We start from the raw sequence: 243,793 nt of genomic DNA, 5'->3' as shown, positions 1-243,793 counted from the left end.
AACAACATTTGATAGGAGCCATAATGTTTGATGTTCCTGGTATCAGAGGAACAGATGCACTTATCCACTTCCAAAATGCTGTCATTTCAGTGCTGGGGGATTGGTAATATTCCTACAAAGAGGCACAACCTTGGCTGGCTGCTTTTAAGAGACACCTGATTTTATTATTGTATAGCATGCTATATTTAACTTTTATTATTGGTTCTGTTTATTCTTAACCTACCACCAGGGATGGGGAATTAATAGCAGCATATTTACTGTTTCAGTAACATGCATCTAAGGAGCACATTTAGCATGTGAGGTGAATGTGATAAAAGCCTAAACTAGCACCGCTGGGCTTCCTTCCCCCGTTACATGGGCTTTTGTCTAGTTTTTGTTCTTTTGAGTTTCATATTCCCTTTGTTCCTTTCCTGTTGTTCAAAAATGTTTATTCTATACAGTTCCGGTAGGAAGGGTATACATAATAGCTCATTCTCACACAAGCAACTGTGACCTTCAGCTAAGCAAAGTTGTTTGTTTTGGATGGGAGGAGAGTTGCCATGTCATTACAGGTAAAGGGTTTCCCCACGTCTATTATTTTCAAACAATAACATTTCCTTGAGTCATCATATCATGGCTGTATCAGTTCATTTCTGCTTGTGGTGATTCCTTCAACACAGAGGAATCACTTAAAGGGCTCAATCAATTTAGTGCATAGTAAATGTGCATTTGCATCTCATTGAGGGTTGTACACTTAACCAATTGAACCAACCCACCTACAAGGGATCTAGTTAATCATTTGTGGCCTAAAAGACCCCCCCCCAAAAAAAAGTTTACATGGAGGCAATTCTGTCTTGTCACAAGTCTGAGTATATTTGTCTCAGGTTAGTATTTGTCAAACAGACATCAGATTCATCATCAGGGAAGGGTTGTGGCTCAGTGGTAGAGCTATGCCTTGCATGCAGAAGGTCCCAACTTCAATCCCCAGCATGTCCAGGTAGGTCTGGGAGAGACTCCTATCTGAAATCCTTGAGAGCCACTGCCAGTCTGTGTAGACAATACTGAGCTAGATGGACCAATGGTCTCACTCAGTATAAGGCAGCTTCCTATGTTCCTTGATGCATTAGGACTGGAGGAACTGTTCATATAGTAATGTTCCACTTGTCCTGCTGTTATTTGCTACTGTCTTTCACTGAAGACTGGACACATACATTTTCTCCAATGGGGCAAATAACATTTTCAGGGTGGGGAACCAACTATTAACCCCTCTTTCAGTGCTTTCATCCTAATATGTATCACACAGAGAGACACACAAACCCACCGGCACGGCTGTTATTTGCAAAAATGAAAAAACAACAGCAACCTCTGATTGTGGATCGCCATTATCTCATCTAGTTTGGCCCTAGCAGACAATGGTCCAACAAAAGGCATCACATAGCCTGCTCCGTATCAACCAAAGAGCTTTCTTTAGACACAGACAACGGCATAATTAAAATGATTTCAGAAGTAAAGTCCCCACGGAAACTGTTACGGGTTTTCTATCAGATTTGTATATGTAGGGCGATCACTGTGTTACCCAGTGACATGTATCTATGGGAAGGCATTCTTCCAAGTGCTAGGAAACATCTGAAAGGAACCAAAAGGCAGACCTCCCCAACAAAAAAACTAAGGGATACTGTAATTCAGGGTTCTTTGTGTGCAGAGAAACTGTAGTTTGAGAGTCTGAAAGAGGAACAGCGCTAAGCTGGGGCTCTGTATCCATCCTAGGGTGCCTCTGCTCCCTGGAAATCTGATGTGGTGGGAGCAGTGAACTTTGGCTGTCTGTTGGAGTGTTTAAGTGGTGCCTTCACAAGGCTCAACCTGTATATTTGTAAATAAATGCAAATATTATTTATTACAAGACTTCAATAGGCCTCCAGTTACTTCCTTCTAAAGGGAACCAAACTTGGGTAAGTGCTGCATCCTGGAACTTCTCACTTGCTTAGAGAATAATATTTGTCAAAAACAGACAACAGCTGTTTAGGTCACATCAGGTTCCTTATGTCTGTTATATACAGAATTACAAAAAATGGCTGTGATGGGATTCAAAGGTGCTATAAGGGTGCAATCCTATATTCCCAGGGAATGGAGGGCACCACAGGGTAGAGATGACAGAGCCTCACTCCCTGCTGCTGGCCTCTCTGAAGCCTTGCCAGAACCAATGTCAGAAGGGCCAAAAAGAGGGTGTGCCAGGAATTGGCTTTGATCCAGTCTCTTGACACATCTCCAAACCAAGGGGAAATTTAGAAAATCTTAAATAATTTTCACCTCCCCTCCTCCCACTCACTAGTGTCGTACTGACTTACTTCTGAGTAAACATGTCTAGGATTGCAATGTAAATGTGGGAGGGATGTCAGAGAACCTCAACAGAAACAGAGTAGTGCATTCAAATCAAATGAGGGTATGTCACAAAATGTGCACAGAATGAATCAAAGATTCTATGTGTGGGGCAATCAGTGTGTTAATAACCCAGTGGTATGTATCTATGGGAAAGCATTCTCCCAAGAGCACATTATTAGGCGCTCTTTAGGATCCAGGATGTTGCCTTGTAAAGCTGTAATCAAACTATAAGAAAGTACTGCCTTCTCCCTTAATTAAATTATAGAATGCAAGTTTTGCTGGCAGAGGACAGATACTGTGGGTGAAAGGTTTGTCCCTTCTTCATGAATTATGACATACTATTTGATGGCTTGGCTCTGGGATTTTACTGGAAAAGAATTTAAATATATAATTGTGAATCCATGAAAAGCTCCATCCAGGCCACAGAGAAAGAAACAAATTATGTGACCCTTCATGGATTTGGTAGAAAAAAGTTGCCATGGTAATTGCAAACCATTGTTAACAGCTGATTTCAGCATTCATTGTTGCACTCTGATTACAGCTTTTGTTTCATTATGAAGCATAGTTACTGAATGCCTGCCTGCAACAAAGATGTATTCACATGCAAGAGCTGAGTATTGAAGAGGTCTTCTAGAGATTGTTTTAAGCCTGGAGGAGGAAAAGTTCTACTGCATGGTGGACAATATTAAATGTTCCAGAGGAAACAAAATAAATGTTGTAAAAATGGTTTTATGACACCATGGTGTCACAAAGCTTCGAAAATATTTGAGGTGATGGCTAGATTTTCTAGTCTTCTGTCTTAAAACACTGACAAATGAGAACTTTTAAAATTGCATTTTCTCATACTTTTCTGCGGTGAACTTGTTTAATCACTGATACATTTTTATGCATCAACTTATGTAAGAAAGCATGCACACCCCTGCCCTAGTTAGTCCAATAAAAGAAAACACTGCAACCACATGGTACCTTCTGCCTTTCTGACCAACATAGCATCTTCTGTCCATTGACTTTAAGAACATAAGAAGAGCCTGCTGGATCAGGCCAGTGGCTAACCACTATTCACTCTTAGCAGTCTTTAAGTGTGAAATAATTATTAGTTTTTAATAGTATGAAACAGCTGCAGTGAACAGATTTACGTTGGGTTACCTTTGAAGACGGTTCGGAAACTTCAGCTGGTGCTGAGAGAATGGTTAACAGTCAGCCACTCTGATTGAAGCTCTGTGAGAGGAACAGGGTGTCTCCTAGCAACTCTCAGCACCCTTCACTAACTACACTTCCCAGGATTCTTTGAGAGAAGCCATGATTGGCTTTGAGCCATGGCTTTGAGAGAAGCCGTGATAAATTCTTTTAAATTGTTTTTAAAAGATGTGTTTTTAAATTTGTATATTTGTTTTTAATGTTTTTAGTTATTGTAAACCACCCAGAGAGCTTCGGCCATGGGGCGGTATATAAATACACTAAATAAATAGATAAATAAATAATGACTGTCGAAAGTGTAATAGAGACCTGGTTTGGATGTGGCCAGGGACAGCTTTGTTTTAAATTTGGGTGGGAGGTAGGGTGCCAGGTTCAGGTCCTGAGACTGATCCTGTATCTTTAGGAGAAGAGAAAGTCAGCCAAGTGCAGGTGTTCTTGCAACATTGTAATGGGAAAAACCACAAGGTAGAATTCTGCCTTCCCCCTGCCCAACTTTGAAAGATACAGAAGACCTCTTGGTTGGCAGGCCCAGCCTGGTCAGTTTTACCTATCCTATTCATGATTGCATAGGAGTAAATCCAATTCAACTCAATAATCATACAAATGATTAGACCTGCCTTTTCCCTCCTTCCCCTCTCCTCTCCCTGCCTCCTCCCCTCCCCTCTTCTTCTGGCACATGTTACCAAATTCTTCCAAGCTACGCAGCAAGTGGCTTGGACTGTGAAAGACCAACCCAAATTGTGTTTGCATTTTGACAACTTTGTAGGGCAGTACAATATCTCGGAGAGGAGTTCAGGTCTTCTGCTCCCCTGGTGCATTCACTATAGCTGCCCAATTTCCCTGCTTTTTAAAGTTTGGTAGAAATATCTGTGGGCTATAGGTACATTCTTAAACCGCAAGGTTTTTTTGCGTATTAGTGAATAATAACTAATGTCATCTTAGTTAAGAAACGTGTACAAGGGGACAAACACATAGAGGTGGACAGTGTGAGAATAATGCTAGAGGCCACTGTGCAACCTGGCCTACTCAATCTTCCTCCCTCCCTCCTGAGTCTACAAGTTACCAATGGGTCCCCCTTGGTTACTTGCTGCTCTGGAATGACAGCATCCCCTTAACAATCCACTAATTGGAATGTGCACGTATTGACCTTGCTTATGGTCCAGGAATGACCAGAATGTGAGGGAGGGTAGGTAGCCCATCATTCCTGTTCCAGGGGGTGAAATTCTATTCCAATTATGTCATTCCACTTCCAGGGATAGTTATTCCACTACTTGGCCTGTCTCATCCTACTTCCAAGATCTGTCATTCTTGTCTCAACAACTGTTATTTTAGTACCCAGCCTGTCATTCCAATCTACCATGGTCTGTCCTAGCTATTCCCTGCCATTATTTCTCACTATCAATGTAGTTATTTATTTGTTAAATATATATTCCACCCTTCCTCCCAGAAAGTCTAGTTATTTATATTTTAAGAGAGGTCAAAATGTGTACCAAAGTGGTGTACAGGCTGTAATAAATTCATATTAAATATAAGCATTAAATAAAATCATTATAAAAAAAATAAAACTGAAAGAGCAATGTAAACTGTTTCTTTCCATGTCTATCCCTGTGTCTCGTTCCATTTGCTCTCAGGATTCAATTCCTCGTTTTATTTGTAGCTTACATTTCTTTCAATGGAGCCCAGTTATGCCAGTTGGCATTCTCAGCTCCCATTATTTCCGATGGGTCTTCAAAGAGCTCCCATTGTTTCCAACAGGCATTCTTGTCATTCGTTTCAGTATATTCTTCTCGCCCCCGCGAATACATGACAGGTCCAAGCATGTAGCTTTAGTTCAGAAGTCTGTGGAATGAGGAATACAAATCCCAGCATGCAACGCTTTCAAAGTAATCGCGCGACGCAGAGTGGTCTCTATCCGACTACATGTCCCGCGATGCTTCTCGGCACAGATGCCAGTCTTTCAGACTCCCTTCTTAAGCATCGCCTTTAGGGAATCTGTAGTCCTCACGCCTTTCAGCTTTGTTCGCCGCCGTGGCGGCGGGGAACTTAGCGCATGCGTTTTGGTTCACAGGAGGCAGTTCCTGTAGCTTAGTGAGGTAACGAATAAAGTTTCTGTTTTGAGGAGGGAAGAAGAAAAAAAAGCTCTAGAGCCGAGAGGAAAAGAGGGCGGGACTGCGCTGGGGAGCGGCTGGTCCGGCTTCGCAGGGCGCTCCGCATTCAGGGAGCTCCTGCAGGAATTTCCTGGACTTGAGTGAGTACTGAGGGGACAGCAGGGCCGAAGAAAACCTCCTCGCTTATCCCACCGCGCCGGGAAAAGGGTTCCTATTGCCTGGGCAAGGGAGCTCCACTGCGACGCGGAGGCGGGAGGAGAGGGAGAGCTGTGCATTCTCGTGTGTGAGTGTGTCTATAACTAGCGGGGGAAGAAGGTATGGGGCCGGCGGGGCGGAGGTGGCTCTGAACAGGTCGCGGGAGAGTCGAGGCGATGAGGGCAGGAGCTTCGTGGAGGCAGTAGGCTTGCCCGAGGGAGGGGGGCTTGGGGGGAAGAGAGAAGGGGCCAGTGTGGTAGGAAGGCGAAGAGGGCTAGACGGTTGCGGGGCGGAAGGAAGAGTGCCGGGGGGCAAGGCTGAGGGGCGTGGGAGGCTGGCTGGGGGCGGTAAAGGAAGGCTTGCCCGTGGGGCGGGGAGGGCGAGTGAAGTGAGGGCTCCTGTGAGGCTGTCGTGGACTGGTGGGTTGGAAGGCGGTGTAAGCTCTGAATATCAGGTGCGGAGAGAGAAGCGCGCTTGCAGGGCGCCGCCTTCATGCCTTACTTGTAAAACGCTTCCCTGTCTTTCTGCACTGTATAGATCTTTGGTCTGGTCAGAGGTATGGTGGCGGTCACTCACTTAGGATGGCTTTAGATGGGAAATCACGGAGGTTGGATCTATCGGTGGCTGTGTGGTCTAATGGTTAGATGGACAATTTCTTTCTTTTCGGAGGCGAGTCATGTCACTGGATGAAAATGACTGCGGGGCAACCGCACGGGAGGGTTATTGTCCTTACTCACCTAGACGTATTTGCTTGGCCACTATATGTACCAGGATGCTGGACCATTGGTTTGATCTAGCAGGTTCCTCTTAAGTTTTATATATTTGCTTTTGGAATGGGGAATGGGGAGAGCAGCTGCTCTGCCCTAGGAGCTCCAAACGGTTTGACAGAGTAGACTGTGTGAAGGAATTCGGGGACAAGATACGGTGGGCATAGTTGTGTGTGCAATTAGAAGTGCTCCTGTTGAAACTGGCATGCTGGGAGATTAGGAGGTAAAGGATTGGTGTCATGAGAGTGTCTAAGATTACCTGTTTAAAATGGATTTTCAGGAAAGGCTGACCTCAGCTTTTGCTTAGTTCTGCAGCATGTATCATTTTCTCTTAAATGCCTACCCACTTCTTGACTAGGACTCTCAAAGCGACTTTTTACCCTGGGGAAAACTTTGTAGTGCATGGTATAATTAACCTGGTGTTTGAGACTATGCAACATCCCCAGTGGTCAGGGGCTGAACTTGTTACCAAGTAATTTCTGTTACTTCAGTATTCTGAGTATGACGCTGTGGAGACTCAGATCTTATCTGTTTTGAATCAGAAAGATTTGGGTTGTGGTTGAATGCTGTTGTTTTGCAAAGGATGGGTGGGGGCATGAATGCTGACAAATGTTTTCAGTGGGTTTTCAAAGTTGTGCATTTGTGTATGTGTAACACAAATAGGGATTCTGAAGCAGCAGCTGAAAGGCAATTAGAAGAGATATTCTAATTAAAACTTGTTTTGGTTTCAGTATAATTTCCTTTATGATTACTTCAAAAGCCTGTTAATATTGAGATTTCTTGGTTCATTAATATCCGTAAAAGGTTCAGAACCTCCTTATCAATATGATGTTTTTGTGTTTGCCAAACTTTATTTTGACTTAATCATCACAGAATAATAATAATACTTTCTCTCACTTTGTTGTATTCAAATGTAAGTAAAATAAGAAATCAGAAATGTGGGGTTGCATATATTTTCCAGAACAATTGAAATTTTTTATTTATTACATGCATTTACCTTCGCCTGAAGGTCCCAGGGCAGAGAATATACTAAAACCAAAAATTAACAATCTAAAACAGTGTGGTGTAGTGGTTAGAGTGTTGGACTATGACCTGTGAGACCTGGGTTTGAATCTCCACATAGCCATGAAGTTCACTGGGTGACCTTGGGCCAGTCACTGCCTCTCAGCCTCAGAGGAAGGCAATGGTAAAATACCTCTGAATACCGCTTACCATGAAAACCCTATTCATAGGGTTGCTGTAAGTTGGAATCGACTTGAAGGCAGTCCATTTCCATTTTCAAAACTAAACAGGAAATTTTAACATTGATGTATTATATGGGAGACTTTGCACACAGACACTCGTAAAGTATTTTGTTCAAAGAAAGCACTGGTGAGATTTTGACTTTTTTGAGGGAGGAGAAATTGAGACCTCATTAATGTACTGGGGTATGCAGAGAACACAGATTGATACTTAAGACTAAGTAGCAAGATGTGCCTGTACCAGTGGCCAATCCCCCTTTTTATTTCTTTATTTTATTATTATTACTATTGCACTTGTATCCCACCTTTTCTCCAAGGAGCCAAGGAAGTCTCCCAGGTCCTAGTCTTACACTGTGACTGTGATGTTCCTATATATTAGTGTATATATGGTAAGTGCTGGTTGTTTAGAGTATACATGGTAAGTAGTGAAAGAGGAGGGGGAGTGAATGGGCAATAGAATGCTTGATGATTGGCTGAATGTTTAAAATGGCTGACAGTATAAATGAAAGGATGACAGGTAAATCTGGGTGAATGTGAGGTGGTGAATTGTGGAATCTGGGGGGAGAAGAGAAAGAGTGGATTGCTTGGTGGGGTTTAGAGAGTTGTTTACCAGGAGGGAGGTGGAGTTCGGATTAGTATTGAGTAAAACCATATGCTTATGTGCCTTAAGAAGAAATCTTGTTAATCTTGTTAGCTTTGTTATCTGTAATAAATACTTAATTTGGTTTACCAAAGGCCTGATCCTTGGCTGGGGTTTCACAGACCAGAAGGGAGGGTAAGGTAATGACCAAGGCTGAAGGGGAACTGTAACAAATGGTGGCAGCGGTGAAGAGAATAACAATACCAGTATTCAGAGTCTCTGGGAATACTAGTATTGGGACGTTACTGGTGGTTGCCTAGCAGGGGGATCTGTTGAGATCTGTGCTAGAGCGGGGAGAGAAATCCTAAGAGAGAGCGGTCCGGACTGGTGGAGTCCCTGGTGGTGCCTAGAGACAGGCAGTAACCACGAGCAGGTAGGAACCTGACAGGGAGAGCCAGGGAAGGACGCATCACAGTGACCACTACACCACTCGTGGTAGCCTCACCATACAGAGAGCTTCTAGTTTGATGCTTGGGAGCAGGGCTGTGGAGTCAGTACGGCAAACCTTCGACTCCGACTCCTCTATTTTTCTACTGTCCGACTCCGACTCCACCCAAGATTGCTTCCAACTCCACAGCCCTGGAAAGGGCTGTAAATGTCTTTTTAAATCGGAAGCTCTCATAAGAGCATTTTTATCGCTGCCTGAATATGCGCTGATCTTGGCATCACAGCATTTGTCTTCATCGGGGTCCTGTGTCATACACTGACACACAAAATGTTTTCCATCTTGAGTTATGGTGAAATGCTCAACTACAGCTGACTTCATGGGAAACTTCTTTGACATTTTGAATTTATATTTTAAAAAATTTGTCAATCAAAATTTATTTTGAAGTCGGAGTCAGTACATTTCTACCGACTCCACCCACAATTGCTTCCGACTCCGACTCCATGACTCTGACTCCGACTCCACAGCCCTGCTTGGGAGTTGGAATTATATTGTACCCACATGCTGAAATAGCACAGCTTAATCAGTGTTCAGATAACCCTGACAACAAAAATCTGTTTGAAGTCACAACCGCTGTTGTACATGACTTCTAGACGCAATAAGGCATTATCTTATTGTGGTAGTTATGTAATCATGAACATTTATAATTAAAGATTTGTGCAATAATGCATTATGTCAGGAGTGGTGATCCTTCTTCCACTCTGACAACCTTCCAGGGACCACATGCCATTTGTGGGCAGGGCCTGAGGTTAAAATGGGAATGAAAATAAATGCGAATTTTACCTTTATATGATATGCTAATTTCTACACAAACACCTCTCTATCCTCCATCCAAAGAAGCAAAAACTATTATCAGAGTTCAAGGGCACATTGTAGCTGGGCAAAAATACACACTGAGGTTATGAGCAGGGTCAGTATGGTGTGTGGCTGGGAAGGAAGTGTGGTTTGGGGAGAATCCTGAGGGTTAGATAGAGAGGCTTGGAGGGCTGCATTCAACCCCTTGGCCTGAGGTTCCCCACACCGCATTGTGTCATATCAACTAATTAAGTACAGATCATTTTAATGTATGTGTTACACTAAGTAGAATTTGATAACATGGCAAAATTTCTTAGTTAGGAGGAGCTGCTAAAATGAGTAAAACTTTTTTTGTATGTGAATTGCTTTCCTTTTAAGCTAGTGATTGCCAGAGGTAATATTTTGACCATCAAAGATGGGTAGGGTAATGTGAAGCTCAGATTTTGGTTCATGGAATAGCAAGCAGCTTGCTGAAGAAGAAGAAGTTGTGTCCCTGCTGCCAGAGATCTGATGAGGGTTTCCATTTCTTTGGCAGTAAGACCACAACTCACAGCCCTATGCATCAGATGAAAGTGTACCTGTATTCATGGAATCATAATGGTTGGTGTCCTATAATTAACTGCTTTCTAGTGAAAAGGATTCTCCCTCCAATACTTAATTTCCTGCCCTCACTAATATTCACAAAATCAATGACAATTTCTTTGATCAAACAATTCATGACTCTAAACTTCAGAGGGTATGCTTGTATAGAACTGTTCTCTATTTGCTTCAGTTTCTAAAATGTGAAGTAACTTTAATCCTGGAAAATTTAAATTTAATTTGTCTAAGATTGGCAGAGTTTGTTCTGGGATGCTTTAGCACAAGGCACTGCACTTGGTCTTACACTGGAAACTGTATGATGAATTGAGTACTGTAACCTATATGGCTGTGATCATGTGCAGCATCTAGTATGGAAACTAGCTGCTTCGTTAAATTCTCATTGTAATTTGAGAATGAAAGCTTTGCATGCTTTGTGGTGTGTTGGTGTAGTTGTGTGACCAATCTTTGTGCATGATGGCTAAAGAATGTGTCTTTCCCATACTATCACTTAGCTGGTAACCTAGGAGATTTGCATGTATTGGCATGCTGTAGCAGCTGCAGCCATGCTTTCTAATCAATTATTGTAAGGGGAAAGAGAAGTTCTGTGGACTATCCTATAAAAACACATCAAATAATCTCCCCCAAAGAAATTATATAAATACTTGCAGTTGCAAAGAGTATGATGATGATAGGAAGATACAAAAAAGATAACTGATACGTAAACACTGCTGATACATAGTTCACCCATCCTTTAGAAATAGTATGTGAAATAATGCCTTGTTCACATCTTTTGTACTCAATTTTCAGTTATTGGGCTGCAGGAATGGGCATTCTACTTAAATCTTTTGTTTCTGATCTTTTTACATTTTGTGCAATATGAAATAATACAAAATGTAATTAAGAACAGGCATCATTTTAGATTATATATGACTTCTTACTTGCCCTTCACCATAGGGTGGGTTATATCAGTGTAAAAATACAACATTCAAATAAGTTAAAACAAATTACAGTCAAGAGAATAAAATGGGTCCTAATATAAATCTCTCTCTTGGATGTTAAAGGCCAAGCCAAGAGGTGCATCTTCAGCATATGAGGGAATCTACATAATGAAGGTGCCATACACACCTCTGTGGAGAGGGAATGCCACACATTAGCAGCTGCTCAAAGAGTGCCCTCTCCTAGGCCACCCCACCCCAAGCTTCTAAAAGGTGGTGGAACTATCAAGTGGGCCTGTAGAAAAAGAGGTGGTCTTTCAGGTATTTGGGGCCTAACTTGTTTCAACACTTAATGTGAGCACCTTGAACGGGCCATGGAAACAAAGTGGCAACCAGTGCAGGTGTTTTTAAAAAAGAGGTTACGTGAGTTCTAAATGGAGCTCCAGCCAGTCATCTGGCTGCTGTGGTTTGGACTAACTGAAGTTTCCAAGTCTTCAAGGGCAGCTTATGCATAGTGCATTGCAATAATCCAGTCTGAAAGTTACTAGATCATGGAGTACCTGTGACCAAGTCATCTCTATTCAAAAGGGGCCATAGTTGGCAAATCAACTGTAGTTGGAAATAGACATTCCTAGCCACCAAAGCTACCTGAGTCTGGAGTGACAATGTTAGATCCAGGAGCACCCCGAAGTGCTTTTGGGGGAATACAACCTAGTCCACCTGAAACACACAACATTTCTGTCATACTTGGATTCAGCTTCAGTTTATTGGCCCATAGCCAGATGTTATGTGCCACTAGAGTACATAAGACTGTTAGGAAAAAAATGTAGCCATTAGGTTCCAAGCTTGCTGTTTTGTTGTTTTTGTATATAACTGTTTTCAACACAGATGGGAAAAAAAACATTATGAAGAGATCACTGGGTCCCAAACTCCGGGAACCAGCTCTTGTAGGCAAATGGCAGTTGCCAACTGACCAGGGTGTAACAGCTACCCTGCAAGGTAGAAAGATGGCACCATTCCATATTTCTACCAGTTTGGGCCAGGAAATCCCCAAACCTTAAATTAAATGGGTGTTCCTGGGATTCCAAAGAAGCAGGAGCTAAAGACCAGACTCGCTGCTTCTTGGAGCCCCAAGCAAACAGATTACCCAGTAGCAATGAACAAAGCTTGGCCAGACTCAGTTCAGTACCAAGTCTTAACCTGAAAGAATACATGCTAGTGAATATGAGGTAGATTTATTAAAAAAAACTAAGAACAGCGCATAAAAAGAATCAGAATACCTGAAAAATATATAGTTAGAAAACACCATTAATAATAATAATGCTGTTGGGAATTAAAAAGCAAGAAAAAAAAACTTAGCTGTAATATGTATAGGCATAGCATGGGAACATTGATTCCATCAGAAACAGAGAAACACATCACCCACGGTGTTGCAAGGTGTCAGGGAACATGTGGGGCACCAGAACAAGAAAGGGTTAGCTCATTATACAGCCACAAGAGTGGCTGTATACCATAGCCAGCATGGATTTTTCACATTCTGAAATGTTAAATTGAAAATATCCCCCAAGCCATTCTGCTACTTCCCATAAGCTTATTTAAAAATAAAACATTACAAAAATAGTCCTGAACTCAGAAATGCATGATTAACAACCCTCTAAGTTTTCATTGCGATACACACAACAGTCAGAGAGAACAGAGAGTTCAAAGTGTAAAACAAGAGAAAAAAAATCCAGACACCTTTTGGACTTTTTCTGTCAGGGGTCGATTAAAAATCAGTCAGAGTACCTGTAATCTTATTACTGTCCTTGCCCCATACTCTGACCATCATCTTCTGCAGTTTAAAAGTGAAAAAATGCCTTGTATTTTAATTAATCTAAGAAATTTAACATTGACCTCTGTTATAATGTCGGGCATGCTCAGTAAGGACTGTCAGTGTTCAAAAAGCCAGACTCACAACTGTTTGGCTTGGCTAACCAGGTGCCCACACCCACACCAGACCTTTATTTCACTTTAGACATGGCTTCCCTCAAAGAATCCTGTGAAGTGTAGTTTGTGAAGGGTACTGAAAGTTGTTAGGAGACTCCTATTTCCCTGACAGAGCGGTTTAATAGTCAGCCCCTCTTCTGGGGATTGTAGCTCTGTGAGAGGAATAGGGTCTCTCCTAGTAGCTCTCGGCACCCCTCACAAGCTACACTACCTAGGATTCTTTGGGGGCCATGACTGTCTAAAGTGAAATAAAGGTCTGGTGTGGATGTTGCCAGTGACAGCTTTGGTTTAAATTTGGGTGGGAGACTACATGTGCCTGCTGTAGAATAGAAATGTGGGGGAAACCCAGAAAAACAATGATACTGTCCACAATGTTTTCCTTTTGGAAAAGAAAGGGGCTTCCCCTCTGCCCAGTGCCCACCTACCCAATCTCCTCCCGTCCCTCTTCCTCTCCCCTCCCCCTTCCCCCAAGTTAGTTTCACCTATCCTAAGCATGATTGTGCAGGAGTAAATCCCATTGAACTCAAAAAGCATGCAAATGATCAAACCTCCCCTCCCCTCCTCCGCCCTCCCCTCCCCCGCCCTCCTATCCCCTCCCTTTGGCCCCTTCCCCACATGTTACCAAATTCTTCCAAGCTACATAGGAGGCGGATTGGACTGTGAAAGGCCAACCCAAATTGTGTTTGCAGTTTTACCAATTTGTAGGGCAGTACAATATCTCGGGGAGGAGGTCAGGTCTTCTGCTCCCTGTGCATTCACTGTAGCTGCCCAATTTCCCTGCTTTTTAAAGTTTGATAGAAATATCTGTTGGCTGTAGGTACTTTCTTAACCACATGGGTTTTTTTGCCTATGAGTGAACATAGGAAAAAGCACAGCAACTAACATGAAGCCTAAGGGTCAACCAGGAGGCTTCCTTGATGGAACTTTTCAGTGCCTTCTGGCATCAGGGTTATATTTCTCACACATAACCAGCCCTCCGAATTAAAAAACAAACTCGAGCTTTGGCATTGAGTTCCAAGCATTGGCTCTCTCTAGATAACGCAGGTGTCTAGCATGAATGAGATCATGTCTCTTCTGATGAGAACAAGCTTCTTCCCAGCTACAAGATCTTACCTACAAGTCTACATGGCAGAGCCATTTTTCTTAGGCCAAAAAATTTCTTTCTTTATATTGTTGAATATGGATTTTAATACAAATTGATTCATATGGTTGTTGGATTTTTATATATCCTTACCATGCATTTCCTGCTATTGCAATGTGAAACAGAGTGCCTTTTGTTTTTAAGGAAGGAAGCTGGTGGTGGTGCTTTAAAAAGTAAGTATACTTTGTGGAAGATTCAGAAGCATCAGGACTGTGTTGATGTCTAATTTTGCAGAGACCAATGTAATCAAAGCCTTTCATGGAAAGAGGAATAATTTACAGTGGTTCTGGCAGTTTAACCTTCGTATAGCTTCAGAAAATTGACAGCTTGATGCATTTTCCTCATGTCTTTAATAAATGTATTTGGCTAATCACTGTTCTTAGAAATATTTAAGGTTTGGGGGAAATTATTAAGTTTCTTACAACAAAAGGATAATAATGATCTCTGGAATTTGTCACTTTCCAATATGTTACACTTTATCTTCTGTTGAATTCTTTTGGTAGTTTAATTATTTTTAGCGTGTTTTAATTTGTTTATTGTTTGATTTTATATTGTTCACCACCTTGGGGTTCTTTCGTGGGCAGAAATATGTTGTTGGACAGAAAAAGCAAAATATAGATGTCTTTAATGTAGTGACAAAGATTTAGGTGAAAAAAAATTGAATCATTTGGATGCCTAGGATCCTAAAAATTGGTGGTGAGAGAGGAGTTAGGAATATTGGAAGGGGGGGAATTCATATTTGTTTGTTTAATATTTGACAATGAGAACTTTAGGAGAGCAAATAATGAGCTGTGGAATAAAATTTCTAATGAAATTTTAATAGGTGGGTATTTTTATATGGACGCATATGGATACTAGTGAGTGTGTATAATGAGATATATATGCACTGTGTTTGTTGTGAAACATGTTGTATCATGAAATTAACTTCCCTGATAAAAAAATAATAAATATTTTTGATAAGTAAATAAATTGATGTCTAGGAATTGGGAGCATTTTTTATTTTCTTGACCATGGGTGATATCCAGCTAGATTGTACACTGAGGAGACTCATCAAAATCATTGGGCTTCAGTTACTCAAGTTGATTGATTTCAGTGGGTCTGCTCTGAATATGACTAATGTTGAATATCACCCCATGTGCATGGTCTTGGATGCTTTTTGTTAATAATTCAAGGTCTGCATTGTCTGCTTATTCCATTGGTGAGTTACTGTTAAAACTCCTCTTTCTATTAATGGGCAGAAATATCTTTCACTCTAAAATGATATTTAAAACATTTGCAAACTAGGCAACTTGCATATTTTCTGAATCTTACATTTATTTATTTTACTAAATTTGTATTCTGCCTGTCCTCCCAAAGGAGCCCAAGGCCACAAACATAAAAATGTTAGAACAATACAACGGAAAATAAATGAAAATGTATTTAAAATGTTTAAAAACATTTAAAAAATGTAGAAGCAAACACATACCCCCACAGTCTATTAATTTCAAGATTGCCATGGCTAGTATCTATCAGCCATCAAATGCCTGGGTAAACAGGTGTGTCCTTAAAGTTGTCCTGAAAGTCAATAATGAGGGAGACAGATTCATCTCACCGGGAAGGGCATTCCACAAATGGGAAATTGCCACCGAGAAAGCCCTGACATAGGCCAGTGCCAACTGGGCCGGAACCATAGGTGGTACCACCTCTTCTTATCATAGAGGGCCCAAGACAGTTGATACTGGAGGAGTTCCTCTATCAGGTACTTGGATCTTAAAGCCTTTAGGGCTTTGTACACTAGCACTTGAATTGGGCTCAGTAGCTAATTGGCAGCTAGTGCAGAACTTTCACATGGTCCCATCAGGCTGTCCCACTTACCAGCCTAGCAGCTGCATTCTGCACTAGCTGCAGCCTCCAGACCATCTTCAAGGGCAGCCCCATGTAAAGTACATTACAGTTGTCTGAGTGGGAGGTCACCAGAACATGAACAACTGAGGCCAGGCTATCCCGGTCCAGGAACAGCTGTAGCTGGCAAACCAGCCTAAACTGGGCATAAGCAGTCTTGGCCACAGAAGCTGTATGAGACTTCAGTGACAGTTGGAATCCAGGAGTACTCCCAGACTATGAGCATATTCCTTCAAGGGTAGTGCAACCGTTCCCAGAACAAGTCATACACCTAATTCCCAGACACAGGAACCACCCACCCATAATACCTCCATCTTGTCAGGATTCAGCCTCAGATTAATGGTCCTCATCCAAGCCTTCACTGTTTCCAGACACCTTAACAGCCTCTCCTGATTTAGATGAAATTGAGAGTAATGTATGCTAATGTAATATATGTAGGCTAACGTGCACATCTTTGTAGCTTTACCTTGTTTGTGTTCCATTTGGGCATTTCATCTTTGTATCTCTTTAGCTTTTCACATTCAAAATCTTTGTTGAATCTTAGTAGCAAGATATCAAGTGATGTGTTTCAAATATAGAACACAATCCTATGCAGAGTTAAGTGCGTTTAAGCATTTTTATTTTTGTGGGCTTGTGCACTTAATTCTGTATTTGATATAGAAGTGGGAAGGTTGCTGGTCAATCTGTTCATGTAGTGAAATATTCTATGAAGGTAAGAGTGCCCTTATTTGTAAGTGATAGATAATTTATTGTCTTTAGCCAATGGCCATTACAATGTAAGTATCAATACAAAACATCTGGTAAAACATACAAGTAAAACATTTATGGGACATTAGGAATCTATCCCATGATGCATAGGTAAAACCCTGAGTTTTCAGAAACTAATTAAAATAATTGTAGAAATGTTGATATTGTTGTCCCTGCTAAAATATACACCCGTCACCTTTTAGATAAACCAGAGCACTGGGTAAAAGATGAACACATCTTATCTCATACGCAGGCTGGCTTTCGCAAGGGCTTCAGTACAATTGACCAGTGCTTTGTCCTGAACTATCTGATCCAAAAACACGTACACAATGCACCAAGAAAACTATACGTCGCATTTGTTGATTTATCATCAGGTTTTGATTCCATAGACAGACAGCGACTATGGGGAAAACTAGAGACCTGTGCAATTGACAGACATCTTCTATTTCTCATACAGCAGCTTTATTCCAACACAGATATCAGGATCAGAGTTGGTAGGGCAGGCTATCTCTCTGACTCAATCCCCACCTCAAGGGGTGTCAAACAAGGCTGCATCCTGGCCTCGATCTTATTCAACCTTTACATAAACGGTATTACGCAGGAAGTTCTCGATCCCTCCTTTTTTCCTCCCGCTGTTGGAGGACAGAAGACTCCAGTATTGCTTTATGCGGATGACATGGCCCTCATTTCACTAACCTGTGTGGGAAGACTGCTCACTAAATTTGGAAGGTATTGCAAGAACGAAGGATATCTGTTAACTATGAAAAGACCAAAGTAGTTGTTTTTGCTAAGAGGTATGAGCAGCACAACTGGATCCTGGATGGCCATAGGATAGAACAGTGCCACTCATTTAAATACTTGGGTATCCACTTTTCTGAAAATACTCTGTGGCACACCCATTTAGAAGCAATAACATCCTTAGCTGCATATAAAGAAACTTTACCATACTGAGGGCCATCGCCTAATAGAACCAACATTAAAAGTTTTTGCAGCCAAGATCGTGTCCCACCTTTTGTATGGAGCAGCAATTTGGGGTGTGCAGTCCAGAGACCAACTCGACATAATCCAAAACAAGTTTCTGCTCCTGTCAGTAGCACATAGCACACCTGGTGCACTTCTAAGGAGTGAAGCAGGCCTTCCATCTCTCAAAGCACGCATACACAAATCCATCTTAATATACTGGAAAAATCTATCAAAGATGCCAGAACACCACCTAGCCAAAAGATGTTTCCTGGAGCTACAGTGCCCTTATTTATGTAGTGGCCTTTTACTAATAGCATTGTTACGTTTTCAGATAGCAAAGGCAAGAGTGAATGGTCCTTGCTCCAAAACACATCTATGTATCACACTAACTCGCACCCTTAGTCTCTCTTCATTTAGAAGCAGGTATCCACTTTTCTGCTCTTTAACAACAATAACATTTTAAAACTAGCACCTGCTTTTAAAAAAATATTTTCTATGTGTTTCTTCAGTGAATTGAATACCAAATGTCTGAACTATCCTTTTGGCTTCAAATTAAAGAGAATCGCTTGATCATTCCTATATTACAGACACTTGCATAACTTTGCATAACCTGATGGTAAATACATCACTTATAAGAATTACATAATGTAGTTCCTTTGTTATTATTAACTAACATGTACTTAGCCTGAGTCTGTATATTCCAATACTATTAAAATTTAAAATATTTCCCTACCATATAACATTATTTGCCCTGTTTAATCCATCAGATGACTAACCTTAGTTATAGTGTTACTTTAGAAATCGTTTGTGGTATGTCAGCTTCCTGGAGTAGCATTGGGCTAATGTGTCAAAGCATTGTATTACTGAATTACATTTAGATTGGTCCCCACTAACCAGGACGTGAGTTCTGCATCAAGCCATACTGAATCCAAAATAAATGAATGCTAATTGGACCAGCCTCAGGGAGGCAATGGTAAACCCCCTCTGAATACCGCTTACCATGAAAACCCTATTTATAGGGTAGCCATAAGTCAGTATCGACTGTCATGAATCCCTACCGTCAAGGCACAGGGATCATGCGTCAGACCCAAACCCCACCCTAGGGAAAATGGGACTGGAACCGAAAATACCACTTCACCCTTGCCAAGGCTATGTACGCTCACAACAACCCTGCAAGGTAGAAGGTAGGCTGCCACCACCCCTGTTACTGGTCCACTCAGAGCCAGGGGATCTCTGAGCCCAGAAAATAGGTAAAACCAAGATCCTATAAGGCAAGAGCCAAAGTTACACTCCTTGCCAGAAACCTCTGGTTTAACACCTCAAATTAGAAGTAAGCTTTGAACTTCTTTTTCCCTCTTTGGTGGTTACGTGACTGAGAATGGTCAAGGTACTGAATCCAGAACCACCCCTTCTCTCAAGAAACACACCAGGCTAAATAGAAGTAGCTTTATTAAAAATATATAAGTGCACATAAAACATATAGCAGCAAGTAATCCTTTAAGACCATTCACCCAACAGGGGTTAGGTACAAATAAGAGGATTCAAAGACACAACAGAAAAACAATAACCTTTCTAGTCTAATACTCACACATGAGGTAGATGGTTGCAAAGGCTTCTCTCCTAAGAGAGATTGGCATCAGAACAAGAAGAATGGAACCCTGCGTAGTTGCCTCCCATAGGCAACACTAGGGGAACCAGGAACCCTTTAGGTCAACTTCAGGGAACAAAGGCTAAGGGTTTTCAGCCCTATACTTAAGGAAAAGAATCCTAACGGTCCAAGATTAATTGACCAATCAGGAGTTGGCTGATGTAACCTTCTTCTAGGTGTTCCTCACTTTTTCGCGCCTTGCAGGCCCCCCTCCCAACGGTGTTTCAAACTGCACAGGCCAGGGATGACCTTGAGTGCCAGGCACTTGCTAATCAGCAGAGATAACCAGGTGCAGCTTGTTGAGGCTTCTTCTAACCGTCTTCAGCTGGAAAGTAAAACTTAGAATATTGCCTTGTCAGAGGCCTGTCTTTTCTAACTGTAAAATCTCCCAGAGTCCGTTGCTTGAGCCAAGATATTACTTATGAGATTTTTAATAACTCATGAACATATACAGGTTCATGACACGCCCCTTTTCGGGAAGATGATGTCAGAACTCTAAACAGTTCTGCTTCATCGCCACAGCAACCAGGGAAGAAGAAGAAAAAAAATCAAGAATATACAATCAATACATCAAATGCATGATATACAGCTTTAAAAGAGAAAAATATCATAATACAATAAGCAAGTGAGCTACTTCTGACTTATGCCTTCTAAATAGATTTCAAAGGGTGCAGAAAAAGATTACAAAATAACACTGAAGAAAATTAAGGGACCCTTAAAAATACCCAAAAAATAGGAATCAATAATAAAAAAGACTTTATTAAATGAATAAAGAGCTAAGATAAAAAATGGGGTAATCCAAAAGCTGGTCCAAAATCAAAAAAGGTCATAAGCCATAAAAATCATGTAAAAGTCCATAAAACATGTTAAAAGCGTAAAAGAGTAAAACAAGGTCTAAAAACAGTCCAAAGGTCATCAGAGCCGGGAAATCAGTCAGTGGAATAGGTATGAGCCAAATATTAGTCAACTGGAACAGGTAAGCGAGATAAAGCATCAGCTACTACGTTATCACGCCCTTTTATGAACTGGATCGAAAAATCAAAATCTTGGAGGGCTAGACTGCAACGCAACAATTTCTGGTTGGAGTTCTTCATCCTGTTTAACCAGTCAATTTAACCAATTGAATTTGGATGTGTTTGTTTACTGTGTGTATTTTAGTTTAGTTTGTCAAATATGAAATTATTTGAGAAGTCTTGGGTGTGCACAGAAGAAAGAGTTACGAAAATTCAGAAACAGCTTACTTTGGGATAGGTTAGGATGGGGTGCAGATAAAACTTTGAAAGTCATTTAACCTTCCATTTGTCTGTTTGTGATGCCAAAGGAGTGGTTGGAAGAGCAGATAACATAGATGTGCTAGTGTTGTGGTTTTTGGCTTTTTTTTTTGGACTGGCTGCTGCAAGCCTGAATTCTGTTTTCCAGCCTCTGAGAGAGTTTTTGATCCAGAAGTGGGGTTTTGATGCTAACATACCTGCATATACTGTATTGGCCCTCAAAGCTTAAGTAGGAATGTAGCTTCTGCAAAAGATTAGCAATAATTCCAGGCTTCATTGCCTTATTCAGGACAGACAAAAGGAAGTACTTCTTTACAGCGCATAGTTAAACTATGGAATTTGCTCCCACAAGATGCAGTAATGGCCATCAGCTTGGATGGCTTTAAAAGAAGATTAGACAAATTCATGGAGGACAGGGCTATCAATGACTACTAGCCATGATGGCTGTGCTCTGCCACCCTAGTCAGAGGCAGCATGCTTCTGAAAACCAGTTGCCGGAAGCTTCAGTAGAGGAGAGTGTTTGCACTCAGGTCCTGCTTGCGGGCTTCCCCCAGGCACCTGGTTGGCCACTGTGAGAACAGGATGCTGGACTAGATGGGCCACTGGCCTGATCCAGCAGGCTCTTCTTATGTTCTTATGTTCTTATGTGATCTATACCATGCCACACTTACTGTTCCTCCTAGGTCTTATCAGCTGGGAAGGGTAATGTGCTTTCTGCTTTGCATCTCCCTTAGAAGTGGCTGTGCGGGAAGCACATGGTGACTAATAGCTGGCCTGAACAGTGCCCACAGGAAGATAGTATAGTAGTAGCAGTCTGGATAAAAAATAATTTTGAATTTAAAAACTTTTTTAAAAAAGCAAATGTAGACTCCTTAAAATAAATAATTAATGGTTTGGCTTAAACAAGGGTGGGTAACTTGTGGCCCTTCAGATATTGTTTGACTCCAGCATCTGGTGACTGGGGATGAATTGTAGTCCAATAACATCTGGAAGGCCACAGGTTCCCCACATCTACTCTACGCCATGGTTTGGAGAATCAAAACACTCTGATTTCAGCTGTTGATTTTTTAATGTAATATATATACAGTGCATTGCAAAAGAAATCACAGATCCCTGACCAGTGTTCTCATATTACTGAATTACAAATGGTACATTGTAATTTCTTTCTGTATGATATTTTTTTTGAAACACTGAAACTCAAAATCAATTATTGTAAGGTGACAGTGATTTTATGTTGGGAAATGTTTGTAAGGAACATAAAAAACTGAAACATGTTGATTGCATAAGTATTCAACCCCCACACGTTAATATTTGGTAGAACCACCTTTTTCGGCAATTACAGCTTTAAGTCTTTTGGGGTAGTTATGTACCGGCTTTGCACACAGTGTTGAAGGGATTTTGGCCCATTCTTCTTGGCAGATTCGCTCCAGGTTGTTCACGTTGGTTGGACGTTGCTTGTGGACCGTAATTTCCAAAGAGCTCCACAGATTCTCAATGGGATTGAGATGAGGACTCCCTTTTTTACAGGGAGTTCTTTAGGAGAGTATCTTACAGAATCCAATTACCTGAGCTGTGTTCAGTTCTTCAATTATGGATCTTTATGGGTTGTAGTCAACCTAGAGCTAAAGTGCATCAGTGCAAGGATTTGTCCTTGTACAACAGAACCCCCCCACGTGCCCCTGAAATATGTTCTGGATTCTCTGGAGAAGATTTGGGGATGGTGTGGGGGGAGGAGAGAGGGGGGGGGAAATCCCATTTCACAAGCGAAAGATATTCTGTTTGCACATTTATACAGAAAATGTATACACTTACACAGAAAATGTATGACATACCACCTTATGACTTTCAGACCAAATGGTTTGGCTATATAGTTTTCATATCATGGAGAAAGAATATATTTTCTCCAATAAATGCCCATCTCTGCTGCTTGCAAGCTCTAAGTGTGAATTGATGTGTTTTCTCAGAAGTCCAACCTACTTTGTTACTGCTAGATAGGATGGATGGATCTGTCAGTTTTGGTTTTCTGAGTTTCTCATTTTCCCAATCTTAAATTCAGTTTTCCACACTCCTGCAGCAATTTGCAGGTTTTTTTGGGGAAAAAGTCCTCATGAAATTCTTCAGCATTTTAGTGTGAATTTCTCCTACTAAACACATTTTTCTATGCAGTTTTGACTGATGTACGCTTTTGCAAGTAATTGTTTTGTAATATAATGTATTTTTGTATGTTATGTTCACTAATATATTCACTTTTATACACAATTTCCCCTAATATATGCATTTTTGTAAACATTGGTTGGAAAACTGCATTGCAAAATCCAAAAAATGCAAATTTAGAAGGATGATTGTGTTTCAGTTCTTGTGTTTTGGAAAGTGTAGATCAGCCTTAAATGCTAACTGAATCATACTTACTCCCACCCAACCCTACCACTAGATAAATGTGCATTTGCCTTTAAATAATTAGGATTGCAGGATGTATGCAGAGAACTAAATAGAAATTTATCATTAAGCTGATATAATTTGAATGAGCTGCGGAATTATATGATCAAACATTTTTAATTACATTCCTAGGTCATATTTTGGCTCTTATTTAATTTCAAGCTGATATATTTTGTTATAGTAGACCATAACAAAATAGGTGTGTATGCTTATTCAGAAAATGTATGACATGAGAAATTTTAATTTATTTAAATTTATAGTCTTGGTAATTTTAAGCACACTGATTTCAAATCAATCCAACTAATGATTTAAATATTTTTATCCTGCCTCTTAATAATAAAAAAATTAAAGTACCTGAGTTGACAAAGGAAACATTTCATTAGATATAAAATAATTATCAATCAAATTAATTATGAAACTGAATTTTTTATTTCAACTGCTTTATCAAAACCATGTATGTCTAATTTTTCCAGAATGTTATTACATTCCTTTTTTTAAAAAAAAATGAGTCATATCTTTTAATTTTACCAACTTGATGTGTGTTCTACCTATTATTTATTAATTAATTTTATATCCGCCCACTTATACAATATCCCATGTTATAGTTGACCAAATATTTACACTCTATAGTTGGACTTTGCCATATTTTAGGTATATAGGTTTTTGCTTCCCCAGTCATAAACAATGAATTGTACAGTATCCAGCGAAGTCATTCTGTTCATGCAGAGACTTCTGCTTGCGCAACCAAACTTTCCTTTGTTCTCTCTGTCTCCAAAATCTGCTCTATAGTATTGGGAGAACCTCAGAACAAATTTGTTCTTCAATCTCTGTGATTTTACCTTGTAACAGACTTCTTGCAGTGTTAAGCAGTAGAGAATAAACTTCCAAGGTAGCTAATGAACTGAAGAAAACTAAACTCTGTAAGTTGTCCAAGTTATTAGTAGCCATGGATAAGGAAACAGAAGTTGTGCAGAGCACAAACTCTAACACTGTGTCCAACTATTATTAGGGGGAAAGGAAAGCTGCGATTGTTGGGATGCCAAACTTTGTTCATGATAAAAAAGTGAACTTCTGCATTGAGCCTGTGATGTCTGGCTTGTAACCTTTCTCATGTGTATACTGCAGCTGTATTTTGAAGCTCACAGCTGCACTTCTTTAATCTGGCTCTTGGTGATTTTGTGTTTCTTTATCATAACATATATGTTCATGCAGCAGTCTTCAGTTTTGTTTTTAAATTCAGCTGTTATTTCATAAGACTCAAGACTCCAGTCACTCTGACTTGCCAGATCTTATATATGGAACACACTTCATAGTAAGCACAGTGGTAATGAGCCCTTGAGACCTATGCAAGTATGTTCAGTGAGCTATTGGGTTTTAGCAGATGGCCAGAAGAAGCTTGACTACTCAAGTGAAGGCTGGAGAAATCTAGGAAGTCTGGTTGCTTTGGTTTTTAAAAATGTTAACTTGTAACTTAACCCCCCCAGTCTTGAGGAACAAAACAAAAACCAACTTTTTTCTAGGCCTCAGAATTCTGTATATTCTGTACAGAAAATATTGTCTGGTATATGACCTCAGTCAGTTTGACTGAACTTGCACCACCATAGATAGGTTGCATTGCTTCATATTAGAGTGAGAATAAAACCACAGTTTCATAAGGGAAAGATTTTTCGCTGTTTGCATTCGTGAAGTAATTCTGGAATCCATCTGTGCACAAATGTGACAGAGTCAGAACCTAATGGATAAAAATGTGTCTACACTTGCTTTGTCCTAGAAGATCTGGAACTTGCAAGGTATTTGTTGGTTATCCTCATATCAGTGCTTTTTTTCCCTGCCAGTTTGGTCCCAAATGTTGAATTTGTCTGTGACTCCAAGACATTGTTGTGAAATGTTGTAACTTGTTTCAACAAATGGTATAATTGTATCTCCACAGCCCACTGCATTCAGAAATGAGTGGTGTTAAGACATTTTTAAAGCTTCAGTATAGGTAATGTTGTCTGTGAGAATATATATCTTCATCTGAGTAGTGGTTTTAAGTATTAACTTTCTACAAATATACTTCCTCACTTTTGAACAAGTGATACAAGGGCTCTGAATGCAGTTATTACATTTAAATATAATAGTCATGCTAGCTCCTCATAGAGATGTGAAGGTCCAGGAAAAAACAGAAATTAAAAAAAACTTGTGAAAACCCCATTTCCCTCCAGGTTTTCTCTGGGCCTTTATATCTCTAGCTCCTCAACAAAGATTCTGAATACCTCAAACATCACTATGTTAGGAAAAGTTTTCAGAGTAAACTAAAAGTGTATGAAATATTTAGCTCCCCCCATTAAGTTTACAAACAGACTTCATAATTCAATAAAATTGCACTGTCAGTCCCAAAATGCGGGTTCATATGTTCAGTTAATCCTTGCTAATCATAGGCATGGCAAGGTATACTGTTTTGTTTTAAGGTTTCTTTTAGAATTATTATCCAGTTTGTGACTCTTCCATTCTGGCACTACCATCGGCACAACTAGAAAATACCCTTGGTAGAATAGTTGCCTGGACTTTTCAGTTCTGCCCACCCATTTAAACTTAAGATTTTAATCATTGGTTTTACAAGTCAAGGCACTTTATTATTTAAATATCATACCACTTTCTATTTTATCTTCAATCACACCCTTCTGACTTGTAAAAAAATGAACCTTAGAATAACAAAATACCATAGAAATAACAGCAATTTATGACTGAAAATACATTTTGAAAAATCTGAATTGCTAGACATGCTACAGTTGAAACACACGTACAAGATACAAATGTAAAATGGATACCAGGTTTCATAAAGTATGTTTCTAACCTTTTCTTTTTTAAAGATGTTTTTAAAGCTTTTAAAAATGTTTTTAAAAATGTTTTGTTTTAATATATTTGAAAGTCTGTTTTTATGATGTTTTAAAGTATTTTAGTGCTTTTTTTGCTGCCCTGGGATCCCACTAGCAGGTCAGGATATAAATCAAATAATAAAATTAATAAATAAAATTAATACAATACTTGATGTAATACATTTTCTTTTTAGATTGAGAGCCATACATTTATGTAGAGCAGATGTGGAGAGTTGTACTGCCACAATTTGTGATGTCCTTGGACTGTTGAGATTTACTCTGTTTCTCAGCGAATAGACGTGCCACTTATCCATATAAACTGGGATTAAATGAGGAGAGATCCATCATGGCCTTATAGGTAGTAAGTTTTCTTTAAGCTTCAGTCTTAAGCAATTCATACTCAAAAGCAAGTTGCATCAAGACTAGTGAGGCTTCCAAGTAAACCTGTTTTAGTTTGCACTTTCAGATTGAGCCTATAATGTTCCCTGGATTTGGAGGTAACGGTTATTTTTCAAAAATGACATATTTGTGCCAGAAGGGCTCACTTGACACAATTATTCTTAATTGAAGGCTTAGAGAATAAGAAGTCCAAACAAATAATAATTAAAAGCAATTGAGTATATAGTTTTGTCCCCCTCATTTCCTTATCCCTAATTCCCATGTCTCACTTCTTCCTTCCTGCCAAGTATTTCTTGATTACTCATTCCTTTTCTCCAAGCATTAAAATCCAAACAATGATAAGCATGAAGAAGAACATGGAAACTTGATACAGCTTTTACATGCAACACATTGCTGATATATCAGGCCTAGAACTGTCCTTGTGGAAAGAGTTTAAACTCGAGCAAGGTTTTTGAAACATTGATTTAGTACAATTATATCTTACAAAGTTATGTGTTGCAGAAACGGAATAAATCCACTGTTTGTTTAATGTACCTTGGTTGAAAATGTCTCAGTAGCACTTGAAGCATGCAGTTCTAAACTATGTGAAGACTGTAACTTTTAACATTATTCAGGCTTTTGAATGTAATGTAATACAATAGGGCCCCACTCATACGGCGGGTTATGTTCCGGTCCCCCGCTGAAAAGCAAAAACCACTGAAAAGCGGAACTAATTGAATAGAATGGCTCGTGATGCCCGAAAACTGCCGTAAAAGCGAAACAAGAGCCGTATGAGTGGGGCATTAGTCTAATTGTGTCTAATTGAGACCGCTGCATTAGCGAAGGGCTGTAAAGCGAAGCGCCATAAAGCGGGACCCTACTGTATACTGGAGGGTCTTACTCATTATGGAGTGTTTTTCAGTGCTCACAATAACTATTGGTCAAAGCCCTGTTTTTCTTGAATCATAGTGATTTTAATAATGTTCAAGTATTTGCACTCAACATATTTTATGAATGTTTGTTAAACTTCTGCAGTGAGGAAGATTTTTTTTGCAAGTACCACCTTTTTTGGAAAATAAGCTTCTGAAAGCTATGTAAATTAAATGAAACTAGTTATGAAACTGTTTTGATTCATATGCATTTAGTAAAACAAACAGTTTCCACTCTTCCTTTGTTTTGCAGTGTAATGTTCAGATTCAGAAATGCCTTATGTGGATCGTCAAAATCGTATCTGTGGTTTTCTAGACATTGAAGAAAATGAAAATAGTGGAAAATTTCTACGGAGATATTTCATATTGGATACAAGAGAAGATAATTTGGTATGGTACATGGATAATCCACAGGTAAAACACTTGGGGATAACTTTTTTTAATGTCCTTGCTATTTAATAAATTCAGCCTAAGTCACATTGACTGGAAGATCACAAGGAAAAGTTCTGTCAATATTGATGTGTAACTCATGCACTTCATTTTTTCATTGTGCAGATATTCTGTTAAATTCTGAGTGTCTGAGAATGAAATTAAATTCTCAGTGCCCTGTGTCTTCATGGTTTAAGTGGTTACTATTTGAAACTTAGATACTTTCGGCTGTGGTCATAAGAACAGTTGTTTGAAGAAAAATTCTACTGAAATCAGTGAAATTAATTGTGGTACAAAGTCTATAGATAGTAATTGCAGGCTGATCAGCAAGTGGCAGCTCCTGAGCTGAATTTGCTCTTGAGGATTGTCACCCAGCCTGCAAGAGACAACTGAAAGTTGGATTAGTGGTAGATTTGTTCACAGAACTAGACAGGCATTTCAGTGGTGGTGCTTTGGCTTGCCAGCCCCAATTTCCTTTTCAGAGTGGCTCATGGGTAATTGTTTGAAAATCTAGCAAAGACAACTGCATTGGTATTATCAAGGTTTTCACACTATCCTTTTCCAGTTGAAAATTGGTTTTAAACTTACTTAAAAATAAAGAATTGGTTGGCTCAGTATTGGAAGCTAATTATGTTGAAAACAAAGGAAGCCTGTCAGTTTGATTATATTAATTTGGCATGTGTGGATTTAAGAGTTGTGCCCATTGCACCCATTTTTAAAACCCTTTGGATTTTACTGGGTTAAATCAGTGTTGAAAGCATATTGAGCAAACAGACTCATGGAAATCAGTGGAGTACTTCTGCAAGAGATGCCAAACACAGTTTGGTCATAAATTTGAGACCCCTGATTTATGTGGCAACACAATTCCATTTTGATGTGTATATTAATGTAAATACTAATCATAACCGCTGAAATGTAGTAATGAAGTGGCAATCAAATACTGGTTTTGCCAAGCTTTTAAACTGATGCTGGTATATTAAGTTTACTTTAAAATAAGAAAACGAAATAGTGGCAGAATATTCTTACATAGTAGTCTGACCTAGTAGCATCTTCTATGCTACATAGATTTCTACCCTGCTCTTCAAACAAGTTGCTAGGGTTGCGTTGAAAGTACAATAAAAAAAAATAAAAATCAGAAAGCAGCAAAATCTAAACAGGGTAAAGCCATCAGCCAGAAGAAAAAACTAATTATATTAAACAATTAAAATTAGCTAAAATATTGAAGGGGAACTTGAGTGCTCAGATTCGTGAAACAAGTGTAATTAAGTAAGCTGCTTCCAAATATGAAGATTGATTGAATACATGTCTACTCAGAAGTAAGGTCCATTGGGTTTAATGGGACTTACTCCCAGGTAAGTGTGTATTAGATTGCAGCCTAACTGGCTGGTGTGATTAGGCATAAAACAGAGGCAAGAATGAAAAAGGATTTTCAATTCCTAGTTCTTGGAATACTTTGTCTATTCATGGGCAAGTAGTCTACTTTAATCTTGCTTCTTATCACAAACCCTGACTTGAGTAATGGTCTGAATATGAGGTTTCTTATATTAAAAGAAACTGGGTTGGATCATGAGAAGACTGAAAGGCACTCTTCTCATGCAATGGGGCTTTCCTGGCTTCTTCCCTCTGTACTGCAGCCCCTTCTGTCTCCCCAGTTACTCCTGAGGTTTGAGGTATGGGGCAAAGGGGCTGAGCAGAATGGGGAAATCGGGAGAAGTTATCACTTGTATGAAATAAATTATCTTAAAACTACTTTTACCAGCATAAGACAGTTCAGTGATTCCTTCGTAAGAGCTTGTTCTAAAAATAGAGGGGTAATATCTTTCCAAATTAACAGAACTCACAAAACAATTTGTATTTGATTTAGCAGAATAAATCTAATAAAGGTCAAAAACATGTTAGAGGAATATTCTGTATTTTGAAAGAGTGAAGGCAATGGTAAACCTCCTCTGAATACTGCTTACCATGAAAACCCTATTCATAGGGTTGCCATAAGTTGGAATCGACTTGAAGGCAATCTATTTCCATTTAATCTTTTTAATGTGTTGGTTTGAAAATTTGAAGGGAATATATTGTCCTAATTAGTAGCTTTCATTTTACTCTGCAGTGTTATGTTCTTGATTACAGAACCTTCCTTCTGGATCCCCACCAGTTGGAGCCATTAAACTTACCTACATTTCAAAGGTATGTATGTGTTCCCCAGAAGACTGCATTTCGAAACTCAGCACATTTTGAAAGTAAGGGAGATTTGAGTAACTTTAAAGAAGTCATAGCTAGTAAATTGGTTTCATGACTTAATGTAATACTTGAAGGAATTTTTCTTTGTGGCTATTGTTTCTGAATACATTGGAGAGGAAGAGTGCAAAGCCAGAATTCTGAAACTAGTTGCAGTACTATATGCTCATGATAATTTTTATTACTACAAACATACCTTTTATCTAATTGTGTATTGTTTGTACACATGTGTTACATTTGAACCATAAACTGCAGTTATTTTTAATGATAGCTTTTGAATAAGCCAGGCAGGGCCAGTGTCAGGCATGACTGGGCCCTTGGGCACTAGCCTGTCCTGGGCCTGTTGTGTTGTAGCCTAACACACCCATACAGGCAGTGCAGGGCTAATAGGCCTGCTCACACATCCCATCTACCTCTCCTGTCCCTGTGAATGACATATGTGTCACCCAAGATGGTGGCAGGGGCATCAGCCACTTAGGGAAGCCCCGTTGCCATCTTGGTTGATGGCAGGCATGCACATACAGCATACATGTCATTCACAGGAACAGGAGAGATAGGTAGGGCATGTGTGGGCTTATTGAAGCCCGCACTGACTTTATTGAGGGGGTGCCTGGGAGCTCCCTCTCCATGATCCATGGCAGGGTTGGCAGCCGATCCTGCTGTGGATCGTGGAACAGGAGGGGCCCTTGGCCAGGTTGGGCCCTGGGTGCCCTCTGGTGCCAGTCCTGAAGCCAGGATTGAGAACTGCTGTCTGAAGTTGGTTTGTTAAAAACTGTTAAGTTTTTCATGGTTTGGACATAACCAACAATCAATTGTTCAAAATGGAAGCAAATTCTGCTTCTGATTTTCTCCTTGCTGCCGCACCAGAGGAGAGGGGGCTGCACATGCCTGAGGGTTGTTCATGTGGTACTAAGCCATAGTTCATTGCTAATGTCTAAACTGAGTCACACTCTGTTTCTTTGAAAGTAAAGATTTTAGTTGAGAGAGAATTGTCTTGTAAGGTATCAGAGAAATTACTATGATGGGAAGAGCGCTGTATGCATGGGCAGCTTTGATGTAATTGTGTGTGTAGTGTAGATTCTGATTATGAGACACACACTTATAATCTCATTTACTTTTTGGGGAGGGGGTACTTTGTGGGAAGGAATGTAAGATTTGTTTTATGATCTCCGTGAACAAATCAAGTATTTAATGTTTTTTAGTCTTCTATTTACTATTTTCTGCTGTGAATTTGGCTGCTAGTTTTAGTACTATCTATTTTTATCTTACATATTTTTACAATTTTGTAAGCTGCTTTGTATATCCTTGATAAAAAGCAGGCAGTAAGTAAGCAAATGAATTCATTGCATAGCTACGGCAAATCTTAGATTTAATATTCAAAGGTAATAATATCCATGGCAGCAGATCTACTGTGCTTCAATGCATTACTAAAAAAGAAATTCCTTTAGGGTTGTGTGTTGGAAAAACATTTCCAAATGTTGCAAAACATGACACCCTGCAATATTTAGAGCAGAAATGCCAAGTTCATTGCTCTTGTTACATGTGGGTAAAGCCTTTATTCAACATGATTTCTGACTCCTTGCTTCTAATTTGTCTTGGATTTCTCAGTCCTTGGATCAATGAAACTGGCAAATATTTGGAAATTTGCGTACACAATCGGAACAAATCAATACGTGTAAAGAGTTTAAAAGCTTTTCAGTTTGTGCTTGGTGTCCATTTTGGAAGTCCAAGAGTTCAGAATCAGAAGCTTTAATACTTTAAGAAACATTCTGATAAGAAAATACGCTTTTCTTGTTTACATTTGTGGCTTATGTGACTTTGTTTTATTTTAATGTTCTATTGTATATTAAGAGTGGTGTATAAATGAAATAATAATATGCCATTATTTCAGCCCTGTAAATGAGCCCACAAATGTAACTAGCATGCAAAAAGGAAGTAGTAGCATTCATTTCCATGTTAACTGCAGAGGAAGGGAGATCCCTATTCTCAGTGGACAACATGGAAATGCAGACTACTAGACTCTTTGCAGGTTAGCAAAAAGAAAAAAGCCTTTACAAAGGAGACTAGCAAAGGAAGGACATATTGCTCTATCTTCATCAGCTTACTTCCTTTCCATGTTGGTTGGAGAAGAAGGGATATAGGGATCTATAGAGGGAGTGGTGGAGGAAACTATGAGGGAGGGAACCTTTTAAAAAAAAATCAGCCAGAAAAGGACAGAGGAGTGCAGGAATGTTGCTTAATCTTCACTTCTGCTCTTGCCAGCAGGGATTTGGTGGTTTATTTGCTCCATTGTCTCCCTCCGCTGACATGGTAGGATTGCTCTCTTAAAATAGTAGTGTAAGTTTGATAATAGTAAGCATTGCATACATTTCGATTCTTCCCAACTCCCACTTTTGCCCTGTGATTCTTGCTATGGAAATGTTCCATTTCTAGAATCTTCTGTAGCAGTGTTTACATAGTTCCCTGGTGTTTTTTATGGATCTATATACTAGAGTAATGTGTATGTTAGTCTATACAGAAATCAAATTATATTGAAAGGCATTTTTATGTTGTACAATATCAGATCAGATGTATATGATTTATGATGCCTATAACTTGTAATGCATATAACTTTGTCATTTTGTTAGGTTAGCGATGCAACTAAACTGAGGCCAAAGGCAGAATTCTGCTTTGGTAAGTTGTAGTAGACTGCATAGTTACCTTTATTATTATTTTTAAAAATGAAAACCAGAATATGTCCTGTCCCTTCCTTATCAAGTACAAGTAGAAATACTTATTCAGAATTCAAGTGTATTCATATTCAAGGCTTCCTTCCTAATTTAAAGATGAACAAATCACTCCCTTTTCATAGATGAAATATTGGCAGTATCTAAATTGGCAACACTGCTGATCATACAGCAACAAGTTGCAGCTACCAATTGTATATTTCAGAATTGAATAATAAAATAAATAAAACATTCTTTCTGGATTTGTTTTGCAAACTTTAGCTATAAGTCAACACTTTATATATGCTGCAAAATACATACTATTTTGGTTTTCAGTGAGAATTAGCTTCTGGATTATACTTTAAGTCTTTGAAAAAATAACCACTATTCTCCCTTTTTCATGTTATAGACCATTATATACACTCTATTATATAGCACAGAAAAATTTGACAATCATTTTTAATGTATGTCAGTCATTGTATAAAATGCCTGCCAACTTATTCTTTGCAGTGGGTTTAACATTCATCTAGTGATTAAGAAAAAGCTAGATGGTCATGTTAGCACATGTAACTCTTATTGATATCCTCTGTACTTTAAGCGTGGATGTAAGGCATGAATGATGTAACGATTATATATAAAACAAATGGAGACATCCAGTGAGTGCACCTGACTGTTCACATGTTTAATATTTACTTCTTTTTGTTTCAAACATCATCCAGAACATTTTTGGTGTTAAATGAGAGCATGATGGCATTCAAAATTAAAATTTGATGAAGACCTTTTAGCAGTTATTGGAATGTCTAATTATATTTGAAGCCATATTATCAAATGGTTTTGTTATTCATTTGTTGAAAATTTATTCTGATCATATCTTTGAGCTCTGCTTATTTTATCAATTGAGGAAACAGATTTGTAGTAATGCAAGAGTGTATGAAGCATGCATAAGCAGTAAACATCTCTTGATGCTTCCACACAGAGCATAATATCCTGTCAATATTGAGTATACAGCTATTTCATTAGACTGATTTTAAAAAATGGCATCCACTGTTGCAGCAGCATAATTCTGCTTTCTGACTCCTAACTGAGCAGACCAGAGGAAACTGCCTCAGCTGGTCTACAAGTGAACCAGCTCTCAGAATGAGTTGAATAAGGAATGCTCACAGGAGCTTGGCAGCAGAGTGCAGTAGGGGAGTTCAGGGGGCAGATCTCTAACAAAAATGGTCTTGTAGTGAAGATCATATACCAGTGGGACTCTCCTGTTAACCTCCAAGGAGAACAGAACAAAGCACAGGCCATCCAGTACAAGTAGAAAGATAGAAAGAAAAGGTAAAAGAGACTATGGATGGAAAGGATGCTCCAGTGGTGGTGACCTGCAAGATGTGTGCAGTGTTTATTTTCTTGCCTGAGAACAACATGGCGTACACATGCAGCCAGTGCAAGCTGGTTGCACTGTTGGAATAAAAGGTGAGAGGCCTAGAGTGTTGGAGACAAAGAGACAGAATGCTGGAACAACAGCAAAGAACAGTACAGGAGGTGGAAGAACAACAAGTTGACGTGGAAGAAAAGAGTGGCTGAAGAAAGGAAAAATGAAGTCTATGAAACTCCATGGAAAAGGGTGACAATTAGGAGCAGAAGAGCTAGAAGACACTCTGCACCAGTGGAACTATGGAACAACTTGGGTACTTGAGGATGAGACTGGAGGACAGTCTGCAGAGGAAGAATTACAGGAGATGGTGCGTGAGAGGCTGAAGCTCAGTCAAGCAGAGGCAATGAACACATGCCCTGCAACAACAAGAAGAGAAGAGGAGGAAGGGTGGGAGACCCCCTACTGTGTGGGATTGAAACCCAAGTATGCTGAGAAGTCCTATGGACTCATCAGTTATGCTGTCTTCCTGGAGGATGGATTAGAGATGTGATTGAAGGGTTGTCAATATTTGAAGTGTTGTCAACACTCATAAAGCCCACTGACATATCCCTTTCTTTTCATCCATGTGGGAACAAATGGTATTGCCAAGCGGAGCAACAAAGAAATCATGTCAGACCTTGAAGCTCTGGGAAAGAAACTCAAGGACCTTGGGGCCCAGATAGTTTCCTCATCCATCCTTCCAGCACTTAGAAGAGGAGTAGAAAAGGAAAGAAAAATACTCCTGGTGAATGACTGGCTACAAAGATGGTGCTGACGCAAGAGATTTGGATTCTGGGACCATGGATTACACTTCTGCAAGATGGACTGCTGGCACCTCATAAGGACTGGGAAGAATGTGTTTGGTCACAGCATGGAGAACTTGTAAGGGGAAGGTAGACGTAAACTTGGAGGTAATGATTGATGAAGGCTCATGCACAGAAACAGGGACTGAGAGAACAGCTCTAATGGGGCCCAATAATAGTCTTCATAAAAATGTAGGAAGGAAGCCAGATGATAAATCACATGGTCCTCAATATTTATATACTAATGCCTAGAGTATGGGAAATAAACAAGGCAAACATGAACTGTTAATTCAGAAAGGTGAATACAACTTGATGGGTATAACTGAAACTTGATGGGATGACCCCCATGACTGGACTATAGCAATTGAAAGATATAACTTACTCAAAACGAACAGAAGAAATAGAAAGGGAGGTGGAGTTGCATTATATGTCAAATATATATCCTTGCACAGAAATATAGAAGTATGAGCTTGGAAGCCCCATCGAGAGCATCTGGATTAAAATTAATAGGGCAAGGAATAAAAGGAACATGGTGCTTGGAGTCTACTACTGACCACCCATTCAAAGAGAAGACCAGGATGAAACTTTTGAAAAGCAAATTGCCGGTGTTTCAAGGAGGCATGATGTAGTAGTTATGGGGGGCTTCAATTACCCCAATATCTTTTGGGAGACAAATTCTGCCACACACGGCCTCTCCAAGAAATTCCTGACTTGCATTGCTGATAACTTTCTCCTTAAGAAAGTGGGGGATTGTCGTGTTCAGGTTGGGACTCAAGAATCAGATCACTTGGTGAAAGCAAATCAGTTTTTATTAAAGTAATTTCCAGACATAGACTCCTTCGTCGCATGAACAACTTCTGCAAACAAGAACCTGCAACATGGAAGAAAGGTGACAGAACAGGGGCGCTCTGCTCCCCCCACTCTTTATAAAGGGGTTTTTCTGGCGCGAATTCTCTCACTTCGTCTCAAAGCGCCCTGTTCTAAACCCCTCCTTTCTCTTTCCCTTGTTACTTTGAGACGCCTCCTGGAACGAGGCAAGGGTGGGGGCATGGCCTTCTCTTCTTCTAAAGTATCTGCTTCTAGGATGGGGGGGAAGAGGGAGGGGAAGGTTTAAACTGCCAGGCAGGTTTTTCTCCGCTTGAGGGGGAATTGGAACCCCTCCTTTTTCCGTCTCTAACTGCTCTGGGCTGGAGAGAGGGGAGGGTGTGAGAAACTTCTGGGAGCCGTCTGTTTCCCTGGTTACCAGGCTCTCAAGGTCTCTGTCGGCAGACATCTCTATCTCTGTCCTCTCTCCTGCAACTCTGGGAAACTAACATCTCCCCCTTCCTCCTCATCCTCTGAACTCCCAGGGTCCCAACCTGCATCCGGACAGGGATGGAACTAGAGGATCACCTCTCCTTGACTTGATTCTAACCAGTAGAAATTTTGTGGATTTCAACAAACAATTCCAACAAGGAAAAAAGGTGGAAGATAGCAGAAGAAGCCATTGCGGCTTCGCAGAAGGAGATGACTGGAAAAGAAAAAAAGGACACACACAGGAAGTGGAAGGAGCACCAGGCCACAAAAGAAAAATAGACAGGTAGCATAGAATTGCAGGGATCGCATCAAGAAGACTAAAGCTAGAATGAGCTGAGGTTAGCAAGCAGTGCTAAAAGCAACAAGAAAACGTTATCATTTCCCAATGAAGATGGTAAAATGATAACAGATGACAAAGAAAAGGCAGAAGCCCTCAATTCCTATTTTGGTAGAGTGTTTTCCCAAAAGAGAGTTCATGGCCCTCCTAGCAAAGGTGAAGTACAAGTTGAAGGAGCACGATTGCAGCTTCTGTTGTCCCTATCTTCGAAAGGACAAAAAGGAGGAACCTGGGAACTACAGACCAGTCAGTCTGACATCAATCCCTGGGAAAAATCCTGGAGCGTATGATAAAGCAGTCAGTCTGTAAGCACCTTAAAAACAATGCAGTGATTACTAGAAGCCAACATGGATTTTTCAAGCACAAATCCTACTGCACTAATCTTACCTCATTTTTTTGATCAGTAAACCTCCCTGGTAGACTGTGGGAATTCTGTGGACATAATATATCTTTATTTCAGCAAAGCTTTTGACAAAGTGCCCCTTGTTAGTTTGATTAGCAAGCTATCTAAATGTGGGCTGGATGGAACAACTATCAGGTGGTTCCACAGTTGGCTACAGAATCATACTCTGAGTGCTTATCAATGGTTCCTTTTCAAGCTTGGGGGAGATGAGTGTGGTATCACAGGTCTCAATCCTGGGCCCAGTACTCTTCAACATTTTTATTAATGCCTTCGATGAGGAGGTGCAGGGAATATTCATCAAATTTGCAGATTATACAAAATTGGAAGGGGTAACTAATACCGTGGAAGACAGACAAAATTCAAAGTGATCTTGATAGGCTGGATCATTGGGCTGAAAACAACAGAATGAAATTTAACAAGGATAAGTGCAAAGGTCTAGACCTAGGATAAAACAAACCAAGTGCACAGTTATAAGATGAGAGATACTTGGCTCAGCAATATGACATGCAAGAAGGATCTTGAAATCGTTGTTGATCACAAGCTGAATATGAGCCAACAGTGTGATGTGGATGCAAAAAAAGACAAATGCTTCTTTAGGCTGCAACAGAATTATAGTTTCCAAATCGTGTGAAGTACTAATTCCCCTCTATTTAGCACTGGTTGGGTCTCATCTTGAGTACTGCGTCCAGTTCTGGACATTGTACTTTAAGAAGGATGCAGATGCAGACAAACTGGAACAGGTTCAGAGGAGGGCAACGAGGATGATCAGGGGACTGGAAACAAAGCCCTAGGAAGAGAGACTGAAAGAACTGGGCATGTTTAGCCTTGAGAAGAGAAGACTGAGGGGAGAGATGATAGCACTCTTCAAGTACTTGAAAAGTTGCCACACAGAGGAGGGCCAGGATCTCTTCTTGATCTTCGCAGACTGCAGGACATGGAATAATAAAGCAAGATTTCAATTGAACATCAGGAAAAACTTCCTAACAGTTAGAGTAGTACGACAATGGAACCAATCCCTAGGGTGGTGGTGGGCTCCCCAACACTAGAGGCATTCAAGAGGCAGCTAGACAGCCACCTGTCGGGTATGCTTTAATTTGAATTCCTGCATTGAGCAGGGGTTGGACTCTATGGCCTTATAGGCCCGTTGCAACTCTGCTGTTCTATGATTCTATAATTGGTAAAGTTGTTAGCTGATTCTTGTTACTGTACTGTAGATGAAACAACACATAGGTATGGGCTGCTGAGCTTCCCAGGGTGATAATTGGCAAGGGCCAATAATTATATCTGAATATTTATATATTCTTAGATTTTAGATTAATGGATAACATCACATTATGGTTTATAGGCTGTCTTGAGATGTTTGTAAATTACTCAACATATAGCTGCTGAAAAATGTGTTTTCATGCTTGCACAACTTACTGTTGAGAAGCAGTATGGGTTTTATGCATGAGTGTTGGTTAGTTTATCAACATGTCTGTGTCCTCAGGAGTGCTCCCGTCAAAGCAATGAAGAAATGTTTGAACTGGCCTGTACCTAGAACAGAGCAGAATTCTTACTGAAGTGGTACAAATGTATGGATTGCTTTCTGTTTGTGTGTGCGTCTTTGGTATTTGCAGAGATGAGTCTTAATATTAACAGTAACTCTTACAACAGGACTGTTTATAACAATGGCCGCAGACAGTCATGTTGTCATGTTGTTTCTGGTTGTAGTCTTGCCAAAATCTGCTTGCAACGGTGGGATCCAAGTTGCATGTAGTATCTGCCTTTGTCATGAGGCTATTTTTATCATATTTCTGTTTGCTCGGACTTATAATCAGTTACAGAAGCAAAGTATACATAATGTCCTTGCATATCAGAGTGCTGCTGATAACTGGCTTCTCATCCATGTTACTTGAACTTTGTGACCAGATTAAAAGAGGTGGCCATGTGACAAAAAGACTGTGTACAGCCACCCAATGAGAAGATATTCTCATCTCAAATGTTTAATATAAAAGGACAGCCTTTGTGTGCATTAGTTGAGTTCTAATGCTTTTCCTGTACTGTATTAAACACATGTGTGTGCTTGCACACATACACAGAGGATATGAGACAGTATAGTGCTGTCTAAGTGAATCCATGTGATTACTGATCTCTTAGAGATTACTTGCAGATTTAAGTAGGCCATTAAAGCAAGAGAAGCCAGCTGTGCTTAGGTTGCTTGTTTGTTCCTATGGATTCTGTTTGTGTTAGGATATTGTATGCACATCTTTATGTTTTACAGGTCTTTTTGGTTTTTCCTTCCACCTATTCAAATACTAATTTTAGATTTGAAGCAGCTAATATACGTGTTGGATGCAATACATTTATACAGACTTTTAATTATAAAAATGTGCAAAATACTTCTGGTGTTCTCAAAAAAGAAAAAGGTGATTTTTTAATGTATTTTTTTAATCATACAGGTGCATAGATTCAGTTGTTACATCAAAGCAACTTTTTTGTCAAAGGCATTAGGGTCAGTATTCGTGTAGAAAGTTAGAGAAGTCATTGTCATTGTGTATGTGAGATTTTTCACAGGACAGGTGAGCCATGAATACAAGCAAACTCTCTCCCCCCCCAGTCTAGAACTATATAACTTATATAAAAGGAAAACAATTATTTAGGATGGGTGCATGCTATCAAAGCACTCAACTTGGGTTTTTCAGCTTTGAGATAAGAAATAATGTGGCCTTCCTAACTTTGAGGTTTGTTACAATGCCTACACAAAGAACAACTTAACCATTTTTCCCTTTAATGCTGCATGTTCCTCCTGTTGTCTCTAATAGTTATGAATGCAGGGATGAGGAAATACTTTCTACAGGCCAATGATCAGCAAGACTTGGTTGAATGGGTAAATGTCCTGAACAAAGCTACCAAAATCACAGTAAGTAATTATTTGTGATGGCATCATTATTATCTTCTTAGACTTAGCCAAAACCAGCAAAAACATATTTGGTATTCCAAGGTTATTGGGTGAGGGGGTTATACATTTTAAGGGCTCCATTTTTGTGTTAGTCAATCTTGAACTTAGTGTATGTCTTAGCCTGAATTATTTGGAGGCTTTCACCAGCTACTTGCCAGGAAGGATTCCTGCTCAGTGTATCATAAGAATTCCTTCCTCAGGTTCTAGAGTTGCAAGTTTGATCATGGTAATGTAGCAAACCAGCGTGTGAACTACATGAAAGCAAATTGTTTGATAAGCCATTCAGTGAACGTGACAAGCTCATGCTTGATCAGTTCTGGCCAAACACTTTGGAAAATCAAAATAATTTGATCAGTCAAGTGGAAACTGTTCTAATGGGAACTTGTTTTCAGATACTCCCAGCCAAGAATTCATTGTATGGGAAGCAATTATACACATGCTGTATAATTTCAAGTGTAGTTTTGTAGTTATAGTGATGGGAATTGTCAAACATTGAGAAATTGTTTGATTAAATAATAGTTTGTTAGGTAGGTCCCAGGTTGCGGAAGGCTTCCCTAGACAGTTACTGAATATTAGGTTATTCTGTTGTACACCGCCCTGAGAGCCTGTTGCTAAAGGGCGGTTTAAAAGTGCAATAAATAAATAAATAGGCCCTTTGCTTCACAGCTTGCTTTGGATTGGACCTCTGCTCGCTTTGGATTGTTTCAGGGGGCTTCACCTCAGACCCCAAATCTGAAGCAGTATTTGGAAGACTGAGGCTTTAGTCCTTCTGTTGACTTGCATTGGGAACCAAAATGGCCATAACGTTTTGGCTTTTGCCTAAGTAACTAAGAACTCAAGACTAAAAAGTTTAACTAGCTATTAAGACAAGACACAGACAAAAGACAATACACTTTTAACAAAAGGGACTGTGTTGGGTTGGGAAGGGTGGAAAACGATAGAAAAACAACTAGGTAGGCTGGTTATGAGGTGAAGGATGAATAAATAGGATTGCTTGAGAGAGGATACAGCTATAAATAAAATAATAAATAAATAAAATGCAAAACCTAACACAATGGCCAAAATGAGGGGGTGGGGAACAGGGAAGTGCCACTGCCTAAGTAACTATTCTAACTGAAGACTAATGTAAGTGACTAAGACACAGAAAAGATGCAACAAACATTTTTTTAATAACTAAGACTGGGTTGGATTTGGAAGGATGGAAAAGAATTGAGAGAAAACAAACAGGTAGAAAGTCTGGGTTTAGGATAAATAAGACAAGTCAAAATTCCATTAACTCTTTGTAACTTTCAGAGAACTAGCCAAATAATGAGAAAAAAGGCACTGAGGAAAAAGGTTTTGTGGAATCAACACCCCCCCCAGCACCATGATAGGAGAGTATTGGGTGAAATTCTAGCTCTGGATTGGAAGATAGATCTCTCAATGGGCAAACTCCCCCTCTCCCTACATTGGTGTTTCCCTTATATGGCAGTGTTTATCTATTTTTTCTATCATTTTTGAGATAGTCTGTCAGGCTTAGATCACAATTCTTTAAACTCCAAATATCTCCAAAGAGTTTAGGGGGCCCATCTGCTTCAGATTGCTTCAGAAAGGGGGGCTTGCCTCAGGGGCACAGCTGCTGAATACTACCTTTTAAAAAACTAATTTAAAACGTATGGATGGTGTTTACCTTCTTGAACAGGCTGCTGGTTGGGAGGAGGTTAACTACTATTCATTTTTAAATTATTTTTTACAATTATTATTTATTGCATTTATTCAATGCTTACTACATGAAATGTCTCAAAGTGACTTACAATTGTAAAAGCATACAGAATACAACATTTAAAATAGCATCAAAAAATTAAAGAACATTATTGACTAAAAGTGGTCATCCTGCAATATTATAACAGGATAATCCTACCCTCACTATTAAAAGATGAACACCAAATATAGGCTAGGTTATCATCATACCAAATGATTCCAATTAAGAACCAAATGCTAGAATAAACAGAAACGTCTTTGCCTGTGCCTAAAAGTTATGATAATGTTGCCAGGTACATCTTTCTGAGGAGAACGTTCCAGAATCATTGAATCACCACTGAAAAGGCCCATTCTTTGTGTTTTTCAAACAGGGCCTCTTGATCTAATTAGCTGCATTAGCAGTTGGGAGAAACTAGCTGGAGTTATAATTTAAGGCCTAGCAAGGTAGCCCACTCTACCCCAGCTGATGAAGTGTCTCTGCCTCATTGACGGTGTCAAGGTAACAAGTGCATTGGGCAGCTGTGTTGAGTTTGGCAGCAAGGCAAGGAGGCCAAGGCAGATTATTCCTACCGCCCTTTTCATCTAACAAATTCCAAGTAAAAATACTTAATAAATAACAATAATGGATAGAAAACGACGGGCCGTGTAGGCTACCTAGTGTATTTTATAGCATGTAACATGTACGACTATCTGTTTGCCCGTTTTCTTGGAGCCAAGGTAACTGACCTAAAAAAACGGAAAGTTAGAGAAGTTGGTGGGTGAGGCCTTTGGGGATGTGACAGCAGCATTTCACTTCCAACATGCCAGCTCCTGAGTTGTTACAGAGAATGAAATTCTTGGTGAAAGGGCTGTCCATCAGAGGAAGAGCGAAATGCTTCCTAGGGCTCCATTACTGGGTGATAAACAGATACCCTCTCACGCAGGGTATACTCCTCTGTGGGGTGTGAGGTTCTTAAGAACATAGATAAATGGGTTTGTGACAGGTGTACAGACCGCATGACTTGTCTGCCTCAAATGAAAGTTGTGGATGTCATGGGTTATCTGGATAGCCTGGTAGATCTGGGAATCAATGGTCCTGGTGTATGTTGGCATGAATGATGTGGAGACATGTAGTCGTGTACTCATGGAAGCCAAATTTAGGATGCTGGGTGGGAGGTTGATAGCCAGGACCTTCAAGGCATCTTTCCCTGAAATGCTATCTATTCCACATGCAGGGCCAGCTGTGAAGAAGAAAACAAGCCAGAGGCTGGCTTCATGTTACCTGAGCGTGTAATTTGTTTCTCTCCAAACTTAACCATGATGGGTAAGCCAAGAACAAACCTTGGCTTCTGATGGTGGTTGGCTTGGAGAGAAACAGACCACAAATGCCGGATTGCACATCACGTGAAACTGGTTAATTACCTTTCCAATGTGAAACTTCATGAGATGGGGAAGGAGTGAGGCAAGGACTTCTGAGCAGTGTGCACCAGCATGTTGCTTACTCAAATTAAACCATAGTTGATTTTTAACTATCTCTTAATGTGACATGTGAACCAGGCCTATCCTATAATACGTATTTCAAACATATTTTGGTATGTGTTTTTAACCTACGGTTGTTTCACAAAATTTGGAGTAGTGTGAAATCTGAAGGATAATTGGATTTCCAAGCCACACACTATTCTGGGAGATGTAGAATAGACTAATTTGCATCAGAATTCATAGTAATCAAATTCCTCAAGTATTTCTACTTTTGAGTGTTTACAATTGAGGAATGCAGGTCATTCATTCAAACCACATTATTTCTGAAAGTATTTGTTCTTTCTGGATGGAGCAGGTGGATATTTTATACTGTTTTTAGATGAATTTTCTTTGGATGAACACTTCTAGTATATTATATTGCAACTGTACTGAATATCTTAATACATTTTGTATTTTATTGTAAATGGATTTGGGATGCCTCTGGATGTTTGAGGTGATATATAAATATAATTAAGCTAAACTAAATTTGAATTGGTTTTGCTTTCTCCCCTGTTTATAAGGCATTGTACAATTAATTTGTAATGCATATTTTTTTAGGTACCAAAGCAAACTGATTCACTGTCTCACACTGATAATTTAACACGTCACACTGAAAATCTGGGGATAAAGAAGCAGATGTCTTATAGGACAGAGATTGTTGGTGGTGTTCCTATAATAACCCCTACTCAGGTAGTAATGTACCTTTTTAATAAAATCTTTTCTCATGCAACATATTGGGCTATCAGTCTACTATCCCTCCAGTTGAGTGATTTCTTGCAGCATGGGAATGCCATTTTCACCCAAAGTTGCCCCTTTTATTGTGATCAATGAAATGGATAATGTGTACATTGCTTTGCACGTACAATCTGCTCCTTTTATTGTAATGAGAAGGCTAGGCTTTATAAGCAGGAATTCTGCCCAGGGTGGCATGTATATGCATTCAGAGTACATATGGGACTACAAATTGAGATGTTTTTTATTTTATTAGCCTTTTTAGCTCTACCTTATCTGAAATTGCTTAACTTTTAATCAAAATATCCTTTCCCATTGTTGCATTTTATTATTTTAAACAATCTTTAAATGTAGAAAATATGTGTATGTATATATATATGTGTGTGTGTGTGTGTGTGTGATGTGTATACATAGACCATTATATATACATTATATGTGTATGAAAATGCTTTAAAAACAGCTCTGGGTGTTGAATTTCTTGGTGTAGAATGAGTTGCTGATGCTTGCAATTGTTGACTATTTAGTTCTAATCTAGGATTGAGGCTGATGTTGTGGATGGTGGATTTGCAAGAAGGTTGGGGCTGGTAGTGAATTAACAATAATAGCTGTGAAAACCTGGTAATCAAGTAATTCTAGACATTATACTTATTAATACTTGTATTGAGAAAGAAAATAACATGGCACTGTTTCTAACAGCTTTAGTATACATATAACTTCCCATTCCTTGCATGTTGTCTCCCATAAAGGGAGAAAGCTGATTGACTCAGAAACCTTTCTCACACTGCCTAGTTAATATGCAACTATGATGATAATAGACGTGACTGCTCATGGAGAACCCTGATGCAAAATTCTTGCATTGTTCAAACTTAAGTGGTAAGTTGAGGTATTAAAAAAAATCTTGGGAGGTAGTTCTCCCAGGTTTCTAAATATATGAAATAGTTGTTTTATACTAGACTGGTTCTTCAAAACTACAGAATGCCACCTCCCTACACACATCACAGTCTTTATAGCTAATTGCAAATAATCCCACCTCCAAACTCACAGAAGATGCTTTTTAAAACGCACAACTCTTAATTGGCTTATATATATTTTTTCAGTAAACATGATGAGTTACATGCCATTTCTTTGTACATGAAGCAAGCTTGAGTTGAAGTACACTCACAATTGTATAAATAGCTCTGGTAAACCCTAAATATTATGTCTTAAGCAGTGCCCCAAATTCCAAACTTGAATGTGTCTAATAAAAGGGAAATCTAACCTGGAACAGTGTTAGGGGAAATACTGGTGGTGGGGGTTTAATGGTGATTTTAGACCTTATTTTTAAGCTCTTGTTTACTTTTTTCCAGAAAGGAGAGATAAATGAATGTGGTGAAGGTGATAAAAACTACTTGAAACGGTCCCAAAGCCACCTTCCATATTTTTCTGCTAAGCATCCCCCAGATAATGCTGTGATTAAAGCTGGCTACTGTGTTAAACAAGGAGCAGTGGTAAGCAACTAGGTGGTGTTTCTGAGGTTAAATCAATGTTCTATATGATGCTACAGCAAGACCTTTTTGCCAGGTGGAATAAATATGGTGAAAATCAGGGTCAGCTGGTGGTCACTGGACCTGGTAGGGCTACTGTGAAGTCATGAATCATAGCTGATGAGGTCACAGGGATGTGGCCAGTTCTGATTTTGTTCTCATCCTCTTCTCTTGCAATGATACTATGAACACTTATGCACTGCAGTTGTACAAATACTTAGCGTCTAATTAAATTGAAAAGTGTCTGTCTTTGGTTTAGTAGTGGTTTCTGCTGTTACAATTGCTTCTCTGCTGGCAGAAATGTTGTGCGGCTTCCACCTGTTCTGATTCTCTCCCTTCTTCATTTGCAAAGAAACAGTGGGCACTTAAATATTGAAGTTGTATAAACACTTAACACCTGTCTTACCTTTGCTCAGAATTGTTATCACAATATTTAGTGTAGATTCATGGTACAAACTGTACATTACTCAGAAGTAAACTCCACTGAATTCCATGGGGATTGCTCCCTGATTAGTATGTACAGGATTGCAGCCTGAACTGGTTAGGCTTAAAGGTTCCACAGAGCACTGTTACCAAAGGCTTCCATAAACTTCCAGACCTATGGGAAAGGATTATTCCCTTTCCAGCTTATTCACTTTTACACCTTCTTTCCAGAATGTGGAATAAAATGAAGGGATATTAAGTGGACTAGGTCCTGGGAGACCAGGGTTAAAACCATCACAGCCATGAAGCTCCCTGTGTGACCTTGGACCAGTCGTTGTGTCTCAGCCTAACCTACTTCTCGGGGTTGTTGTGAAGATATCATGGTGAAAAGGAAACCCATGAATGTCATCTTGAGCTCCTTGGAGGAAAGGTGGAATGGATATAAATGTAATACTGATTAATAAAGAATAAAAAGTCCATAGCCTTGCTTTTGAATTGGGGAAGGGAGAGCTAGGTTTGTAACCATTAAAAGGCCTAAGAATCAGAGGAAAAAAATCTGGGACACAACCGGGATATTTAGGCCTACAAACACTCGACTTTACATATCAGTCCTTGGCAAATCTTATGTGTTAATGCTTCCTGGAATAGGTTTGCCTGGGTGGGGTGTCCAGGCAGGGTGCAATGCCTGCTCCTGTACTGCATCTGGACCATTCCCTGCGTTATCCTGTTTTTTGTAATGGCATTTTAAATTTGCCAAAATGTTTTATGGTCTTATCCTCACAACAACCAATTAAAGTAGATCATAGTGCAATTTTAGCAATACACCTTAAAGACTAAAACATTTATTATAGCATAACCTTTCTTGGGCTATAGTCTACTTCCCCGAGATGTATCATTCTTGGTAGTTCATGAAGGCACATGTAATAATACACTTGCTAGCCTTTAAAGTGCTACTGGACTTTTGTTTCATTTCTGATGTAAGAAATGGGTAATTTGCTACCCAGTTGATTGAAAGTGTACCAGATTAGTATGCCTAGTACCATACAATGAGTCTGTGGTAGACAGGAGTTTTAACTTAGGTCTCTAGATCTTCTGGTGAGCACTAGAGAAAATCTCAGGTCATGATTAGGAATTATGAACCTCAGAAATAAATGGTCATGAGCACAGAGTGCACGTGTCTTACTAATGCAACATGTGTTCTGTACTTAAAAATAATAATTTCAGTTCTCCCAGTATCTCCATGAAACAAAAACGGTAGAAGTAAAAAAACATAAACAAGAGGCTCATAGAGTGTCCAATGGTGCTCACTCACCAAAAAAAAGTAGTGAAAGAAAAAAGCAAACAGCAAGACTGCTCAGGGAACAAACACACTCCTAAGGCCTGGCTGGGTAGGTGTGGCCTTCATGGAAAGAGCATACTCAACACATACCTCCATTTCAGATAGAGCTACCAGGCGAATGGGTCTGTCCTGAGACAGACTCGCTAATGCCTGTATGTGTATGCTGTGGCTGTATGCTAATTCCTGTGTCTTGATTGGCTGAATTGCCCTCATGACAGCAGAAGATGGTGGGAACTTGTGAAGTTTTAAACCTTTTTTAAAAAAACTATGTTTTTTAACCTTTTAAAAAGTCTTCAAAGCTTTAAAAATGTTTTTAAAGTTGTTTTGTTTTAATGTATTTTAATGTCTGTTTTTATGATGTCTTAAAGTATTCTTAGTGGTTTTGTTTGCTGCCCTGGGCTCCTACTGGGAGGAAGGGCGGGATATAAATCAAATAGCAAGCAAGCTACTAGGGCAATCCCTGGAAAATTATAATTTTTCATATGATTCATCCCAATTCTAAAAAATGGGGATCCCATGCAATGCAGTAGTTATCGAACAATTGCCTTAATATCCCATGCAAGTAATGCTCAAGATTCTACAACAAAGGCTCTTACCATATATGGAGCGAAAAGTGCCAGATGTCCAAGCTGGATTTAAAAAGGGAAGGGGTACAGAGATCATATCACAATCATATGTTGGATAATGGAACGGACCAAGGAATTTCAGGAGGAAATCACTATGTGCTTTATACATTACAGCAAAGCCTTTAACTGTGTAGATCATGAAAACCTATGGAATGCGTTAAAATAAATGGGGGCGCTACAGCATCTGATTGTCCTGAGGTGCAACCTATACTCTGGACAAGAGGCTACTGTAAGGACAGAATATGGAGAAACCGATTGGTTCCCAACAGGAAAGGGTGTGAGACGGGTGCATTTTATCACCCTATTTGTTTAATCTATACACACAACATATCATACAGAAAGTGAGATTGGACCAAGATGAAGGAGGTGTGAAAACTGGAGGGAGAAATATCAGTTTAAGATATGCAGATGATACCATACTATTAGCAGAAACCAGTAATGATTTGAAATGAGTGCTGATGAAAGTTAAAGAGGAAAGCACAAAAGCAGGACTACAGCTGAATTCAAGAAGACTAAAGTAATGACAAAAGAAGATTTATGTAACTTTAAAACTGACGAGGACATTGAACTTGTCAAGGATTATCAATAGGTTGGCACAGTCATTAACCAAAATGGAGACAGTAGTCAAGAAATTAGAAGAAGGCTAGGACTGGGGAGGGCCAGTTTGAGAGAACTGGAAAAGGTCCTCAGATGCAAAGATGTATCACTGAACACCCTGCCCGCCCTGGGTTCCTGCTGGGGGCAAGGGCAGCATATAAATCAAATAATAAATAAATAAAATAATAAACACTAAAGTCAGGATCATTCAGACCATGGTATTCCTGATCCCTGTGTATGGATGTGAAAGTTGGACAGTGAAAAAAGCGGATAAGAGAAAAATCAGCTCATTTGAAATGTGGTATTGGAGAAAAGCTTTGCACGTACCATGGACTGAAAAAAGCAAATAATTGGGTGTTAGAACAAATTAAACCAGAACTATCATTAGAAGGTAAAATGATGAAACTGAGGTTATCATACTTTGGACACATCATGAGAAGACATGATTCACTAGAAAAGACAATAATGCTGGGAAAAACAGAAGGGAGTAGAAAAAGAGGAAGACCAAACAAGAGAGGGATTGATTCCATAAAGGAAGCCACAGACCTGAACTTACAAGATCTGAACAGGGTGGTTCATGACAGATGCTATTGGAGGTCACTGATTCATAGGGTTGCCTCGCCATAAGTCGTAATTGACTTGAAGGCAAATAGCAACAGCATATGATTCTTCTGCCTGGAGGCAGATGGCAGGGACCAACTGGCAATTCCAAATGGATTGGGCCTGACTGAGCAGTGAAGAGAGCTGATTGGCCAGAGAATGTGGGATTGATAGACACGAGTCCCTCTAAGTTCTGAATAGTTAATTAATTTCTGATTTTATATTTGTATATGGCTTTGTTCTGTGTTGATATATGTTGTAATATAAACTGCTTTGTGAGGTCTGCCTGAAAAGTGGTGTGTAAATAACTTAAATAAATAATAAATGGAATCATGAGTGTGTTGGAAGACAAGAATGATTATGGTTTTGAGTTTTTGTGAATTTGGGAAAAATCTTACATTTTATGCTTGCAGTTCCCCTTAGTAGGGCAGTGCCCTGGTTTAGCATAATTGGCCAGCCTACACTGGTTAAAATTCTTATGGAAAGTATAGAAGGAATGTTGGGGTAGAGGGGAAGCCTAGGACTGTTCAGTAATTTTCCGATGGTGATATTTAGGAGTATCCCAGTAGTATAGGGATAGGGAACCTTAGACCTACAGGCCAAATTTGGCCTGGCATCTGTTCCAGTTTGACCTGTGATGCCAGTTTTCCCAAACTGTGGCCACCTGCCCAGAGCAGGTGGATATAGAGTTGTCTGTGCACAATCAAGAGCTTAAAGTGCACTCTTTGTTGTGCATTAGCAAGGAAGGCTTGCCATTGCCAATCAGTTGTTTGGCGGTCAGAGCAAGCCACTCTGTAATGCAGCCAGTCCCAGCAGAAAGCAGAGCTTGAAGTTGGTGCTTCTCAGCTGATAGGTGTCAGCTCTGCACTGAGTCAGCAGTGCCGGTGGGGGCTGGAAATTCCTGGGTCGTTAGCAGGGAAGGGAAGTCCTTAGCCGGCAGTCTGGTTGTAAATCTGCCAGGCCAACGAGGAGGGAACCTGATAAGGGCCAGGCCTGTCTGAAGCTTACTTGCCAAGTCAGAAGTCCAGAAGCAAGGTCAGTAGAGGTCCGGGATCAATTGCCAAGGGGTCAGTCCAAGAGATGGTGCAGGGAAACTAGAAATACACGAAGCCACGCCCGACGTTGCAGTCAGCAACAAGTTGAAGCCAAGGTGTGCCTTATAAGGAGCAGGTTTGACAGCAGGTGTGAACCCTCAGCGTTTTGGCCTTAAGGGGACAGGCCTGCCTCTCTTTTGTCTGACCTTCTGCTGTCTACGTTCTGCAGGTGAGGGGGGAGTATTCTGTTCACTGTCTGCGTCTGGCTGCAGGGCCTCCGCTGTATCTGGGGTGCTCTGCAGCTGAGGGGGAGAAGGAGCTGGATTCTCAGGAGTCTCCTCAGTGTCTCCTTCTGGGTCTGCTGCTCCTGGGTCTGCTGCTGTTACTCCCGAGTTGTCCTCATCTGAGGAGTCCTCTGACGGGGCCATGACAATAGGTGCTGATTTCAAGCTTTGCAGAATCAGCTGTAGTACTGTACTATGGAGTTCCCCATGGGGAACTCCATAGGCAGCCAATCCTTGAAGGGGCCTGCAAATAGCTGCTCAGCGCTTTGGAATACCGATGATCAGCAGCACTTCAAAGTACAGTGCAGGGCTCTTTGTAAGCCCTGTCTTATGCTTTGAAGTCTCCACTAACTAATTGCATGATGTCATGTGACTGATGGGTGGGCTGTTCTGCCCACCTGTTAAATTTGGCCAGTTTTTTTTATAAAGATCTGGCCCACTGGCCAGATCCAGTTCCTCATGCCTGCAGGAGCATGTGACTTCGTAATAAATGATAAAGAGAAGGTATCCTAAATGAATGTTTGTGTTTGCACAGTTAAGGACGGGTTCTTGTTAATAAGTTGTATAAATCCATTAGAAGAGAACTGTTTCAGGTAATTAATTATTAAATAAAACCAGGCTGCATTTGCTCAGACACAAGATCAGAAATATGATATTTTAAAAAATATGGCTCCATGCTGGCTACTTACAATTTTCTCTGTATGGTGAGCTTTTAGTTTACATCAGTCTCACTGTGTTGGACCATCACCCACTAACAATGCCTTGCAGCAACGAGGCAGCTAAACCTTTGGGTGCCAATATATGTTATCAACTGGCATATGTGAGATAGAGCAGCCACAGTATGGAAACAATGTCAAGCTGCCTCAACCTGGCAGCAACATCTTTTGAAGTGGTCCTGAATTTGACTATTGTTTGGTGTTGTCCCATTGGTAAAAGGTTGCTTGAAGTAGCATCAGCTGGAATAGATAACCAGCTGCAGCTTGGCTCTGTTATTTTGCTTGGAGAAATCAGAAAGAGAAGCTGAGACCTTTCCCAACTTAGAGGGCAATTCGTGATCTTTAGGCTCCTGCTAAAAAAAGAAGAAAAGGTGATGATGACTTGATGGCAATGGCTCACTGTTGCTCAGTTTGTAACTACCTCATTTGGGAAAAAGAATAGAAAGTGTTTTCAGTCACACCTAGACATGGAGACATTTACTTTCAGTAGCTCCAAATTCTGTACTTTGTAGTTGTATTTCCCTCTCCCATTTAGAACCATTCTTAGCAAATGAACACTGAGATGGCTTTTTTGCAAATGTTGATGCAGACTTAAAAAATGTGGCTTGGATATAAAGACTGTATAAGACTCCTATGAATAAACAAAAATGTTTTATGAACATTAAAGTGGTACCACATTATGTTTATTTTTTACTTTTTTGCTTTACATAGATGAAGAATTGGAAAAGAAGATATTTCCAGCTGGATGAAAACACGATAGGATACTTTAAATCTGAACTGGTAAGTGTCCAGTTGTGTCCGTTAGGTTAACTCTTGAACGCATGTTTTGTCCTAATATGTTAATGCATAATTGTTTTGCTTTAATTTTTTGATGGAAAGCTAATTGTCTTGGAAATGGGGTTTGGAACATAATTCCTCCTGGGCTTTCAAGTAGTTGGATCATACTATAAAGCCAAGTGCTGAAAATCTAGATGTAGAATTAATAATTCAGCCATCCCTTTCTGATCCTTTCACTGCTATCCATCCTTATTTCTTTGAATTTTATATTTCTCAGAAAACTGATGCGCATCTCTAAGGAAAGCAATTAAACCCCATCCCATTTTCTGATATTGCTGTGCATACTTGCTTTATTTCAAACTAAAGAATCAAGGTCTTGATTTAAGATGCAACCCTCTTACCCATGTAGGTTGGTATGTTTGTAGCAGCAGTTTTCCAGAGCTGCTGCATCAGCTTTTTTTTAACTTTGAGGGAAATTTTAAAAGCCACTTAAAGCAGCACATCGGGGCAGCGCTTGGATCAGGCATTAGAAAGACTCCCTTCCCCATAAACAATTTCTCAGGACTGGGGCCAGGATTGGTAACCACCTTTACAATGTTCTCTTGAGTACCTTGGATTCTGCCCAGAAAAGCATTGGGTTTACTATCTACTCTAAGAGCTGTCTTTTGCAGTTCTCAGTTGATTAACCTGAAACTAACTTGTAAATTCAGTAGTCATATTTCATCATATGGATCACCAGGTCTTATATCAGTCGGTTTCTCAAGAGTGAAACATTATCACTGGATATCTGCTGTGTTGAATGTGAATTCACTTCCATATATATAGGCTACTGATTGAATAACTGCAGGTTGTATGAACTATATGGCTAGCCAATCAATTGTCTAAAGAAGTTTACAATTGCCAGGGTGAACCATTAAAAAAAAAAAAAGTAAAAAGATATTGTGGGTACTTCGCAGGTTTAGTTTTAGGATGGAAGCAGTCTTCCATTAAAAGTAATATTTTTTTAGGTAAAACACGAACTCAGTTCATGTAGGATTCCATCTACAGTGCCACATGCTCTTGAAGAGAATTACACATTGTGATACAAAAATACTTGGTCATATTCTTACTGCATATATCTCTGCAATTGATCTATTCTGTAAAATTCTTAGTGGTCACTAATATTTTTTAAAATAACTTATTATATGAACACAAACATAAAACAGAACAATAAGATAGAAATAGTCCAGCCATCTGCATATAATGGCAAACGGTTAAGTAGATAAATGCGTATATTGTGGGGTACAGGGAGGTAGTTTAAGCATTAAACTAAAATCTCTTGTTTTGCTTTATTGCTGATGAGTCTTTTCCCTGCTTGACCTGGTTGAATTGCTAGTGACTGGCTTCTCCACTGTCTCCTAGGAGAGATATTTGTGAACTCCAAAAGCGGTCGCTAATATTTGATAGCACTGAGAAACTTCTTTTGGTACTGTATATGAAGAAGGTGTGAAATGTGCCTTTACTGTATTAACTTTATATGAGGCTGTTCCTCCAAATAAACAGGCATTTTGCTTTCCTTTCAATAACCACTTGATGGCGCATGAAAAAAGGCAGATGAAAGGACAATTTTTCTAGTTTCAGAAAAAGAAAGCAATATGTAACTCACTACATTGCTCAAATTAAAAGTAAACATTGTAGACCTTAGAGCAGGGATGCCCAAACTGTGGTCCATGGCCTACCAGTGCTCCATGAGCTTTGTTCTGGTGGTCTGTGGCTTGTCTATACAATTTGTTGTTGTTTAAATTTATACTCCGCCCTTCCTCCCAGAAGGATCCCAGGGTGACAAACAAAACACTAAAAGCAATCTTAAAACATCTTAAACAGACTTTAAAATATATTAAAACAAAATTAAAAATTAAAATACAATTAAAAATCATACAGTATCTAGCACAGTGCAATACAGTTGATACAATAGGCAGAAAAATCCGTAAGTGGTCTACCAAGACTCTCAGCAATTTACAGGTGGTCTGTGCGGAAAAAAAGGTTTGTGAACCACTGCCTTAGAGCATTTTAACTGCTTTCTTTGTCATGTATTTTCTCCCTAGGTCTAATTTTATATTGTTGATTTAAATCAGGTTTTCAACTCTAATTCAGGGTAGTTTACATAGTGCCCTCCAAGTATTTATTTATTTAGAAATGAATTAATTAACAAATTTCCAAACAGTATACATAATTTTATATTTTATCAATAACACACTGATAAAACCAGCAAAACTTAAAAACAAATACTGAATTGTATCTGGATAGGCTTTTTTTTTATTTAAAGTTTTTAGCTGGTGTCTAAAATAATATAATGAGATGCCTGCCTAATGTTAATAGACAGGGAATTCTAAAGCATAGGTGCTGCCACACTGAAAGATAGACTCCTAACAATGTGGCACTTGTTTGGCACTTGTAAAAGTGCAAGCTCCGCTGACTGAAATGGAAGAGTAGTCACATATTGGGCAAGGTGACAGTTCAAGTACATTGGTCCCAAGCTACGTAGGGCTTTAAATACTAATAGTAAAACCTTGAACTTGGCCTGGGGGTAAATTGACAGCCAGTGCACATCTTTGAGCACAGGTGTAATATGCAGAGCTTGGAAAAGTTACTTTTTTTGAACTACAGCTCCCATCAACACAATCCAGTGGCCATGCTGGCTGGGGCTGATAGGAGTTGTAGTTTTAAAAAAAGTAACTTTTCCAAGCTGTGGTAATATGCTGGCAGGATCTCATTCCTGTCAGCAATCGTGCTGAAGCATTTTGTGCTAACTGCAGTTTCCAGATCAACTGCAAGGGAAATCCCATATAAGAGTGCTTTGCACGGACATGAGGACTGCTCACCCACACAGTCTGTCTTGTCAGGATTCAGACTTAATTTATTTTCCCTCATCCAACCCACCACTGCATTCAGGCATCAGTCCAGGGCCTGTGTGCCCTGTCCTGATTCAGATGTTTATTTATTTATTTATTACACTTGTATACCGCCCCATAGCCGAAACTCTCTGGGCAGTTTACAGCAATCAAAAACATTGAAACAAATATACCATTTAAAACACGTATTTTAAAAACAATTTAAAACACAACTTTAAAATTTAAAACAATTTAAAACGCATGCTAAAATGCCTGGGAGAAGAGGAAAGTCTTGACCTGGTGCCAAAAAGATAACAGTGTTGGTGCCAGGCACACCTCGTCAGAGGGAGCATTCCATAATTTGGGGGCCACCACTGAGAAGGCCCTCTCCCTTGTTGCCAGCATCCGAGCTTCTTTCGGAGTAAGCACCCGGAGGAGGGCCTTTGATGTTGAGCATAGTGTACAGGTGGGTTCGTGTCGGGAGAGGCGTTCCATCAGGTATTGTGGTCCCAAGCTGTGTAAGGCTTTATAGGTTAAAGCCAGCACTTTGATTCGAGCTCAGAAACATACAGGCAGCCAATGCAAGCAGGCCAGAATTGGTTTTATATGTTCGAACTGTTTGGTCCCTGTTACCAATCTGGCTGCTGCATTTTGCACAAGCTGCAGTTTCCAAACCTTCTTCAAAGGAAGCCCCACGTAGAGTGCATTGCAGTAATCTAACTTGGAGGTTACCAGAGCATGGACAACTGAAGCCAAGTTATCCCTGTCCAGATAGGGGCGTAGCTGGGCCACCAACCAAAGTTGGTAGAAGGCACTCTGTGCCATTGAGGCTACCTGAGCCTCAAGTGACAGAGATGGTTCTAGGAGAACTCCAAAGCTACAAACCTGCTCCTTCAGGTGGAGTGCAACCCTATCCAGGACTGGTTGAACATTCACCATCCGGTCAGAAGAACCACCCACTAGCAGCATTTCAGTGTTGTCTGGATTGAACCTCAGTTTATTAGCCCTCATCCAGTCCATTGTTGCAGCCAGACACTGGTTCAGCACATTGACAGCCTCACCTGACGAAGACGAAAAGGAGAAATAGAGTTGCGTGTCATCAGCATACTGATGGCAACGCACTCCAAAGCTCCGGATGACCGCGCCCAACGGTTTCATGTAGATGTTGAACAGCATGGGGGACAGAACTGACTCCTGCAGAACCCCATACTGGAGAGTCCAGGGTGCCGAGTAATGTTCCCCAAGCACCACCTTCTGGAGGCGACCTGCCAAGTAGGAGTGGAACAGCTGCAATGGAGTCCCTCCCACTCCCAACAGCCAGTCTCCCCAGAAGGATACCATGGTCGATGGTATCAAAAGCTGCTGAGAGATCAAGGAGAATCAACAGAGTCACACTCCCCCTGTCTCTCTCCCGACAAAGGTCATCATACAGGGTGACCAAGTTTGTTTCCTTGCCAAAAACAGGCCTGAAACCCGACTGAAATGGATCCAGATAATCGGTCTTATCCAAGAGTGTCTGGAGCTGGCCTGCAACCATTCGTTCCAGGACCTTGCCCAGGAATGGAACATTTGCTACCAGCCTATACTTATTAAGATTTTCTGGGTCCAGGGAGGGCCTCTTCAGGAGTGGTCTCACTACTGCCTCTTTCAGGCAGCCAGGTACCACCCCCTCTCGCAGAGAGGCATTAATCACTTCCCAGCCGGCTGTTCCATCCCTGCTAGCTTTTATTAGCCAAGAAGGGCAAGGATCCAGCACAGAAGTGGTTGCACGACCTGTTCAAGCACCTTGTCAACGTCCTCAAGCTGCACCAACTGAAACTCATCCAAGAAATCGGGACAAGGCTGTGCTCTGGATACCTCGCTTGATTCACCTGCTATAACACTGGAGTCTAAGTCCTGGTGGATGCTAAAGACTTTATCCTGGAAGTGCCTAGCAAATTCATTACAGCGGGCTTCAGATGGTTCTACCATGTCCCTGGGGCCAGAGTGTAATAGCCCCCGGACAACTCTGAAGAGCTCCGCTGGGTGGCAGATTGATGATTTGATTGTTGTTGTTGTTATGTGCCTCCAAGTCGATTATGACTTATGGCAACCCTATAAATCAGTGACGTCGAAGAGCATCTGTCGTGAACCACCCTGTTCAGATCTTGTAAGTTCAGGTCTGCGGCTTCCTTTATGGAATCAATCCATCTCTTGTTTGGCCTTCCTCTTTTTCTACTCCCTTCTGTTTTTCCCAGAATTACTGTCTTTTCTAGTGAATCATGTCTTCTGATCTGTCCAAAGTATGATAACCTCAGTTTCATCATTTTAGCTTCTAGTGATAGTTCTGGTTTGATTTGTTCTAACACCCAATTATTTGTCTTTTTTGCAGTCCATGGTATGCGCAAAGCTCTCCTCCAACACCACATTTCAAATACGTTGATTTTTCTCTTACCCCTTTTTTCACTGTCCAACTTTCTCATCCATACATAGAGATCGGAAATACCATGGTCTGAATGGTCCTGACTTTAGTGTTTAGTGATACATCTTTGCATTTGAGGACCTTTTCTAGTTCTCTCACAGCTGCCCTTGACTATTGTCTCCATTTTGGTTAATGATTGTGCCAAGATATTGATAATCCTTGACAAGTTCAATGTCCTCATTGTCAACTGTAAAGTTGCATAAATCTTCTGTTGTCATTACTTTAAGTCTTTTTGACGTTCAGCTGTAGTCCTGCTTTTGTGCTTTCCTCTAACTTTTATCAGCATTCATTTCAAATCATTACTGGTTTCTGCTAGTAGCATGGTATCGTCTGCATATCTTAAATTATTGATACTTCTCCCTCCAATTTTCACACCTCCTTCTTTTTGGTCTGCATACAGATTAAACAAATAGGGTGATAAAATACACCCCTGTCTCACACTGTTTTCTATTGGGAACCAATCGGTTTCTCCATATTCTGTCCTTACAGTAGCCTCTTGTGCAGAGTATAGGTTGCGCATCAGGACAATCAGATGCTGTGGCACCCGCATTTCTTTTAAAGCATTCCATAGTTTTTCATGATCTACACAGTTAAAGGCTTTGCTGTAATCTATCAAGCACAGGGTGATTTTCTTCTGAAATTCCTTGGTCTGTTCCATTATCCAACGTATGATTGCGATATGATCTCTGGTACCTCTTCCCTTTCTAAATCCAGTTGGACGTCTGGCATTTCTCGCTCCATATATGGCAAGAGCCTTTGTTGTAGAATCTTGAGCATTACTTTACTTGCATGGGATATTAAGGCAATAGTTCGATAATTACTGCATTTCCTGGGATCCCCTTTCTTTGGAATTGGGATGTATATGGAACGCTTCCAGTCTGTGGGCCATTGTTTAGTTTTCCATATTTCTTGACAGATTTTAGTCAAAACTTGGACTGATTCAGTCTCAGTAGCTTGTAGCAACTCTATTGCTATGCCATCTATTCCTGGTGATTTCTTTCTTCCAAGTATTTTTAGAGCAACTTTCACCTCACATTCTAAAATTTCTGGTTCTTCATCATATGGTTCCTCCATGAATGAATCTGTCATCCTGGCATCTCTTTTATAGAATTCTTCAGTGTATTGCTTCCATCTTCCTTTTATTTCATCTCGGTCATTCAGTGCGTTCCCCTGTTGATTATTCAACATCCCTACTCTTGGTTTAAATTTCCCTTTCATTTCTCTAATCTTTTGGAACAGGGCTCTTGTTCTACCCTTTTTGTTGTCCTCTTCTATTTCAATACCTATTCAATACAGTAACTATTGTAATAGTTCTCTTTGTCCCTACGTACTAGTCGTTGTATTGTTGCATTTAGGGTTCTGACTGTGTTTCTATCTCCTTTTGCTTTTGCTTTCTCTCTTTAACCATTTGAAGGGTTTCTTCCATCATCCATTGGGGTCTTTCTCTCCTTTTAACTAGAGGTATTGTCTTTTTGCATTCTTCTCTGATAACGTCTCTGACTTCAGTCCGTAGTTCTTCTGGTTCTCTGTCAACTAAGTTTAAAGCCTCAAACCTGTTCCTTATTTGATCTTTATATGCTTCTGGGATGTTATTTAAATTGTATTTTGGTGTTATGATTGCTTTGTTGGTCTTCTTTAGCTTTACTCTGATTTTCGATACGACCAGTTCATGATCTGTACCGCAGTCTGCTCCTGCTCTTGTTTTTGCAGAAAGTATGGAACTTCTCCACCTTCTGCTACCAATTATATAATCAATTTGATTCCTATATTGACCATCTGGTGATGTCCATGTGTATAGTTGTCTTTTCGGTTGTTCAAAAAAGTGTTTGCAAGAAACAAACTATTGGCTTCACAGAATTCAGTAAGTCTTTCTCCTGCTGTGTTTCTGTCTCCTAGGCCCCATTTCCCCACAGTTCCTAACTCTTCTCTGTTCCCTACTTTTGCATTCCAATCCCCCATGATTATCAGCACATCTTGTTTTGGTGTGTGATCAATTTCTTCCTGTACTTTTGCATAAAATCTCTCCAATTCCTCTTCTGCGTTTGCCGTCGGAGCATAGACTTGGATGATGGTTATGTTGATAGGTTTCCCGTTTAATCTCATTGATATCACTCGCTCAGACCTTGCGTTGTAGCTCCTAATTGCTCTTGCTACATCACTTCTCACTATTAAAGCAACCCCATTTCTTCTTAATTTCTCATTTCCTGCATAAAATATTTTGTAGTTGCCTGAATGGAAATGTCCCATTCCAGTCCATTTTAGTTCACTCACGCCAAGTATTGTAATGTTGATGCGTTCCATTTCTTGCTTGACAATTTCTAACTTTCCCTGGTTCATGCTTCTCACATTCCATTTTCCGATTATGTGCATCGCACAACTCCGGCCTCTCCTTTCGTATCTGTGTGCATCAGCCTCTGGGCTTCCTTTCGGCTTTGACCCAGCTGCGTCATTAATCACAGCACTACTCGTACTTGTCCTTTGTTTTTCCCCAGTAGCTCGGTGAGTGCCTTCTGACCTGGGGGTCTCATCTTCCAGCACTATCTCGTGTTGCATTTTGGATCCTCTGTTCATAGGTTTTTCGTGGTAAGATATATTCAAAGGTGGTTTACCATTGCCTTCCTCTGAGTTTGGATGCATCTTATTCTGGTGTTTCAGCTTTGACCATTCCGCCTTAGGTGCCCCTGCTAGGAGTCTAGCCTCTTGGTCTAGACTCCTGACGGCATTGCTCTCAGCTTCTTCAACACACTCAAAGCCCCTCACCACGTTAAGGTGTGCATCCGAAGAGGAGGCGACAAACTGTAATTAGTCTTAACTATGGTTTAGGGAAACTGATTTATTTTCCCAACTCTTTCCCCTAAACCAGTTAAGAGTAGGCATTTTTTTTTTGGGGGGGGGGGGGGTTCAAACAAAAAAAGTTTAAAAAACACCCTGATCTAAATTTGTCAAAATCCCTTATTTAAAAACATTCTGTCTTGCTTGTACATTTTACTATTGTGGTATTGTGTCATTTCAAAATTTGGAAAGCTAATATATGACAGGGGTTTGCAGTTAGATTTCTTAACATGATACTTTGAGCAGATAACCGAACTGGACTCTTTCTGCTGCTTTATTCTACCTTGTTTCTACTATTGCCTGAAAGTCAGCTGGAATCATGATTTCTACAAAGTATATGGTGGTTGTGAGAACAAGGGCCATGTAGAACTAGTGGTGGGCATTTTTCTTTATGCTCCTGCATCCTGGCCTACTGGGATTTTTAACACTTGGGTGGTTTTCAGGTAGTCATGAGGGAATTGTGTTTAGCAGTTATCAGCCAAGAATATTCTTCCAGGTGCTAGGTTTGCCCTCAGGTCTACATTCATTTTGGTCAATACAGGCAAATCCTGACAGCATGTCCCAGGATGAGGCTAAGTTGATATAAACTACTGGGGCAGAGAGGAGTAAGGCTATAGGTAGCATGAGCTATAGTATCCCAAGATAGCATTGATTGTTCTGTCACATTGGTTATTCTTCATACTGTCAAGTAGGAATGTTGAAAAGAATGAATTATTTTGCTTGATGTTGCTGTGTTTTGCTAATCATTTATTATCTTTTTGAAATCTTTCTGGGCCATGTCTTTCTCATGGGAATCAACATGGAAATAAACTATTTGGAACACTGTGTTTCTTAATCAGTCAGCTGTCTAAAGAGTAGTTTATACGTCATCAATTTGCTACTATCATTTGATTTTGTAAATAATCATCTGTTTGGCTTTCTAGATGTAAAGCTTTCATTTGGGTACGTCCTTTTGGATGTTCAAAGTCCTCATTGCTTACTTGTTAAAAAATTTATGTATTAAAGCCTTTGTCTTTTTCAGGACAAGGAGCCTCTTCGGATTATACCACTGAAAGAAGTCCATAAAGTCCAGGAATGTAAACAAAGGTGAGAAACTGAAGATTTAAAAAACTAGAAAGTTAATAATTGCCTTTAGTTAGAAGAAAAGCTGCCTACACATTATTTCCCATTATTATTTAATAAACTACTTCACCTTCTGTGATACTAAAGCCAACCCCTGTGAAAAATGGGAAGTCTTTAGCCAGAAGCGTGAGATCTGAAGTAGCTGGTTTAAATTGAGTTGCCAATATATCAGAAGATGTGGGCCTCTGAGTGAAAAGAAGGAAAAAATAGCAGGGGTGGGTGATAAATATCCCAATGTGTTAACATTCTGACAAAGTTGATTGGTGGGAAGGTTGATTTTAGATGTTTTTAGATATGCTTTTATTTTATTTTTAATTGTATTGTTTTATCTCTTTGGTGTTTGCCACCTTGGGCTTCTTTGGGAGGAAGGATAGGACAGAAATTTAATATAAAAACATATGCCCCTTTACTGGGTATTATAGGCATTTGCAAAAAAGATACAGAAGGCCAGTTTGGAAAACTCTGAAGGTTTTGAGTTGTGTGCACATGCACCCACACTCGTGTGCTAATCACAAATACAAAAGATGAAACTGTGATTGCAGCGTGTAGAAACATAAAGTGATAGTATAAGGTAGTTTCCATGATATTGTAAGAAACAATTTTTGGAGTGTCTAAATAATTTTGATTGTCTTTTTGCCATCTTTAATTTGTGAATGCCTAGAGCCCTGGTTCAGGGGTGTCCACCTTTGTGCCTGGGAGGGGGAAGGCAGCAGGATAATCTGACAGCATGCAGCACTTCACTGCTGTATCACTTTGCTACACTGTTGCATGCATGTCCTTCCCTGACCAACCAGCTATGCTGAGAGGCTGCTGCTGCTGGAGTGTGGGTGCGCATTAGAGGTCTGTGCTGGCCTAGACACCAGCCAGTCAGGTAATGACTTCTTCACTTGAAGTCTGCAGTCTTGTTTTGTTTTGTTTGTCTGCATAAAATTGGGGTGGGGGAGGAGGAAAGGAGGACATCTAGTGCCATAACAATAGATGTTACTACTGTGAGCTGCTAGAGCAAGAACGTCAAGTGAGTAGGCATAGAATCTTGGCAGAATCTTATAAATCATTATAATACACGTGGGGGGGAGTAATGATCTTATTTTTAAAGGGAACTTCTTTGTGTGTTTTCTTTCTTGAAAATGTAAAGGCATGTGTCAGAAAAAGGTAAAAGTTGTTTAAAGAACCATAAATAGTTATGTGTCTCTTTTCAGTGATATAATGATGCGAGACAATTTATTTGAAATTGTAACAACGTCTCGAACCTTTTATGTACAGGTATGTCTTAATGGAAAACCATATTTCTATAATAAAATTAGTTTCCTTCTCAAAGGTGATCATATATCATCATTTCACTAATGCATTGTAGTATACATACAACCTTGCAGTTAAATAGTGTGTGTTTAGAATGTGTCTGTCCTTCAGTGGAACCAACATAATTGGAGGAACAGATTTCTCCTTCCCCCTTCAGCCTCTTCCTACTCCCTCCAGTGCATCCCAAATCTTCTCTAGAGTGTTAGAGGACCCTTCACAGCAAACATGTGGGTTTGTGGAGGGGGGAGAAGTCTCACTGAACAGAAGTCCACTGATGTGAGTTTGGATATTGCCCATAGGGCTGGAAGTGATTCTCCAGTCAACCCTTCTGCCCAGGTATTAGAGCTAAACTGATCCAACCTTGCTTACCTTCTTTTTAAAATCCTCCTGTAAGGACTTTTCCAGTGCTCTACTGCTCTTAGACAGTCATCTTGTGCACACTTGCCTTGGGATTAACCCACTGAACCTGGGACTTACTTCTGAGTAAAGGATTGCACTGTTAAAAATATTTTTTAATGCCCAGAGAGCTTTGGGTAGGCAGGAACCTATTGTGAGAACAAATGGAAGCTTAACCAATCTTTGTTGTTGTTGTTATGTGCCTTCAAGTCGATTACGACTTATGGCGACCCTATGAATCAGTAACCTCCAAGAGCATCTGTCATGAACCGCCCTGTTCAGATCTTGTAAGTTCAGGTCTGTGGCTTCCTTTATGGAATCAATCCATCTCTTGTTTGGCCTTCCTCTTTTTCTACTCCCTTCTGTTTTTCCCAGAATTACTGTCTTTTCTAGTGAATCATGTCTTCTGATCTGTCCAAAGTATGATAACCTCAGTTTCATCATTTTAGCTTCTAGTGATAGTTCTGGTTTGATTTGTTCTAACACCCAATTATTTGTCTTTTTCGCAGTCCATGGTATGCATAAAGCTCTCCTCCAACACCACATTTCAAATGAGTTGATTTTTCTCTTACCCCTTTTTTCACTGTCCAACTTTCACATCCCTACATAGAGATCAGGAATACCATGGTCTGAATGATCCTGGCTTTGGTGTACAGTGATACATCTTTGCATTTGAGGACCTTTTCTAGTTCTGTCATAGCTGCCCTCCCAGACCTACCTACCTTCTGATTTCTTGACTATTGTCTCCATTTTGGTTAATGACTGTGCCAAGGTATTGATAATCCTTGACAAGTTCAATGTCCTCATTGATTTCTTGTTGACTCATCTCTTCAGTTAAATCTCTTTCTCCAGTTGTTTCCTCAGGTTCTTCCTATTCAGCTTTGTCCCACTTTCTTAGCTATCGGGTCTCTTGACCAATAAGAACATAAGAACATAAGAAGAGCCTGCTGGATCAGGCCAGTGGCCCATCTAGTCCAGCATCCTGTTCTCACAGTGGCCAACCAGGTGCCTGGGGGAAGCCCGCAAGCAGGACCCGAGTGCAAGAACACTCTCCCCTCCTGAGGTTTCCGGCAACTGGTTTTCAGAAGCATGCTGCCTCTGACTAGGGTGGCAGAGCACAGCCATCACGGCTAGTAGCCATTGATAGCCCTGTCCTCCATGAATTTGTCTAATCTTCTTTTAAAGCCGTCCAAGCTGGTGGCCATTACTGCATCTTGTGGGAGCAAATTCCATAGTTTAACTATGCGCTGAGTAAAGAAGTACTTCCTTTTGTCTGTCCTGAATCTTCCAACATTCAGCTTCTTTGAATGTCCACGAGTTCTAGTATTATGAGAGAGGGAGAAGAACTTTTCTCTATCCACTTTCTCAATGCCATGCATAATTTTATACACTTCTATCATGTCTCCTCTGACCCGCCTTTTCTCTAAACTTAAAAGCCCCAAATGCTGCAACCTTTCCTCGTAAGGGAGTCGCTCCATCCCCTTGATCATTCTGGTTGCCCTCTTCTGAACCTTTTCCAACTCTATAATATCCTTTTTGAGATGAGGCGACCAGAACTGTACACAGTATTCCAAATGGGGCCGCACCATAGATTTATACAACGGCATTATGATATCGGCTGTTTTATTTTCAATACCTTTCCTAATTATCGCTAGCATGGAATTTGCCTTTTTCACAGCTGCCGCACACTGGGTCGACATTTTCATCGTGCTGTCCACTACAACCCCGAGGTCTCTCTCCTGGTCGGTCACCGCCAGTTCAGACCCCATGAGCGTATATGTGAAATTAAGATTTTTTGCTCCAATATGCATAATTTTACACTTGTTTATATTGAATTACATTTGCCATTTTTCCACCCATTCACTCAGTTTGGAGAGATCTCTTTGGAGCTCTTCACAATCCCTTTTTGTTTTAACAACCCTGAACAATTTAGTGTCGTCAGCAAACTTGGCCACTTCACTGCTCACTCCTAATTCTAGGTCATTAATGAACAAGTTGAAAAGTACAGGTCCCAATACCGATCCTTGAGGGACTCCACTTTTTACAGCCCTCCATTGGGAGAACTGTCCGTTTATTCCTACTCTCAGCTTTCTGCTTCTTAACCAATTCCTTATCCACAAGAGGACCTCTCCTCTTATTCCATGACTGCTAAGCTTCCTCAGAAGTCTTTGGTGAGGTACCTTGTCAAACGCTTTTTGAAAGTCTAAGTACACTATGTCCACTGGATCACCTCTATCTATATGCTTGTTGACACTCTCAAAGAATTCTAATAGGTTACTGAGACAGGACTTTCCCTTGCAGAAGCCATGCTGGCTCTGCTTCAGCAAGGCTTGTTCTTCTATGTGCTTAGTGAATCTAGCTTTAATCATACTTTCTACCAGTTTTCCAGGGACAGAAGTTAAGCTAACTGGCCTGTAATTTCCGGGATCCCCTCTGGATCCCTTTTTGAAGATTGGCGTTACATTTGCCACTTTCCAGTCCTCAGGCACGGAGGAGGACCCGAGGGACAAGTTACATATTTTAGTTAGCAGATCAGCAATTTCACATTTGAGTTCTTTGAGAACTCTCGGGTGGATACCATCCGTACAATCTTTTGTACTTCTCTCTCCTTCCCACAAAGTGCAGATCCTAGTGATCCAAAACAGTGTGAAGTTCTTTGGGAGATTACCCCATTATTACCTGTATTTATTCTTTCTCTGCCTTTTTGCTCCAAGCTTCATTCTCACTTATGCTTCTAAGTGCCTATGTCATTCCATGCCCAATATACACCATTCCTTTTATCCTCTTGCTTCTGGGCAGTCTAACCCTCACATTTCCTGTCGTTTGGGATTTCTCTCTCACTCCCTGGTTTTAATTCCAGATCCATTGACGTTTCCCTTCCTTCACAGAATCTGGACTTGAAACAGGGTTCATTTCAGGGGGTGCAGGGGTGGGAGGAGGGAAGCATTTGCAAGTCATCACAGCAGCTATGCCAGTTCCTGAGCGTTTCAAGTTACTGTATCAGATCTGCCAAGCAGAGGCTTCACTGCACTATATCGATACTACATGATCTGTCATTCCTTGGAACAGCCTAATTCCCCTTTAATCACATATTGTGTTGCAGGCTCTCCAAAGTGATGCTATGCCAGTGCTTATGTATACTTGCTCTAGGTCAGGTGTGAACCTTTGGCCCTCCTGATTTTGCTGAACTACAATTCTTATCCTAGGCCATTGGCCATGCTTGCTGGGGTTTAAGGGAGTTGTAGTTCAGCAACATGTAGAGGGCCAAAGGTTCCCCACACTTGCCCTAGATCTTTTAAGAGCAGTGCATGTATTATTTATTGCAATACTGCTTTACCTGAATGGTCCATATGCCAGTTACTATTTTTAAATAAGACTTCATAGGTTCCTTGTTCATTCTTTGTGTATCAGATGCCAAATTTAAAATTCTCTATGTAATTGCAGTAGCATAGATTGAGGACAACTTTAACACATAATAAAGCTTGTGGAACTCTTTCTCAGCATAAAATGTCAGTGTATCACTTGGGGATTAAAGTGTGACTTTGGACAACGGAAAATTCTTACCATAAGTAGTAGTAATCTAGATTTTATGAAAAATATCCCACTTCACTGGAAATAAATAACTAAAAACAGCCATGATCACCAATTGAAAGCACTGTTTTTGTTTTAAGGGGTACTATAGAACCGTTGGGAGTGCTGTGGCATGATTCCTTATAATTGTTAAGCATGATATTTCTATAAACTTAAGTCAGTCATACAAAACTATCATGCATGATAAGTATTCAGATATCAGTCTAAGCTTTAAGATATCCTTTACCGAGAAACACAGAAGGCACTTGGCATATTCTTAGATTGCAAGATGTATAAAATGTAATTATACCTGTATTTCTTGAAATGATAAAGAATTCTTTTATTTTTCTTCAGGCAGATAGTCCAGAAGACATGCACAGTTGGATTAAAGCAATTTCTGGTGCAATAGTAGCACAGCGGGGACCTGGAAGATCAGCAGCTTCTGTATGTTTTTAAGAAGCTTTACTGTTTCCACAGTGAAGAGTCTTGTACTTTAGATCTCTTTTGTTTTTATGTGCTCTTCTACCCACTCCTAGGTCTGGAATAACATCTTTGCATGTATACTAGGTTGCATAGAATCCTGCATTTCTAATTAAATGCTAATCTTAGTAGTATCCATATGTGCCCTTGGTCTGCATTGTATTATTTTAATGTTCAGACAGTGCAACTGGTGGGTTTGAAGATTATTTTAGTTCTTTAATAATCAGAACGGTATCAAATTACTTGACGGTCTACTGAATCTTGTACTTGAGATATCCTTGATTTAAAGTACTTTGGTTTACAACTTTTTTGAAAGTTTTTTGGCTCTCTGTCATCTTAGCAGGGAGTAATCCAAACTTAATTTAGGTTTTTGTGGAATGTTTTGATTCTTGGTTTCATTGTTGGTGGCTTGGATCATAATTACCAAGCAGTCTTTACTGCAGTGACAAATTACAGAACTCTGTAGATAGCAGTTATGTATCTTTCAGCAGAAATCAAGTTTAGAGCTATTCAATATTTCATGTTTTAACTTATTTGCAATCTATATTCCAGCCATGCTTTGCAATTCAGGTATTGCAAGATAAGGCTTTTATTTCCCCTCAGTATATCAAAAGTTAGGATTTGTTTTTCTCTGTTTAACATAGTGTCTTAATATGTTAAAATGGTTTATCAGTTGCTTCAAGCTTCATTTTGTTTTGGCAAGGAGAGAAGTTTGTAATTGCAGTAAGTTTTCACTGCACTGTAGAGGGACTATTTGGAAATCAATGTGCTGTGGGTGAGAGAGAAGCTACCGAGAAGAGATTGTTTGATATTTGTGTCTGTATGTGCAATCTTTGTGGTGGGATAACTCAGCTAGTGACTATTAGCTCTCCCTATCTTTCTTTCTTTCTCTCCCTCTTCTCTTCAAGTTTAGGTTACTCTAATCTTAGCTTTGCACTGTGTTCCAGATGCGGCAGGCCAGAAGGCTGTCGAATCCTTGTATACAGAGGTATACATCAAGAACTGGTGAATGCAGCACGTATGTGGGCTCTCATGTAAACATGCCTTCTTACCAGAGGGCTGAAATTCCAAAAACACTGTGTAAAATGATGGGGTCAATCCCATGGTTTCTTCTGTTGATTTATAATCACTTTGAAATTACTAACTTCTAAAATACTACCCATTGGCCATTTACTCTTTCTAAATAAAATCCATATTTGAGAATGGCAAACATTCACACAGTGCTGAAATCTCAGCTTATTTTTCAGTGTGCTTGCTTTACTGAGCACAAAAGCTCTAGGAATAAGTGTGTGTATATAGAAACGAAACCTGATCTAACTTGCATGAGAGTTCATATTTCCATTTTATCATTTTTGAAAGATGGCTAAATAAAAGCCTCCTAGACCCTCATAGCCAAATGTGTGTGCACAATAAGGAAAACCTCCTGGACTGATTTGCATGGCTTATACAATAGATATGCATGGGATCATTAGTCAAGATATAGGGGCTGTTATAGCTTGCAACCTGTATGTTAATCAAAAAAGCACAATAAAGTTTTTAAATTCTTAGTCTTTAGGCATAGCAAAATATTAATCTTATTTCACAGGTGTGGATTACAATTTTCAAACTACTATCCCAGTGCTAGTCCCACTGAGGTTCAATTTCTTTTAAAAAATAGAGATATTACATAGTATTCTCTTTAGAAAAGAAGCGTAATTGTAGGTTCCACTTTTGTATTGGAATTTACCACTCCGAAATGAAGTTTATATTATTCACCTGTGTCGCTTCTCCCAAATGATTTCTGTGAATAGTTAGTTATCATTTTTCCCCAGATTTCCAAGTATACTGCTGATCATTATAGAATCTTGAGTCAAGCTACTTTTGATGGCAACAGACAATAGTTCTGCCTGGCTACTGCTCTTTTCAGCTAATCAGCTATGCAATAGAGATTGTCATCTTTTAGTGTTGCCCTACCAGCTCAAATTGTAGATCTACAAATTGTTTACTCATGTCTTGTTTCACCCCACAATACAGTGGGAGTGGAAGTAATGAAATTGCTGCTCCCACATAGATTTGACAGAGGCATTCTGGAATGATTTGTTGAACCGGACCCTGCTCATTAGTCCCTGTATAAACATTGGAGCGTAGAAGCTGCCAATCCCTTCAACACCAGATAGTATGGTTGAGATAATGTTCTGCAAGAAAAACGGTGACATTTCTGGAATAAGAGACTTGAATGGGAAAATAATATGGTCATGTGACCTGTCCTCTTCGGTCAAAGAGCTCCCTGCCATACCACTGTGTGATGCAGTGGTGGCATGGAATGTAGTTGTTTTTAACTGTTTCAATTATATGTTTTAAAATTGTTGTAAACTACCCTGGGACCTCTGAGGTGAGGGGTGTGTGTGTGTTAATAAATTATTATAATAGTAGAACTACCAGACTGACATGCTGTAGGATCAGCTATGGCTTTCACTAGCCTTGTGCATCTACCTCATCCTTTTATTCTATACACAACATTAGAAAAGATTCTTTGATATCATGAGCAGCCTTGTAAATTTGTCTTGAAAATACTGTCTTAAGCTGGTTGCTAATTCAGAAAAGAAATGCCACTAATGCTCTTTGACAGATCTCTTAAGCAGGAGTTGCTAACCTGTGGTTCTCCAGATGCTGTTGGACTTCAACTTCCATCAGATTCACTCAGCTTTAAAGCAGGGATGGGGAACCTGTAGCCCTCCAGAAATTGTTTGACTTCATCTCCCATCCGCTCCAACCAGCATGGCCAATAGTCAGGGATTATATTCATTTCTAGTAACATCTGGAGGGCCAGAGGTGAGCCACCCCTGTTTTAAATATAGTGTTGAAACATGGAATTAAGTAGCGGCACAGCCATGTTGAAGATTTGTGAATAATATTGTACACAATATAAAGCTTAGCAACTGAGGCAGCATTTACTTTTGTAGAGGAGATTGTGTCAGCCCTTTATCTTTAATATAAGAATGGCTGACGGTAGCAGCTCAATTTAAAACACCTTTAAAAATGTAGAAATAGAACAAATGACATCTGTTATAAAATTTGGGGGAATATTGTCCAGTGGAATTAGTTTATTTTGTCATAGTTTGTAGTTCAATAGAACAAACTTGTGAACAGATAAACAGGTGTCCAGTCAAAAAAAAATGTAGAAGTTCATTAACTCTGGAAATGATTTTCAGTGAGGGATTTTACTATGCTTCTTTTTTGAATATGAATACACTTTGCATGCACTTTGGGGAGTAGTTTCGTAAAATGTTTTTTTGGGACTAAACTTCAGGAAGCATTTCTTCATGCATTTTCAAATTCTCAAAGTATGTCTTTAATAATTTGAATTGCATTATATTAAAGAAACAGTTATAATGCCAAAAGCTAGTTTGAGTGCTAGACTTTAGGGACCTGACTTGGCTGTTTCAGCTTGTTATCACATACTTCTGTAAGCTCACAGTCTTAACATTACTCTGCCTTGGAAAAGCATCTGCTTTCTGCTCTTATGCTTTGCTTTGTTTTCCCCCCTTTCATTTTTTTTTCCAGAGATGCAAGTCTGAAACGAGTTCTTAACATGCAATTAATGACTCACTGAATCTGACAAAACACTCCTCCTTTACAGGAACATTCCAACTGTTCTTCAGAATCCACCTGTCCTGCAAAAACAGCAGCAGCGACCTCACATTCCACAACCACTCACAACCCCCCTTTGGTCCAAACCCTTAACACCGAGCCCCTTGTCTTGGAGAAGCGAAGACTTCACGAATCTTTTGCCAAGACCAAGCCAGGGAGCTTCAAGGCTGTCCCTTCAAGAGACCCAGCTTCCAAAGTGACTCTACAGGGCCTATTGGAACCTCAAAATAAAAATGGCACTCAGGAACAGGATCCTGGCCCAGTCGATCTGGATGATGCAAGCCTTCCAGTCAGTGATGTGTAATAATGGGAAGCATTTCGAGAATATGTTTTTGGTCCTTGAATTTCCTCATTCAGACTTTTAGCCAAAGATGACTATGGTATGAAAGAACAAAGAATGGAATGTTGCTTATATAGATCTGTATGTGTGTGCATACATTCAAATTTGTGTATGTTTGAATTGTCATATGCTGCCTTATATTGATTATCAGAGTGAGCCGTTTGCTTTTTCCGTAGTCTGATGATAAATGTTTTGAGGGGCCAAAATACATGATTTAAAAATTACTGTTGTCAATAAGCAAGGTACCAGCTGCTTTTCATCACCCATATGGCAAAACTGAGAAGTATCTTTGTGTTTTAAAAAAAGAAATGTCAACATGTGGCTTAATTATCTTCTAATTTAGGTTATTGACAAGCAAGTTGACTTATTTTCTTAAAACACTGGCACAGCTTTCAGGCATTTTAGTATATGTATGCAGAGTTGGTTCTTACAGTGATTTCAGAACCTTACTGAACCAAGCAGAGCTTAATATAATGTACATTTCCTATACACAGTCTTCATGTAAAAAACAACAACACTATTATGCTGCAGTGTCTGAAATAAGGTGCATTTTTCCTACCATGATTATACAAATTTGGCAGTTACTGAATGATCTGCATACTTATGGTATGAAAACCACTTGTGCCGTATTTTAGACATTACATAAACATGTGTTAACTTACATGAAATGAGTAACCTTTATGTGTGAGAAAAGCATTCCTAAAGGAGAGGGACGCAGATCACTTGCACTAGCATAAATGTGCTGACTTCACTGGAACTTTTGTAATTGCTCTGTGAATCACTGCCCTTCTTCTATAGAATTCAACCCCTTTAGAATTCCTGTCATTTGGTGCTGTGAAACTAACATAAGAGTAATACTGCTATTTTGAATATTAAGTCTATTTTTATGCACTCCTAAAGATGAACTGTAATTTTTGCACATTTGGATATTAATGGACCATCAATAAATGAGAGTGTCAAGTGGATTTTTTTAAAGTAGGGAGACGGGAAACTGAACTACCAAATCTTTTAAAGATTTAACTAAAAGTATTTTATGTTAAGCTTTGCAGAAATTAAATATTTAAAATTGTCTTAAGCTTTCCCTCCCTCTTATGTGATCCTTTTTTTCACCCAGCGTGGTTCCCATTTTATTTTGGGGTCAGTAAAAAACTAAAATCTGTTTCATGCTGTTAACTGGTACGGAATTGTTTAATCATGCAGTTGTGGCCTGTAACTTTTGGTGCACTAAATTTATTAAAAGTGCCTGTGGGTTTTCTTTCATGATTTGTTAAATGTTGGGGGGGTTAAATGGATACTGATTTTTGCTTTTGTGGTTTTGAATCTTGAAGTGAAAGTACTTTATGTAGTATAGCTCACAACATGTATAAAACAATATGCTAGGGTTGCTAGCATACTGGTATCTTATTAGCTGTGCATTGTTTTTTAAAACGGATATTTGTTCTGGGTTTCAGTGATAAAAATGGGTTTAAGAAGCTGGTGTTGAATATTTTGATCAGAATGAACTTGCACTATTTTGTAGTTAGGTTGTGAAAATGTTTGCTTTAATCAAGAAAAGCCCCCAAGTCTCACATGATGCTGCTTAATGCAGTTCAGATAGTTTGTAGTACTTTAGGTTTTTTTTCTTAAAAAAACCTTCTGTGTGCAATGCTTGAGAGAGCATGCAGAAAAAAGGTAAGAAGGCAGACATTTGAATGAAAATATCGGCTACTTAAGTGAACATGCAATTGAATTATGTGCCAGTGATGCAGATAAGCAACCTTTTTGAAATTAAAGGTTCTGGAATGCAGTTGTGTGGTATTTTACTTTTGCCTACAGGCCTATGGCCTGCTTCCTTTCTTGCTCATCTCCTAGTGAGATGAGACAGAAGGAGATTATCTCCCAGCACTCCACTCTAATTCAGTGTGGATTCTAGATATTTCCACATACTCAATGCAGGGTTCAATTTGCTGTTGACTTCCTGTAAACCTAACCTGAAAATATTACTGGTAGAAGGCAGTGGCTCAGCCCAGTAATTTTTTTTTTGCAGGCAATGGCACTAGGTGACTTATTTTCAGATGCTAACTAGACTGTATAGATTGACAACAACTTTTTTAAAAGTAGCATTAGTTTCAAAGTATACATAAAAAACTCAGTCATTGTTATCAAAACCTGACAGTGATGAAATTCCCTAAAGCCAGCACACTGTTGGTAAGGAAGCCTTTCCTTTTTAATCCATGCCATTGAGCATTTCAGAGAAATTTTATTTCATTTCTAAAACAACCTGCAATTACTTGCTTTCTCACTACTATACATATAGAAAATGTGACTGGATAGGAATACTTGCAGCCCTGCTACATGTGTATTCACATGGAAGCCCTACTTTCAGTATGCCCAAGGCTCTCGCAGAAATGAGCTGTGCTGGTTTGCATCCTGAGATGTTAAACTTATGCAGTTCCATTAGTCCATCCTGCAATCTGGTCTTTGGCATATGACCTCTAGATTTAAATTATTTGCCTTAGAGGTGCCTTCCCCACTAAACCTCTTGATTTAAGCCTATATGTCTATGCAGTTCTTTGTGTGATTTACATGGGGGCTCATTCTGCACCTGAACTTGAACTGACCTTTTTATGTCCCCCTTTTTGGTTTTATATACAGTATTCTACATCAAGAGGTACAAGCATTTTACATCATTGGTGTGGACAATCTTGCATTTTTCTGATTCCATTGTATCCCCTCATTTTATTTTTTGTTCCTTACCTTTTTGTGTGAATTTGTACCATTGCACAAATCCACTTAGATGTGTACCTAACTTTGTCAGAATCTGGTTACTCTGTGATCATGGAAATCACATCTTTAGACTTCCTTCCTTTCAAGGTTACATCCCCTCTTTAGCACATTGGTTTTATTTACTGAAAGGTACATGGGTACAAATTCAACATACCAATAAAACTTTAAGCTTGCAGTTTTGAGGGGAATCAACCTGTGTACAAAAACTTGTAAATGTTATTTAAATTTGTTGAGACTAAAAATTGAAAGGAGAAAATGTTAGTACTGACAAACCCAAATGCTATAGTAGTAGCAATGCCAAACTGAAGTGGCCTTGTTTCTAATTGATCAAGTATAACAGCACCTTTACATCTATTAACCATAAGCTAAACACTAGCAGTGTTTGTAAATTACATTTATTTGCCTTCTCAGTTACATGTGAGCTAAAGTTGAATGTTATAGCAAGTCTAGTTTAGTAGCATACATTTTAGCTTGTAACAAATTTAGCCACTAGATATTTGAAACCTTATTTTTCACAAATATGTACATTATGGGAGAAACTGAATTGATGTAGTTTTAGATTTCCTGGTTCTGGTACAGTTTCCACACTGCATGTTGATTTTACTCTGTTTTGACATTGCCAGTTTTTAAATAATGGATTGGAAGCAAAGCAGCACTCTTATTTGGATTCTTTTAAAATTTAACTGGTTAGATAGTTTGGTGCAGGAAAATATTGTGGTTGCTAAATTGTTAGGGTCTCTTATTTATCAGTACTTTTTAAATAAAATTGATGAAAATTGTTAAATTATTTTAGAACCTGTGGTGTTTTCTGTAAATGTCACACTTGTTAATAAATTGACTTCAGTAACAAAATATAACAATCCTATCAGACTACATTTAGCGCACTTCAAAAGAAAAATGTTAATTTTTGTGAATGAAACTATTTTTGCATATTGTTTGTTCTTCCCTCCCTGTTGAATTCAGAGAAAACTAAGTGACAAGTTTTGTTAAAAAATAAAAAGCAGACCTGTGAAAACTAGTACAGTAATCTTTTGTTACCGTCATTCTTTTAGAGTGGTCTTGCATCTGATACAAATATGGTGTGAAAACGTATTGCCGAAGACCTTTTGTAAATTTCAGTTGCTAGTAGTGTTTGTTTAGTGTGAAAATGGCCTAATTGCACATGAATACCTATGGTGATATATACTTCAGTAGTTAATCTGATAAGTTACAGAGCAAGCTTATTTGCTTTAGCAAAGTAAGAATGTTCTACACTGCTGTTAATGCATCATCATTCCCTCCAATAATGAACGTAGGTGACAGAGTACCTGTTGCACTGGAAGTGAAAGAGAGCGGCTTCGTTCTTCAAGCACACTCAAGCCATGCAGAAGTATTTAAGTTGGTGAATGAACAGGGTTATTTAAAAACAACAAACTGCCTGACAGGAATCTCTGAGCTTACATAACTTAATGGCAGTTGAGCCTACAAAGGTAGGCCAAAGGATAGATATAGATAAAAAGATACTTTTCTTCTGTTGAAGAACTCATTTCCTTGGGGGTGTTTATTGGGGGCTGCATGCTGGCAGTGAACAGGATCGCAGCCAGCAGTGGTTGGGGCTACCTGTTTCTCCCTCAATATTTATTAATTTAATTCTCTTATGTTGACAGCACAGAACAGCACAGGGTTTTTTTTAATGGCAAAGCCAACTTTTCTGTCTCCCAAAAATTTGACGCTAATGTAAAATGTAATAGGATTGTGGGTTTTTCTAATATTTGGGATAAGTTTAATAACCAGCATGATTTGTCTGAATCTGGAGAAACAGGTAATTGACAAATGAAGAAAACTGGTATGTCTTTAGAGAAATCTAACATTTTGTAGATGAAACATAAAGAATAAAATGTATTAGCAGTTACAAAAGCCTTCCCTGAGACTGTGATGGTGAGGGAAAATGTGTTGTTTTTGCTTCCCAACACAGCAGTGGGCTAGGAGTAGGGCTCCCCCACCCCCAGCACTGTAACAGAGAGTAACAATGCTGATCTATGCCTTGAATCTCGGTTTTTGCACCATGAAGCACTTGCTCTATTACTTGATACAAATGTCATTTATGGTTATTAATGGATTTATCCACTTTATGTAGCCTACTTTGCTGGAAAACAAAAAATACCTTGCAATCTCATATAATTACAGATTGTCATAGTATTGATAAACATTAACAATTTAAAAATTAAAAGTAGAAACAATCAAACAATCCCATAATTCAAACAGGTAGCCTACTTGAATGGCTTTTTTCTTTGTTTCATCTGGTGACTGTCATTTAAATTGTCAAAACAGATTTGCCAAGCAAGCTTACTTTCTGTTGCCAGTTTAATAAAATCCTGTTGTAGATTACAAGTATTTCTTTAGTACTGGGGTGGGCAAGTCCTGCCCGTGAAGGCTGCATCGAACCCATAGCCAAATTTGTTCTGATGCCTGATGTCAAGTGTGCACTCCTGCTGCAGCTCACCTGGCCTTTGGAAAAGTGTAGATGATGTGATTGTATTGGGAACTGCCTGAAGGTGCCTTACAACACTCCCACTTGGCCTTTCCTTTGGAACCTCAACCAACTGGCAGGTGCAGAGGCAGAAAAACCCAGCATACCTCTGTCAGTCCTTGGCTGTAGGTGGAAGGATAACAGGTACTTCTTTTTTTGTTCCTGACTTCAGGCTGCATTTTCAAGATGCAACATAAAGTGGGAGATAAAATTCTACCTTGAGGCAAGGGCATGCCCTAGTGCCCCCAAGAGTATAGGGTTGCCGACAGCTTTTGGCTCTGGTCACCATCTGCTCTACACAATCGACTTTTTCTGAGTTGATAGCTTTCCATGTAAATATTTTCATCCCATCATTTACCAGTTTCAGTTTAAAAAAGGTTCACCTTCTTGATATAAGCAGTATGGAGATGCCATTGAACACTCTTAAGGTGATGCATATTTGGAAAAATTCCAGGCCTCTGGCAAAAGTTGGTTCAAAGCAATCACTGTGCAGTTTTTGCCATAGCTGTTACACAAGCTCAAGTCGTTTGATTTTAATAAAAAGCCAAAAGTCTTTTGCATGCTATTCCACAATCCAAATCTGTTTGGGTTCTAGGCCACAGCGATTTCTTGATCTGTATTAAATGGCTGAATTGAAGGGGCTATAAGTGGCTTATCTCATGGGCCAGAACTGCAAAGCTAGCTTTTTGGCAGTGGGGTTGCTGCCATTTACAGGGAGGGTTGAGGCAGTAGGGAGATTGGTGTACCAGTGTGCTGAACTCCCCACCTTGTTTCACCCTGTTCTGGGTTGTGTGAAGTATTAGTTCCCCTCTATTCGGTACTGGTTAGGCCTCAAGTTGAGTACTATGTCAAGTTCTGGACACCACACTAAGAAGGATGCAGACAAATTGAAATGGGTTCAGAGGAGGGCAACAAGGATGATCAGGGGACTGGAAACAAAGCCCTATGAGGACAGACAGAACTGGACATGCTGAGCCTTGAGAAGACTGAGGAGAGAGATGATAGTACTCTTCAAGTACTTGAAAGGTTGCCACACAGGAGAGCAAGGATCTCTTCTTGATCGTCCCAGAGTACAGGACATGGAATAATAGGCTCAAGTTGCCAGAAGCCAGATTTCAACTGAACATTAGAAAAAAAATTGTTAGAGCAATACGACAATCAGGGCTGTGGAGTCGGTATGCCAAACCTTTGACTCTGACTCCTCTATTTTTCTGCTCTTTGACTCCGACTCCACCCAAAATTGCTTCCAACTCCACAGCCCTGCAAAGGGCTGTAAATGTCTTTTTAAATTGGAAGCTCTCATAGGAGCATTTTTATCGCTGCCTGAATATGCGCTGATCTTGGCATCACAGCATTTGTCTTCATCTGGGTCTTGTGTCATACACTGACACACAAAATGTTTTCCATCTTGAGTTATGGTGAAATGCTTCAACTACAGCTGACTTCATGGGAAGCTTCTTTGACATTTTGAATTTATATTTTAAAAAATTTGTCAATCAAAATTTATTTTGAAGTCAGAGTCGGTACATTTCTACCGACTCCACCGAAAATTGCTTCCGACTCCACAGCCCTGACGACAATGGAACCATTTACTTAGGGAGGAGATGGACTCCAACACTGGAGGCATTCAAGAGGCAGCTGGACAGCCACCTTTCAAGAAAACTTTAATTTTGATTCTTGCATTGAGTAGGGGCTTGGACTCGATGGCATTATGGGCCCCTTCCAGCTCTTGAGATTCTATGCAGCTGCACTCCAGTAGGTAAACTGCTTCTGGTAGTCCTAGCTTTGTGGAGACATTTGGTAGTTTGTCCCTTGCATTCCTGGTGTGCATTTGGATGTATAGTATGAACTAGGATCTATGTGTGGGTTTAAGGTGTCTGCCTGAAAAAAATGAGTATCTATATTTTAGTTTTAGTTTTCTTCCATGGCTTTGCCATGTGGTGTGTATGATGTAGGCCCTGGAACTGCATTTGAGCTATGATTTTATGGTGGATATGGGGTGCTCTATAGTTCTTAGGCAGGGTTACCAGGTCTCTGGTATTTGGCCAGAGTCTTCAGTTTGTGGGGGGCCTCTTTGGCTAGTGCTTCTTAATCTCCGGACTCTCAGCTTCAATTTAAAAAAAATAAGTTTCTAGGTGGTCTGGTTCCCCAGATATACACCAAAATGTCAACCGCCGCCCCCCGCGACTGTTATAAATCTGTTTTACAGATGTTTAGAACAGCTCCTAGCTCTAACTAAAACTGCCATCAGCCCAATCCAGTGGCCATGCTGGCTGGGGCTGATGCGAGTTGTAGTTTAAAAAAGTAACTTGTTCAAGCTCTGGCTCTAACCCTGCCCTTTCAGGATTGTAGCCAATAAATGAAGCCAGGTTGTGACTTCTTGATCCAGGCATGCCTAAGTTTAATTTCAACGTCAGAAAATGGAGGCTTTCAGATTTTGCAGTTTGTGTAAGTAATATGGCTTAAAGTTTTTTTTCCCTCTTCTGTGCAAGAGTCAGACCCTGGGCTATGAAATATGAAAGTATTTAATCCAATACTCCATTAGGACTTACTTTTGAGTAGACATGGTTAGGATTATATGGGGTGTATTTTTACACCTCTCTCTGTGTGTGTGTCCTTTCCAACAACCCTGTGAGGTAGGGTTGGTGATTGGAAACCAAGTCAGCTCACAATAAGAAATAAATCACTTTAAAAACCAATAACCATAAAACAAGTATAAACAGTTGTAAAACAGCTTAAAGTGGCATGATTCTGAATTTTGGCTTGGGTGAATGAAGTTTATTTATTTATATTTATTTATTTATTTATTATTTGATTTATATCCCGCCCTTCCAGTAGGAGCTCAGGGCGGCAAACAAAAGCACTAAAAACACTTTTAAAATCATAAAAACAGACTTTAAAATATATTAAAACAAAACATCTTTAAAAACATTTTTAAAAGCTTTAAAAACTTTTTTTAAAATAAAAGGTTTAAAAACATTAAAAACCAATTCTACACAGACACAGACTGGGATAAGGTCTGTACTTAAAAGGCTTGTTAAAAGAACAAGTGCCTTATCACTTCAGGGTACAGTTTTCCCTGGTTAAGTAAGCCCCATTGAATACATTGGCTCCTTTCTTCCTACAGTGACCTTCTGATGACTGGCCTGGCCTGAAGGCACTTAAACCCTTCTTGCTGAAAGCAGGTAGGCTAGATTAAATGTTCCCTACCCAGGCTCTATCTTTTAGCTAAGATTTCTATCTTAATTTCCAATCAGATTTTTTTTAATTGTATGCTCCAAGCAACTGTGATTGATGCTTAATGTATCGTGCTTAATGACATCACTCGGGCCCGTCCCTCAAATCTCAGGTTTTGGGTTGCTTCTGACCTGCAACCCTATTCTTAGGTGTTGAATATTCCTGTAATAAACAAACATGAGAAGCAAAGGTGCTAAGCCTTGCCCTCTCTGGCAGATCAGGTCTGCCTAGTTTAGAGCGTTCCATGAGTTCAAGGGAAAAGAATCTGAAATGAGCATCCTTTACTTGTGGGGCCTCTATGCAATTTAATGTCTAAACTGCCCAGAGAGCTGTAAACCTGCCAGAGAGCTTCGGCTATGGGGCGGTATATAAATGTAATAAATAAATAAATCGGGTGAGGAGTCTCCTGTTCTTGACCTCAAAACTCATGGAGGGCTTTAAAGTGAGTGTAGACAAGAAAGGCCGAAGGTAGTCTGGTTAGGGAGCATGTCTTTTTTCTGCTGGTGTGTTTGTTTATATGGGAGCAGGTTGAATACCCGTGAGAGCGTTACGTTTACCTTTTATCTTCATATTTCAATCCGTTTCAATCCGGTTTTAGGCCTGGGTTTGGTACTGAAACAGCCTTGGTCGCCCTGTATGATGACCTTTGTCGGGAGAGGGACAGGGGGAGTGTGACCCTGTTGATTCTCCTTGATCTTTCAGCTGCTTTTGATACCATCGACCATGGTATCCTTCTGGGAAGGCTCACGGAGTTGGGAGTTGGGGGTATTGCTTGGCAGTGGCTCCGCTCCTACTTGGTGGGTCGTCAACAGAAGGTAGTGCTTGAGGAACACTGCTCGACACCCTGCACTCTCCATTGTGGAGTCCCACAGGGATCGGTACTGTCCCCCATGCTTTTCAACATCTATATGAAGCCGCTGGGTGCGGTCATCAGGAGTTTTGGAGTGCGTTGTCACCAGTACGCTGATGACACGCAACTCTATTTCTCCTTTGCATCTTCCTCAGGTGAGGCTGTTAACATACTAAACCGTTGCCTGGCCACGATAATGGATTGGATGGGAGCTAACAGACTGAAACTTAATCCAGACAAGACCGAGATGCTGTTAGTGAGTGCCTTCTCTGCCCAGATGGTGGATGTTCACCCTGTTCTGGATGGGGTTACACTCCCCTTGAAAGAACAGGTTCGTAGCTTGGGAGTTCTTTTCGACCCTTCCCTGTCTCTTGAGGCTCAGGTAGCCTCAGTGGCACAGAATGCTTTCTACCATCTCCGATTGGTAGCCCAGCTACGTCCCTATCTGGACAGTGACGACCTCGCCTCAGTCGTTCATGCTCTGGTAACTTCTAGATTGGACTACTGCAATGCACTCTACGTTGGGCTGCCCTTGACGATAGTTCGGAAACTACAGTTAGTCCAGAATGCAGCGGCCAGATTGTTGACGCGGACCAGAAGGTCCGCTCATATAACACCTGTTTTGGCCCGTCTGCACTGGCTTCCTATTTGTTTCCGGGCTAAATTCAAAGTGCTGGTTTTGACCTATAAAGCCTTACACGGCATGGGACCGCAATACCTGGTGGAGCGCCTCTCCCAATATGAAACTACCCGTACACTGCGCTCAACATCTAAGGCCCTCCTCCGAGTACCATCCCATCAAGAAGCTCGGAGGATGGTGACTAGAAATAGGGCCTTTTCGGTTGTGGCTCCCGAACTGTGGAATGGTCTCTCCGATGAGGTGCGCCTGGCGCCGACGCTGCTATCTTTTCGGCGCCAAGTGAAAACCTTTTTATACTCCCAGGCATTTTAAAGTGTATTTTTACAGTATTTTATTACTATGTTGTATTCTGGATGTTGTTTGGTTCTCGTATTGTTTGTGTGTTTTTGTTTTTTTGAGTTATTATATTTATTGTATTTATATATTGTGCTTGCTTTTACCTTTTATGTACACCGCCCAGAGAGCCTTCGGGCTTAGGGCGGTATATAAATTAAATTAAATAAAAATAAATAAATTTTATGCTATTGCCTTACTACGCTCTAACTACAGCCTGTGATTGAAAATTATGCACATTCAGACACATCGGTGCAGGTTTTCTGAGGTCTTCATAACGTCCCCCCATCTACACTCCTCCTTGGAAGGGCAATTCAATTTAGTCCCCTTGAAGCAAATTATGACTTGCTAACGCTTCCGGTGCCGAAAGGCTCTTGGTCGCTTTGCCTTAGGCTTAGAACACGGAAAACAAAAGCCAGTTCTCAGCATCTCCCCGAACGTGGGAAGAACGGGCAGCCCCACCCCGCGTCCTTCTAGCATCAAGAACCTGCAGCTCAGCGAGTTTATAACTTTACGCTCGAGGCTCGCCTTCTCTGAATTGGAGAAATGAGTTTACGGCGCAAGCTTGATGCCTTGCGGCGGCTCCATGCCTCACTTGGAGCCGCGGCGGTTGTGTAAGCCCGCCACGTTCTCTCCCAGACAGAGCCGCAAACCGAAGGGCCGTTCTCAACGCGCGCAGCAGCTTCTCTTCCCTCCCCAAGCTCCGTTTAAAAGCGACTCTTCCCATCGTTGCCAGCTGCGTGAGCCAGGCGGGGGCAGGCCCGGCCAAGCCCTCTGCAGTACCGTCAACTCCCGTCTGCGCCCCGCGCTCATTTCGCTTGCTCAGCGCTGAGCCGCACCGCACTTTTCTGTCGCTGCGCGTTTTGCTCGCTGGGCGCTTCCCACCATCTGAGCAGAGAGATGAGGGTGCTCCTGTGGCCGATGGCACTGAGCTGCTGCCTGTTACTCCTGCGGCTGCCGGACGGCTCGGCTCAGCTCTTCGGGCGGCACTTTGAGGAGCGGGCTTGCCCCGAGCGCTGCGATCGCGCGCGGTGTCCGGAGCTGCCGGCCGAGTGTGCGGGAAGCGGGGAGGCGTTCGATTCGTGCGGCTGCTGCGCTGTTTGTGCCGCGCAGGAAGGCGACCCCTGTGGAGGACCGCCTGCCGGGGAGCCGTCGTGCGCTGAGGGGTTGCTCTGCGTGCTATCGCCCGGCGGGTCCGGCGTGGCAGCCTCGGCCACCGTGCGCAAACGGGCCAAAGGCGGTCGCTGCATTTGCGCCAGCAACGAGCCCGTGTGCGGCAACGATGGAAGGAGCTACGGCAATGTATGCCAGCTGCGGGCTGCTAGCCGACGCTCTGAGGGCCAGCGCCAGCCGTCCGTCATTGCCATCCAGCGGGGCGGCTGTGGTCAGGGTAAGGCGAAAGCTGGGAGGATGAGGATGCTCTCGCGGGGGAAGGGGTTGGGAGCGAGGAGGCAGAGTTGTATTTCTCCATAGAGAGGTGACCCCGGGCTCCATTCTCCGTGGATATGATACCCACAGATAGGAAACACCAGTTGAGCGTAGGCAGTCGCTTTATACTAAGCTGGACCAACTACTACTTCATCTGACTGAGCATTGTCTATTCTAACTGGCAGAGGCGCTGCAGGTTTCAGGCAGGCGTCTTTCCCAGCCCTCCGTGAATGGGCATGCGCTGTGTTAGCACTGAGTTGTAGTCCCGTGTTAGACTCCCTGGGATGGGGTTGTTTATTTGTTTTGTTAGGTGCTCTGCACATGGTCAGGAGTACTTATTTAAAATATGACGTCTTCGCAAGGATCAGATCTTGTATTGAAAGCAGAAAATAAGGATAGAACATTGCAGAGCTCTGGAACCCACTTTCCCTGGTACAGGAATTGTTCCGTTAAAAATATATATCAAAATTTCAGTTGGCTTTCTGTTCAATAATGAAAGTCCACTGCTTCAGCATCCACCTGTTTTATGCCCTGATTTCAGACTATAATGATGCTGGAGATGTAGAGAGAGTTCTAACTTATAATGGTGAGGACTGCTACTCAGATGATTAAGAAGCCATTCCCTGCTCAACACCATGGAGAGTTCACGCTATCCTCATTCTTCTTTACAAAATGTAAATAATAGTTGTAGCTGAGGCAAGACGGATGGAGAGGAGAAAATTAGGCAGCATGCTTTGAGAGATGTGTGTGCATGGATGGATCTGGTCTGAGTAAGGAGACAGGAAGAAGTGGTTTGGTGTGTGTGTGCAGAACTGGAAATGGAAGCAGTGACCCAAAGGGTGGAGAGAATCTGGGCTTGATGCTGGGCAAAGGGAAGGATGGAAGAATCAATATCTGGGAAGGCACTTTGACAGGCAATCTGTTGTGGAAGGAGGTTTTATGTTTTTTTTGCTGGATACTGCAGTGAGGATGGGAAGATGAGATCTAAGGGAGATTGTAAGAGGCCAGTGTTGGGGGGGATATTTTAAAAAGAGCATATTTGCTCTTCTTAAAAACAAAATAAATCATCAATGATAAAGATCTGATCCTTTCCATTTTTTTAAAAAAAGTATAATAGTTTCATATTAAATATATGCACTTTCTCTCTAATTCTATTATACTGGGCCTGCTGTAAAACTTGCTAAATATAACATTGCAAAGCAGCTAAGCAAGGCAGTGTGGGGTGGGTCATGCTGTCTCTGTGTTAGTGTTATATTAGCAACTATTGATAATAGTCCCCTTAATATTTACAGCAGAATCATGTGCCGGTCTATTCAGATGTAAGTCTGTTGCAGTCTTAGTAATGGATAAAGTCTATCTGAAAGAGCTAGTTTTCTGTTACTTAGACCTGACATCTGTCTTTGGCTTGAGGATCATTAAGGGCCAAATTGCATGGCAGGTGAGTGCTTGCTTAACCCTTTCTGCTGTGGTCATTTCCCCACTCTGATCCCCCCAGCTGCTTTTCCACTTGCAGGGGAAAATTTACAAATACTGATATATTGTTTCCATGGGCAGAAAAGCCGGTTGGGAGTGTGATTTTGAGTTGAAAAGCAGCCAAAGGGAAAGGGTTAAGCAATCTCGTCTGCTCAAATCTGCAGAGTTCCCCCCCCCCAATTCCTGTTAATACATCAGTTATGTATCTCTTGTGTAATATCTGGCTTGGCTCTAGCTAAATATTTTTCTGGAGATAAATATTTTATTTTATAAGAACGTTACTGAAGAGTCAACAAGAGTTCTGCCCTGACTCATCCTTTACCTGATGTCTGCTTAAGATTGCAATCCTACACACATTGGAATGAGTCCCGCTGAACACAGTGGGTTTTGCTTCTCAATAAACAGGAATTGGCAGGACCCGAGTTGAGTCCTACTACTATCTTGTGTACTTGCATCCTAAATTCTGTACAGCTTGTGGAATCTGGCTATTTGCATGCTATGCCTTGATAGCTAGTAAGTAATGCATGCAATCAACAGTTCATTGGACAGACTAGAGAAGTTTTAAATCTGGGATTCTAGAACTAAACAAAGTGGTTTGGAATGCACATAGACAGGAATATCTTTTGAAGTATCTCCATTTATAAGAATGTGACTTAAAGGTCATACAAATATCTGGCAGACATTGGAATAAAGGGTATGGGAGCAAACACTTCCTTTGAAAAAGAAAGTCTTGAAACCACATTTTATTTAAAGCATGATAAAGAACTATTCTAAAGTTGTGTTATATCTGTTATTTACGAATTAATATCTAAGGAATTCATATTCTTTCTGGATATCATTTCTTCAGTTTATACAGAAATACACTTACAGCAGCTATTGAAGAGAATTTAAAGTGACTTCTGGAACCTATAACCATCAGTTCATTATTTTGGATTGTGGCATTTGATGTTTATGTTTTTTGTCCTTAGATTATTTTATGCATTTTGTATTATGAAAATATGAGGTTACTTTATGTTAGCCCCAAAATAGATGCAACTGAAAGGCTTTTTCTGAAAGGCACATTTCTGTGAAGAGCTTTATGACTAGGTGCCCTTGAGGCAAGTGATGTCATGGAAAATGTAATTAAATGTGCAAAGTAAGCAGCAACAGCGGAACGAATGATTGCTGAATGGATGCTACAAGCCTGCGGACCACTTTTTGGCAATACAAGACTCATCAGAATCAGCACATTATTATTTTATTATGGTACATTTAGCTTGCAGGTGGACAAAATAATATTTATTTTGTTTGGAGTAATAAAGCTGATAAATGCTGAGAACCAGAAACGAGAACTAGAAAGATATTCTGGCCAATGGAGACCTAAGTTCAAATCCTGCTCAGCCGTGAAGCTCACTGAGTAGCCTTAGCCAGCCTCAATGGGACTTATATTTGAGTAGAAATGCATAGGATTCCACTTTTTAAGCAAGTAACTATTATGCAACCTAATCTAATTCACAATACTGTTGTGAAAATACAATGAAAGAATCCAATGTAAAATCATTCCCTGAGTTTCTTATAGGAAGAGGAGGTACTAAGTGGCATTAGTTTCTCAATTTGAATGTAACAGGTAACAATGGAAATGAATGGGACATTGAGTATCTTTATTCATTTGTGGGAAACCCTTTCATGGTTGATCCCATGACAGTTTGAACCTATTTCAGTAATTTGTGTGCAACAGTGGTAAATAAATAAATGTTCCCACACAAACAGGTAATGATGTTGGGCTTCATTCTGCAAATATTTGCGGACAAAGGACTTGCAATTGTGCTATTTAGTTATGTTTGTTTATATGCTGCTTTTCCACAGTAAATTGTGTCCACAGTGGCTCACAATACACATTCTTATCAAAATGGAATATCAATATCTCAATAAGAACCAGTGTGGTGTAAGGGTTAGAGTGTTGTACTAGGGCCTGGAAGACCAGGGCTCAAATTCCTACTCAGTCATGAACATCACTGGGTGACCTTTGATCAGTCACTGTCTCCCAGCCTAATCTGCTTCACTGGATTGTTGTGGGGTTAAAACGGTGAAGAGGAAGAATCATGTATGCCACCTTCAGCTTCTTGGAGGAAAGGTAAGATATAACTGTAATAAATAAAATACAGTACCCTTGAAAAACAGTTTGTTACAAAGCATAATCAATTAAAATAAGACAAAAAACCAACAGATATAGGATGAATTCAATATTGCAGAGAAACAATGTAGTCTTAATGCATAAGTATAGAGCAAAATCAAAGTTAACAGCCAAAACCTTGATCCCGGATGATTGCCCATTTTTTTCAATGATTCTATTCTGAGTATGATTATCATTGGATCTTACCCATTATGTATTCCAATTCAAGCCTATGGTCAGAATACTTTTTAGTACCTCTGTTCCCAAATAGGTAATGGGCGCCTTGGACACCAATTAAATTGCCATACAAAAAATAGCTCCTAAGAGGAGCTCCCAAAGACATGAGATCTGATTTGTTCTAGTTAACAGAATGACCTCATATATAGTTTAATTCATATTAAAGTAGAATCTGAAATAAAAACTAGTTTCATCTGCACCAAGCACAGTTTGTGTTCTCCTCCACCAAAATTTAAACCTTTGATCTAATGTGAATTTTGAAGGCCCAGGCCTATGGTTAAAGTGGCCCTCCCTTTCACATACCCCTTTGTAACAAGAAGGTTTGAGAACAAATTAATTTTTAATGACATGGGAGCTATGTGTGGCATAAATCATGTCTATCCATGTGATTAACATGGGAAGGCAAAATGTTTGAATAGTAGCTTGCATTAATTTCCAGTTGATTTCATTTAACACCTTTATTTTCTTGATAAAGGGTTACCAGGTCTATTATTTATTTATTTATTTATTTATTATTTCAATTTATATACCGCCCTTAGCGAAATAGCTCTCAGGGCGGTGAACAAACAAAATATTATTAGCAGCCATATGTTATCTGCACTTTGGAAAAAAGCCTACCTGGGCAGGTGTGTTAATTTGGATGTAACCTATTGTGTGTGCACTGATGGTTGCAAAACTGGATTTTGTGTATGAATGAAGGTTTCATAGCAGGACAATTTAAGAGATTAGGGCTCAGTTTTGGGCTGTGCAATTAGTACAAGCCCTATCTCAGACTCAGCTTGTATGTAAACTTAAATGCGAGTATAACCCACTGAATATGGTTGGACTTTTTTTGAAGTAAACATACATAGAATTGAGCTGTCGGTGACCTTAACAGCTTTTCAACATTTTGAAGGATGAGGCTGGCCTGACTTTGTGTTTATAAATTACTGTTCAGGGCTATATGCCAGCTAGAACATGGGTTTTCCTAAAATATTAGTCATGTATTAATGATTCACATGATGATGCTCCTGAGGTTTTTCTATTAAAAAAAATAATGGTAGTATTAGAATGGATGCAGCTGCAACCTTCTCAATATTTTGCGATCACCTCTTCAGTTCATGGTTAAATCAATATATGCTCTAACTAAGGATAAAATAAGCTGTTGTGGTACTGCAGTTCAGCAACAAGTAATGTAGGACAATGTTTGTACATATTCAGGAACTTTTCCTTTGTGCTTTAATTCAAAGGCGCAGTGCCTTTTTTGTTTCTTTTTCTGTTTCAGAAATGTATTGTAATCAATAAGGAAGAATTAGAATTCTGTTAATTGTAATTAACAGTGTGGTCTTGAAGTCTTTTTTTTTTTACAAAAGTGATGTCATGGGGCGGGCCCGAGTGATGTCATTAAGCATGATACATTAAGCATCAACCACAGTTGCTTGGAGCGTACAATTAAAAAAAATATCTGACTGGAAATTAAGCTAGACATTTTAGCTAAAAAATGGAGCCTAGGTAGGGAACATTTAATCTAGCTTACTTGCTTTCGGCAAGAAGGGTTTAAGTGCCTTCAGGCCAGGCCAGTCACCAGAAGGTCACTGTAGGAAGAAAGGAGCCTAGTGTTGTGGATGTTAGATGGGAGCATTCGGGAGTAAAGATGGATGCCCCTGAAGGCTGCAATTCTAAACACATGTACTAAGGGACTAAGCCCCCATAGAACTCAACAGGACTTACTTCTGAGTAGATATAGTTTGGATTGTGCTGTTGGTAAAGCTTGACTAGGGATCCCCTGCAAAGACATCCATATCCAAGCAGGGTTGGCAACCCCCTGCCTGGTATGCCCTGCCCTTATCTTTTAATGTGGCTGCTCCAAACCTATTTACAGATTTGACCCTTCACTTCAGAAAGAGGTCTAAGAAATGAGTAAGAGTAAGAAGATTCTCTACCCTTTCTGTCTGCATACATGCACTCATCCTTCCCCTGCGCCCAGCAGAAGCTCTGGGCCAGGCGGGATGCAGTGGCATCTCATAGAGGACACCCTCCCCTTTCATGGGGTGTATGATTTGTCCTGGCCCAGAGCAAATTTTGGGATGGGCACCCCCAGTTACTTATTTTTTCTGTATGTCTTTTTCTGCTTTGATTTTGTATAGATGTCCTTTTCTGTGCCCTGCGCCAGGCAAGGCACAGTGGCATCTTGTAGAGGACACCCTCCCCTTTCCTGGGATATATGATTTGTGCTGTCCCAGAGCAGATTCCAGGGTGGGTACCCCAGAGCTTGGAAAAGTTACTTTTTTGAACTACAACTCCCATCAGCCCAATCCAGTGGCCATGCTGGCTGGGGCTGATGGGAGTTGTAGTTTAAAAAAGTAACTTTTCCAAGCTCTGGGGTACCCCCAGTTACTTATTTTTTTCTGTGTGTTTTTGTCCATTTTGATTTTGCATTGATGCACCCGTGCATGCCCGGTGCCCAGGAGAAGCTCTGGACCGGATGGGATGCACTGGCATCTCGTAGAGGACACCCTCCCCTTTCCTGGGGTATATGATTTGTCCTGGCCCAGAGCAGAGTTTGGGGTGGGCACCCCCAGTTACTTACTTTTTATGATTTTATGACATCATTATGTATTTATGATAATATCAGAAGCCTGATAGTTTTGATTGCATAAATGTATTGTTATTCTTGACGGGGAGAGTCCCCCGATCACAGTGATATATCATACAGGGTATCCCAACATATATTATGGGGTTCAGAGACATGTTAAGTTTGGTTTGAAGTTGCTGTAGTTGTCAACTCTTCTTTTTTTTAGCGTTTTGAACTTTCAAGCAAATAAGGAACTGGGAACTAGGAACCAACTTCAGCGTTGTATCAGTTAAATAGATTAAACAGTCGTGGGGGGACTGACATTTTGGTGTATAACTCGGGAACCAGACCACCAGAAACTTAATTTTTAGTTGAAGCTGAGAGTCTGGAGATTAAGGGGTGGTAGCTGGAGAGCAGGAGGGCCCCCAAAAACTGGAGACTGTGGCCGAAAACCGGAGACGTGGTAACTCTAGTTTGAGCTCACTAAATTTATACATTTATAATTACTGAAGAAAAACTTGCAGAACAATCGTAGTCCTTGACATGCGTTGCTGTGAGGGTTATGATGTGGCAGAGGATTTCCTTTTGCAGGGCTCTACTTGGCCCTAATGGCTGGAGGGGGCTGAAACAGGCAGAACTGGGAAAGGATATGCTGAATCTTACTCTGCCTAAGCAGACAGAGAGGGGCCTGATTTGGGCTTCTCTGCTCTACTCGCTTGAAGTGGTCACAGCAGAAGTTCACCCTACTTTCTGATGTGAGTGATAGACCTTAAGATGCAGAGGTGGCTTTGCCACTCCATTCATCTCTACTGTTTCCAAGCTGGGAGTTTATTTTATTTATTTATATATTATTTGATTTATATCCTGCCCTTCCTCCCAGCAGAAGCCCAGGGTGGCAAACAGAAACGCTAAAAACACTTTAAAACATCATAAAAACAGACCTTAAAATACATTGAAACAAAACGTTAAAAACATTTTTTTTAAAAGCTCTAAAAAGATCTTTTTAAAAAGGGTTAAAAACATATTACTAAAAAAAACATTAACAAGCAATTCTAACACAGATGCAGACTGGGATAGGTCTCAACTTAAAAGGCTTGTTGAAAGAGGAAAGTCTTCAAAAGGCGCCAAAAAGATAGCAGAGATGGCGCCTGCCTAATATTCAAGGTTACCCCTTACCTGAGCCTCCATGGACAGTTGGGAGTCGAGAATGACCCCGAGGCTACGGACCTGGTCTTTCAGGGGCAATTTTACTCCATTAATCACCAGGTCTATATCTCCCAACTTACTCTTGTCTCCCACGAGCAACACCTCGGTCTTGTCAGGGTTAAGATTCAGCCTATTCCTTCCCATCCATTCACTAACGGATTCCAGGCACTTGGACATGGTATCCACAGCCAACCTTGGTGAGGACTTAAACGAGAGATAGAGCTGAGTGTCATCCGCATATTGGTGACACTGCAGCCCAAATCTCCTGATGATGGCCCCCAGCGGCTTTACATAGATGTTGAATAGCATGGGGGAGAGGATAGAGCCCTGTGGCACTCCACAATTGAGAGGCCAAGGGTCTGAAACCTCATCCCCCAATGCCACCCGTTGGTGCCTGTCAGAGAGATAGGAACGGAGCCACCGCAAAACGGTGCCCCCTATTCCTAATCCCTCCAGGCGATCTAAAAGGATACCGTGGTCGACGGTATCAAAAGCCGCGGAGAGATCCAGGAGGACGAGGAGGGTATGTTATCCCCTATCCAACACCCTCCTCATATCATCCACCAAGGCGACCAAGGCTGTTTCAGTTCCATGTCCAGTCCTGAAGCCCGATTGGAATGGATCCAAATAATTTGCTTCACAATATAACAATTGGCTTGCTAAGGGAGGTCAGTCGTGCAAGTGTTTTTCTTATCCATTCCACCACCCTCCTTTTTCCTCTGTCCTGGGAGTCCAGAGCTATAAGTCAGTTATCTGTATGGGTGAGGTAGCCCCAGCCAGCACCTTCACATCTCTACAGGCCAGGGGTAGCTTGCTTTCCTTGTATTTCCCCTTTGGTACAAGTGGATAGCCTATGTAATGCCAAGCAGTTTAGCCAATGAGAGAACCACATGACCTTAGGCTAATCCCAAGAACACTCCAAAATCCAAAACCAAATTAAAGAGATATTTTAAGAAAAGGATTAAGAAATGGGAAAGCAAGATAGAACTTTTAAGAAAATAATCAAAGAACTAATAATCCCAGTCTACATCTGTGTCAGAATTGTTTAATATGTTTTTAATAATGTTTTTAACCCTTTTTAAGGTTGTTTTTTTAAAATGTTTTTAATGCTGTTTTGTTTTAATGTATTTTAAGATCTGTTTTTATGATGTTTTAAAGTGTTTTAGTGCTTTGTTTGCTGCTCTGGGCTCCTGCTGGGAGGAAGGGCGGGATACAAATTAAATAAATAAATAAAACTTGCCTTCCTGCCCAGGAAAGCTGTGACTGGGAAATGTAAAATCATAACAGAAAAAATTTATTCTCTCCTTCAAGTACAAAACCATGCTTGTTAATCTTCCGTTTATGACTCATGCAATAATATAGAACTTGAACAACATATACTCTTTTCAACAACAATGCTCAAAGCGGTCAATAAATTAGCAAACTTAAGACAGCAGCAATAAAATCAGCCACCAGAAAATCACTAAAACATAATAGCAAATTCCCCAGTAGTCTTATTTTAAAAAGTACAAGAGCTAGAAACCTTATATGTACATTCTTAAGTTTACTGATACACTCACATTATCATAAGCTCTCCAAAACGCTACAGAGTTTTTTCTAAAAAAGATGCATTAAGTGTCTGTTGAACAGGCTTCTGTAGGGTAGGCTTCAGCTAGACCTGCTCAGCAGATCCAAACAGATCCTAACAAAATACAAACTTAAGAGTCAATTCAGACCCTCTTTGAATTCATCCTCTTACAGATGAAAATATTCCCATATTAATGCCCCTCCCATATACAGTGGCCTGTACACATGCCAGAACCCACCCTATTTTTTGTGATGTGATTTTAGGTTGTTTTTAACTGTTTTTAATGATGTATTTTAAAACTGTTGTGACTTGCCGTGGAATCTTTGGGTGAAGGGTGGGCTAATAATAATAACAATAACAATTTATTTATTTATTTGTCGCCCATCTGTCTGGTTATCCAGCCGTACAAAATAAAACATACAAATACATTAAACATTAAAAACCTGAAGCAATAATACTAAAACCTAGCCCACCCCAAAAGCCTGCCTAAAGAGCCAGGTCTTCAAGGCTCGGCGGAAACTCATCATAGAAGGGGCATGGCAGAGATCATTTGGGAGGGAGTTCCACAGGGTGGGGGCCACAATTGAAAAAGACCTCTCCCTAGTCCTCACCAGTCTGGCTGTCTTAACTGGTGGGATGGAGAGGTCTTTTGAGGCTGATCTTGTTGGGCGGCATCGCTGATAATGCTGGAGGCGCTCCTTCAGATAGACTGGGCCAAAACCGTGTAGGGATTTAAAGGTCAAAACCAACACCTTGAATTGGGCCCGGCAAGCAACTGATAACCAGTGCAACTCTTTCAGCACTGGAGTAATATGATCTCGTCGGCGGCTACCTTTAATCAGGCGCACCGCCGTATTCTGTACCAGTTGCAACTTCCAGACTGTTTTCAAGGGTAGCCCCACGTAGAGCACATTACAGTAGTCTAGGTGAGAGGAGACCAGGGCATGTACCACCAATGGGAGCAGATGATTGGGAAAGTAGGGGCGCAGCCTCCGTATCAGATGGAGTTGATACAGCGCTGCCTGGCTTACAGCCGAGACCTGAGCTTCCATGGACAGTTGGGAAGGCTGCGGACCTGGTCTCTCAGGGGCAATTGTACCCCATTGAGCACCAACTCCAAATCCCTCAATCTTCCCTTGTCTCCCACGAACAGTACCTTGGTTTTGTCAGGGTTCAGCTTCAGCTTGTTTCTTCCCATCCAGCCACTCACCGACTCCAGGCACTTGGACAGGGTTTCTACAGCCGCTCTCGGTGAACATTTAAATGAGAGATAGAGCTGCGTGTCATCTGCATACTGGTGACATTGCAGCCCAAATCTCCTGATGATAGCCCCCAGCGGCTTTATATAGATGTTAAATAGCATCGGGGAGAGGATGGAACCCTGTGGCACCCCACAAGTGAGAGTCCAAGGGTCCGAAACCTCATCCCCCAATGACACTCTCTGGTGCCTACCAGAGAGGAAGGAATGGAACCACTGCAGTACAGTGCCCCCTATGCCTAACCTCTCCAGGCGGTCCAGAAGGATACCGTGGTCAACGGTATCAAAAGCCACTGAGAGATCCAGGAGGACGAGGAAGGTGCATTCAACCCTATCCAACGCTCTCCTCATATCATCCACCAAGATGACCAAGGCTGTTTCAGTCCCATGTCCAGGCCTGAAGCCCGACTGAAATGGATTCAGATAATCCGCTTCCTCCACATGTGCTTGCAACTGCTTTGCCACCACCCGCTCAACTGCCTTGCCCAAGAATGGTAAATTTGAGATTGGGCGAAAGTTGTTCAAATCTTGAGGATCCAAGGAGGGCTTCTTTAAAATTGGTTTTATTACTGCCTCATTGAGGGCTGATGGCATTATGCCCTCTTCCAAGGACGCATTTACCACCGCCTTGATCCCCTCTCCCAGTCTGCCCTTGCAGCTCATAATGAGCCATGATGGGCAAGGGTCAAGTAAGCAGGTGGTTGGCCTTAAGGTTGAAAGCACCTTGTCCATATGTAATAATAATATAGGAACCACACACACAGGAGTGCCACAGCACATTCTCCACCTGTGATTCCCAGCAACTGGTATTTTGAGGCACATTACCTCCAACAGTGAAGGTAGAAGGCTATGGTCTGAAGGCACATGAGACCACCACCTTGCTGAAGCTAAGCAGGTCTGGGTCTGGTCAGTGCCTGGATGGAAAATCGCCTGAAAACCACATGTATACCACCTTGGATTCTATGAGGAAAGATAGATGGGGTAATAAATGTAATAAATAAATAGAACATAGCCGTTGTGGCTAGTAGCCCTTGATAGCCTTACCTATATGAATTTGTCTGATCCTCTTTTAAAGCCATCTAAGTTTGTGGCCTTTTGTGGGAGCAAATTCCAAAGTTGAACTATGTGTTGTGTGAAGAAATACTTTTATTTTGCCTGCCCTGAATCTCTAACATTCAGCTTCATTGGATGGCCCAGAGTTCTAGTATCATTGGGGGGACGGGACTTTTTCCTGTCCACTTTCTGCACACCATGCATCATTTTATACACCTCTGTCATGTGTCCCTTTACCCACCTTTTCTCTAAACTAACCTTTCCTTGTAAGGAGTTGCTCCATCCTCTTGATCATTTTGGTTGCCGTCTCCTGAATGACTCAGCAGTTTTTCTACTTCTCCTTCCTCGGCAGCCCCCTTAAAATTTGTTCCTGTGGATTAGGGGACCCACAGCAATGTTATTTATTTATTTATTATTTGATTTATATCCCACCCTTCCTCCCAGCAGGAGCCCAGTAGCAATGGTATGCCTGGGGCTACAGATGGAGGGGGAGTTGGTAGAAATGGCTCCCTGTCATGTGAGCACCTTAGAATCTGAACCAAAGACTTTTTATTCAGTTGACTTCTGTTAATAGTGCAAACTTCAGACATTTTCAGAATTCTTCAGACAGTCGATGATTTTTTTCCTTTCAGCAGCTCTGAAGTCACTTATTTGACAAAGTTGGACAGAGCAGTGTTTAACTTTGCCACTTGCCTAGTTTTTGACCTGGTTACCTAGTTCCTGAGTTTCTTGTCTGGCTTTCAGAAATCTTTTTGTTTTATTTATTTATTTATTTATTTTTAAAACTTATATACCGCCCGACTAGCAATAGCTCTCTGGGCGGTGAACATACAACTTTTACCCTCTTGACTGTAATGTGTGCGAATATGAGGTATTTTATGAGGTTTTAGGGAACCAGCATATTCCTGCATTTCCTCTGGCTGGTGCTTTGTTGACATGTTGGTAGGAACAAAAGGGAGGGACTGGAAAAGCAGGTTTCATCCCTGACTGAGGAAAAGCAATCCTGCAGGCAAAAAAACCTTTTGGGTATTGCGTTTAATCTTTTTTTTTATTAGCAACTTATAAAGGATGCCTGAATGTCCTTGATAAGCAAGCCATTGTATAATTCTGGGTATTTTATTTCAGATCAGTTTCTGAGAGAGTACACCATTTTTCTTTTTTACAAAATGGGGTTCCTAATTAAATTAGTTTTAAAGTAATTCCCAGCATTAGCATTGTTTACTTCTTTTCAAAAGCATAGTAATGAGTTGCAGTGCATGGTCCTCACTTCCCTCCACTCCTTTTGCAAGTGCATAATTGGACCAAGAGGATGAGGTGCTCCATTGCCCCTACCAAATCACTATGTCACAGGCAGGTGTACAAGTGTTGTGTTCTCCCCTATTCTTTTGCTTGTTTGGAATGCATCCTTGAACTGTGATAATGCCTCTGGCTTGCCTGGATGCAGGGATGTGTGCATAGGTGCGTGTTTAGAAACCTGAGACTTTTGCATTGTGGGAACATTACCTCCTGTCAAATTCATTGTCCCATCCACTTTTACCTCTGGCATGCAGTGCCCTGGAAGGTTGCTCATGGGGCAGCGTGGCACTCAGTCTGAAAAAGGTTTCTCATGCCTGCCCTGTTTGTTCTATTGACTGGTGGAGCCCCAGCCTAGTGGCACAACCACCTGTGGTTTTTTTTGGGGGGGGGCGGGGAGAATGCTCTCTCAACCTTGTTTTTTCTGGGACTTTAAAATGCACTGTGTGTTCCTTGTGTATCTTGATCTACCTGCCCACACATTAATCATAAGGCTGTCTGGAATCACTAAGAATACTTGGGGTGGGGTGGGAAGTTAACATGACATAGAATTCTAAAAATGTTAAAGTCCCACCTTCAGATTTGTTATAGCTGTGAAACTCTTGCCCGATAATAGGTCTTCTATTTTCTGAAAGCAGCTTGAAATTTGGCAAGGCTCCAACAGAAAAATTTTAAGAATGGCTGTGGACATGCCTTTGTTGTATGGACTTGGCCTGCCGATGGAGTAATCAAGATGGCATTTTCCTGGAGATTGCAAAAGAGGATAGGAAAGATGAGGTATGCTAGATATGTTCCAGTACAATCAAAGTTTTGTATGATAAAACCAATGCTTTGAATTGTGTTCAAGTGGGTTCAGAAAAGCTGCTAAAATCCGAGATTTGATCTCCATTGGGTGGCAGACTCCATTTACTGCATCAGTTGCAGCCCTGAAATTTCTATTCTAGGGAAATCTTTACTATAATAAAGCACTAATATAAAAAAACACCCATAATTATTTGCAAATACAGTGCTGAATTAAAGCACAATTGCTCCATATGTACAATAGATGTTCCAATCCAGCTATAATAAATCTGCAGAGAATAGCATTGGGTGACTGTCTTTTGGTCCCCTGGCAGTTGTGCTGTGGGGTGCCGCAGGGTACCATCTTGTCCCCCATGCTGTTTAACATCTATATGAAGCCCTTAGGAGCAGTCATCAAGAGATTTGGGGCGAGGTGTCAGCAGTATGCTGACAATACCCAGCTCTATTTCTCCGTAACATCTGGATTGGGAGAGGCCGTGCAAGCCCTGGATAGGTGCTTGGACTCAGTGGTGGGCTGGATGAGGGCCAATAAACTGAGTCTGAAACCTAGCAAGACGGAGGCACTGTGGGTTGGTGGTTCTGGAGTTCGGATAATTGGTCAGTTGCCTGCTTTGGATGGGGTTGTACTCCCTCTGAAGGAGCAGGTCCGTAGTCTGGGGGTGCTCCTGGATCCATCTTTGTCTGTAGAGGCCCAGGTGACCTCTGTGGCTAAGAGTGCCTTTTACCAGCTTCAGCTGATAAGACAGCTGCGGCCGTTTCTGGACCGGGATAGCCTGATCAGTGTTGTCCACGCACTGGTAACCTCTAGGCTGCATTACTGTAATGCACTCTATGTGGGGCTGCCCTCGAGGTTGGTCCGGAAGCTGCAGCTAGTGCCAAATGCAGTGGCGAGACTGCTCACTGGGGCAGGGTATTGCCAACATGTAACCTGCTGCTGAAAGAACTGCATTGGGTGCCCATTTGCTACCAGGCCAAGTTCAAGGTTGTAGTTTTGGTGTACAAAGCCCTATACAGCTCGGGACCAGGATACCTGAAAGACTGTCTTACCCCTTATATGCCCAGTTCATCACTGCGCTCTGCAGGTGAGGGCCTCCTGCAGATACCATCTAATCAGGAGGTTCGTTCTGCACAATATAGGAAACGGACCTTTAGTGTGGCAGCACCTATCCTGTGGAATTCCCTCCCCTTAAATATTAGGCAGGCACCATCTCTGCTATCTTTTTCAGCGCCTTTTGAAGACTTTCCTCTTCCAACAAGCCTTTTAAGTTGAGACCTATCCCAGTCTGCGTCTGTGTTAGAATTGCTTTTAATATGTCTTTTAATATGTCTTTCACCTTTTTAAAAAGATTTTTTAAAGTTTTTTTTAATGTTTTTAACGTTGTTTTGTTTTAATGTATTTTAAGGTCTGTTTTTATGATGTTTTAAAGTGTTTTTTAGTGTTTCTGTTTGCCGCCCTGGGCTCCTGCTGGAAGGAAGGGTGGGGTATAAATAAAATAATAAATAAATAAATAAATAAAATATGTAGATCTGCTTTACCGCACAGGGAAAATCTGTTCCTGTCCTGTGTTCTGTCATGTGCTGCCTGGTAGCGGTGGTGGCAATGCTGGCACCAAGCCCAAAGCAGAGCAGTGGTGTTATAGATGGAATAACCAACAGAAAAAGGTGAGCTCATGGACATAGTCTAGGTAGCCCTTTTCCTTTTTTTTCCCATTAATTTTTATTCAAATTTTTAAAGACAAAAAACAAAACAAAACAAAAATTATTAAACAATAAAATAAAATGTTGACTTCCGATTTATCGCAGATCAGTTATAAGTCTACAATATATAACAATCCTGTCTCCTAAATTATATTATAAAATCACTTTCCTCCAGTAGTTATCTTAATTAATCATCAAATCTCATAAACATTACTTTATTCTTCCCACAAAAAGTCAAAGAGAGGTTTCAGTTCCTTGAGAGATATATCTTTCAATTTTTCTCCAAATAAACATGTCAATTAATCCATCTCATTCAAATCTGTTAGGTCCAATAATTTCAATAGCCATTTTTCCATTATCAATATTAATTCCATCTTCCATCTTCAATAATCCTGTTAAGTCCAATAATTTCAATAACCATTCTTCCATTATCAATAATCCTATTAAGTCCAATAATTTCAGTAGCCATTCTTCCATTATCAGTATCCCATAATAATCTTGTTATCATAGCCATAGTCCAAATAAACATATAGATTAATCCATTTCGTCAAACCAGTTTGATCCAATGATTTCAATAGCCATTCTTCCAGTATCAATATTGATTCCATCTTCCGTCTTCAATAGTCCTGTTCAGTCCAGTATTTTCAGTATCCATTCTTCCATTATCAGTATCCCATATTAATCTTGCTGTCATAGCCATAGTCATATAATAAGAGTCTGATGGGAATTTCCTTTATCACAAATCTTTTCTTGCCATCAATTCTAAATATGTTGCTGAGATATTGTTGTAAAGTCATATCTCTGTTCTTCTTTTTTACAAAATGCACTGGCTCATCTCTTGAGAGTTTTTCCATTGTCACATATCTGTAGTCAATTCCATAGATTTTTTCTATATCAAGCTGCATCACATCATTCCAGTCCAAAAAATTATCCAAAACATTGATAACTTTATCTCTATTATCTTCATTAATTTCTTCAGAGACAACGTTAAGTTCCAAACAGTAAGCTTTATTTCTAGTATCCATAAACTCCAGATCTTTTTCCAATTCTACATTTATTCCAATCTCCAGAGCTTGTATCTTCCCTTTAATTTTTCTTTTCTCATCTCTAATCTCAACAATCTCCTCTCTCACAGAATCCACTATTTCTTTAAACTCCTGCGTCATTTTACTAAATTCATTTTTCATCTCCTGTCTACCCTGTCTCAGGGTTTGTTTCGTTATCTCAATCTCATCCATTATTTTCTGAAACATAATTTCTTCCATGGTCTCAGCCACTTTCCTGATTGCCATTCTTAAAACCACAAAAACAAAAATTATTTCAGTCACAATTGGGTTAATATTCCAGGCTCGATGAAGTCACAATGTAGACAGTACAGCCTGCCTTATCTCTTATGTTCAGGAATACAAAACAAATTTAGTTCCCAGCTTCAAAAAAGTTAGTGGCATCGTGAATAAGTAGATTCGTCAAAATGAAATAGACCAAAAAGAAAATAATCCCAAACATATAATGCTCCAAAGTTCATAAATCAAATTTATTTATATTTTTCCCCTCCTCGAAATAGAAATCCCTCTTCCGTTTGTATCTTTAGAATGCACTTCCAGGCCAGCTTTTTGCAATAAAAACTAAGATAGGCTTTTTCAATTTCTTTCCTCCTTAGTTTCGTGAATAAAGGAGAAAGTTTTTAACTCACCCAGAAGATCTTTATAGCTGATTCATTGACAAATCTCTTTTTGCAGCAACGATTTAAACCAAATGAAAAAAAAATATAGAAAGAAGGATGCTTGCTTGTTTAAGTCCGTTCTTCTTTAAAGAAAAGATAAACGTGTCGCTTTTTCAGTTAGAGCTTGATGGACGTCCTCCGGCATTGCTGGCTGAACCTTCTCTCATAAATTAATGAGATCCAGTCCTCCCAAACAAAAACAGGCTTTTATGGTTAATCTCTACGTTTCTCCCTGCCCGGGAGAAAATCTTCACCAGTCAAAAAGAACGTTCTGACTGATTTACGCTGAAAAAGCTTCTTCTGAGACGAGAGCTCGTCTCAAAAAGCAGGCACAAGCGAAGTCACCCTTCCCGGAAGTCCCTAGGTAGCCCTTTTCCCATCTCCAAAGAGTTTATGTAGGAGCTGGAAGAGCAGGTGGGTCAGACCACTGGTCAGTCTAGCTCTTTATTGTCTACACTGACCGGCAGTGGCTTTCCAGGATTTCAGCTAGGAGTCTTTCCCAGCTTTAAGTGGAGATACCAAGGACTTTTGCATGCAAAGCAAATGCTATATCGCAGGGGTACAGCTCTTCTCCAAACCCCTTCTCTTGTTCCATACAGGTTAGCCAAGGAAATACACTTGATGGGGGGGGGAGGAAATAGAGGAAAAGTGTACAAAGGCTTGCTGGGCCAAAGGAAGAGTCCTCGGTTATGACAGACAGTTACCTTACTGCATGTGAGAAAACATGTTTCTTCTTGGAGCAGGAGAAACATTTGCCAATCATTCTGAAAGCAAGATAATGGGGAAAAGTGAAACTGATGCAGGAAAGGATAGGAAAAATAGTAGTAATTTAGATTCTGCTTTGTAAGGCAAAGGTAGCTGAATCCATTTGACAGTATAATTGTAGCAGTGAAAAATCAGGGCAGAAAGGGACATATCACTAAAGTAAATGGAGGATCATGAATTTAGCCAGATATTTATCAAGATGAAAATTGGTAGTATGATTAGTTGAGTTTACAGTTCTGTCCATGAAAACAAAATCAGATAAAGATTAAATATAGTTAACCTTCTGGAAGGACCTAAGGTGTACACTACACAACATTTTTAAAATGGTTCCTTTAAAATAGTGTGAATAATATGGTTGTATAAAGTCAGAACTTTGGATCCAGAGGGATAACTTGGTTTGTTTTGTTTTACTTCTGTTCTGTTCTTGGGAATAGTTCTAACTAGAACAGATCTTTACAGTAGAACTATGAGTTGATTTTCATAAAATCTTTTTTAAAATGCTAAGATACTCTTATCTGCTAAGGACTAATTGCAGAAGAGAAGCTGTGTTTAGTCTGTTGCAGCCAACCCCACAAAAAAAAACATGGTATTCACACTTAGGAATGATATCCAGCACAGAGATGGTAAACTGACAGTCTATTGGCCAGCTGTGTCCCAAAGCAACTTTTTGGCCTGTGATTGCCCCATTAAAAATGTTTGTGAGTTGTGAGATACAGAGATTCCACATTAATGTTACATTTTTCTGTCTTTTCTTTGGATTTGTATGAATATGCAAATCCTTAGCTAGTGTGGTGTAGTGGTTAAGGTGCTGGACGACGACCTGGGAGACCAGGGTTCAAATCCCCACACAGCCATGAAGCTCACTGGGTGACCTTGGGCCAGTCACTGCCTCTCAGCCTCAGAGGAAGGCAGTGGTAACCCCCCTCTGAATACCGCATACCAAGAAAACCCTATTCATAGGGTTGCCATAAGTCGGGATCGACTTAAAGGCAGTCCATTTCCATTTTTCAGGCATTATGCCTAAGGATAAAAGTACACATGACATTAATTTCATAGTTAGCTCTTCAGTGTAAGCCACCACCACCCCCCAAAAAATTGCTACCATGATGTTCTGGATTGGAGCCCTAGCATGGAGGAAGGCAGCAGGGAGGCTTTCATGCTTTGCTCCCACTATGGTTCTGATCTGGATCAGGTCCCCTGTGCCTGCAGTTTGCATAGGAAAAAAGCTACCATTTGAAGCAAATTGCTACTGTTGAAGCAAATATGCCCCATTGGGACCATAGTGGGGCCAAAGAGTTAAAGCCCTCTTACCACCCAATCCCCCAAAGGCTCTACATTGCCAGCTGCTGGTGGTGGTGAAACCTGCAGTCAAAGGTAAACTACAAAGTAAGCAACAAAGTAAATTTGGCCCCTAGTGTACCTGCACCATAACTACAAAGAGCTTGCTATGAGGTTGACTTTCCCAGTCCTTGGACCACTGCCTGGAGACCAGTGTGAACCCCTGAGAGTACAGAAGCTGATCTAGCTGATTTATTATAGTATGATGTTTTGTAGGCAAAAGCCTACAATTAAGATTTTGTATGTGAAAGCTCATGCTATCATAGTTAATCTTTACGTTGCTACAGATCTCTGTTTCTTCCAGCTTTAAATACTAACCTTTTAACTCTTTAAGCTTCAAATTGTCAGGGTGAGTGTCCCCCTTCACAAAAAAAATCTTTCCCAGGTGCAGAAGTATTTCTCATTGAGCTGGTTTGCACACAAAGCTAAGCAAACTGACCAAGATTTAGTTTAAAACTACAATCTCTGGTTCCTACACAATAAATCAGGATTAGAGGAAACTTAAAGTAAACGCTAGCAAAGTCCTTCTTCTGACAATGTGTGAGGAGAAGAGGGAAGCTGGGGGTACATGTGGGCAGACCACTAGACCATGTGTGGGCAACCCGTGGGCTAAATAGCGCATTCACAGGCCTTCAGCATGGCTTAGTGGAGCCCAAGCCACTCCCACCCCTGAATTCTCCTCCTGCCTGCTGCCAGATTTTGCTGCCTGGGAAGAGCATGATTGTGGTGGACAGGAAGGCATGTGGGAAGAGTGTTCCTGTCCAGCGCAATTGCACTCTCAGTCACCATCCCCCACCCCCATGCAGCAAAAAAGATGGTGGAAGCAGCCCTGAGACAGGAGAAAGAGGAGGATCTGCTCTGGGTGCTCTTTTTTTAGTTTTCTGCTCCCCCAAAAGGGAGATTCTTCTTCATTTCCTTTTTTTAATAGGAGGTTAATTTGCAAACAATCCCTTTTGCCAACTCTGCCCATGTCTCTTTGTCATTATTTCCATCCTCTGATGAGCTCCTCTCTTTTCTGTCTCATCCACCCCACCCCCTCCAAATGAAATCTGAAAGGGAAGATGCAAAGAAAGGAGAAAGGAGCTGCTGGTTGTTGTTTTTTGGATGGATTGAGAGTGGAAGGCAAAAAAACAGACAGCAAGATAAAGATTTGAGGAAAGGAGGAGTCTGTTTTGTAGTGAACACTTCTCCCCCCCCCCCCGAGAAAAAATACCACCCACTAATGGCTGCATGTGGTCCTCAGGGGCAAAGAAGGTTGCCCACCCTGCACTAATCTGTGGATAAACGTTACGGTGAACCAACCCGTTGGCTCCGTTGCCTCCTGGTTTCTGGAAACCACAAATTGTTTCTGTGGCTGTATGAGGATGGGATATTTTGTGTCATTCCTCTGGCTGCTCACGCTCATAATTTTTTTGCCTATTAGGTAGAAGGGCAGACTGGAATTCTTCCTGGCCTGGTAAAGGTACATTAAGTTTAGGGGAGAGCGCATAGAAGAGATCATGTCTACCTTAGCAGCTGTTTGCACCACCTTAGGAACCTTAGTCTGTTTATGATAAGAAGAACAGGAGCAGCAACAGTGAAAGTTTTCCTTTGGAGTCAAGAAACTTCTGAAATGTCTATGTGTAAGCCTTCTTTTTAAAACAATATGGCAGTGATCAGCAAATGAAGTTCTGAAGCCAGTAGTTAAAAGGGAAGGTGTGCCACTTCTTCACAGTTTTTTGAAACTTTAGAAGTCTTATAGAGAAATTTTAAAAACATGGCAATAGTATTTGGGGGGGCGTCTTTTAAAGGGGGATTGCAGTGTGGTGTCCTACTATGTCCCCATTGGTTAAGGATAGTGTTTGGAAAATATTTGTAGCTAGCATTCATGTGGCCTAAGTAAAAGGTAATAGTTTTTGGAAATGTCAGAACCCCAGTACAGCTAAAGTTAGTTGCAAATACACGACCGATGTAAGACTTGGTGACCCACACTTACCACAAACATCGGTGGTTGTATAATTGCACTGACATATAAAACATGCATGCTCAGACTGTTGATTTGGATAAAAGTGGGTTATTCATGTAATTGCAGTGCTGTGTAAGAGCATGTGACAAATTGAAAATACAGTGTGTTCAGGCTCTCCCCCCTGCAAACCACAGCAATAGACCCAGCTTCACACAGAATGCCCCGCTGTGAAGCACTCACTACTGGTTTCATTTTGGTGCTAAAGCAAGTGAGTGTAAAAAATCACTCTTCCTCACAGTGAACACTTCATGTATGTCACTGATGAGAGTATAGTCTTGCAAACTGTGATAACAAGAACAATAATCTAAAATGGGGATGGGGAACTTCAGGGCCAGAGGCGGCCCTCCAAGCATCTGTGTCTGGCCCTCAAGCCCTCCCAAGTCACACTCCTCCCGAGCGCTACTTGGCACTCTCCTGCTTTTGCTTGACTGGAATGCGTTCTTGAATTGTGATAATGCCTCTTGCTTGCCTCCCCTCCCCTCTTCCTTCTTCCTCCTCCCTTGCCCACTCCAGGCTTCCCTCCCCACGGTCAGTTTTTCCTATAATAAGCATGATTGCAGAGGAATAAATACCACTGAACTCAATAAACATGCAAATGATCAATCCATTCTCAGCAAACTTGCACAGGATCCCATTTCTTACCTCTTGTCTCAGTTTGCACAAGATAAAACAGTGGGAGGTGAAACATATTCTAGCAAAATTCTAGGTGTGCTCTATGTTTTTAATTGATCATGCCCACCTTTCCTTAAGTGGAGTAGTTTAAGCATAGCAGGCTGAACACATGCATCTTGGGCAGGCCAAGTTTGTTTTTTTCCAACAGCTAGAGTCATTGCTTAAGTAGCAACATATAGTAATCAGTCTGATTTTACATTAAACTGCACTTTCAGATTCAACTGTTAATGCATGCAAAATAGAAATAGAGCATAACCTCCAGTTTGAAACACAAAAGGCCGTCTTCACCATCATATGACATCGACCAATAAAAAGGCCTTGAAATTAATAAAAATAAGTTTGACACAGATTTCTAAGATGAATAATGAGGGAAATAAAATTTTCTAGATTAGGTTCTCTGTAGAAACATTAGTAACACAGGAAAGAAGCAAAGTAGACCAACTAACATAAAAATATAATTCTTCATCTTTGGAGATGCCAGTTGTTGCCACCACTCACCATATGCTCATAGCACATGTTACCAAATTCTTCCAAGCTACACAGTAAGTGGATTGGACTGTGAAAGACCAACCAAAATTGTGTCTGCATTTTGACAAATTTGTAGGGCAGTACAATGTCTCAGAGAGGAGATCAGGTCTCCTGCTCCCCTGGTACATTCACTATAGGTGTCCAGTTTCCCTGCTTTTTAAAGTTTGATAGAAATATCTGTTGGCTATAGGTACGTTCTTAAACCACAAGGTTTCTGCCTATTAGTGAATATTGATTTCTAATTTTATATCAAGTTTTGGGATGGGTCTGCAATTATTAGTAATTTGGGTGCAGAATTTTGTTGTTTTGATTACCCTTTCTGTTAAATAAGAGTTGCTTGTTTGATACTTGATTACCTTTTCTGTTAAATGTGAGTTGTTCAATTATTACCAAAAGCTTATTATGCCAGATTTAGGAAAAAAACCCACATGGTTGGAAGTAGGCTTTTAATGTGCTACCTGAATTCCAGGAATAAGAAATTTTGGATTTTAAACATATATCCAAATTTGTAGCCAGTTGTGAAACAAACTTTAGATAATAAAACAACTAAGAACTCATTTTAGTTTTCAAGGAGCGGTTGCTTTGAAATTTGACTAAAATTTACATAATTTCTGTGCTGTATAGGAACTGTCTTTTCCATTACTCAGTATTTCAGACTTTTCATCTTGCAGGCTATTTTTTATTTATTTATTGAGACATTCTACGGAGACAACTGACTCTTTGTCCCTACAGTAAGAATCTCTGGTGTACTGAATGTTAACACTCATCAAACATTCTCTTTCACTTAGACATCTTACTAAATGGAGTAGTTGCATCCTTTTTTCCAAGAAATAAATGTCAAAAATTTAAATAAAGTCCAAATATAGGTGCACATTTCTGTTATCGTATTGAGTCTAATTTTCCTTTGAGCATTTTATTTCTATCTAATTGTGTGTCCTCGCCATTACAATGAAAGGAAAATTTAAAAAATCATGTTGCAACTATTACGTTTTTAATTTAATTGGCAGAAGTAAGTAAAAAATATCCCTTTCAAATGAAAGCAAGTTAATGTGGGGAATACACCATTAATAGTCACACTGGCTTGGTTCAGACCAAACAAATAATAGTTTAGAGCTATATGAATATGCTTTGGACTTGCACATTCTTTCCCTTCATATGCTGTGATTGCCTTCCTTCCTTATCATTTGTTTACAAACCATAGTTTGTTATTACATTTGAATGAAGCAATCTGTGGTTTAACAACACATAAGAGGAGATGGAATTGCAGTGTAAGAAAGGAGGAGGGTGTATATGAGCTTGAGGCTGGTGTATGTCTTGCTGAGCCATGGTTTGGTGTTAAATAGGTCCATTTTATTACCAAAGTGTAATTTATATTTGATAATATATTTAATATCTACTGCTGTTGTGTGTGTTATGTGCCTTCAAGTCGATTATGACTTATGGCGACCCTATGAATCAGTGACCTCCAATAACATCTGTTATAAACCACCCTGTTCAGATCTTGTAAGTTCATGTCTGTGGCTTCCTTTATGGAATCAATCCATCTCTTGTTTGGTCTTCCTCTTTTTCTACTCCCTCCTGTTTTTCCCAGCATTATTGTCTTTTCTAGTGAATCATGTCTTCTCATGATGTGTCCAAAGTATGATAACCTCAGTTTCATCATTTTACCTTCTGATGATAGTTCTGGCTTAATTTGTTCTGACACCCAATTACTTGTCTTTTTCAAGGTCCATGGTATGTGCAAAGCTCTCCTCCAACACCACATTTCAAATGAGTTGATTTTTCTCTTATCCACTTTTTTCACTGTCCAAATTTCACATCCATATACAGAGATTGGGAATACCATGGTCTGAATTATCCTTATTTAGCGTTCAGTGATACAGGCGGGCCCCGCTTATACGGCAGGTTGCATTCCGAACTGCCACCGTAAAGCGGAAATCGCCGTAAAGCAGAACCCATTGATGATAATGGGGCACGTCGTGCGAAAATGAGATCAAAATGGCACGCGATGTTAAAAAAACACCGTAAAAGCGGAACAAGCGCCTTAATGCAGGGACTTTCCCTAATTGAAAGCCGCCGCATTAGTGAATCGCTGTTAAGCGGGGCCCTACTGTACATCTTTGCATTTGAGGACCTTTTCTAGTTCTCTCATAGCTGCTCTCCCAAGTCCTAGCCTTCTTCTGATGTCTTGTCTATTGTCTCCATTTTGGTTAATGTCTGTGCCAACATATTGATAATTCTTACAAGTTCAATCTCCTCGTTGTCAGCTTTAAAGTTACATAAATTTTCTGTTGTCATTACTTTAGTCTTCTTGATGTTCAACTGTAGTCCTGCTTTTGTGCTTTCCTCTTTAACTTTCATCAGCATTCATTTCAAATGATTATTGGTTTCTGCTGGTAGTATGGTATCATCTGCATATCCTAAATTATTGATATTTCTTCCTCCAGTTATTGATATTTGTCACCTCCTTCATCTTGGTCCAATCCCGTTTTCTGTATGATATGTTCTGCATATAGATTAAACAAATAGGATGATAAAATACATGCCTGTCTCACACCCTTTCCAATGGGGAACCATCGGAAACTACTGCTGTGATGTTGCTTTAAAACTTGGAGGGCTTTAAAAGAGGATTGGACTATCCATGGCTACTATGATGGCTATGTTCTACCTATACTGTCAGAGGCAGTATGCTTCCGATTACCAGGTGCTGGAAACTGCAGTAGAGGAGAGTGCTCTTACACTCAATCTTGCTTGTGAGCTTCTTACATCCATCTGGTTGGGCACTGTGGGAAAAGATGCTGGACTAGATGAGTGATTGGCTTGATCCACCAGGTTCTTCTTTTGTTCTTAATATGCAAGTAATCCAAAAGAAGACATTCTATGACAGCGATAAGTCCAAATTAGTGCACCTGCCCAGGATTGCTTTATTATTATTTATTAAAATGTATTATTCATTAAATTTATTAGTTGCTTTTCTTCACAAAAGTGAACCCAAAGCGAATTACAATCAATATTTGTTCCTCACTACAGGATTTGAAATAGGTTGGGCCAGTGCTGGACTGAGCACTTTATTACTCCACCCTCTTCCCTCTTGAATGAAAATTCCCCACTACCCAATTTAAGGGTTAAACTGGCTCATTAAGAAAAGCTAACACTAATCAGAATTTGCTGTTAATGAAGGTTTGCTTTTCATGGGGTTTGATGCAAATTCAGAATATTGCTTAAGAGAAAAGCCTAGTAAGTGTGAACTGTGACTAAGGTTAATGCCAAAGATGTCTAATGCCAGTGGTGGAATTGGTGATGGAAAGGGGAATCCTGTGGTTGGTTTCTGATCCCTTAAATACTGGATTGTGGTTGCATCAGCTCAGATTACTTTCTGGTTTCCCCACTTTTTGCCATAGTTATTCTGTTGAAGATAAGGTTCTTTCTATGATGGGTCCTAGTCCAGTCTGTTTCATTACTCCCACTATCTCCCTTATAAATAATTTCCAGGTCTATTCCATATATTGTATTTGAGGCTTCTGAGTAGAACCTTGATAGATTTGATTAGAATATGCACTGTTCTTCAAACTTGGGTCTTCAGATGTTGATGGACTACAACTCCCATCATCCTTAACCATTAGCAATACTGTCAGGGGATGATGGGAGTAGTCCAAAAACATCAAGGTTGAAGACCAGCAGCGTAGAGCAAGGCCTTTTGTTGCTGGAGTTCATTTGCTGTAGAAATGTCCAGATCCCCATTTTTCATCAGTTACTGAGTATCTGTCAGTCCTGGTTTATTTTAGTCTTTTGGCACTGTTCTCCCTGGTTTATTTCCCTTCCTGTCTCGTCAGAAAGCTTTTTCCCTGATTGATTTTAAAAGTCAATAAATGCCTCTCAGATATTTCCACTACATAACTTTCAGACAGCTTTGATGGATTTAACATAAATTGCAATAAATATTTTTCTGCAGCCCATTGATAATATTTGGTAATTTTAAGGGCAGCTTCCTTTGCAGCTTACCAAGACTTAATTAAGCTCCCTACCACCCTTGTTTAGTGAAATATTATAACCATTTAAAAAGTAGAGTTAGAAATTGTGGTTAAATACAAACACTGTGACTGTTTCAACTGAGAATAGGACCATGAATTGTCAACACCCACTCTAACCACTAGACTCACTTTCTTTAACAAGAAATTTTCCATTTTCCTACTTTTCTTGCTGGTGTTTTGTAGCAGCCGGCACAACCATAGTTGTGAAGATGGTTGGCTGATTCATACGCCACTGACTGTGGTTTACAATTTAGCAGGGAGAGGACTTCCTGTTTAGAGCCAAGCTATTCCTGCATGAAGATTTCAGGAACCAGCATCATGACTTCATTTTTCATTCTTAATTTTTTATTTAAATAAATCATTTTCAAAAGCCAGCCTAGCCAGGAACTGGATGGAAAACTGTGCTTCCCAGGTTCAAATCCTTACTCAGGGCTGTTCCATCCATTACAATTTCCTACATGGAATTGTAGTGTAGGAAAAAAGTATGTATATTTTCACATTGGAAGTGCAGTGGGTTTTTCTGCTGAGACACACCAGATGGGAAGGCAACATGAGAAGAAAACCTGAGCCACTCTTAAAATAGCTTTATACTGTAATATTTTTTCCTCCTTCCTGTCCACCCCCTTTTTGTCTTGTGACATGTGTTTTAGATTATAAGCCTGAATGCTTATAAGGGGCTGTCTTGTTTTTGATTCAACTATAAGCTGCCATGTGAGCCTTTTTGGATGAAGAATGGAGTAAAATCTTTAAATAAATCACATTAAATAAATTTATCCTGTGTAGAGATAAAAAAGTGGCCATTCATTAGTTATTTGGACTTCTCATTTTCCTGTAACAGATGCAGATTGTTAATCGAGACATTATATGTAAAGGCTGCTCATGGGAACAGACTGAAAAATGTTTTCTGTATTAGTTGTTCAAGAGTAAACAGTGTTATTATTTACAAATGATGGAGAATGTTACAATGTTATACATGGCTGAGTACCATTGGTTGGTTGAATAACAATATTCATATTATTTCCATTATGTTACAGGGATTATTAACAAATTATATACCCATCATTCTATGCTTCCTTTTGAGCTAGATGAGTGTCATTACTGTATTCCCTTGTTACAGTTTTGAAGAAGTGAACCACAAAAAATTAAATGGAATTGTTTTGTATTGCATTACAAGCATTTGTTACTGTTTCATTTTCTTATCCATTCACTGCAAGGTCCCAGGGCAGGTTACAGCAATTTAAAAATACAGTATTAAAATCTGTTTAAATATAGCCAAAATGATGTTTAATAATGAAACTTCTATGTTTGTCAAAGGCATACCTGTCCTTTCACCTTAGAATGCCTCTTCTGAGCATAACAAATGTACTTCCTGTGGGATTTTTCTGTTCTGAATCAGATTAAATAATATACAAGAGGCATAAATATTGCTGTAGGATTGGAGGGTTGGTCTGGATGATGTCTTTGGATCTTCTCCAAACTTGTAATTCTGTATATGTAAGATTGGGATCTGTAGTGGAAGGAACTTGCTGAACTGGTCAAACCAATAATTTTGTATTGTTAATAGCCCTAGCTGGACTTGTTAAGTACCCTATTTATGCATCTAAAGACTTGTTCAAGAGCAGATACCACCTTATCCTATGGCCAGGAGGTAGCATTTATGTTTTTTAGTCTAGTCTGGAGCTGGAAAGAGACATAGGCTTGACTGTTCTCTGTGCTGAATCTAAAGCTATGGCTTTGGGGACTCCCACAGAAACCTAATGGGGAAACAGGAACTTGGAATGTTAATGCTGTGAGCCATTCGATCTTATGATCAGGGGTGTGTGTGTGTGCATGTATGTGTATGTTTATGTGTATGCACACTATACACCATATATCCTAAAGACACCACCATCTCCAGTGACCCTCATTCCAAGGAAACCAAATCCTGGGTAAGCCCTAAAGTCTCTCACTGCTTGGATATTGGGGTGCATGCAACAATAATACCCCTTAAAGCTAGTGGCACAATAATTTGGAAATTGTAACAACTGCTTATGTTTTGCACCTGTGAACATAGTTTCCTTTGAGCTGTCAGATAAACTGCAATTATAGAGACTTCACAATGAATGAACTTCCCATTTTTCAATGAGAATGTACTTGCTAATCTTGTTTCAGCTGGCATATCCCAGTGGGTAAAGAGAACCTGGGAGGACTGAATATTAAGGATTGTAATTGACATGAATTAAATGGTTTATTGATATACAATGAGAAATAATAATGTGAATTTAAATTGACTACATAAGAACATAAAGGGAAATCCATCAAGGCTGTACAACAGAGGTGGTCTACTTCCAGATGTTGAATTCCAACTCTCTTCAGCCCCAGCAAGCACTGCAATGATCATGGATGATATAGTCCAGCAACATCCGGAGCTACAGGTCAGCCATCTTTGCTTTATAACAAAGCAGTGCAATCCAATGATACTGATGATGATGACAACAACGACTCTGCAGTGTGAATAACAGCATAGCTATAGTGGAATTCACAAATCAATAGCAATTGGAATAAAAATAATTGAGAAAGCAACCTATAAAGAAATTCGAATAAGAATAAAAGCATGACCTATTTGTCTGTTCAGCCCATTTCAATTTAAAGCTATCTATATAATGGCCAAAGATGATGGAAGCTGTAATCCAGCCACATTTGGAGAGCTGATTTAAAGCAGCCTAGACCCAACCTAATTTTCATAGCCATCCTGGATTGCATTGCATTTTAGCATCAAGGTAATAGCTATCAGTCAAGTGCAGTGGTCCAGCAAGTCCAGTACTTTTCTATCTCCGATGGAGCTGAAACAGCTGAGGAATTAAAAAAAAAAGACATTAAATTGCAAACCCCCAGCAGCATATGAATTAGCCAACCACTTTCACAGTAGGAGAGAAAAAAGGAGGAAAGTAAAGTAGCATGACCAGTAACTTCCCTCTTTGATGTTCCTTTTTATATTGATCAGAGATGGGACTAGACCACGGACAGCCAATGCAATACCCTCCAGATATTGTGGACTACAGCCCACTATCCCTGGACATTGGCCATGATGGCTGGGGCTGATGGATGTTGGTCCAAAACATGTGTAGGGCACAGAGGTGGCTACCCCTGGACTAAATTTTATGCCATTTTGGAGCTGGGCTCAGAGGTGGACATTTCCACTTTTGTTGTGCACTTAAAATCCTTCTAACAGGAAGTGCCACCAATCTATCTAATTTTTGTGAGCACATTCCATCTTCTCTGAGGGTGTTAAAGACTCAACATCCATTATGCCACAGATATTCCTCAGCCTCTTATCGAAGCAGTCTTTATCAGCCAGTACCAAGGCTGCACACTGGCAGTCAGCAAAAAGTCACTTTGACCTACAAGCAGCTTCTTCACTTTTCTCAGAGGTTGTATATAGCCTAAACTTTTCCACTGCTGTAATCCGTTTTAATCCATCTTGGCTGCTCAGAGACCTGTCGAATATAGCAATTCCAAATCAACAATACTGACACAGTTACACTGAATATGTGCTTGGCCCTCAAGCTGTATTCGAGTCAAACAGGAGGCTTTATAGTAAATCATGTATTAATCCCGCAGAGCAGTGGTCCTTCTGCTGTGTTGCAGCAGGCCTCTGCACATGAAGAATAGGCTTCCCCAAGTGTAACATTCCAAATTAGTCTGACCAACAGTGCTCTCAGTCTCTCAGTGGAGAAATGGATTAGTATTGTGTGGGCCCATTAGTATTGTTGCATGCACCCCAATCTCTGAGCAATGCAAGACTTCCAAGGGTTCCTGCCCTTACCTAGGGTTTGTTTTTCCTGAAGGTCAGCATAGACTGTGGTGTCTTTATCATACCTGAGCACAAGATGGGTTCGCAGCACTCCAACAAATCTTGCTTCGCCATTAGGCTTCTAGCAGAGTTTACCAAGCCGTAACTTGGGGTTCAGTGCAGAGAGTGAGGCAAGCCTCTGTATGCCTTTCCAGTTTCACCTCAGACTAACTCAGAATGTTATGCCTGCCCCAGCCAGTGAGGGGGGGAGGGCTACCCTCATTCCTATCACAACACACACACTTGTAGGGAAAAGATCCTGAAAGAAATGGAGGGACTTCAGCGGCTTTCAGCAAAGCACAATCACCTGAGTGCTCATTAGAAGGAGGTTGGTTGATATACCACACCATCTATAAAATCAGTACTTTGGAAAAAGTTTGGGTGAGCACCTATGTCCACTGCAAGATTCATGGCTAAGGATGTTCCTCTTATTAGCCACAGAATTTGAACCATTTCATCAGTATGTAGATGTACAGGATTTATTGCTTTAATCTACTTTATCTTTTAATACAGATTGGTAATACTGTTTAATAGCTCCTGTACATACATCATTTGATATATGCATAATTATGTCCAGTCACCTTCAGATCACTGTGATGCTGGTGAAACATCCTATATTGCATTTAAATAATTTCTGAACACTGACTGTAATTGTTTCAAATACCTTGCCCAAATTGTGCCCTTGCATGTGAAATTTTACCAGTATGAAGGGTAATATATTAAAAATAAGCACAAAAAGAAAAAAAAGACTGTCAGTGTTAGTTTTTCCTTTCCAGTGGTGCAGCAAATCCCTGGCATTACTTTCAGTATGAAGTCATACATAACTAAAGTATACTCTCTTCCTCACCTCCCTTTAACTTCAGAGTTTCTTAATTCAGTTGCTCTGCATAAAAGGAAATATGTTCTGACTTCATGAACTAACTGGAACTGATCCTATATTGCTGTAGTTACTACCTGCCTTTTAAAGTTTTTCTTTAAGGTTATTGGGGCCAGAATCCCAAGATACTTGTTCTTTTCCATGGGCCTGTGGACATTTTGTTTCTCTGATACTATCCATGTTGACACATAGAAAACCATTGGCCATATTTGCGCATCACCTTAATTCAGGGTTCGTCAACCTTTTTGGACCTGTGGGCACATTTGCAAACTGAATAAACTGTTGTAGGTACTATACACATGCCAACAAGCACATACAACAACCTATTCTATAAGCTACCTTAGAATGCTTCTTTCAACCCTGTCTATTTTGGGCAGGGGGAGGAGACCCTGCAGGTTCTAGGGAAAGCCTCTATGAACACATGTGCAACTCTTCCCACAAACAAGACAAAATGAGTTAAACCCAGACTTAGGGTTGTATTCCATGTAGCACTAAGCAGATAGTTTACTCAGTGTAAGCATTTCTCCTTACACAACAGAATGACCTCCCTCTCTCCTCCCCCTGTACACCCCCTACATCTGTTCTGAGCAGAGAAGCTTTGGGGATGGTGCAGGGCCTGCACAGGAGAGTAGAGGAAATCCCATTTTTACCTGAATACCACCCTAAGTTAGTTGTCCTCAGTTCTCACTTATTTCAATGGGAACTAAATTCACTCTTAGACTAACTTGTTCCAATGACCTCAGTAGGGCCTATGTACGACTAACTTAGTCTGGGTCCAATCCACTGTTTCTGGAAAAGGACTCTGGAGTAACAGTGAAGCCCAGATGTTCTCAACATTTGTAACGCATCCAAAGAAATATGGTGCATTTCTATATCTATTTTCTATATTTTGTTTATTTGTGATGAACAAGGCAGTAACGTTCAATCTCCCATGAACTTGTCGTTATTGGAAACCAAGTCCTGAACATAAATACTGTGTTTTTAATGTTGGACTGAATAGTGCAGTTTTGAGTCCCTTTGGTGGTTGGGTATATCCAATGTTTGCATTGTACTTCTCTTATTCATGGTGTGTTAATGCACATGCAGAGGCTTTTTAAATAGCTCCAACCCACTGTCAACTTGGAGGTCAAGGGAAAGCAGTTGCCTGAATTGGCACTGTGTGTGTCGAGTGTAATATGTTTAAAAGGCTCTTACCTGTGTGCTGGGCAGTAAGTGGGGAGAATCAAGAGCTGTTGTAGTGGCCAATCTATCAGGCGGAAGTTTCCTCAAATGTTGCATTTGCTATTAACTCAGTAGGCAAGCCATTCTCTTGTCAGCTTAAGCTCCTCCCCCATTTCACGTACATGAGATAATGCTTATGAGTTTGTTGTAAGGAGTATATTGATATTAAACCATTATATCAGTACTGATAGATGATGATCACCATCTTTATCTACATCCTAGCACTGCCACAACTTGAGATGTTTCCAAAGGGTAGCCACCTAAATCTGTCCCAACAACTATAGAAAAGTATATTGTGTTAAATGTTAGCATCATGTCCCTGAAAGTTAATGCCATAATAAATCTGTTCAGTATTAAAAGAGCCACAAGATTCAGTTGAAATGTGTGCATGTAACAAGAGACTGAAGGTATATTTTGGCATGATCTTGCAAATAAAATTAGGGCAAGCTACAATGATCCACTCCTACTGCTGACAAGATGTCCAGTGAGATCTTGAATGATCTTCTTTCAGTTACCAGTCCTTGACCATAGGCCAGCATGAGTTCTGCTTAATTTTGGTATGAGAACACCAAAACAAACGGGCAGAATTGCTGTGCACAACCGGTAAACCTTGCTTCTGTGCTTTTGCATTACTTCTCTTTTGTTTCCTCCTTGATTCTAGACTGACCAAGCACAAGTTTGGGGACCAGGAGAAGGGAAGCAATGATGTGCAACAGTAACATATTTTTCCATGCTGGGAGCAACTCTGGGGAAAGTGCTATCTCCTGAGTCCTGACAAAATAGCTTGAAAAATTGTAAGGTTTTCTCATTTGTTTTCAATGAGAAATTCCAGAATGTATTTCTTAACTGCTCACTGAGCTCCATTATAAAAGAGATAGTGATCTGTTTACATAGAAGGTGAGATGTTTTCTATTAGAACTGTTTTTTTAATATGTGTTGCAAAATTGTCCTATGCAACTCAACTTATGTTCTTATGCAAACTTTTTAACATAAGAACACAAGGAAAACCCTTCTGGAACTAACCAATGGTCCACTTAGTCCTAATACCCTGTTTCTAACGGTCGCCAGCCAGATGCCTCTTGGGAAGCTGGGATGCAGAGCATGAAGGCAACAACAGAGGTATGCTGCTTGGTACATGGAGGCTTTATTTAATGTTTATAATAATGGCTGCTGATAGGTCTGTCTGTGAATTTGTCTAACCCCCTTTTAAAGTTGTTTAAGCCAGTGTCTGTCATGTTATTTTATGGAAGTAAAATCCATCATAAGTTGTTAAAGTATGGTTTGAAGAAACCATTCTTTTCACCAGTCTTGAATCTACTGCTAATCAGTTTCACTTGATACCTTAGTATTAGGGAAGGGAACCATTCTTTCCATACACTTTCTCTACAGCATGCATAATTTTATAAACTTTTTTTGTTTCCCCTTTTAGTAACTTTTAAAGCCCCAATTTAGTAACCTTTAAAACCCCAATTAGGACTGCTCTTTTTGGTTGCTTTTTTCTGCACCCTTTCCAGGTCTGTGAGATAGGTTTACTAGAACCATACAGAGTAATGTGATACTACCTGTCTTATTTTCATCTCTTTCCTAATAATCCCTTGCATGGAATTTCAGCACGCAATGACTTTACAATTTAGTTGAGCTATCCATCATGACCAAGATCTCTTTGTGCTTCTTTGTTGACTTGCATTTGTTTATCAAAGTGTATGATTGCACTCTCTCTCCCTCCTCCTCCAAGCAATTTGGACAATATTCACACATTTTAAAAAATGTCTTAATTGATTTGCATAGCTTTCTTGATTTGGCTTGTTAACCATGCTGGCATCCACTTGGACATGTTTGTGTCTTCTGTTTGAGCTAACGTTCCATAACAATGGTTTTAAACAGCCTTCAAGTGTCCTAAACAGATGTGACCATTCTGATGCCTCCTTTTACTTACTTTCTATCTGAGTATGAAGGCTGAGAGATGTTCTTTTACCTGTGGTGTATTTTCTGGGTTCAGTATTCTGCCTGAATGGCAGAAAAGAAGCATTTTTGAAAGCTGTAAGTTTTAGCTTGGCTTGGCTGAAATGTAACCATGATATGGCTGCAAATGTTATTCGTTGGGGATCTCTGCAGGATTAGCAGTTATGCAGCCTGCTTTTAGGAGTCCCTTAGAATGCTCTATGTCTATATTTATAAATATGTAGATGTTGCAAAGGCACCAAAAGTCTCCAGTGCACTCATCACATGGGATAGACCCCTTAAATGCTACCCATTGAACCCCCTGTTATTTGGGAAAGTGGGAGTGGGTAAGGATCAGACAGCTCTTTTTAAAGCAATATACTGCCTATATATCTAGTTAACAAAATTGAAAGACAACTGCGCAATATAGTTGCCTGAAAAAATGGTAATGGCCTGCCTTCAAGTTGATTCTGACTTATGGTGACCCTATGAATAGGGTTTTCATGGTAAGCAGTATTCAGAGGAGGTTTACCATTGCCTTCCTCTGAGGCTGAGAGGCAGTGACTGGCCCAAGGTCACCCAGTGAGCTTCATGGCTGTGTGGGGATTCAAACCCTGGTCTCCCAGGTCATAGTCCAACACTCTAACCACTATGCCACACTGGATGTCATAGTTGCCTAAAGAGGGTTATATGTAAATTTACTGTGCCCAGTATACAATATGTGTGGATAAACTAATAGTTGAACTGCTTAGTCTAGAGACTGTCCAGACTGTGGTTTAAGCTTGTGTGACACTTAAGACCATAAGTAAGTGCTGGAAGACCTAATTTGTGTGTGTGTCACTAAATGGATTCTGAAGTGATTGTGTGCAGTTTCTAACCATAGATAACTGCTTAATACCTGCTGTTACTTAGGAATCCCATGGCTTTTGGTCCAAAGGAATTGCCATTTCTAAAAGTAAAGGGTGAAAACCTTTTAAGAGAGAAGAACAGTGAGCTCTGTCCTTTCTCCCAAGGAGAATGATTACTCTGAAGCAATACAGAGCCATACGTTCAGGTTGCAAATACATATATAAGTGGGGATAGACCTATTAAAGGGATACAACTGTAATCAAACCGTGCTTCTTTCTTTTTCTCCTTTTTGCAGTAAACATAGCATAGAGACAATGCTCTAAACAATTATCAGAGCAACCTTGTTTCCCTTTAGGACATTGTGGCTTAATTGTTCAGGATAGGGGGAATATCCAGTATTGGGACAGCAGCTAGACAGGATGAGGAATACTAGGTAGCTAATCTGCTGAAATGTGACTCACAGACTGGTTTACAGATTGATGAACTGAAGCCTTAAACTAGCCCTGACATGGGATACCTGAGTGGTTTTTTCTTGAAGTGCTTTATCTTTGATCATTGGGGCCTTGCAGTTTATGGGATTATGGCTTTGTTGTTGGGCGTGTCCTTGCTAGAAAAATCATTGTTATTGGGTTTTAGATATGGTTTTGGATCAATAATTTAGGTTCAAGAAATGTCTACTTCTAAATATTTCTGGATGCAATTAAAGATTCACATTCTGAGCTATAAGCCCATCATGATAGAAGACAGGCTAGGCTTAAAAATAAAGGCCATTATAGAAGCATCCTTTAAAATGAGACTCACCTGTAAATTATAAGTAAAACAAAAGAGAAACATGAAGAGTGGTAGCCAGAGGGACCTGGGCCATCCATGGCACCAGTGGAAGCCAGGAAGGTTAACTGAACTGGGCTTTAGTTATAAACTGCAAATGTTAGGCACCTGGGAGATCTGGCTAATACGGGTTGTTCTGGGTACCATAAATTTTGTTTTTCTAAAGTGAATATGGAATATTGTTATGGAAAATTGCAATATTCATGCAAGCAAGACAGCTGGTACCATGTAGATCCCTATCCAGAGGACTCATTAGTGTTGCAGTTTTTGAGGAGGTAAGAAACAGCAACAGGTGAGGTTACCAGTGCTTCTTACTTTCTCCATATCCTGGATGAAGAAGAAATGACACTGGCTCTCTTCCAAGCCCTTGGTGGATGCCAGAGAATTGAGGTGACGGGATTGGTGGTTATCCACATGTAATGGCTGGCTAGTAAGTCAAACATTTATAGACTCATGTAGCTAATTGTACTTAATGTTAAGGATGTGTTAATATAATACTTGAGTAACTAATAGGAGCCTCGGCTGATACTGATGCCACCATATGAGGCTGCAAATAGTTCTTATCTATCAGCGGATATAGAGGTGAAGTGACTGTCCAAGGTCAGATAAGTTTCAGAGTTGTGCACTGAACTCCTCTGCCTGCCTGGGCAAGGCTGTTCGCCTTGTGATTTATATGTAAAAATGCCCTACCTTTTGGCTGCCTCATATGAATAGTGGCTCATTTAGTAGGCGGGGGAGTGAGTGGGGGCTATGGGGAAGCTGAAACTTTGTAATCTTTTGTGCAATGTAGTGATCTCCAATGCTTTTATTGGAATAACTCTCCCCCCTCAGAATTTTAATAATTAAAAATCATCTCAACTGCAACATTGTTGTGAACTCTTGGGCTCTCTGTTTTTAGTGAAAGTATTTTGCAATTGTTTGTTGCTGTCATTGATAAATTATGACAAGTGTTTTCTGTTTTAATCTTCAGGCCAGGAAGATCCCAATAGCTTGCGGCACAAATACAACTTTATTGCTGATGTGGTAGAGAAGATAGCTCCGGCTGTGGTTCACATTGAATTATTTCGCAAGTAAACAAAATATACAAACTTATTTTTACTGGTGCTGTATGGATTTTGTGTGCTGCTGTGAAAGAACATTTATATATATTTTAAAGCTGTTTGTTAGGATAATGTTATGTGTAACATACAGCATATCATGATTTTCTTAAATAGTAGCCAGCTTTTAAAAAGTTAATGTATTAATATATGTGTTGTGAAAGTCCTGTGTGTAGAATATCCTAAGCTATTATGAAACCAAATATAGCATAACCATGTATAAAGGTCATAGAGACAGATTGTCTTTGCCATCTTCAGAAACTGCTTTGTTTCTTGATCTTGCAATTCCGTGTCTTGTAGACTGCCTTTTTCAAAGCGGGAGGTTCCTGTTGCCAGTGGCTCAGGGTTTATTGTTTCCGAAGATGGATTGATAGTTACAAATGCCCATGTCGTTACCAATAAGAACAGAGTAAAAGTGGAACTGAAGAATGGTGACACACATGAAGCTAAAATTAAAGATATTGATGAGAAAGCAGATATTGCACTAATAAAAATAGACAACAAGGTGAGTCAGTCATTAGTTAAGCATCTATTATTTGGTCAGTGCAGAAATACTCTTATTTGAAAGAACTGGCTTGATAAAAAACAATGGACTTGAAAAGAAGTATGAATGTTTTACATGCCAAATACATAGTTGAGGTAAGTTCCATTGTTTTAATTAAAACATACATGCATATAAATATACTTAGGACTGATTGTAAGCAAATTTAGGACTGATTGTAAGTTACTTTGAGTTCACTTTTGTGGAGAAAAGCAATTAATACATTAAATAAATAGATTGATTAAATAAAAGGATTTCAGAATTAAAACAAGGACCCTTTTCATATGATCCTGCAAGCATATATAAGAGCAACTTACCCATAATGTGGGTACACTATTTGGGCCTTTGCTGCCTGATGAGGTGTGGAGAGTGGTAATGTGAAAACAGATTTTTTCAGTGATGGTTCCCCACTTGTGGAATGCCTTCCCCAGAGAGGCATGCCTGTCCCCTTCATTATCTCTTTTTGGGTGCCTGGCAAAAATGTTTCTTTTCACCCAGGCTTTTGACCCTTAATTTAGAGGGTGTTAAACATATTTGTGGTCTCTTTTCCTCCACCTTTTAGTAGGATGTGTTAGACCTTTTTATACCTATGGTGGATGTGCTCTTAGGTTTTCTTTTTGTTGTGGTTTTTATATATACTTTTTTTTGGTAAGTCACTTTGGATCACTTTTCATGAAAAGGCAACTAATAAATGCAAAAAAAATTTAAAGAAAAAAAAATACCCATCTAGAAAGGGAGGCAATGATTGGATGGGATAGAAATACACAAAGTTGACATATTGACATGGATTCACTATCACCACGCACAAGTTAACAAACAGTAAAAAAGCATGTATCGATAGCCATATTCGGACCTGCTGTTTGCGTGTAAAACAGGAGCGGGGAACTTTGAGCCCTCCAGGTTGCTACTACAACTCCTGTTAGCTCAGCCCTAACAAACATGGCCAATGGCTAGGGATGATAGGAACTGTAGTTCAGCAACACCTGGTGGGCCAAAGGTTCTCTACACATGGTGTAAGGCTACTCATGAATAGAACGAGCAGTGATGAGTGTGCTAAGCTCCGCCCCCACATTGCTCTGCTGCCCTCCACAAGTTGGAGGACAAAGTTTGAAGCAGGGAGCCTCCTCTACTTGTAGTGCTCTCTGTGTGATTTAGAACCCTGCAAATTTGCTTTCTAAATCAGGTGGAAAGTCCTCACTTTCCCTTCCAACTTGTGGAGAGCAGACATAGTGATGCAGGAGCAAAGGATTAGTGTGCTCACCCCCGTTCACATGTAGTCTATACACACGAGCAACCCACCAGAATAGGGCTCATATATTTTAAATATCTAACTCCAAAGTCTTGCCTTCCTAACATGGGGTCACCCCAGGGCAAAATGTGTTTGCCTTTTCCAGGGAAATGTTTCCTCTTGTTCTTGTGCACTACAGAGTGCAGCTGAGAGCACAGGCTGTGCAGATGTGCCCTAATTCAGCAGTGCGGCCTTGGAAGCAGAATGCATAATTAAGACATAACTCATGTTCTTTGGAATACATCTTCTGGCATGTGTTTGATTTTTGTCTGAAAATGTAGCAAGAGTAATGTTTGTTTATGCCCTAGAGTGCACTCAGGTTTTCATGTGGTGAGTTTGCTTTGCCACTGTATTTGTGCTATTTCAAAACTTCATTTTAATGTACTGCAGGTGTGTGCATTGTGTTATATAGTTTGGCATATTTAAAGGGACAAATGCTGTTTCATTTTCCAGTGCTAAGTGCTTGGGGAAAATGAGAACACACACAATTCTTTATTCAGTGTTTCAAACCCTGTGAGGCTATTGATTCAGCAGTTACTTACCTGCTCTGTCATCATCACATGGCCTCCATTGTAGTGTCTGGATGCCTTTTTGGCTGTGCTGCATAAACATACTGGTTTAATATGCAAAGGGAACCTCGTGGGGAAAAGTGCAGCTTTGAAGTTATGTGCAGAGTTTTTGTGATACCAGCTTTACTCTTTTTATATATATTAGTGATTTTATACATATAGAATAGGAGGTGTAGGTGCACGTATCTACAGTTAGAAATTGTACACACATTTTAAAATATTAGCTCTGGACTAGCAGTGGTTAGCATGAGTAATGGGGATTGTCCTCACATGATTTTGAGGGATATAGGATACCGATTCAGCGCATATGAGAGTTGTAATACCTTCTATACTAATAAAAGAGGAAAGGAAAAAGAAAAGTGATAGTGCAAGCTGCCATATACAGCTGATCCATCAAATTGTCTACTGCAAGTGACAGCATCTTGCCAAGATCTGCGATGGGTCTTTCCCAGCCCACACCTGTGGAGCTTTGGACTAGGAATTGAACCTAGGACAAACACTTTTGCTGCTTCCTTTTTTTTACAAACCTCAGATGCACTGAATTAGAACACCCAGTTCCTTCTGACATCCCTTGTAATGTTTGAGAGCTTTGAAGACCAATTTATTTTCAGTGGCCTTCAATGGTTAATGCATATTGGGGTCTTTATATTGTGGGTTCTCTTGATTTTATTGTTGTTTTTGATAGATTTATCTTTACAGTAGCCATGGAATTAATTTTAAAAAAAACTTTTTATGCATTGTAAAGTTACTGTAATTTTAGATTTAGTTATAAGCCACTTCGTGGAGAAGATTTCTTGAAAAGTGAGGTATAAATTCATTAATTAAAAAAAATACATAAATTGAATCCTAAAAGCAACAGGGCAGGGGTGGGCAACCTTTTTAGGGGTTGAGGGTCACAATGGGGGTGGAGAGAATGATTGGGGGGCACATTCTGGTGGCAGAGGGCAAGCCCACAGTAAACATGGGATGGGACACCCCCTTTCATTCATCTGCTATCCATTCATTCTCTTACACATTCATACAAACATGCACAGACACCCACCTTCTTTCTCTTCATTCACCTATCATCCTCTTGGTTAGATCAATAGAATGGGTGAAAAATGTGTTTGGAGAATGCTTTGAAGAACTGTAAAGAATCTCCTGGGACTATTTACTGGTGGATTGAACTACTTTGTTTTTTTATATACATTTTCCCAGAGGTTGGGTCAGGAGGAGGTAAGAAACTCTATGGAGAGAATACAGAGGATGGAGCTTGTTTAACTTACTGCAGGGGACAATGTTACAAGTGGAGTTTTGGCAAGGACGAGCAGAGGAAGTAAGCACATGAATATACACAGTAGTTGAGTTCAGCAGGTTCCTTTTAAGCATTGTTTCCTGGATTATTTTATGTACTGTTTCTGGAAAGGGTGAAATACTCCTATAAAATGTTAACTAAAACTAATAAGCAGAGCAATCCAAGGGGGGGGCAGCGGAAGGAGAATCTGAGGCAAAGGACCAAAGCCCTGCTAGGCTTGCACTAGCAGAGATGGTGGAGGGTTAGCTTTCTCCCCGCCCTTCCATGCCTTTTTTTAAAAAATCACTGGCAAAATAAGTGTGCTGGCTCCAAGTCCTGTGTACTCCCCCCCCCAAAAAAAAAATCTGTCCCAACACACCAAAGCATCCCACCTTCCCCCTCCAGAGTACCTTAGGAGGAGGGACAGCTGTGGAGGTTCCTACAACTGCAACATGGAGGCTTCGTCCACCGTGAGAGACATGCACAAAATACTGTGGTCCTTGGGACATCCTTAGGATTGCATCATAAGAAGCTGTATGCAATCACATTATTACTTTTCCATTATTCTAATATCAAAACGACTAATTTTGTATGGCTTTTTGAGCACCTTTCAATGTCTGAATGTTACATGCAAACTATTAAATTTTAATGTCTTCATTATATGTGACATTCAGTTAGTATAGTCCTAATAAGAGGCATATATTTTACAAAGATTCTGATTTGAGAGTATTAGATGTGTACTTCTAATTATGAGTTTTAGACAAATATTAAAGTAAAAACTTAATAAAGTGCTTACTTACTGATTTATACAGATTTCTCTCATAATCACTTCCCTGCTATTTTGCTACTTATACTGCTGTGCAAAAAACAAACAAACCCATATGTCATATGAATTAAGCACATTCTTTTTACCATTTAACTTGGTGGGAATATTAAATACCTTTTAAAATGACTGTTGAGCATACCCATACCCATATTTGTGAAGATTTCTTCCTTTTACCAGATAAAGCAAAGATGTGAGTACTAACTTCTGTCATGGGATATGGAATGTCTGTGGTCAAACAAACACAAGAAGACTTGTGCTAAAGATTCAACACTGCTGACATTTCTAAAACAGCTATGTTCGTGCATTCCCATGCATACAACTTTCCTTTAAGTAATGCACTTCTGCTTTATGACAGGCTGCTTTTCTAAACAGGAAAAGAAATTAAATAAAGTATTTAGTTGCAGGCACCAGTAGAATGAACTGGTTTCCACTGACTAACCCATTTTTCCATGGAGAAGAATTTAGCGTAAATGAGAAACAGACTGTTAGGATATCCCCCTGCTGTTTCTATAGGCTAGTGTTGACCACATGGAGATACATAGTAATATGGAATGATCTGAAAAATTCTTGGAGAACGAAGGCTCTTTATTAACTTCGTTGGAAGGAAGTAGTGAAAGTGACAGCATTAGTTGCCTTATAGTGAGTCATTCAACTGGCCCGTCTAACTCAGGGCCAATTTATGATTCTCCTCCCCCTCCAATAAAAACAGATGGTTTTATTTAATTTAAAGCTGGAAGTACTTAAAATTCCAAAAATCCACATTGGTGCAGTACCTTTGTTAGGCCAACCAGAATGTCACAAAAAAGTGTTCAATCTTTTGAGTTCTTCAGGTATACAAAATAAGGGTGTGGATTTGGCTGATGTTGGAGCCATAGATAGACCTCCACCTCACAACATCCTCTCCATTCCTCATGTGTTTAACTTTTGGAAGAACTGAGGCTACAGAGAAACCTGGAAGCTTAGGGGCGCCCTGGTCCAGCCTGATTTTAGGTGACACAACAGGACTTCTGTTTTGTCTCCTCCCTCTGTACGCTCAATCTGCTTTTTGGGGGGGTGGGCAACCCTCTGTAACTGATTTTCAGTGCATGTTGGGGACAGTAGAGGCACAGGAAGTTCTCTTGTACATCTGGAAGTCCTTTGTGCCAGCAGAGCTACAGTGTTGTTTATGGCCTTGAGTGTTTAGATCTCTAATTGTGCAGTGGTCAGTGGTGTTACCTGGATGCAATGTATATGGAATTTTGATAAAGAGTTGTGGGAGAGGGGATTAGTACTGAAACAATTAAACTATATATCCCCATGGTTAGGGTGCACAAAATAAGTGGATGTTTTGGACATACTTTGGATATCAATTTGATGATAATTCAGGGCTGCTGTTGCTTTTTTTCCCCTTTTACTATAAGAAATATTTTCACCTACTTGAATAAAAAAGTTGGCTAGGATGTCCCTCCAAGAGTTCGCAGGTTGGAAACAGTATGCGGGGAGTGTAATTGTCAGTATGCTAAATCATATGTCATGGTAAGCCATGGTTTATGAACTGCCTTCAAGTCAATTCCGACTTATGGTGACTCTATGAATAGGGTTTTCATGGTAAGCGGTATTCAGAGGGGGTTTACCATTGTCTTCCTCTGAGGCTGAGAGGCAGTGACTGGCCCAAGGTCACCCAGTGAGCTTCATGGCTGTGTGGGGATTTGAACCCTGGTCTCCAAGGTCGTAGTCCAACACCTTAACCACTACACCACATAGGTTACTATGAATAGGCAGCATACTAGCGTATGCTACTCAATTGCTTCATTTTTCCTTTGCCCTTCCTGGAACCAAGAGTAGCAAACCATGAACCTTGGCTTAGTGTTTGGTTTGTTTCTCTTCAAACAGAAGCCAAGGGAGTTTGTTCTTGGCTTACTGCTCGTAGTGTGTTTGTGAGAAACAAACCGTGAGCACTGGTTTGGAAACTACATTAAGCCACGTCTTGTGGTTTGTTGCTCCATGGAGGGTGACAAAATCAGGAGCAATTGAGCAGCATGCACTAGTATACTGCTTGTTCATATTAAGCCATGGCTTATGACTCATTATGCTGTGCAAACCAGGCAGAGGAGGTCTAACATGCAGTGACAAATAGGACTTCATGGAATATAAAGTTCTAAATCAAAGGATTGATTAGGTTTTTCTGTTCCTTTAGCAAAAGTAAACTGGACAAAAAAAATCATGAATGCAGGTCACATCTAGTGTTTACACAATGGCTGGTTGAAAAGGAACTGAATGGACCTCCCACATGGAGGTTAGTGTAGGAGAAAACCATGTGCATAGAGTCAGGGTGCTCACTTTAGAAGCAAAGGAATCCTCATAGATAACTCTTGTCCTTTGCTGAACAGTGAATGATTCTCACTACAGATTTTATTAGTAACTTGGGTGGCTTGACTACCTAAAACATGACAATTTGAACTTGGAGACTTTACTGCTCTCAGGTCAAAAACAATTGCTATCTTACCAATTCAGTTGGTCATCTGAATAACGCAGTCCTAATAATTGGGAAGGATAGAGAAAATGCATTTGTTTTGACTTTAGAAGTTGCCATAAGTATGCAAGGCTCTAAAAAAAATCTCCCAGGATTGGTAGTGAGGATACTGGTGGAGATTGCTTAAGATTAACTTCACTGATTTGATGAAAAAAATGCAACTGAACAAACATAATCATTTCCGTGTCCAGTGCTTATGAAACCTCTGTAAACTAGGTTCTCTCATGTTGTAGATCAGGGATGAGGAATCTGTGGATCTGAAGATGCTGCTGGACTAAAACACAAATCATTCCTGACCATGGGCCTTCCTGGCTGGAACTGATGAAAGCTGAAGTCCAGCAACATCTAGAGAGCCACAGTTTCCCCTTCCTTGTTGTAATACAGTATAAGGTCCCTCCCCAACTTGAAAACGTAGCCAACCAGAATAATATTTGGGCAATGGCTACATTCAGACTTAATTATAAACTTTGGTTTATCAGTATGGCAATGAACCTAGGGGAGTATTGGGCTCACATGCTCCCCTCTTCAGTCAAAGCTGCAAGATCAGAAGCTTTTGGTTCCAGTTTTCACCAACCACCGTTTATATCCAAACAAATTGTGTTTAATTTTAACTGGAGTTTACTGAAGCAAGACAACTTCAGACTTTGGTTTGTGAAGCTGGTTTGTTTCAATAATCATAGTTAAGATGAACCTTAGTTTAGGGTTCAGACATAACACTAGACTGTATATAATTTAAAACTGAAGTGAAAGCTTTAGGGTTTTTTCTTCTGGCCACACCAGAGGATGGGGGGAGTGCATGAGTCCAATGCTTGCCTAGGCTCATTCCTATAATGATTAACCATAGTTTATTGTGATGTCTGGGTGTAGCTATAAATTATACACAATATTTCATATTCATTCAAAGTGTTCTGCTCTCACCTGATTGCTGAAAGGAGAAAGGTTGTTTGCAGATTCTGAATAGACACATAGAAATTACATCTTGTAACATGCTCTAGTGTATGCTACAATGTGGTGTAGAATCAGCCTCCAACAACTTGTACTTTCCAGATATTTTGGTCTGAAATTTCCATCCACTCCTGTCAGTGTGGCCAGGGATGAAAGGAGCTTATAGCCCAAAACATCTGAAGGACACCAGGTTGGGGAAGAATGGCCTAGATGCTTCTGTGCCATCAAACCTAATTACCTACCTACCAGGCAGTCTCCTTCCCCATTTCACTGTTCAAGGTTTACTTTATGTACTTTTCAGGAAGTCTTAAGTCTTCTGATGTGTTTGAAAATAACTAGTGGCTATTGCCACAATTTAATAATAATTAAAGGAAAAATCATCATCTGAACTTGTGGAAACAGCATTTAAAGACCTTTTTGTTTTTAAAAAAGTCTTCCTCCATTAGATCTAAAAACCTCTATGAGGTAAATATATGAGAAGAATCTTTCTGAAATTTTAGGGTCGAAATCACTTCCACATGTTTTGTAAGAGGCACCTCTGAAATGAAACCAGTTTGTTTTCAAAACTGTTGACTATTAGCATAAACACACAAAGCTTGCTTTGCTGCTTTCCACAGGCTGTGTACACAGAAAAAATAGCCAAATTCCCCTCTGGCCACACAAATACAGTAACCACAGAGCTACAGATGAGAAGTGAATCCACATGAATTGATCAGACAAATAGAAGGGAAGACAGTAGGTAAGAGAAATTAGGAGGGCAAAAGTTCGCAGTTACTTCCTGCTGCTGAAGTGAGTAAGCCTCAAGCAGTACAATGCCTAAGAATCAAGTACGTTAGATGTTCAGCACTGACTGCTGAAGAGCTTGTGTTGGAGCTGTTTGGAGGCGGACAATCTCTGTGACTTCTTTTAGGCCAAGGGCTCAAAAGGGTACAAGATTATTTGCGGCAACAACACAGATGCTGGATTAAACTATTGTTGCAACCTTTATAATGGACATCCCAGCAAAAAGAAATCATTGGGACTAGCGGGGGCCTCAATTCATGCTCTTTGCACCTGAGGAACTGGTCTGACTGTCCACTCCTGTCCCTTAATTACAAGACAGGAGTCTTATCTCTAGTTTTTGGGGCTTTATTTTCCTCTTCCACCCCTTTTTCTGTCCCACCTGCTTAGTTGCAACTAATATAAAAAAATCATGCAATAAAAATGTAGCAACAACCACAGTAGCTACTCAGAAAGCCACTCCAGGGAAGGCAAAAAGCATGTCCATCCTCGTTCAGCCTGGAGAGTATGATAAAATTCCTGCCTGCCTCCCTTGAAGAGTAACTCTCAGATAACTGAAGGAGACGACTGAGCTCTTGGGCATTTGCTGTGGCCTGAAGTATTACATTATGCCACCCGCCCTGGGCTTGCACTAGGTCTGCTTAACATATCTGCATCTCCATCTGTGAATTTTCTGACTTCAATTGCTTCACTAAAATGAAAAGGGAGAGTAAGTTGTACATTTCTCTAGTTGTTCAGAAGCAATTGGTAGGTGTTTTCTTGCATGCCTTGCCCACACTTTCTAATTTATTGAGAACAGGACTATAAGCCCTTGTATGAAACAGACACGTAGCTGGGGCTAGGGGCTAGTGGGGCCCAGCCCCCCTAAAAATTTTCTGCCCTAAATTTTTTAACAAAAAATGAATAAATTTATTACAGAAAAAATTATGTCCCTCCCCCATACTTTTTTTGGAGCCCCCACCCAAAAATTTAGGCTAGATATGAGCTTGGTCTGTCCTGTTAATGACATTGACTCAGTAAGATGGTTCCAATTTCAGAATTTTATAAAGTTTACAGAGCATATTAAGCATTAAATAGCTTCCTACATAGCCTGAAGAAGAATCTCAGCAGAGCCATTTTTTATGGTTCTCCTGGATTTTGTTTTAAAGAGGTAAGCTATGAAATAGAAATACTGCTTTCTCCAGATCTCTGCATTGCATGGTGTCCATATGAATGCTGCCTTTGTGGATTTGTTGTCTTGTATGAATTTGTCACATTCTCTCTTCATCTTCTCTACTTTCCTTTCATCTCCTCCTTGAGCTTTGCTATTCACTTTACTCATAATTTGGTTATGGATTTAATATATTGCTGATGTTGCATTTCACCTCTTCTGCTTCTATTTAAAATAATTGATTTTTTCTTACATATTTGAGGGTACAATCAATGTTTCATTGAGTGAGTAATACATTGGCAGCAGAGTGGAAACTAATTTCACTTTCTTAGATGATTCCTTCACTGGTCTGATCTGTTAGACTGTGTGAATGTATTGCAGGCATGTGAACATACTGACATTGGAAGTAGATTGTTTTTCTTGGCATCTTTTAAAGGAGTAAAAGAGGCATTCCTGGCTTAATATAGTAAGGTCTGTCTACGTTTTGGCATTACTGATGCTGATAGATTGCTGCCATTTATTTAAGGCATTTCCCAGGGTTACTGCTGCTACATGTTTTGTAATTTACTGGCAGCTCAGTGTCTGAATCCATTGGGGGGGGGGCAAGGAATCTATATATATTCTTCTTCTTTAAAAAAACCCCAACAGTTCTGCACAACCTGAAGTTTGAATGTTGTTTTATCTTCCTATACAACCTGAATGCTTTCATACCTTTCTTATTCAAGAATCTCCAAACCACTTTGTACAAACTTATTATGTAAACTTTTCGGGCTGTACAGCAAATAAAAAATAAGTCCACCTTTCCTTCCTTTCCATAGACTTCATCCTTATTGCTGGATAGGCCCTTTCCAGTAAAGTCTTATCTGGAACATCTTTTGACCAAACTGGCAACATTAATGTAGGGTTGAAGAGGAGAGTTTAACACTTTCTCTGCTCCTGTTCTTGGCAAAAATCACCTTTCGGAAGCTGTTTGCATTTCAAAGGAAGTTCCCATGGGCACCAGTGAGAAGTGTGCATGCTAATTGCCTTCATTAACATCTTGTTTGACCCTTAAACTATTGAAGGAAGTTCCTATGCTAGTTTCATACATTCACTAATGTACCTTAAGTCAGACTACACATGCAGCATAATGGAGTTGCAGAATCCTGAGGTGCTAGCATGGATTGTATCTTTTCACACTGCACATAAGGGGTGCCATTTTTTACTGCTCTTCCATGTACCAGGCTTCCTGCAAATAAAAGAATTAATATATTAGGCGAAAAGATTCTATCCCAGCTGTGGTAGTTTTCTGATTGCAGTAAATTAGGCCTTGGTGATGTGGCAAACTCCTAAATTGGAAATGGGAAGAGACTTGTACTGAATTTTTAGAACCTGCCTCTATCTGTATTAGATTGAGCCAGATCACTATGAGCCTAGGCCTGATGCAGGCTAGATCTCTTTTAGGTTGCAGCATTCCCGATAACCCCACCACTTTTCCAAACTCATTGCGCCAGGCTTCAGCCATGCACACAATTTGGGGCCTCTGGGAATCTTATGAACTACATTCCCCATGATTCCCAGTATCCTTGGATGCTACTGCAAGCAGGCATGGCCCTTCCTGCCGTACCATTTTCACCTTAGTAAATTTAAAAAAGGTGGGGAGAAGGGATCCAAGGAACTGCTGAAGTAGGGCCTAAGGCTTCTTGGAACTAAAGGGCCTTGAAATCCTGGAACCTTTTTTGAAATATGAATTATTTTTAAAACATGCAGTGGAGATTCAGCAAAATAACCTATGTACTGTGGTTGCTTGCCGCCGCCCCTTACTTGCTCTGGATCAAATATTAAACCCTGCAGTAAAGAGAATGTCACTGTCCAGGCTACTGGAAATCTAACCTTGCATTCACTTCCATTCATGCACAGTGTAGGGAAGGAGGCATTGTTTAGGCCCTTGCCCCACTGAGAAGTGATGGCTGGTTTAGGTCCTTGAATGCTTCTCTTGTCATACCCAGGTAACCCAGATACTTTTGTACTGGGATAAATGTGATGTTATTGAAGTCCACAAATGTGGTGTGCACAGCTTTTAACACTAATTTTAAAAGCAATCTTGGCTTTCAAAATTTGAAAGAATATCTGCTATGTCTGCAACATGAACATTGCATGAAGCTGCATGATAATGGCAGGATTAAATAAAGGAAGAGGTACTAGAAAGGGGAGCACAGAAAGGAGAGAAAGAAATGACTGGTTTGCCTCAGGCTACATAATGAGTCAGTGACTCAGCATGGCAGTGGAAGGAGGGAAGAACACAGAGAGATACTTCAATCTGCCAGGCTTTTATATCCGTTACCCATTATATGATACTGTAAGGCATATAGTTTCTTCTTTAATAACTCTTCCCTCCCCCATCCCTGAATGTTGTATAAAGATAAAAGCAAGGCCTAATTGAAGTTCCAAAATAAGGGGCCTTCACTGAAAATAATTATTCCATTTCAATGAAATGAGAGAGAAAATACTGTTTTAAAGTTTTTTTTTTTGTCTTGAACAGCTTTCCTGTTTCTTTTAGGGAGATCTGTCTCCCTTGTACTCTGTGAAGTGCCATGCACGCTGATGGTTCTGTTTAATTAATTAAACAAATAATTTAAAAATTAAAAATTTAAAAAGAATTTTAAATTCTTTAAAATTGCCCCATGCCCGTTAACTGTCAACAGACTGGCTTGAATTAGGAGGTAGACTTTTAAAAACACTGTGGTATTTTCCCTTTGTTTTAGCTTCAGCTCATTTTTGTAACTCAGAATTTGCAGATGCTATTGATTCTTCTGTGGGGTGGAGCGTTCCTTTGACATGTTTTACTGTAGGTTGATTTCCAAGATCAGCTACCTACAATGCTAACCACTTTTCAGTTGATCCAGCAAGCAGGAGTCATTTGTGACCTCCAGCAGGCTTTCAGGTACACATCCCGTGCTGGATTAGGAACCATATTGACAAAAGGGTGCTGTGTATATGATTTCTGGGGGTTTTGTAGAAAGAACTTGGCACTGAACTGAGAACTGTGTGTGCAGCACCAAATAGATTGGTCCTGTCTGCCACCATTAGCAGTAGTGATCACCTTTGTAAACCATGCCCCATTTCTCCACCCTTCCCAAACAAGTGATAGCTGACAGCTCCAATAATTTCTTAGGCAATTAGGCATGCATGAACAGTCCATTGCTGCATGTGCATATCTCTGGGCAGCATCAATAGCACTTTAATTGACTAACTGAACCCAGAAATAGTATTTCCTTTTCACCCTAAATAAATTTCTTAAGCACTTTTGGCCCTTTGTTTTGTTTTTGGGCCCTTCTAAGAGCATTTACAAAGTAAGGCTTAAGAACATAAGAACATAAGAAGAGCCTGCTGGATCAGGCCAGTGGCCCATCTAGTCCAGCATCCTGTTCTCACAGTGGCCAACCAGGTGCCTGGGGGAAGCCCGCAAGCAGGACCCGAGTGCAAGAACACTCTCCCCTCCTGAGGCTTCCAGCAACTGGTTTTCAGAAGCATGCTGCCTCTGACTAGGGTGGCAGAGCACAGCCATCACGGCTAGTAGCCATTGATAGCCCTGTCCTCCATGAATTTGTCTAATCTTCTTTTAAAGCCATCCAAGCTGGTGGCCATTACTGCATCTTGTGGGAGCAAATTCCATAGTTTAACTATGCGCTGAGTAAAGAAGTACTTCCTTTTGTCTGTCCTGAATCTTCCAACATTCAGCTTCTTTGAATGTCCACGAGTTCTAGTATTATGAGAGAGGGAGAAGAACTTTTCTCTATCCACTTTCTCAATGCCATGCATAATTTTATACACTCCTATCATGTCTCCTCTGACCCGCCTTTTCTCTAAACTAAAAAGCCCCAAATGCTGCAACCTTTCCTCGTAAGGGAGATTGCACCACTGTATGCTATTTATGCAAATGTATGTCTGATCATTGTTCATGTAAAAGAGATATTCACGTAAAAGAGAGGCAAATGAGCATTTTGACTGATGTAGGTTTTATGTTCACATTACAAACTGATTAAAGCCCTTTAAACTACATGTGTGAAAGCACCCAAAGTTCCTGATGTTACAATATTTGTGCCCTTTGGCTTAACTTTAGGGCTCACAGGACTTCCACAAAAAGAAAGTTTATGTAAATCCCTTAACTTACATAAATTGATCATGATTGCCATATTAAGAAATAAAAGCAAACTGACAAATGAGCATCTCACATATGGTTATTTGAGGATTTCTACTTTAAAATGCTTTTGGAAAAAAAAGATACAGAACTCTTCTGGAAACTCTCTCTATACTAGATGTTTTGCTTTGTAAAACCATGTTTTGTAACATCTGCTGAGGAAGGGGTTTTTACAGCTGATAAAGAGAAGGCTAACTCTTTCCAGAAGGCATGTTGAATCACACAGATGATCCCTAGCCAACTCATACAGTCCTTGACTTTGAACTAACATTTCACCAATATTGGCCCAGGCTTGAAGACTCAGCACGACTGCAAATAATTGCATTACTCACCAACTATTTATTATATAGTTCCTTTCTCTTGCCAAGAATGGCTTGAGGGTATGAAAATGTGTCTCTGTCTCAGGAGATCTATTACACTTATCAGGTTTGACCTGATAGATGAATTCCTTTAGACAGATTAGAGAAAACATGTTGTTTACTGTTTCAGGAGTCCCCCCCCTCCCCCGCTCTCTTCACCCTGCCCCAACTTAATTTCTCCTTGAGCTATAAATTGTGTAGAGAGTAACAATAAGTGAGACATTTTGCAGAGAGTAACAATAAGTGTTAAATTTTAGGGTGTTCCAATTAAGGGTGAATTGGCCTATAAATAAAGGTGATTTATATCTCTAATGGGATTTTAAAAAATCCTTTTTGTGAAAGATGTCTCTATGAATACATTACTTTAAAAGGATTAGATTAATGTTTTATGACTGCATATATAATTTGCATTTGATTTATTCAACTTCATTGATGAACACAGCGATGGAAAGGACTTTCATTAGAGATAGGACCTTCGGCAGTGCTGAAGGCACCAGTAACGGATAAGTGCTGTCCCTTTAGCATTTCTACTGACACAGCAGCATACAAAGAGCTAGTGGTTGGACTTGGCTATGGCTGAACCATCAGATGAGCTTTTTTGCATTTGTTTCCCCATAATCAGTTCATACATCTGACACAGACCCCACAAACTACTTTAACTTTTCATTCTTCCTTCCCTCTGATTTTTTTTTCTAGTCCTGGATCCACAGTATACAATGCAAAATAAAACTTAATACCACTGCATTTTAATTGTTAAAAATGCCATTATAAATGTAAGCATAAGGCCAAATATGTCTGAGTCTACATCTGATTTCTAAGGGTGTTTGTCTTGCTACCTGGACTGACTGTAGAACATGGGAGTAAATTTCCATTGAGTGTTCTCTGGCTTATGGGGTTGGTAAACTGGTTAAAACATTGCACTTACCTCAAGGAAAAAAATGAAGCATAGTTGGATGAAAGGCCTTTGAGTTGAGGCTGTTACCTGAGATCTTAAGATCCTATGTTTTGATGTTTTCCTGTAGTAATAAAATGGTTTTTTATCAGACTATTTCCTTGAATAAATCATCTCTGATAAAAATATATAAATGGAAAATCTATAGGTTAGGTGTTGCTACAGCCTCTTTCTGAATTTTTGGTTTTCCTTTTCCTTTTATTTTCATGAGACCTTCTTACTGGAAGCTACAACTACTGCATAATACTGACAGCCCATTTGTACTTCTTTGGGGGTAGCAATTGTACTACTTAGATACTAGGATGACTTCACACATCCATTTATATTACTTTATTGCTTATACATCAACCTTCTTCATCCTGGTGTGGTCCAGATGTTTTGTACTGCAACTCCCATCAGCCCTAGCCAGCAATTCTGTTCTTGTTGGGGCTGATGGGAATTGTAGTCCAAAACATCTGAAGGACCATAGGCTCTCCAGCCCTGTAGAATATCTTGGAGTGTTCAGCATACAATTATTTTTTTTAGAATACACATTTTTACATGTTGCTTTCTTGGGGCTAAATATTCATGGAAGAACAGTTCTTATTACATCTGTAGGACGGGTGAGAAACCTCATGCCTGATGGAGAAATGCAGCCCCCCCCCCATGTCTCTCTGCCCGGGCTTTAGGACTCTTTCCAGGGCACACCCTTCACTCTGCACCCTGCTCTCCTCCTTTCTGAGTACTTTTGTCTGGCTGGAATACATCCTTGAACTGTGATAATACGTCTTGCTTGCCTGGATAGAGGTGTGTGTGTGTGTGTGTGTGTGTGTGTGTGTTAGAAACCTCTGGCTTCTGTGTGGTTGAAATGTAATGTATTTTACAAAGGTAAGAGTCTGATCCAGTTTTCCACTGACTGTCATGTGGCCCCTGGAAGGCTGCGGGAATGTGGCTGTCTGGCTGATAAAGGTCCCTGCTATGGGAGAAAAGCTGAATTAACTTACCCCTTGCTTCCTTATTTAAGGGATGTTTGAGATACTATTGACAAATAATCATTTTGACCTTTTCTGTTCACAGGGGAAGTTGCCAGTCCTCCTGCTTGGACGTTCTGCAGAGCTACGGCCTGGTGAATTTGTGGTTGCAATTGGAAGTCCATTTTCTCTTCAAAATACAGTGACAACTGGAATTGTCAGCACCACCCAACGGGGAGGCAAAGAACTGGGACTTAGAAACTCTGACATGGACTACATCCAGACAGATGCAATTATCAATGTAAGTCACTTTTCAGAACGCTCTTCTCTTGAATTTATGGTTCTGGCTCTAACAGACAGTCATATTTTGTTGCTTCTTGCTTGTCATTCACCCCTAAATCTGATACATCATGGTTGGTTGACTGATTTATTGTTTGGAACATCTACAGTAATCATCTACTAGCGCTTCTTCTGCTAGCCTTGAGACATTCTCAGAGACAATTCTCAGTCTAATTCTTAGAGAGTTGTGCTAACTTCCCATAGTCTAGGAGTCTGCAGAATTAAGAAAACAGAAATATTTTCTTAAGCTTCAGTAGCAAGGCTGGGAAATAAAGAAATCAGTGTCTAGTGAGTTTTTGAGTAAAGGAGAGGTAAAGCTGACAAGAAACTTTAATGAGAAAAACCAAGTTTTACAGATATATAGGAAGGCATCAAAGTTATAATGGAAATATAGTGGACTTTGTGTGTGTGTGTGTGTGTGTGTGTGTGTGTGTGTGTGTGTGTGTGTGTGTGTGTGTATATATATATATATATATATATATATATATATATATATATATATAATACCATATAAGAAAGCTCATTTCTGTGTCCATTTCAATGTCAAAACCAAATTCCCTTATTTAAGTACCTCCACATACGAGGACTTTATTTTGGCTGCTGTGGTATTTTGTCTGGTCTGTGGTGTGCTTTGACAAGCGTTCCAAATCAGCCCCCTTTGAACTCCCTGCTCTTCTTCAAGGTCTTGGCTACACGTTCTTGTGCTATTCCTTTCATGAGATTGCAATCATTACAGTTCAAGACAGTGTGCAGTTTCTTTCATAGTGCAGGGCACTGATTGTAAAAAAAATTGCTTTTTGCTAAACTGACAGTGCCGGAGGAGCCTATTAAGTGATAGGACATTGTTGCACAGTAGGTTACAGAAACTATATTAGGTTTATTCCATCCTTGGTTTGAGTGCGAGAATAAGAGAATGCGAACCATCCTTGTCAGTATGTATTGAGGAGCAACTATATTTCAGAATGCAAAGAACTCTTGTAAATTAGTGAAAATAAAGAATTAAAGGCAATATTTTTCTAATTTGCAGTATGGAAACTCCGGAGGACCTTTAGTAAACCTGGTAAGAGTTCCTTTCTAGTAATAATTATAATTGATGTTTTGGACTCTGTTGCCTCTTTCCCCCCATTCCCTGTCCCCAGATTGGTAGAGGAAAGCTGACAAGTGTCTGTGCAAATATCATAGGACTCTTATTAATCACTATTTAATGCTAGTGCTGGTAAATCATGTGATGCTATTGGAGTTCAGTATTCAGAATGTTTACTGTGTGTCTGTGCTGGACAAAGACTTGGGAGACTTCAATTCTAATACCTCAAATAAAGCACTATCTATCGATTTTGCTTTCTCTTGGCAAAATGCAAATAATAGAGATGTCTTTCACAGAACTGCTGAAACTTATTAAGATGTTCAAACCCCATTCTACTTGGCAGTGAAAAGTATTACATAAACAATGGCATATACAGAGATTCAGCATGTTCCTTCTAACACACTCATTTTATAGATGAATGGCTTAGAAATCTCTTCATTCATCATTGGTGATCACTCGTGGCCGAGTAAGGTTGTCTTCCAAGATAAGGTCTTTAACAGTGGGTCCGTAAGTGACTGTGGAGGCCAATTCTGGATCCACACAGCCTCCCACAGCGAGCAGATAGGTTTCCAGATGGAAGATGGTCGCGATGAGGATTTGATTGACGTGCCTTCTGCTTAGCTCGTTTGTCCCATTTGGGACGTTCATGAGCCAAGACGATCGCCTTGAAGCCATTGCTGAAGTCTTCTGTCTTTTTCTGGTACTTCACATTTCCTTTTGAAGTCTATGTGACAGCTTTGGCAAAATTATTTTCAAAAAAAGGTTTTCTGTCTAGTTTCCTTCTGCCAGCTATTGTTTAGTCCAAAACCAACCATTCAGAATGCCTGTAATGTTTTTTTATTATTATTTTTAAAGACAACTCTCATTAGTTTAGCTACAATTATGGGCTTTAAAAAAAGTAGTAGAATCTCTTAGGACAAACATGTAGAATAAGCCTTATTGGAAAAAAATATTGAAACCAGTTGAAGGAAAGCTTTTTGGTTAGCTTAAGAAAAAGTATCAAGCTGTTGTGCATATTTTTGCAGCTAGAAAAGACTGGAGTGATGCCTGATCTCATATATGGAGTCATTCCTTTGAGTGGTACTATCTGCTCTGACTGGTGACAGCTGTTTGAAGCCTCAGGCAGTAATGTCCCATCTCTGCTATCTGAGATTGGCGATGCCAGGAATTGAACCTGGAACCTTATGAATGTAGAGCATACCTTATGCCACCACTGAGCTATGTCTGCTTGTCTTAATGTTTGTCTTAATGTTAAACACTGGTCCTTTTACACCATAAGTGAAAAAGCATGCCTCTAGACCTGTAAACAGAACTGTGGAGCAAATCTGAAACAATTACATTGTCTTAAGTGTAGTTAGCTGGTTGATTCCTGCAATCTAGATATGCCAGGAGCTTCTGCCAGGTGCTTTCTGGCTCCAGCCATTCCACATGACTAATAAGGACGATAATAATGGCCGGTGTCCAGTGTGGGAAACCTTTGGTCCTCCAGATATTTCTGACCTACGGTTCCTGTCAGCCCCAGCAAGCATGGCCAGGGATGCTGTGTGTTGTAGTCCACTTGGCTGGTTTCTAAGTGATTGTGGGGGAGTCTTGAGGGGTGAAGGAAAAGAGTGAAGGATGCTATCACCTTAATGTACCCTGAAAGTACAAATAAAGCCAGATTTTCCAAAGTATACTCAGCTTGTATTTCATGATCAGTTTAGGATCAGGAAGCTATGGCAAAGACATCACATGTAATGTCAGCAATTCAGATTAAAGTATGGTAGGAATTATAGTCTGTATTTGGACAGCTCATGCTTACTTAAGCTCATGCCTACTTAATTACTGCAGGATGGTGAAGTGATTGGTATTAATACTCTGAAAGTCACTGCTGGGATTTCCTTTGCAATACCATCGGACAAAATTAAAAACTTCCTCACTGAGTCGCATGACCGACAATCTAAAGGTACTGTACTGTATTAGTAAACTAAAGCTGCAGTCCTGTACACACTTACATGAGAATAAGCTGCATTGAACACAGTGGGACTTGAGTGGCCTTCCTTGTGTCTACTCACAAGTAAGAGCCATTCTACACAGTACACAAAATGAGAGTGTGGTCATAGCATTCTGGATTGTACCACTTCAGACTTCAAGATTTCTTCCCATATTGTAAGCTAGTACTTGAGTGAAGAGGCTACAAGAAATCTTTCCCTTGTGTGTGCTAGTTTACTATAATATTGTTTATGTGGGATTGCATTCAAAAATACTACCTGCCACCTACATTTTGAAGTGGTTCAGTCAGTCTCCCACATCATTCTGCATAATTGGGATACAATGTTCACATGAGATGTATCAAAATAAATATGACTTTTTCCCTTCTCTAAACAGGAAAAGCTGTAACTAAGAAGAAATATATTGGCATACGAATGATGTCTCTTACTCCTAGGTAAATTTTAAAATTACTGTGGGTGTGGAGCAGCATCAAATTGCTGTCTTCCTGTGTTTTTCCCATATTATTTCCATCTTTTTTGAAGACCACAGAAAATCTGTCTTTTTTGCAATGAAATACCTTTGATGTGTGGGCCAGAAAAAGAGCAACTGATGCAGGAGGACTAGTATCTTGATTATCCAATTGTTGTTGACCCTCCATTTCCTATTTGCGATATCCCATCTTCCATTACTTTTTAGTGGTTAGGGTGTTGGACTACAACCTGGGAGACCAGGGTTCGAATCCCCACATAGCCATGAAGCTCACTGGGCGACCTTGGGCCAGTCACTGCCTCTCAGCCTCATGAAAACCCTATTCAGAGGGTCGCCATAAGTCGGAATCGACTTGAAGGCAGTACATTTAATTTTTTTTGCCAACTCTGAGGTGCTGCTGAGGGAAGAAGTAGCTGTAAATCCTTTAATTGTAATATATATTTATGGGCTTTTGAAATACTTTGATATCCAGTATATTCTGTCTTATGTAGTACATGTTTGATCATACCAGATTGTTTATTACTACTTGGATCATTGTGTGTCACCATTGCATGTTCTGAGTGATTATTTTTATTTTTCATTTCACTAACATTTGGGGGGTTGTGGGGGACACACACTTGGCCTCCTTTTGTTTTTCTAGATTGCCATTGCTGAACACTGTAGCTCCTTTTTATATGCTGCTGAGGATAAATGTGAGCAAAGGTACAGATGGTTTTCATGTTTTTTTTTGACTACTGTAAGTAGCAGAGCTACTTAGCAGAATTCAGAGACATACTAAGAGTTGGCAAAATCTGCCAAAAAAGTAAGGACATGGTCTGTGCTTGCATGCTGCAGATGCTTCCTAAATTCCAAACTTTAAAACAACAGTGATAAAAGAAACAAATCAAATTGCAAAATGAACAAATCGCTGTGGCAAACCTTACCATGCACTTCTATCTAGAATAATGTTCCATAATGGTAGCAGCAGATTTTTTTTCTTCACAGTGATGTTTACCCCTGAACATAAAAGAGAGGTCCCTGTTTTTTGTTTTGTTTTTTCTGGAAATACATTTTGTAATGGAAAGTTGACCATGTTTAAATTTATTTGGCTTGTTTTTCCTAGCAAAGCTAAAGAACTGAAGGAGCACCATAAAGACTTCCCTGATGTCATTTCTGGAGCCTATATTATTGAAGTCATTCCAGAGACACCAGCTGAGGCGTAAGTTAAAGAACCCTTTTTATAAAAAAACTTGCCACTAATAGTTTGAAGGATAAACACCTAGTAGGCCTTTAACTATGCTGTTTAACGGCAGGCAAGTTGTTACACTCAGAAGACATTTGTGTGTTATTTCAGGAAATCTGTTGGTTTCCCAATACCCAGAGTCTAGAAGAGGATTTTTGCTGCGTTACCATTCATTAGAGCAATGAGCAATACTGAGAAGACGGTGGGAGACCAAAGGCCTGTTCCTCCCAGCTGCTATGTTTATTTAGCATCAAAAAGACTAGAAGCAAGACCTCAGTTGTCCCAGAGCTGGGACCTGACCCAGCAATAGCCATTATCACTGCTGCAGTCAGTACTTGGGCTCAGTGATTACGTCATGTCAGGTGTTTAACTGCAGTTACAGCTAGAACAGGATGGAAGGTGGAGCTGTGGAAGTTCCCTTATATAACAACAATAATCAATAACTAATATTTGTACAGTGCTTTCAAGTATTCAAAACCCCAGGTATGCATTATCTAGTTGTAATCCTTACAATAACTCTGCGAAGTCAGTCAGTATTACTATTACCCATATTGCAGACTCTGAGGCTGAGCAGCTTGCCTAAGGCCACTTAGTGAGTTTGTGTAGAGGAGAGAGTCAGATCGGGAGCTTCCTGCTTCACAGTTTACAGTTTACAGTGCAATCCAGTTTATGTCTACTCAGAAGTAAGCTCCATTGGGTTCAATGGGACTTGCCGTCTGGTAAGTGTGTATTGGATTGCAGCCTGGCAGAGCAATCCAAATCATGGGAAAGCTCCGCAGCATTCCTGTTTGGGAGCTGCCAGGCTGGCTGAATGCAGGCTCTATCAGGAGCTGCATGTGGGGGCCAGAAGGAAAGCGTTGGCTCCCATGAACAGGCCTACCGGGAAGTCAGCACTCCCCATTGACCACCATTAGAAGAATTTTACTGCCCCTTCCCTTTTGTCGGTGGAACTTCAGGCGGGAGCAGGATTTTGGGAGTGCTCTGAGGGGGACTTGGATGCTGCATAATTCTCCCCCCGCGGCTCCTCCCCCATGACACCTCATTTTGGGGGGCTACCACCGGCTTTCTCCAGCTCTCCATCTGCCAGGCTGGCTGTTCCTGGAGGACCCCTGACAAAACCAGCAGGTTCCCAGCGGCACCACAGCTGAGGGATGGGGGGCTTCTGCTGGCAGAGCCTGGCAGTGCTGGGAACCTGCCAGCTCAGCCAGGCGTCCACCACATCCAACCCCCAGCCTGGTATAAACTCACGTTGGATTGTTCCCTTACTCTTAGCCACTAGTCTACATCAGCTCTTATATGACACCCTGAAACAATCAAAGCATTGCTGCATGGGTGCTGGCTGCAAATTGGCATCCTGGTTGGTAAAATGTAACCATTCACATGTGCCACATATTCAAAGTTTGTGATAGAAATTATTTACACAATGCTAAATACAGAAACAATAGAAAATTAACATTATAGATGGAAATAACCAGCAGCAGTGTGTGAGGGGGCGTGGTGAAGCTGAGGTGGTGGTCTCCTGGCGGCAGGCGGCAATGCTTACTGAGAGAATTCTGGGTTGGCACTCCTTATTGTAAGCTGCAGCAAAATTTGGAAAAGTGAAAGGTCTTTTGGAAACTTTAATAGGCAGCTTCCTGAAATTTGGAAACTTCAGGGAACTCTAAGGCTTCAGTCTTATACTGATTTTCCTGGGAGTAAGCTTTATTGAAATAAGTGTGACTGGCATTTGTTTGTTAATAAAAAATACTGCTTAATATATAAAGGACTCTCTAAGTGGTTTACATAAAATATGATAAAAAATGTAAATGCATTTAACAAAACAATCAAATAAAACTTTTTAAAAGCTAAATAAAACCAGAGGAAAAGTAGATATGCAGAAGATTTTGCTATAATAATTTTGGAGAAAGAGATGTTTGTTTTTGTTTTTTAAAAAGGGAACGTATATAGACACTGTAAGTAGGAGTTTGGAAAATGTCCAGAACCCGTACCTTTGAGATGTGAAAATACTGTTTATTACTAAAATATTGAGCGTCTTCCAGTCAGAAATAGTGAATGGTGCATGTATATGGCAGTATACTCATGCAATATGTACAGCACCCTTCTTTTGCTCCATAAGCACATGTTAGAATCCCAATAATCCCCATGCTCCTTTATTCAAAGGGAGTTTCTCTCTGTTATAGTTGAAGAAGTAGCTTGAAAGCACCAGTAATTCAACACATATAATTTTAATGTTTTTATTTATGCAGCATGTTATGTTTGTTTTTTTGGAGTTGCAGTAGAGAGAGTGAAATAAAACTTTCTCGCTTTCATATTGGTGTTCACCCCAATTAGCAGACTGCATAAGAAATTATCTCTTATTTTTCAGAAATTATCTGAAAAAATATCTCTTCTGAAATAAGTGCTTGTGTCAGGCATTCCTCTGCATGAGAGAGTAGCTTGTGACTGCTTTGTGGCTATATAAACTGATTATGTTTAGGGGTTTGAATCATGTCTCATCCTGTTAGCTGGGTTCATGTTTCCATAACTCAGAGCCAGAGTTTGTCTACAAGACAGGGCAAGATGATACAGGAGGATGGAAGCAGCATCCTCCCCATTTGCCTTAATGCTGACAGTGACCTCTGCCAACTCTGTTGAAACAGCACTATCCAAACTTGATGTGTGGATTAGCTCTTGCTGAATAAGCTTCACATTTCTATCACAATTGAATGCATATAGGTTACGGTGGAGTTGTGAAAAAGGAATAAAGGCCACACCACTTAGAGATCATGTGAGACTTACTTCATGTAGTGCTGCAAAGTAACTACAAAGACAGAACTTTCTAGAATGTATCTAGAAAGGCCCCAGACTTTCAGAAAGTGTCACTGCCATTTCTCATTTGAACATTTCTCTCCCTCCCTCCCCCCTGCTTTGCTAAATAGCTGCTGTATTCTTAAGAGTTGTGGATTTTGCATTTTAGAGAAGAAAGCTTTTAAAGAAGAAATTTTTGTAGTTGGGGTAATGTTTCTTGTTATGTCTTTCTATTTCAGTGGAGGCCTGCAAGAAAATGATGTGATTATAAGTATCAATGGACAACCAATATTCTCAGCCAACGATGTCAGTGACATTATTAAAAAGGACAATACACTCAGCATGGTAGTACGTCGGGGCAATGAAGACATTATTTTAACAGTGATACCTGATGAAATTGACCCTTAAGTAGAAACATGAGCTGGATTTCATGTTCTCTGTTAAGAGCGAGCAGTGGACTGTTTATGTTGTCTCTGTGCTGGTACAGGAAACAGACTTTTGACCAAAAATCCACATGTTCAGTGGAACTGTATTGGCCAAAAAAGTAATTTTAATATAGGCTCGAGGCACAAAACCGATACAAAGTTCAAGATGATACTTCTTTATGTATGCTTTGTATTCTCTACTGGCTGCTCCATCTGTTACTGTTATTTCAGTGGTCAGGATCTGATCCCTCCTGTACTACAAATGTATCACTACCTTGAACCCAAAGTTAAAACCACAGCTAAACCATACCTTGCAGTATTTGTTTTTTCTATCGCTTGATTCTTCCTAGAAATATAGTTGTTAATATGAGTGGCAGATGACTAACATGTTTGAAAAGAAATGGAGTCTTGTACACAAACTACCCGAATGATCTTTCCTTACTGAATCCATGCTGATTTTTAAAATACTTATTTCCTAGTTTAATTAAAATAATTCCAACAGTATTGTTGTTTGTGTTTTCCCTGATGAAAATTCCTTTCTTGAAGAACTTTTTTTCATATATTTAGTGTCTCCTTGTCCCAAAACCACTGATGCCACTACATACTGCTATAGATACAAATGGCTTATGTACAACATCCTATTTTACCTCTGTTCACTGTGCTTGAAGGATGGGTGTTCTTTTTAAAACCACATTTTTCACATTGAGAGGCCTTAGCGAGCCCAATACAAGATTGGCTCAGATTTCAATTTTGTTTATTTAGGAAAAATACTTTTTTCCCTTGGAGTGGTTTTTGCTGTGGATTTTGTCGAATTGAAATTAAGAATATGAGAAGAGGTCTGCTGGATCAGACCAACGGCCTATCTAGTCTAGCATTCTGCTGACACAGTGGCCTACCAGGTGCCTATGGGAAGCCAAAGCAGGACACGACTGTAGTAACAATTCTGCTTTCATCCCCCAGCATCTACTGACACATCTTTTAGTGGCCATCACTACATGCTGTGGTAAATAATTCCATAGTTTTAACTATGCACTATGTGAAGACGTACTTCCTTTTGTTTGGCCTGACTCTACCTTAATTATTAGGCCAATCACTGATTGTGATTTTATATAATATCACTATTGAATTAATGTGCTGTATATGCATAGATTGACCTCAGTAGTTAAATGAGCACTCAGCCTGTGGCTCATTCCAGATTTAGAAGGCCATTCATGTGATGATTCAGTCAATGCATATTAATGTAAGCTTCAAACACCAATGTACTGAATTGCAGGCACTGCGTTTTTATTCTAACAATGCATAGTTTACAATGACAGTCCATTATACCCGGTGCCATACTTCTGAAACAATGGTTTTCCAAGAGTTCACAATGGCTGTGCAAACAAATGGAAATTTAACGTCCTTTATAACTTGTAGTGAAAGAGACTTCTGAATGCTGCCTGTCTAGTATATTCATACATTCTAATAGGTTGGTGCTTCTCCAGTTCATCCATCACAAGCCAAATAACTGGAAGTAGGATCCTGTTGCTAGAGACATCTCTCAGTCTGAAAGCACTTTTGCATTTGCACTCATTAGACTAGATTTTGTTTCATTGACATAGGATAGCACAGGTACAGAGACCCTCTTTGTCTGTATCAGAAGCTTGCTTTTTGACACCTAATTAATTCTCCTTTGAAACCGTCAGTCCATGACTCAGTATGCTGACTAATATGATAAGAATCTTATTTCATGGTTTGCCATTTCAGCTACATAGTGAGGCATTACACATAACAGAAGGGCATGCTTTGTTTCTTTTTGCATGCTGGTACATGCCTAGTGATCCTATGATGCATTTTATTGATGGAGAGATGGCAAAGAGTGCAGATACTTTTAGCAGTGGATCAGATAGTTCCGCTGTGTGATTAATACCTGAAAGTGCCACAAAAGTTGTTACACTTTAGCATCAATTTTAATCTTAATCTAGCTAGCTACCATGAGAAAATGAAGGCCATGACTTATATACTATGGCAATCTATCAGAACAGTAACCGTTTAGGGATCTGCTCTGTTTGGCCAGGATTAGTTCATGATATGCAATATTACTTGGGCTTTAATATTTCCGTACCCTTCTGTATGAGGATTCTGGATTCATCCCATATAAATTATTTCAGTTAGTGGTATGAGAGGAACAAGATCTGTGTATGTATTTTGAAAGAAGGATGAAAAAAATCAAGGAAGTAATAGGAATGGCTTATAGACAGTAGCATATAATGCCACCTAGTGGACAGTAGATCATCCTTCACCAGTCTTGGCAATATCTGGAGCTCACTGTTCTGAGTTACTTGGCTATGGCTTAGAGCAGCCTTTCCGATCTGGTGCCCTTCAGAAGGTTGGACTATAACTCCTATCATGCCTGACCATTGGCCATGCTGGCTGGAGTTGTTGCTTCTGTGGGAACAGGATGCTGGACTAGATGGGTCCTTGTCTGATCTAGCAGGCTCTTGTTATGTTGTTATGATGAGAGTTGTAGTCCAAAACATCTGGAGGGTGACAGACCCAAAGGGCTGTAGCATGTTAATTCTTGTAGCTGAAGCAGTGAGTCATTTATGATGTGAATGTCTTTAAAATGTGCAAATAATGGACTTCCATGTGTAAGTGTTGATGGAAGAACAATAACTCCTGTGGTACCTTAAAGACTAACATTTATTTTAACACCATGTTTGCATAGGCAAGAGCCTACTTCATCATATGCAGAGCTTGGAAGTAACTCGTTATTTTTAACAAGTTACTTGTAATTAGTTACAATTTTAGATAACGAGTGGGTAATTCCATTACATTTGGCAAGTAACGGAACGACTAGTAATTTCCCTACTTTTCAGCTGCAACTTTAACGTTTCCACATTAGGTTGGACGTTACTTGGGGGCGGGAACAAGGGGAAGTCAGCTCCTGGCTGTGATTGGTTAACACAAGACATGTGCCTCACACTGATTGGACCTCTGCGCAGACTCTTCCCTCGTGATCTGTGTTAGGAGGCACGAGGGAAGAGGTGAATAGGCAGGGGGGGCCTGCTAGCATCTGACTCTGAGAGGAAAAAATGGACGCCGGAGGAAAATGCCAGGGCAAGGACAACGGAGAAGGCAGCAGCAGAATGGCGAAGAGCTGTGGAGGTGAGTGACGATGATTTGTGTGTGTGTGTGTTTTCGGCTGGAGTCTCTGGTTTTGGGGGGGGCCTCTGGCTCTCTGGCTACCACCCCTTACTCTCCGGACTCTCAGCTTCAATTAAAAAAAAAAGTAAGTTTCTAGGTGGTCTAATTCCTGAGATATACACCAAAACGTCAACCGTCCCCCCCCCTGCACAACTTTTTTTAAACATCCATGCTCTAGCTACAACTCCCATCAGCCCAATCCAGTGGCCATGCTGGCTGGGGCTGATGGGAGTTGTAGTTTAAAAAAGTAACTTTTCAAAGCTCTGGCTGTAACCCCGCCCTTTCATGATTGTAGCCAATGACGCCAGAGTTGTGACTTGTTGATCCAGGCATGCCTAGGCTGAACGTCAGAATATGGTGGCTTTGAGTTTTTTGCAGTTTGCGTAAGTAATATGGCTTAATGTTTTTTTTCCTCTTCTGTCCAAGAGTCAGACCCTGGGCTATGAAATATGAAAGTATTTAATCCAATATCTGCTTTTCTGGGAGTAAAGCCATTTCTGGGAGTAAAGCATGTACCTGGAGTAAACCCCATTGAACGCCATTAGGACTTGCTTTTGAGTAGACATGGTTAGGATTGTGCTGTAAATTAATGGGACTTGTGAGTAAACATAGCGCAGACTTGTGTTTTTTAAAAAAAATGAAGTTTATTTATTTATTTTTATTTATTTATTATTTGATTTATATCTTGCCCTTCCTCCCAGTAGGAGTCCAGGGCGGCAAACAAAAGCACTAAAAACACTTTAAAAATCATAAAAACAGACTTTAAAATATATTAAAACAAAACATCTTTAAAAACATTTTTAAAAGCTTTAAAAACATTTTTTTTAAGAAAAAGTTTAAAAACATATTAAAGAGCAATTTCAACACAGACGCAGACTGGGATAAGGTCTCAACTTAAAGGACTTGTTAAAAGAACAAGTTCCTTATCACTTGAGGCTGCAGTTTTCCCTGGTTGAGTAAGCCCCATTGAATACATTGGGACTTGCTTCTGAGTAAACAAACATAGGATTGCACTATAAATATCTTTACAGGTTATATAAATAAACATATTTGATAGTCATGCTTATATAAATATTTTCATAGAATCATAGAATAGTAGAGTTGGAAGGGGCCTATAAGGCCATCAAGTCCAACCCCCTACTCAATGCAGGAATCCAAATCAAAGCATTCCCGACAGATGGCTGTCCAGCTGCCTCTTGAATGCCTCCAGTGTCGGAGATCCCACTACCTCTCTAGTAATTAGTTCCATTGTTGTATGGCTCTAACAGTTAGGAAGCTTTTCCTGATGTCCAGTCGAAATCTGGCTTCTTGCAACTTGAGCCCATTATTCTGTGTCCTGCACTCTGGGATCATCGAGAAGAGATCCCGGCCCTCCTCTGTGTGGCAACCTTTCAAGTACTGAAGAGTGCTATCATATCTCCCCTCAGTCTTCTCTTCTCCAGGTTAAATATGCCCAGTTCCTTCAGTCTCTCCTCATAGGGCATTGTTTCCAGTCCCCTGATCATCCTTGTTGCCCTCTTTTGAACCTGTTCCAGTTTGTCTGCATCCTTCTTGAAGTGCAGAGACCAGAACTGGACACAGCACTCAAGATGAGGCCTAACCAGTGCTGAATAGAGGGGAACTAATACTTCACGCGATTTGGAAACTATACTTCTGTTAATGCAGCCTGATATAGCATTTGCCTTTTTTGCAGCCACATCACACTGTTGGCTCATATTCAGCTTGTGATCAACAACAATTCCAAGATCCTTCTTGCATGTCGTACTGCTGAGCCAAGTATCCCCCATCTTATAACTGTGCATTTGGTTTCTTTTTCCTAAGTGTAGAACTTTGCATTTATCCCTGTTGAATTTCATTCTGTTGTTTTCAGCCCAATGCTCCAGCCTATCGAGGTCCCTTTGAATTTTCTTTCTGTCTTCCACGGTATTAGCTGTGCCCCCCAATTTTGTATCATCTGCAAATTTGATAAGCATGCTCTGTACCTCCTCATCCAAGTCATTAATAAAAATGTTGAAGAGCACTGGGCCCAGGACCGAGCCCTGTGGTACCCCACTCATTACTTCCACCCAGTTTTGTCATGCTGTGTCCCTATAAGTATCCAATTGCATACTATGGTTGTACAATACTTCCTTTACATTTTAAGTATGCCTTGGGGTAGTCATGGTTCTCCATTGTTTTCATCCTGAGGGGCAGATAGGCTGAGAAATGGTGAGTAGCCCATGGTCACCCACTACACTTTATAGCTTATTTCCATTTTGAAAAATTAATTAAAACAATTTACATGCAGGCAAAATTTATTAAGCGGATTCACACAATATGTGTAAAGCGCATCCAACTCGCATTTAAAGCGCATGACTTCCCCTAAAGAATTCTGGGAAGTGTCATTTCCCCCTCACAGTTATAGTTCTCACCACTCTTAACAAACTGCAGTTCCCATGATTCTGTGGTGGGATTCATGTGCTTCAAATGGGTGTTGAATGTGCTTTAAATGAATGGTGTGGATCTGCCCTAGGTATGATGTTCATTCAAGAGTGAATTGAAAAGAACAATTTTAAAAGATACTTCTTACTCTTACTCATTTTTCAGACCTCTTTCTGAAGTAAAGGGTCAAATCTGTAAAAACATTTGGAGCAGCCACATTAAAAGATAAGGGCAGGGTATTCCAGGCAGGGGGTTGCCAACCCTGCTTGGATATGGATGTCTTTGCAGAAGAACCCTAGTCAAGGTTTACCAACAGCACAGTCCAAACTATATCTACTTAGAAGTCAGTCCTGTTGAGTTCTATGGGGCTTAATCCCTTAGTAAATGTGTTTAGAATTGCAGCCTTCAGGAGCCTCCATCTTTACTCCCCAAAGCTCCCATCTAACATCTCCACAACACTAGGCTCCTTTGTCTCTGCTGTGGCCTTCTGGTGACTGCCCTAGCCTGAAGGCACTTAACCCTTCTTGCTGAAAGTAAGTAGGCTAGATTAAATGTTCCCTACCCAGGCTCCATCTTTTAGCTAAGATTTCTATCTTAATTTCCAATCAGATATTTTTTTTAATTGTATGCTCCAAGCAACTGTGAATGATGCTTAATGTATCATGCTTAATGACATCACTCGGGCCCGCCCCATGACATCACTCGGGCCCACCCCGTGACATCACTCGGGCCCGCCCCGTGACATCACTCGGGCCCGCCCCGTGACATCACTCGGGCCCGCCCCTCAAATCTCAGGTTTTGGGATGCTTCTGACCTGGCAACCCTACTTCTGAAACTTCGGCCTTCTTCTCTTCCTTCCCGCCCTTTTTGAACTCTTCCCCTTGTTCCCATGCATACCTGCGTGCTGTATTTATCCAGACAGAGCACTCTTGCCTTTTAAAATGCCGGCTAGCTTTTTATTGTATATTTATTTAACTCCATCTTTCTTTTTATTTGTATTTTTGTCCTGTTTAATCACAAGACTGAATTGTATGTGGGACAAAAACTGTCTCAGTAATAATAATAATAAAAATAAAAAATCATTAGGCGTATAATAAATGGCTTAAGGCTGATTTTTTTGTTCTTGGCAGAGATGAGGTGAGAAGTAGCGTCCTTGCAGCTCCTCCTCTCAGTTCCCCAGCTCTCAAACTCATGTTCTGTGAGAAAGAGAGAGATTCCCAGTCCCAGAGAGAGACAACTCCTGTAAACCCCATTGTCATTTGAATTTGGCTAATGAATGCTTTATTCTTTCATCAGAACTTTAGCAGTAGTACTAAAATATTAATAAAAAAGAAAAGGGAAAGAAAAAATACTTTACATACATCATTCAGCTGTATTGCTAATTATAGATATAGATATAAAAGATAAACGGCATTTTGTCAAAAGTATTTTTGTCTACATTTTATACCTCATCCTTGGTTTTCCAAGCTTGGCATGGAATGCTTCTCATACAGAATTAATTTGAAATGCTGCATATTTATTATCATAATCATCATATTTAAAATAAAAAATATATGTACCGCCTTCAAGTTGATTTCAACTTATGGTGATCCTATGAATAGGGTTTTCATGAGGCTGAGAGGCAGTGAGTGGCCCAAGGTCACCCAGTGAGCTTCATGGCTATGTGGGGATTTGAACCCTAGTCTCATTTTGTTCTCACAACAACCCTGTGAGATAGTAGGTTAGACTGGCCCAGGCAGGGTTATTCAGTGAGCAAAAATGATGCAAATAGGATCTCTTTTAATTGTGCTATCGACCTGCTTACTTCCACTCTGACTGGGGGATCTTGCAGCATGGGGAAGAGATGGGGGCACATCACAGCTGAAGTTCACCCATATAGGAGCATTATCTCTTGTTTATTACAGAGACGCCTGTTGCAGGTTTTGCTGCTGAGAGCAGCAGTCACTTAGTACGGCCACTTGAGTCACAGCTTGTTGATCCTGAGGAGGCAAAACTAGAAAGCGAGGTTCAGAAAGGAGGCCCTGTGCACAAGGAGGAGGAGGGCATGAAGCAGTGCAAGTTGCCCACAGCCACATCTGCAGAACAGCAAGTACCATGGTTTGGCTTTGAGAAAGCTTGTACATTTGTGAGCCAGAGTGGGAAAAATGTTGTTGTACGATGCAATTACTGCTTTCCAAGGATCAAAAATCTGAGATCAGCTGTTTCCTCCTCATCCAATGTGAAGAAACATTTAGAGGTAAGCCTTTGTCATGCTGGTCCTCAAAGAGTGTCCATTGTCTATTTATGTTTAAATTGTGAAGTTCCTCTTCCATTTTTTCTTGGATTCATGCTTTGTTCTTCTTCCTCAGAGGGCACACCCTGAGAAGCTGAGAGCAATTGAAGAAGCAATAAAGGCAAGGAGATGTGGCCTTCCTGAACCAATGCATGACACCCCTCCTCCCAAAATGCTGAAGCAGCAGCAGACAACCCTTGAGAGGTGGGCCTGTCACCCAGAGCAATCTCGACAGGAGAATCATTGATTTCATTGTAGAGGAGACATTACCACTTCAGACTGTGGACAAACCATCATTCATTAATCTGGTTCGCATTGGACTCCCCAAAGATCTCACCATCATATGTGCCAAGACTCTGAGAGACAGAATTGAGAAGAGAGCATGCCACATGAGAGAAACTCTTGCAAACCGAATGGATGCTGTGGCATATATAGCAACCACTGCAGATTGTTGGACCAATGGCAAGAAGAGTTACTTTGGGGTAACAGCCCACTGGATCAACCCAACTACCCTGAAACGTGAGGTCGGGGCCTTGGCTTGTAAGCGTCTGAAGGGCCGCCATACATACGATGTCCTTTCAAAAGCACTGCATGATGTACATGTGCAGTACAGGATCCACAACAAAGTTATGTGCACTACTACAGACAATGGCTCCAACTTTGTGAATCGTTCAGAGTTTTCATGGCCAAAGAACCAGTGGAAGCTGCCGGCACCAGTGACGATGATGGTGATAACCAGGAGGAGGAGGAGGAGGCTGAGGTGGAGTTTGTGCCTATCTGTGAGATCCTGGACACAGGACCTGAGGCAGAGGAAGAAGCTGCAGACTCAGGAGAGGATTTTGTTTTACCACCACACCAGAGATGTGCTAGCCACACCCTCAACCTTGTGGCAACACAAGACATAGAGGCCATGCTTTCTGACTCCTCCAAAAGTAGTCTTCTTGGTCCTTTCAAGAAACAGTTTCGTTCCTTGATGGGAAAGTGCAGCAAGTTGTGGTCCAAGCAGAACCAGTCAGCCCAGATTGCTGAGTATATCCATGCGCAATGTGGTGTGTATCTGAAGGTACCGAATAAGACCAGGTGGAATTCCACCTTTGATGCGTTGAAGCAACTACATGAGCTCCTGTCAACTGTGCCACTAAAAATGCATGCCATAATGGACCGCTGCTCCTTGTCCAGGATCACAGCTGCTGAGATTGAAGTGGTACAGGAATACACAGAGATTATGGAGCCACTAGCCCAGTCCCTAGATATCCTGCAACGGGAGAACGGCATGTTCATGGGGTATTTGCTACCAACGCTCTGCAATCTGGACCGCAAGTTAGAAGGACTGGAAAACAAACCTGAGAGGTACACATACTGTTTTCAGCTGCTGAGAGGTGTGCGCGAAGCCCTAAGAAAGTGGTTTGCAGCTATCTGGGATGACAAGAGGCTTCTTCTGGCAGCCTGCCTACACCCTCGCTTCAAACTAGATTGGCTGGAATCGTGTCAGGCCACCACCCATACCAACAAGTAAGAACATTAGGGAAGCCCTTTGGGTGGATTACTCCAAGGGAAATGTTGTCTCAAGGGAGGCATCAGAGGGCTTAAGGTGGTAGGCAGGGGCTGGTCCTTTTCTTCCTGGGGCTCCTCATCACAACCTTGGGTTGCTGCAGGTAATCCTTAAGGGTCTGCTGTGCTGCCCCATGAGTGTGGTGACTTGGTCACTTTCCTACCTTCCATGTCATCATCCACAGGCTCAGGCTGGACCCTGAACCAGGGGACATGACAAGCATCAGGAAATGAAGAGCAGATGATGGTTTCCTAACATATATGTGTTAACATATCCTCTCTCTTTCTTAGATACACAATGGAAGCCTTGCTGAAAGCTGAAATAAAGATGGGTGTACTTAATGAGGACAGTGATCAGTCTTCAGATAAAGACCAGGAAGGAGATGACTTAGATGACTTCTTTAACTTTCTGCCCCAGGGCAAGAAGTCAGCAGTGGCCACTGCTGAGGAGGAACTGGTTAGGTACCTGAGGTCTCCCTGCAGGGAAGTGTCATCACTCCATGGCTTTCCACGTGTGCTGTGGTGTTTTTTGCAGCACAACACGGGCATGCCTTCAAGCGCCGCAGTAGAACGCCTGTTCAGTAGTGGCAACGTAATGACTGTAAAAAGACATTCCTTGTCTGACATGCTCTTTGAGCATCTTGTTCTTTTGAGACATAACAGAAACATTATAAAAGCATTTCAAGTGTAAAATTTGATTTCAAGAGTTGGGGTATCTTCATTGCTTGGGGGGATGTGAGATTCTGTTATGCTATTATGTTAATCTTATGGATAATTTTTTTTATTCTACTACCCCCTGTGTGTGTGTGTTTATTTTTAATATTGTTTTAGGCTTCTTAGATGTGCAGCAGCCAAGGCCAGCACCTTGTAGGAGTTTTTTTAAAAAAGCAACCGAAATGTAATTGTAGTGATTACTTTTGAGAAAAAGTAAAGTAATCAGTTACTTTCAGAGCAATTGCAAATGTAACGGTAATTACTACTTTTTTGGGCCAAGTAATTGTAACTGTAATTTATTACTTTTTAAAAGTAATCTTCCAAGCTCTGATCATATGCAGCATCGGCTCATGTCTCAGTTGCAGTAGGCTTTCAGCTATGAAAATTCATATGAAAAGAAATTGAGTAGTCCTTAAGGTGCCACAGAATTCTTTATTATTTTTGTACCAATAATAAATAATAATAAATTTTATTTTTCAGCCGCCTATCTGTCCGGGTTAGGGACACTCTAGGCGACGAACAACAAGAATAAAAACAATACATATAGATCAACATAATCAAATTTTAAGCTAAAAAACCATTCATTAATTCAGAACATAAATTAATCTGTCCCAATCTTGTAGGCCTGCCTGAACAGCCAGGTCTTCAAGGCTCGGCGATAGCTGGACAGGGAGGGAGCATGTCTGAGATCGAAAGGGAGAGAGTTCCAGAGGGTGGGGGCCACAACAGAGAATGCCCTCTCTCTGGTCCGTACCAGCCTAGCTGTTCTCACCGGTGGGACCGAGAGAAGGTCTTGCGAGGCTGATCTCGTCAGGTGGCACAATCGGTGATTCTGGAGGCGTTCCTTCAGATATACTGGGCCGAAACCGTATAGGGTTGTAATGAAGTTGTAATGCCTGTTGGACATACCTTATTAAATCTGTAATCACTATATTGTGTTCCAACTACTCCCTCCCCTGTCTTGAAGATCCACTGATAGAAAAACGGTTGGGGAGAAGTGTTTCCAAGGGTGGGCGGAGGCTTAGCACTTCCTCCTTCGCCCCCTATGCTGCATTTTAAATTGCATCCCCATGCCCACTACTTTATCAAAATTCAACTATAGCCTGATTCACTTCTGAGCTTCCTGCGGTCGTGAGTACCTTGCTCCTAAGAATTGATTTGCTGATTTCATTCTTATGCTAGACTGAGCAGGATTTCTTCCAAATTCCACATTATATTTTTTCCACTTGGATAATTAATAAGGGATCAGTGGAAAAAAAATTTAAAGTTGAGATAGGAAATTCTAAAGCTATAGATTATAAAGTATAGGGCCATGCAGATCTTGCTGTTGAAACTTCTGAGACCTTGACATCCCAGGTCTCGCAGGATTTGAGCTACAGAGATCTTGCAATGCTATAAGGACTTGTGAGATCTTGGTAGTCTAGCTGGCTGGGGGCCAAAGCCAGGAGTGGCGTCAAAGGTAGGGATCTCCCTTTGTCTCTCAAATGCCCCCCCTTCTGCAGGCAGTATCGCCGATCGGAGAGGCATATTCAGGATATGGCAGCATGTATGTCCCAGTCCAAGTGTTCACTGCCACACATGGGACTCTGCCCTTGCACCATCCATCAGAAAGCAAGATATTTACACCAAAGTGAACATTTCCTCAAGCTGAAATAGCGTTTCCACATCCAATACAAACAACTTAAGTATCTTTAATATTGCAATCACCATCAAAAACTGTTCCTCACTTGCCATTGTCATAAACTTCAGTGTGCCCCTGAACTGACCAGCCTCAGGGCAAAATCTGGAATGAAGCACAAGTTGTTAGCAGTCGCCTCTCATTCCATGGCCACATCATCATTACCAACATCATTGTGTCATTTACACTGGTTGAACAGCCAGTTTTTACACTGCCTGAAAAGGACTAGACACATATGGTTGTGCCATATAGTATATGTGCTGGTTTTATTGGCTTCAATGATTAGTGGTTTAAAACATTTGCAGGAAGGGATTCTGAGGAACTGAGACAAATAGTGGTAACGAGAGAGGAAGTTCTAAGCTTAATGGACAATATAAAAACTGACAAATCACCGGGCCCGGATGGTATCCACCCGAGAGTTCTCAAAGAACTCAAATGTGAAATTGCTGATCTGCTAACTAAAATATGTAACTTGTCCCTTGGGTCCTCCTCCGTGCCTGAGGACTGGAAAGTGGCAAATGTAACGCCAATCTTCAAAAAGGGATCCAGAGGGGATCCCGGAAATTACAGGCCAGTTAGCTTAACTTCTGTCCCTGGAAAACTGGTAGAAAGTATGATTAAAGCTAGATTAACTAAGCACATAGAAGAACAAGCCTTGCTGAAGCAGAGCCAGCATGGCTTCTGCAAGGGAAAGTCCTGTCTCAGTAACCTATTAGAATTCTTTGAGAGTGTCAACAAGCATATAGATAGAGGGGATCCAGTGGACATAGTGTACTTAGACTTTCAAAAAGCATTTGACAAGGTACCTCACCAAAGGCTTCTGAGGAAGCTTAGCAGTCATGGAATAAGAGGAGAGGTCCTCTTGTGGATAAGAAATTGGTTAAGAAGCAGAAAGCAGAGAGTAGGAATAAACGGACAGTTCTCCCAATGGAGGGCTGTAGAAAGTGGAGTCCCTCAAGGATCGGTATTGGGACCTGTACTTTTCAACTTGTTCATTAATGACCTAGAATTAGGAGTGAGCAGTGAAGTGGCCAAGTTTGCTGATGACACTAAATTGTTCAGGGTTGTTAAAACAAAAAGGGATTGCGAAGAGCTCCAAAAAGACCTCTCCAAACTGAGTGAATGGGCAGAAAAATGGCAAATGCAATTCAATATAAACAAGTGTAAAATTATGCATATTGGAGCAAAAAATCTGAATTTCACATATACGCTCATGGGGTCTGAACTGGCGGTGACCGACCAGGAGAGAGACCTCGGGGTTGTAGTGGACAGCACGATGAAAATGTCGACCCAGTGTGCGGCAGCTGTGAAAAAGGCAAATTCCATGCTAGCGATAATTAGGAAAGGTATTGAAAATAAAACAGCCAATATCATAATGCCGTTGTATAAATCTATGGTGCGGCCGCATTTGGAATATTGTGTACAGTTCTGGTCGCCTCATCTCAAAAAGGATATTATAGAGTTGGAAAAGGTTCAGAAGAGGGCAACCAGAATGATCAAGGGGATGGAGCGACTCCCTTACGAGGAAAGGTTGCAGCATTTGGGGCTTTTTAGTTTAGAGAAAAGGCGGGTCAGAGGAGACATGATAGAAGTGTATAAAATTATGCATGGCATTGAGAAAGTGGATAGAGAAAAGTTCTTCTCCCTCTCTCATAATACTAGAACTCATGGACATTCAAAGAAGCTGAATGTTGGAAGATTCAGGACAGACAAAAGGAAGTACTTCTTTACTCAGCGCATAGTTAAACTATGGAATTTGCTCCCACAAGATACAGTAATGGCCACCAGCTTGGACAGCTTTAAAAGAAGATTAGACAAATTCATGGAGGACAGGGCTATCAATGGCTACTAGCCATGATGGCTGTGCTGTGCCACCCTAGTCAGAGGAAGCATGCTTCTGAAAACCAGTTGCCAGAAACCTCAGGAGGGGAGAGTGTTCTTGCACTCGGGTCCTGCTTGCGGGCTTCCCCCAGGCACCTGGTTGGCCACTGTGAGAACAGGATGCTGGACTAGATGTGCCACTGGCCTGATCCAGCAGGCTCTTCTTATGTTCTTATGTTCTTATGTTCTAAAAGTCTGAGTCCATCTCCATTTAGTAGCCATTTCTAGCTTCCATTTGCTTTCTTGTAGTAGAGAACAACTTTGTATGCCAAACTTATTGCCATCTCAGTGCAAAATTCCTAAACTAAATCAAAATGAAATCTCTTAATCAAAACCAGAACAGCATTGTCTCAGTTGAAGAAGCAGAACTGGCTGGAAAAATGTGTTTAGTGGTACATTTGATTAGTCACGTTCACAGATATTGCAAATTAGGAAAGCAGTAGGTATTGCCAGTTGTTAACCTCTGCAGAAGCATGCAGAGGATTGCCATTTCTTCTCCCAAATCTTGACAGGTCCCTGCACATAATCCCTTGTTTACTACCATTTCCTATTGTTGGGAGTAAAGCACCAATGCTTGTAACAAGTACAGTAGGGCCCCGCTTACCGGCGTTCCGTTTTGCGGCATTCCGCTCATGTGGCAGCTTTCAATTTGGGGAAATTCCCCGTTTTAAAGCCGATTTTGCGCTTTTACGGCGTTTTGTGACATTTTCACATCATTTTCATGCGACGCGGCCCTTTATAGTCTATGGGTTCCGCTTTACGGCAGGGACCTGGTCCCTAACCTACTGTATTAGCGGGGCCCTACTGTAACCTGAATCAGTGAGATGCAATAAGCAAAAAGGTAATATTCTTTGTTCACAGATTCCTTCTTTAGTAACAACTTGTTTTTCTCAGGCTTTACTTCCATCCTCCTTCAACTTGTTAGTGTTTGTGTGTCAGTGATGACTCCAGAATGGGCCACATGCATGTTTGCATTCAGAATGGCTTTATTTCCCAGAAACAGTAAACTTTAAGTTTCTTTATTCTTTCAACCACCAGACTTACCAGACTATTCATTTCTGCACTCCACTGGACTATATACCAAACTCCAATACCTATTTCTCTGCCTCAAGGACATATAATAATACAGTGGATGTTTGCTAAATGGGAAAATGTAATAGGAAATTCACCTGTAGGGTAATGTATCTGGGGTATAGTTGTAGAATGGGAAACTCAAGGCTCTTTTGTAAGTGTTGGAGTGGTGAAGCTTGGAGGGGATACTACTGGTCATAGGGAATCATGGAGACTGAATAATGGATGAAGCTGGTTCAGGTTAGATAGGAGAAGGAAGGAAGTATTTGTGGGGTAGGAGACGGAGAATAAGTGAAGACGGTCTTCTAAGTATGATTGTGGAGGGGAGAGAGCATTTTGTCTTGTGCACTAAGACTAGTCCATCCATGGCCACACAAGCCCCTTCTGTAAATGTGAATCCTAAGTCCTTTAATGCTGATTCTATACAATTGTGTGTTCTGTCACCATGAATCTTATAAAATGCTCAGCAGACTGAACTGGGCTTATATCAATAGAACAGTGGCACACAGGTTGTAATATACAAGGAAGACTCTTCTTTGTTTTTTTAAAAAGTCAGATGTCATCAATACTGCAATAAAGCATACATCTGAAGAAACCTGGCAGTACAAGTCCAGGAGCTTTGAACGGAGACAGACTGGCTATTCAGGGATTGAACCTGGCCTTACTGCATGCAAAGCAGATGTTCTACCACTGAGCTGTACCCCTTCCCCATGTGGCCCTGATCTAGCTAAAGTTAGACATGAGCATAGCACAGTGGAGGAGAGCCTGGCTGGGAGTCCAGAGTCTGTGAGTTCAAATCCCTGCTCGTGTCTCCTGGGTGTCAAGGGCCAGCTAAACATCACCCCCACAGTGAGTGGCTCAGGGGTTATGTGCCCTGCCACCTGTGCAGCCGTGGGCAAGCTGCATAGTCCCATGGAGCCCAATTGCCCCCCAGCTGGCAGTTGCAGACAAGGAAGGGGCTGGCTTGTGCAGCTGTGGCAAGCTGAGCAGGCCCTAGCCAGCTGGAGAGGACTAGCCTCAGAGGGAGGCAATGGTAACCCCCTCTGAATACTGCTTACCATGAAAACCCTATTCAAAGGGTAGCCATAACTCAGGTTCGACTTGAAGGCAGTCCAGACATGAGGATAAATTAGTCATGATGACTAACTGCTTTCATTGGTTTCAATGGGATTTAGTCATGACTCATGACCAACTTTTGCTGGATCGAAGTACATATTAGAATTAAGAAGTGGCACTCTATTTCACTTTTTTAAATAAAACATGGATCATATAGGAATGCCATCAACTGACTGCAACAGAACAACCTTGCAAGCAACAAGGGTCTACTTTAGTGTAAGCAGACAAGGGCTGCAGCTAGGGAGCCTTTTCTGATGTACTTGGTCCTTTATTAATTCAAACAGATGTACAAATCTTAGAAAAAAAAAGATATAACAATATAAGTAAATCATATATCTGGTTATTAGCACAGTAGATTCTTTGAACTACATTTCAACATTCATTCTCATAAAATGTATGCACAATTTGAAAATATAGTGGCTGAAACTTCTTCATGTTCTCAAATCTAAAGTTTACCAAGCAATCCTAAGATGGAAGTGGAATTCCACAACAGAGGAATTGCCACTTCCAAAGCGCTGCTGGCTTGTTCCAGGTGGGGAGAAAGGTGTGTGTGGGGGGGAGGGAGCAGCTTTGTCAGGATTTTACCTCTGTTTTTCTATTTTCCCTCCCATTGACATCAGTGAGTCCAGTCAAGACCAACTTTCCATTAACATTAGCCTTATACTTTACATTTTAATCACTATGTTTTCAGTGCTCATCACTGAAATGTTTGAAGTTGCAATTCAGTATGTTTCATTCAGACCTGAAAATAAATATGTTTGATTCTCTCAAACTATTCCTGGAATTTAATTTTCGAATTCCTTACTAAATAGTCATCATGGCCTGAATACTGTCCCTGCAATGTGAAAAGGACTTAATATTTGCACTATGTGGATCTAGGCAATATAAGCACATAGCTTTAAAATAAGGAGTAACAAGCACCATACCTCTGGGCAAGTTTTGTCAAGCTGTAAATCTACACCTGAGATGACACCATTCTACAGAGAATATGGAGTATAGTTCATTGTTAGTTTTTATTGTTAGTCTCTTAATGTTTTGATGTTTGCATGTTCTGCTTTGTACGTCGCTTAGAGTGGCTGACAATTCAGCCAGATAAGCGACTAATAAGTCGAATAAATAAATAAATAAAATAAAATGAGAAATGCTTCTGCATACCAAGTATGCTTCTGAAAACCAGTTGCTGGAAACCTCAGGAGGTGAGACTGCTGTTGTGCTCAGATCCTGCTCGTGGGCTTCCCATAGGTATCTGGTGGCCACTGTGGGAACAAGATGCTGGACTAGATGGGCCACTGGCCTGATTCAGCAGGTTCTTCTTATGTTCTTATGAAAAGTTTTTTAAAAATCAGGAAGAGACTTCAGGCATTCACTGCCAATCATTACCAGTATATTTTAACAAAATAGAATGTTAATTATTTTCAATTTGCTTCAGAGTATACTTGATTCAGAATTTTAAATGAATATATTTTATCCTAAATTAAAATAGGAGCAATTTATTGTTTACAAAGAAACACCCTAAAGCATGTGGAACCCTCGCCATCCCATTTAGTTCCAGCTGGAAGAAACAACAAAAGGTGATGGTTAACATCTGTAATTCATGCATATACCAAAAATAAATAAATAAAAATCCCTTCCTCGACACAAGCTGAGCAACATGTTTAGATAGTATAAATAGCCAAGTATCTGACAACATCAAATGATAGTAGTTGTCCAACACTGATGGAAACCAGCTGGACAGCTGCTCCAGTACAGACCCAGGAGTTTGTAAGATGTTTGCTTTTTAGAACTTTGGATTTACATGCTTGCTTTTCTGCAGTGAAATAAATTTAAAGAGATTTGGGTCCTAGAATCACTGCAGAGCTGTCCTGACATGGCCCTGATTATGGTTACATTATCTCTAGACTATCCAAATGATAACTGCTTGCGCAACAGAAATTCCCTTCCTCCTCTCCCCTCTGCAGCCTCCCATGCACCCTTAAAATCTGCTCCAGAGGGTTAGAAGACTCTCCAAAACAGACGGGGGGCAGAGAGAGGAAAGGAAGGGAATGTTTCATTGGGTTGGATACAACTGATGGTCTCTAGACTACCCAAATAATAACTGCTTTTCATCTTTTTTTAAAAAAATAGCTGTCTATTTTCCCAAAGAGGATGTGGGTGGAATGTCTCCTTCCTGTGAACGCAGAGATTGGCAGTGCACGGAATCTTTTCATATAAAGACCACATGTCCTGATTTTCTATTCCTCTGCAAGCAAAATGTTAAAAGCTGTCATAACATTTTGAGGGATGCACTGTGGAGTTCGTATCTTACTCATATCATTTTGATTTGGCTTTCTAGGCAAAAACAAAAGCTTGCATTTTTTGATGTAAAGCAATCTTTCAAATAGCAATATGTCAGACATTGTGAACTAACTCTATAGCCATGCAAATACCCTTTCACAGCTGTACTTCTACTCTTCTTTAAGTGCTGCATATACTGAGCCTCTGCTGCGCCAAGCCTTACATAACTTTGACTGCAATGGACAGAGAGTGAGAGTTAAATTCTCCCTCCCCCTGCCATAGTCCCAATGAAAACATTAACTCTGAAGCTGCTATTTGCATAAGGAAGGAAATTTCCATTGATGACAATTAAATCTGCCTTCCTGATGCAAACAGCAGATTCCAAAGGTTAGGGCAATTTTCATTAGGACTATGGCAGAGGGAGAAGGGATTAAACTCCCTCCATATCCCCTGTGGTCCTGATGCTGCTCAGGTTCCGCAGGGGCTGCTATTTTCATAATAAAAAAATTGTGCACATTGATTGCCTTCATGTAATTAACAAGACATTTGATTTAATCCTGAGAAGTGCCCACTCTGAAGTTCAATTATTTGCCATAATCTAGAGAGCTCATATGCACCACCATGTGCAAATCGGCTTCTACACATTTATTTACTTTAAAATATTTGTACCTGTACAGATACCAGGACTGTGACAGAGAGCAGGCTGAACAATCACCAGCTTGGAAAACCTTGTAATGCCTGGTTTTAATCTGGCATCTCCTTCATGTCGCTTAAGGATGCAATCCTGACACACCATCCCTTAGTATGCACTGTTTTGATGCTTTCATTCTAGTGAATGAGGAGGGTGTTTAGTTTTGTACACTGTGACAGAGATCAAGGAAAATATTAATAAACAAAAGTGGAAAGCTTATTTCATTTATATATTTCAGCTGTATGAAAACAAATACAAAATAGTTAAGGTGACTAGGATGGCTAATTGAAGATTATAAACATTTCTTTATAACAATGTTGGTTTTGAGAGTAATATTTTAATCCATGTAACTTTACAGTTGACAAAGAGGACACTGAACTTGTCAAGGATTATCAATACCTCAGTACAGTCATTATCCAAAATGGAGACAATAGTCAAGAGATCAGAAGAAGGCTAGGCCTGGGGAGGGCACCTGTGAGAGAACTAGAAAAGGTCCTCAAATGCAAAGATGTATCACTGAACAGTAAAGTCAGGATCATTCAGACCATGGTATTTCCGATCTCTATATATGGATGTGAAAGTTGGAGAGTGAAAAAAGCAGATAAGAGAAAAATCAACGCATTTGAAATGTGGTGTTGGAGGAGAGCTTTGCGGATACCATGGACTGCAAAAAAGACAAATAATTGGGTGTTAGAACAAATTAAACCAGAACTATCACTAGAAGCTAAAATGATGAAACTGAGGTTATCATACTTTGGACACATAATGAGAAGACATGATTCATTAGAAAAGATAATAATGCTGGGAGAAGCAGAAGGGAGTAGAAAAAGAGGAAGGCCAAACAAGAGATGGCTTGATTCCATAAAGGAAGCCGCAGACCTGAACTTACAAGATCTGAACAGGGTGGTTCATGACAGATGCTCTTGGAGGTCGCTGATTCATAGGGTCGCCATAAGTTGCAGTTGACTTGGAGGCACATAACAACAACAACATCCAAATGAGATTTTCCCCCTGTTTGCTTTAAAATGAAAATAAAAAATGGATTCAAAGGAAGGGATAATAAGTAAGGGGAAATGCCATTCTCTTCCCTGGTCTAATTTGAGCTGTCTTTGAATGGCTCAGTGCCTAATATCCTGTCCTTGGAGCTCAGTTCAAATCCCATCTCTGCTCTGGTCTAACTGGATGACGCTCAGCAAATCATAATTGCTTCTCCAGTTCCTGACTTTTGATATTCAGAGTCAAAGCAACTGACACTTTATGAAGAATAGTGACATTTACTGTTGTGCCAGAGCCTTTTCAATGGCCTGAATAGACTTCTGGACTAGGTAGCAATCCAAACAATTAGAAATAAATGCTGATTTGTTTGTAAGATATGCATGCCCTTAAACAATTCTGCTTGAGCATTGTTCTGCAAAACAACTCCACCAGCTGAATGATTCTTACATTATAGAAAAAGTATAATTGCTCTTCCCCCATAGTTTGAACTTGAACTGTTACAGTAATATTTGGATTACTACAGTCATCAGGGAGGGTCAGACCACATGGGATGTTCTTCTCACATGGGCTCTGCATCTCCCTGTAGACCAGCTGTGGGACACTTCCCTTACCAGATGTTTGTAGTATCCAAATATTACCTGAATAGAGTGGGAACAAGCTACCAGGGTCACGGGAAGGGGCAGCAACAATCACACTGCTAAGAGTTGGCCATTGGACAATGTGTAATAGGAAACATGTGAACTAACCAAACAGTGTTCAGCTTTAACTATTTTTCTTTTTCCTTTCAAAACCTGCATGGTTCACCATTAATAATTAACAAAAAGGGAAATGAATCCATATCAATGCAATGGTTACAGGGTGCTACAGGGATAGACTCACCAAGGATTCCCCCCAGTGCTAGTAAAGTTATCTGTACCACTTGACAAGATAATAGAGATTCCACAAGTTGTTCAAATTACCCTGGGATAGCTTGATCACCTGTGTAAATCTGCTGAGTGATAAGGAGGATTTCACCACATATCAGGTTCATAGGTGTCTTCTTTCATGCCTGGATTGCAGGCCAAGTGAAAGAAAGAACAAGTACAAACCCAGAATACACCACAGAATATTCTGTGCTGGATTCAAAGGATGTATACAATTGTATTGCTATCCTGTGCTTGCTTTCCTCCACACACACTTCCCTAGCACATGGGCTAAGGTACGACTGTCCGTAGGTGGGCTATCAGCATCTCTGCCCACGCTTCACCAAATAAGGGGGAAAGCTGTAATTCATAAAGCTGTGATATGTTTTAAAGTAGTTATATACTTGTTCCTGGCCTTTTTTCCTCTGTTCCACTCCTTTCCCCAAGAGGGGCACAATATCGAGTCAGGTGATCTGTAGTGGAGAAACACTCTGAAGGAGATTACTTCAAACTATGACAGTATGAAGTTCCCAGGATCCTGTCCAAAAAGTCAGTAAAACAATCAGATGTGCCTGGTGGTGGGTGAAGCTGTATAATTTAAATTATAGTATAATTTAAAAATAAATGAACAGATTTATTGTTGATGTTATTATTAATTTATTATTATTATTATTATATTCAAATGTATGCACGGAATATAGTTTTATAGGATATTTGTATGTTATTCAAAAAGAAAAATCTAAGCATTAAAAGAAAAAATTGTGTCCGATGAAAAGGAAACAAGATTACAAATTTAGAATACAGGTCCACAAGGGGGAGCTAGATCTTTGAGTGTATTGATCTGGTAGGTCACAGGCAGCCTGTCTAAAGTGTATCACAATAGCAGTCTACCACCCGATAAATATATGGTTTTAAAAGAATGAGTGGCTCCCCAATGCATGGTTGGGCTAATGGTGGGTCCTACGTCTGAAGTTTGAAGCCTATTTTATCAGAAGACTTGGAACCAATTCTCAGTTTATATTTTGTATTTACCCAATCCAGCTAGGGAGCATACATTGGTCCTTTCCAATTGCCAGGGCTGCACATGTGCAGCCATTTTCAAACAATCAGCAGTTGATGGAAGAGCAGCTGTTCTTGTTGGATTAATTATTTGTCTATATATAGTGCCATCAGTGTGCATAATGCTTTACAAAGTATAAGAGGACAAGTCTCTGAATTGAGAAGTTCACACAGCTATGTGATTTAGGCTAAAATCCTAATCCCACTTTCCTGTAAAACCAATTGAATTCAATAGCACTTCTGAGTAGACTTGTTTAGTAGATAGCACTGTAAGGCTGCTGTCCTGTGTACATTTGCTAGCGGATTAATCCCAATGAATCCAGGCACTGCTCCAGGGCCTGCATGACCTCTCTTGATTCAGATGTAATGAAGGAAGAGAGCTAGGTGTTGTCAGCATATTGATGGTAACTTGCCCCAAATCTAATGACTGCTTGCAGTTGCTTCAGATAGATATTAAATAGCATTGGGGATAAAATAGTGCCCTATGCCACTCCACAGCATAACTGCCAGGGAACAAAAAAACCCCTCTCAGTGCTATTCTCTGGAGTTAGTCCTGTAAGTAGGATCAGAGCCACTGTAACACAGTGTCTCCAATATCCATTTCATACAGCTGGTCCAGGAGGATACCATGATCAATGGTTTCTAAGGCCACAGAGAGCTCAGGAAGAAGAAGCAAGGTTGTATTGTACTTCCCTTGCCTCTTTCTCAATAAACATCAATCTGGGTGATGAAAGTCAATTTGACCAGGCCTGAACTCAGTTTGGGATGGGTCTAGAGATAATCCATATCATCCAAATATGCATGCAGTTATCCTGCCCTGACCCCCTACTAAAAAGGGGGTGTTTGTGACTTTTCAGTAGTTAGTCCAAACCAATGGGTCCAGAGCTGGCTTCTTAATGGGTGGCCATACCACCACCTCTTTCACATATAAATGCACATATATTTAAACCCCAGATGGCTGCTTTTGTAAGGGAAAGTAGATTTGGGAACCTCAGTTTTGAATGGAGATGAGTTGGTGAGGGGATGCTTAGGTCTTTCCCCTCTGCTATTTTTTCACAGCAAATCACCCCTGCTTTCCACTGGTACGTTCCAAGACATATTTGAAAGGCTAAAATTGTACCTGGACCCCCATGCATGTAAAAATAGTGCTGTGCCAAAATCTGCCTTCCAAATTATCAATAGTTTTCTTTTTCTGTGAAGGAGGCATCCTTTTTCTGCCTTGTTCTCAGGGCACTTGAGAATTTATTTAGAGTTGTGGTGGGTTTCGGTTTCTGAGCTCACCTAATCATTGTGGGCTAACCAAGGGTGGTGTGTCTCTTTTTCTTTCTATTAAACATTTCTCCAGCACTCTGAAGTCTCTCCGGCTGCCCACACGACCTGATCCAAAAAAGTGCCATGGGAGGAGGTATCTCATGATGTCTTCCCCTGAGCTTTAATTGAAGGATGGGCTGTTGGGTAGGCTGCAGAGTGGTGACCACTGGTGACATGAAAGAAAGGACACTTACAAACTCCCTTCAGCTATTGCAAAGTAAAGTAAGCACCAAACAACCTCTACACCCTACCCATGAATTTACTCTTACCTTTGATAATTTTTGTATGCAATTTCTTTTCTCATGGTGCTCCTTTGATCAAAACTGCGGGCTTCCAAAACTGCTTGTCCTTGTTAAAAATAGTTGTTTTAAATAAGGAATCAGTCCCTTAGTGGGGCAGCACCTACACTCTGGAACTCCTTCTCAATTGATATTAGGCAGATCCCTACCCTGTATTATTTTCAGTGCCTGCTAAAAGCTTTTTCTGGTGCAGGCAAGTCTATGCAGATATTTAAAGTTGAAGTGGATTTTAATATGTAATTTTATTTTATAATGAATATTGTTTAACTGCTGATTTTATTTATATATTTTTGAAAAAAATTAAGTTAACGTTTTCAGCTCTAACTTTTATTGATCCTTTTTTGTATGTAAACCATTTGAAGAGGTTTTTATGATGAAGTGGTATTCAAATAATAAATAAATTAATAAATATAGATTTATTTCAGCAGTTTTTAATTCTTGTTGCTTTTTTATGTTTGAATACTGTTTTATGATCTATATTACGCTTTATATTCTATTTCTGTACACAACTGGGGTATTCACTGAGCAGTCTATAAACAAACAAACAAATAAATAAATGTATTCATGTTTAAGCCTTCATGTCACTTGGGAAAATGCCTCAAGATTGTTGTTGACAGTTCACTCTGTTTCCCTTTTCAGTCTCATTCTAATCTTTAACTTTGGAAGATTTCCTGCTTTGCACAGATATAAATAGGCACATCACCTGAACCGACATCATGAAGTATTCCTGTTTGTAACTTTAAGAGTAGTATAGCCTCTGGGGGCTTTTTTGGCGGGGGGGGTGTATGAGGAATTTAGTTTATGGTCTTATATGCTTTGGATTTACATGCTTGGTTCTTATTTGCTTGCACCCCTCTGGACTGGAGGGGTGTGATTTTCTGTTTGTCTTGCCCCATGTATTTGTAAAAACAAAACAAATCTAAATTTGAAATAGGCCCTGGCAGAGTGCAGTTCTGTAAGAAATAATTCAACCATCTTTCTCCCTGATTTTAGGTAATTTTCTTAGATTAGGAGAGATTATGCCTGCAAATGGCTGGGTGAATTTGAACAATCAAAACTATAATAGCAGCTTAATGACTGCTCCTCTATATATGCCATTTAGAAGTCTGCAGTTGGCTGAACAATAAAAAAAATACAGAGGGTGCTTCATTCTGTTTTTGCCTGTTTCACATTGTCCACCTCAAGTCCTTCTCTGCAAACTTCTTAACAAAGACATGCTGGTTGATGTATATGATCCTCTAGAAAATGTTTGATTACAGATCAATGTACACGCCATGAAGCAGCATGTGTCACTCTCGCAGAAGTTGGGTGCATGCAGAAAAGGGTTTTGACAAATAATAGCAGGAAGCAGCATATGATAAGGCATGCAAGTCCTTCTAGGGAAGGTAGCACGTCAATGTCAGAGTCCAATACATGAATTTCAAGAGTATCAAGAAGGGAGATTGGGGCAAAGCCAGACTTCTGTGGTGCCAGTGAGCCGGCCCAGTCATCTTCCTCTGATTGTAGCCTCCAGTCATGGGCCCTTGGTAGTGGGACTTCTCCAAGGCAAGGGGGTTCTCCGAAGGGGTTCTCTGTGGTGGTTGCTGGTGTGTCTGGTGCATTCAAATGGCATGGTTGTATAAGGTGTGTGAGAATGTCACTGTGACGCCCTTCCCTGGCTCTCTCTGTCAGGTTCCTACCTGCTCGTGGTTACTGCCTGTCACTAGGCACCACCAGGAACTCCACCAGTCCGGACTGTCCTTTTTTATGGTTTCTCTCCCCACTCTAGCACAGATCTCAACAGATCCCCCTGCTAGGCAGCACCACCAGTCACGTCCTATAACCAGTATTCCCAGAGACTCTGCCTGAGTCTCTCTATCAGGTTACCTCTGTGACTGAGTGCTTAAGCTGTCCCCAATCCCTTTGATCTTTATATATAAAGCATACGATCCTGGTTTGCTCTGAATACTTGTGGTGTTATATTCTTCCCTTCACCGCTGCCACCAATTGTTACAGTTTCCCTTCAGCCTTGGTAAGCACCTTGCCCTCCCTTCTGGTCTGTATAACCCCAGCCAAGGATCAGGCCTTTGGTAAACCAAATATAGTTTTTATTAAATAACAGAGATAACAAGATTACTTTGTAAAGGCACATAAGCATATGGTTTCATCTATTTCTGGTACTTGTCTTAGTATTAATCCGAACTCCACACTCTCCTCACATTCACCAACTCTCCACACAATCTCCTCTCAAAAACCCACCAAAACAACCCACTCACGTCCACCAACTCTCCACACAATCTCCTCTCAAAAACCCACCAAAACAACCCACTCACGTCCACCCCGATTTAACTGTCATCCTTCCATTTATACTCTCAGCCATTCTAAACAGCCAATCATCCAGCATTCTACTGCCCATTTACTCCCCCCTCCTCTTTCATTCCACTTACCATGTATCTCCTATACAAACAGCACTTACCATATATACATTAATACAGGAACATCACAGTCACACATAGCCGTTTCTGGAGCACAAGGTTACATACAGTAAGCAAAGTAAAGATTTGTTTTTGTTATATGCCTTCAAGTCGATTACGACGTATGGTGACCCTATGAATCTTTTTTGGTTTTCATAGGGTTTTCATAGTAAGAGGTATTCAGAAGTGGTTTACCATTGCCTTCCTCTAAGCCTACAGCACCCAGTATTCCCAGGCGGTCTCTCATCCAAGTACTAACCAGGCCTGACCCTGCTTAGGCTTCCAAGATCAGATGAGATCGGGTGTGTTCAGGGTAGTATGGCCATAGCCAAATAAAGTTAAAATACTACAGTTTAGGGTTGGATGCAGTAGATGCATCTGGCATGCAAGTCCTTTTCCTGGATTTGGCCATCGATAAGTCCAGGATGGATCTTCTGATGCAGAGTTTGTAGCTGTGGAGTGGGGTAGGCTCAGGCTCCTTCTGCGGGGGTGGTTGTGCGTTCTCTTGGGATTGTCTGAGCCATCCGGAATCTCAGCTATCTTGAGTCTCCAAGAGGTTTTGGCTCCCACCTGTGGAAAACAAAAACAAACAAACAAAACCGTTGGGCTTGTCCGCAGCACAGTGTTGCCTCTTGGCTCTGGGCCCATTTGGGGGAAGGCCAAGAGGCTGGGCCTCCCTTCTCATGAAGGAGGAAGGAGCAATTTGTGGCTCACCCTTTCTGGGCATAGCAGGACAAGCTAGGGTAGCTCCCCTCCTCTGGATTAGGAGAGCGAGCTGTTTACTCAGGATCTTGTTGGTCCGTCCTCACAGCAATTGTGGGGATGGACCATTTGTGGCTCCCCCCCTGGGGTTAGGGGGGCCGAGCTGGTTCCTCATACTTACAATCAGGACCAGACCTACTATTAGGCAGAGTGAGACAACTGCCTCAAATATCAAAAACTGAGGGGAGCAGCTGCAAGGTGCTGAAGGACAGGGCTGTGTGTGCCCTGCACCCCCTAACCTAGAGAGCCAGTGTGGTCGAGTGGTTAGAGTGTCACCTGGGACCTGGGAGACCAGGTTCAAATCTCCTCTCAGCCATGAAGCTCCCTGGGTAACCTTGGGCCAGCAACTGTCTCTCAGCCTAACCTACCTCACAGGGTTGTTGTAAGGATGAAATTGGGAGAGGGAGAACCATGTTTGTAAGCCACTTTCAGCTCCATGGAGGAAAGGTGGGATATAAATGTAATAATGAGCATAAAATAAACTAGCCTGCTTCCCTCAAGTGTAGTGGAGGATGCCCGCCCACTAGGCTTTCATACATGGAATGGGAGGGAATTTCTCCTGTCATAATTGCAGCATCAAGTAATGACTGTGGGCAAAACAGGCTTACAGTGGAGGGAAGATATAACAAACTACATGCTACACTGCACTGCCATATGTAGCAAAGGCCCTTCTCCCTTGTAAAGCGCACTTGCTGGAGCTGAAGCAGCAAATGGTGTTCCTCTCATGTCAAGGACCAGGAGCATGGTAACCAGGGTTAGTCAAGTTGTTGGGTCACCTGAAGCAGAATATTGCATGATTGTGGATCCCCCTCCCTGATAGCAACATCACAACAATGATACATTTGGTAACTAACCATTTGCTGCCCTTTCAGAACACCTCCAACCAGCAGCCTGAGGTGACTGCCTCACTGAGTCTAATGGCACAGCCAGCCCTGCGGGGCCCAGAACATTGCTGAGGATAAAAGCAGCTGTAGGGTGAGGGAGGGGGGGTTCCCGGGGGGGAAAGCAAATGATAGTGGAAAGTTAAGCGCTCATTTCCATCCTGCCCCTTCTTGGATGCCTGTTAACCTCTCCTGAGTGTACTTTTCAGGGGAGAAGGAGCTGTCAGGGGGCTTTGGTACCTGTGGCTGAAGGATAATATACTGTTTTTCTTCCTTTCCTTTGCCACTGTAATCTGTTTTGTCTGAATGCTGTTCTGGGTGACTCCCAGACCCTTGGGATTTATATGGAAAATTGCAGTGTAATGTGACATGAGGCTTTATGTCAAGAAATGCTTTTGTGATGTCAGGGTCAGTGGTGCTAATTGCACCGCATGAGGAAGTAAACCCAGGATGATTTCTCAGTCTTATCCCATCATCTCTTAGTGTTTTTTTTTTTTTACATTGTGAAATCATGTATAAGTAAATATAAGTCACAAAAGTTTCTTCATGGAAATGATCTTTAAGGAAAGGTTAATAGTACAGTGGGAAACTCTGCTAGACATGAAAATGATAGGAATATTATAAAGATTTGGCCTATAAACACACACACACACACACTTTGGTATTTATTAATTTAAAGCATTTCTAAGCCGCTGAATATTTTAACATTTCCATGTGATATACAAAGTATACTTTAAAACCACTAAAAAAACACTATAATAAAAACAGATACAATATGAAATTCAGTAAAACAGTGTTATTAAAAACAGATAAAAACAAAAACTCAGGCCAATCTTACGGAAAGTTAGGGCAAAAAGACAAGTCTGAAATTTTACCTCAGCATTTGAAATCTGAGAATGTTGGCTTTGTTGACATCTCTTGTTTTGATTTTAGCAAGCAACAAATATAATAAATGCAACATTTGTCCAATATTGACACATAGTAAATGCAGTTACATGTCAACTATCAAATAAAGCTTAACATTAAATGTCCACTGCATGCCAGCTGTCAAATAAAAATGCAATGTATGCCAATCATCAAAGAGTGTCAGATGCTAAACAGCATTACGAGCTTGCTATCAATTTTTCTCCACATTCTACTGCAACCAAGACTATGTATGTTTAACTGAAACATGTGGGGACTGAAATGGGTCGGGTCCACACAGATGATGCAAGGCTGTCAAAAGGGAGGTGGAGGTGCCTGCGTGCATCCATCCCAACCACATGTTTACTTAGGGTTTTAAACTCTAAACTCTACATTAAATAGGGTTATTTAATGCAATATCTTTTGTAAACACATTAAGACTCTAGTGGGTAATTTGCTGGTATCAACTTGCACTCTTTTGGCAACAGAATGGAAAATGTATTGCCTATAGCAGAGGAAAAATTATATCAATTTTGGTCAAGGGTGTTAATGAATAACTTTATCTTTGTGAACATTTATGGGAAGTGAACATTTATGGGAACATTTACAAAGAAGCCTGTGTTTACCATACATTGAAAAGTTACTAGACTTATTGAGAATGTCTGACAAGTATTTTCAATAGTATTAAATTTTTTCAACAGGTTTTTATTTTGTTCTTGGTCATGTATTATTTTGTAATATGTAAAATATATATTTCAATATAATAGTAATTTAAAAAGCATTGATCTCTGAATGAAATGGAACATTTATTTATTTATTTATTTATGGCACACACACTATCCTTAATCATTAGCATTTCTGAGCTATATATGTAAAAATAAATGATACAGAGAATAAACCGATAAAAATTATCATAAAACCAAACACTATCTTAAAATGCCTGCTGGAATAAGAAAGTCTTTGTCATGCACCCAAAGTTCAGGAGCAAGGGTGCCTGTCTAATCTCAGTTAGGAGACAGATCCACAGGTTGGGCCCAGAAGATTGAATGCATTACTTCTAGTAGTTATAAGTTGTGCATCTGAGCCATGGGTGACCACAAACAGAGACTTCCCCAAAGATCTCAGTGATTGGGCTGGGATATAAAGGATCAGGCGGTCCTTAAGGTATCCTGGGCCCAAGTTGTAAATTAATACAAGAACCTTGAACTTGGCCTGGTAACATATGGGCAGCCAGTACAAGCTCTTAAGCACCTGAGTTATGTGCTTGTAGTAGATCTAGGATCCAGGATCTTGGATCTAGGAGCATCCCCAAACAATTAACCTGTTCTTTCAAAGGGAGAGTAACCTCTGAAGGAACAAGTTGCCAGTGTTCCAGACACTGGAAACATCCATCCACAGTTCCTCTGTTTCCCAGGGTTCAAACTCAGTTTATTAGCCCTCATCCATACCACAACTGCATCCAGATAACCTATTCTAAACCCAAAATGAAGCAGATTCCGATAGTTCATATCCTCCAGGAGCTCCTGCAGCTGCACCATCACCAATCTGTACCACATTGCCCAAGAAGGGTGTATTTGTGACTGGCAGTAGTTATTGTAAACCACAGTGTCCAGAGTGGGCTCCTTCAGAGGCTGATACAGTAATACTTCTTTAAGGGCAGCAGGCACCACTCGTTGCATAGGTGTTTCTGATCAAATGTTTCTTATCTTCCAAGAGAAGTTGAGCAAATGAGGCTTATCTAATCTAGCCAACTGTAAAATGAAGCCTCTTTAAGCTTCAGGAAGGAAGCTTAAGAAATATAGTTGATAAGGGCATAAATAATTCTCTGAATTGCCACTCTCAATGGAACAAATGCCTAATCTTCATCTTTGTCCTCCTCATTAGTTTATGTACTTTCATCCGTATAATTTAAAACTAATGAGGGGAAGGGCTGTAGTTCAGAGTACCCCCCATTATCCACACACAAAAAAGCACCAGTCAACATGAGCTGATGGGAGGAATGATGGACTGATGTCACAGAATCCATTCCACACAACAGATACAATTTGTGGCAACACATGTGCCATCTGCGGCAACTCTTATATGAGCCCCCCCCTCTCTCCACACACAGGATTTTAAACACATCTTTCCCTTTGCTGCATTTTGTACTTTATTTGTTTGACTGTTTTATGGATTCTAACTGTGTAGCATTTCAAACCTGTTTTGGAATGTATTAATTGCTGTTGTAAACTGCTTTTGTAGGCATATTGTTTGAAAAACCATCTATAAACCAAATAAATAAATAAGAGCCTATGGGTAATAGGCACCTCTGGATTTAGTTTCCCTGTATCTCACCCAAATGCTACTCATAACAATGCACACATCAGGTCTGTCTCCTAGAACCCCGCTTCGCACCCGGGACTTACCGGGTTGCGGGGCGTGTTTGCGGCCCGGGTGAATCCGGAGCCTCCATGTTTAAAGAGGGCAAGCGCGCCAGACTGGCATGACGCAGTCACGGCGCGGTCCTAGAGGGGGCGGGGCATACAAGCTTATTTAAGCTCGCGCTGTCCGCCCCCTCTCCCTCTTCATAATTTTGGCATAATGCAGCCAAAGCTCTGCTCACGGCTGGAGTTTGATTCCAACGAAAGGAGGAAGTCAAATCTCCGTGTGAAGAGAGGAAGAATGACGGCGTGGGACAGACGGAGCTACTGAACAGCGAGGGACAGAGAGCGGCAGCCATTTTCTGGCCGCATGGTCGATGCTTGGGCCTGATCAGCCCATTTAAGGTTGCAGCCATGAGGGCAACGACTGTTAATGCTTCTGTGTGGCTGCAGGTGGCCTGGTGGTGAGGCCTGGCCAAGTTAAGCAAGATTACACAAACATCCTCCCCCCTATACAGGGAGGAAGGAGTGGATGTTAAACAAGGATTACAACCACATACATTTAGGCAGTTAAAGGGAGGGAGAGAGAGAGAGAGACGCATCCCTGTGGGTTGCTGATTTCTCCCCCCCGCCCATAAAAGGGGAAGGGGGTGAAAGTAATATAAGAGTACCACTTAGATATTGAACATCCATATTAAATATTAAATAATTAATGATAAATAGATATGAACCCAATGCCTCCTAAGAAGGAGAGAGTTGGGCCAAAAGGGCCATGTGCCTAGCCAGCAGGCCTCGTTAAAAGGGCCTAGCAGGCAGGAAGCGTCTGGGCTGATAATGGTAAAAGAAAGAAACACATTTATAAATAAAGTAAAATACAATAAACATATCAAGCTAACAAACATGCTATATATGTATTTGGCAACCCCTTGCTGCCTAGGCCTTTGGGCATTTAAAACCACACACAAACCCTTAGCCCAGGGCAGATTGTGGGAGAAAAGGTGGTTTAGTGTAGTGGTTAGGGTGTTGGACTGCAACCCAGGAGACCAGGGTTCGAGTCTCCCCAACTGCTGTGAGGCGCATTGGGTGACCTTGGGCCAGTTACTGCAGGCTCAGAGCAAATTATGGGAGGAGGTTGTGTTATAACAAGATTCTTTACACTTTCCACTTTTTACAACAAGCCAGTAAGACAGCTGCATAGGCTTTTCGAGCCTGCCAACACAGGCCCTATTTCCCCCTTTGATTGCCAAGGCTGGGTGTGAGTTCAGTCTAGGTAGGGGGCGCCACACAATGAGGGATGTGGGTGAGGCCCTGGCAGCCTCTATTGGCAACTGCACAGGGCTCTTTGATTAGGCTTACAGTTTTTTCCTAGACCCGGGCCTATATTAGGTTGCAGGTACTTTATTCTATTAATTTATTACATGGTGGCTGTTGGGGGATACGGAGCTCTTGGCTAAGCTGCCGACTTCTTGCTAGGCCCAGGAATATATTAGGTTGAGGTAATTAATTCTATTATCATTACATTATATGGTGGCCTTGGTGGGGCCGGGTGAGCCTTCTGGGACTTTGTGCCTGTCCTGTTTAGATACTAGTGGTGTGCACAGATGACAAGGTTTTGCTAGAAAATGTCTAAATCTCCATAACTTAGTTGACAGTGATCCTTTTTCAAGTGTCAGTGCCACGCTAATTGTTACCTCTGAGACAGAAGTTGCATTTATTTGAATTTAGTCTTGTATCAAAAACAAAGCATATGGCATTTGTTGTATTAAAGAAGGACATGCAAACTTCTGCATGGAATTGAAGGTCTAGCAGATTATAATGTGGCTTGATGGGAGGATAGGAATAACAAGGAAAGCCAGACTGCTTATAAGGCTCTTATCCTAATTCCAGGATCTTAGACTTTACTAAAGCAGGGGCTGTCTTGACAGGATTTTAGATTCCTGTTGACATAGAGGCTGCCTTTTAAGTTCCAGGCAGACTCTTTACCCTTTCCTGATGATTTTGTAACAACAACAACAACGACAAAAAAAAAAACACAACCTTCTTTGTTAGGATTTCTGATATCATTTACCTGCAGTCATATATAGCATGCAACTTTTATATTGGCACTTCTATTTTGATATCAGTTACTTGAAATCAATGTAGCATGCACATTTTGCATTTGAACATTTATTATTATGGTTGTTTGGAAACCCACTAGGAGAAAGCTGCAGTGGGTCCAAATATTGGTGACAGCAGCATATCCTCAGTCTCTGTGCTTTAGGGGAACTGGATTAGCTGCCATGGAATAGTAGTTGGTAAAGTGTACTTACTCATAAATGATTTACTTCCTTTCTTTGCAGAAGGATATGCACAGCAGTGAGATATTAGGCTGGAGGCCTTTAAAGGGGTAAGAGGAAGCCCCCAGCTTAAGCTGCTCAGGGACATGTGTCCCTCCCCAGTTAGACTTGAGGTACTATGAACTTCGCTTACTGGCTACCCGGTTTAAAGGGAGGTTTGTCTGTGTTATGGTGTTTTTCTTTTGGTTTCCTGATCCCAGATTCCAACTACCGGCTGGCCTTCAGGGCATACAGTCTTAAATCTGTCGTAGTTATGGCCCTAGGATGCAGAGGGCATATTACACCTGATTCACCACCAGTCCTGTTTAAGGGGTCAGGCAGTGATGGGTTTATACTGGGTAGTCTGGGATAGTGCGCTGCACTTCATTCAACATGGTGCACGCCTATGATAGAGATACCTTATGCATTTTTATGTGGCAGAGCATTATCTATGGACTGCTATATTTCTCACATGGAGTGCTTCAGCTCCTTCTGGGAGGGGCAGTCATGGCCTCCAACTCCCAGCTGGCCTTCATGGCCTACAATCTTCAATCTGTTTTAGTTATGGCGGTAATTGCCAGGGACAGAGTGTAAAGATGTACAGTTGGGCAGAGTTCTTGGCCCCTTCCTGGCCACCCCAGTCGGGTAGGGCCTTAAAAGGCAGTGGGCAAATTACTGATTCACAACCAGTCTTATTTAAGGGGTCAGGCAGTAATGGGTTCATACCTAATAGTCTAGGAACGGTGCTCTATGCTTCATTTAACATGGTGCGCACAGTTGGCAGAGCATTGCCTATGGACTGCTATATTTCTTGCATGGAGTGCTTCAGATCCTTCTGGTAGGGGGCAGTCAGGAGACAAGTGGACTCAGAAACAGTGGGGCACTATCTGTATGATGGGCTGTTCATCGGTAGGGCAGATTTTGGGGTGCATGTTAGCACCTGAGGTCACAGCTTATAGTATGGATATGTAACTGGGGGGTTCCCTTGAAAACTGGGAATATGGAGGATCCTGTCCCAGTGTTCACCTTTCTGGGTATCAAGATTGGTTCTTTGCCAGTGCTCTGTCACGGAACCAGATTGAGAGATTTCGCCACCTGGCGCTGTGGGCCAAGGCTCAGCCGGACGTGGTCCCGCCAGATCTGTGGGAGATTGGCAACTTGAGTTGGAGAGAGCGATAAGCCTGTCCATTGCTCCCAGTACTATGGCCAGCTACCAGAGAGCAGGTAGGGAGCTATTGGCTTTCAGGGTAGAAAGGGGTTACGTACTGCAGTGGCCCATCCCAGTGGAACACCTCATTGAGTTTTGTGTGGAAGGCAGGAGGAAGGGCCTTGCCGTTAAGACTATTCGAGGTAAGCTCTCTGGCCTATCCTTTTTGGCCAAGTCCCGAGGTTTGCGGGACTTTTCTGATGACTTCCGACTTCGTAAGATGTTGGAAGGCTGGGCAAGGGAACACCCCGCCACTCCTGATCCTCGCTCCCCTATTCACCCAGAACTTTTGCTAGGGCTCTTGGCCCAATTTGAACATTTATGTTCATCATCTTTTGAGGCCCTGCTTTTTCATGCAACCACACTTACACTGTTCTTTGGGGCTTTTCGGATCAGTGAAGTGCTGGCGGGGTCCAGGACTGACCTATCCTCACGTGCCCTCTTGCTGTCTGACTTTAGTTGGAGGGAGGGACAGGCTACCCTCCAGCTGCGCTGGTCAAAGACTGATCAGCGCAAGAGGGGACGTATGGTGGTTCTTTCCCCCTCACAGAGGCACGAAATTTGCCCTGTAACAGCATTGGCTAAGTTTTTAACTGTCCGTGGACAACAGCCAGGATACTTATTTATACATCAGGATGGCCTCCCCCTTTCCAGATTTCAGTTTTGGGCAGTTACTAGGTTAGCCCTTGGGCATATGGGACTCGATCCCAACACATTTGGGACACATTCTTTCTGGATTGGTGCAGCGTCTACGGCTGCCTGCTTGGGTTTTTCCCAAGGCCAGTTACAGTCCCTGGGCAGATGGCGTTCCACAGCCTATAGGTCTTATATTCAGCCTTTTCGAGGGGTTCCAAAAACCAGTTTGTGACTTGTTTCTGTCACTGTTATGAGTTTCCATTGTTTGTTTTGACAGGCCACTGGAAGGGAGACGAAAGAGTGTGCATCCTCCTCTGCGGCCATAGTATGGTCTTTTGGGCAGGCCGAAGGCGGCGAAGTCGCGTTTGGGCACACAGCTTGGGCTTATCCGGTGGGCTACTGTGCAATGGTTGGGCCGCCGTGGTATGCGCTGGGATGGGCTCCTTCCAGCGCTCTTCCAGACGGCAGTAGTGCAGAATGCACCACAGTTTTTGGTCATTCACCTGGGTGGAAATGACCTTGGCATGTTGAAGGGCAGAGCCCTTATTGAGCAGGCGACTGCTGACTTCCGGGCCATTATGCAGCATTGGCCGGGGGTACACTTGATTTGGTCCGATATTTTACCCCGTAGACACTGGAATTGTATGGGTGACCCTAGGGGGATAAATAGGACCCGCAAAAAAGTAAATAGGCAGCTCCGTCTTGCTCTATTGGACTCTGGTGGTTTTGTCATTCACCATCCAGAGATAAGGCACAGTAATGTTGAGCTATATCGGTCAGATGGCGTCCATATGACCGATGTAGGTAATAATATCCTTTTAGAGGACCTGCAGAGGGGCTTGAAGGACATCTTGTTTGAATGTGGGGTAAAGGGTGACTAAACAGAGGTTTGTCCCCTTTCTGTGGCGAGGAAGTGCGGGAAAGGTTGAAGGTGAAGGGCAGCTAGGTGACACCTTTAGGCACCTTTGGAGGTGATAGGCGGTTCCGGAGGCCTGCAGCTCCGGGTTTTATGGCCCGAGGGCAGGATACGGGTCGCCTTTGGGGCCAACAGGTCTCATCCACCCAGAGTTTCAGGGCACCGGGGGGCGGTGATGCAGGTTGGCTTCCCTATGCACAATTGGAGTGTGGTCCGGGCAAGGGGTTGACAGATTGCACCCCTTTGCCCGACAGGGGTTTGGGTCGCCCGAATAGCTGCAAGCAGTCTTTGCCTGACTCACCAGTTGAATCCCGCACTTATGTTCCCCTTTGCAGGTTCATTATCATAATATGAATTTGGTTTAATAAAGTGGCCCGTTGTTTAACCCATCATATTGTGTCTGCGTCTTATTTCACCCCTGGGTCGCAAACAACCATTTTGCAAAGAAGAGGGTGAGGGGCCACATGGGCAAGGAAGATTTTATGCTAAATCAGCAAGGTTGCAAGAGGATTAGTCAAAGCTTGGAAGTAATTCATTACAAATAACGAATTACTTGTAATTTATTACTTTTTTGACTAACAAGTGGGTAACTTGGTTACATTTTGCTTGTAACAGAACGAGTAGTAATTTCATTATGTACACCGCCCAGAGAGCCTTTTTGGCTAAGGGCGGTATATAAATTAAATTAAATAATAAAAATAATAATAATAATTACTTTTGAGCTGTAACTTTAATGTTTCCAGCGTTACTTTTGGATCTTACTTGGGGGGGGAGCAGGGGAAGTCTTCTGCTCCTCTGATTCGTGGACGAAAGTCATGCGCCTCATAATGGGCTTCTGCAAGTGTCGCTCTTCCCCCATGCTCTGTGGGTGTTAGGAGGCAACAAGGGAGGAGGTGGAGAGCAAGACAGTGGTGGAGCGGAGAGAGAAATAATGCTTCAAAAATGGATGGTGGTGGAGAAGAAAGGAGTGGAGGGAGAAAGCCGGAGGGCAAGGATGGAGGAGAAGGAGGCAGCAGCAGAATGGAGATGAAGAACTGTGGAGGTGAGTGACGATGATGTGTGTGTGTGTGTTTGTGTGTGAATACTTTCTTGTCCGTCGCCCTTCATGGCTACTTTGCTCCATCTGAAATGCTTAACATTTTTTGCATGCAGGGTGCTTGGGCGTGTGTGAGGCACAATGCTTGCTAGCTGAGAGAGAGAAAGAAAGAATGTTAATTTTGTGCTTGCATTGACCGTGCAAAGCTGCTTCCACCACCCTTCATGGCTACTTTGCTCCATCTGAAATGCTTAACATTTTTGTATGCAGGGTGCTTGGGTGTGTGTGAGGAACGATGCTTGCTAGCTGAGTGTGTGTGTATATATATGTTAATTCTGTGCTTACATTGAGCACGCGAAGCTGCTTCCACCTCCCTTCATGGATACTTTGCTCCATCTGAAATGCTTAAAGTTTTTGCATGCAGGGTGCTTGGGCACATGAGTGTGTGTGTGTGTTAGTTCTGTGCTTGCATTGAGCGCATGAAGCTGCTGAGTGGTGGCCTCTGTATCTCCCCCCTCCCCTCCCCCCTTGGGCAGGCCAGCCCCGCAAGTGCCTTAGTTGCTGGCAGGGGAAGTTTGTCCCATATAGTTTCTTCCTTCCAAAGCAAACTCATTTCAAACCATCCACGTCCCCCCCCTACCAGCAATTTTGTAATAGTGTACAGAGGCTTGTGCAGAATTAATTAATTATCATCATTATTAATATTTTTAAAATAATGTTTATTAAGGAAAAGAAAATTACAAAGTAGTACTAAAATAATAAAAAAAGAGAAGGGGAAAAATGCTTTACATACATCATTCAGCTTTATTACTAATTTATATAGATAGATATAAAGGATAAATGGCATTTTGTCAAAAGTAGTTTTGCCTCCATTTTATACCTCCTCCTTGGTCTTCCAAGCTTGGCATGGAATGCTTCTCATATAGAATTAATCTGAAATGCTACATATTTATTATCATCATAATCATCATCTTCAAATCCTACCTCAATTCATTGGATATGGCTCTCCCCCCTCTTCATTTTATTCTCACAACAATCCTGTGAGGTAGTAGGTTAGGCTGAGTGACTGGCTCAGGCAGGGTTATTCAGTGAGCAAAAATTATGCAAAGAGGATCTCTTTTAATTGTGCTATCAGCCTGCTTACTTCCACTCTGACTGAGGGGATCTTGAAGGATGGGGAAGAGATGGGGGCACACTGCACATGGCATCACAGCTGAAGTTCACCCATATTGAAGCATTATCTAAATCTCTCTTATTTATTACAGACAAGCCTGTTGCAGTTGTTGTTGCTGCTGAGAGCAACAGCCAGTTGGTGCAGCCACTTGAGTCACAGACTGTTGATCCTGAGGAGGTGAAACTGGAAAGTGAAGTTCACAAAGGAGGCCTGTGGATGAGGAGGAGGAGGACAACATGAAGCAGTGCCAGTTGCCGACAGCCACATCTGCAGAACAACAAGTACCATGGTTTGGCTTTGCGAAAGCTTTTACATTTGTGAGCCATAGTGGGAGAAATGTCGTCGTAAGATGCAACTACTGCCTTCCTTTTTTTTTTACAATAATTTTTTATTCAAATTTTCATAAAACAAACAAAACAAAATCAAAAACATAACACAATAAAAATAAAAATAAAAAAATTGACTTCCGACTTGTCACAGATCAGCTATAAATATATAATATATATCAAACCTGTCCCTTAATACATACAAAATCACTTTTCTCCATAGTCTATCTTAATTAATCGTCAAATCCCATTATATCATTTCATTTTTATCTTTCAACAAAAAGTCTAAGAGAGGCTTCCATTCCTTAAGAAATGTATCTGTCGATTTTTCTCTAAGTAAACATGTCAATTTATCCATCTCTACTAAGTCCATTAATTTCAATAGCCATTCTTCCGTTGTTGGTGTTGATTCCATTTCCCACTTTTGTGCATATAGTAATCTTGCTGCCGTAATCATATATAATATTATTCTTCCATATTTCTTTTCTAATTGTTTATCCATAAAACCCAATAAAAAAAATTCTGGTTTTGACTGTATATTTATCTTTAGAATTTTTTGCATCATCCTACCTATCTGTGCCCAAAATAATTTTGCCTGTTTACACAACCACCACATATGATAAAATGATCCTTCTTGTTGTTTACATTTCCAACAAACATTAGAAACATTACTATACATTTTTGACAACTTTTCTGGAGTCATGTACCAACGATACATCATTTTATAGAATTTTTCTTTAAGATTATAGCATAATGTAAATCTCAAGCCTTTTTTCCACATATTTTCCCATTAATCCATTTGTATATTATAACCATAGTTTTTTGCCCACTTTACCATACACTCTTTTACTTGTTCTTCTTCCATATCCATTTTCAGCAAGAGTTTATACATTTTCGCAATTATATTTTCATCATTTGTACACAAACCTATTTCAAAATCAGATTTACTTATTTCAAACCCATACATTTTCTTATCCATTTTATATCTCTCTAACAATTGTAAATAGGCAAACCATTGAGAACTATATCCTTCCTTTATCAGTTGTTCTCTCTCTTTCATTATATATTCTCCATGTACATTTTCTAAACGTTCTTGATAAGTTAACCATTTCTCTTTTCCAGCCATTTCTCTTCTATAAAATGCTTCTTGACTTGAGACACATAGTGGTATTTTCGAATAAAACCTTGGTTTATATCTATTCCATATTTTCAACAGAGGACGTCTTATAAAATGATTATTAAAATCCACATTAACTTTTACTTTATCATACCATAGATATCCATGCCATCCCCACTTCAGATTATGGCCCTCCAAATCCAATAGTCTTTTATTCCTCAATAATAACCATTCCTTTATCCAGACTAAACAACAGGCAGCATAATAAAGTCTCAAATTTGGTAATCCCAGTCCTCCTCTTTCTTTGGCATCTTGTAATAATTTAAATTTAACTCTTGGTTTTTTTCCCTGCCAAACAAATTTAGAAATATCTTTTTGCCATTGTTTAAAAGGTAAATCAGAGGATATTACAGGTATTGTTTGAAACAAAAACATCATTCTCGGCAATACATTCATTTTTATCACGGATATTCTGCCCATTAATGACAATTGTAATTTATCCCATTTTAACAAGTCTTTCTTAATCTCTGTCCATAGTTTTTCATAATTGTTATGAAACAACTTTGAATTTTATTTGTCATAATAATACCTAAATATTTCAACTTTTCCTCTATTTTAAAATCTGTCTTGTCCATCAACTCTTTTTGTTCCCTTGAAGATAAATTTTTCACCAACATCTTTGTTTTTTGATTGTTGATCTTAAATCCTGCTAACGGTCCAAATTCTTTTAATTTGTCCATCAATACATTAATTCCTTCCAAAGGGTTTTCTAATACGATTATCAAATAATCAGCAAATGCTCTCAATTTGTATTCCTCTTTTTTTATCTTTATTCCCGAGATCCTTTTATCTTGCCTTATATCTCTAAGCAGCACTTCCAAGACCAAGATAAATAAAAGAGGAGATAATGGACATCCCTGTCTTGTACCCTTTTGTATTTCACATGAGTCCGTTAACCCCCCATTAACAATTATCTGTGCCTTCTGAGATGTATAAATAGATCTAATCCATTTTATAAAGTTATCTCCAAAATCCATTTGTTCCAAGACCTTAAACAAAAATTTCCAATTCAAATTGTCAAATGCTTTCTCAGCATCTAAAAAGATCAAAGCTGCTTGTTTATCATTTCGTTGTTCTAAGTATTCCAACACATTCAAAACATTCCTGACATTGTCACGTAATTGTCTTTTAGGTAGAAACCCTGCTTGATCTTCCTGAATAAATTGTTGCAATATTATTTTCATTCTTTCTGCCAAAATCGTTGTAAAAATTTTATAGTCATTATTCAATAAAGATATCGGCCGATAATTTTTTGTTTTGGTTAGGTCCTGCTCCTCTTTAGGTATTAATGTTATATTGGCATTTTTCCAACTGTCCGGTATCTTCCCCTCTTGCAAAATAGAATTCATTGTATACTGTAAAGGTAATAAGAGTTCCTCCTCCAACACTGCTGATAGTCCATCCGGTCCTGGCGCCTTTCCTAATTTAATTTTACTTATAGCTTCAGATATTTCTCTTGACGTAATAGGACCATTAATAGCTTGTCTCTGAAAATCTGTAATTTTAGGCAAATTCTGTTTAAATATATACTCTTCTATTTTTTCAGATGGAATTTCCTGACACTTGTACAAAGTTGAATAATATTGATGAAAAACCCTTTGGATTTTTACATTGTCTGTCAACATCTCATCTCCTTCTTGTATCTTTAAAATAATATTTTTTTGTAGTTCTTTTCTTAATTTATATGCTAACCATTTCCCCGGTTTATTTGCAAATTCAAAAGTCCTTTGTTTAGCAAAATTTAATTTCCTTTCAATTTCTCTAACTGTCAACATTGACACTTGTTTCTGTAACATTTTAATTTGATTTACAATAGAAACTTTAATTGGATTCTTTTTCAATTCTTCCTTTTTTTGTTTTATTTCTTCCAAGATTAATTGCATTTTCTGTTGTTTCTTCTTTTTTAATTCAGAATTACATTTAATAAAATATCCCCTCATAAATGCTTTACTTGTATCCCAAACAATATTTTCATCTGTTCCTTTATGTAAATTGTGTTCAAAAAACTCTTTTAATTTCTTCTTACATTCTTGCACTATTTTATCATTCTGTAATAAAGATTCATTTAGTCTCCATCTAAATCCAAGATTTTTTTTTTTGAAAGTCAATATCACTGGATTGTGATCCGAAAAGGTTTTTAGTAATATATCCATTTTGGAAATGTCTTTCACTAGGTTTTTAGACATCCAAATCATATTAATCCTCGAGAATGTTTTATGTCTTTCTGAAAAATAAGTAAATTCCTTTGCATTGTCATTTATATATCTCCAAGCATCCACCAATTCTAGATTTTCCATCAATTCAAAACAAATCTTCGGTAATTTACCCTGTGTTTCTTTAATATTTTTCTCAAAAAGTCTGTCCATTTTTGGTAAAATTACTCCATTCCAATCACCCATAACACACCAATGATCATATGAAAACATAAGTCTTGTGTAAAACCTTGTTTTATCTTCATTGGGGGCATAAATGCCCACTATCAAAATTTTTGTACCCTGTAAAGTAATTTCAACCCCCACAAATCTACCACTATCGTCCAATAATATCAATTTAGGAAACAATTGTGGATTAATATAAAGAACAACACCATTTATTTTTTGATCCAGCCGAAATAAATTCTTCACCCAAATTTTTACAAATCAAATATTTGGAATCTTTCTTCTTGATATGAGTTTCTTGTAAACAAATTATATCCAATTTTAATTTTTTCAAATAATGAAACACTTTCTTTCTCTTCTGCGACGTATTGGCTCCATTTATATTCCAAGTTAGATATTTGTAATCCATCTTTAAGCATATATTTTAAAAAGTACCTGATGCTCCCTTTAATCCATCATCTTCCTTTCCCTCCTCTTCATGTTCCTGTTGACTTTGTTTCTCAGGAATTATATCCATGTCTTTGAATTTATCTTCTTCCATGTCTTTTGATGCTTTTCTCAGAAAGTCCCTTGCTTTTTGAACAGTATTCAATCGATATTTTTGTTGTCTGAATGTAAAAATCACTCCTTCTGGAACATCCCACCTAAATTGAATTTTACATTGTTTAAGTTTTTCTGTAAAGAAAGCATATTCTTTTCTCTTGCGTAAAAGTCTAATAGGGATTTATTTCATCACCAGTATTTCCTTGCCATCAATTTTAAAGATATTATTGAAGTGTTGTTGTAATACCATATCTCTGGTTCTCTTTTTTACAAAATGCACAAGCACATCTCGTGGGATTTTTTTCATTGTTGCATATCTTGAATTAATTCTATAAACTTTATCTATTTCAAATTCCATCAGATCTTCATTCCAATCCAAAAATTTTACCAGAGCATTAACCATTTTATCTCTGATATCTTCACCTGTTTCTTCAGGAATTGCACGAAATCTCAAACAATATTCTTTATCTCTCAATTCCATCACAGCGATATGGTCCAAGTTTTTTTCCAATTCCAGATTTAATATATCTGTTCTATTCTCCAAGATTTGCACCTTTCCTTTAACATTTTTTACCTCCTGTGTTACTTGCCCAACTGTGCCTTTAATCTCATCCAATTCTGTTTTGATATAATCTTTTGTATCTTTCAATTCCATCTTCATTTTATCAAATTCATCTTTTATTTCTTGTCTATCCTGTTTCATCTCTTGTTTGAGATCTTGTTTAAGATCATTAATCCCATCCATTATTTTCTGGAACATGTCTGGGGAGACAGCCCCTTCCTGTGCATCAGTTGAACCTCTTCGGTCCAGGGCCTTAGCTGCTTTCCTAGTTGTCATTCTTGAAAAAAAAACCTTTAGTTTCTGCTATTAACCAATGTTCCCAAACCTAGAGGCAGTCTGTTTCTTTTTTTTCCCCAACAACAAAAGAGTTAATATTCCAGGCCTGTTAATATGATCTAGCCAGCAACAGTTCTTATCTCCTGCACGTCCAGGAATGCAAAACAAGTTTGGTTCACAGCGTCCAGCCATCAGTAACATACACGAACAGCAGATTCGTCCAAAGAGAATAGTCCAAAAAAAAGAAAAAAAATAGTCCCAGATATATTTCCTTCAAATAATCAAATCATCTTATCGGATAAGTTGCCTCTCATCCGTTATAATCTTTATAATTCCAAATTCAAGCCAGCTTTTTGTCATTAAGCTAAAAATTAAGTTCTTTAAATTTTCTTTCTTCTTTAATTTTATATAAAAGGAAAAAAGTGTGACTCACCCAGGCTTCTCAATTGCTGATTCGTAGACAAGTCTCTTTTACTGTAGTAATTTAAACCAAATGATAAGATTTAGACAGAAGGAGGCTTGCTCGTTATAGAACGTTTTTAAGGGAAAAAAAGTATCGCTTTTTTTCAGCACAGCTTGCTGGAAGTCCTGACTTCGTCTTCTGCTGCTAGATAAGCCTTCTTATCTCAGGGGATTCCTGATCAATTCCAGCTATCTACAGCTCAACGAAGTTCCGTGGATAATCTCTTCAGTTCACCTTTGTCTTGGAGAACATTTATGCCAGTCAAAAATTCCTCTTGACTGGTTTTTAACTGAAAAAAGCTTCCTCTGAGACAGAGCTCACTCAGAGGCAACACCAGCAGAGCACTCACTTCCGGGAAGTCACAACTACTGCCTTCCAAAGATCAAAACTCTAAGATCAGCTATTTCCTCCTCATCCAATGTGAAGAAACATTTAGAGGTGAACCTTTGTCATGCTGGTCCTCAAAGAGTGTCCATTGTCTATTTATGTTTAAATTGTGAAGTGCCTCTTCCAGTTTTTCTTGGATTCATGCTTTGTTCATCTTCTTTGTCCTCAGAGGGTACACCCTGAGAAGTTGAGAGCAATTGAAGACACAATAAAGGCAAGGAGACGTGGCCATCCTAAACCAATTCATGACACCCCTCCTTCCAAAATGCTGAAACATCAGCAGACAACCCTTGAGAGGTGGGGAATTGGCATGGAGGCTGTCACCTAGAGCAATTTTGACAGGAAAATCATTGATTTCATTGTAGAGGAGACATTGCCACTTCAGACTGTGGACAAACCATCATTCAATAGTCTGGTTTGCATTGGACTCCCAAAAGATCTCACCATCATATGTGCCAAGACTCTGCGAGACAGAATTAAGAAGAGAGCATGCCACATGAGAGAAACTCTTACAAACCGAATAGGTGCTGTGTGGCATATATAGCAACCACTGCAGATTTTTGGACCAATGGCAAGAAGAGTTACTTTGGGGTAACAGCCCACTGGATCAACCCAACTACCCTGAAACGTGAGGTCAGGACCTTGGCTTGCAAGCGTCTGAAGGGGCGCCGTAGATATGATGCCCTTGCAAAAGCACTGCATGATGTGCATGTGCAGTACACGATTCACAACAAAGTTATGTGCACTACTACAGACAATGGCTCCAACTTTGTGAAAGCGTTCAGAGTTTTCATGGCCAAAGAACCAGCAGAAGCTGCAGACACCAGTGCAAATGACAATGATGGTGATAACCAGGAGGAGGTGGCTTAGGTGGAGTTTGTGCCCATCTGTGAGATCTTGGACACAGGACCTGAGGCAGAGGAAGAAACTGCAGACTCAGGAGAAAATTTTGTTTTACCATCACACCAGAGATGTGCTAGCCACACCCTCAACCTAGTGGCAACACAAGACATAGAGGCCATGCTTTCTGACTCCTCCAAAAGTAGTCTTCTTGGTTCTTTCAAGAAACACTTTCGTTCCTTGATGGGAAAGTACAGCAAGTTGTGGTCCAGCACAGATTGCTGAGTACATCCATGCACAATGTGGTGTGTATCTGAAGGTACCGAACAAGACCAGATGGAATTCCACCTTTGATCTGTTGAAGCAACTACATGAGCTCCTGTCAACTGTGCCACTAAAAATGAATGCTATAATGGACCAGTGCTCCTTTCCAGGATCACAGCTGCTGAGACTGTAGTGGTGCAGGAATATACATAGATATGGGGCCACTAGCTCAGTCCCTAGACATCCTGCAACAGGAGAATGGCATATTCATGGGGTATTTGCTACCAACACTCTACAATCTGGAGTGCAAGTTAAGAAGGGCTGGAAAACAAACCTGTGAGGTATACACACTGTTTTCAGCTGCTGAGAGGTGTGTGTGAAGCCCTAAGAAAGCAGTTTGCAGCTATCTGGGATGACAAGAGGCTTCTTCTGGCAGCCTGCCTACACCCTCGCTTCAAATTAGATTGGCTGGAATCGTGTCAGGCCACCACCCATACCAACAAGTAAGAACATTAGAGAAGCCCTTTGGGTGGACTACTCCAAGGGAAATGTCTCAAGGGGGGCATCAGATGGCTTAAGGTGTTGGGCAGGGGCTGGGCCTTTTCTTCCTGGGGCTCCTCATCATAACCTTGGGTGCTGCAGGTAATCCTTAAGGGTCTGCTGTGTTGCCCCATGAGTGTGGTGACTTGGTCACTTTCCTACCTTCCATGTCATCATTCATAGGCTCAGGCTGACAGTTGGACCCTGAACCAGGGGACATGACAAGCATCAGGAAATCAAGAGCAGATGGTGTTTTCCTAACATATATGTGTTAACATATCCTCTCTCTTTCTTAGATACACAATGGAAGCCTTGTTGAAATCTGAAATAAAGATGGATGCACTTAATGAGGACAGTGATCAGTCTTCAGACAAAAACCAGGAAGGAGACGATTTGGAAAATGACTTCTTTAACATTCAGCCCTAGGGCAAGAAGTCAGCAGTGGACACTGCTGATGAGGAATTCTTGAGGTACCTGAGGTCTCCCAGCAGGGAAGTGTCATGGCTTTCTATGTGTGCTGCAGTGTTTTTTTACAGCACAACACAGGCATGCCTTCAAGCGCCGCAGTAAAATGCCTGTTCAGTACTGGTGGCAACATAATGACTGTGAAAAGATATTCCTTTTCTGACATGCTCTTTGAGCATCTTGTTCTTTTGAGACATAACAGAAATGCATTGTAAGAGCAGCATTTCAAGTGTAAAATTTGATTTCAAATATTGGGGTATCATAATTGCTGGGAGGATATGGGGATGTGAGATTCTGTTATGCCATTCTGTTAATCTTATGGATAAAAATAATTATTCTACTACCCTCTGTGTGTGTGTGTGTTTATTTTTAATGTTGTTTTAGTCTACTTAGATGTAAGGCTAGCACCTTGTAGGCATTTTTTTAAAAAAGTAACTGAAATGTAATTGTAGTGATTACTTTTGAGAGAAAGCAAAGTAATCAGTTACTTTCAGAGCAATTGTAATTGTAACTGTAATTAGTACTTTTTAGGGCCATGTAATTATAACTGTAATTTATTACTGGAAGTAATCTTCCAAGCTCTGGTAGTGCAGTGGAATACAAGCAATGTGGTTTTGATTTAGACTCCTGGGAGATGCAGAGGTGCCCTCTGTAAGGTCCCCTTTGGGTGTTCTGCCAGCAGCATTCAGTTTGGCTAGGAAATGGGAAAAGTAGCAGAACTAGTTGCAAAGTTTCCAGCTTCAGAAAGCAACACCCTAACCATACAGCTAGAGGGCAGACAAAAGAGTGACTTGTGGGACCTTTCTAGTTTCTTGGATGGCTCTAGCCAAGAGACAGGGAACCTTTTTGACCTGTGGGCCAGGTCTTCGAAAATGGGCCTGGTATCTGAAGAGAGCAGTTTGTATTCAAAGCACTGGGGGAAGTGTTTTAAATACAAAGTGCTTCTTTCAGAAAGGAAAAAAAATGCTCCTTTTTTTAAAAAAACAGCATGTTTCCAGAGGAATCTGCAAAGCTTCCACAGCACTGTCCAAACACCTGACAATAAGCTGTGCACTTGGAAAGCACTGAGCACAGGGGATTGTGAAGTGCTTTGTGCAGCATTTCCTAAATGCCTGACAAACAGCTGATTGTTTGAGATTTGGGGAGCACTGCGCAAGGTGCTTTGCAAGTCCTGTGCTCAGTATTCCCCTAGCACTAAGCACAGAACTTGCAAAGCTTGCAAAGCCCTTTCTGCGATGTTTTCGAAGCACCCAGCTATCAGCTGGTTGTAGGGCACTTGGGAAGCGCTAAGCAAGGGAATTTGCAGGCACTGTGTGGGCCAAGTTAAGCCCTTGCTTGTCCCATACCTGATGTCATATATGACATCAGGTGTAGGGCACGTGGGTATGGCTTGGCCTAAATGACCTCACAGGCCAAATGGGGAGGGGTGGCAGGCCAAATCTGGCCTGTGGACGGAAGCTTCCCCTTCCCTGGTCTAACCTGTGATTAGGAAACAAAGCCGTATGAGGAGTGACTGAAAGAACTGGGCATGTTTAGCCTTGAGAAGAGAAGACTGAAGGGAGAGATGATAGCACTCTTCAAGTACTTGAAAGGTGGCCACACAGAGGAAGGCCAGGATCTCTTCTCAGTTGTCCCAGAGTGTAGGACATGAATAACGGGCTCAAGGTAAAAGAAGCTAGATTTCAACTGAACATCAGAAAAAATCTCCTAACTGTTAGAGCAGTACAGCAATGCAACCAATTCCCTAGGGAGGTGGTGGGTTCTCTAAAAGTGGAGGCATTCAAGAGGCAGCTAGACAGCCGCCTGTTGGGTATACTTTAAATTGAATTCCTGCCTCGAGCAGGGGGTTGGACTCAATGGCCTTATAGGCTCCTTCCAACTCTTCTGTTCTATGATTCTATGATAAACTCCAGTTTTAGCCACATGTCACTACAGCTCAGTGGAATAGTACAAGCCTAACATGCAAGTGGTCTCAGATTTCATCCACGGCTCCAAAGTCACAGGGGCCCTGCTTGCCTCTGTGAGTTATGTATGACTGCCTGTTTGCGGCGACACAAAAGAAATATGGGCACAGTGATGAACAGTGGGTAGTGGCTGCAGCAGATACTATCCATAACATATGACCTATTTTGGGGAGATACTGCTACTAAGAAATGCTGGAAGTATTGGAATGCAACTCAGCTTGCTGGGGATTTGCATGAGGAAAGAAAAGATAGAGAAGGGACCATTTGTGCTTCCTAGACTGTTTTTCTGACCTAACCTGTGCAAACGTTCCTTCAGTGCTAGACTAATACTCTTAGGGTTGTCTCTCTCTGGCAGAGAACAAAGAGCAAGCAGGGCTCTTTGCATCTCCAGCTTTAGTTAATTAAAACTAGGATCTTTCCCATCTAGTATGTATTTCCTACAATAAATGTAAGCTTTATTGTTTTCTAAAGCCAAAGTTTCAGTATGACTACATCCCGGGTAAAGTGTGCTTCCTTCAATAGGGATCCTGTTATAGTTCAGCTTCTACCAGCATTCAACTCGAAATACTAACACCAAATTGAATAAAGGAGGGTTGTTTCTCCATATTGTATGGAGGGAGAGACCCTCTGTAGCCATGAGTGTTTGAGTACTTTGCACATTTTCAGTTGTTTAGAAGGAGAGATGAAGGATGCTCAAGAGTCCTGTTTTGAGGTGTGGACTCCAACATTCTGATAAATGCCTCCCTTACTTTCCTGTATAGAGTGCTCTGGGCTTGTCGCTTGTTGCCCCTTGTTTTAAGAATGGATTTGAGATTCCTGGTGGATGTTAGTGTCTGTGAGTTCTAAAGAAGAGTAGCTGTAAGTAGGGACAGACAGATTAGCCTGCTTCCATTCTGTGTCAGTTTCCCATGTGCTCAATCACAGTGGGTTTTTTGGGGTGGGGGGTAAAAATGTAGGAGAAATCTGCATTTAAATTGCAACACATGTTGTATGCATTTTATACATGCAAATCCTTCTCCTAAAACACACATTTTTGTATGCTTTCCAATGCTTTCCCCCACAAAGCACACATTTTTGTATGCATTTCACCTGTAAAATACATATTTTTGTGTACATTTTAAAAACCTGAACCTGCATCACAAAATTCAGAGAGTTGGGTAATCTGATTGACAGCTGTGTTCCAATACACATATAAGTCAGGGGTCAGTGAATTAGGACAGTTTGTCTCAAAATGCAGACCAAATGAATTACTCCTCCCTGCCTAGTAGTCTGAGAACGCAAGACCTGTGAAACACCAGAGCATCCTGGCAACTTTCTCACCATCCTATGTTCCAATCATTTACTCTAGTTGATTGGAGTAAAGGAAGAAAATCCAAACAGAAGCCTGCTTAGTAGCATAGTATTTCTAAAATGATCTAGCTTTATAGTTCAGTGTTCAGGTCCAGCTCTATCATTAGGCAGAGTGAGGCAGCAATCTGAATCAACAGATGCTGAGGGGTAGAGAGTAGACAAAGTTGTATCCCACATGGCCTACACTGCACCCCCTGCCTACTGCCCTCTGGTGCAGTGGAGGACTTGGTCCCATCACCACGGTTGAAGTAGGATTTAACTGCCAGTCTAGTTAGTTTTCGTAAGCAGAATGGGGGAGGAGGCAACATTTTGTCCTTTGCCAGAGGCAGCAAGACGTTTGGCGTCCTCCCTGTCAGTGTCAAAAGACAAAAATGAATGTGTGAAGGGTAACTAAGTACAGGAAAAAGGAAATGAATGATGCCAAAAAAGATGTGGTTATATTTTATTACATAATATTGCATGCAGTATTGGAAGGAGTCAAACATTAATCCTCCTGCAAACAGAACCTTTGTACAGTGACAGTGTTGGATATGGTTGCTGTATCACTTCAGCCACTGTAGAAGATTACCTAAAGATTCATGTTTATTGCTGTGCTTGAACTTGATCACTACTGGGACATCAGATAAGGATTTCAGAAGTACGGGCAGGTGCAACAGTATTTTTTTTAAAAATGTATAACTTATTAAGGTTTTCACATTATTTCAATAAAACAGTATGATACCTTCTTCCCTCCCCCCTCCCCCTTCCCATCTCCCCTACCTCTCTTTGGCAAGAGTTGGCACCAGCTTACTGTTGCAAGTGATTGACAAGATGAGAAGCCACGGCCCCTGAAAGCAATTGTTTTGTTACTTATAGATGATAACTTTCCCCTTCCCATTGGGATTTATAGACTTTCACGATTAGGTATGGAATGCACCCTAGTACCTATAAGTTGATCACCCAAATTAGGGACAGTTTTTTATCCTGGGTTGATTTAGCATCTTGGATACCCCCCCCTCAATTTTTTCCTTCAGCATACGGCTTGCCTTGTTTTACTTATATGGAGACATTTCTCTACAGGCAATTAGTACTTTGCCAAATTTTTGAGAGGTTCAGTTTTGCAGTTGCCATTTGGTGTTATGATTGTGTTTCTCTGGAAACGGTCACACACAAAAAATCCACCTTCAGTTCATTCATGTGATTTGAGCCTATTTGCAGCTATCATTCTACCAAGTTACTGCTGCTTGGGAGTGGAGAGGGAATTCTTCCCTACTGTAAAGGCGTCCAGGGTGATACACCCTCATATTGGACATACACTTTCCTTATTGAAAGTAATATAATGGTCTGCATTTGGTACTGAATTCTAAAATGCATGGGAGAATTGTCCCAACTGACTCCTGCATTGAGCAGGGGGCTGGACTTGATGGCCTTATAGGCCCCTTCCAACTCTAGTATTCTATGATTCTATGATTCAGCAATAGAGATGGATTCGTTTGTCACCTGTCACCTGCTGCCATGCAAACAGTTTTGTACCTTTTCACCAAGGGGATGCAAAATGTTTAATACGTTTTTTAATAATGCTTTTAACCCTTTTTTAAAATTGTTTTTTTAAAAAAATGCTTTTAACACTGTTTTGTTTTAATATATTTTAAGATCTGTTTTTATGATGTTTTAAAGTGTTTTTAGTGCTTTGTTTGCTGCCCTGGGCTCCTGCTGGGAGGAAGGGCAGGATACAAATTAAATAATAAATAAATAAAATGTTCCCCAAAGGCGATCATTCCACAGGGACAGCAGAGGCCCAAGACATTTTGCTGCCTGAACCAAAGTATAAGATGGCAATCCCGCCTATTCCATTCCGAGAAACTGACTAGACTCATAGTAGAGTCTCACTTCAACACTGACAATAGGATGGTATCCTCCACTACCCCTGAGAGGAATTAGGGGATCCTGCTTGCTTAAGGAGTGAATGTCAGTCTGTTTGACATACACACTTCTCATCTCCAACAGAGAGGAATGGCTGGGGAGCTGGGAGTTTATTCTGTGTAATGGTGCCCCAGCCCTGCACAAAGAAACCTTATATTGGTATATTAATAATAAAAAAATGTTTTTTTAAAAAAACTCCTCTTTCTCTGAGGTGGCAATCCTGCTTTTCTTCCTTGGGAAAGGAGGCCTTCCTGTTCAAAGGTGAGAATGTGCCTGTTAGAAAGGGCAATTTAAAATCCACATAGATGTGTCCAATTTGATGTGAGAGCCCCATAAAAGCTGCAAATCTTTCTACCCACACACTGCCCTGAACCAAATGTCATCTTACACACTAGAGGAAAAAATTGCTTCCTTTCTTTCCATGTGCCATTATCTACAGAGGATATTGCAACGTTGGTCTCTTTCTCAAATAATGTCTTCGGGATTACAAGATTGCAGGAATTATTGCAGGAATATCTGAACATTAGAAGGCGATAGAGCTGGATTTGTCAGGAATATCTGATCATTAGAAGGAGATAGAGCTGGATGTTCTCAGCATACTGGTGGCATCTCAACCTCAATGCCCAAATGGCCTCTCCCAGCAGTTTACTGTAAATATTCCTAACTACATGGGAGAAGACAGAATCCTGGGGGACCCATAGCATAAATACCATGGAACTGAGCTATAGTCACCTTCTGAAATCTGACAATTTTGTGCCCATTCTACTAGGGAATGGACAAGGGGGGAAAAGTTTTATTTTGAAAACTTCACCATGCAATGGTTCGTGACAACCATTAGAGATATTTTTAGATCTCCTTATCTTTCTGTGTTGCTTTGGTAAACAAACATTATGGCAAGACCATTCTGAATGGCACCTGTGTTTTTCTAGGTCATTCAAATGACACCTAGTTTCTGGAGGAACTCTACAATTTGCATAATTTCTAACTGAAAATAAATTTATGTTAATTACACAGCAGCCTTCATTAAGATATTTAAACTGTCCAAAAGTCAATTATCTGTTGTTGGTTGGGGGGCAGGGAAGGTGTTACATAAACCAGAGCCTTTGTTTGCTTTTTCAAAATATTTGCATGTTTGTTAAAAACTGAGGGAAAGAAAAGCCTGCAAGGTGGCTCTGAAATGAAAACCCCTTTCTGTCTCTCTCCTGGTCAGGACCAGACCAAGACATATTGTTGGCTGAGGCAAAATGAAGGACAAGATGATGCCTTTCCCATTCCATGTACGAAAGCTGACCAGACTGGCCGTTTAATCTTTCTTCAGCGCTGGCAATGGGACAGCATCTTCCAATGCACCTGAGGGGACAGGCTAGCTTAGGGGATGCAGGGGAGACCATGGGGCATACACCATGTGGCACATCCAGCATTTGTTGCCTGAAGCAGCTACCTGTCTTTGCCTCATGATAGGACTGGCCCTGCTCCTGGTGTCAACAAGGAGAGGAGAATCACCTCTGTTTCCTCAAGTTCACTGCCAATGTTTCTAATACTCTTAGATTTTGTATGAGAAGTTGCACTTCTGGTCTGTCAATCTACTACTGGAGTCCCAAGGACATTCTGTTCTCCTGAGCTATCAAGAACGTCCTTTGATAAACATGCAGGCTACTACATTTTTCCCAAGCCAGATTTCCTCCTTCATTTGTGACCTTTTCTTTACTTCCTCTTCATAATTTGTGTGTGTGTTTGTGTGTGTGCACCAGTCATATACAATTTTTTTCCCAGCAAGGGGAATCCACATGCAGAAGGAGTCTTCCCTATGTGGTAATGCAGATGTCGATACACCTTGCAGACCCATGAAGTACTCAGGATGCTCATCATTATCTGGGTTGTATTGAATCAGCTGCTCGCATCTTCTAATGGTGATGCACATCTGCACCTGGAGCCATCTAGAACAAAATTAACTGATAGGCAAAAAAACCTTGCGGTTTAAGAATGTACCTGTAGCCAACAGATGTTTCTATCAAACCGTAAAAAGCAGGGAAATTGGGCAGCTATAGTGAATGCACCAGGGGAGCAGGAGACCTGACAATATCTGAGATATTGTACTGTCCTACACATTTGTAAAAATGCAAACACAATTAGGGTTGGTCTTTCACAGTCCACAGTATCTTGGAAGAATTTGGTAACATGTGCCTCTGAGCATATGGTGAGGGAGGGCAGAGGGAGAGAGGAGAGGAGGGAGGGCAGAGGGGAGGAGGGGGGATGGAAGCAGGCATGAGGGCAGTTTTGATCATTTGCATGCTTATTGGGATTTACTGCCATGCAATCATGCTTAGGATAGGTGAAACTGACCATAGGGGAGGAGGAGAAGGGGAAGGGAGGGAGGGCTGGAGTGGGGAGGGGAGAAGAAAGGAGGAAGTGGAAGGGAGGGGAGAGGGGGCAGGAGGGGAGAAGGAGGGGTGGGGCAGGAGGGAGGGGATACGAAGGAGGGCAGGTTTGATCATTTGCACGGTTATTGAGTTTAATGGGATTTACTCCTGTGCAATTAGGATATGAGAAACAGACCCGGAAGAAGGGCAGAGAGGGAGGGAGGAGGGGAGAGGAGATTGGATGGGTGGGCAATGGGGAGGAGGGGAGAGGAGATTGGATGGGTGGGCACTGGGCAGAGGGAAAGCTCCTGTCCTTTCCAAAAGGAAAACATTGTCAACAGTATCATTATTTTTCAGGGTTTCCCCCACCTTTTTATTCTACAGCAGACACATCTAGTCTCCCACCCAAATTTAAACCAAAGCTGTCCCTGGCCACATCCACACCATTCATTCATTCATTCATTCATCATTTGATTTATATCCCACCCTTCCTCCCAGTAGGAGTCCAGGAGTTTTTAGGAGACACCCTATTCCACTCCCCAGAATTCTCTGGGAAGAAGGGCTGACTATTAAGCCATTCTGGCCACTGGAGCTCTGTCAGGGGAACAGGAGTCTCCTAACAACTCTCAGCACCCTTCACAAACTACACTTTCCAGAATTCTTTGAGGGAAGCCATGATTGTTTAAAGTGGAATAAATGTCTGCCATGGGTGTGGCCCCTGATTAGCCAAACCAAAAATGCTGGCTTTTAGAACACTGACAGCTGGTTCTTACTGAACATGCCCCCACTTATCATAGACTGTAATGTTAATTTTTTAAAATTAATTAAAAAACAGTCATGCATTTTTTAAACTTTTAAACTGCAGAAGATGAAAATCAAAGCATGGGACAAAGTCAGTAATAGGATTATATGTACTCTGTGAACATGGCTGATTTTTAATTAATTTCAACAGATTATGAGAACTCTGACAGAAAAAAGTCCAACGGGGTCTAGATTATTTTTACTCATGTTTCTGATGCTGAACTCTGGATTCTCTCTGGGCGTTTTGCGTATCACCATGAAAACTTAGAGGGTTGTTAAGCAAGCATTTCTGAGTTCAGGACTATAAGTTTAGTTAAGTTTTTGTTTTGAAATGAGCTTATGGAAAGCAGCAGAATGGCACAGAGGTTATTTTCAATTTAACATGGTGGAATGTGAAAAATTCATGCTGGCTGTAGTACACAGCCACTCTCTTGGCTGTATCATCTTTGTACAAAGTGTACATCATTGGGTGTCTATTGATCTTTGGCAGTGAATGCCTCTTCATTGCCAGTATTGTTACTTGCAAAATAGGATGGGAGAGGGCTCAAAGAGTGCTTAGCAGAGGCCACAGCATCACCTGGTGTGACCCTAGAAAATGGCAGCCCATGAATTTGATGCAGAGCTTGGAAAAGTTACTTTTTTGAACTATAACTCCCATCAGCCCAATCCAGTGGCCATGCTGGCTGGGGCTGATGGGAGTTGTAGTTCAAAAAAGTAACTTTTCCAAGCTCTGATTGATGCTTGAGTTACATACATGATGGCATACATGGAACTGATCACAATCATTCAGTTACATGCACAGAATTTGTTGAATGGGAACTGACATTAGAAATTCTGTTTCAACTGTTGTTTGAGACGATAGTTGAGCTGCCTCTCAAGTCTGGCATCCTAGGCTAGGGCTGCCAGGTTCATGGCCTGAGACTGATCCTGCATCTTTAGGTGAAGAGAAAGTCAGCCAAGTGCAGGTGTTCTTGCAAAGCTGTAATGGGAAAAACCACAAGGTGGAATTCTCCCTTCTCCCTGCACAACTTTTAAAGATACAGAAGACCTCTTGGAGGCCGGGCCTGACTTTCTCTTCTCCTAAAGATACAGGATCAGTCTCAGGCCATGAACCTGGCAACCCTATCCTATGCACTTACTTGCCTTGGAACCAATGGCTTCCCACAATGCAGTACACTGTGACTAGCCTTAAGTTGCCTAAAATTCTAGTGTGCGTTTATAAGTCTTTCAATGCATGGTCAAACAGTGTGAAAGAATAAGAAGTATCGTCACTCGGAGGAGCTTCTGCCCCATTTTTTTCTGAAATTCCTGTTTGGTAGGAGAGAAGTTAAAAAACAGAAGCTCATGCAGATGCAGAATGGGCAGCCTCTTCTGAGGGAGGCTAATCCTGCTTCCTCTTTGCAGTAGGAGGGATGTTATAGCAGCAATTTTCTAGCATCAGGAAGGGGCTGGACTAGATGACCATTGATTATATGGGACTCTTTGACACCTTTTTATTGTGCATTTATGACCATTTGTGATCATTATAGTATGGGACAATCATATGTGATCCCACTTTCAATACTGTTTGCACCAGCAAAAGTTGTGGGGTGGTCACATAGCTTCATTTCCAACTTTTTTCTGAATCCTGTAACTTTTTATCCCACAAATGTCCTGATTTATTTTTGCTGTGCTTTTGTTGTGCTATAGGCCCTTCAGACAGCAATAATGTGATGACACTGGGGAAGCATCGCAGCACAAACTAAAGCAGAATAAATCTATCATGAATGCACTATTCTTGTGTCAAAAATACATTGCGGAATACACCCTCAATAAAACACCAGTCTGGAGGGGCCCTATAATTCTATAATGCAGAGGTGTGACAGAATTACCTGCCCGCAGCAGAGGCAGAAGCAAGGCCACAGCACTAGTAAATCATGCAGAGTTGCAATGGAAAACATCTTATGTGCTGGGCTTTAAAACAGTTATGTCTCTATGGCCCACTCTTTGGGAAGGGTGTGTCTGGTAAGGTTCACCTGATTTTTGTGCTGAAAGGCAGTTTTATTGTTACAAGCTTATTGCAAATATTTTAAATGGTGTTGATTTTCTCCCTCCTCGTTGCAAAAAGTGCATAGTAGTGCTTTGTCCTTTGCCCTCCTCTGCTCTGGTGTCCAAGAAATCAAGTTTCTCCTCATCAGTGGAAATGGCTCTCAGTGAAGGAATTTTTTCCTCCTGTCACTGAAATCATTTTCTTGCCTCCAAGGGATCCTGCATATCAATGGAGGTAGCCCATGTGTCGTCTTCTACAGACTATGAAAATTTGTTATCACCCAAATGCTCCACCTTTGGCCACACAAGGAAATGATAAAAGTAAAATATGAGATTGATTCAAACACGTCATAAGATTTATGGCAGAGACGAAGGTACATAACCATACCTGTGCTGTTCATCACACTCTTTTAAGTTCAGATGTTTCTTGTGCCTCGACAGAAGCCTTGACAAGATGGGGACCATAGTGATGCTCACTTGGATGATGCTGTGCAGTACATTGGCATTGCCAGCTGTCTCAGGTAATTGCTGTGCCTAATTCTCAGGTACATTAGATGTAACATGTTTGTTTATCTAAGTTCCATATACAGAATTTGGTGACAACCTGGGGACATTTTTACAAAGTTACAGAGCTTCTCTATAACTGGATTATTCCATATTTGATACCTCTTCAACTATCTAGAAATAATCACAGTTAGAAATAAGCTGTTAGAGACCGACCATTGATCTGGCGCCATAAAGCTGCTTTTATGAATGAGCCAGATTACAGAATTTAGCTTTGAACTTTAGATGAAAGTAAAGCATGATTCATTTTAGAAGTTAAAAAAAAAAAGACAAAAGCAAATGCTTCAGCACAACAAAATGAACCCTGCTCACTTGAGCCCACTGGAGTATTTTATTGGTAGGAAGCCGATTGTGTCAGTATTGCACTTTGCTAAAAGTCAGTAATTTAACTTAGTCCAGACCACAGAATTAGGAATGGATGGAGTTATAATGTTTAAAATTCTCATCTCCTAAAGAAGATGGAAAATGATAAATATATTCCTACAAACTGATAGGTAGCCAACCTGAAATTTGAGAACAGGAAATTTTAATCACTGAAATAAAATGCAAATTTAATTAAAAGATAAAGCTTGCAGATATGATGATATAATCTACTTTCTCCTCCAGAGTTTTACTTTAACCCTGTGTTTTACTTTGTACACCTGCCCCCAGAAACCTTGGGGCATATTGCTTAGCTGTCAAATGAAAGACTAGACAATTGGAGCCCCTTACTCTGAGTCATCATTTAACTGACTAGCAATCAAGCAAACCCATCCAATCAAATGTTATTGGTTCCCCCCTCCACATTCTTTTTTAGGACTACAGGGAGCTTATACTAGCTCAGACCATTGGTTCATCTAGCTCAGCATTATCTATACTGACTGGCAATGGCTCTCCAGAGTTTCAGGCAGGGAATCTTTCCCATCCCTACCTGGAGATTTAATCTGGGACCTTCTGCATGCAAAGCAGATGCTCTGCTATTGAGCCATGACCCTTCTTGACTACTATCTGTTTTGCTGTCACATTCTTTGTCCACCTGTCAAGTCCCCCTCCCCAGTCTTGATGAGAGATGACATACTTGAGAGCCAGGAGGGGTCACCTATGTGCCACAGAGAATAACTCTGTTTAATGAGTGAGTTTTAATGAATAAGTGAATGGGATCAAGCAAAGGAGGTATCAGAAGTGGAATGATAAGCAAGCACTGCCTACCAGAATATACTTGTTGTGCAAGTTATCACTATGGGGAAATACTCTGCGTTTTACAAGTGTGTATATTAATGATTTAGAAAAAACAAAACACTGGTACAGAATGCCACTGCCTTGCCTGTTGATAGGTGTGAGCTGCTGCTGACCTTTTCTGAAATATCTGCTGTGGTTACTAGTGTATTTGTAGGCCCAATTCAAGAACTGGGTTTGAAATTTGAAGTCCTACCTGGTCTGGTCCCCTATTCCTAATATATCGAGGGGACCTAGTTGAGTCCCCCAACTCCCTTCCCTAGGGTTTTAAGATCTGCCATGGATACCCTGCTCCAGGTTCTTGGTTTCAAAGGAGATCACTGTTTGTATATACATGGAATGGAGTGTGTGTGTCTTGGCCTGTCTGTCTGGGGTGGGGAGGATTCAAAGCTCTCCTTCCTTAAGCAGGAGACTGTCCAAACTGAGCACATAGGTGAGTGGCCAGCAGCTGATGAGAGAGCAAGTGAACAAGCAAGTTCTTTCATATCTATCTTCCTCCTCTTCCATCTACTCCATTTCATTCCGCTGTCACCCTGAGAACTGAATCAGCATTAGAACGTGGACACAGGTTAATGATGCTACTGTACACGTGTGTCCTGTTTGGCTCACCAGCCTGGCAGGCACTTTTACTGCTTGCTTTGTGATTGTGACACTGGTGTTGTTTGGATTGGTGTCAGCCTAATATCGTGTGTGGGCGTATTGCTTGGTGGGAGGGGACTTACAAGCACATGCAATGGCTGTACCCCTTAGGTGAAGACAGTGTTTTCTGTGGGCTCCATCTCTTTGCTACTAGACTCTGCTCTTTGGTCCTTCTGGGCTCCATTTAGTGGTGCTATCAGTCAGGGTGGGACTTTGGGGCAGATGTCTGGGGTCCCACTGAACAGAAGGTTAATGAGCAGAAGGGGCCCCAAATGCAGTTGTGTTAGCTTACCATGCTTTGAAGTAAATGAGGTAAGGTTCATTGTTATGTTATGTTATGGTTTATTTATTTGCCATCTAAAGAGGGTTCCCCTATAAGATCATTAAGCTTGGAGTATAAAAATACCTAACTGCATAATTGGCTCCATTGAATGCTCCATTGAATGAGCTCAAGCAGTGGTCTGCAGTGGGCTGGAGACAGAGAAAAAAGATATCTGTTATACTCACAAGGGCTGTGTACAGTCTTCCCCCCCAATCTACCCTGTGGTTAGGGTTGCCATATTCCAGTTCCACAAATCCAGGCAGGCTAATTTGCATATTTGTTTTTGTGCCTAGGAATTACCACCAAAAGCTGGGGAAAGATGTGAAAAATCTTTTTTTTAAAAGCAACATTTTCAGCCTTAAATGCCTAGACTCTAGTTTCCAACACTATGGAATATTTATTGATTGATTAAGAGGATTTATATCCTGCCCTTCTGCTGTTAAAAACAGAGCTCAGCACAGCTTACAAATATAATAAAAACAATAAAAATACACAATCAATATAAAAACATAATAAAAACACAAAATAGCAACAAACATAAAGTAAGTCAGGGCAGCAGTACGGTTAACCATTACATATACGATATATTTCAGAGATGTGGTGGCTGGAGAAAAGCAAGAAGCCAAAATGGGAAAAGGAGTCTTTCACACCACATGCTCAGTTCTAAATACTGTTGCAGCAAGTTTTACAAGTTCCTCCAGTATTGCACTGGTGCAGGCACTCAGACATTCAAAGTATCTGTATGTTTCTAAGGTTTAATAAAAGCAGAGCTTTGCTTAACTCAAAATTTCTTCTCCCTTTGATCAACCACATCTACACAGGTTCCACCTCCATACTCAAAATGAAACTGGGCCTGGAAGTGTGCAACAACCCCACACATACCTTGCTAATTAGATTACCAATGCCAGGACGTCTGTCTTATCGACTACTCTCCTGCTCCCCCTCCCCCACACCGGGCATCATGAAAGACCCAGTCCTGGGCTCAGAAACAAAATAAATATCTGGTCCTCTTCAAAGTACTGATAAGCCTCTTGTTTTAATTAAAATAATAATTATAAATTCTTGCTCTTATCACTAATGGGAGTTAATTACCTTGCATATGCTGCTGTTGCTTCTATGGCTGTAACGGAGTGAGGTTAAAGATAAGTGATATGCAAATAGGAAAACAACAACACAAAAGGCAGTAACACTTTCCTAAATGTAATACCATACCAATCACAACAAGATTCCTATGAGTAAGGCAGAAAACTCAGCATCCCACAACCAGTCAGGATTCCTAACCAAAAATATGATAAATGAAGAAATATTTATATAAGCATGACTATCAAATATATTTATTATTTACACAAACTTGAAAGATATTTATAGTGCAATCCTAGGTTTATTTATTCAGAAGCAAGTCCCAGCATATTCAGTGGGCCTTACTCAAACAGGGACAGAAATGCAACCTCAAGTGATAAGCAACTTCATTCACACAACCCAAAATTCCAAATCATGCCACTTTACGCTGTTTTGCAACTGTTTATACTTGTTTTTATGGTTATTGGATTTTAAATGGCTTTATTTCTTGTTGTGAGCTGCCTTAGTTTCCAACCCTACCTCACAGGGGTGTTGGAAAGACTTCATACACACACACACTGCAGATGTATAAATAAACACAGTCCATATAATAGTTTATTGTCAAACCAGTTGGTCATTGCAGAAAAATCAGTATTAGTTTTAAAAAAATCAGTATTAGTTTCCTACAGAATAAAAACTGTAATACCTAAGTAAGCCCTGCCTACTTGCTTTAAAATAGGACTGGAGGGGGAGACAGAAAGAGTCAGAAAACAAACACAATTCTTTTTTACATTCACTCCAAAGTCCCATTGATTTTGAGCACATTCATAACCATGTCTACTCAAAAGTAAGTCCGATTGAATTCAATGGGATTTACTCTGGGCATATGGGATTAGCATTGCTTTTACAAAAGCAAGTATTGGGAAGGTTTTCAAAACACTGCCCAGGATCTGACTCCTGCACACAAGAGGAAATAAAACTGAAATGTGTATACTTACCCAATTTATGAGATTTTCAGATAAACGGGGGGGCGGAACCACCATTTTCTGGCATTGCAATGAGGTTTTCTAGACACTGCCTCAGGTCAATCAAACTGAAACACAACCCTGGTTTAAAGCTACGAAGTGCTATACAGTACTGTTTAAAGAAAAGATTTAACAGTCGAGGGCGGATGACGTTTTTATGTATATCTCGAGAACCGGACCACTTGAAAACTTATTTTTTAAAAAAATTAAAGCTGAGAATCCGGGCCACCTAAGGGGCTAACCGGGCACCGGGTGGCATGCAAAGAATCCGGGTAAAACCCGGCTAACTGGGCAATATGGCAACCCTACCCATGGTGCCAATGTGGGGCAGGGGACATCAGGCCTACCCCCCCTCATTCGGCCTGGGGACCACCCACCCTGTCTCAAGACCACTCCCAATTCCTGAATAACTTTAGGGGGTAGGGCTAATGTTTAATTAGGGTAAAAAAAACCCTGATTAAACACACATCCAGAAGTGGGGGGGGAGAGATTGCATCTCCTTCCCCCCTTCCAAGGAGAAAATGGGAGTCAATTCAGCAGGGTGCTCTTTTGCAAGGAACGTTCCTACAGGAAATCCCATTGCAAAGTGACACCGACACACTGTAGGATTTCTTGCTTCCTCCACTCAACAGCTGATGAGTGGAGGGAGCGATCCTGCATGGTGCTGCTATGTAAATGGCTTTCCTTCAAGAAATCGCAAGTGTGATTGGTGGGGACATGAGGTAGGGCCTTCTCAGTGGCTGCTCCTAGGTTCTGGAACTCCCTTCCTAGGGAGGCACGAATGGCCCCCTCCTTGCCATCCTTCTGTCGGCAAGTAAAGACTTTTTTATTCTGACAGGCTTTTGGGATACAAGGTGTTTAGGATTGGGCGTTACAAGGCTTGTTTTATTGTTTTATATTATTATTTGTATTATTTTAAATTGTTTTTAGATTTTTAAGTGTCTTTTAAGGTTTTAAGGTTGTGCATAGTTTAATTGTATTTTAATTGTATGTTTTTCTATGTTTTTAACTACATGTAGTTTTATTTGTAAGCTGCCCTGAGTTCCAGTTTGGAAAAAGGGCGGGGTAAAAATAAAGTTTCATTCATTCATTCATTCATAGCTGTTGAACTGAGGCATTGATCCTGCGGGGCAGCACTCAAGCAGGAAGAACAGCTGCACCATTGGGCCTACCACCTCCATCTCAGCCTTTTCATGGGTTTTCCATCTGATGCCTGCCTCTTCTTCCTGCCTCATCCCCGCCCCCTGACAGCCCCAGATCACCCTCAGTCATCCAACTGACCTGTAGTTATCTGTGGCTGTCTCAGCCCACCTCAGACAAGGCACAAAATACTCTGAATTGGCCCGATTTGGCTTGGAACATAGGCCTTGTCTGAATCTGGTGTACAGTCCTAGTATTCACACAGAATTAATTGACCTCACAATAGTATCTTATAACTCCATCCTAAGTAATCTTTAGAAACTTTACATACCTGATTATTTCCATTGCTCTAAAATGCCCCTTATATGGTATGGGCACATGTGGTGAGTTACGCTGTTTGTCACTAATTAACAATACAATGCTACACACATTTATCTATAACTAAACTAAACTTATCTATAACTATAACTAAATCCCATTGAACTGGATGGAGCTTCCTTCTGAATAAATATTATGGGATTGCACTGTAAAAAATTGAAAACATGAAACTGGTGGCCATAGCACCAGCACAACCAAATCCAAAGTAATCACAATGCCAATTGTTCTTTGAGCACTTGGGAAACTGAATATCTCAACAACAAAAGCACAACCTCAAATGGATACATGATGACTATGCCCATCAAATGATAAGCAAATGTGGATATATTAAGCAACAAATTTAATTATGTGGGCCATTGGGCCCGGCTCTTAGGTCTGTCCCAACACTTGAGATACCTAATGTAGTTTTTCTACATCACTCCTTGATGAACCTACAGCTAGATTTCTACACTGCAGCCATTTTTAAGCCTGATTTATAGTAGTTTAGTTTGGTTGGTTCTGACTATGCCTCTGTCTTCCAGTTTTAGCCCTGACTGACACTTTCACTCTTTGACACAGTGTAGAACTGCATGTTACATGCAAACATGTAAGAAAAGTCTGGTGGCTCTTCATTCTACGATTCTGAGTAGAGAAACAGCATAGGAAAGGAAGTATTTAATGGGAAATCTCTCAGGACCTGCATACTAGGGGTTGGCAGGGCTGGAGCTGGCAAAAGGTGGGGCCAAAGCCAAAAGTGGGTGGGTCCAGAGCTGGTGGTGAGCCAGCCATTTTCTTTTTGCCATTCCCCTCTCTTGAGTGCCAGCACTGTCACTAAGAAGAGTGAGGCAACCACCTCAGGTGGCAGATTTGAGGTGAGGGGGAGAGTCAGCACCAGCAGCTCTTGCTGGTGAAAAACAGATGTGTGTGTGCCATGTGGCCTGTGCCGCACCCCTATATCTAGCCTGCTGCCCTCAGATGTGGTGGAGGACACTGTCCCATAGCCTGTATTGAAATAAGAGTCAGCCTTCCTGTCCAGTCATAGAATGGTGGGGGCACCACCTTGTCCTTTGCCTCAGACAGCAAAATGTCTTGGTCTGTCTCTGTCTGTGTCCCACCCCTTCTCTCCCTCTTTCTTCCCTCATCTCTATAGGCCCTTCCAGAAGTCCTTTTTATTATGAATTCAGAAATTATTTGTACTCATTATGGCATTTGGTAGGGCTGTGCAACCGGACTTACTGACTATATTGTGGGAGACACAGCAACCAGCCAAGTTACCCCAGCATACTTGAGGGTGTGGATTAACAGTTTGGACTGGAAGACTCAGCAATAGACACCCCCATCTTAGGGGAGGTGTCACAGTTACACATCGTTACATGCAATGTTTTTTGGTTGTTTCTACTACAGTGAGTGCATTCACTTCTGAGAGCATGACCACAACTACCACAACTACCACAACTACCACAACAGGACCGACTACTAGTAAGAACTCACTTTGCTTTGCTTTTCCTAAGTATCATGGGGTCTTAAAAAAGTATTTTCATGGAGCTCTAGATAAGGTTGTTTCCAGTGTTAGTCATGCTTAGAGGAGACCCACTGAAATTAATGGGCCTATAATAGTCATGTTCATTAATTTAAATGGGCTGAGTCTGAGTAGGACTAACTACTCAGTCATACTCAGAGCAGACCCATTTAAGTCAACTGACAACTCTAGTTATGCACTCACCGTATGGCCATAACATTCTTGAATACCCAGATTATGGGCTTCAAGGTCTGTGAACACATTTTTAAAAAAGAAGGAAAAAAGTGCCCAGATGGGATAGTCATTGGATTTGAGAGAGATGTCATCAAACAAACAAACAAATAAAGTCAGAAGCCATACACCCAGATGCGGCTTGACTGATGGGGTGGAGTCATTACGTTAGCTTCCTGGCTGGTGAGGCAAGCCTCCCAGCATGTTTACACTTCATCAACCTCCCCACTGCCTCACCACTCCCCCTCCCAGTAATTTATTTAATTTATTTATTTATTAAATTTATTTATTTATTAAACAAACCCTAAAATTTATATGATTTTGAAACACAACATAAACTTTGGCCTATATCACATATTTTCATGACCCCTTCAATATCCACAATGATCCTATCCAATCAAAACAGTAATATTTGAGCAATAGTCATAAAAGTGTGATGACCCCAAGTGAAAATAACAATTAAAAAAATCCACATCAGGTTTGGGCCATCCCAAATCATACACCCACACAATCAGAATCATGTCTGGCCCATTGTTTTTCTTCAATATAGGATATAATCAAGGACATGTGTCCACTCTGCTAGTATGCAAAATTTGGAGCCGGGAAAATAAGGAACTGTGGTGTATGCCTCAAAATAACCTTTGGACACCTATTGATCTATAGTCCTGGAACAAGAGATAAACTGGGTGAACAATTTTCCAGAAGAGTCATAAACAAAGGAGGTTCCTGTTTTCTTTAGGTTAACTTGAGATGATTTTATGAAGTCAGTTTCACATTATGAATATTTTCTTCTGAATGCAGCACCCCCACATAGTAGAGCTGTTGTTTACTGCATCATTCTGGAAACTTGTTAGTGTCCCCATGATATGGAAACTGCCACCTTTTGCTTCATGCAAGTCCATTCCTAAGAAACAGTCATAATACAAAACTGACATTGTACAATCATCTCTTAATAACTCAGAAGTGGAATATGTGAGCGACTCCTACAAGAGGAGGAAGAAACAGGAAGAGAAAGACTGTTTCTGTTCCTGAAATGCTCACCTGGAATTGAGAATGGAAAACCATCTACGGATGATGTTCCCATCTCAAAACAGTAATCTGTGGATCAGCCCATAGCGTAAACAGAAGTGGATAATGCTTAGTACATATGCAGTAAGCTGAAGTTTTTGTGAGCAAGGGTCTCTCCATTGCCCCTTCAGCGGTTTTAGTAACAGTCCTCTACTCTCATAAATTTACCTTCATTACAATAGTTAAACACCTCAAAGAAAAATCACACATTGGTCACTTTGCTGTGGGCATTCCATAAAAGAGGATGTGTTTCTGCATAGGCATAACTGCTGTGTGTTAATATATTTTGTTCTTTTGTTTGTTTTCCAGCAATAATAGCAGATTGTAAGTATACATATGCTGTTCATATTTGTCCCAATTAAACCTGTTGAGTTAGGACAAATGGAAGTGTTTGAAAAATTGTGGAAAGAAGTTTGGGGGGAAATGAAAAGGCGTCCTGCTAGTTGGCTCTTGTTTAGATTTTTCAAGACTAGGCAACCCGTTGCAGCAGCTCTAGGAGAGCTTTCTTATGGTTCCATAAAAAAGACTGGCAAAAACATTGCTGGACAACTCCCTAGATTCATCAGTGTCTGTTCTTTCTAGATAGGCAGATCAGGAGTTAACAGTTATTGGGACCAGTCAGCTGATCAATGGGATCAGCTTTTTAAAGTAATGGGAGACTTGAATGGCCCCTCTTCAAAATTTGCCACAGCAATAATTGAAAATCTATTTGGGTGGCATAATATCATTATTTTCTTCCATTAACTTCCTGGTTCTTTTTTCAATGACAAGAACCATGTGGAACTGGGTGATATAAACTTCATACCATGCACCAATTTTTTAAAAAGTGATTTTTGAGGCTGACTGATCTCAGGTTGAACTGTCAGTGTGTTTGATGCTTCCCAAGATCAAATTCCACCAAGTTCTCTCTATGTAAGGAGTAGTGCGTGTGTAGCTAAGCCTCTAGATTAGGCGTAGGGAGGCTTCTTTTATCCCAAGGGTTGCATCCCTTCTGCACAACCTTCCAGGAGCAACTTGCTAGTAGTTGGTGGAGTCAGAGACCATAGTGGATGGAACAATGTATATACATTTTACCTTTGTACAGTAGGCTAGTTTCTACACACATTAGAGGTCAGCTATTGAGACTTACAGCATGCTCGTGTCCCCCAAAGTTCTAGTCAGATATTTTAATTTCTCATTTAAAAGTAGCAACAGTAAATGGGCAACTATCCCATTTTCACCTGGGTTATATCTTTCAAAACCACAATTTTTATATACAAATATTAAAGCAAATCAGCACAGTTCAGGTGTCACAGGATAACTATTTATTTTATATCTTTAAAAAAGATATTTATGTGCGGCTGGCGGGTGGAGTCAACAATTGCTCTGGTCGTGTGGAAGTTTTTTACTTCGGTGGATGGACCGGCGTTTGTACTGAACAGTTTGACTTCATAGATGCTCAAGTTGTTTGCAGGCAGCTCAACTGTGGCCCAGCACTTTCTACCATGAACGATTACTCAAGTAGCGTTTATCCTTACCTGAGCAATGTGGATTGTTTTGGGAATGAAGAATACTTGTGGCAATGTTCTTTTCAAGAAGGAGGATGTAGCAGTAACACAAATGCAGCTGTGATTTGTGCAGGTATATAATATATTCTGTACTTTCTTAAGTCAGCATCATGAGTAGTCATTGGGAGAGAAACCTAAGATATCACAATTAAGTGGAATATTGCATTTCACTGTAAAGTGAGTTTTCAACCCTATATTATAAAATATACTCTGGATCCTACTATTTCTTTCTTTATTTTTTAAATTAGATTTCACATACACAGTCACATTGTGGTGGTGGTGTTATTTAATCTCACATGCCACTTTTCAAAACCAAAAGGCCTCCTGAAGTATTTGCAGTCGAAAGGTTATAAACAAACAAATATATATATATATATATATATATATAAAATAAAACAAGATCATCAAAATTCCATTACTAAAATCCTATGTAAATTGATTTAAAAAAATAAAAATAAAATCTAAAACTAACAAGGCAATATTAACATGACCAATGTTCTTACAACTGATTTGGGGGTGAGGGAGATAAACACTGAATTAAGTTTTTAAGTATTAGACAGGAGTCCAGCTCATTTTCAGCTGTTTATAGAATTGTCCAAACAATTCACTCTCCTCTGCTCCCATCCTCACCATCAACTTCTTCCTGTTCTGCTTTAGTGACATGTGAGCGACACCATTACTGATAAACAGAAATGGGGAAGCTCATTTGTTTTTTGCCCCATATGTGCTGCTGGATGATTGCTCTGTACAAACACATGCACACACTGGGTGTGTGTGGTTCTGGTTGTAGAGGCTGTGCCACCTAGTGTTAGGGATAACTGACAGATTTGCACAGTGACATCAGGCTAATCTACACCAGAGTTTAATGTGGATTTGAAGCTGCTTGGACAGACCTGAACTTACAAGATCTGAACAGGGTGGTTTATAACAGATACTATTGGAGGTTGCTGATTCATAGGGTCGCCATAAGTCATAATCGACTTGAAGGCATATAACAAGTGTATCTGTTGTTGTTGTTGTAGCATCCACATGATACCTTCCTCTTCCAAGTTGCAACCCACACTTCCCCCCTGCTAAATTCAGATTTTCCTGATCTGCAGATATTAAGGGAAGAAAATCCAATATGAAATAACATGCTACCTAACTGTGGATGTACTAAAGCACATTGTGTGGGTGGAGGGTTTTTAAAATTTTATTATTATTATTATTATTATTATTGTCTTTATTTATACCCCACCATCCTTCCAAAACTGGAACTCACAGTGGCTTCCAGATAAAAAACACATATAATTAAAACATACAGAGTCTAGATTAAAATAAAATTAAACTAATTCCAATATTAAAACCATTCATACTTATAGCTAAAAGAGAATCAAAAAACCAGTTTAAAAATGGAGGAATTAGGCATTAGCAATGCAGTTCCCGTCAAGCCCTATCTTTAGCAGCCGTCAATACCAAAGGCTTGTTGGAATAGAAAGGTCTTTGCTTGATGACAGAAGGACTGCAAGGAGGGGGTCATTCTTACATCCCTAGGAAGGGAATTCCAAAGCCTAGGGGCAGACACCGAAAAGGCCCTATCACATGTTCCCACCAGTCGTACTTGAGAGGGTGTGGGTATTGAGAGAAGTGCCTCTTCTGAAGATCTCAGGGCCCGGGCAGGTTCATACAGGGAGATACGGTCTGATAGATAGCCTGGACCTAAGCCGTACGTGTGTGGTGACATTTTGATGGGTGCCATCTAGGGATGGGGATTCAGCCCAGTTTACATTTGATACTAAATCTATCAAATTTGCACTTTCTCATACAATATGAAACATAGCCATCCCACAGCTTGGGACCAGGATACCTGAAAGATTGTCTATACACAATCAATCACTGTGTTCTGCAGCTGAGCCTCCTGCATGTACCATCTCATTAGGAGGTTCATTCCACAAAACACAGGAAATGGACCTTTAGTATTGTGGCACTTATCTTTTGGAATCCACTCCCTTTAAATATTAGACAGGCGCTGTCTCTGTTGTCTTTTGGGCACCTACTGAAGACCTTCCTCTTTCCACAAGCCTTTTAAATAGAGACCTTATCCCAGTCTGCATCTGTGATGGAATTGTTTTTAAGATGTTTTAAAAGATGCTTTATTTTTAAGATGTTTTTACTGTTTTATGACTTGTGTGCTGCCCATGTCTCCTTCTGGGAAAAAGGGCAGAATATAATTTTAATAAATAATTAGACGAATCCTTTGAAATTCTCACGTATCCAAAATTTGTGGTGCACTTCTCCAACCAAAAATGCATATATTAGGGGAAAGTGAGCATAAAAATAAATATATTAGTGAACATAACACACAAAATGCATTATATTAGGAGAAATTGATTGCAAAAATATGTACATTAGTCAGAACTGCATATCAGAAAACTTGTGTTTCAAAACACTGTGTACCCACAGGTAAACAAATAGTCGCCCACATGCAACTGAACTCATACCTAATTTTTTAACTGCTCTTTCGTGCAATCTGGTATATCAGAAAACTTATATTTCAGAATAAAAAAGCTGCTGCACATGGATAAACAAATACCTGTGTGCATGTCACAACTGGACCTCAGTTTTCTGTAACTTATGGTGGGCATGAAGTAAATTCTACTGAATTCAGTGGAGTTTACACCTCAGAGAGAATAAGCACTCCATTATATGAAGTATATTATAAGGCAAAATTATAATATAAGACTATTAAATGGACAAATGGCATGACTACATTAATTTATCAATTGTAAAGGGAATAGAAAGGTAAGAAATAAGAGGAAGAGAATGGAGAAAGAGTGCTTTGTATTTTAATACAAATGTGAACAGTAACTTTAGAAATTAAAGTTAAAATGTTCCTGGATATTTTTTTAACAAACATGTTGCTTGATCAGATTGTAATTTATCAAATAGTAAATGAATTATACATGCAAAACATTTCATGTTTGCTTATGTTTCTTCTTTGCAGATAGTGGACGAACACCAACAGGTAATTTTGAACTGATATAAAATATGCAGAATAGGGGGATTAAAATCCAGTCATGAAAGTATAAATGAGTTTTGACATTGACTTCAGCTGTAGTTAAGTGCATTGCAGTCAGCTTTGCAGTGGAACTTTGTTTTTGGTGTTTGCTGGGTAAATGTTCCATGAACATATTATATGCTGCCCTCCAGCTGTAATTACGAGATGTAATATGACATTTAGGGATTTTACTCTGGTAATGAAATTCACTGGGTTGTGCAACAAACCATCATAAGCACTCATATACAGTTTTTCCTTTGTTGAAGATAGCTAAGTCATCTAAACATTCCATTCATAAAAATCGTTGATAATAACAGTGAAGTCTAAAGCACAAATTTTTCCTTAAAATTTAGAGGAATAATCAGAGTTGATGGTATATCTAGCATTCTGTAGCATTATAACTATTTTCAAAAGCTACTATACATATGAAGTTTAAGTCTATGATCCAAAGTATTCCTTGACAGAATATATTTACTATTTAGACCAAATAGTCATGCCAACATCTTTCTTGATCTCTTGAAAGACCTACAGCAACCTTTAACTCCACCAGAGAGCCCCAAATGCTTGCCTTTTTGCTCTTTCTATCACACCTCCACAGGGCCTGGAATTCCAATGAACTCTGTGTTCAGTAGTGGCACACCATCAGTGGTATATAAACTCCAGACAGGGGAAACACATTTCAGATAAAAACAGCCTGTGTGATATGGGGCTATTATCACTCTGATCTCATAACTAGGTAAATCAATGCTAATAGCCATGGTGAAAGGGCATTTGGCTCATAGGGGGCACTTTGCATAAATTGCCAAGGAGCACAACAAACACAGGGAGGACGTATTGCTACCTGTTATCATTAGGTCACCGGTCACCAGACACAATAGCTAACAGCAATGGGAACTTCCATCTTGCAGCTGGAGATGCAAGGACAACACACTCCACTCAGGTAAACAAGAGAGAAGGGATTTCATGCCACAAAATAGGACTTCTGCAAATGCCTCCCATGCTTTCTGAAATATGAGAAAACCAGTATTAGCTAAGCAGCCCTTCCTCCATCAACAACAATATCTCTGAAATGGCCACAGCTGCGTCCATATTATGTTGAGAGCATGCCATGAGTTAGGCTTCTGTGTGACTGGGAATTGTAGCTCTGTGAGGGGTCTCCTAACAGCTCTCAGTACCCTGAACAAACTACGGTTTCCAGGATTCTTTGGGGGAAGCTATGACTGTTAAAGTGTTCATAAGAGTGCTTTAAATGTACGGTGTGAATGTGACCTATGAAAGTCTCATAATCTGTGTTTTTCCTGTGTATGATAGAGAGCTGTATGATATATTGTATGATATGGAGTATGGAGCTGTTTTTGGTCTACCCCTTTTCTTTTTTTTCTTTTTTTTGCCTCTGATCATGATTATTGTGAGCAGGCACCCAAAAGGTGAGCTTCATCTTATGGTGGTCCATTGATTAATTCCTTTCCATCTGCAGGAATCTCTGGAACATGTCAGCTACAGGGCATGTGCTAGCTGCTCCACAGTTTGTATATAAAATGCTGTGTGAGGGGGAGAACTGTGTACACTCCCTTGATCTCCTTGGAGGAAAGGTGGGATGTTGCCACCTAAGAGTGAAATCCTAAATGGGCAGTGTAGGTGTGCAGAATGGCAGAATGGCCTCCATGACCAAAGTCCTCTTGGCTCATGCTAACCAGGCAGGATGTGTGGGGTGGATTTCCCTTTATATTCCCCATGCAAACCCTTGGGTTTTTTTTAAAAAAACCATCACCACCATCCCTGGATCTAATGGCAATGAATTAGTTATGCCAGGTCCAGGCTGTGTAAAGATGGCTCCTCATTCTGAGGTCTTTGCAATGCAAAAGAGGGTCTTGGTTGCAGCAGATCTAAGATCACCTCTGTCTACCCCTGTCCTGTTTTGGGACCAGACACTAGCTACTGCAGCTGAAAGAACCACCAATGGTATCTTTATGAGCTCCTTCACCGACAAAGCACTTCACCAATAGGAGGCATCTCCACTCTATCCTAACTTTCTCTGGCCAGGGGATTAAGGGGTAATGAACTAACTAAACAAATAACTAAACAAGGGGACTGTGGTGTATTTGTATTTACGAGGCTATATCTTGTTGTATGCATGATGGGATGAAGTGATGTCATAGGGGAGTTTTGTCATGCTGAGGGTAGGCAAAAGGGCTGTGCCTCTGTGAGACTGGTTCCTCCTTTACCTGGGTCTTTGGTAGGCATCAGCGATGCTGCCCTGGATACTGGGACAGGTCTGTTGGTGTTACTATATTCATTGTAGTAGAACCATTTTAATCTCCGTCCCCCATTTTTGTTTCTGGGAATTCATGGAATCCTTAAGCTAACATTTCATTGATGTTAGAGGCTGCCCATCAGTGGGCCCATCAGATTGCTTTGATAGTCCTCTCACTTTGGACAGGTCTTTCTTCAGTAGAGCTTATTGTCAATCAGCTTATATCAGAGATGTCATGGTAATATCAGAGATGTCATGGTAATATCAGAGATGTCATGGATTTCATGAGTAAGCTGAGGACTGGGGCTTGATTTGTATCTGTTGGATTTAAAAAAAAATTAAATTCTGAAAACCTTGACTCATGGACATGCATGGTCTGGTTACATGATGCTGCCACCTTGCTGAAGCTAAGGAAGCTTAGACTTGGGTTTGGATGGGAGACTACCTGGGACCTCTCACATACTTTACCTTGAGTTTCATGGTGGAAGAAAGGCAGGATATAAATGTACAAAGTCAGCTTATTTGTTTGTTTGTAAAAGCACATGGCTTTTGTGTTGGTCCCTTCAAAATCAGTGGGTTGTACTCCCATTCAGGACCAGCCTCCAAATTACTGTGGATGGGAAGTGGATGGGAAAACACTGTGCACACAAATGGATATAATCAGAATATATGTACTGAAATTAATAAATCCAAGGTAGTCATCACTAATGGCAGTCCATTGATCTCAATAGGTCTACTCTGAGTATGACTTAGTTGGACACAACCTACTGAGAAGCTTCTGTAAATATATGGCTGTCTGTTCAGAAATGTGATTTAACTTTTTTTGTTGCACTCTTAGTGACCTCTGTTTGTGGTGGTCATCTCTATGAGCCATCTGGAAAACTCACTAGTCCAAATTATCCTGTTGTATATCCAAATAATGCACACTGTGTTTGGGAAATCCATGCTGAAGGTTATTCCTACATAAATCTCGTCTTTGAGTATCTTAAGTAAGTGGTAATATTTTAGGATCTGTGTGTCCTTGTGTGATCTTTAAAATGACTTTAATGTCTGCTTGTCTGCATGCCTTTCTCCTTCTTTGTTGTCAAACTGGCCTTGCTTGCCAAAAGCTTTTGTTTTATGATGTGAATGGCTTATTCAGTCCAAATATCTGTAAGCTGTTTCTAAGCTTGCCAAGTTGTGAGTGGTGGACCTGCTATTATATCATTTACTTGTATTCTAAAGACTTTGCTCAGGGCTTAAAATAAAATGGCTCACCCCATGAGTGTACATACAAAATAAATAGCGGGTCACCATTTGCTGACACAAGTCTATAAAGTTTCCCCATTTCTTGTGGGGTTTAACTTTTTGTATTTTATAATGGCAAACCAACTATCACTCTACTCAGAGGTTTCTAACTTTACATCCACAGACTGGAGCCACATACTTCCTGCTCATATGATTATGTTGAAATCTATGATGGGCCAGCTTATGTAGCTCTTTTGCTAGGAAGAATTTGCATTTGGGGCGACCAATCATATATTTCTAAATCAAACACAATGACTGTTGTGTTTTCAAGTGATGCTAGTCACCAAAGCACTGGATTTCGGGCTCTTTATTTTTCTATTCCACAAGGTAAGAACTCCACAAAGAGGACATAATTCATGACCATGCACTACTCCTAGGGCTAATATTTGTGTTGGGGCATCACAAGTTTTGTTAGGGCACGTACTTTTCTGCAACTCAGATATTGCAAACAAAGATACAAAGCCCAAAGCCCCTACCTAATACCCAGTCGTCACCACCATCATTTCAATATGTTGTATGTGTTTCTGCATACATAATAATAGGGCACTCAGATTAACAGCCCTCAGCCATATTACTATTTAATGACCATGTGAAGGGCCCCCACAGGATTTAGTGGCGTACAAACACAGAATGGTTCCATGAAAGAAGGATCCTGGCCTAGTCAAGACACCTTCTCAAGTGGAGATGCTCTATGCACTTATATCATTATGCATCTAGCAGCTGAACATGCAACCAGCAGGGGGAGTGGTTAGTGTATTAATGCTATGCACCAGCCCCCTCTCTTCAATACATTCTTCCAATATGTGAGGAGAGGTACAGTGAATTCCCTTCTATATATAAACAAATGTGGCGGTGCTCATCTGAAATTCATTGATTCACAACTGAGACATTGTGTCCCAGTGTAGACTGCTTTGGGATCTTTTGTGATGTGGCTTGTGCAGCCCTAAAATGTGATGTTAACTTTGATGTTGTAATGGTATTTTTAAAATTTCTTTGGCTCTGCTCTTGAGCATTCAGTAGTTTAGGGCAATTTTTAAAAATCCAGACCAGCAATTGGATTATATGGGCTATGCTTGCACAGTTATACCCCAAATTGTCAACCAGGGGCTATCACTGAAAGCACTGACCTGCGTGCATGGGAATTGCATTATTTAGGCTACATTCACATCATACATTTAGGGAAGAGACACACTTACTGTTATGCTAGTTCCTGTGCATCTCCACCTCTCTCTTCTGAAAATGGGGGCACACAATGCTAGTCAAACTCTGTCCTTTTTATTATAAAACGTGGTCGGATCATCTCAAGTATTTTTTTTTAAAAAAAACCCAGTTTCAGTCAGTTTTGCAACTGATTTGCAGACCAATGTGGCCAATGGAAACACTTTCCGGTATGCGACTAGTGTGCCCACAACCTTATTCCACTATTATTCCACTTTAAACAGTCATGGCTTCCCCCAAAGAATTCTGGAAAGTGTAGGTGGTTTTGGGTGCTGAGAGGAGACTCCTATTCTCCTCACAGAGCAACAATTGCTAGAGTGGTTTAACAGTCAGCCCCTCTTCCCAGAGAACTCTGAAATTTGTAGTTCTATGAGGGGAATTGGGGACTCCCAAGAACTCTCAGGACCCTTCACAAACTATACTTCCCAGGATTCTTTGGGGGAAACCATAACTGTTTAAAGTGGAACAATAGTGGAATAAATGTATAGTATGAATGTGGTCTACATTTCATCTTTCTTTGCAATGGCTGGCTCCTGTGGCTAAACAGGCAAGCTGCATTTCACAGTCAGACTACACAGTGGCTTTCCTGTTTGGCAGCTGGATTTTCTGCATAGAAAAATGGAATCAATCCCCTGGCTAGATACACAGTTCTCTCTCATGAGTCCTGCATATAAGTTTCTTGGATCTCAGCCCAGATTTTGCACTTCATTCATTAGCTGCTGCTTCTGTTTGTTCATATATGTACTATATTTGAAGAGTTGTGAAGTACAAAAAAAAATACATTAGCCAAAAAATTGTTAGCTACTCATTTCAAACATAGCCACCAATTTTCCCTTACATATTCTCTTTTCAGTGTTATCAGACATCAAATTCATTGGAAGTATTATACAGAATTTATTGCGAATTTTGTTATCGGGCTCTTTCTGGTATAGAAATAAATAAAAAGTTCTCTCACAAGTTATTGAATATGTTATGGATCAAAATTCTAGAAACAAGTTATCTCATGTGTCTATATAGATAGGCTGCATACACACCATACATGTAAGGCATATTTAAAGCACATGACTCACCCCACAAAGTCCTGGGGTACTGGGGACTGTGAGGTGTAAACTACAGTTCCTAGGATTCTTTGGGGGAAGCCATGTGCTTTAAATAGATGTATGATGTGTATGGAGCCAAAGGGAGAGATCCCTAGATATCTATATCTGCATAGTTATAGTTGGGTACTGTTTAAGAGCCCACCACATGGAAACAGACTACTGTTTACCAAGTTGTTTCCTGTTGTCTTTCAAAGACGTGTCCTTAAGATTGGTGAATGGATCGAACAGCTGTGAGGGTCGTGTTGAACTTTATTACAAAGGAGAATGGGGAACAGTTTGTGGTGATTACTGGGCCATGGCCGATGCCCAGGTTGTGTGCAGGCAGCTTGGATGTGGAGAAGCCATTTCGGCCCCAAGAAGAGCCTATTTTGGCCAAGGCTCAGGATCTATTCTCCTTGATGATGTGAGCTGTAGAGGAAATGAGTCTAACATGTGGGACTGCCGTAGCCTAGGGTGGCATTTTCATAACTGTGGCCATGAAGAAGATGCCAGTGTCATCTGCAGAGGTATTTTATTTATTTATTTATTTATTTATTTAATTAAGCTTATATACCGCCCGACTAGCAACAGCTCTCTGGGCGGTGAACATTAAAAATACAATAAAAATAACACAAAACTGTACACAAAACTGTACAGTCTAAAATCAAAATATAATAATTTACAATTAACAGGAATTAAAATGCTTCAGAGAAGAGAAAGGTTTTAACCTGGCGCCGAAAAGATGATAGTGTCGGCGCCAGGCGCACCTCCTCGGGGAGACCATTCCATAGTTCGGGGGCCACCACTGAGAAGGCCCTAGATCTTGTCACCACTCTCCGGGCTTCCCTATGAGTCGGAACCCGGAGGAGGGCCTTCGTAGTAGACCGTAGTGTACGGGCCGGTTCATATCGGGAGAGGCGTTCCGACAGATATCATGGTCCTGCGCCGTATAAGGCTTTATAGGTAAGTACCAACACTTTGAATCTGGCCCGGAAGCATATTGGAAGCCAGTGCAAACTGACTTTGCTTGTTGCATATCCCACAAAAGCAGTATAAATGAATCATATATGATATGACTTCTCATCCCTCCTGAAATGTAACATACTCATGTCCCATTGGAAAATTAGTTTTGTTGCTGAAGTGCATAATTGCTTGCTTTGGAATATGAATCTATCCCATTCATAGTGTCTATTGAAATTAATAATACATAACAGTTGTGGCTCAAAATATTGATGTGTTCATAGTGCTCAGCTGAATGTGGAATCTCTCAGGCCAGGCCTCAACATGTCCCCTTCCCACAATACCCAGCCATACAAACTTGTTCTTAGAATCCTGCAGCCCTGTAGAACAGAACAGGTGTAGCACACATGAGACCCCAGGTTCAAATAGCGGATGTGGACTCCTAGTAGAGAGAGGAGTCATGTTACATGGCCTCACCTGGCACAGTGCCTTGGCCTAAGTAATCAAAGAGTGTGGGGCATAGCTCTCTAATCCCATTAAGGTAAGAGCCTGGCTTTCACATATCTTAAAAGACTCCTGTAATTTCCCTATCCCCTTTCACCCCACCTAGCCCACCCCCCATGTTAAATTGTTTGCCAGCACCTGCTGGTCTTTTCCATAGAAGACATTGTGCTGTTCACTGCCCCCATCCCCAATGCTTAGTTTATTATCATGCTAGCAGTAATCAGGAGAAGCTGGAAGGTAATGAGCCATTGGGTCCACCTTATCACCTTTCCTAGTTCTCTGATGGCATGGCTCAGGCCAAGTGGGGTGGAACACCCCAGCTCCTCTAAGAGCCCAGTGTGCATGTTTCTTCAAGAAGAGAGCTGAGACAAGCAAAAGGGAAGTGAGGGTGTCTTCATGACTAGAAGGAACAGATACAACAGTTACAGCTTTTTATAGAGCCTCAGGAGTGGTGGGAGTTCTGACAGCTTTATTAACGTAGGGGGTTACCAAGCTTCCAGGTCATGCGAGACCTAACATGAAATGCAGGTGAATAACAGGTGCAGCACTCCCTCTTACTGCCCCTGAAAAGTGAGTATGACTGCTCCCATTACAGTCCAGTCTTTCATGTACTCTTGCATGGTGCAGATGCCCTGGGAAGACAAATTGGGGGCAACTCCCAGTAGAAGAGCTGGCTTTCCACTGGTCATTGCCAGTCTAAGATGTAAGTATGACTTGACATCTGCATTGCACTGGGAGTTGGCAATAATAGCTTAGTCTCTGTATTTTCTGGAGGACTGCTTGGTTGTCTTTGGTTGTCTTTGGTCAGTCAAACGATAGAAGGGAACAATAATCAGTTATGATCAGCACTTGCAACAGATAATTTCTGTGCCTAAATGATCCATAGTGACAAGTGAGAAAGAGAGGTAGAGCTTCAAGCTTACAGCCCTTCTAGTCCTCGGGGGCATTATAGATCATGTTGGTGATAGTATAATCATTAAAACAATATTAATCAATAGGCACACTCTTCATATGGAATTGAGCTGGATTTCTGTCTAAGTATATTATATACCCTGCTCCTTGCTCAGAATCAGATCCCAGTAGGAAAAAAGGAGTCTTAGGGGTTTGGCCACTGGGAGTGGAGTGCCTGGGGTTTACCCACTAAGGCGGCTGTGTTCTCCATTGCCTTTACAGGTACATGGCTAGAGCTTACCTGTATTGGGTGGCCAACAGAGTCTTTCTTTCTACCCAGGCATACTTAACCCTGTGTGGACAACACTATTATTTCCAGTTAAGGAATGAAGGATTGCTTATCTGGTATACAGGCAGAAGTGGGATGTGAAGGAATCATGCCTTCTTTCTTTCTTTCTTGGGCAAAATGTATATACCACTTAATTGACAGAACATTCTGTGTAATCTTAGATAGTTATAATTTTATAATCTGAGCTAGTCATAAAAAATACCAATAACAGCAAATATTAAAACCCAGTTGAAGTTTGTAGCAGGTGCTGCAAAGGTGCCTGCTTAATATTAGTGGGCAGGGAGTTCCAAAGAGTAGGCACCATTTTGAGACATGGTGGGTCCACTTTCCCTCAGTTAATTGTGCAGGATTCACACATTGCATCCCCAGCTGCAGCAGTGGAACTGATAGTCTTCTTGGGTGTTTGCATCTAGAATCCTAAGATGAAGGACCCGGAAAGGTTCTGAGGGGACAAGTGCTAACAATATGCCTTTCTTAGTTGCTCTTACTGCTGTGTGCATACTTGTTGTTTAAATGGCTTTTCTCTTTTTCTATAAATAAATAAATAATTTACCATTAAGATTGGCTTTTGTTGTAATGCTTTTTAAAAAAGCATAATCTCCTTTGAGAATTATGAATGGAAAAGCGGGGCAGGTGTACTTTAATTTTTTTTTTTTTTTTAAATAGCATCTACTTTCTCCTTAGCTTGGGCTACTCTCTGTGCAAAGTGTCACCTTTTTGTGCAAAGTGCCTTTTCTCCAGAGTGCTCCCATCACCTAAATCCCATCACCTAATGTGCCTTAAGTTTTCCAGACAGGCAATGTAGCCCCACCCCCGTTTTCAGTAATGGAAGTGACAAACATTTTACGAACCCATTGAGCTCTGCCATGGCCAGCAATAGAAGTTCTGGGAGTTCAGGAGTCTTCAAAATACAACCCTTTCCTCTGTTTTACTATATTAAAGGCACATCATTCCGCCCAACTCCATTTATTCTCTAATCTGTTTCTCTATGGAATTTATTATCTCAGAGAGAGAGAGAGAGAGAGAGAGAGAGAGAGAGAGAGAGAGAGAGAGAGAGAGAGAGAGATGCTGGATATTTTTTAAAAAATGTATATAATGGTATTAAACAAAGATGTCTTCAACTTATATATTGTGTTTGCAGACCATCCTACTCCTACAGCAGCAGCAACACCTACTCCTACAGCAGCAGGTAATTTGCAATAAGACTGAAGTATGCTTCTTTTTTAAAGTGTTATCACAACTTGTGCACCTTTGGGAAATGAAAAAGGTTTCGGCTGTCTCTGGGTCTTTAAAATACAAAATAAATAGATGAAACTTGAGAACCCAAATTGTGTGGTATAGCATAAGGGTCTATGTTATAGCATTTCATTTGTCTTCAAACATCCGTGGTGAGCGGTGAGCCTGGACGCACACGAAACGGCTCTTGAATGCTGAGCTTCTTTTCCTAATAACTACAAGGCGGCTATAAGACCAAGGCAGGCTAAGATACCACCCCAAATAGCTATGTTATGCTGGGACTAGTCCATTGAGAACAACTAGGCTGGGAAAGGAACTGAGAGGTGTGTGATGGAGCAGGAGAAAGTAGCCACGGTTTGGGCCTGTAAGGAGGCGCTTGACCACGGGTGAGCTTACCTTTAGGCTATGTCTAGGGAGGCGAGTTTCCCTCATGCCTGGGCCGGAGCACGAGGGGGGGCCGCCCGTTTCGACGGACCGTGCTGAGCTGTGTCGCTTCCAGGTCTCGCTCGCCGCGGCTGCCAGTCTTGTGCCCGGGTGCGTGCCTCCCGCTGTGGCGGCTGTGCTTTACTTGCTGCAGCGTCCTCGCCGTCCTCGCTGTCGCTGCTTCCCGCCGTCATCATCTTGGCCCAGTCGTAGGTGGCGGCTGCCATCGTTCTTGCGGCTGGAGAGTCCGGTTGGCTCCAGTGTTGCTTCTGAAGTGGGGGTCCGAATTGGCCTCCACTCTTTTTGAAGACCCAGAGATAGACTGCTGGACCAGGCGGGCGGGCGAAGGCCAGGAGAGGCATTGCTCTCTGGCCTCCGTTCTGGGCACAGCGGCGACAGCAAAGAGCAACCGACAGCCGCTGGTGGACACCGTAGAAGTAAGCCAGCAGTCAAGACATGAGCCCAGCAGGCATGGGGCAAAGGACGTCGCCTCCAGCGAACAATGCTTGAAGTCCCCAGACTGAAGCCCCCACTGAGCAATTAGGAGGAGCAGAGACGTTGAAAAACCTGGACTGGAGCAGCCAGTGTGCGGGCTCCACCTCTAACTTAAGATTTAAGACATTCTGGTGCAGTTTTAGGGGTGGGGGCCTGCCTGATCGGTGGACAGGGACTGGGGCATGTGCAAACTGGAAGGGGATACCGTGGGACGGGTGGGGAGCCATGATATTAAAAGGCTAGGCGGCAGATCCTGGAGAGGTGCTGGTGGCAGGCCATACCAGCTTAGGGGAACAAGGGATAGATGTATAATATCCATCCCCTGTTCCAGGCCTGCCCATAACCAGAAGATACCTGGGGGATGCACGACTCCATCTGACCTTCGACTGCTGTTGTGTAACGCCAGGTCTGTGGCACAAAAGACAACGCTCATCCATGATATGATCTTGGATGAGAGCGCAGACCTGGTGTGTATTACGGAGACCTGGCTGGATGAGGCCTCGGCTCCTACACTCGAGGCCATGTGTCCAGCCGGTTTCCAATACACACAGCAGCCGAGGGTTGGTAGGCGGGGAGGGGGAGCGGCAGTCATCTATCGGGGGTCCTTGGTTTTCGCCAGACCCCCTCTCCATGAGACCAAGTTTGTTGACTGCATGTACTGGAGGTTGGGCCCAAAGGGCAGTTTAGGGATTCTGCTTGTGTACCGCCCACCCACAGCAGACTCCCTGACCGAGGTGCTCGAGGTGGTCTCGGGTGTGCAGTTGCTTTCCCCCAACCTACTGGTTTTGGGGGACTTCAACATACACGCTGAGGCAGCCCTCATTGGAGCCCCTCAGGATTTCATGGAAACCATGACTTCCTGGGAACTGCACCTTAGTAATATAGGGCCCACCCATGTAGCCGGTCATGCTCTTGACCTTGTGTTTGCCTCAGGAGGGGAGGGAAGTGTTCTGAAAACGAGGGTTGTTTTTTCCAAACCCATGTCATGGTCAGATCACTATCTGGTGAATATAGACCTCTCAATGCCACACACCCTCCGCAGGGGACAAGGACCTATTAGGATGGTCCGCCCCAGATGCCTGATGGATCCTAAAGGGTTCCTGAATGTACTGGGAGATCTGGAGCCGGCTGAAGGCCACCCGGTCGAAACCTTGGTGATGGAATGGAACAGGGAGATCACTAGGGCAGTAGACCGGGTGGCTCCGAAACGCCCTCTCCCCCTGAATAGAGCTCAGATAGCACCCTGGTATACACCACGGTTGCGGGGTCTGAGACAGGAGGTGAGATGACTAGAGCGCTGATGGAGGAAATCGTGCTCTGAAGATGATCGGACACTGGTTAGAGCAGCAATAGCTGCCTACCAGGTGGCAACAAAGGCAACAAAGAGGGAATTCTTTGCTGCCTCTATTGCGTCCGCAGAGTGCTGTCCCAGGAGGTTGTTCCAAGTGGTCCGAAGCCTGGTCAGTCCAGTTGCTCAGGAACCCATGGAGCATTCTAAAGCCTCCTGTGACATGTTTGCTACACACTTTGCTGATAAAATCGAACGCCTGAAGAATATGATTCCGTACGCCGTGGATACAGGAAGTGAGCCAGAGTCGGCCAGTTGCATTCCGGTCTGGTGGGACGGTTTCAGCCTCTTCCGTCTGAGGAAGTGGACAAGGTGATCTCTACTGTGAAGCCAACCACCTGTCTACTGGACCCTTGCCCCTTGTGGCTCATTATGAGCTGCAAAGAGAAACTGAGCAAAGGGATCAAGGCAATGGTAAATGCATCCTCGGAAGAGGGTGCAATGCCACTAGCCCTCAAGGAGGCAGTAATAAAACCTATCTTGAAAAAGTCCTCCTTGGATCCCCAAGAGTTGAATAACTTTCGCCCAGTCTCTAATTTACCATTCTTGGGCAAGGTGATTGAGCGAGTGGTGGCCAAACAGTTACAGACACACTTGGATGAAGCAGATTATCTAGATCCATCCCAATCGGGCTTCAGGACTGGACATGGAACTGAAACAGCCTTGGTCGCCTTGGTGGATGATATGAGGAGGGTGTTGGATAGGGGAGAATATACCCTCCTCATCCTCCTGGACCTCTCAGCGGCTTTCGATACCGTCGACCACGGTATCCTTTTAGGTTGCTTGGAGGGATTAGGAATAGGGGGCACTGTTTTACGGTGGCTCCGTTCCTATCTCTCAGAGAGGCGCCACCGGGTGGCATTGGGGGATGAGGTTTCAGACCCTTGGCCTCTCACTTGTGGAGTGCCACAGGGTTCTATCCTCTCCCCCATGCTATTCAACATCTATGTAAAGCCACTGGGGGCCATCATCAGGAGATTTGGGCTGCAGTGCCACCAATATGCGGATGACACTCAGCTCTATCTCTCGTTTAAATCCTCACCAGAGTTGGCTGTGGATACCATGTCCAAGAGCCTGGACTCCGTAAGTGAATGGATGGGAAGGAATAGGCTGAAACTAAACCCCTACAAGACCGAAGTGTTGCTAGTGGGCGACAAGGGAAGATTGGGAGATGTAGACCTGGTGTTCAATGGGGTAAGTTTGCCCCTGAAAGACCAGGTCCATAGCCTCGGGGTCATTCTTGACTCCCAGCTGTCTATGGAGGCTCAGATTTTGGCTGTGAGCCGGGCAGCCTGGTATCAATTACATCTGATACGAAGGCTACAACCCTACCTTCCAGCCCATCTGCTCCCACGGGTGATACATGCTCTGGTCTCCTCTCACTTAGACTACTGCAATGCGCTCTACGTAGGGCTACCCTTGAAAACGGTCCAGAAATTACAACTGATACAGAATGCGGCGGCTCGGTTGCTCATGAATAGCCGTCGCCGTGATCATATTACTCCGGTGTTAGTAGATCTACACTGGCTACCAGTTATTTACCAGGCCCAATTCAAGGTGTTGGTGTTGACCTTTAAAGCCCTATACGGTTTCAGCCCAGTTTATCTGAAGGAGCGCCTCCAGCATCACCAATTATGCCGCCTGGCGAGATCAGCCACACAAGACCTTCTCTCGGTTCCACCAGTTAAAACAGCCAGACTGGTGTGGACCAGAGAGAGGGCATTTTCGATTGTGGCCCCCACCCTCTGGAATTCCCTTCCTTTCGATCTCCGCCATGCCCCCTCCCTAATAGGTTTCCGCCGGGAGTTGAAAACCTGGCTATTCAGGCAGGCCTATGGGATCTCTGGGGTGGGTTAGTTATTAATGTTGTTATTAATTGGTAGAGTGGTGCTTAGACGATTGATGGTCTTATTGATTGTATATTGTATTCTATTGTTTTAATGTACGTCGCCTAGAGTGGCCGTTAATTCGGCCAGATAGGCGACTCATAAATAAAATTTTATTATTATTATTATTATTCACCACTTGAAGTGTGACAGCAGGGCCAATCCTACCATTAGGCAGAGTAAGGCAGTGACGTCAGGTAGCAGATGGTGGGAGGCAGGAAGGCATGATGAGGTGCAAGAGGACAGAGCTGTGTGTGCCACTCAGCCTATCCTGGACCCTCTAAGCTCTGGTGGCAGTGGAAGCAGGCACAGTGGAAGTAAGATTCAACTGCTGGTCTGGTCAGCTTCTGTACATGGAATTTCAGGGGGCATTGTCTTGCCCTTCATCTCAGGCAGCAAAATGTCTTGGGCTGCCCCTGTATGGCAAGTGGCTGTAGAAGAAAGGGCTTACTTTGTGCTGGAACCCTGACTGTGGAATGTCCTTCTCAGGGAGGCCCTCCGGTGCATGCTTTGGTGTTATTTCAGCACCAGGCAAAGACCTTTTTTCTGTCCAGAATTTCTAATCCACTGTACATTGCTTTTATGCTGCTTGGTTGTTTTTAATTAGTGTTGTTCATCCAACCCTCCATTGGTCTTGTGGTATTGCTATATTAATATTTGTGGCAAAATATTTTTAAAAATGGAAATGAACTGCCTTCAAGTTGACCCCGACTTATGGCTACCCTATGAATAGGGTGTTCATGCTAAGCGGTATTCGGGGGGGGGTTACCTTTGCCTCCCTCTGAGGCTAGTCCTCCCCAGCTGGCTAGGGCCTGCTCAGCTTGCCACAGCTGCACAAGCCAGCCCCTTCCTGGTCTGCAACTGCCAGCTGGGGGGCAACTGGCCTCCTTGGGACTATGCAGCTTACCCACGGCTGCACAGGTGGCAGGGCACGTAACCCCTGAGCCACTCACTGTGGGGTGATCTTTAGCTGGCCTTTGACACCCAGGAGACACAAGCGGGGATTTGAACTCATAGAATCTGGACTCCCAGCCAGGGTCTCTTCCCCACTGTGCTATACCAGCTGTAACATATTTTGAGGGCCCTGTAATAAAAATAGCCAGTTTGCTTTGCATTCTCTTTTTGGCTGTTTAAGGCTCCATAGGACAAAAAGTGCAACAGTCCAGAATTAGTTTTTCATTATCCTTTAAATCATAGATAAAACTTGTACCCACAATATTGGATAAACTAGAGATGCTTTTCACCAGCTCCATCAGGAAAAGAGTCCATAACAATAGAATCATGGCTTTATATTATAAGCTTGAAAGTAGAATCAGAACACAAATAATGGAGCACTCTCAAACTGTCACTATTTTCAGGTGGGATTCAATCAAATCCTGGCAACTTCAGGCTCTTTTGGAGCTCTTCCCAAACTAACTCGCTTCCCCCCAAAATAGTTTTTTTTGCAATAAGGAAAGTGACAGGAAAATCCTCTGGAAAGCATGGGATAATGCTTGATGCAACATTGTCTAATCTCTCTGACAACAAATCAGGCTGAGTGCTCATTTAAAAGATAATCTAGAAGCAACTTCATTTATTTTTAATTTTCTTCCACTTCTCCCCTCCCCATCACGTCATAACATTATTCTTATAAGAAGAAGGCAGAAGGAAAGGAAAAGAAGAGAGAAAAATGAGAAGATATAGAAAAAGGGAGAAAAGAAACCTAAACACCAGAATTTCAATATTGCCTTCCTTTTTATATCACATCCACCACATTCCTTGATGCATCTATTCCATATCTTGTCTGATATTTGATAACCAGATTTGTCAATTCAAATGTCCAGCTTTCATTTAAATCTGTAGTGGAGAACTGAATATTGGCGAGTGTTTTCTTCCACAGCATTGGAGACCCCACCCACCCACATTCAGTTAGTTATTCAGTTTTTTTCATAGGTCACTTCCACATAATCCATTTAAAACATCCTTACACCACTTTAAGTCATGGCTTCTCTCTAAGAATCTCTCTAAGAATCTCCTAACAACTGTTAGTCTTTAACAAATGACAATTCCCAGGATTGTTCGGGGGAAGCCATGGCTCATAAAGTGGTATTAGAGTGCTTTAATTGCATAGTGTGGATGTGATGTTTATCAGTTTTCCATGTTTTCTTTCAAAATGCTGCTAAATTTTCTTTCAAAGACTGATAAATGACATGTTAATTTCTGCCGAACTCATTCATGAAATCCACACAAGGGTTATTTTTCACAGTCCTTTAGCATATCCACTCTACAGTATTTTCTCTCCTATTCTGAATGACTAGAAAGAAAGATAAAAAAATGTACAGAAAATACTAATAGTGGTAGGGTAATTATTTTCAGACTTTATTAGGCCTTTGGTGAGATTTGAATTCTACAGTATCTGTTGCCATAAATGACTATGAATGCTAGTGAATGAATAACATGCTTTTTGTATTCTCCACCTCAAGCGCTCCGGCTGGTGAATGGACGTCATAACTGTGAGGGACGAGTTGAAATTAGTCAATATAATGGAACATGGGGAACAGTTTGTGATGATTCATGGGACTTGAGAGATGCACATGTGGTGTGCAGACAACTTGGATGTGGATGGGCTCTTTCAGCCCAGTCACAGGCATATTTTGGCCAAGGCTCTGGACCGATACTTTTGGATGATGTTGTCTGTCGTGGGGATGAATACTACCTTTGGGCATGCTCTCACAGTGGCTGGGGAAACCACAACTGTGGTCATCATGAAGATGCCGGTGTTATCTGTTCAGGTGCCTTCTACTTTCATCATATATATCATTTGGCATTTCTGTAATAGCATATTTTAAACAGATGTTTATCTAGGTGAGGCAGTCAAAATGCTTTTAAAAATATTTGAATTCTCCAAGTTTGCATAGTGAGTCAAGACAGAAATGATTTAATCTACCCTAACTATAGCTAACAATAACATTTGTTTATTCAAGAGGAAACAAAACTGTAGATCCTCCAAGAGGAAAGTCTTAGCAATAAAAACAAAAATATTGGGCTTCCCAGTAGGAAAAATAGCTACAAAACGTTCTCTACAATATCTTTGATGAATCAGACACCATTCTAACTTTTGGTGTAACTATAGATGTGAAGGCCCAGAAACCCCCCAGAAAAAGTCAGTTTTCTGGAAAACAAAATTTGAAAAAAAGTTTTTTTGTTTTTTTCAATTTTTTCCTTTCCCCCCAATTTTTTTCTGTACCTTCACATCACTAGGTGTAACTCTAGTTTACTACTTCCAATGAATTGCTGAGTGTTAGCATTCTTTCAAGTAGGAAATACATGCCATGATTATGTCATTTTGTAGTGGAGGGTATGAAATGTCATGAAGAAAAGCTTCTGATATTTTTGATGAGCCATGTGATTAAAGCTGAGCCTGAAAACCTATGCACAATTTTCTGATACTAAACAACATTAAACATAGGACTGCATAATATGTGCATTGTGTTCTACCATAAAAGGCAAATGCCCCAATCCAGCTAAGCAATATATATACAAGGATGTAGGCTTCCATATTCCCATGGATGGATGAATATTTAAATGCCAAATCTCAGGCCTGATCCAAGAATTGGGGTTGCAGACATGTATTAGGGATAGAAGGATCTGCCAGTTTTGGTTCTCTCAATTTCTCATTTTTCCACTCTTAAATTTGATTCTCCACATTTCTGCAACAATGTGCAATTTTTTCTTTAAAAAATCCACATGAAAATTCTTTAGCATTTTAGGTGAATTTCTCCTAATACACACATTATTGTATACAATTTTGACTAATGTTTTTTGCAAGAATGCACTTTTGTCAGTTATTTTCACTCATAATACTTTATATTCATTTTATGCACACTTTTGCCTAAGATATGCATTTTCATAAACACTGGCTGGAGAACTGCATTGCAAAATTTTCACAAGTGTGATTTTTAAAGGAAACCTATGTTTTGGTTCTCCTATTGTTTTGGAAAGTGTGAATTTGATATCTTCAGCTTTAAATTCAAATTAAAAAGAATTTCAAACACCCATCCCTAGCACATAGCTCAGTTTCCCTTTTGGTTTTAAAAGTGCATTCTTGCTGACTTGTTGGCATGGAGAGAAATAGGGTCTGGATCTAGTCCCCTTATTTTCCCTTCAACAAGGAGCACTGATCTACTGGATTATCCACATGAAGCAAGAATTGACATAGGAGGTCAAAGTTAAAGAAACATATTAAGTAAAACATGAATAAAACAATCTCATGATCCAGGGAGAGTCTGCATAATTAGATAACTCTTTAGGAGGTATTTAAAACTTGCCACTGTTTCCGCTTCATGAATTGCATGTGGGGAGTGTTCCAGGGGATGGGTGCCACTATGAAGAAGGCCTTCTTCTGAAATATGTCATAAGATAGAATTCCACCAGTTATGGTATGATCAGCAAGCAAATAAATAATGGGGAAGGCAATCGGCTAGTTATCCTGGTAACAAGGTGTTTCCCTCCAACACCTATTTAGAACGACAGCCTCCTGCATACAGTATATAAATATTTCCTCCCTTCTTTCACTGGGACTCCCTGAAAAATAGGTGAAGCTTGTGAAAGTGTCAGCAAAGCCTGATGCCCTTTTTAGTTCATCCCCATACTTGATGGATTCACTGGTAGAAGTAAGGACTTCCATTAGAACAGGGCAAGACACTGGGTTGCATTCAGTGAAGTGCTAAGTCAAACATTCCATCAGCGCAAGGATTTTTCCTTGCTTAATGGAATGTTCTTTCCCTCTCCTTCTCCCATGAACCCCCTAAATATCTTCTGGGTTTTCTCCCAACCTTCTGGAGCAGATTTGGGGATGGCAAAGGTCATGTTTGGGGGTGGGGAGGAGAGGGGGCAATCCCCTTGCATTCTGCTAGTACAACAATTTAATTGAATACTGTCCCTGATATTTCATTGATTTCCCTCCTCTCCGTTCATTGATGTTCTCTGTGACATATCCCATACTTTCTGAGAAAGTTCCCAAACTTTCAGGAACAGCTTTTTTGGGAAGGTGGAATTAACAGTCGGTAGGGGTGATTGATGAAATCACTAGCTAACAGGCACCTTTAGATACAACCCAGTTTAAGGAAAAAGCCAGAATGTGACAAGAGATGTGCTTCCCTATTATGTTGGGAAAGTATGACACTTGTGTCCTCAACAGACTTCATCACTGAATCTTATTAATAATTCTTGAGATCAAACCACTAACACTCTTGGAAAATGTACTAAAGTCTCTCTACTTTTTTGTATTTTTCAGGTGGTTCTAATACTGTTGCTACACCAACACCAACAATAACAGGTAATAATCCATTTTTAAAAAGTTTCTTTTCTTTTTAAAAACATAGTAGATAACTCCAGCAATGTTGCAACTGTCAGACATCAGATTAAGAAAAAAGGTAGCAATGTTTAGTGGATTAACATATTTTTAAATTTTCATGGATGAAAAATGTGTCCTTAATTCATTAGGCAGCAACTTATTTCCAATACAAACAAGAATTTAGAAAACTTGTCCATAGCAAATATCATTTCATTGCTTGAATCATGGGGGGACAGAGAAGGGGCTTATTCCGCATTAGCTACTCTTTTATGGAATGTGGGGCATGATAGTCAGGTGGTGGAACTGTAGTAAAGGTAAGTAGTTTGCTTTGCGACTTCTGTTTTTTATTGTTCAACGATCCATAGGACAAAAAAGTGCAATTAGCTGATAATTAGTTTTTAGTTTTCATTTAAGTCATAAATAGAACTTGCACCTACAATTCCATATAAACTAGAGATGGTTTTCACCAGCTCATCTGCATCTGGAAAAGAGCCCATGTTCAGATCTTGCAACTGTCATTCAAAGATTTATAAGCATGATCTATTATAATGAACGATGGCGAACCTGTTGTCCTCCAGATGTTGACCACAACCCACATCACTCCTGACCACTGGACATGTTGGTTGGGTCTGATGGGATCTGGAGGTTCCTTATCTCTGCTTACAACTAGCTCAGAGTACTTTCTTGAAGTTGCTTACTCAGTTCAGCAAGGACATATGGAGAGGCATTCTTGGTTTCTGCCTATCAACTAATTCCCTTCCCCTTAAGACTTTCAAAAGCCCAAGTCTCAACAGAGTAAATTGTTTTTCTAAATTATTGTTATTTGAGATGTAATGGGCTGTGAGTTGGTTGTGATGTTTTCTGTCTTCTTAAGCTACTGTTATCAATTTCTTTCTTTCTTTCTTTCTTTCTTTCTTTCTTTCTTTCTTTCTTTCTTTCTTTCTTTCTTTCTTTCTTTCTTTCTTTCTTTCTTTCTTTCTTTCTTTCTTTGACATTTCATCAGGGGAGAGTGAAAACACTCCTGAATCAGTTCTTTTGTGGATATGGTTATTTTATCTTAATAAGAGGTGGCTTTTAAGTGAGATGTGGAGCCTTGGTGCCACTTCAAGTGGTGGCTTGTCTTGTCTGAGCAATTTGTCTCCATTCCAATGGACAAAATAACCTTGAGAATGGAATTACATTGTGGTGTAGCATTGTTCCCAGGGACATTCTTTGGGGAGAAAGATGGCTGTTCCATGGGGGCAGCCCATGGAAGCTGCCATCTCTTTGCCCAAGGAATGCCTCCTAAGACTGATGCTACATCATGACATAGCATAATTGTCATGGGGCATTCTATTACAGGAAAGCCAATGGGTTGCTGCTGGCAGCTCAAGAGGGAACAAGGGTTTTTATCCTCCTATAAAAGAGGAAATACTGTGCCACCTCATATTAAGTCAACACCCCCTACACACACACACACCCTACACACACACACACACACAGACAGACAGACACACAGACACACACAGAGGCAAGATCTTAGACTTTTCACCCCCTGAAAGCCCCTGAATCTCCTTTCCCCTGCAATACTTTCACAGAGAACAAATGGTCTAACTCATCAATTTTAAAAAGCTTGCTAGTCCTCTGCTCCTCCAAATAGATAAGGATGTCTGGAATCCAACAAATGTTTTATGACTAGTCTGTGTGATGAACTCAGTGTCTTTGCATTTCTAATTCCACATGTTGTTTTTTGTTTTGTTTTGGGGTAATCTGTTAGGATTTAGCTATTGTAACTGAATTTTCAAGTGGATGGGTTTTACTTTGTGTTTTAAATGTTAAATGACAATAGGTTGAGAGGTGTGGATGGCTTTTTTGGCTAGAAATAACTCAACTTTTTAGACAGAGAGACCCATTTCTATGGACCATTTCAACAGACCTGTGATACATGTGTCATTGATGTACTTCCATCACTATATCTGACTGTACTTGAACTCTTCATTTCAATGGATCAGGACATCATTACTGTCTTTTATTTCACAGGAAATTATAGTTGTGGTGGTTACTTTCCGTATGAATCTGGGTCCTTCAGTACTCCCTTCTATCCTGCAAATTATCCAAACTTTGCAGATTGCGTATGGACAATACGGATGCCGAACGGTTTGCGTGTAAACCTCACAATTCCAAATATTCAGTAAGTACAAGGAGAACTAACTTGTCAAGTAAATGATGCTATAAAACTGCAGTTTGTTTAAATGCAAACAAGGGGGGACTTTGTGGAATGCCGTCCTCTTGTGCTGTGCTCACTTGGTCATATATGAACTGTTATACCTGGGAAGCGTGATAATGAACCTAACAGTAGGGTAGCTATGTGACCCTCTTTATGGAGGGCAGCCCTCTGTTCAAAGAGTGGTCAGAGGACAGTCCTCAGTTTCTGTCATGGACTGTCCGGTCCAAGTCTGGTTTAAAGATAAAGACCCACAAGAATGGAGAGCTGGGCCTTGGAATTGCCCATCACCAGTTAACACCTGGAGAGCAGACTAAGCAGGCATGCACGTCACCTGGACACAGTCTTCTTCACTATGGTGAAAGGTATTGTATTTCTATTTAAATTATAGCCATTATTTAAATGTTTGCATCTATATCTATAAATTACCTTATGCATTTTATACATAAACATCTCTTTTGTCCTCTTTTTTTGGATATGCTTAAGTGGCCACCCTATATATCAACTGGGTTGGGGTGTGTGTCTTCCTGTCCTTTGAACAAGTGGAGTATATGCAGCATGCAGTGGAGTACCTTCAGCCCCATATAGGATATAGTCTCTCTCCAAATTCCAGTTGTTACCTTCCATTACAGCAGCATGTCAGATTATAAAATTACCCGGAGGGACCTGTAGAATGTTTATAGGTCTTACTGAACAGACAGAGCAAATAGGTGATTTTCTCCCGTTTGACTGTTTTCTCCATCTCGCCCTATTACCCTGACTTTATGGGTGGACTACCTGGGGGATAGCTGCTGTAGCCTCTTTACTCCACCTTTTAAACACTCAACTCCATGGACTCAACCTGAGTAGACTTTTCCTGACTCAAAGAGTGGGCTAAAGCCAGGGCCGGCCTCTACTATTAGGTAGAGTGGAGCAACTGCCTCAGGCATCAGATGCTAGGAGATGTTGGGGGGCAGTGGCAGCATCCCCTTGGCCATTCCCTCTGTTGGAAGACAGAGCAGTATGTACCATGCAGCCTAGCCTACACTCCTTAAGTTAAGCCTGCTGCCCTCAGGTGCTGTGTAGGATGCTGCCCTGTCATAAGTGATGAAGATTCAAATGCCAGTTCAGACTGCTTCTGTACTTGGAATGAGGGTCACCATCTTGTCCTTCACCTCAAGCTGAAAAATGCCTTGGGCCAGCCTTGGCTAAAGCAGGGGCTGTCAAACACCCACAAACTCTGGGGCCATGTGTGTGAGAGAGACTGCTTTCTCTCTGCAAGAAGTCCCTCTCTGGGGACTTGCATTGGGCTCCAGGACTGAATGCAGTAAACCACTTTCATCCTTTAGCTCAAGTCTGGAGTTGCAATAGTGGATTCAGGGATGAAGAGGGTATTGAGCTTGCTCTCTCTCTCTCTTCCACCTTGGAGTTGTCATGGTTCCTGAACTAGACTGAAGGGAAGCAAGGGTTAATCTGTAAGCATGTAATGTATTCAAACCATATGTATTCAAACCATATAATGTATGACCATACTGAATCTCTGCCATAATTAGTCAATATACTAAGCTGATGTGTTGAGTTGTGTGTTCATGCAGTTTTCTTGTTTTTATTCCAGAACAGAATGCTCACATGACTTTGTTGAGGTCTATGATGGGTACGTCTACTCACGTCTTCTTGGAAGATTTTGTTCTGGTTCCTTCCGAACACTTATTTCTTCATCAAATATTCTCTCAGTGCGGTTTTATAGTGACAATAGTGGAACAAGTCGTGGTTTTAATGCTTTCTACTCTCCACTTTATTGGCCACTTGGTAAGTATGTACATGTGTATATTCTTTGTCTTATGACATTCTATTGCAAGGAAACACTTCTGTAATAATAGAATCATGGCTTTATATTTTAAACTACACTTGAAAGCAGAATCAGAAAGTAAATAATGGGGCACTCCCAGACTGTCATGATTTTCAGGTGGGATTCAATCAGATCCTGGCAACTTCAGGCTGATTTAGAGCTCTTCCCAAACAAACCCACTTTCTCCAAAGATCACATGTTTTCTTTCAAAATGCAGCTAGATTTTCTTTCAAAGACTGGTGTCAAAGACTGGTATCAATTTCTGAAGCAGAGCTCATTCATGAAATACACTCAAGATATATTTTTCATAGCCCTTTAGCATATTATACAGCCACAAGTGTGGCTGTATACTATAGCCAGCATGGATTTTTGCATTCCGCAATGTTAAATTGAAAATACCCCCATGCCATTCTGATGCTTCCCATAAGCTCATTTCAAAACAAATTCTTACAAAATGTATAGTCCTGAACTCAGAAACACTTGCTTAACAACCCACTAAATTTTCATGGTGATACACGCAACAGTCAGAGAGAATTGAGACTACAAAGTGTAAATAAAACAAGAGAAAAATATCCAGACCCCTGTTGGACCTTTTCTGTCAGTTTTCTCGTAATTTGTTGAAATTAATTAAAAATCAGACATGTTCACAGAGTACCTGTAATCCTTGCCCCATACTCTGACCTTCATCTTCTGCAGTTTAAAAGTTAAAAAAATGCCTGGCTGATTTTTAATTAATTTAAGAAATTTAACATTGGAGTCAGTGATAAACCTGGGCATGCTCAGTAAGAACCAACTGTCAGTGTTCTAAAAGCCAGACTCACAGCTGCTGGGCTTGCCTAATCATGGGGCCACACCCATGCCAGACAATCCTTTCACTTTAGACAGTAATGGCTTCCCCCAAATAATCCTGGGAAGTGTAGTTCATGAAGGATGTTGAGAGGAGATGCCTATTTCCTTGACAGAGCTCCAGTGGCTAGAGTGGTTTAACAGTCTGCTGCTCTGATTGAAGCTCTGTGAGGGGAATAGGGTGTCTCCTAGCAACTCTCAGCACCCTTCATAAGATACACTTCCCAGGATTCTTTGGGAGAAGCTATGACTGTCTAAAGTGAAATAAAGGTGTGGTATGGATATGGCCAGGGACAGCTTTGGTTTAAATTTGGGTGGGAGACTACATGTGCCTGCTGTAGAATAAAAAGGTGGGGGAAACCTTGAAAAACAATGACACTGTTTACAATGTTTTCCTTTTGGAAAGGAAAGGGGCTTCCCCTCTCCCCAGTGCCTGTGCACCCGCCCAATCTCCTTCCCTTCCTCCCCCTCCCCCAGGTCAGTTTCACCTATCCTAAGCATGATTGCACAGGAAATAATCCCACTGAACTCAAAAAGCATGCAAATGATCAATCCTGCCCTCCCCTCCTCCTCCCTCATATCCCTTCCTTCTTGCCCCTTCCCTCCCTCTTCCTTTGCCCCTCCCTCCCCCTGCCCCTCCCCTGCCCCTCCCCTGCCCCTCCCCTCCCCTTTCAATCCCCTCCTTCCCCTCCTCCTCCTTTCCATCCCCTCTCCCCTCCCTTCCTCCTCTCCCCTCCCTTCCTCCTCTCCCATGGTCACTTTTACCTAACTTAAGCTTGATTGCATGGGAGTAAATCCCATGGAACTCAATAAGCATGCAAATGAACAAACCTGTCCTCCCCTCCTCCTTCCTCCTATCACCTCCCTTTTGCCCCTTCACTCCCCCTTCCTTAGCCCCTCTCTCCTCCCCTTCCAATCCCCTCCTTCCCTTTCTCCTCCTTCCACTCCCCTCTTCCCTCCCTTCCTCCTTCCTGCTCCTCTCCCTCCCCCTCCTCCTCCCCCATGGTCAGTTTTACCTATCCGAACCATGATTGCATGGGAGTAGACTCCGCCGGGACTTAGACTCCAGTATTATGGCAGTTGAACCTAATGAGGTATCCGGAGCACGGTCTTGTCCTTATTTATTGGATGAGTTTCAGTTGGTACAACTTGAGGACGTTGACAAGGTGCTTGGACTGGTGCGTGCAACCACCTCTGTGCTGGATCCCTGCCCCTCTTGGCTAGTGAAAGCCGGCAGGGCTGGAACAGCCGGCTGGGCCAGGGAAGTGATAAATGCCTCCTTGAGAGACGGAGTGGTCCCTAGTTGCTTAAAAGAGGCAGTAGTGAGACCACTCCTGAAGAAACCTTCCCTGGACCCAGATAATTTGAACAACTATAGACCGGTAGCGAATGTTCCATTCCTGGGCAAGGTTTTAGAACGGGTGGTCGCTAGCCAGCTCCAGGTGCTCTTGGATGAAACCAATTATCTAGATCCATTTCAATCTGGTTTTAGGCCCGGTTTTGGCACTGAAACAGCCTTGGTCGCCCTGTATGATGACCTGTGTCGGGAGAGGGACAGAGGGAGTGTTACTCTGTTGATTCTCCTTGATCTCTCAGCTGCTTTTGATACCATCGACCATGGTATCCTTCTGGGGAGACTCATGGAGTTGGGAGTTGGAGGTACTGCTTGGCAGTGGTTCCGCTCCTACTTGGTGGATCGTCTCCAGAAGGTAGGGCTTGGGGAACATTGTTAGACACCCTGGACTCTCCATTGTAGAGTCCCGCAGGGATCGGTCCTGTCCCCTATGCTTTTTAACATCTACATGAAGCCGTTGGGTGCGGTCATCAGGAGCTTTGGAGTGCGTTGTCACCAGTATGCTGATGACACGCAACTCTATTTCTCCTTTTCATCTTCTTCAGGTGAGGCTGTTAATGTGCTGAACCGCTGCCTGGCCACGATAATGGACTGGATGAGAGCTAATAAACTGAGGCTCAATCCTGACAAGACCGAGACGCTGTTGGTGAGCGCCTTCTCTGACCAGATGGTGGATGTTCAACCTGTTCTAGATGGGGTTACACTCCCCCTGAAAGAACAGGTTCGTAGCTTGGGGGTTCTTTTCGATCCACTCCTGTCTCTCGAGGCGCAGGTGGCCTCGGTGGCACGGAATGCGTTCTACCACCTTCAGTTGGTAGCCCAGCTACGTCCCTATCTGGAAAGCAACGACCTCGCTTCAGTTGTGCATGCTCTGGTAACCTCTAGATTGGATTACTGCAATGCGCTCTACATGGGGCTGCCTTTGAAGACAGTTCGGAAACTACAGCTAGTGCAAAACGCAGCTGCTAGACTGCTGACGAGGACTAGGTGGTCTGCACATATAACACCTGTTCTGGCTCGTTTGTACTGGCTACCTATTTGTTTCCGGGCCACATTCAAAGTGCTAGTTTTGACTTATAAAGCCTTACACGGTGCGGGACCACAATACCTGGCGGAACGCCTCTCCCGATATGAACCTACCCGCTCACTACGTTCAACATCTAAGGCCCTCCTCCGAGCTCCGACTCACAGGGAAGCTCGGAGGGTAGTAACAAGATCTAGGGCCTTTTCAGTGGTTGCCCCCGAATTATGGAACAGTCTCCCCGATGAGGTGCGCCTGGCACCTACACTTTTATCTTTTAGGCACCAGGTTAAAACCTTTTTATTCTCCCAGGCATTTTAACCTATTTGTGTTTTTAATCTATCTTGGTTATTTACTCGTTTCATATTGTATATTTTACTGTTTTTGTGATTTTATTGTATTTTATCCATGTTGTGCACCGCCCTGAGAGCCCTTGGGCTGTGGGCGGTATATAAATCGAACAAATAAATAAATAAATAAATAATAAGCATGCAAGTGATCAGACCTGCCTTTCCCCTTCTTCATCTCTCCTTTCCCTTCCTCCTCCCTTCCTCTTCCCCTGCCCACTCCAGCCCTCTGTCCCACCTTCTCTCCCTACTTCTTCTCCTCCTACCCCCCATGGTCAGTTTTATATATTCTAAGCACGATTGCATTGGAGTAAATCTCACTGAACTCAATAAACATGCAAATGATCAAACCTGCCCTGCTCCTTCTTCCCCTCCTGTCTGCTCTCATCCCCCTCCTCCCCTCTGCCCTTCCTCCCCTCCTCCCCTCCCCCTGCCCTTCTTTCCCCTCCCCTCCTCATGCTCTGTGGTCAGTTTCACCTATCCTAAGCATGATTGCAGGGGAGTAAATCCCATTGAACTCAATAAGCATGCAAATGATCAATCCATTCTCAGCAAACTTGCACACGATCCCATTTCTTATCTCCTGGATTAAAAAGGAGAGAAAATCACTAATAGGCAAAAAAAAATCCTTGCAGTTTAAGAGCATACCTATAGCCAACATATATTTCTATCAAACTTTAAAAAGCAGGGAAATTGGGCAGCTATAGTGAATGCACCAGGGGAGCAGCAGACCTGACTTCCTGTCTGAGATATTGTACTGCCCTACAAATTCATCAAAATGCAAACATAATTTGGGTTGGTCTTTCACAGTCCAATCCATTTTCTGTGTAGCTTGGAAGAATTTGTAACGTGTCTGAGCATATGGTGAGTGGTGGCAACACCTGCAATCTCCAAAGATGGAGAATTACATTTTTGCATGTTTGTTGGTGTTCCTCTTATTTTGCTCCTTTCTGTGTTTGCATTTTGATAAATTTGTAGGGCAGTACAATATCTCAGAGAGGAGGTCAGATGTCCTGCTCCCCTGGTGCATTCACTATAGCTGCCCAATTTTCCTGCTTTTTAAAGTTTGATGGAAATATCTGTTGGCTATAGGTACATTCTTAAACCGCAAGGTTTTTTGCCTATTATTGAATTCACTCTACAGTATCTTTTCTTCTATTGTGAATGACTTGAAAGAAGAAGAAAAAATATACAGAAAATACTAATAGCGGTAGGGGAATTATTTTCAGACTTTTGTAGGCCTTTGTTGAGATTTGAATTCTACATATCTGCTGTCATAAATGACTGTAAATAACATGTTTTTGGTATTCCCCACTTCAAGATCTTCGGCTGGTGAATGGACGTCATTACTGTGAGGGACGAGTTGAAATTCTTCGTTACAATCAGACATGGGGAACAGTTTGCGATGATTCATGGGACCTGAATGATGCAGATGTGGTGTGCAGACAACTTGGATGTGGATGGGCTCTTTCAGCCCCATCACAGGCATATTTTGGCCAAGGCTTTGGTCCGATACTTCTGGATGATGTTAGTTGTAGTGGGGGTGAACCCTACCTTTGGGCATGCTCTCACAGTGGCTGGGGAAACCACAACTGTGGTCATAATGAAGATGCTGGTGTCATCTGTTCAGGTGCCTTCTACTTTCATCATATATATCATTTGACATTTCTGCATTAACATATTTTAACAGTTGGGTATCTACTTAGGTGATGTAAGTGCTTTTAAAAAATATTTGAATTTTTTTGATGAGCCATTTGACTAAAGCTGAGACTGAAATCCTTTGCACAATTTTCTGATAGTAAACAGCGATGAACATGGGACTTCATTCTGTGGAATACATGCGTACAATTCTACTATAAAAGGCAAATGTCCCAATTCAGCTAAACATTATATATAAGGAAGTAGGCTTTCATATTCCCCTAGCTGGATGGAGAATTATATGACAAATCTCAGGACTGATCCAAATATTAGGGTTGTGTCCACATAGTCCAATTTTCTTTTGTTTTTTAAAGGTGCATTCTTGCTGACATGTTGACAGGCAGAGAATCAGGGACTGAATGTAGTCCCTTTACTTTGATGAATATGACACCATTCACACTTTTGGTGTAATGATAGGTGCAAAGACCCAGAAAAAAACTGGAAAAATTCAGATCCCCCACCAATGTTTTTCCTTTTTT

The 243,793-nt window shown here is 40.9% G+C and overlaps 2 protein-coding genes, 1 long non-coding RNA gene and 1 pseudogene across 13 annotated transcripts; 3 read left to right on the top strand and 1 right to left on the bottom strand.

The window, feature by feature from the left end:
* The first annotated feature begins 5,516 nt into the window (after positions 1-5,516).
* On the top strand, positions 5,517-74,718 carry PLEKHA1 (pleckstrin homology domain containing A1). Of its 11 annotated transcripts, none has more exons than XM_061635771.1 (13): positions 5,660-5,803; positions 27,752-27,912; positions 30,052-30,108; positions 32,787-32,832; positions 39,910-40,007; positions 43,842-43,973; positions 45,362-45,502; positions 51,869-51,937; positions 61,119-61,183; positions 62,419-62,482; positions 66,839-66,928; positions 67,912-67,982; positions 70,584-70,883. In XM_061635771.1, the coding sequence occupies exons 2-13, from the start codon at positions 27,772-27,774 to the stop codon at positions 70,792-70,794; spliced, it is 1,185 nt and encodes a 394-aa protein (XP_061491755.1). In that variant the 5' UTR covers positions 5,660-5,803; positions 27,752-27,771; the 3' UTR covers positions 70,795-70,883. The 11 variants fall into 11 exon arrangements, with proteins under 11 accessions (XP_061491751.1, XP_061491755.1, XP_061491757.1 ...); XM_061635773.1 differs by having other exon boundaries at positions 70,508-70,596; XM_061635772.1 differs by having other exon boundaries at positions 5,661-5,803; positions 67,912-67,952.
* Positions 74,719-81,773: 7,055 nt separating this feature from the next.
* Positions 81,774-144,842, top strand: HTRA1 (HtrA serine peptidase 1). Its single transcript, XM_061634373.1, has 9 exons — positions 81,774-82,659; positions 119,570-119,669; positions 119,997-120,201; positions 136,128-136,322; positions 137,388-137,420; positions 139,275-139,389; positions 139,812-139,869; positions 141,007-141,102; positions 144,153-144,842. The coding sequence occupies exons 1-9, from the start codon at positions 82,170-82,172 to the stop codon at positions 144,319-144,321; spliced, it is 1,461 nt and encodes a 486-aa protein (XP_061490357.1). The 5' UTR covers positions 81,774-82,169; the 3' UTR covers positions 144,322-144,842.
* A 25,581-nt stretch (positions 144,843-170,423) lies between these two features.
* On the bottom strand, positions 170,424-170,543 carry LOC133389748 (5S ribosomal RNA; annotated as a pseudogene).
* Positions 170,544-194,505: 23,962 nt separating this feature from the next.
* LOC133389004 (uncharacterized) lies at positions 194,506-208,829 on the top strand. The gene is made up of 3 exons (XR_009764001.1): positions 194,506-194,575; positions 201,471-201,550; positions 208,755-208,829. It is a non-coding gene; the product is annotated as an uncharacterized LOC133389004 (long non-coding RNA).
* The last annotated feature ends 34,964 nt before the right edge of the window (positions 208,830-243,793 follow it).

Source organism: Rhineura floridana, chromosome 7, assembly GCF_030035675.1.
Source record: "Rhineura floridana isolate rRhiFlo1 chromosome 7, rRhiFlo1.hap2, whole genome shotgun sequence".
NCBI lineage: Eukaryota > Metazoa > Chordata > Lepidosauria > Squamata > Rhineuridae > Rhineura > Rhineura floridana.
This window is presented reverse-complemented; position numbering and strand designations above follow the sequence as displayed.

Excerpts from the sequence above, each read along its gene's own strand:
- HTRA1 (XM_061634373.1), top strand. The coding sequence starts at position 82,170 with ATGAGGGTGCTCCTGTGGCCGATGGCACTGAGCTGCTGCCTGTTACTC. Across the intron at positions 120,202-136,127 it reads TAATAAAAATAGACAACAAG|GGGAAGTTGCCAGTCCTCCT; the intron begins GTGAGTCAGTCA and ends TTCTGTTCACAG. Across the intron at positions 136,323-137,387 it reads AGACAGATGCAATTATCAAT|TATGGAAACTCCGGAGGACC; the intron begins GTAAGTCACTTT and ends TCTAATTTGCAG.
- PLEKHA1 (XM_061635767.1), top strand. The coding sequence starts at position 27,772 with ATGCCTTATGTGGATCGTCAAAATCGTATCTGTGGTTTTCTAGACATT. Across the intron at positions 30,109-32,786 it reads AACTTACCTACATTTCAAAG|GTTAGCGATGCAACTAAACT; the intron begins GTATGTATGTGT and ends TCATTTTGTTAG. Across the intron at positions 32,833-39,909 it reads AAAGGCAGAATTCTGCTTTG|TTATGAATGCAGGGATGAGG; the intron begins GTAAGTTGTAGT and ends TGTCTCTAATAG.